This window comes from Corapipo altera, unplaced genomic scaffold, assembly GCF_003945725.1.
Source record: "Corapipo altera isolate COAL_440 unplaced genomic scaffold, ASM394572v1 61411, whole genome shotgun sequence".
Classification (NCBI taxonomy): domain Eukaryota; kingdom Metazoa; phylum Chordata; class Aves; order Passeriformes; family Pipridae; genus Corapipo; species Corapipo altera.
Genome location: NW_020884875.1, coordinates 28,233,406 through 28,508,698, shown reverse-complemented (window position 1 = coordinate 28,508,698; position 275,293 = coordinate 28,233,406). Strand labels below are relative to the sequence as shown.

At 40.1% G+C, this 275,293-nt stretch overlaps 4 protein-coding genes and 5 long non-coding RNA genes across 10 annotated transcripts; 5 read left to right on the top strand and 4 right to left on the bottom strand.

Moving 5' to 3' along the window:
- Nucleotides 1-23,827: 23,827 nt before the first annotated feature.
- LOC113943326 (fructose-1,6-bisphosphatase 1-like) lies at nt 23,828-33,573 on the top strand. Its single transcript, XM_027634951.1, has 7 exons — nt 23,828-24,042; nt 26,418-26,580; nt 28,247-28,339; nt 29,367-29,510; nt 30,748-30,885; nt 32,056-32,175; nt 33,152-33,573. Exons 1-7 carry the CDS (start codon nt 23,873-23,875, stop codon nt 33,341-33,343), a joined length of 1,020 nt encoding a protein of 339 aa, XP_027490752.1. The 5' UTR covers nt 23,828-23,872; the 3' UTR covers nt 33,344-33,573.
- Nucleotides 33,574-38,128: 4,555 nt separating this feature from the next.
- LOC113943097 (fructose-1,6-bisphosphatase isozyme 2) lies at nt 38,129-53,562 on the top strand. 2 transcript variants are annotated; one of them, XM_027634417.1, is made up of 7 exons: nt 38,129-38,398; nt 40,999-41,161; nt 42,061-42,153; nt 45,791-45,931; nt 47,133-47,270; nt 49,890-49,915; nt 53,096-53,303. In XM_027634417.1, the coding sequence occupies exons 1-7, from the start codon at nt 38,226-38,228 to the stop codon at nt 53,187-53,189; spliced, it is 828 nt and encodes a 275-aa protein (XP_027490218.1). In that variant the 5' UTR covers nt 38,129-38,225; the 3' UTR covers nt 53,190-53,303. The 2 variants fall into 2 exon arrangements, with proteins under 2 accessions (XP_027490218.1, XP_027490217.1); XM_027634416.1 differs by having other exon boundaries at nt 38,131-38,398; nt 49,890-50,009; nt 53,096-53,562.
- A 21,865-nt stretch (nt 53,563-75,427) lies between these two features.
- On the bottom strand, nt 75,428-80,608 carry CTSL (cathepsin L). Its single transcript, XM_027634419.1, has 8 exons — nt 80,496-80,608; nt 79,951-80,086; nt 79,483-79,605; nt 79,245-79,400; nt 78,676-78,900; nt 76,954-77,122; nt 76,639-76,756; nt 75,428-75,839 (listed from the first exon to the last, which is right to left on the bottom strand). The coding sequence occupies exons 2-8, from the start codon at nt 80,074-80,076 to the stop codon at nt 75,740-75,742; spliced, it is 1,017 nt and encodes a 338-aa protein (XP_027490220.1). The 5' UTR covers nt 80,077-80,086; nt 80,496-80,608; the 3' UTR covers nt 75,428-75,739.
- A 101-nt stretch (nt 80,609-80,709) lies between these two features.
- On the top strand, nt 80,710-86,145 carry LOC113943099. The gene is made up of 4 exons (XR_003526195.1): nt 80,710-80,870; nt 81,252-81,322; nt 84,710-84,801; nt 85,042-86,145. It is a non-coding gene; the product is annotated as an uncharacterized LOC113943099 (long non-coding RNA).
- Nucleotides 86,146-91,360: 5,215 nt separating this feature from the next.
- On the bottom strand, nt 91,361-101,628 carry LOC113943473. Its single transcript, XR_003526336.1, has 3 exons — nt 101,615-101,628; nt 100,279-100,349; nt 91,361-91,375 (listed from the first exon to the last, which is right to left on the bottom strand). It is a non-coding gene; the product is annotated as an uncharacterized LOC113943473 (long non-coding RNA).
- LOC113943472 lies at nt 95,418-97,282 on the top strand. Its single transcript, XR_003526335.1, has 3 exons — nt 95,418-95,553; nt 95,702-95,882; nt 97,146-97,282. It is a non-coding gene; the product is annotated as an uncharacterized LOC113943472 (long non-coding RNA).
- Nucleotides 101,629-105,040: 3,412 nt separating the features above from the next.
- Nucleotides 105,041-194,399, bottom strand: DAPK1 (death associated protein kinase 1). The gene is made up of 26 exons (XM_027634788.1): nt 194,310-194,399; nt 193,755-193,901; nt 154,147-154,368; nt 144,129-144,267; nt 142,141-142,270; nt 141,811-141,859; nt 141,641-141,667; nt 141,065-141,217; nt 140,872-140,917; nt 139,154-139,243; nt 138,650-138,742; nt 136,951-137,070; nt 135,748-135,846; nt 134,863-134,961; nt 133,612-133,710; nt 132,125-132,322; nt 129,857-130,054; nt 128,077-128,175; nt 120,296-120,373; nt 117,998-118,220; nt 115,541-115,729; nt 113,554-113,751; nt 111,099-111,237; nt 109,723-109,843; nt 108,066-108,254; nt 105,041-107,444 (listed from the first exon to the last, which is right to left on the bottom strand). The coding sequence occupies exons 2-26, from the start codon at nt 193,814-193,816 to the stop codon at nt 106,212-106,214; spliced, it is 4,293 nt and encodes a 1,430-aa protein (XP_027490589.1). The 5' UTR covers nt 193,817-193,901; nt 194,310-194,399; the 3' UTR covers nt 105,041-106,211.
- Nucleotides 194,400-231,238: 36,839 nt separating this feature from the next.
- Nucleotides 231,239-234,536, bottom strand: LOC113943512. Its single transcript, XR_003526355.1, has 3 exons — nt 234,427-234,536; nt 232,079-232,233; nt 231,239-231,657 (listed from the first exon to the last, which is right to left on the bottom strand). It is a non-coding gene; the product is annotated as an uncharacterized LOC113943512 (long non-coding RNA).
- A 137-nt stretch (nt 234,537-234,673) lies between these two features.
- LOC113943513 lies at nt 234,674-255,873 on the top strand. Its single transcript, XR_003526356.1, has 2 exons — nt 234,674-234,792; nt 255,164-255,873. It is a non-coding gene; the product is annotated as an uncharacterized LOC113943513 (long non-coding RNA).
- The last annotated feature ends 19,420 nt before the right edge of the window (nt 255,874-275,293 follow it).

Here is a 275,293-nt window from a genome sequence, read left to right as displayed (position 1 = left end):
CCCCCCCCCCCCCCCCAAAAACGCAAACAAAAAAACCCAAAAAACCAACAAAACCCTGGAGTATAAATGGCACCTCACACTGTGATTTCCTGCCATAAAATTAAATGAGGGTTCCCACTACCACTCTAATTTCAAGAACCTGGATTCATCCAAGTCTCTAAATATGCCAATATCGTCTTGGTACATTAAAAGGAAATGCAGATTTGGAGAGCAGCACCTTTGGCACTGTTATCAACCTGTAGGGCTTCCTGAAGTTATTGCTTTAGTTCTTCATTTGACTCTTCGGTATTAGATTCTGTAGGATTAATAGGATATACTGAATGATGAGATACTATAATATCTGAAAAAAAAAATGCAAATTTGCTTTAATCTGAAAACCAGTAAAATGCAGAAGTGAATTTTCATCTTTGTGTTTTGTTTTTTTTTTCATCTGGACCTAATAAACAGATTTAAGAAATACATAAATATTAACTCCACATGTAAATACTAACTTCACATACAGTGCTCACAGCTGAAGAAGAGAAATGGGGGAAAAAGGTCAGATGTAAAGACAGAAAATAAGGACAAATATTTTATATTTTCCTTTGAAAAAAAGTGAAAACAATTCCATCTTGATTTAAAAAATAAATTAATTTTTTAGATTATTTTAAGATTGTAACTTTTCAACAACCAAAGTCAGCACAACAGTGGCTAGCACCATTTAAAAGTAGGGGCAATTTTAAAATAGCTCAGCTTATTGTGGCTTGTCTGAGAGAACAGTAAATGTAATTGGAATTATCACTTGCTCATGTTTTGCTTCGTTTACAAGGCTTGTGTTTCTTTGACACTAAGTTTCTGTGGCTAAATTTGATGAGTCAGAAAAAAGACTTCAATCTCTGTCCCAAAGCTAATTTGCAATTCACAGCTTCTTCTCTGCAGTTTGCTGTTGTGAAGAGACTGTCAATCATATGTAAATACAGGATGGTGATAACTTGGAAAATTAAAATTTTTGCAGGGAGAAGGTGACCATAATGACTCTCTGAAACTTATATTTTAACAATTAATGAATTCTGTGTGTTGTTTTGTCTTGTTTACTCTGCGGGTGAAGTATATGTTTGCCACCAGTACCATACAATAATGGCTGCAGAGATATCTGAAAGTATCACCAAAGAAGCCTGTTTATTTCTCATGGGAGTCATGGGACTACTGGTTCCTGAGACTATTTTTGTGCATGCATGGGTGAAAAGCATGATTGGCCAATCTGCATGACTATGGTGATATTGCAAGAATTCAAGCTTTCAACAATTTTACCAAACGAAAGAAAGGTGGAAAGTGGGTGTCATTTGTTAAGTGTTCTTGACATACAGGCTTTTTTTAGTCTCTGATATTCTTTCAACAATTTCTGACAATTTGCCTTTTTGATAGAGGACCTGGTTGCCTCACTTCTCAAGGACGGTAGATATTTCCCACTGGACTTCACTGCCTGTGTAGGATGGGGTCCAGCTCTTTAGGTAGTAGATAAAACTCAGTGTTCCCTTTTGAATCAGTGAGCAGTCCCAGTGATATAATTTTATCTTAGAGGAAGTTTTCTGTTGTTCCCACAAGATCTGTTTTAAGGATAAAGTAGGCTACATAAGCATATTTTGTGGAGAATCTGGGATGCTTTGAGAAATCTCTGTAATGCTGCTGCTTGTCTTAAGGAAATTGATGTAGTTGTACTTTACTGACATGCAGTAGATGCAGCTGCATATAAGAAGGGTTTTTAAAGCTTTTTTATGATCTGAATGCATGTGAAGATTGTCCTTGAGAATTTTATATTTTTCCTAGGCACTTTGCTTACCAAACATATTGTTTCACTAGTCAGAGCTTATGAAAGAACTTGCTGCTTGTGGGAATGTCACGAGTCAGGAGGTGTTAGGTAAGCAGACTCATCTTCTCTGAGTAGTGGTTTGTTCCTGCCAGTTTGTACTTGAGGGAAGAGGTGACTTAGCTCACTGTGTGGCAACAGAGAGGTGACTGTTTGATTTTTAAGTTTGGCACTAGGAAATGACATCACAGGCAACATTTCTAGATCCCAGCCAAATATGGGGTTGAATATGTTCAGGTTTGCAGTCATGGTCAATAGCAACTTGTAAAAAACCTTCAGTGGGGAAGGAGACTATTTTTGCATATATACTATCTTTAGGAATGTTAAATCTTTGAGAAAATGAACCTTGATAAGTCCTTGAGCTTCTACTGTTCAGGAAATGCAAGTAAAATTTAATATTTTAGGAAAACCTACGCTGATGTAAAAGTAAGGACCAACATTTTGACTTGAAGATGGCAGAACATCAAAGTAGTTTTATTAAGTAAGTTGCCTAAGGATGTAGGAAAACAAAATCTAATAAAAAGGAAAAAGGCACAAAAAGTAATATTTTATTTGAGATAAATAAAATACACAATGAAGAAAGGCAAAGCTGATAATTTGATTTATTGAGGGCCATGATGTAGGTCACTCAAGGTTTAATTTTCACATGCTAATCATAAATTCACTGACATTACATCTGTGTCTGAAATTATTATGTCATAATGTCTGTTAAATTAATTTCCCATCCTTCTCTATTTAAAAGTTAATTCCCTATTGTCCTAGTTAGAACAGCTGGGACCGATTCATCACTGGATGGATGTAGCCCAAAACTGGATATTCTATAGCCTTCCATGCCATTTCCCAGAAACTGTTGTCAGTAGAGGCTTGCAAGGTGGAGGGATGTTCCTGTCCTCATGCCCTTTTATGGAATTCCCCACTCTGAGGGAAGGACTGAACATCCTTTTATGGAATTCCCCGCTCTGAGGGAGGGACTAAACATTCCTGCCTGAGCTGGAGAATATATAAACCTGGAGTTTCAGAACCTTACCACCACTCGTGGGATCCAGAGGAGGACTGCAGCTCGCCGCTCTCAGCCAGACTGCAGCTCACCGCTCTCAGCCAGACTGCAGCTCACCACTCTCAGCCAGACTGAGACCACCACCCTCGGCTGGGCTGCAATCAACACTTTGGCCGGACTGCAGCAGCTCTCCCACCGGCAGGTTTTTCCCCTCTCCCTTTACTTTGGACTCAGGGGGGTGGCCCAGGGAGCACCGTTTTGTTTGTGCCCTGGGTGCTGGGTTGTACATTTGGGCTTTGTGGGTTAGGGCCTGTTGCTTGTCTGTGTGGTCGTACTTATTGTATTATTTTATTAAATTGTTATTCTGACTTGTAATCTCTCTTTTGAGTTGGGTTAGTTTCCCCTGCTGGTTAACTTTTAAACCAGCACATTTTTGGTGCCCAACGTCGGGCAGAGAGTGAGAAGTCAGAATCACAATTTCATTTTAAGCATTTGTCTATTTGGATATAGAAACTCCCTGATCACCATGTTGTTTCATGCGTTCACGTGGATGTTGTATCTGAGTCTGTTCATATTTCCACAGATGGGGTACTATTTGCCTGTTTTGATGCTCTCTTTAAAACCAGGGAGAGGGATCCAAATTGCTTTATTAGTATACTATATTTATGTCATCATAACATCAGAAGCAATGAGTTTCATTGTAAATGTGTTTTCAGTCCTGTTTGCCTGTACTGGTTTGGGTTGCTACCTCTTGGGCCTCATTAAAAATCACACCCAACCCTTTGGGGAAACAGGGAGGAATGGTTGTTTCCAGCCTCTCACCTCCTTCTTCCCCTTCAGACCTGCTACAACAGTTTTTGAAAATACTGAGTTCCCTTTTGATGTTAAGGATAGCATAATGTTATTGTTAGTGTTGCTTTGTCTGCTCTGTACTGTCTACACCATGTTTAGGGTCAGAACAGGGCCTTCTAGGGAGGTTGTTTGGACGCCTGCCCTGGGAGTGGATAATGCTGAGTGGCACAGGAAGTGGGAGGACATCGGCCAGTATTTGGAGAAGTTTTCTCCTCCAATGATCTGGAAATTCACCCCTGAACAACTGCAGGATCCTGTTAGCATGATAAGACTGGTGAAGGGGAAATGCTCTGGCAGCTCCAGAGATGGCCAGCTCACAGCAACCTGCTGGGCCCTGGCCACTGCCTACTGGACACTACTTGACATGGTACAGCACTGTCAGGGGGAGGAGAGAAGGAGCAAATCCACAGGCACCATGTCCACCCAAACCACAGCTGAGTCAGAGGGCGAAAGAAATGAATCAACCAGCACTGTGTCCACACAAACCATCGAGGAGCCAGAAGGACAACCGAAACCAATAGCAGTCGCCCCTGTCCAGAAAAGGAAATCAAAGACTAAATCAGTCCGTATAGCAAATGATGACGAAGAGGCAGGAGCTTCACATCCACCGGAGGAGACAGAGCCAGAAATAATCACTCGGTCCCTATCCCTGGGTGAGCTACGTGAGCTCCGGAGAGAGTTCACACGACAGGCAAATGAGTCCATTCTGACCTGGCTGCTCCGAATCTGGGATGCCGCAGCTAACGACACAATTCTAGATGGGAGTGAAACCAGACAGCTGGGATCCCTGTCTCGAGATGTAGTCATTGATCAGGGGATTGGAAGGAGGCAGGAAACTCTCAGCCTCTGGTGGCGACTGTTGTCCAGTGTGAGGGAGAGATACCTTTGTAAGGAGGACCTCCACGTACAGCAAGGACAGTGGAACACGATGGGACAAGGTATCCGGTGCTTAAGGGAATTAGCTGTACTGGAGATAATCTTTTCAGAGGATGAAAGATTCCCTAAAAGTCTAGATGGTGTACAGTGCACATCCCAGATGTGGTTAAAGTTTGCACGACTCAGGCCAGAAATGTATTCCTGCTACTTAGCAACGCTGCAATGGAGGGAGGGAGAGGACAAGGTGGGCGCGTTGGTTAGTAAACTCAGGATTTATGAAGACACTGTCACCGCCCCATTATGAGCCCACGTCTCATCTGTGGAAACCAAACTGGCTGAACATGTCCGAAGCCTGGAAGAGAAGATTGAAGAGGGACACCAGAAGCTAAGAGAAGAAATTAAGGAAGGGATATTCCATATCTTGCCAGGACAAACAAGAGTCTCTGCTATTAGGAGCCAGCATCCCCCAGCTAAGGAGGGAGGGCACACTCCATGTGGCAATCTATGGTTTTACCTCCGTGAGCATGGAGAAGATATGAGGAAGTGGGATGAGAAACCCACCTCTTCCTTAGCAGCCTGGGTACGTGAACTGAAAAGAGGAACAAGTACCACAAGGAACTCTTCAAGGGTAAATGCTGCTCCAGTTTCTCGTGGGCAAGACTCCAAGTACAGGAATGATGATACGTCTGATCCTCTTGAAGGGACCTCCAGGTCATACTCACAAGAAGAGCACAATGAGTACCATGACCAGGACTAAGGGTGCCCTGCCTCTAGCCAGGTAGAGGAGAGGGACAATCGAGTCTATTGGACAGTGTGGATTTGGTGGCCTGGCACATCAGAGCCACAAAGATATAAGGCCTTAGTGGACACCGGCGCACAATGTACTTTAATACCGTCAAGATACATAGGGGCAGAATCCATCTCCATTTCTGGGGTAACAGGGGGATCCCAACAGCTGACTGTACTGGAAGTTGAAGTAAGCCTGACTGGGAAGGAATGGCACAGACACCCCATCGTGACTGGCCCAGAGGCCCCGTGCATCCTTGGCATAGATTACCTGAGGAGTGGGTATTTCAAAGACCCAAAAGGACTTTGTTGGGCTTTTGGCATAGCTGCTGTGGAGACAGAGGAAATTAGACAGTTGAACACCTTGCCTGGTCTCTCAGAGGACCCCTCTGCTGTGGGACTGCTGAAGGTTGAAGAACAATTGGTACCAATAGCCACAGCAACAGTGCACCATCAGCAATACTGCACCGACCGAGACTCTGTGACCCCTATACATAAGATGATCCGTGACCTGGAGACCCAGGGGGTGGTCAGCAAGACTCGCTCACCCTTTAATAGCCCTATATGACCAGTGCGTAAGTCCAGCGGAGAGTGGAGGCTGACAGTGGATTACCGTGGACTCAATGAAGTCACACCACCCCTGAGTGCTGCTGTGCCAGACATGCTGGAGCTCCAGTACGAGCTGGAGTCCAAGGCAGCCAAGTGGTACGCCACCATTGACATTGCCAATGCTTTTTTCTTCATTTCTTTGGCAGCGGAGTGCAGGCCACAATTTGCTTTCACATGGAGAGGTGTGCAGTACACCTGGAATCGACTGCCTCAGGGGTGGAAACACAGTCCCAGCATTTACCATGGACTGATCCAGACTGCACTGGAAAAGGGCAAGGCTCCAGAACATCTACAGTACATTGATGACATCACTGTATGGGGGAACACAGCGAGGGAAGTCTTCAAGAAAGGAGAGAAGATAGTCCAGATTCTCCTAAGAGCTGGTTTTGCCATTAAACGGACTAAGGTCAAGGGACCTGCTCAGGAAATTCAGTTCCTAGGAGTGAAGTGGCAAGATGGACACCGCCTAATTCCAATGGAGGTGATTAACAAAATAGCAGCCATGTCCCCACCAACCAGCAAGAAGGAAACGCAGGCTTTCCTAGGTGCTGTGGGCTTTTGGAGGATGCATATCCCCAAGTACAGTCAGATTGTAAGCCCTCTCTACCTTGTGACACGGAAGAAAAATGATTTCCAGTGGGGCCCTGAACAACAACAAGCCTTTGAACAAATTAAACAGGAGATTGCCCATGCGGTAGCCCTTGGGCCAGTAAGGACAGGACAGGACGTGAAGAACGTGCTCTACACTGCAGCCGGGAAGAATGGCCCTTCCTGGAGCCTCTGGCAGAAGGTGCCTGGGGAGACCCAAGGATGACCGCTGGGATTCTGGAGTCGGGGATACAAAGGATCTGACGCCAGCTATACACCAACTGAGAAAGAGATCCTGGCTGCTTATGAAGGAGTTTGAGCTGCCTCAGAAGTGATCGGCACCAAAGCGCAGCTCCTCTTGGCACCCCGACTACCAGTGCTGGGCTGGATGTTCAAGGAAAGAGCTCCTTCTACACATCATGCCACCGATGCCACATGGAGTAAGTGGATCGCTCTGGTCACACGGCAAACCCAGATAGGGAATCCTAATCACCCTGGGATTCTGGAAATTATCACTAATTGGCCCAAAGGTGAGAGTGTCGCTGGGTGTCCATCGAAAGGTCTCGGCTTGAAAGGGGGAAGAAGGACAGACGACACACACGAGGATGATGAGACAAAGGGATGTCTGCCCGCTACGCTGAGCAGGCAGCTTTTTATTAGGTGCCGAGTTCCCCTTTTCCCATACATACATACTATAAACATTTTCCTGCAAAACTCTCAGGAATGCAACACCTGCAGTTTGTTAAAACAGCTTGACCTTGTACTGTCCAACTCTCAGGGCTGTTTCCATGGCAATGTGCAGTTATCTCTTACTTCTCTCACGGGAATGGCCTTACTCCCTTTAATGCTTCTAGCTCTTCTACTTCCAGGGGGCCCGGGGGTTCCATGGGCCTGCCATCTCCCCCCACATGAGAGTTTCAGACTATCCTCTGAAGAAGAAGAGGAGCAGGTGACACGGGCTGAGGAGGCCCCACCATATGACAAGCTACCAGCAGATGAAAGGCGATATACGCTCTTCATGGATGGCTCCTGTCGCATTGTAGTGATGCTTTAAGCCCCTAATGGTTTTTTATTTTTCTAATATTGGTAAGCCTTATAAGTTTTATAAGTAGATTCTAAAAGCAGCAACCCTCCCTCCTTTGTCCCTTGTCCCTTATCCCTTTCCCTCTAGCACCCTTGTTTACACATTCCTTAACCCTCTTACCCCATTCTATGCTCCCTATATCAATCCTACTCCTGAAATTAGTAGAAATGTTTAGTCTTTTGTCAAGGCAAGGCCTAGATTGTTGGCAGAACAGCATATCAGGGCCTAAACCACAGAATATGGTCAAGAATTAGGTAACTATGTACCCTTTGTGCTCTGATGATGGTGAAGGTGATGAAGTAGGTGGTCCCGAAATGCATCCCAGACCCATTTTCAGGAGGTGGACCCCAGGGCGGTCCAGAGTAAAGGCCACAGGGTGGACACATCTGGGATTGGATGGATGGTATTATAAAATGTAACCTCTCGGGCACAGGGGCATGTGTCTTGTAACATCTACTGCCTTGGCAAATAAACCCTTTCTTATCTCACCCCTAATTAACTGCTCCGGAGATTTTTTCAGCACCATAAATCCCACAGCAACAGTAGGGACAAACCGAAACTGGAAGGCAGCTGTATGGAGTCCCACACGGCGAGTTGCAGAAGCAACCGAAGGACAAGGCGGGTCAAGTCAGTTTGCAGAGCTTAAAGCTGTTCAGTTGGCTTTGGATATTGCTGAACGAGAGAAGTGGCCAAGGCTCTATCTCTACACTGACTTATGGATGGTGGCCAATGCTCTGTGGGGATGGCTGGAGCGATGGAAAAAGGCCAACTGGCAGCGCCAAGGGAAACCCATCTGGGCGGCAGAGATGTGGCAGGACATCACTGCTTGGGTAGAGAAGCTGAATGTGAAAGTCGGTCACGTAGATGCTCATGTACCCAAGAGTCAGGGTAATGGGGAGCATCGTAACAATGAGCAGGCGGACCGAGCTGCCAGGATTAAAGTCTCTCAGGTAGATCTGGATTGGCAGCACAAAGGAGAATTATTTCTGGCTCGATGGGCCCATGACGCCTCCTGTCACCAGGGGAGAGATGCAACATACAGATGGGCTCGTGACTGAGGGGTGGACTTAACCAAGGACATTGTCTCACAGGTCATCCATGACTGTGAGACATGTGCTGCCATCAAACAGGCCAAGCGGGTGAAGCCTCTATGGTATGGTGGACAGTGGTCGAAGTACAGATATGGGGAAGCCTGGCAAGTTGACTACATCACGCTCCCCAGAACCCGCCAAGGCAAGTGCTTCGTACTGACCATGGTAGAAGGAAGTACTGGATGGCTGGAGACATACCCCATGCCTCATACCACTGCCTGGAATACCATCCTGGGCCTCGAAAAACAAATCCTGTGGCGACACGGCACCCCGGAGAGAATTGGGTCTGATAATGGGACCCATTTCAAGAATGGCCTCATAGACACCTGGGCCAAAGAGCACAGCATTGAGTGGGTGTATCATATCCCCTACCATGCACCAGCGGCTGGAAAAGTTGAGCGGTGCAACGGACTGCTGAAAACCACCCTGAAGGCACTGTGTGGGAAGACTCTCAAACACTGGGAGCTGCATTTAGCAAAGGCCACATGGTTGGTCAACACCCGAGGCTCCATCAATCGAGCTGGTCCTGCCCAATCAGAACCTTTGTATACTGTAGATGGAGATAAAGTCCCCGTGGTGCATATGAGAGGAATGTTAGGGAAGACTGTTTAAATTAGTCCCACCTCAAGCAAAGGCAAACCCATCCAAGGGATTGTTTTTGCTCAAGGACCTGGTTTCACGTGGTGGGTAATGCAAAAAGATGAGGAGACACGTTGTGTACCACAAGGGGACCTAATTTTGAGTGAGAATGGTCTGTAATGTTTCATTGTATATATATATATACATATATAAGTGTATATAGTTTTAAGGAGACATAGTTTTTAAGGGGGTTAATTTGGGCATGACATGGATGGCATAGAATGAGGGGTGGATAATGTCCTAGTTAGAACAGCTGGGACCGATTCATCACTGGATGGGTGTAGCCCAAAACTGTGTATCCTATAGACCTCCATGCCATTTCCCAGAAACTGTTGTCAGTAGAGGCCTGCGAGGTGCCCCTCCCCCCCCGGCCATGCTCCTGTCCTCATGCCCTTTTGTGGAATTCCCTGACTGAGCACCCTCACACCCTTTTATGGAATTCCCCACTCTGAGGGAAGGACTGAACATCCTTTTATGGAATTCCCCGCTCTGAGGGAGGGACTAATCATTCCTGCCTGAGCTGGAGAATATATAAACCTGGAGTTTCAGAACCTTACCACCACTCGTGGGATCCAGAGGAGGACTGCAGCTCACCGCTCTCAGCCAGACTGCAGCTCACCACTCTCAGCCGGACTGAGACCACCACCCTCAACTGAACTGCAATCAACACTTTGGCCGGACTGCAGCAGCTCTCCCACCGGTAGGTTTTTCCCCTCTCCCTTTGTTTTGGACTCAGGGGGGGCCCAGGGAGCACCGTTTTGTTTGTGCCCTGGGGTGCTGGGTTGTACATTTGGGCTTTGTGGGTTAGGGCCAGTTGCTTGTCCGTGTAGTCATACTTATTGTATTATTTTATTAAATTGTTATTCTGACTTGTAATCTCTCTTTTGAGTTGGGTTAGTTTCCCCTGCTGGTTAACTTTTAAACCAGTACATTATCAATCACAGAAAGTTTGATTTCTACACAGTGCACATGAGATCGCATACTGACATGCCAGGGCCAATAGCTGACAGGAACCGGGAGGCTGACAAAGCAACTACGTTTAACACCATACCCAGAGCAAGCAAAATTGTCTCATTCATTTTTTCATCAGAATGCACGCTCTCTAAAGAGACAATTCAAAATAACGATTAATCAAGCTCGAAACATTATCATGACATGTCCAGACTGTCAGAAAATCACACCCATGCCATCTCAGGAAGGCATTAACCCCAGAGGGTTAATGGCAAATGGGATCTGGCAAACAGATATCACACACAACTCTGAATTTGGCACATTAAAATGTGTACATGTAACTGTAGACACACATTCACAGTACATAACTGCTACAGCACACACAGGTGAGAAAGCCAAGGATGTAATGAGACACTGGCTCAGTTGTTTTGCTACCCTTGGTACCCCGAAACAAATAAAAACCAATAACGGACTGTCATACATCTCAGAAAAGGTAAGAAATTTCCTGTCAGAATGGGGAATTTCACATGTCACAGGAATCCCACACTCACCTACCGGACAGGCAATTGTGGAAAGGGCACACCACACACTGAAAGAAATGTTAGCTAGACAGAAAAAGGAGGAGAATTTGTATAGTCCGCAAGAGCATCTGTGGAAAGCCATATATGTTATCAATTTTTTAAATTGTGACAGTGCTGAAAAAAACAGGTATGAAAAGCAGCACAAATCTCAGAATCTCACCTCCTCCAAACCACTAGTCATGGTAAAGGATTTGATTTCAGGGCAGTGGACAGGACCCCTAGATCTTATGACTTGGGGGAGAGGTTACGCCTGTGTGGCTACAGGAAAAGAACTTAAGTGGATTCCTTCCAGGTGTGTAAAACCCTATTTAGGTACACAATTACAGCAGCAAGAACCAGAGTAACGCAGAAGTTATAAAAGAGTTATGTTTATGTTTCAGGTTTACATTAAGGGACGACCAATGTGGTAAAAAGCAGTCTGCAAAGTATCTGTGCATATGAGTGTGAATGAAAGACGGCCATCGGTGAATGAGAAGAGTGAATGAATAAAAGAGTTGTTTGACTGGACAAATATTAAAACACAAAACACCTCACAAAATAACATTACCTCCACCACAAGGTCACTTTAAGAGAATTTAGTTTTGCTAATCTTAGCCTGTTTTTTAAATAAAGTTGAACTCCCCAGTTATTTAAAAACCCTCAGATTAATAAAGGTTATAAGTTTATACACAGTTGGGCTAAGGCCCCTAATTTAATAAAGTTATTTCTCCAAGTTGCACTACCCTTTAGGAATATAAGAAAGTTTAAAAGGTTTACAATAGAAGTATAAGAGGCCAAAGCAAGCGATGTGCTGGGTCATTGTGAGCTTTGGTGGTTTACAATGTACTGTTCTGATTATTAGCACTGTTGTTTTTGCACTGTTTTCGTGAATTCCTTAGATAATTAAGAGGGGGGTGATGTAGGGGGCGTGTTTAAGGTACGAGGGGATGTGTGCCCGAGGGAGCATGTGCCAACATAGACAACCTTACTGGTCAAAGAAGTCACATGGTTTTAAGGGATAAAAACAGTGCTGAATTTAAAATAAATCTCTTTGTTTTACCACCTCACGAGGAGCGTGTATTTTCCTTATTACATAAGGACGCGTGCCCCTACACCACTGGAAAGTCAAAAAGCATTGGAAGAGAGAGATTAAAATAAGGTGTACTATTACAGCCTAAACGGGTTCCTCACTGGAGATGAGTGATCTGTTTCTGTTTTGCTTAACTAGTTCACCGTAAAAATGAAGGCAGTATTTGCAGAGAGATTTATCATAGCTCTTTAAAATCTTATGACTGCCCATGCAGTCCTTGTTAAGCATTCCCAAGATTAACATAGGGATAGCCATAGGGATGTTCTTGGCATTTTGTAGTCTGATCTTTTAACTGCAATAATTGTATAAGAAAAAAGAAAAATTGTAATAACATAGCATACCGGCATGTTTTGCCTAACTGTTGCTTCCATTTTTCTTCATTTTTAATTCTAGTGGAAGCTTAAATGTGAAACTAACTGCTCAGGGGATGTTCCTAGCAGTCAGTCATACAGTGGCCTTTGGCTTTTTGATTACCATAGAGTGTGGAGCTTTCTGCCAATAATTTGCTGGTTTGACTTACACTGAATACAGAGAAACAAAACAACATTTGTGGAGGCCTGACCACTAACTCATTCAAGTATCTTACACTAATACTATTCATGGTAACCATGAGTCCCTGATTTATGAGGCGTTACAATTTCTCATTTTGAAGCCCATGGCTTCACATTAAAGTATATAATTTTTTATTTCATGCTCATACATAACAAGTCCTGAAGTTCCTGTAGTGTGGTAGAACTCAAAATGTGCCGCTATTTACCTTAGTCCATGTGTTGATTATAGCCACCAGATAGCTCTTACTCTGCATGTTTATTAAAGCACACTTATCTTGGCTATAACTCTACTCTGTTTCTTGAAAGCAATCAGTGTTTCCAACAATCTTCTGTCTTTATTTTGTTGTGCAGACTGAAATTAACAGACTGAAAATAGAATAACAAGTTCCAAAAAAAGAAAAATGCCAAAGCAGTAACCACTCATTCATCAAGGTTATACTTTCCTTTTTTCCTATAAGAGTCCACCTGCTTAGCTTTGTAGATAAAATTACTTTTCCCAGCAAAGAGGAAGACCAAGCATCCTATCTTTTTCCCCAGTTTGCAGAGATGTTAACAGAGTGCGAACTGTGGAGTCTTCCTTATAAATAGTGATGCAGACCCTGTAAGAACACAGCTTAGGCAGCAGAATGAGCTTACAGGACTGGCAGTGTAAGAAAAACACTCCACAAACCACAAGCAAACAAACAAACACCCATCTGAAACAGAAACCAAAGTAAAAACTGAATGGCAGTGAGATTTTCTGAGACACTTGTCACCTCGGACAAATATAACTGCAAGATCTTCAGTGACTGTACAAAATTACAGTGTGTCAAAGGCAAAGAAAATAACTTGCCAGATTTTCTTGACAGAGAAGAAAGAGGAGAGACTGTATATAACACAAGGGCTATTTAGCCAGCAATACACTGAAGCTCATTCAAAATATTAGTAAGAGTATTCCCAACAGTTGCAGTGGATGTCTGCTATCAAAGCTCATATCTAGACAATGGAGAGTTATATTTCCAAAAGAAATGTTCACAGCCAGATTTTTAAATTCATTCTAGTACAGAGGTGGCCTGGCATTCAGTAAGAGTGAAATTCCCAACATTTCACTGACCTATGTTTTACATAGGTCTACAAACACTGTCCTTATTTTAGAAAAATATGCTATTTTTCTTTGTAGATCCTCCTTTCTTACTTCAAATCTCTTCAGAGCTCTTTTTAATTCAGACCATCAGTAAACCAAACCCTTTGCCTTTTCCCTGTTGCAGTGCTCTGCCAACATATCAGTATTGGTTATTCAAACTCTGTCTGCCTCTATGAATCATTCCCAGCTTGGTTTCAAGAATGAAAGGGCAGTTGTGACCAGGATCTGAAGATAAGGAGCTGAGGGAACACAGGCTAAAGAAGTGTGAACAGTGTTGTGCAGCAACGCTGCATTCATTCTCCTGCCAGTTTTGTCCACTGAGTACTAGTCAACTATGTAAGACTCTTCATGAGACCATCAACAAAGGTGGCACACCAGAGTTTCAGTTCCTCCTTTAGAATGCCCAGTCTATCTTTTCTTTAAAAAGTAATGTCATACATTCCCCAAGCCACTTTTAGATAGCTTTTATAAAGGCTTTTTTATAAAAGTTTTTTATAAAATGCTTTTATAAAAAGCATTCAAACAAAAGGAGTTCAGTGGGAAGCAAGAATACACTTGCTAAATATTTGTGTAATTAATGTAAAATCAGGGCATGCACATTTGCTGATAAGATAATTTAACTTCCAGTAGAGTTCATAAGATAATTTAATAGGTATACCCTCTACCAACGGGGTATACCTGCAGCAAAATTTGTTTGTATTAAGCAAAATAACCATAGCTCATGCCCACTCACAAATTTTGTACTTATTCAGACAGGCCTTTGTGTACTGAACTTGCATTCCCTGACACTAATGTTAATGTATAAAAGTGAATTAAATACATGCTATTAGTTGGAAATGAAGAGATTATTGGTGGGGGAAAAAAAAGGTGGACCACCACAGGCCTTTTCCAGGCCCAAAGTGACTCGTTTTGGATTGTAGACAAGAAAAGGCTAAATTAGTGAAAATAAAAAATAGCCTAAATATGAGAACAGGGTTTATTTTACTTTAAATGTATCATTAAGCATTCATAGACCTGAAAGTTGCCAAAAAAGGAATCAGTGGAGTTTTTCATTGCTACTGCAGTCCATGGCTCGTTTGCAACTTTTGTCTCTAAGAAGAATGCAGGAGGTCAAGAAGTCTGTCCCTTAACTGTTAAAATCTGACATGTGGGTTCTGTTATGTCTCACAGCAGTTCTAGTGTTCAGCTAGGTTTATGTGACTAGACCAAAAAAGTTCCTATACAATGCTATGACAGATGATGGCAGATATCTCACAGCTAGTTTTGAGTGTGGGGCTTTCAGGAGTCAGTGCATAAATATTAACAGGAGATCTGGCTGAGTTGAAGTAGGACTGGAAACTTAACGTCTTTTGGATGCTGAAACTTCCTGTTTAAAAGATCCACTTAATGATTTTTGTAGGTCAATTAGAATTTGACCACAGGGAAACATTTTCTATGGAAGATTGTTTCTGCGTGACAAAAAATGAGAAGAGTCAAATAGTATAGTATAACCTGATAAATTATGGTTAAATATTAAAGTTATCAAGTTTAGGAGCTGAAGAATATATTACATAAAATTGTTATATAAAAATCAGGAAAAATAAATTTCTCATGCAGGATTGTAAAAAAAATATTTTATAAGACAGTGTTAGGATTGGAGAAACTATCAGTATATTTCAGTGGTTCCTGTTCTAAATTGCTGCAATAATATTTTTCTTCTTTTCTTGCTATTCTGTTTCTTTGTCCTCCACCCTTCCCTTTTCACTTTTTTCTTCTCAACGTCTAATTTTTTATTTAATTTCATTTATTTTTCTTTTGTTTCTAAAAGCACTTATCTGTTACATTTCAAATTGAAGCATTCCCCAAAATGCCATAAAGAAACACTTGCATGAAACTGGTTTAATGAACAAATACATCATAAACAAGCATCCACATACATTTTTTAATCTCTCAAAACCTGTACTGTCTGCTGTGTGAGATCCCAGAATCTTATTAATCTTTAGGTGCCAGTCTTGAAATAACTCTTTAAGTCCTGTTCTCCTATAAACACCTTTTACTTGCAGCCACCCACATACATAAAGCAGGTTAAATGGATATGGAGAGACACCTTATATCCTGTGTAAATCAGAACAGAAGTATCCATTTGGCTGGATATGAGACAGTGGATATTAGACCTCACAGCTTTGGTCTGTAGAGCAGTTGCCTCCAAACTGGGGTCCCTGCACCCCAGGGGGTACTCAAGACAATCCACTGGGGTGCAGGAAGTATATTTCTACTAATAAATAATAAAATAAAATAAAAAATATTGTTTATGTCATACTTTTAAAAATTTCTATTTTGTATGCATTTTATTAGTGTACCTAACATTAGTATACTATTCCATGTATGTAATTTATAAATAAGCATACTTATACTGGAGTGCATATTGAAGAATTTTTCACTGATGGGGATGCACAATGAAAAACATGTTCAGAGACCTCTGCTCTAGACCATATAGCTCACCTTGAGCACTAGGAAGGTGTTACATCTATAATGAATAAAATACATGTATAATACTCTACTTAGGCCAGTCTTTGTGGCATGAATGAGCAATCAATCCTATTAGCCATGATAAAAGCAAATGTCTTCTTTACCCTACAAAAACAAACTCAATCAACTTCCAGCTGTGCCTGGTTTTGCAGTTCTTGCTCATCCTTTGCAATTAAGACATAGTGGAAGGTGAGGGCATGATATTTTGACTCCTGCTGTCTGATAAGGGTTTCATGTCACAAAACACACATGGGGCCTATTTAACTGGTTTTGGTATTCAGCTTGTAAATGGCTGAACCTGTGATCTGGGCTTACAAAAAGAAGGAAGCCCTGAATGCACAAGGACAGTCTGCCATCCTTTCTCTGGGTAAGCTGGAAGAGTTACGGATGTGTTACTTGGCAACCTCAATCAATTTGAGCACTGAAAATTGTTATTTCCAACTCAATATATGATATTCTTGCAGGTTATTTTTTTTTCCCCAATACTTTTATTTTTTTAAATTCTTTTGCTTCTGAAGGTGGCATATTCAGCATACACAAGCAAAATGCCATTTACAGAGCAACATTAGATTGCAATATGCAAAGAGGAAAAGATAATAACTGACAGTGAAGTTTTGAATGGCAATGGAAGTTTTGTCCATAGAATTATTGCAGCAGCTCATCTGTAGAACCAGGGACATCCTTATATGCCTGTTTTGGTCTGTTTTCCTCTTATTCTCAGATTGTGGACTGCGTAGGGCAAGAACTCTTATTTCTCTGTCTGTACACTGTCAATAATTGCTTTTATGCTACAAAATCATGTTCTTCATCCTAAACAAGAACCATACTAAAACTAATAATCAAAGCTATTGCAACAGCAGTACTTAGGACTGTCAAATGCAGAAGGTCTAATTCTCTACTGCTAAACCACTGGAAACTGTCTGGGAGCAACCAAACGAGGAGGACTGACGCAGATGTGAGAGTAAAGTATTTGATGAGTGTGAGCAGAGACCTTGGGGTAATGAATACACTGTTTCCAGTAGAATTTAAATTATGATTTTTATTAGCAGTGGAAATAGAGCAGGTACAGAAGAGAGCAAACCTTTCAGTTCTCCTCTGTTTACTTAGTCATCATCAATGCTAAGAGCTTCACCACTTCTTTTGAAGGGAAACACACATGAGGCTGCCTAGACAAGCTTCTACCTCCAAAGACCTACCAGGCTCTAGTTCTGCGTAAACACGTTTGGCATAAACAAGCATTGCCATCTGATGACAGAGCCTTGGTACTGCAGAGTGACCCTCTGCCTGGAGAAAGCTGACACTAGGGCAGGTGACTTTTTCATAAATGAAATGTCTATGGCTAAACACCTGATTTTAGTTTTTTTTCTGAAACCATTTTACAGCGATTTTCTCATTATGAGAATCCTGTTTTCCTGAACTAAGCAGGATTTAAGTGGCATGAAAGAGATCACTTTAATGCTTCTACACTAAAAACCCTAACTCCACAATGATAACATGTCTGTGTTCTGAGGCAATGGGCTAGCAACCCCTTTTGGTTTCTCCTGTGCATGCTGAGAATGCCACAAGGCAGCAATGAGCAGTCTTGAATACCACTTCCACTACAAAATTTCTGTTCAGTGCTATGGACTCTAAAAGCCTCACTCTATCATTACTTCAGATGCTATCTTTGACATTTTACTACGTGTTGTAAGCTGTTTCTAGGGGCAGAAGAAATGGTGGGGGCCTCATCCAGAGTACTGCGTCTAGTTCTGGACTCCTCTGTACTCCTCCTGGACAGAGTCCAGCAGAGGTCAACAAAGATGATTAAGGGACTGGAGCATCTGTCCTATGAGGAAAGGCTGAGGAAGCTGGCCCTGTTCAGCCTCAAGAATAGATGACTGAGAGGGGACCTTATCAATGCCTATAAGTACCTGAAAGGAAGGTGCCAAGATGATGGAGCCAGTCTCTTCTATGTAGTGCCAAGCAATAGGACAAGAGATAACTGACAGAAACTGATGCACAGTTCCACCTGAACATGAGCAAGAACTTGCTTGCTGTGTGGTGACCGAGCACTGAACAGATTGCCCAGAGAGGTTGTGGAGTCTCTCACTGGAGATATTCAGGAACCATTTGGTCACTATCCTATGCAATGTACTTCTGCTTGAGCAGGGAGGTGGGATCACATGACCGACTGTGGTCCCTTCCAAACTCACCCATTTTGTGATTCCGTGATCTCCTCAGAGTCACACTAAAAAAGTGCTTCTCCAGCCATATCCTTGGTGTCCTTGCCAACTTCTCTGTGTGTTCACACTGCTTTTCTCAGATTCCCAGAAACCTGCCTAACAATAATATCAGGCTCCTAGGGTGGCTGGACCATACCTTGCAATGCACCAGTGTTTCGGTTATGGTTTCCTGTTAGGTTATTGATCCGAAAAATACCTGGGCGGTGAACAGTAAAGCAACAGACAGGGATGCACCTTCTAGCACCCCTAGTCCAGTTATGTATGAAGGGAGTAGGAGGGTAAAGGATACAGGCCAGGCTCAGATGCTCTTCTAAGCTGCTACTGCAGGAGGTGGACCCTGGGCTAGATATGCCCCTCAATTCTGAAATCAACTGGGAACCAGTACTTCTGGATACAGGAGGGTAAGCAGACAGAAATATTTTTCCCAGTGATCAAAAACCTGATTCTGGCATTGACATCTAGACTGGTTCCTCCCTGTCTTAACACATACAGTGTTTTGGGTATCAGCTCTATGTTGTATGATGAACTGGCACTGGGACCTGTTCTAGCACATTCAAAAGGCAAGGGCTGGGGTTTAGCCTACAGAACCCTTTCACACTTGCCTGAGTCATGAAATTAAATTCTCAAGCAGAAAAAACTCCAAGAAAATTGAATATAGAGATAAGATAAGAGAACAGGTCTTTAATGAAGGCCTTCTGGCCACAGGAGTACAGAAAAAGGTGTGCACCCCCATCTCCAGGGGTTCCACAATATATAGTATTATCCATCCAATCTCAGAACTAACCACTCCTCAGATCCTCTCCCTCACATGTCTCTTTGGAATTGAGTCAGGAGGTCCTAAGACCCCTTTCTTCCTCATCTTCCTCTTCTTCATGGCATGTACTGTCTTTGGAACTTCTCCAAGGTTCCGGGCTTGAAGGTTGCTTTGACTACGATGGTATTTTGTTGTTCAGGCCTGGGGTGCAAATGTTCTTAAACAGAATGAAGGCCTGCCTTGACAGGAGTCTTAACAAACTTAAAGAATTTAGAAAATTCAATATGAAATGGGGGTATAGGGTTTGGTAAGTGTATAACTACTATTCTAAAGTGTGACAGACTACGCAGCTATACTAAAAATCTATATTTACTACACAGCTACTTTAAAATCTATAAAAAGCTAAAAATCATAACAATTCAAAGGCATCAAACCTTATAGAAGAAGATACTTCTAATTGCGCTGATAAACATTTGAGATTATCTAGAAATTCTGAATTGGATCATGTACAATTGAAATTGCCATAGCTGAAAAATGCTGAGTTGGATCTTCACAGCTGAACTTCTGTGGCACTGTCCATGTAACTCATCCTGAAGAAAAGTCTGGACAGACTGTACTTGGAATTATAGCAATATAAATAGTTATTTGAGCCAGCAAATAAATCTGCAAGAACATTAATGGAAGACCTGTCCTGGCAATCCAACCTATGATCAGGGTTTGAGAATGGAGTTTGACTGTTTAGACCAATCATTCTTCCTCCGTCAATCTTGAATTTTGCAGGTTCCCAGTTTAAATGCAAAAAACAATCTTTCTTCCTTTTTTTTTTTACTTGGTTGTTACACTGACAAATTGTATCATATAATCATGGCATGTCAGTCAGAGGTTATTGTTGACAGAGGTTATTGTTGACAGAGGTTATTTATTTCTGCAAAGTGAACTGTTAAAAATTTTAACTACATCTTGCTTACCTTCTTAGCCTAGTATTGAGTGCACTGAAATCTCCCTGTGTTTTTAACATTAATTTTGCATTTTGCTTCTGTTTGTTGTTTGTTTGTTTGGGGTTTTTTTAATTTTTTGACACAAACTTGGAGTGATTACTTAAAAAACTTTTAACTTATGCATTTTACAAGTTGAGAAGTGGTAGCAAATGCAATATTGAGGTAGCATACTCTTTGCTCTGCTTGCCAGAATCTTGTGGATAAGTAGAAAATACAAAGATTTTAAAATTATGGTTCAGTATTTATGTTTGTATTTCAGAGGCATGTAGACTTCTTTTCCGAGATCTACTGTTTGCACATTAAGTGCTTTGTCACCCTACAGAAAACTGCAAAGGTACACTCCCAGAGCTGGTCTCACAAAGGAATGCTGTCAGTGTTCCAATTCCCACAAGAGGGCACCAGGCGAACACGGCAGGGGAAAATCCCTTCACGTCAGTTAAATTCAACCTTGTAGTTTAATTCTACTTATTACTCAGTCAGAGTCATATAATGCATAGTATCAAATAAAGCCCATTTTACATCTGCTACATGGAGAAATTATTTTTAGCCAATTTGTACTCATAATTACCGGAGTTTAGACATCAGTTTATGGCATTTGGTATCTTTCACTCGTGTTCAGAGATGTGGAGTGATTTGCTATCATAGTCATAAATAAATGTTCTATCTCCTATGTGTGCATACTGTCCCAGAAATTCACACAGATGAAAGGAAGCACTTTCTGAAGCAATGAAGACAAAATATTGGTTGTTCATCTAGAAATCAGCCTAATAATTTCCTCCTCATACAGATATTGCAGCAGGCAGGATGCACTGTTCCAGCCCTAATCATCACAGCATTGCAAGATAGAGGGTATCTGGTGAAGTGACATGGCCTTGCAAATGATTTCAGTGTGACTTGCTGGATCTTACCCTCTTCTCCGCCCAGGCAGCACACAACTTCTGCTGTTTTGGGACCTTTGCAAAAAGAAGATTCTTCTTCAGAAAAAGCGGTATCCAAAGCTGCCTTTCCCACATGGGCACTTTTACTTCAGGGGGGAAAAAAGACCTTTGAGAAGGAGTTTCACAGCCGCTGTCTTTTTGGCTGTCATTTAAATTTACAAGGTGCAACATTCATAACAGAATACCTGGGGATTTCTCATCAACATTTGTCTTAGTTTCAAAATAATTACACATTTGGGATTTTATGTGCTGGGTGAAAAGTTTGTTCCAAAGGAGTTACATGGCTTTGGAAGCTTTTGGAAGAGTTCTAAAACTGCTGTGAACCGTGTTGTTTGGTTGACGTCATCTGTGCGCAAATAAGACCACGTTTTCTTCTATATAGAAGTGAGCTGTTTCAGCAATGTTTAGTCAACCAGCACTGACCTTCTCAAATCTACAAATTCATTTTCAATAAATGTTTAACTACTGTTTTCTAAAGGGACATGTGGAACCTACTTTTAATCTTACACTGATTTTATTGTTACCACACAGCATGATTGCTGTAGGGCTGCACAGCTTGTCTACACTCTACCATAAAGTATAATTATTTAATGCAAAGTCAACTTTCTACACTACGGTGGAATTCCAGAAATTACCGGTGTGTGCATATATTCTAAGGCGAGGGATGTGGAAATGGGTTAATCTATAGCACAATAAGTTGCCTTGAGTACAGAAGATTGAGAGCATGCTCTATATGATAAAAATAATTATTCTGCTCCCACAGTAGAAAATGCTGATCTGGATGGATTTGTAAGAAACCAGAATCCTTTCAAAGGATTTCTATTTCAGTTCACAGTTTACTTTTTTCTACCTGGCTTCCACGGTAGGAACAGAGGAGTAAAACTCTTGTCCCGCTCATCTCACGAACTCCAGAATTCTCAGCTGAGGTTTCATCTTAGAACTCAGGGAGAGTATGCATAGCTGTGTGAGTAAAATGAAAGAGGTTATCCTCAGGCATGGGTATTAAAACTTTAGGTTGTGTCCATTTTGAACTGACCTTGACTATTTGATACTGAAGTACAGCTCTTCCTGCAGATTACTGAAGTATTCGTTAGAGTCTTCACATTTAAGATGAATTGTCCCTAATCAGAAATTCTGGAGTCTGTTACCATGACTCATATATTCCCAGGCTGTTCTGTCTACTTGCTTCTACCCAGTTTAAGTGCACTCATCCAAAATTTTATGGGATTTTTGCTATTAGTTGTTCTCAACTATTAAGACTGATGTAGCTGCTGTAGATCGTTGTAAAGCATTGTTTACCCTTTAAAAAAAAGCTAACTTCAATGTTTCATAAATTTTCCAAAATCCACCTGCTGCTCCAAGAGCATTTTTATCCTGCTGGGCTGGTAACCACTTGCCAAAGACTGAAATATCCCATTCAGAAGAGCATTTCAACTACTCATACCTAATGTCTTTAGGACACTCTGTAATTCTGGGCATGGCTTTAAGGAGAAGACATTTATGCATACCTTTGAAGCATGTAATGTATAGATATGCAATGTGCTTTGGATGAAGAGAGAATGTATGTATATGCAAAGAGGCGCACCTTTTAGAAGATTTTTGCCCTGTGTTTGACACAACCTGGAAGACTTCAGTCTGAGATTTCCATTTAGAATTTGAGACTGTGCTCATTCAATTCATGGATGTATTCTACTGAAAATAATTAAGATTTTTAGTTATTGATCTCCTTAGATAGTGGAAATATAAAACAATGGCTGGTACAACAAATCTGCACTGTATAGAGTAAATCACCCATATTCAGATTTGTGTTTGTCAAGTTATTGTGTGAAAAGGTGGATCTAGGGTCAGGTGTTGGGTGAACTTGGTTTCCCACACTGGTGCTTGGATTTTTCTGATCAAATATTAGCAGCAAAACATATTACTTGATTTTGCTGCACAAACAGCTAGTCTGGAATCAAAAGAGACTAAGGAGGGTCTAGATTCCCTTGCAGCAGTATTTGTATGAGGTGCATTAATTTCTGACTTTTGAAGTGGAACTCAACCTACATCTCTCTATTGAACAGACTTGGAGAATTTGTTATAAAAATCTCATTGAGTCCAGCTGCCAGCGGCTGTTTCCTTGCAGCTTTTTTATATTGTGGGATATTTTGGGGCACATGGGATTAGCATGATCTCTGTACACAGAATAAGTTAATACTTGATAGAATCGGTTACTAAATGTGTGTTTTTCCTGTACTGATGGGTCAGGATAAGAACATTCCTGTGAGGCGGAAAATACTAACCTTACTCTGTAGATTGTGTGCAGTTCACATGCCGCATGCAGTTTTGCAATCAAGCGGTGAAAGAAGTGGACTTCTGAATTTTTGGGCATGCTTCCAAGAGCCTTAGCATTGAAACGTGACCATTGCAAACACTAAGAGCTACCAGCACCCCTGTCTCGATTGATTTTCTGTGCCGTTCACATAACGGATGCCCAAAGCATCTTTCCCCCGCCTCTACCCCACAATGTAAAAGAGTGAGATAAGACTTGGTTTAAAAAAAAAAAAAAAAAAAAAAAAAAAAGTATGCTTGCGGAGATTGGGGTTTCCCCGCCGCTATTCCCTCATATTTTAGAGAACCGGGGGGATGATGAGATGGGCTCCCGCTTGTCATTCCCACCCCCGTCCCCGCCTTCCTGCAGCCCAGCGGTGTGGGGGGTGGTGGGGCCGGGGCCGCTCCCCGCCCATGGCCTCGCCCGTGTCCCCGCCCCGCCCCGCTGAGGCAAGTGGCGGCGGCGGCAGCCTCGTCCGCAGTGTCGCCCGCCGCCACCATGACGGACCGCTCCACCTTCGATACCAATGTCATCACCATGACCCGCTTCGTGATGGAGGAGGGCAGGCGGGCGAAAAGCACCGGGGAGTTCACGCAGCTCCTCAACTCCCTCTGCACGGCCATTAAAGCCATCTCCACCGCCGTCCGTAAAGCGGGCATTGCCAACCTGTGAGTCCCGGGATGCACCCCGCACCTTCCCGCATCCTCGCGGGTCCAGGAGTGCCTCCGGGGTGGCAGGGATGGGGGTGGGGATGGGAATGGGGATGAGGGTTACCAGGAAGGTCTGTGAGTGGGGTTGCATCAACCCACCCAGTTGTAACTCCATTAGCATCTTGGTTTCTTGATTTTCTCAAGTAATACATTTCCTATAACTTTTTAATAGTATTAGGCATGCAGTCTTTGAGCGATGTCTCCCAGTAATAGAACTTCATGCAAACCTTCAGCAAGTTTGGGTACTTTGAACCATAAGACCAAACAAACAGACTGAAATACAAAGCCTGTCAAAATATAGCTGAATTATTGCTCATTGCATATTGCTTAGTATCAAAGCACGATTTTATGCTTTGAGGTGTTTATCAAATTCAGTGTAGCTTTTTTCCTATTACATCATAGCAACTAAAGTTTCTCTGTGAAACTTTGGATGTCTAAGGCTTTTAGAAAGTGCACTGGTTAGGAATAGTAGTGTCTGTAGCCAGCCAGTCAGAGGGAAGTTGCTCTGTAGATGCATCGTTAGGAAATTAGAACTCTTGAAATGTGAAATAACTGAAACTGGTTGTAGGTAACTAATCCTCCTAAGTATTTTATTTGTTGTTCATATTCCCAGTTGTATGTCGATCAGGGCATTAGACATGGGCTGCTTCAGCACTTACTGGAAACTGTAAAGACAAAATGATTTTGCCTTTACAAGCCATGCAGTGGAAAATATAAGAAAAAGGCAAAAATCCTCCACTTTATGCATGTTTGAACTATTTTTCTATTTTGACTTCAGATATCATGTAACTGTGATAATTTTTAATTGTTATGTGCTAGCCCTTTCATGACTATTGGTAAAGACCAGGGTTTCCCATCTGTAACCTGATTTGTAAGTCTAAGGTCCTATTCCTTTTGCAGCCTACATGTGCGTTTCTTGACAGGTGCCCACAGGTTCAATACCTGTACAAATAGACTTGCCTTATCATATGCAGTGGGTTTGACTTTCCAGCAGTGCTGAGGTGCCAGGCTTCAGACTCGTAAGCCTCTTTTCGCAGTGCATCTCCCACTGTGGGACTGCGTTTTATAACCAGGACATTGCTTTGCTGTCAGGAATGTGAACAAATAGGGATCACTGGAATCCATTTCTTTGGATCCAGGCTCAACTATATGCTTAGTGCTGCCCAGCAGGGAAGGTGCAGAACAGCTGGGGAAGACGTACAGACCCTTCCCAGCTTCAGGCCCCACAATGGACACTCTGCCTTCCCCACCCAGGAGTCCCCAACGGGCAAGATGTGAGAACTGTAGCTGCTGCTGTGCCTCCATACCTAAAGCATGGTGTTCAGAGTACATTTTTTTTCTAAAAGCACTTTCACAATTGCAGGAAAATGTTCAAGCCACTGTAACAAAGAGAGAGAGAAAAAGACAGAATTTTTCTTTGTCTCACACATTAAACTGAAGAAATGCAATGCATTCCTAAAGTGGTGTGTTCAGTGTTATTAAAAATACCCTGAAATACCAGTGTTCAGAGTAATCGATGAACCACAGCTGAAGGGCATAAGAGTCATCTGAATGTATGCTGGCTACTGTTTTTCTCTTCTAAGAATTAAACTTCCCCTTTCTTGGTTTTGCATGCTTTCAAAATCACCTGTCATATAGTCTTTGGTACTTCCAGATGCCAGATGGTTTGATTCTGGTTAGCTCATAGTGTTTTATTTTTGTTTCTTATTTGTATTTTTCTGTTCTTTTCCCAAGGAAATGTCTACTACTTAAAATCAAAACTGAAAACAATGAACCGTAAAAAAGCTGATTTATCTGTGAGCAAAGTTTTTCTGCTGCAATTTGCACATCATATTGCTAATCAGGAGTCCGTATGTATATTACATACAGAAGTTATAGCATAACTTGTGTCATAAGATTCACACATATATTCATATATATATTATATATGTATAATACTTTTAAGTATAAGTTTTCTAATGAAGTCTTAGGAGCCTAGGATTCAGGGACAGTATTTAAGTCTTGAAGTTAAGAGGTCATTAAGAAGCACAATTGTAATTCAGCCTTCACAGCCTGCTCCAGTTGTGTTTACCTGTAGTTTACTGAAAAGTGATTCTTTGTTTTGTATTCCTTGCATTCATCAGCTTCTAGATTTGCCACCACAGCTGAAGTTAACAGGTCTCAGCAAGAGTTCACTGGACAGTAAATAAAAAGCAGGCTTAGAGGGCTGAGTTATCATCCAAAAGTGCTCTATGTTTTACAGAGGTTTTACAAGTATATGTTTGCCAGAAACAGCACACTTTGGAAGACAGGGCTCCGTTCTCATGAAATGCTCTCTCTTGCCATTGCTCTAGCTATGGAATTGCTGGGTCTACTAATGTGACAGGAGATCAAGTAAAAAAGTTGGATATTCTTTCCAATGACCTGGTGATTAACATGCTCAAGTCATCCTTCAGTACATGTGTTATTGTGTCAGAAGAAAACAAAGATGCTGTGATAGTGGAAGCTGAAAAACAGGTTAGTAGCTTTAAAAGTTCTCCCTCCTTGATTTCAGATCAGCCTTTAAAGCTGTGTTGCTTCAGATTTGAGAAACTAAAACCTGCTAAAAGTTTCAGAAAACAGGTACTTTCCTATATTGGCAAATGAAGGTGGAGTGGGTAGGTGGAGAGAGTGTCAGTCAACATCTGTCCTTTCTATCATTTCAGCTCTCCAGACTGATGTTTGTTGTTTTCATTTTTTTCTCTGTTGTTCCTCCCCACCTTACTTTTTTCCCACCTTTTACTGGTTGTGGAAGAAATGTTTCTTTATACCCCATCTGATCTCTGGAACTATGCTCTGAGTCAGTCAAGCCCTGTTGTAAAGTCACTTTGTCAGTAGGACACTGAGGAGCTGTTCTGTGCAGGACAAATCTCGAGGTCTTTAATTCATACATATTCTCCTTGAAGCCCCTGAAAGACTTACAAACAATGAAACAAAAGTAATTTTTACATATTTATTATTTATGTTGACAAATCTGCGTGCATTTCTTGAGGGGTAGTTCCTTTTTCCTATCTAATATTTTGATGTGATCATGTAAAAATTTGAGTAAAAAATTAGTAAAAATAAATGATTAAAGCATAATTTGAAAAGCACTTCTTTCTTTCTCTTCCTGTTGAGAAATCTTCAAAGTTGATTTTGTAGGCATTGGATGAACACAGATGCCTTAGATCTGAACAAATATTATCAACGATTCTCAAAGGTCACTGAGGGATGCTCAGTGTTAATGCTTTTCTAAATTAAATATGATCTAATATGGTGTTTTTATCAATTCCTACCCAGAATTCCTACTTGCAGAGTAAAGCATTGCTGAACTTAAATAAATTTCTGGCATGCAGGATAAATTCAAATGAAAAGTGAATAAACACTCTTGTTATACATTATTATTAACACAACTGTGAATAAAATAAGGGGGGGGGGGGGAACAAGATACTTAAAAGGTACAGTTAATTCAACTTTTTCCCCTGTACTGGCAATTTCCTATACCTACAGGAATCCTTAATCCAACAATAGGCAGGGACCATTTTTTTTGAGTCCCCAAAACCCAGAGCAAGACCAGCCTGACTAAGGTAATTTTTGACCACATGTGCTTCAGAGCACAGATAAAGTGAAATGTATAGTTTAGGCATGTCACCTGTTAAAGGCCTTTTTAACATCTCTGATTTTTAGCTCTATTTGAAAAAGACTGATCTTCATTTGTCTTTTTCCTTATGGTTTAGAAAGCCATGTTGTTACAGAAGAGCAAGTGCATCTTAGCTTAGATGATGGATATTACAGGATGTCTATTAAAATGGATTGGCTTTAATTGCATAGATGAAGCTAAACTAATAATTTAAAAGTATTCCCATTTATTTATTTCGTATTAAAAATTGTGTAGGAAAACTTCACCTTTCCTGTGTCATCATCTGCTAGGTACTTTAAAAATTTCTCAGCCTCTGCTTTGTTACAAATCACGGTTATAATCAATAATGAAATTGGAGCCAAAGAATTCCTAACAGTTGAATTCAGTTCCTTTATAATCTATAAAAGCATTTTAGCTTGTAGTGCTGTGTAAGTCTTTGAGAAAATTTATCTCCTGGAATGTTTTTATTTGGGGAAAGTGGGTAAATAATGTCACTAATATAGTTCACTCTTTTGTATTTTCTAGGGTAAATACATAGTCTGCATAGATCCTCTAGATGGTTCTTCAAACATTGACTGTCTTGTTTCCATTGGGACCATCTTTGCAATCTATAGAAAGGTAAAATGCTTTCATGTAAGGTAGGAAAAACTATCATTGTGCATCTTTTGATGAAATATAATTGTGTGGGAAGACTTAATAAAATCTAACTAGACTTGTTTGTAAAAGACTTTCAGAGCCAGCTTTAAGTTAAATCTATTTCACAGACACTTGTATAAAACATTTGTGAAGGATTTGCATTAGTCTCTTAGAAGATGAAATACGTATATGTATATAGAATCCTAGCTGATATTTAATTAGCCAGCTAAAGCAATTACCCCTTGCAAACAGATCACAGCTTAGGTTTCATGAGTATTTGTCTTGAGACAAAATACCATGTAGTTGCCATCCACTTGGGGAATGTGCTTTCAGGTTTTCTTGTTCTCTGTATTAATAGTCCTGTTAGCCTGAGGAGAAGCTTCAAACACAGACCAGAACTGAAACATGTCATGTGCATTTGAAGTGTCTAATTCAATCTGAAAGGCAGAACCTTGTCTGGAGGAGCTTGAAATACCAGACCTAACAGGTCACAACACGGGGTAAAAATTAAGTCAGATAAAACACACCCAATTGTCCATTTCAATTATCTTTTGTATGTTGTCATATATCCCAAAGTAGCTATTTTTTCAGCTTCATTTTTGTATGAAGCAAAAGGAAACAAAGAAATCCCAAGTGCTTTCTGTCTGCTTTGAACTCAGTGAGTCATGTTTCATTTCTGGCTTTTCAACTGTGCCTCAGAGTTTTCCTCTGAGCTGTGTTCATCATCACCTACAAGGAGGTACACAGCTCTTTATTATCTCCTTAATCCTTTCCTGCTTCCTGCATTCCAGCTAGACTTATACAAGAGCATTTCTCTATCAATGTGTTTGTATCCTCGATATAAGTTGTATTAGTGCATCCAATAGGAATCTCAGTTTTGGCTCATGGAAGCATTTGTGCTACCTCGTGTATAGATGTGGAGTACAAGACTGGTTCCTATCACAGGTAGTCTAGTTATGTATCAGCAATCGAAATGAAGTAAAATGGACTATGCTCCTTCTTATTCTAGGCCTCCCCTTCTGAACCTTCTGGGAAAGATGCTTTACAACCTGGACGTAATCTTGTGGCAGCTGGTTATGCTCTCTATGGGAGTGCCACAATGCTGGTACTGGCCACTTCTGCTGGAGGTGTCAACTGCTTCATGCTGGATCCGGTGAGAATGTCATCTGTTTCTTTGTTTCTGTATTAGAGGTAACAAGGTACTGTCTATAAGAAGTTTTTGTCCCCAACAAAATCAAACAAAGGAGCAATTTTCAGGCTAACATGAAGCAATGAAGTATAAGTGTACTTGTGCTTGTGCTTGTACTTATAACCCATCAACAGTAATGTCAAGAGACTTACGTTGTGCCGGCCCATTGCAGCACTGCTATGTGTGACTCAGCAACAGGAAGACAGCTAAGCCAGCGGGGCAAATACACAGCGTGTATAATCATGTGATACTGAAAATGAGCTGGTTTCTGCAGTGCAGAATGCCCTTTAAGTCTTATTTGTCTTTTCCTTAATACTAGGACCTTAATAAACCAGAGGAGCAGAAATATTTAACCTTTTCTTGTGTTTTCAGATTCCACTATGATGTGTAAAAGAGTAAGTGATGTGTGTAGGTGCATTTGACATTCTAGCATGCATTTACTATATGAGTTTTAAAATAAAAGTTATGCTGATCACAACAGAAAGTGACCTTGCTTTAGTGACCTTTTTTGTTTGTAATCAGTCAGGCTGTGCCACCTGCTGGTCTTGAATTTTTATAACCCACAGAGGTCAAGCTGCAGGAAATATAACTTGATGCTCTTTGTTTAGTAGCAGCTTAAGTAGATGCATGTATTTGTGTCTGTATTCAGGTAACAGATTTAACTTTGAGCATGCATGCATGTTATTTTGTTTACTCTTAGCACTGACTTAGAAATTTACTATAGAGAAAGCTAAACAGACCAGCCCTTGGTCATAGAGATTGGCTTTCTTGACCACAGGCTTCCAAGCTAAAATGAACTGGAATTTTTTGATATCTACAGCTATTTCAAGATGCTTATGCATTGGTTCAACAAGCACTCTCAGTTTCCAAACTCCTCAGAACTGTACATTTACTATAAGTCTAACAAATGAGTGGACAGCTAAACATATTTACAGACAGCAGAAATTTTTTGGCATAGAAAAGGAGTAGATAGCTTGGAATGGTAGAATGAAGAAGCTTGCATGAGCCCAGAATTCGTGCTCTGTCTGTGTTTTATGCATGTGGATTGCAAATACCATGTTTTTGTAGGTACCAAATTATTTTTTAAAATTGGCAGTGGTAGTAGATTTTTATTAAATTATGTGTATTATTGGGTTTTGCCTTGGTTTGTAAATAAATGAGCAATTAATGTTAACAAATAGTTTTTCTTTCTTATCATTAGGCGATTGGAGAATTCATTCTGGTGGAAAGGGATGTGAAAATAAAAAAGAAGGGAAATATCTACAGTCTCAATGAAGGCTATGCTAAATATTTTGATCCTGCAGTCACAGAGTATCTCAAAAAGAAAAAATTCCCTGAGGTAAAAGATACTGTTTCAGAGAAATTTTCTGATGACAAGCAACTTTCATGAGTTCCAACTTTATGATCAATCACTCTCTCATGTACTGTTCAGTACTTGTTTTCCTTTGCTATCTGTTTATAATGTAACCTGATGTAGGACTGATAATGACAGGAGTAGTTGATGTGGCCAGATATTTCACTATTTTTTAGTACTGCACTGCACCTTTTTTACATCTTTTTTCCTTTCTTTCTTTTTTTTTTTTTAATCTTCCTTCCTGGAGGGGACCCGAATAACGGTACTGGGGGCAAAACTGGGCATTTGGTAATCAAGCAGAGAGTAAGGCTCATCTGATGATGAAGAAAGTTTATTGACATATTAGATTGCTGCTTCCTCACAGCAACATCCGAGTAGATGGAGAACTGAGCAGAGATGGCAGTGGGTCATTGCTCTGTGGTAACACAAGCTGGGTCCTAAGGGTGCCTCTCACTTGGAAATCTAGTGTAGTTTTGAGGCCTGCTTTGTGGTTGTGCAGCTTCCTGGTGTCAGGAGGCCCAAAGCTCCAAGGAGTGCCCATAAAAGCATGTCTGCTCTCATGCCTTACATATGTCATCACTGGAGTTATTACATTGATACTTCCTGCTGTTAAGTGGTAGTGTCCCTTCCTAACTTCCTGATCTTGCTTTGGAAAAAGACTGATGTTTTCATCTAGTATTTTTCCAGGCTTAATTTATTTAGAAATTAAATTACTCTCTGGAGTATAATACCGGTAGTCAACTATTAACTTTTTCTTAAAAAAAGTTGTAGAAGCTGGCAAAAATGGTTGGAAAAAGTAGGAAATATCACATCTTTTGCTCTTTGATATTTTTTCTGCTATAAAAGACAAAACCCCAACATCAATTCCTAGCACTTGATTTTTTTTTGCTACTGTAAATGCAGCGTTTTCAGAGAGTGAGAGCTGAGATGCATTTTCTGTTGTTGACATTACTGCTCATCTATGCTGAATTCTTCTGTCAGTCCTTTTCCTTGGATTTTCTTAGAAAGTGAAGAGGATACTGACATATTCTCCGAAACTACTTTGAATATTATCAATCAAGCACCGTATGGAGACATTAGATGTTAGGACTGCTAAAGGGGAGAGGTTAACTTGGTGTGCTCAAAAGTTACTTTTCTTTAAATGTCTTTTTGTAGGATGGCAGTTCACCATATGGTGGGAGGTACATAGGATCTATGGTGGCTGATGTGCATCGCACACTGGTGTATGGAGGAATCTTTCTGTATCCTGCTAACTCCAAAACTCCCAAAGGAAAGGTAAACCTGAATAAACCCTGTTACATTATGTAGACATTTCACTATCAAGATCAATATTTTTATTGCAGAACCTGTGTTTTGTAACTGGTAGCTTACATTTCTTGTGTGTGGATATGGCCCCCCTTTGCACACTGTCACTTGTCAGGCACATATTTTAAGGCCACTGCTAACCTGTTTCAACTGCACTGACTTTTCTTTATCTGCAAACATATCTGGATTATGGAACATACCAGGAGATGCACTGTTCGAACAGGCTTCTCTGTACCATCTCAGCTGAAAATGTGCTGGCTGCAATCAAGCAAAACATTACAAAGCAAACAATCCATATAACCCTGAGATTCCTGTTACAAGATATTTTGTAAGAAGCCTAAATGTAGTTGGCCCATTAGGAGAAACTCTGCCAAAGAGAAAACCATCTGCATTTTGTACTTGGTAAGAGGGCCTCATCTGGAGGAACTGTGCCTGGCTTCCTCTGCAGCAGGTCAGTCTGATGGTCAGTCAGGGAAAATCGCATGCTTACAGGCTGACAGGGGCACTGTTTATTCAGCAAAGACCTTTCATCTGTTTTGTAATTGTCCGTAAATTATTGCTTCAGGTTGCAGATAATATGCAGTTATTCATTAGAGAAACCTAGTGGCACACTCAGGGCCAGTGTTTTCCTTTCTTTTCACACAGTCCTGTGTGGTCTGCTGCCTTGTTAAGGACTGTGTTGAACTTGCAAACTTTATCTCTCTGTAAATAGCATAGTGCAAACATGAGTTATGAAGAAAGAACTCAAATTGGGCAAATCCAGCATTTGCTGTGTTTTTTTTTTAAAGAAAAATTGACACAGTTTCATTCTTGAGTCAAAGTTTATATGAAATAAAGAATGCTTGTAACACTGATTGATTTAAAATCAAATGCTAAATATATTTACATTTCATGATTTTCAGTGTTGCCTGGACTGACTACTGCCAATTTGACTTTTGTCTTCTAGCTGAGATTGCTCTACGAATGCAATCCTATGGCTTTTGTTATTGAGAAGGCTGGAGGAATAGCGACAACTGGACACCAAGCAGTATTAGATATAGTGCCTGAGGATATCCACCAGAGAGTGCCTGTTGTCTTGGGATCTCCTGATGATGTAAAGGAGTACCTTGAAATAGTCAAGAAGCATTCAGCTAAGTAAAGAAAGCTTGCTGGAGTCACTGTGCAGAGGGGATGAATGTCTTACAGCTCAACCAAAGAACACACTGCAGCACTGTGAAGTTGAACTGTCTGACCTCTATAGCAAAAGAGCAAATAAGCCATATTTTCATGAGATTTTTTTAAAGTGAAATCTTGTGTAATTGCATTATGCAATGGAAGGCATTGAAAGATTGCATTAAATAAAGCATTAAAGGTTAAAGTGATGAAAAAGTATGTTTTCTTTTTCATTTGTCACTTCTGATTACATGAGAGCCACTGTGTTGCAAGGAAGTACTGTGTTGCATTCAATAACTAGGGGGAAAAGACTCCACTTTCTCAGACAAGTTACAGACTATCGCCAGTGTATCTGACTGTCCTCTTGAGACTGTCCTCTTCTAAAAATCTTGTGAGGAATACTCAGCAACCTCTTACAGTGAGTGACCTTTTCTGGGCTGATGTCTAGGTCCCAGAAGTTGCTCAGTGTACTTTAATCTTGGTTTGCTCTGACCAGGAATTAAGATTTGCGAAACATGTGCATTAGTATATGTTAATTCTGACACATACTATTAATATTGACAGTTGTCACTCTATCACATCCAGTTACACAAGGATGGAAAATGACATGTTGGGGGGGTGGGGGGAGGTTAATTGGATAAGGAGTATGTGTAGACAGCTTGTACATAGACAGAATCTGCTGTGGTCATCTGGCTATCTTTGCCAGAAATTAACCTGCTTACTTGATGAAAACATGAACCCATGTGTTGCTAGCAACCCCCACCAGCTGTTCTTTGTATTATTTTGGGATTGTGGATTACCCAAAGGAATGGAAAAGGATTCTGCCGTGAAAGCAGCGGGAAGGTTCGAAATCACCACAAAATGTACTGACATTCAATGTGCTGATTCAGAGCATGCTGCTGGGAACAGAACTCTAGTGCTTGGAAGCCAGATGCCTGTCCACCTGTCTGTCTACAGTTTATGGCTGTGACTCACCAGCTTTTTGAATTAATTGAAATCTGCAAATCTTTGATATTTCTCACTGCCCTCTTACCTTTGCCAAACTCAAACTAAGGGACATGTGGAGGTTTCTGTGGGTAGACTGGCAGCAAACACTGACTCAATCCATGGTCTGGGAAGCTTGGCTATGCGTGCCATGAGCTGTGAACCTGCCTGCTTGAAGATCTTGCATACATCAGTGCAGATAGCCTGACTGAGCCTGGTTCTTCTTGTAAAACAAGAAGGGAGTGTGGGGGAACCTGGAGTCTATGGTGCCAAAGGCATGCTCTGTGAGGGGTCACACAGAAAAAAACCTGGGACCCTTGTTCTGACAGGTCACTTGAGGCATTTGGAAGCATATTGTCAAACCTTAGACAGTTGAATAAATGCATCTCCAAATTGACAAGGGACAAGATGTTTCTGACGGGGACTGAATGGCCTAGTTTCTGCAGAAAATGTTTCTGATGAGGTTTTGCTTGTGAAGACAGAGCTTTCAGGGACCTGAGCCCTTAAAGGACTGTGACAGTGCTGGTCATAGTCAGTTTGAACTACAGTGCCTCAACAGTGTGTTAGCATGACTTGGCAGATAGTATCCACAGCAGCCATTTTTGTCTAATTACAGTAATTCCTTGTCTGTATTCTGCCCTCAAGCTTGACAAGAATCCCTGGACTGCATATATTTATTTTTAATACACTGTACTGGCAGGAGGTAAAGGTTATAGGAGGAAAGTTAATACTGCCCATGTTTGCTAGGTCAGTTCCCAGTGTTTTGGTTTTGTCTTCAGGCTGACTGTTTATAGTTAGCATTTTTCACATTGTGAGATGGTTTTCTTCCAATCAGTAATATTTAAGCCCACATGTGAACAATATCCCTGGCCACCAGTGGGGAGAACTATTCAGTAATCTCCTTCCACATCCCCCCTCCTAGAGCTCTCCCTGACCATCAATGCAGGGCAGGAGGGTCAGTTTGCCACAGTGTCCACTACCAGCCCCTATGGTAGTACTTCCTACTGCCCTGCTCAGAGGCTGCACTGTGGCCTTTGGTGAAAGGTCAATGGCTCCAATTTCAGCTGGTGCCATCCAAGTGACTAACATTTCGTATCTGTTAGAAAAGGTGTCACCTTTAAGACACAGGACTGGCCTATACACAAGTGGAAGTGTGAATCATCCCCAAGAGCTTTCATGTAATATTTGTATTAGAGGGCAAATCTCCCAGAGATCTGTCAAATTGAGGTTTTTATTTTTTTAACCTTTCTATGCTGTTCCAATCCATTGCACTGAGGGGTTTTCAGGCTTATAGGGACTCATCACATGTTTTTGAAACAATATGATTTCTCCTCCCTCCCCAAAATGGTAATTATTTATATAGCTTAATCATTGAGTATAATCGTTCAGGTTTTTATCATTCAGTAGGATCACAGTATTTATCAAAACAGGATGAAGTTTTCATGCAATCTGATCATGTGCTTTTATCCATGTTTTATTCTTTCATTTATCTTTGTACACTGTGATATGTAAGGAAAGCTTAGTTGTAGAGGCTGTGTCCTTTACATATTAGTGTAAATAGGTTAATTTGTTACTGAAGGAGTGTTATTTGAGAGCAGCTCAAAGCATTGTCCTTTATACATACTTTAAAAATCCAGTAAAAAACATTTGGGGAATTTTCAGTTAAAAAAAAAAAGGCAAATAGCAGACTGACTAGCTCTGAGAAAAACACCCTTTGAACCACTAACTCTAAAACAAACCTTCTGTTAGAAGATAATCTGAACTTTGTCTTTTTGACTGATGTAAAAGATCACTTGGAATCAACAGAAGATCTACATGTGATGTTTTAATAAATGTTAGAAGCCAAAGGCCAACACTTCCCCCCCCATTTCTTATTTACTAGTTTGTTTTGGTATGCTTATGATATTCTAGCTACACAGAAGAGAGATATTGCATTAAAAGCATTTTAGTACTCATTAGGAGTACTGGTCAGGCTGACAGCTGCCATGATAATAAAATTAATGTGCAGAATGTAATAGGTTTACATTAGGTAGCAAATCTCTTTGCATGTATAATGTGAATCCTGTCTCTTTCTTTTATTAATCGCACCATGTGCTATCCCAGAGCTCCCTAAATATAGGGTTTTTTGTAAAATCTGTTCAAAGAAAGTCTCCTAACAAGGCAAAATTGCTCTGGAATATTTGTCCTGTGATGTGGGTGGTGTCATATACTTTTAACTAGATCACAATGGTAGAAAAGAGAAATCTTCAAGATTGCTTTCTTCTTCCACCATTGCCTTAGAGATGTAGTGCAAAACCTGCCTGTTGCTTTGCCTGAGCAGCTCTGCTCACCAGCCCTTCCTCCATCTTAAAACAGGATTGAAAAAACATCCCCAAAGCTAACCATACAGGAAGGAGCACTGAACTGTGTCTTCCTCCTTGTGGCTAGTGTTCAGTGCTGTCAATCTCTAAAACCTTTATTTGAGGCTAATTTTAAAGTAGAAAACCTTAGCATTCAAATCCCTTTGAAACTTTACAAGTAATGTATTGTTAATAGGTGAACAGACAGTTTTAGAAAAATTCAAAGAAGTACTAAAGATTAAAAAAGGAATGCAAAAGGAAATCAAAAGACTCTTTGCCTTCACCTGCAGTTCCTATTGACAAAAAAAAAATTAGTTATATGTTTTGTTATTGAATTTTGTTTCTGCTTTTTTTCCTGCATGATTTTAGTGCAGTAATTTGGGTTAAAGGAATGATAACGAGGAAAATCAAACTTTTCATCTGTAATTCCAGAATTTCTTGGTTTGCCTTATGGCTTTCCAGATCTTCTGCTAAAAAATAAGAGTGCTGCTAGTAGGTAAAATGAAGGCTACAGCATATAGTTGCTCTTACTGCCTTATCTGAATGGGAAGACAGTGCTGTCATTAAATCCCATAATTCCAGCATTCCAGATAGCATGTATCTAATTCACTGACATTTCTATCTAACTTCACATTAGCTTCATGTGCTCCAAGTATATTGCTTGTGAGGAGTTACTGGCAGCATAATTGCAAATTTGGACATACCTATATTTACATGGTGCACTACAACATGAAAGCCAACATAAAATTTCATTTTGTGAGTTATGGCACTGACATGTTTTTATCAGAGAAGTCTAATTTGTAAATTATTGATGACATAATTACTTTGTAACTGATTGAGCCACAACTCACCAATAATTCTTGTTCTTCCAAACTCTATAATATAATTACGAGCAGACCAAATTAGGAATGAAATCGTTAAAAAGGGATTGCAGCAGACCAACTAGAAATGTGAACTGTCTTTAATAAATGCATGCCTAGATGCATCCTGAACTTCCCATTGATTCTCCTGGGATATGCAATACCCCTTCAAACTCCTTTCGTTTTTGTTAGCAGCCAAAAGAGGGTGAAGAAGCAGGGATTATGGTAAGGGAGCTTCACTGCCCTCATTTCTGATGCCTTGCAAATTGTGCACATTGCCTTGGTTATGCTGAGCCCATTGCTTAGCAGCATCTACAGGAAAGCCATTTCCAGCTAATCAGCCAGCAAGAGTTTTGCATTATAATCAGTCTAACATAAAACGAGAATATGTATCTAGATCTGCACATAGCTACTTTCAGTGTGTGGGGAGACCATGCAAGCAGTGGCTGCTCAGCTGTAGTCCCATCTCAGGCTCCTTTTCTGCATCTCAGTGGAGCCATGGAGCCTGCCTGGGGTGCTGTTATTCTGAGCACTCAATCACATGGTCTCAGAAACATCTTAATAGATTCTGACCAGCAATGCAGCCAAGAGCTTTGCCTCAAAATAAAACAGCTCCCCAGGATCTCAACACAGCAAAAGAGCATCTTGTCTGGCTGAGCAGATAGGAACCTGCTACCTGGTGAAAATGACCGACAAAACCCCTTTCGAAACGGATATGCTGACTCTCACGCGATTTGTTATGGAGAAGGGACGCCGTGTAAAAGGAGCAACAGGAGAGCTGACACAACTGCTCAACTCCATGCTGACTGCCATAAAGGCCATCTCCTCTGCTGTCAGAAAGGCAGGCCTTGCCCACATGTGAGTCCTACCTTGAGATACAGGGAGGAAGAGGAGATAGAGAGACAGCTACTTGCACAACAAGGCTGGGGAGTGGGCAGCAATTCACAAATACTTTGGAAGTGTCTTTTTTTTAAGCTGAGTGAGGTCAGAGCCTGGATTATCAAGAGTGGGAAGCAGGAGATCTCTCTGAAGCTTTTTAATATTGGGCACAAGATAGACATTTAAACTAACTGCTGTTCTGTCATACTTTACTCTAAAAATGGAAGTCAGAACTTCAATGTACTGCTCACCTTGCTATCTCTTGTACTTGTTGATATTGAACTGTTTTTAAATCTCCTGTGAATTTGCTGAAAATCAGACCATGATATTTTTAATGTAGAATATCTCACTGTGATATTTTCTGCTAGGATCCAAGTCCTCTGCTGAACTGTGCAAATTAGAACTTGTCTTATCTCTTATATCTTAGCTGATTTTCTGACTGTCTGCCGTATATGTAATGGTCTAAAGCAATAACCCTGTGAGAAACGCCCTCTGCTGCCATGCATTTCTCCTTCCTTCCTCAAGCAATATCCCTCAATCAGGGTTACAGGCAGGGAGTCTTAACGGACCCTATATGAAAAACAAATGTAACCACTTGTCATCTAGTTCTGTAGCGAATGGAATAAAGAACTGCCTTAGCAAAGCCTGGAATGTTCTGAGCTGTTCCTCACAGCCAGGTGAAATAGACATCAGTCTGAGTTTTTTAATGGTTATCTATCTGAAGCTCCTCAGAGACATGGAATGTCCTGATAAAGTTATGTGTTTAAAATAGAAAGGTTTTGATATGTATTGAAAGATATGTTTCTTGGCATGCCTGAGTATGTGCATATACATGCATGCATGAAAGAAACAAGAAACATATTTGTAAAAGAAAGTCAATATTTGTAATTTGTTCTGGGTTGGTTGTTTTTTTTTTTTCCTTCCCCTGGAAACATCAAAATGCCTGACACTCGGGTTTTTTTCTTTTTTGTGCTCCTGTTGATTATACAGTCCTCAATGCTCTTTGCAATTCATTAATTCAATGTCAGCACTATCACCCTGACTTTACAGGCATAGATCATAACAAGTAGAGAGGACATGAGACATACTCAGAATTAACAGCAGCATTAGGCTCCTATACCCTTACTGTTATACTGTGCTTTAGTCCTTGCTAGTTGCAACTGTTTTACCTCCCTGTCTTAGAAGAACAGTTGCTTTTATGTCATTTCTATCTTTCAGTAGGCAATGTCTGAAGTATTTAGTAAGTACAGAGAAACTATTTGGTAGACTAGGGGTAGAATAGCCACATAGCCTTCTTCCAGCCAGAAAAAAACCCATCCGTTATGTTGAGAAGCAAATGTTTCTTTCTATAAACAAAAGCTTCAGATGTTGAATCAGAAATATCTAAAGTATCCAAACCACAAACAAATAACTTGCAGTTTAAATTACTGAAGCTAACTACGAAATTTCAGAAATTCCCTTGGCAAACTTTCACCATAGGTAACTGACTTGCATCCATCTGCATTTGTGCAGTTAAAGAGATCTGTTTTTTCTAGCCCCTCCTGTGATGTGTCTTCTTTAATGTGATAGAGTTCAACATGAATTTTTAACAAATTTTCAATTCAAAAGTCATAGATCTGAGCTGAAATTGTACCTGAAAACACACAGACTGGAGAATATGTACTTAGTACTCCCTGGCAATCATGGTCCTTTCTAGTACCCTAAATTTGGCACTCAAAAATAGAGTGTAGAGAAGTATTCAAAACGTGGAATACTTCTGAAAAGCTCAAGCAGCTTTGAGTAAGACAAAACACCTACCCTGGTCCCAGCTAAGGCCTGCCACTCACCAGCATCATCCTAGGGACTAATCACTTGTCCCTTTCTCCCTCCCTCTTTTTCTCCCCCCCCCCCCCCCACCAATGAATAAAAAAGCTCTGTCTATTCCCTGCATGGTTTTTGTATTTCTAAGATGACCAGATTATGCACATTAGGTCTAAGCAGTGCTTCATCAATTGGAAATCTCAGAAACATATATACTGTTTTCTATGTCATTACCACATTGCTAAAATATGCACATTGCTAAAATGTAAAAGACCTTGATCCTGAGATACAGTTCTGTATGGCAAATTACCTGGGGATGTCTTTAAAGTTTCTAATTTTGGGCTGGCTGGGGACTGAGTGAATGTGGATTAAAGGAGACAGAGCTCTGAGCAGCCAGCAGCAGAAAATAATGCAGATGCCAACAACCCCTTCTTCTTCCTCAAAGCTGGTGCTGACTGCTTTGTGGGGCTGCTAGGGAAGCCTGGCCCCTACTTGTTGGGCTGTATGCTCTGCTTATGGCCTGGAGAACATCCAAGCAGAAGCAAAAGGACCCGGGTAAAGCCCCAAAATGATACCATCGCCCTTTCTCTTTCTAATGCATGCTTTATTTTCTAGCAGCAGCAACAGTCTTATAATGCGTCTTAGTAGTTTAATCCACGGATTAGGTAAAGGTGTGGGAAGATGAGGAGAAGAAGCCACCCTGACTTGTTTTGGTTTTTTCCTAAAAACCCGTAATGTTGGCCTCCCTCAGGTTTCTTGACATTTTTACTATTCTGTAGGTTTGGTATAGCTGGCACTGTAAACGTAACCGGTGATGAGGTGAAGAAGCTGGATGTATTATCCAACTCCTTGGTGATTAATATGCTGCAGTCCTCCTACAGCACATGCGTCCTCGTCACAGAGGAGAACAAAGAGGCCATCCTCACCCCGAAAGACAAGCAGGTCTGTGCAATCCGACGTTCAGGGGGGTTATGGGCTCAGGCAGCAGCAGGTGGCAGTCTTGCTTCAAGTATGAAACCTGGGCTTGGCCCCAAACCCAACTCTTCCCAGGGGAATTCAGAAAATTTGCATAATTTCTGTGTTGTTTTGATTAATAACTGTGGTGGATGGCATGGTTTCAACAACTAAAAGACATGTGGAGGATAAAATTATTATTAAAGTTTTGCAAAGGAGGGAGAATAACTTATTTTGAGCTTGTTAACAAATCCCACATTCCAGGTGTAAGTGTACCATTACAATGTCTGACCTGGTTTTGGATTACATTAGTACTTAGGCAAGATAAAATCAGATGACAGGCTGGCAGAACTGAGTTTTATGTTACATGTCCGAAGGAAACACTTGACTGCTTTGTCAGGCTTCCCCCAGGAGGGGATTCTATTGCAGCAGGATACTGCTCATGCTGATGTAACCTACCCTTTCCCGAAGACTTTTTCTTTCTGCCTTCTTTCCCTCAAACTTCACAACACAGGGAAATCCTTTCATTTGGAACTAAAAGTAACAAAACAAAACATATTTACTCGAGGAAGTTACATACTTCCAGAACGAGTCAGTCCTTTTGCTTTCAAACGGTTTCTTGCACTGCTCGGCAGCAGAGGATTGCTCCTTTCTATGATCTGATTTTGTGCTGTCTGAGCAGAAACATGTCTTCTCCTATTTCTTTGGCATGCCCTCAGGGAGTCAGTATTGTACTGTGGAACCAGCTGGGTCAGCAGTGCAGAGTTCTCTGATGAGCTGTATCAGGACTAAATGCAACCATAAAGACATGAGATTTGTAAAGTAAAAGAAATTAATAATGCAAAACAACACATCATTTAATGCTTTCCTTGCCACTTCTGTCTTAGGGCAAATATGTGGTTTGCTTTGACCCCCTTGATGGTTCATCCAATATAGACTGCTTGGCACCAGTAGGAACTATATTTGCTATCTACAAAAAGGTAAGAGGATGGATGAAGCACACATGGCACGATGCACTTGGTGAAAGCAAAATGTCTTGCCTAGTTTCTTTCCTAGGTCCTTTATATGTCTCTGGCAAAAACGGAGCCTTAGAAACAGTGGAAAAGGTAACACTTGAGATTTGTGAGTGCTAAAATGCTGCCTGAATTCCCAGGAAGGGGACACCCAACCCCACAAAAATGTTAGGTGGCAGCACTTCGCTCCTCCAATCACACTGGCGCTTAAAACCACCATGACATCTGGTTAGCTTCAGTGATCCTTGACTCGCTGTTTTGGTGCTGATGAATCACAGTATTTGTCCTCCTGGACACTGACTGGGGAGGGCTGGCGGCTCTGGACCATATCATGGTCAGCAGTGTGGTGACCTCCCAGCATGAGCTGCTAAGTCTGTTACGGATGGGAATTTATAAGCATGGTAGTGATGGAGCCTGAAGCAAGCAAACACCTGCATTCATCAGGGCCCTGCCAGCACGTTTGCTCCCATGGGGCTGCACAGAACATCAGCTGTGCAGCCAATTACAAATGTTAATAGTTACAGTCATGCCAAGTCTTGTGATTTGTTTGCTAATCTCCCAGCAGTTGGTGTTTTTCCCAAAGGCTGAGCTCATGGTCATATGACTATGGGAGACCCTCAGCCATTACTATTGTGAAATAACATTTTACAATACTTGTGACTTCAAAGAAGTCTTTGCAGACTTCAATGCTACACTTCAAACAAGTGAAGATATGTTTTTAAAGTCTGTCTCATCCACTAACTCGTAATTTGCAACTGGCTAGTCCTTGGTTTTTACCTTTCTTTTAGGCAATACACTAGTCATTACTGTTGAGAATATGCATCTACTAGGGAATCAAACAGGGACAAGAGGGTAGTGGCACAAGCCAGGTTCTGGCATATGGCAGGCCCTGGCATATGGCTGTCCACACTGTTAATGGTTAGTGCAAACCCACACCACAGATGCAACACAGGTCAGACAACACTAAGAGGATGTCTAGGTATGGCTTGTGGAAAGAGCAGTCTATGGACTACCTACAGTATCACCCAGTATCTTGCTTTTTGCAGGGAAGAAAGCTTATCTGTGTGGATGCAATCCATGAAACATGCTCTTTTGGTAAGCAAAGGGGCCCCCACTCTTTTCATTTATCTCTCGAGATAACCCAAATGACAGTAGCAGCTCCCTACATTTACAGTAGGCAATAGCTGCATTGTCCACTATTCTTAAGGGTGGTAAGAACCATTTTACAAATACTAAATACTGTTTTTCTCTTTAGAAATATTGTGTTAACTTACTCCAAGTAACTGCAAAGGCAAGTCTCCAGTGATTAATACAGCTTAGAAGGTTGAAATACAGATTAAATTTCTCTGTCACCTTGAACTCACCTATAATATGTGTAAAGACTATGGACTGCCCAGTCTTCCCCAAGATTCTGCTTCAAAATAGGAGCATTTGTCAAATTTCCAAATTCTCAAGATTTCCAATGATTTTCTGATCCTTTCACAATTGTATTACATGTTAACATACTTGTTGTAAATAGTTTCTAAGTTACTGGTTTCCATGTGGGTGGATACTTTTCAGGGCTTCCTAAAAAGGAAATTACATTGCTTTGTACAAATAGTTCATATGCAAATGAAAATGCTGCTGTTAGGATGAAGCAATTTGTCAATTATAAGAACAATTCTACAAGAAAATTTTCAGTTTTCCCTGGAAAGTTAAAAACAATGTTGAATTTCCTGGCTTTCACTTGCATAACACTTTCCATTAGAATGCTAATTACAAAGTACATCTTAATTAATATGCCTTCATCTCAGACAACACAATATCATAGCAACACGATTACCTTCAAACACTAGTAAATTCAAAAGCTTTGAAATTATTAAATAAAAATAAGTGCTTTATTGATTGTTACTAAAGGGTAGTGTGAAAAGTAAAAAAGCGATATATTTATCCTGGTGGATAAGAATCACTTAAGATAGAAATCATAATCTCAGGCCATTTAAGGTTCATGAACAACATTTTGGAAAAGCTAGAACAATTGTAATTCCAAAGGATGAACCTTAGCACCTATCTGATATTTGACCCCTGCCAATTCTCAGAGGAGTGCGTGACTGATTTTCTACCATGTCTTGCCTTACCTTCATTTCCAAAGGCACGCTCTTCAAAAGTGAAACTTTTGGCTCGCTTTAGGGGAAAAAAAAAAAAGATAATAAGCATTTTTATACAAAGGTCAGACTGGACCAATACCTTTAGAGGTGAAACCAGTTCTCTGGCTGCTCCCAATCCAGAACATCCACCATGGTGGAAGGTACCATTCCCTCCTGTCAGAAAAGCACTGCATCAGTTTCTTAGAGAAAGCCACTAGGAAATAAATGCCATCTCAGGTTTATTTAATTTTCCACCTGGCTTTTGCTTTCAGAAACATGGATGGTGGTGTTAAAAAGATGAGAAACATCAAAAAGTGGGGCTGAGGGAGAAGCCTTGCTGAATCAGCAAGGGATAAGTCCTTGATAGTTGCTGCCACTGAGGGCCTCTCAGTTGTGGGAGTGTCAGGGTGTGGTGATAATACCTGTTTTTTGCCATTTCTATTGAGCTGCTACTCAATCTAATTAAGCCCATGCAATCACTGAGAAACTATCTGAGTTTGGGATAATAAAATACTAAACCAGGGCCTGAAGAAAGGGGAGAGATTTTCATTTTAATTCCTCATGGACCACCATCAAAAAACACACAGCAAACCCACCACAACTGGCAAGGTTTTAAGTAAATATTAATATGAATTATACCCATTTTGTGGTTGCAGGAGGTGAAGGCTGAAACCAGCCTTCTCAAGTACTCTTGGCTGTTCTCCTTACCCTACCAGACAAACTCTTTTAAGCTGTAGCTGAGGCACAACCCTAAGGCTGGCTGGAAATACTTGCACCAGGTCTGCTTGGGCTACTGGTGTTCAGTGATAACCAAAGAGCCAAATCTAAATGTGAGTGTTGGAAATTGAATAAAAGTGTGAAGTAAAATACCATGTATGTTCTACATTGAGTTATATATGCATATCTCCACACATGCACACTTCACATCATCAAATACATTTGCTATTTCATATACAATATGAACATTTATATCCCTTCAGTTAACTATCTCTTCACTAGCAGAGACGAGTACACAAGCTTTGTTTCATCATGTTGCACCATCTACCTTTTTATTCTGTATTATTTGAAACATTTTGTCTGTAATGTTAATTACAACATGTATCTCTCAGTAATTCCCTCTGAGGCGCATCAGTATGATAGCTTATGTTATATTTAGAGAAAATTAGTACCTCTGTTTGGTCTCAGATTTCTGATGATCTTGAATTATTAGCCTGGGCTGTAATGCTAAGGTGTCAACTTTCTTGCAGGTGACGTATTGATTGTGTGACATGTATAAAATAACAAACTCTAAACGTCCTGTCACAGCATGCACATGTACTTGTATTAAACTTGTTCTGAACTAGTGGGAACAATCTCTATTTTGTTGTTTCAAAGGTCTGCATAGACACAAAAAGGAAATCTGTCATATTATTGTTGAAATATTGTTTTTAGTGTTCATCATCAGAATTTAACCTTCAGTGCAATGGTATTTTCCTCAGGAAACAGATGATGAGCCCTCTGAAAAAGATGCTTTACAGCCCGGACGGAATATTGTTGCTGCAGGCTATGCCCTGTATGGTAGTGCTACACTGGTTGCCCTCTCCACAGGGCAAGGAGTGGACTGCTTCATGCTTGATCCGGTACAGTCATGGTGTTAATCACATTGCCACTATCTTTTAGAGTTTTCTGTGCTTAGCTTTACTTATTTTTTTTAGTCCTTGTCTCTGTAATCTACACGCTCTGTGCAATTCTTTTTTCATGCATCCCATCTCCTCTTTACAAGTATTTATTTAATAATACGTGAATGACCATGTTGGTTGCAATACCTGTTTGTTTTTTTTCTGCTCAATAGAGGGCAAATAAATTCTTAGTTAAGCATTTGAAACCCTGTTCATTCAAAACAACACTTAAGAAAATTTAATCTGAAGAGTGCCTTTGCCTCTACTTAAAGTAGTCCACTCGTATCTTTTTCTTGATTTTTCTGTCTGATGAAAAACATCAGTCTGTTCACTATTTAGCCTGAGGCAAGGGCCATTTTTTTTATATAGTTCATGTACAGTGATGTTTGATTTCTTGAATGCAGTTTAGTTTTATTGCTGTCACCTAAGCTGCATGTCCCAAAATTTGCAAAAGCACAACCATGCCTATGCAGTTGGACACGTGCCGCTCCCTGGTGCCCAGCCCAGGAACCAAACGAGTATTACTGTGGGAGTACAGGAAGATCATTCATTTGTAAAACCAGCATTAGATGTGGACAATAATGTAGGAGGGTTGGGGTTTGGGTTTTTTTTATATAAAAGGATGCATTATTATCAAAACTTCTTTTAACCTTCATAAATAGTCTCATTCAAAGTGGAAAGAACTGGGAGTTGAACTGTTCTGGTAAGAGACAGAGAAAGAGAACATGGATGTTGAACTCAAACTGCAGACAGCAACACCTGGAGGTAGCTGACCACATTCACATCAGGATATTTAGACAAGACAGGCAAGAAGAGTTAAAAAATCACAAGACAGTATAATTTCTTAATTTGCAGCCTTATGAATTGTAGACAGAGATTCATGATCCATCCACTCTCAGAGCTGACTGGTGTTTCTTTGATATGCTAACTATTGCAGTCAGTTTGCTTTTTGTTTGTAGTACTAATGGGACAAGTTTTCATTAACTTAATGCAGATGTTTTGCTTTCTGCTCTTTTTGAAATACTGTGGGATTATACACCAGACTGGTGCTGGAAGGAAGAAGCTATTCTAGCATTTCTGTCTCATCCAGTGTGACAACTGTTACAGAAAGTCAGCAAAATTTTCTGCTGCTTGCTAATACCTCATCTATCCTGTCCTGCAGGGCCTTGGTGAATTTATTTTAGTGGACAGAGATGTTAAAATCAAGAAGAAGGGGAAGGTATACAGTCTCAATGAAGGTTATGCAAAGTATTTTGATCCTGCAATGACAGAATATTTACAAAAGAAGAAATTCCCTGAGGTAAGAAAATATTAGCATTGTACCCATTGTACTGTGCACTGGCAAGCACTGCATTCCATGCAGTCTTGGCTGATGGGAAAGGATTTGAAGGCCTCCCTGAGTTCAGACCCATTTAACTCTTTCATGCCATCAAATTAATTTTGGGTATTTATCTAATTTTTTTTGGTGTCCTGACATCTTTTGTGACTTATATTTCAGTAAATAAAATCATAGCTTGTTCATCCATGTGTGAACAAAAATGTACTGAAGAACTAGATTTTTCAACAAAGCTCTGATACTGTGCTAGCCAAGTTAGAGCGTATGGTTGTTTTCTAGCTTTATACAAATATGCAGTTCAGTCGTGTGCAACTGGGCACTTAGGGCTAGATTCCACATACTGCCTAGAAGGTCATTGCAGCAATCTGGGTGGCGTCACAACCCTGCATGGGACTTGAGGAGGAATTGACGGGTGGGGCATGGGACAACACCTTCTTATTCAGACAGATCACTCATCCTATATTCCTCTGGCCACTAGAAGCCAAGAGAAGTAAAAAATTTTATTTCAGTCTGTGGGTCAAGCAATAACCTTAACAGAATGGAGGAATTTGTCTTGTATCTTTTTCTCAGCACAGTCTCAGTAGTGTGTTTTAAGAAAGTGTGTTTCTGTCAGGGTAAGAAGCAACTAAAATTGTCAGCGGTATTGCATTAACTTAGAATGTCCTGAGTTGGAAGGGGGCCCACAAAGGGTCTTTCACACAATACTGCCCATGTTCACGCTTAAATTGTGTAATTAATCTGCACGTGAATAGGAAATCCGGTATATTCCAAACATGTCTGATGATTTGTTCGCAGGTGGAACAGCTGTGCAGCTCATGCTCAGTAAATTTTATAACTGTGAGTTGCAGACTCCTTATTTGATAATGTCATAGAAGCAATCCTTAGCAATCTGTTTCAGGGGCTGCTTATTGTTGATATGTTATGACTCTTCTTAATGTTAAACAAACTTTTTTTAAGACTTCGTTCATTATCTTTTGAAACTATAAAAGAGAGTTCTTCTTTTGATAGTATTTTTAAAGGTATTTTGAGACTGTAATCACATCTTTCCCAGACTTTAATGGCAAACTTGCTTAGATCTCTCTTTAATATGTTGTAAGCTGTTGTTTTCTTCTGATGTAAAATTTTCACAATTGTAATGTCACAAATGCAAACAGTGTGATGGAGAAGCTATCATTTGAAGTCTAAATATGCAATTATTTGAGTGTAAGCTATGAAAAACAAGGGAGCAAACACTTAAAAGTACTGGTCATTTGTGCCTTAAAGTAACAGGACCAGTTTTAAACAAAACTCAGTATAAAAGTTCCAGGCTGTGTCTTATCCATCGCGTCTTCCACAGTTTGTATTGTTTTCTTCTGATTTTTTTATAGTTCTCCTTATATTCTCCTATGTTATTACATAGGCTGGAAGAGGTTTGTCTTCCAGTTTTACTATCAACTATATGAAATACCTGAGTTATATGATTAAGCATCTTAAGACTCAACTTCCTAGTGTTCTGTTGCATTATAATGTGTGATTTCATGAGAATCTCTTCCCATTTTAAAAGAGAGTAATTATCAAAACTTCACAGTTGCATAGAACAATTTGGAAAAGTGATTTTAAAATAGAACAATATTTTTTTCTATTTGTGTGTTTTCCTCCAAAGTGTTTTTTCTACCAGCTAACCTTGTGATTTTTTGGGGGAAGTGTGACTAACATGATATCTGAAGGTCTTGGAGCTGGCATTGCTGAACAAGTGCTTCTCTGGACCCAGTATCAGCACAGACTGAACTTTCTAGAAAGCACTAAGATCTTTTATTAGAAAACTGATCCAGACAAAAAATCCCATGCAGATATCTTTTCAAACTTTTAGCATTGCAGTACATAAATATACATGTGTATTAAATGTACATTTGGTCTACTGTATGTGCTTCTATTTGTTCAAGACACCTTGCTTGTCTTGTACATCTCCTACCTTATCATTCTTATGACCAGCAAACCTGAGACTGACATGAATGCTTCCCTGATAGCTCTTGCTAGAGTGACCTCTCCTTCAACAACATCAATATCTGAGCTAAGAGCAAGGAAAACTACATGAATAAATTGCTATTTCTCAAGCTAAACTGTAGAATGAATGCTATGACCAATTTCACCATTATCAAATAAGCTAGAAGGTAAAAGCTGGAGTCCTCTGGGAATCGTCTAGACATGTAGTAAAAAGTGGCATCCCTCTTCATGCTCTGGCTTAGGAACCAGCGAAGAATCAAAAATCAAATATGTACCTTGTGCTGTTAATGTGAAGAAGTTTTCACTCCCTTTTTTTTTCATAGTCTGGGGGTTGATTCTAAGTTGTGTGCTCAAATTACAGACACCCCAGTTTGCACACTGTGAATACAGCTTTTCAAAACACTTATTTGAGAACCCTGTAGATGACCACTACATCTTGCAAAAGGCTACACTTCAGGCTGGTTTTTGTATTCGCAGTATCCATAAGCAGCCACTGATTTAAGCAGTTTTTCTTTATGTTCTATAAAAAGAAAATTACATTTTGCCATGCTACTAGCTGTCTAGCCTGGTAAATATAATGTTTTACTGTATGTTTTTCAGGATGGCAGTTCCCCATATGGTGCCAGGTATGTGGGCTCCATGGTAGCTGATGTTCACCGTACATTGATGTATGGTGGGATCTTCATGTATCCTGCTAATAAGAAGAGTCCTAAAGGAAAGGTATATAGTTATACTTCCGTTCTGCCAACCCAATACTTCTGGTACTACCAGAGGTGTAAAAGAATAGTTTAGGTAAATCAACAGATAATAATTTTCCATCTCTGAAAAAAATTATTAATGGATATGATGGTCAGCAATCCAATCTAGGCAAGAAATTTAGGCAATTGCCAATTTAGGTCATAAATCTTCCTGTGTACTTTTATATTACAAACTACTCAAATGATTTTCACTGCAACCATGGACTTCAATTTTTCTAAAGATAAACATCTGAGTACCATAGAAACCCACTGACATATCTCTGCATAACTGGCAGATACAAGACAGACCTAAGGAAGACCTCTGCACTTTAAACTGGCAGCTGAAATTATCCCACGAACAGGTGGGATATGCTGAACTCCAGAGAGGGTTTTGTCCAATGGTGGGAAACCAAGTTTTCCTACATAATGTTTCCAAAGGGCACTGAGCTTACTATCACCACCTCTGCAAATGCAGGCTTCTAATACCTGCTCAGAAAAACTCTGTCATTGGAAGATGAGTTTCGTGCGTGCTGATATCAGTATTTTGGTAAAAGGTGGTTTCCCATTTGAACACCTGTACAAAACACACTGTGAATTAATGAGATGCAATGCAATGCAGTGAGTCTCTGAATGGGCCATGAACCATAGTCAATTTCACCTTTTCTCCTGCAACATTATATACCCTCATTATCAAATTTCTAAACAAATATATTTTAAAAGAACCACGGTCATACAGATGATTTGTGGACCACCAGTAACCTGCAGGTTATCCTTAGGAAAAATTGGCTCAGTGCATAATAGATTGGTCATGGCATTCTGACTCCAAAACCACCTTTTTTCCCTATCTACACCATATTTATAAACTGACTAGTATGTGGAGGAATCTGCCCTCATAAGTTTATTTACCCCATCTCCCACACTCGTATCAGAACGTCCTGATGTCTACAGTCTTTAGGGACAGTTGACTACTGGTTCCATCATGGTGAATTTGTATTTACCATAATACCAGCAGATCCAAGTGGTCTTCGTAGTAAAAACTGAAGAAGAATTCTCTTCAACATATACAACTGAAAATGTCTGCATGTTTGTCCAGGCAAAATTGTTTTAAATATTTGAATCATCATCCCATGGAAAAAACAAAACACCAAAAAAAAGCCCTCATCAAACTATGTGGATCTGTTTGTGCATCAGAGCAAGAGACAGAAAAGGAATCTACTCTGTGTGAGAAAAGTGGGTTTACTAACTGACCTCTTCAAATTAAAATTTTTGTTTTGAAATCTGCACTAAATCTGAAGAGAAAGAAAAGAGAAACAGAACAAAAGAACAAATTAACAAATTAGCTATATAATTTTATAGAAATTAATATTTCCTCATGAGTTAGCTTATATTCACTGTTGGATTGCTCTGGCTTGCACAGCCATCATAGGGAGAGTAATGAGAGAAGCAAAACTATGCTGTCGTTACAAATAAAAATTTTCTTCTTTGCTTCTCAGACTGCAGGTCTACATAGTTCTTTTCACATAAGTCTTTTCTTGTTGAATAAATAATGCCTTTGTGACAGGTGCCCTGATCATCATTCCCCTGAAAGACATTCTATGCACTTGGTTAGAGAGCTGAAAGAAATCAAATATCACTGGAATTGATTGATGAAAAGTCTTTAGAGCAAATGAAAATGACATGCATGTAGGCCCTAACACATACAGCTCCTTCTCTAAGTTAAAGAAAGAGAACAAAATGCTCAATAAATGGTACAGAAATGGCCAATGAATAGATCCTCTTTTCAAATCAGGTATGCTGCATAATATTTTTTATGAATTGAAGGCTTATAGTTCTTATTAGGTGAAAAATTGTTAAACCTATCTGAAGACAGAGCCCACCTGAAGATCCTTAAGTGCAATTGCACTGCTATCTGAAGAAAAACTGCTTTCCTTAAGTTGCATAATCACAGTTAAACAACAAGAAATGCGACATGTGGTTCCATGGTGATATGACTTTTGTTTTCTGATAACGATCTTCCAAAAGTGGGCCAAGCAATAAGAACAGTAAAGGCTATTGGTCTTATGTTGCCAGTCAGATGGAGTCCTTGTACCAGAAGTAGCACTTCAGTGGGATTTAAAGATAAGAATGGCACTATTTAAGCTTGTGGTATATTATGGTTTTATTACAGTGTGCTAAAGACAGGATGGGTAATGAAGTCCTGTGTTCAACCCATTTCTCTGTCTTAATAGAGTTGCATTCTGTCGTACTTCCTTTTCCCCAGAAAACATTCTCTCTTTAGCACATATGAAGAGCCCTTTAAACAAAATGTGTACTAATAGTTCCACATGAGCACTTCACAAATAAATCTACAGAAATAATGTCTCAAAAAATGACCAGCTATCATCTATGCCCATTTAAACACAGAAACTTTTGGCATATGTCCCAAATCAGTTTTCATTCCACCAGAGCACAGTCATCCCAAGAGGTAATATTTTAGAAAATGTAAACAGATATCAGGGTCCAACCTAAAACGGGAAATTTGCTTTTAATAAAAACTACATTTACTTCTGAAAACACAGCCACCATCTGGGTGAGTTCAGGCCACTAAGATCTATGCATATTTCTGAAGAGAAGCAATCAATACCTGAAATTTGAAGCTGGGAGCATCAAATTTCAAACTCTAAAATATCCTGACCAAACATAACACAATTGTCCCAAGCTCTGAGGTAGCACATAAAGGAAGATATTTTGGTTTTTTTTTTCCAGTACTATTAACTTAGCTGGCTTAACTGTTTTGCTGATGTCTGTGGGCCAGTTACTTTTGACATTTTTGACAAAATACAGTTTCACTGGTGCTGCACATCAGTATGTCAGCTTGGAAACAAGAGTGGTGATGCTTGGATGCAGGGTTGGTATAAGGTGAGAAGAGAAGAGTAAAGAAGAAGGGCCTGACTTGAGAGACACTGCTACGTAGGTCAACTGAAGTTTGGTACAAAATTTTCCAAAATCACAAAAGGAAGGCTGGGTTTTGGTAAGTCTTTTGATATAATTTCCCCCAAAGGCAACCATGTGTTTCCTCTTTCTTTCTAGCTCCGACTTCTCTATGAATGCAACCCTATGGCTTTCATCATTGAGCAAGCGGGTGGGATGGCAACTACAGGGACTGAAGCAGTGTTGGATGTGAAACCTGAGAATATTCATCAGAGAGTTCCTCTTATACTTGGCTCTTCAGATGATGTGCAAGAATACCTTGCTTGTGTACAGAAACACAAGAAGAGCAGCTAAAGGCTTTTCCACATCAGACCTTGATCACCCATTTTTGGTCTACAAGAAAAACCATACATTTCAAGATGGTGAATTCTAGCAATTAACACAGTGAAAGTCCCATTTTATGCGAACAAGAAAAATAGTGAAAATAGCTGAAGGGGAAAGAAGCAAAAATGTAATTTCTCCTTGCAGGAAAATGTAGAAATCCTTTTACTCTGATTTATGCAGTGCAAATGTAGAGATGGAGTCCTGATTCCAAACAGAAACTAATTTATATAATAGTAACAAAAGGAGGTGAATTGTGTCAGTATCCGCATTTGATCTGAAGCTTTACATCTGACATTGCATGGATGGTGTAATTTGAAACAGGATTTCCTCATCAATATTTGCAATGCCCTTATCCGGATTTTCTGCCAGAGGCTTTCTTGCTGATCCTTTTTATTTTGACAACCCTAAGAAGAGCAAAAGTCTCATGCTGTCTGAAACAGAGGCATTTTAAGCTCCAAATTATATGTGCCTTAGGTAATGAATAGAGATGAAAAGGCTGCAATGTTGCCAAGGTATTTCATTTCTCATAAGCACAGGAAATATCTTGTATTATTTACGGACAAGCAACTTTCAATGGCACAAATTACAATAAACCATTGCTATCAATGTGACACTCAAACCATGCCTATTCCCTGTTAATCAATTGTTCTCTGCAACTGAAGATGATACAAAGCCATTTACATGTCCACTTTCTTTTGCTTTGAAAGGTTCTTGTTTCGGATTGAAGCTTGCCCTTTTACACACATCATACTGCTGCAATGTCCCACCCTTAAGGGGAAGGAAACACCCAAGATTCGTAGATGCTCAGAGTCAAAAGAAACAGCAGAAGTCAAACAGTCCACAAAAACTTACAAAGTTTTATTAGTAAATTACACACTCGGCATGGAAATTGGTACAAGTTAGTCCCTGATCACCCAGTATAAACACACAGGTAAAGAGGTAGGGTGAAAGGGAAGAAAGAGAGAGAGGAGTGAATTAAAGAGGAGGGGGAGGGAGAGGGAGAGAGAGTCCCAGCTCCAGCATTGATCCAGCTGAGGGGGAGTCCAGGATCCTGAGGGCGCACATGTGCCTGGGTTTTGTGGGGATAGCTTTTTGTAGAGAGGCTTCCTTGCCTCAGAGATAAGTTTCTCGCTTTCTATGCAAATTTGTTATCACGTGCAGTCCTTTCTTTTAGACCTTTCTGGAAATGGGTCACAGGGCTTTGAGTGCCTCTGTTGGTCTTGTTTTGCTCTACAGTCCATGTCCACTTCTCAGCCTCATTCCTGCACTGTGTTGTGCTTATCTACAGGAGCCACAACAAGGATGTTTGCCCTGGAGAAGTGTCCCTCTACTTCTGTATGGCCCCCTTCTCCAGCTCAGCTACATCCTGGTCTTTCTCACATTGCGTTATTACCAACAATCCTTTGTTGTTACCAATAATCCTTGGTTGTTATTACCAACAGTCCTTGCTTGACTCCACAGTCATGGATTCTCCCCCTCGGGAGACATTCAAAACCCATCTGGACATGTTCCTGTGTATCTTGCTCTAGGTGATCCTGCTTTAGCGGTGGGGTTGGACTAGATGGTCTCCAGAGGTCCCTTCCAAGCCTAATGATTCTATGATTTTGACATCTTCTACAGCTACCCATCCTGTTGGTGCTCTGGTGCTATATCTCAGACTTGACGCTGCCTAAAGAGATCAGAAATCACCTCTGAAACTAGCAGGCATTCATTGACCAATAAGAGCAAAAATCAGCAATTAAAAGGAATGTGTGATTACACTGAGTTATAAGGATGTGAAAATTGGGGTTGAAGTCACTTTAAATATTAGACACATTTATAACACTCCTGTCCTGTTAAATGAACTTTCTTAGGTGACCTCCTTAATGTAAGCAACTCTTGTGCCCTCAGGTCATTTTCACACCTGCTCCACTCTCTCAGCTGTGCCAGTACAAGACTTTATAAAGAACACTCTGTGAATTGCATTAGGACATAGAGAGGAGTTAAAAATACTCCTGCCAAGAAACTCCAATAGTTATTTTTAACTTACAACTGTGTTCTATTATTCATAAAGAAGAGGCAGGCTGAACTAATGCGGACAGAAAATTATTCAGGGTGAGTATTTACCCTTAGTTATTGTTATGCCAGGTGTAGGGATGTGATTTCAGTGCTGCTTCAGGTATCAAACCACTCCTTCTGCGGGTGTTTACCACCCATCCCCCTCCCTCCCTCCCTCCCACCCTTCCTTAATCCCTTAATCCCTTATTCCCTTCATCCTCCATCCCTCCCTTAATCCGACCTCCCTCCCTGCCTTAATCCCACCCTCCTACCCTCTCCCCCTGCCTCCCCTTCCCACCCCCCAACCTTCCCTTAATCCCACCTTCTATCCCTCCCTCCCTCCATTAATCCCTTAATCCCACCCTCCTTCCCTGTCCCTCTCCCTCCTCCTTCCCCTCTCCCTCCCCCCTAATCTCCCTCCCTCCCTCCTTTGCCCTCCTTCCCCTCAGTCCCCCCTCCCTCCCTATCTCTCTCCCTCCCTTCCTTAATTCCATCCTTCCTCCCTCTCCCTCTCCCTCCCCCCTCCCTCCCTCCTTCCCTCCCTTCTTCCCTCCGCCTTCTCCCCCTTCCTTCCCCTCCTCCCTTCCTCCCTCCTCTAATCCCTTAATCCCACTCTCTCTCCCTCTCTTAATCCTCCCTCCCTCCCTGTCCCCCTCCCTCTCTCTCTTAATTCTCCCTCTCTCCCTCCCTCCCTCCCTTATCCTACCCTTCTTCTCTCACTCCCCACCTCCCTCTCTCCCTCTCTTCATGACAACACACTAGAGTAGACTGTTTCACAGGTTCCTAAATTGTAAACTACACATCTTGCCATTTCCTCTTACGTCACCAATTACTGTAGTGTGATGACTACTATAAATTTGAAGCATGTCCAATAGTGACACTCAGGAGAGCTGGTTGCCATAGTTGTCAGACCTAATTTATGTTTCATTTCACCTTGGAGTAGGGGAAGGCAGTCCCTTCTGGAAATGCTGGGGCAAGGTCCTGAAATAATTTAAGTCTTATGAGGGCTTATACAGTATACTCAATGTTATCAGCGCCCTGTCAGTATCCTGTCTGTTTGTGTTTCTTTTTTTCCCCTTTCTCTTTTTTCCTTTGGCTTACCAAGGTCTTTGGTGGATGCTACTGCAAATAAGCAACAATTTTGCAGGATGCAGTAACTGTTACTATGTAGGAATAGTTACAACAATTTTACAGGGAAACTAAGACTGCTGTGGTTGTAGGATGTTAGGGAAGACGGGAAGATCACAGCAGCTAATTTAATTTCTATATAAATTCAAACTGTTTTCATGTGACATCTCTCTCAGCAAGAACACCAAAAAAAGGAAGGAAAAAAAAAAAGCTGAATACTGTTAGCAGTACTTTTCTAAAGAATGTAACCATCCCTAGAATGTCTTTTAAAACTAGAAAGCAGAGAGGCACATCCTGCAAGTAGAACAGAACTTAGCTTCCTTTTACTTAGTTGTGGTTGTAGGGGGTGAAACTCTTTCCATTAATCATATTTCCTAACAATATCCCCCACATTGCCCAGGTAGTTTAACTCCTCTAATTGGAAGAGAAATTCCTCAAAAAAGTGCTTGATTTTTAAGCTTCGTAAAAAAGTTTAAGAGACAAACAAATGAAAGGTTGTACTAATAGAAGAATGCAGATTACAACCAATGGGACAAAGAGAACCACGTAACTGGTGGTGGCTTGAACTGATCGCTATTGAAAATGAGAGATGTCACATACTCTTCTGTTCACACCAGGTGCCTTAAGATGTTTCTGTGACATTTCTGTGCACTGAGAGGCTCTGTCTATGTACTGATTAATCTCCCAATTTATCAAAAAGTTATATATATAGTTTTAATCACTTGATTAATAAGATAAATCTGCTCAGACAGGGAGTCTAGCAAGCTTCAGAGCTTATGCAGGATAAGGGATAGAAGCAGCTGTGTGTGGTTGTATGTGTGTGTGGGTGCAAATGGAAGAAACACAATCTCATCTCAGTAGGAGCAAACTGTTTGGATTGACCTAAAGGCAGTGTTGGGAGAAATAACCTGATTCAACACCACTGTGCTGGTTTAAAGGTAAACCAGCAGGGGAAAACGAACTGAACTCAAAAGAGAGAATAGAAGTCAGAATAACAATTTAATAAAATAATACATAAGTACGATTGTACAGACAAACAATTGGTTTTAACCCACAAAACCCAAATGTATAACCCAGCACCCTGGGGTATGAACAGAGTGGTGTTCTTTGGGCCCCCTGAGTCCGAAGTAAAGGAGAGAGAAAAAACCTGTTGATGAGAGTGCTGTTGCAGTCTAGTCAAGGGTGATGGTTGCAGTCCAGTCGAGAGTGGTGGTCTCAGTCTGGTTGAGAGCGGTGATCTGCAGTCTTCCTCTGGATCCCACGAGTGGTAAAAAAGGTCCCAAGACTCCAAGCTTATATATCCTCCAGTTCAGGCAGGCATGCTCAGTACCTCCCTCAGGGCGGGGGGTTCCACAGTGGATGTGAGGACAAGAGCAACTCGTATCTCACAGGCCTCTTAGCACCTAGTTTATAGCCTGAGCAGTCAGGCTTTATGTGCAGATGGTGTAAATGGTTCATTGATAACAGTTTCTGGGAAATGGCATGGAAGGCTATAGAATACACAATTTTGGGCTACACCCATCCAGTGATGAACTGGTCCCAGCTGTTCTAACTAGGACAACCACCCACTGCCCATCATATTTGGTAGCAAAAAATAGCAAAAGATGACACTGTTCATTTTGAAAAAGCTCAGCTTCTGTATGGTTATGCCTTTGAAATGCATAGAATCTCACCTTTCATTATCAAGCTATGTTTTGGAAAGCTCAATATCTGGATGCAGCCCAATATCAGGAACTTGCATATCTGTTTTAGTAATTTTACTGTTTTATTCTAATTGGGTTACTTCACCAGTGCTACTATCAACTGAGGTGAACAGTTCCCTCCTCATATTCTTTCCCCAGATTAGTATTCTCCATACAATTAATCTTGGGCCAAAAGAATGCTTTAGAACATTTACTACAATACCATGTGCCTACATCCTACATCTGTCACCCCTATTAATATTGCTTGCCTCTCTGTAACTAACTGCTTCTTTCCTTATTTTCTTTGTACTGTAATACCCACCAAGTACATTTGAATATCTATTTGGGGCATGTACTCTTCTGTACATTCTGTAGCTGTCTGATGTAGCTTTATTTCTCATATTTGTAAAGACTTTATCATTGTGTAAAACAGTGGGTAAGTTTTTCCTTTTTGCTAATCTTTTTTGAATTAGTGGTGCCAATTAAGTGCACTGATGTCTGTGGAAGAAAGATTTGACTCAAGTCCTTTGACTTTTGCTGTTAACCGTTCTTTATTTCAGGCATAATGATTAAACAACAAAAAAGTGATTACGCAGAACACACCAGAAATCAAAAAATGGGGATTAGCTGGCACCACAGCTCACAGAAGGATTAACTGACAATGTTGCATGACCCAAAGCATTTCATCATCTGTACTTTGCAACACATGGAAGAGCACACTAAAGCAATAAAAGAGACACAAAAAGAACAAAATCTATGTTAGCTGTGGCTCAGCTGGAAAAGAATATTTCTTGTAGCAATAGGCTCTGAGATCAAATGGTGAATTTGCTTCTTTTAAAAATCAAATTAAAAGTATGAACACAGTAACATGAATTTGTTAATGTGTGCTCTCAAAAATATGAATAGGAATTTAGAGCTAAGTTCTGAGGTAGAAATACAAGAGAATTAAGCTGAGGAAAGACTTTAATTTTTGTGGAACTTCTGACTGTTTCTTATCTTTTCTTGGATAACCTCTGGATTGAAGCCATCACTGATGTCATTCAAGTTGAAAACCTTGGACTGTTGTCTCTTAAAATGTCATCATTTCCTGGACAGATCTTCGAAGGTTTCCTTATGTCTTGAAAAAAAAAAGCAGAAAAAAAAAATCAAGGATTTACTATTTCAAAATGTTATATGCTGATATATGTCAGGTCAACATCCAGTATATTAATTCCACCAAAGCACAGTGGGAGGAAAACCAAGAAACCTCCAAGCTCTGCCCACTGTATCAGCTTCCGGTTGTTGCCGAAGTCCATCCTACTAAACTGGCAAATGATGGTTCCTAATCTCTTATGAGGATTGAGAGTTTACACAGGAATGAAGAGCAATATGATTGAAAATAATACGTGGAATAGGTATACAGAAATAGAATAAGAAAAACTAATCAACATGAGAAAACAAAAAGACCAGAAAAAAGATCATCAGGTGTGTTTATATACCTTTAAAAACCATTATTTTCAATATATGCTTCTTCTGGATGTGTTTCTCTTTACAAATTTAAATCATACTTATCAACCTGAAATTAGTATTTATTGCATCACTGATCTGAGTATTTTTCCATTTACCAAAGTCACTTACTGCATTTTTAATGGAGTCAAAAAGTACCAAGATGAGAATACTACTCTGCACATGTCAGAAACTTTACTGGTTTAATCCTTGTTTGATTTCAGTATAGAAAATGCTATTCTTTATTGTTTTACAGCCAAAAAAACCAACATAAAAAAAATATTCAGTTAAGTGTCAGGTGACTTAAGAATATTTTTTTACTTCCTCTGGTGTTCTGATGTTGTAGGTTTTATTATAGCTCTATTAATGGATGTGTCTGAGCACAACAAAGGCTACATCAAATCAAATAATATGTGAGGCCAAAACCATACTCATCTTCAAGTGTTTCTTGGTTGATATGTTCCAAGATCTTTAAGGGTTCTGAATTCATGTTGCTTCTCAGAACCATGACAATATGAGTGCTTTGAATTTCCTAAAAATAAAATACATTTAAAAAATCCTTTTTAAGAAGTCTATAGACTTCTGTAGTGAAAATAAAACAATCAAATTGTGGACTATCAAATGAAAATCAAGTCAAAATTTATTTCAATGTTTAGTTATACTACATGGACTCTCAAAATGATGAATTATTAAAGCTTCAAATGTACGAAGATTCACCCATTTCATGTTAATTCTGATTACTAAAGGATTCTACATACGCAAGCTGTAGTTAGCTAAAAGTTTTCCTTTACATTTACTTACATTAGCTTTGTACTCCTATAAGATACTACAATGTAGAATTTAAGTGAAAAGTGTGGCAACTCCTGGTTAGTACAATTTGCATTTACTTTCTAGTATCTGAAGAGTTTAAAACCCTATGCAAATTCTAGAAAATAATATTCTGAGGCAAAGGTATTTGGGCTGTATACCCTTGATTAATTTTTCCTTATACTTGTTCTGTGACCTGAAGGTAGTGTTATTTGAAATGCTTCCTATATTATTACATAAAGGGGTTCTAAAGATGTTATCCTGCAGTCAGGATTTGCCCAATTGGTGTCTACTGTTTCCTCTCTGCTCCTCTATTACCTTTCTTGGGCAGAGACACACTCTTCAAGACAACAATGAAAAAAATCTCTCTCATTCACCTGCTCAGTTAGAAAGGACAGAACACATTTCTGGATGAGGGCTTTACAAAGGGATGTAATTAATTTTTCTCAGTTCAGCCCTCAAATTAGACAAATGCAAAAAAAATAAAATGGACAGTGATGGTTAAATGCCATTTGTTTGCAGGCTCATGTCTGCCAGAGTCTAGGTGGATTCAGAAAAGAGTTTAGAGAGATTTAATTAATACTTCAAATGCAAGAAGTCTGATTACTGACATAGCCAGTCCTTACTGTCTTTCTGTTGTTGCAGTCTAAGCAGACTAGTCTTGTGTGTGTGTGTGTGTGTGTGGAAGAAAGACACCTTAACTGCTTGTGGACGACACAAACAGAAGATAAAGACTGACACCTTTGTTTTGCATTCCAAAATAAAGCACAGTTTCTGCATACAACAAGACAACATGCTGGCAACCCAGTGACAGAATAAAACAAACTAACAAGGCAGAATTTTCTCTTCTATGGGCTGTTTAATGTTTTAAGGTAGATTTCTTCTGACTGTCTGGAGTTCAGAGCTGTAGCCACCTCTGTCACTTTTCCAATAAAAAGGTTTTGGTTCCTCTAACATATAACCTTTTATTTAAATGCAATGCTTCTTGGCTCTCTGCCTAATTTATAAATTGAAAGACTTTTCTACATTTCAGTGGATATTAGCATCAACAAATCAAATTCAGAGAAAGTATGAAGTACTTGGTAAAGTATTTAGTTACAAGATAGTATTTGCATCCTTTTCAGGGTAAGCTTATGTACACGAATTATTTATTTACAGGGGAGGGCAAGAAAAAATTCTATGTCCTTGTCTGAATATTCATCTTCACCTTGTCTTCATCCCAGAATTGTCTTTTATGCATATAAACTATTGAAGCCCAGTGAAATCACATGGGTGCTGAAGAGAAAATGGGCAGATACTGTTAAAATTTTGATTTAAAATACTGTTAAATATAGGTCAATCAACAAAGTGTACTGAAAAGAACACAACTTCATTGACACAGAGGGGAGACAAGGTAACCTGATTAAATACTGTTAATTTTTCATCCCTTTCACACTACAGTACAGTCAAGACTCTTGACCACCTGTCGAGTACTACTGGAAATTAGTGCTACATTTTTCATAAAACTGACAGTAAGAACACAACAAAAGAAATATCTAGTGTCAGCAAATAATGAGCCTTTGAATGCTCAGCTAAACTGTCTGGGAGGCCAGAACTTGGGCCTCAGAGACTTGATTCCTGAGTAGACTTGCAGTGCACTGTTCCAGCCCTATTACCCTGCAGAGACAATATGGCATAGCCTCTCTATTTTATTCTGATATTTTTTGAGCAGAAAAAGCTATTGGCTGAAATGAACACTGTCTACATACGTAAGCTCTTTAATGAAAGTCATTAGTAATAAATACTGTAAAGTTTCCTCTATGTTTAATATAAAATGTCAAGAATAAATACAATAAATACAAATAGGCAATCTGAATTCCCAGCTTGGAAGTTCTGTTTATGATTACCTAGTCTGGCCTTTGTAAGAGATGCATAGATATTCTGGAAATTTCTACATCAAGTCAGTAAGTTCTGAGACAAAGTATTCAAAGACTTCTGATCTGGATATAATGCCACCATGAGAAGGACACTACCTACCAACTATAACTGGGTAAACTAACTCCCTATTTGTCCTGTTAGAGTTTTTACTGTTCATTATTCCCAGTTTAAATATGCCTAACTTCATCTTCATGTCACAGAAACGTTTAACTGCTACAAAGTTCCATGAGTGAACAAATTTCCATAACACTGAAAGTTAGAAGCTTACATATTGCTACAATAGTTTTAAAAAGTGATAAGAAAGATGTAAAACTGACAAAAGACATATAGTTAAAAAAAAAATGTTTCCTCTGTTATATAACATTGCCAAACTGCATGCTATTAATGAAACATACAGGCTACAGAATTTTTCAGTCAGTATTACATTCAAACAGGTAGCACTCATGCCCTGATTTATAGCTCAATGCAATATAATGGAATCTGCAGCAACCTACACAGTCTAGACAATTGTATTGGGTGCAGGGCAAAATCTGTCTCATTGCAAACAGTTTCTCTGCCCTGGGTCATCAGTACTTTTTTTTTTTTTTCTTTTCTGATGTTTGCTGCCACCTCATGTATTTTAAGAAGTATTGCAGTGGAATTCTAGAAGTGAACGTTCTGTACCTCGAAAGTAACCCTTAGATAGCTATGCTGCTGCAATGTTAAACAAATATGTTGCTTAAAATTCTGAAAAGGTTTTTGTTATTGCTACATGATAGGGGAGGAACCTATATTCAAAACCAAAATGAAATACTCTACACCAATTTGGGTGAAATAACATGTGGTGACCAATTTTCGGCTTCTCAGTGTATGAAAGACATTGACATACTTCCAGACTTCCAGTAGAAGGCCACAAGATTGTCAGGAGCTGGAGAATATCACCAATGAGGAGCAACTGAGGGAGTTAGGTTTGTTCAGCCTTAAGAGGACGAGGCTTCAGGGTGACCTTATTGCTGTCTATTAAAATCTTCGATACTCCTAACACTTTAAAACTTAATTGATTCTTCCTGATGATGGTGGATGTCTGAGAAATACATATCTAACCATGAGATTTGGCCTCATATCACAAATACAGAACACTGTGGCCCATATATTTGTTTTATCAGTTACTACAACCAAATAATCTGATTGACAGAATTGGAATTTCTGGTAGATAGGATCTCTTTCAAAGCCCGGTACATGAAATAGGCAGACATAATTTGCCTGCACATTTACAGTGATTAAAGGGATAATTCAAACATAACTGTGCATAACCAAATTACATTAAGAATTAACTATTTGTGTGCTTGGTAATAGCTGAACATGCAAACTGTGTTTTTACATTTCCACTTACCAAAAAGTAATTCCTGTGGCTAGCCATGGACCGTGCATTATTGTAGCATCTTGCATCTTTGAATTAACTTTGTCAAACAACGTAGGGAGTTGGATGGTACTTACTTACAGATTATGCTAAAAGCTTTAAAAATGTTTTAAGAAAATGTAGAAGTGAATCTACCCTGAAGTGTTTACCTATGTTGTAGACAAAATTGCTGCTCAGACTATTGTAGATTAAGGTATGGTTTCCTATTAGTTTCATTTCCAGAGCTGGTGGCACAAACATCTTTATTTTGCAAAACAGGATATGCAAACAGGAGGTCAGGGGAGTTAATCATAATTTTCTTCAGGTTTTGTCAAGAAAGTGTTTTTATTGAATGATTCCTAAAAAATAGTAGCTAGGACTTTATAATGCGAATGCTTATCTCATATTTTTTTAGTCTGAAAACTTTTGCATCTGACAACTGCTTTCAATTTTTTTCTTTCAGATCAGTCTCAGAATAATTGTTGTGGCTTTTTGTGCATGCCTTTCTCTGGACAAGGTTATTTTCTTGTTATTAACTGTTAAAAAAAATTCTCAGAGTTAATTCTTCCTCAAATGTTTGTTATCTCATAGCTAGTGTGGATGAAAATTTCCAAGAGAAGAAAAAGGGAGAAATGTGTGTTTTAGCTAATTTATCTGTGAAAAGCTATGACCTTCAGATATTTGATCTCATGTCTTCCTGTCTTCCTTCTTTTTCTCTTTTACTGGAGCTTGCTTTGTGTGATCTATTTAATTTGGATTGCTGAGTAAAGGTTGTGGACATTGGTATTTTATGTATTAGAACACACAGAAATAATAAATAATCTTATCTTTGAAAATAAGAACGTATTTATTTTATGACACAGGTATGACACAAGTTGTCTGTAGTTATTTAGCACTTTTCAATGTTAGCTAATGATTTTGCGTATAGCACAGTAGAAAGAGCTGGCTGCACTTTTCCTGCTCTCTTGTTCAGCAATGCTTTCAGTAGAGGGGCCAAAGTGTGCAGTCAAGAGATGCCTCCCACAAAGCATCTTTGGAAGAAATAATTTGTCGATATTTTGTCTTGTGTCATTTAAAGCCAGAAAGTTTTGTTTCCATGCTGATGATGGGTGGATCTCAAAGTACTAGTTTATTCATTTCACGCTAGAGGGAAAAACAAGTGGACAGCCTTAAGAGTAGTCTGTCAGCTTAGAGAGACAATACTGTAATACTGAAAGTTGGTTTCATGTAGTGAAGGCTGCAGGTTTGTGCACATTTTAATCAACTGCAAATTAACATATGCCAGTTTTTTAGTGTGTTTCATTCTGACTTAGTATTTTCTGGTTGTGTGAATTGGTGTCTTGCTTGTAATTTGATTAAACATAATTGCTCTTTTGGATTTCTATAATAGGTATCAAATAAATGGAACTTGGAAGATGTTTTCCAATTCTGGGAATTCTGTGTCCTTCTGAGGGTATGGAGAATTCTGCATCAAAGAATGGTGTTTAACAGATAACTCTTCCACCAATACATTTTATTTATTTTTCTCACAGCTTTAACAGTATGGCAAGTTGTAGGCATTACAAAAAACAGTTCAATGTTTTGACAAGGAAGGCTGGAAGTTGTAGCTGCCTGGTACTAATTTGGATAGTTAAGCTTCAGTTGACTGTGGTAGGGTATAGAGGTCCTTCCCTTTTCTTAGGATATAAAAGAAACAATTCTGTAGATTCTGCACTTAGTAAACAATCATGTAGAATATAATGTGTGATCAAGCATGTAATATGGTACACTTCTGTTCTCCTCCTCACCCCCATCCCTCCCTCCCCCTCCACCCCTCCCCCCTCCTTTCCCACCCATTCTCCTCCCCCTCCTTCCATCCCTCCCTCCCTCCCTGCCTCAACTCCTTAATCCAACTACCCCTCCCTCCCCCCTCCCGCTCACTGTTCCCCCTTCTCCCACGCCCTCTCCCTTGCATTCTACCTCCCTCCCTCCCTCCCCTTCCCCACCTCCCTCCCTCCCTCCCTCCCTTAGTGCCTCCCTCCCTCTCTGAATCCCTCTTTCCCATCTTCCCCCCCCTACCTAATCCCACCCTCCTTCCTCCCTCCCCGCATTAATCCCTTAATCCTCCACTCCCTTAATCCCTTCATCCAACTCTCCTTTCCACCCCCTCTCCTTCTCCCTTTCTCCACCCCTCTCTCTCCCATCTCCCCTCCCTCCCCCAACCCCCTCCCTCCCTTAATCCCTTAATCCCACGGTACCTCCCTCCCTCCCCACTCCCTCCCTCCCCTCTTTCTTTGTCCCTCTCCCTCTCCACCTCTGCCTCTCCCTCTCCCTCCCTCTCTGCCTCCCTCCCCCCTTTCTAAAGCTCTGACAACTGCCCAGGATCAGCAAGAACAGCATGTACTTGTTTATTCTGTTCCTTATCATGTGCTTCCCAAAACTCTGCTATCAACAGCAGAACGTAGGCAACACTTAAATCCTGGTGATCGAAGAGGAAGCAGAAAAAACTACTAGGGTTTACGTAATAGCCAACTTTTTACTGCATGATGCAATTGTGCACTCTGGCTATGAAATTTACTAAATCAGTTTTCCCGTAAAAAAAAATGTACGTGGTATATGTGTGCCTATATTATTTTTATGCATATATTTTATATATATATATATATAGTCATTCTCTCTCTCTACAGTCTCTATATAGGAACACAAACAGACATTGATGTCACTAATATATTGAGAAATTCTGTTGCATTTTTTAAATCGGAAACATAAAACCAAGCATAATTCAAGGCCAGTCTAATTAAACTAGCTATACCAGCAGGATCACGTTTAACTTGGTCCTGTTCCCAAGGGGTCAGGAGAGACGATTAAGGGCACAGAAAGAAGAGGGACTCGATACTTCTCAGTGTAACCACAGGGCCTCTAAAAACCACCACTTTTTAGGGAAATGCTGAAAGTAAGGTTGTATTGCAGTGGGTATACATGGTCTAGTGACTAAGATGTGTTCCTGCAGGCAGGATGTTAATACCTGCGCACTGCAAAGTGTCAGTCATTCATGTTTTATTTGCTGTCAGCGTAACAGCACCCAAGTTGTCTCCATTTCATTATGGTTTCAGAGCAAAATCTGCATATATACCCAGCTGCTAGCCTTCCCAGATTTATTTTTTTTCTTCTGTTTGCACCAGAAGCACCTGCTAGTGGAGGGGCTAGCACTGAGACTGCTCTGACAAACAGTTGCTCTTTGGGTGGCTGTTGATGCTTAAATGAAAACCTAATTTGTAGGCTCCTAATTTGTAGGCTGCTATGTGGTTGATACCTACAAGAGATCTGTATCTTTCTTGTGTGAACAACCCATACAAACCTCAAATGAAGATAAGGAAAGCACCAACTTTATTCATTGTGAACTGTGGACTTAGTTTGCTGGAGTCCTGCTTTGACCTACATCACTTACCTAAGTACTTATATGTATTCTGCTACATGTTAAACAACCCTGCAGCCCTCCACAGAGTCCATCTTAAATGCTCAGGGTGACATTTAAAGTTTCCCTTTCCTGAGTGATACTAGTTCACACCATTTCTCCAGAGCTCTCTGACAAAACCGCAGGGTGAGGGGACACAACCTACAAAGGCCTTGTGACACTGAGCCACAACTTCCTCTCGTGATCAGCTGCCAGGGTATCTGAGGGCATTCGTACAGCTGAGAAAACAAAGACATAGATTTTTAATTTTTTCAAAGAATCAGAGTCAACATAGTGGTTGGTGTGAAAGGGGACACACCACAAGCTGCCATCAACACCACCAGGAGAAGCATGTAGTCTTCATGATGAAGGCGTTCTGACTCTGCTTCCATACACAGAAGTCAGCAACGCCTGATATTATTCCTCAGATACTCATCAACATGATAGAAAATTGAAAATACATGGAAACATCAAGTACATGAAGTAACAGACATGCATCTAAATATTACTTCACGTGTGCCTTTGTATCAGAATTGAATAACTTCTGGGCATAATATTATATATAAATACACCAAGACCTATTTGATTTCCCATTACTTTTGGAAGAAGAGGTAGAAAGTATACTATTTTGTATTATACTAGATGTGACTGTTGTTAAAGCACAGATTGCCAAACTGGTTGCCAAACATAATTCTTCTTTCCAATTATTGAACACCTTTGCACCTATTTCAGAAGTAAAACAAAGGCAAACTACTTAAACTTGGTGTTATCAAATAACACATGAAAACACAAAACCCCACTGGTCTTTAATAAATGAACAGTTGTTCATGAATTACTTTGAGAACTAAGTTGGACTGAGCAGCCAGCTGCAGAGAGGCAGCCTTGTGACTGCAATCACAAGATGGGGTATCAGAGAACAGGTTGGGGCTGGCAGGCATCCCACCAGTCTTGTGGCACACAGCCTGCCTGTGCTGCTGCCCTGCCAGGCCAGCACTGTGAGGAGCTGATGCCAGGCCCTCACAGTGGGAGCTCACCCTTCCCTGAGAAAGCAAGACAGCAGAAATGCAGGCGTTCTTTGAAATGTAGGATCAAGTGTCTCTCTGAGCATTTGTATCAAAAGTTGTTACTTAATTCTGTTTCCAACAAAGCATACACAGAGGGAGTTCTGCTGGTTTTTTTTTATAAAGTAAAGTGATATTTCTGGAAAAGTCAGGCAAAACTTTTCTTCATCTATAAAATGCAAGCTAATTGGAACAAGAAAGAGTTCTTAGTTTATATGGATTATACTACACAGTTAGAGTCATTGTGAGAAAAGGGCAGTTGGTGCTTGTGGAACAGAAGAGGGGGTTTAATAAGAGGAAAGATTACATAATCATTAACTTCTGTAGGACTGCAAAGGTAAAAGTATCTATTTCCCAGAGGTATCCAAGGCCCAAAAAAGGGTTATAGCAGTGAATAAAATGAACACTGAGACAGAGGATCTGGACACAGTTACCCAGAACTCCTGAAGTTTTGAAGAGACAATCCCTACCATTCAGGCTTCATATCATCATGGACAACGCTCACAAATCCCATGCATTGCTACTGAAAACACCTTTGGTTTTTGTTCCTAGCTTTCTGCAAATAGATGTAGTTTCATAAAACAGAAAAGTAAAAACCTTAAACCAAGCATGTGATCTAATTCCACTGAACTGATTTCAATATTATGTGGACATAGTATTTCCCACTGAGATCTGCCCTGAGGAGGTTGCTCTCACCTGATGCAATCATTTGCATCATGGTTTTGCAGGATTCTGTTCATCAGGAGATGAGCAACCTGGTTTCTGGTAGCAGCTTTTGTGGTTCTGACCACTGCAATCAGAACTGAGTTTGATGAGCCAGCTTGCAGAGGGTGTTGGCCAAGACAGCTATGTACTCCCACGTCAATAAACGGAGTTTGGCCTAAGAATTCGTGTCAGCAGCAGAGCATATTACCTGGTAAATATTCTATTACTTTTGAAAAGACACATCCATGAAGGAGATAATACACCTGCTCAGTTACCTGATCAGCTGTACTCCAGCTGAATGTGCAAGGCCAGCCTAATCCCAGCCCAGAGTATGACTGTTCATGATGTCTCATCTGTCTCATTGATTCAGCATGACACTCCAAAGCACTGTCGGTACATGCCTGGAAAAAAAGGAGGTCATCTTTTCTACACACCCAGCTGCTGTGGCACCGGCCCCATCATCCCATGCTATGAGGAGCATAGTCTGAGACACTGTACCAGGTGATGCACCATCTGGGTTTTGCCCTTTTGATTGCCAGGTTTCCTGTTTTACTCCCACATGGACAATTCTCTCCCTTTTAACAATGCAGCATGATTTATTATTCCAGCACAGGAAGGGAAAAAGGATACTGCGCAAATGAAAAGAAAGCAGGGAGGATAAGTGGAAAGGGCCATACAGGTAAATGTAGATCTGAAATTTAAACTCAGTAAAAGAACAAGAACAGGGATGTTTACCTTTTAGCTTTGTTAAAGCTACACTGGGAGAAAACAAAGCGAAAGGGGAAGACTTGTCTTCTCTCAGATATACACACACAGTTGCTAATCAGCTGCACGGCCTCTGGCAGGTGGCCTCACTGCTTTTGGCCTTCTTCCTCTCCCACTCTTCAGCTCTGTGTTAGTTTAGATTAAAAACTCAGTGGGGAGGGAGTTTCTTTTGCACTTGGTTTGCAGAGTGCCTAACAAAAAGGGGCTATAAAGTTTGTTAAGATGTCTGGAAATACTGCAACTCACCCTTCATAACAATTCCTGATGGGCATCCTGTGACCACAAGTTTGCTTCTAAAATGCTCTATAATATTGTGAGAGAAATGTGATCAAGGCTCAGAACAGCACTGAATCAGAAAACACAATTCTTCCTGTGACTAGCAAGCAACAAATAGCAAAAAGACAGCATGATTTATTCTTAACCCTTGTACAACTGGAATTTTAATATACACAGAGAGAGTTTATTTCAACTACAGGAGAGTGTTATTATAAATCTCCAAAAGCCAATGCAATTTCACAACATAGCAGATATTTTCAGCATGTATTTCCTGATCCAGAAAAACCCTGCTGTCAGACAGTGCTTCATGCTTGAATAAGGAAAGCAATACTGCTAAACATGGCTGAGCAGAAGGAATTTTAAGACGGTTATTGAGAAGTACTTGCATTCACAATTCTTGCATTGCTGTGCTATTATGGCAAAAGATAGTGCTCTATGTTTGGTCATATGCATATCTAACAAAACTGGATACCTGCAGACACAGTGAGTTTTGTGGGCAGCCCTACATAAATTTTTTCTTTTGTGATTTGTTACACCAGGATCATAAACTGATATATTACAGAGATACATTTACACTTTCTTTTTAAGTGCAAAAACCTACCTGTGACTTGGCAGCTCTGAAGCCACCTCATCTGACCTTTGGATTCTAAGCAGAAGCAATAGTTTTCCAAGATGAGCCCCAAGGAGTTCTCAATATCCCGTTTCAGCATAAACTTCTCAGACACCCTAAACCGGTTTGAGTGTCTAACAACCCAGAATTTATTTTAAACAGTTCTATGTCATGGCATGCACGCTGTGCAGGAAACTTTCACTAGTAATTAAAAAAACCCAAACAACTTATTAGAATATTTCCATATCGGTTCCTGAGACTGCGATTTTCCCTAGTAGAGGCATCCCTAGTAGAGGCATAAAGTAGTAGCTGTAACAGAGGTCCCTCGGTGGCACTCCAGGAGAGCACAGCTAAACCATTATCACCCTAGGGGAACACACATTAACATAGACAAAGAACTTTGAAAGACAAAGTTAATTCCAGATAAATGTCCGAAGTGTTACTAAGCATGTGAACAACTCTTACCAGGCTGGAAAGTTATCTCTTCCTTGCTCAGATCTCAGGTCAACCACAAGCTTTCCCTGGAGGCCCTCACAAAGCCACCCTTACCCAGAGTAGCCTTCTGAAGGTGGGTGGGGAGGAGAACAGCTCACCCTCTGACCTTGCTCCATTCTTTGACCACTTCTTCCCAAACCAGGGCTACAGAAGGTACCAGGTATCAGAGCTGCAGCACCACACCTGACAACACACGTTGTTACTATTACAATACATTTCCCAGCAACACTTTATTGGGAAAGGCAACAGGTTTCACTCAGAAGTAGGTTTTGGATCTCCTGGAGGTGGTGAAAACTGTCAGTGAACAAAACAAGGAAGACGCATTGCATGAAAGAACCCAGTAAGTATTTCACAAATGCCCATCTTCATGGTTTCTTTGCTCCTTTATGCACAAAGGTTCACAATAGCTCTAAAACAAATAACAGGCATGATGGAAACAAAAACTGTTGCAGATATCCTATTTTGAAACTACTGGAAAACAAATCTTCATGCAAATCAGCTTGGAAAAAAAAATAAAGCAGTCAAGTTCTCTGTGAGAACTTGTAAAGGTGACTTCTTTACTTGTTCTCTGTGAGAACAAGTAAAGGTGACTTCTTCTGAGGCTCCTAATCTATCTAAACTAATCAATCCATGGATCAGGTCTCCACACCATGTGGCCTACTCTCCTCCTCTCCAAAGTGAAGTTGCAGATTGGGCTCCCTGTCTGTTTTCAGATGAGCCTTACTGAGTATCACCTAGGTTCGGTTTTGTGAATAGTGGATGAAATTTTGTGTCTGTGTTCTTCCAAATACTTTAGGTGCCCCTGTACTTACCTGAAATTTTAGTACTGATTCAGTAAAACTATGATTAGAGAATGAAAGAAAAACATCCCCATCAGTGATTCAAACAATTATTTCTTCAAAACAGTGTATTAGTTAAGTCAGCATTTCCTGCTATGAATTTCCAACAAAAAGCCTAAAGGGTATCAGACAGACTGCAATTAAAAATAGGCTCTCAGTCTGTCATACACCTTGATAAAGTCCAAAAAGAGCTAGACAGCAGAAGTATCAGCTTACATGATGACAGCCAGCAGGGTATGCTCAGTTCCTTGGTTAATAGCCAGAAACTGCAGCCAATTTCTAATATGTAAAAACTGGTTAATTGGTATTAAGCTGAAGAGATACAGGATAGGATTTTTAACTTGATCAAGGAGATAAATTAAAGAGCAAATACTGCATAACTGATATTCAGAAGCTAGTTTTTGTGTTGTTTTTTTTTGAAGTGGGTAGTCGCATTTTCCCATGTCTGTGGTTGTCTCAGAACTATGAGTGCTGTTATGCAGATCACCAGTTAATCATTCACTATAGTAAATCTTCACTGATACAATTTATCACATTTGCCTTCCTTGTAAGGTTTCCACAGTGTGAAATGACATATTTTGTCACCATGGTCCTTCAGACTATTTTGAAAATTACTTTGCTGCATGGATTGTGTAGCAGAATAACAAACTTATTTGTTCCACTGTTAATGTGTGGAAATTGATTTAATATTCACAAAGACAAAACCCAATGAACATTAAAAAAACCCCACCAGAATTCCATTCTACTTAGCAGTCACAGATAGGATGAGAAATTGACTGTTTTTAAGGGGAAAATAGTTTTCTACATAATAGTTAAGTTCATTTCTCACCGGAGTTCAAAAACTTCAGGTGTAAGTTAAATAATTTAATTTCATGGCTTTCCCTGCCTCAAGAGCACATTCAACAGTTGGATCATAGAGACTACTAAGAGACCTTTAGGACAAAAACAATCTATCTAAGAAGCATCAGTACATGGAAATCAAATGCAAAACTTTTTTTCTTCCCACATTTAAATAAAACTGCTCATTTGCACAATTAAAATGCTAGCAAACAATGACTGTAGAGGTTTATCACTGTACAGAACTGCCATCTGCCATGTACATAACGTAGTGCTCAGCTCCCATATTGAGATATGCATTAAGACCCCACTAACAACAGTGGCTGTAATTTACACAGGGCCTAAACAGGGCAGTAATTATAGGATTTTTTCTGATAACACATGTGCACTAGTATCTTTAAAAACAATACATCTTGTAATAAATGCAACTTCAGGTATCTGTAGGAATATAAATACCAAAGAATGCCTTGGAAAAAAATACTGGAACAGTAATCAAAAGCTTTAATTACCCATAGCTTTCTGGGAAGAACTCAGAAGCTCTCTATGTCCACACAATAACATGCATTTGCTGTACTTTCAGAAAGGAACAACTTCAAAGAGAGATGACACTTTCCCCAATAGGACATATAGGACTGTGGAATCATTTGGTACTTTATAACATGTGAAGTAAATGAAACAGCTTTACAGATGATAGGGCCACTGCAATGGAATCACAACCCCAAATTTAAGGTTGTTCTTGAAATGCAACAGGTTTTAAATTTCTACTAGTGTGCTTAACTGCAACTTAAACAGAATTTTAGTGTTTACTGTGTCATGTAAGGCAATTCAGGGTGAAGCTGTTACTTAAGAAGACTGTGTAAACATTAAGTGATCTACATGACCTGACTTACCCTGTCCCTTTCTTGATTATTCCACTCAGGAGAGGATGTTCAGCCAGAACAGTCAGCAAGTTTTAATCCATGCAAATAACTGCACTATCTCACTTTTTTGGTTTTTTTTCTAAAAAACCGGAGGCTGATGCCTCTTTTGTGAGCTACATGCCCATTCACGTGCATGTGCTTTGGAAAGTTATTTCCTCTTCATTTCCCATCTGTTTATAAAAATATCTTGTTCTCCCAGCAACTTTTTTTAACCTCGGCTTTTGTAACTAAACACCTTTCCTGCTGCCCATTTTTTTCAGGAGCTCAAGTCCAAGCAGGCTCTATACTGGTCTCACTCTTTTTTCAGCTGACACAGAAAACAGGTCTCAGTCCATCTCCAGTTCTAGGGCAGCAAGAATGGAGTTTACATAGTCACTTCTCTGGTAGCATTTTCTGCCATTTCTCCTGCCTCCCATTTTGAATGTACTGACCATTGCTGTTTTCTTCTGAATATCAGCCTTTAGAGGACCGCCTGTTGAGCTCCACATTAATTTCCTAGTTTCCCCAAGCAGTGTGGATGCTCTTCATAACAGGCTTAGCAAGTCAACTTAATAGCTACATTCTAACCACTATTTCTGCTCTGTGACTTGTTAAATAGCCTCTGGGCTGAGTGAGGCTCTTCTTAAAAGAACCCCAAACTTGTAGGGAAATTCAGGTTGAAATAATTCATCTGTAAGCAGCATATACACAGCTCAAAATTATAAATTGTTATGGATAACTCATCCTGGTTTTTTCCTTAAAAGGAAGTTTATTAAATGCAATCTTAAGACTTATAAGACCCACAATAAGGAAATTCATCTTCCACAAGTTGTGGTCTAAGTGTTCCCTTGCCTGCATGGCTATCAGATTCTGAAAAGATGTTGTACATAAAAACCTATTGGCCCATAAACTCAGAACTGGTGCAAGTTACACTGCAGAACTACCCTCCTTTGCCTACAGCCCAAAAGCAAGAGGGGATGCCAGCACCCAAAAACCAAGGTAGGTCTTCTACTCTCTGCTGTTTTTTGGTATTACCAATTCACCATCCTTTGCAGAAACCACTGGTACCCAAAACATACATAACAGTAGTATGTAACAGCTAGTACTCATGTTTCAGCAGCAGAGATAACCTGCAGAGGAGAAAAGCAGGTACAGGGAACAGTATAAGTTACCTCAGTTAAATCAGCCAGCATATATACAGGTATTAAACAGAGGGGCCCAACTTTACTTTCCACAGGGACATAATTTCTCCCCCACATCCCTTCTTTTCGCTGTTGAAGCTGGTACAGGTGGGAAAGACAGTATTTAGTGTCCTGCATCTTTTAAGAAACAAGCTCTTTGAACACTCCAGGTGTGCTTTATGTGTTCCTACTCTATCCTATAATGCTCAAAAGGATACAGCCACTCAAACTATACCAGTGTGGTACTTTGAGGCACCATTAAGAAAACACTGACAGAATGAAAAGCAAGTGAAGATCAGATGCTTCATGCAGAAGATGACAAGACTGAAGATCTTTGTTATGAGACACAAAGAACCAGAGATATTACTATTTTTCCGCTTCCCATTTTAAATAATATGTAATAATCCATAAATAATAAATCCTACACTCCTTTTTATAACAGTTATTAGCCATTCCCAGATAGTGTTGCATTTTAGTGATGAATGAAGACAGGCACACATATAACCTTCAGTTCAGAGTATGATTTAGGATGCCTGTTCCCAAGTGAAAAAAACACAGACTAAAAAGCCAAGTCATCTGTACACAGTGGAATTTAAGTATTTATTTAAAAAGTAAACCTTTGGGCACATTGCAATTTAAAAAAAGGAAAAATACAAAGAATCTATTGGATTAAGCAGTCAAAAGCCAGCAATATTACAAGCTGTTTACATACCAACATTTACATTAATTTAAAACAAGTGGCATGTCACCAACATGTAAAATATATTTCAAAAGCTTAAAAAATCAAGTTGAGTTTTGAAAGACACAAGTCTACCACATGTGTGAACATGGGTTTGGTCATTCATTTTAAATCCCCTCTTGTACTGAAATGTTCAGTCTTCAAATTATACAAGTGGATAGCTAGCAGCTGTTGCTATTCCACAGTGGTTCTTCCTGTCCTTGGCCATGTAGATATATCCTTTGTCACCCCACTTCTCACCCCAGCTGAAAACAAAAGCAAAGGGTTTGTTTATATATACAGAAGATACTTATTTACTGCCCCAATGTTTAAACTGAAAACTGCTGCCTTCCACATTTATGGAGAAAAATCAAGATAGCTGCAGCCAAAACTTAAAGTGTTTTCCAGCAATTAAATGTATGTTACAGAAGAGGCATCGAAAGCTCACAGAAATTAAGGACACAGCCATTCTCAAACTAGGTAGTCACACTGAAGTGCAAATTTTGATTACAGATGCCTGAAGCTCAGACACTGCTCTCAGCCAACTTTAAGGGAAGATAGAGATTGCAAGCAGCATTTGAGGGTGTGCCCCAGTAATGCTGAGAAAATGAGACAAGCTCATGTGATGTGCCCTTTGGCATTACTTTATTGTTTTCCCCCAACTTCAGAGCTAATTAAGTTCAGGTGTTATCCTATTTCAGACAAGTGAAAAGCACTCTGCTTTCAAAAAAAAAAAAAAATCCATTACACCCCCACAATATGGTTTCCTCCTGCTCCCCTCTGCCCACTTCTTTAATATCTACAAGCTGCACAAGTTGTTTCAGTACTGACTCTCCTTAAATTAACTGAAAAAGCAGAAGACTGAATTTGCTGCTTTGGGCTTACTTTATTAGGCTGCCATCAGTGTGAGTTGGATTTAACCTTTGTTACAGAATAAAATCTGAAAACAGTCTCCAGATTTTCCACACATAGGTTTTTAACTACTGTAGTCTCCCTACCTCCCCTCCTTTCAAGTGATAAACTACCTTCCCCTTCTCTCCTGGGTACATGACAGACAGATCTTACCTGTTCTTAACAATCCAGTATTTCTTCCCATCTACATCTTCCCCCTCAAAGCCATAACCTACAACCAGAACACCATGGTCCAAGTCTTCGCTGCTGCAATCTGGTTCATAGTAGATACCTGTGAAGGCGTAAGGTCACATGTGAACAAGCTCATCAGCAGAAAACCCTTCCCCCTCACCAGAAGCTTTGTATATTCCAAATTAAATGTTCACAGCCTCTTGAAAGTTAGAGGAAGGAGTCATAAGTGTATCATGGCAGAAACTGAGGGACAAGTACACACATATGTAAGAGAAATGGAAGTTATTATATCCTCACCTGACTGATAGAACTGGAATGAAGTATGGCCTGCATCAATAGCAACAGACACTGGACCCACAGCTGCAACTGCTTTCATGAGAGCTCTTTCGTGTCCTTGAGGGATGTCAACAAAGCCAGTGTCATTAGCAGCATTGTATTCTGCCTTGTAGCGACAGTCTTCATCATCCTAAATAGAAAAAGCTGTAGTTATTACACAGTTCTCCACTTAACACACAGGTGAGCACAGAAGTACCAGACATTGAGACTTTCTTGCCTTGAAAACAAGGGAGTGAAAAGGCTCCAGTTGCTTCAGCAGTGCTTTGAAAGGAAAACAGAGGGGGAATACAGAAGCTGCTTCTGAGTTTCTCAGAAGTACAGAAAAATAAAGGACAGCAGAGCTCCCCCCCCCAAAAAAGAAGTTTTACTGGGATGCAGAAAACCATAATATTCTGGAACTCTGCCCTCTTTGGTGGGCAGGACATATCTTTCCAGGGAGGAAAGAACACGAGAATGCACTAATGGCCAATGGAAGAGAGCCAAGTATTCATTAATTACAAAGCAATCCCAAAACTGCTTGTTGAGCAAGCACTAAAATCCACAATTTTAGACTATGATAGTTTTGAAATTACATACAGAATGATTCAAGTGTTAGTAATTTGTATTACATGACCTTACATTCCAAAAATACATTTGTGTATTTTGTGCTTCTTCACACTACTTTTTTTTTTTTTATAGTAAGCCAAAACTGTTGGTGCCACACGCATTTACCTCAGGAGAGAGGCGAGGCCTAGTTTGGAAGTCAGGTCACGTGAAACTGATTCAAGCAAGCACATCCCTCCCTTACCTGCACTGTAGATGAGTACTAAAATTGTTTTTCCAACTAAAGGAACAGAGTACAGCTCAATTGCTTACTTTTTGTACTTGACAAGTTAGGAATTTTCTACAACGAACTGGGATCTCTAGAACAGCCAAGACTAGGAAAAGTTGAGATTTCAGGACACAGGTGAACAGGAACCCAAATCCAAAGGCTTCTGTGTTGTTCACAACAAATGGCATCCCTATTGCCCATTCAGACAGCACAAAAGAAGCTGCAAGAATAGATCCTCTATTGTGAGCAGAACTCCTAAGTGGCAAAAACCTCAAAACACTGCTCTCAGGTGATACCAGGATTTATTATGCTCTTTTGTCCTCTTATATCTGTTTAACATTTGATGGATCAGTAGAGGTATTTTAAAAGTCTGTTCCTTACCTTAATTTATGAGCATTTAGTCCAGAAGTAGAATTTAAGGCATTGCCAACAACTGTTACAAAAAAATTACACTAGCAACAAGAATTAGGTGGTGTATAGGTATCAACTCTGTAACAGGTCAACTACGGGAAAAAAAATTGCTTCCCTACCAGTAAGTAGCATGATTGACAAGGGCTGGGTTCCTGGTTTGGTGTGGCAACCAAGATAAGGCATGATGTCTGATAGGCAACAATGAGGGGGAGGAATAAAAATATTTGCTCCAGTTTTTCTAACTGGTCTGGCTAGATTTTGACCACAAAGACCAGCGCGGTATGTGTTTCCTACTGGGGGTAGTAGTTGTGCTAAGTTATCTTAGCAAAGATGCAACAGGAAGGACAGATTTACCGATCACTATAAAGACATTTTCCTTTCTAGGTATGAGTTTTCCAACACACAGCTTCTCCACACAAAAAACACGACACCGGCAATACAAGTTTAGCTATTACACTTACCTTTGCAGTGTATGGGTAGGATTCCTCAGAATCAATGCCCCCATTATCCTGCACATACTGGAAAGCCTGGTCCATGAGACCACCATTGCAGCCTTGATTCCCTTCAGGGCGAGAACAGTCCACCAGATTCTGCTCACTCAGTGAAACAAGTTTGCCAGTTTTTCTGAAGTGCTGCCCTTCAAGAGCTCCTGTTGTACTGAAAGCCCAGCAAGAGCCACACTGACCCTGAGGTATAAAATGAAATCACAAGCTGCAAATCCAGACAAACTAGGCAATTATATTTCCCTTATCACTTATCTAAGCAAGAAAGACAAAAGTCACAAGACCAATTTTGCTTGCGCACTCTTAACACATACAAACGAAGACACTGCTGAATTCTGAGACATTTAGTACAGAAGTCCTAAAAAGTCTTAAAGAGGTACATCAGTTTTAACAAAATGGTACTTAATCCAGTAAGCTTGTACTAGGCTTCATTAAACAGGTACACAGTGTTTTTCCTCTATGGAAGTGGATGTAGCATTCAGGAAACTAGACCTGTAACTGGTTAGAAATCCACCAACAGATAGTACCTGGTCTTTAACTGGAGTTACATATCCCTTCTCTCGCCAGTCTACTGATCGTGGTACTTCCAGGAAACTGGGCTCAAGAAACTGGGATCCTCTGTACTTTCTTGCTGACTTCTTGTGTACATAACCATTCACCAGTTGCCTGAACTCCTCAGTTGTCTGAAAAACAATTCAATATATGCATTCATTATCTATTAAACACTACCATCTAGGACAATACATTTCATGCCTCTATACATACCATGTCACCAAACTGATTCATTCCCAACCTGTAGCTGTGTTTTCCTAATGTGTGATCCAGATTATGGAGTTCAATCATTTTCAAGTTCTTCTCCCACACCACTCTCCTCCAGCTCTCCTCTCTCTGAGGGGAAAAAACCAGCATACTTCAGAAAGGCAGTCCAAAGTTCACTTCTATGACAACGAGCTTTGTTAAGGCTCCCATACTCGGGCAAATTTAGACTACTCTCGAATGGGAAGTCTGAACACGGCTTAAGAGGTGGTCTTTTTGCCGCGTTCTTAACAAAAAGGAGTACAGTGCAGCTGAGTCGATGCACAAGCACAGGAAAGGGAGCTGGAAACAGGGGGACTATCCTTCCCACGCGCAGCCCACAGCCAGCGTCGCAACAAAGCAAACATGACTCAGCTGGCGGGGCCCGGCTGCGTGCGCTCAGTGCTGGCCAGGCCGAGCACAAACCCCGGGGCTCACCTCATGGTAGTCCTTGTTGTGCCACGACTTCCACAGCTGCCAGTGCCTATCCAGATCGGGGTCCAGCCTCGGCGCACCGAGAGCCAGGCCCAAGCAGAGGCTGAGCGCAGTCAGGAACGGGTTCATGCTGGCAGATCTGCCGGGGACGGAGGAAGAGGGGTCAGGTAGGGCTCCCTGAGCTCCGCAGCTCCAAGCACGGAAGGGGAGCCGGACCCGCGGCCGGGCCGCGCGCCCTCCGCGCCCCCGCCACACGATCGGCGGGGCCGAGCACCCGCGCACCGCGCCGGCCACCCTCGCCGCGGCTGTAAACAAGCTCGGGTGGCGCGGCCGGGATGCGGGCGGGTAGCCGGCAGCCTCCCGAGGAGGCGGCTGGAATGGCGGCCCCTTCCCGGCAGGACAAGGCCCCCACTGCGGGACAAGGACAGGGACAAGGACACAGCCGAGGCCAGCCCCCTCCCCCCGCCTCGCAGCCCCCTCCCCCCGCCTCGCAGCCCCCTCCCCCCGCCTCGCAGCCCCCTCCCCCCGCCTCGCTCCACAGTGCCCACTTCTTTACCGACTACCCGATCCGACAACGCTCCCTCCCTGCGGCCCCTCTTATCCCCGCCGCGGCCGTGCCCGCCCCGCCGCGCCCATTGGCGGCCGGTCCGGTCCGCACCTCCCGCCGGGCCCGGGGCGGTGTCTGCCCGGGTTGTACCCGCAGCACCGCGAGCAGAGGGCGGGGGGTTCTGGCGGGCGATGCGGGATTGCCCCGGTACCATTCCGCACCGCCGGAGCCGCTACTTTTGGCAGTGTTTGTCTAAGTATTTATTCTGAGTGCTGTCGGACCGGAGATGGCGGCAGCACGCTAAGCCTGCTGGAATTTAACGCGGGGGAACTTAAAGCGGGCAGCTGGCAGAGCAAAGGAAAAACAAAGTCTGGAGGTAAAGAGACATGAATGGCGGATGCTGGCAGCTCCAGCCCCGTCCCCACGCTCCCGGTAATACCTCCTGCTCGGGGAAGGCTGGCGAGGCGGCTCCCGTGCTGCTCTGGCTGTCCCTTGGCCCTCGGTCCCTCCGACACCCCGAGCCCTCTCCTTCTCCCTGGGAGAGCTGCTGCCTCTGCAACTGCGCGGCTTTGTGGAACACGGCAGGCAGGGCCGTTTCTCTTGAGGCTGCGGCCAGGCAGATGTGAGTGCACCGTCCCAGTGGCTTGGTGGTGACACTGGTGACAGAAGCATTTCCATGAAAGTCCTTTTTATTCCCCTGTGATATAATATCTGAAAACTACCTTTTTCCCCCCCTTTTTTTTTGCCATGTGGCTAGTGTTTGTATGCATAGTGTCCACTAATGCCTACTGCAAAACACTGTTTGTGACACCAAGAGTTGCAGCACAGGTGAGATATTAAAAGGCTTACACATGGACTTGTGGTAGCAGTAAGCAGCATTGCAATAAGCAGTAGTAGATAAACTTTGATGTTTAACAGTCTCTAGTAGTAGAATAACTGCAAGAGCTATGCGAGGTTCATCCTTAAGCTCTTGTAAAGCCAGCTGATGGCTGTAGCTTACGAACTTGAGAGCATGTATTTAGAGTAAAAAACAGGGTTTGTAGACTGTTGCACAACAGCAAAAAAAAATAAATCATATTATATGAGCTTCTCCGTTTTCTGATGTCTCAGTATACATAGTTGTGTTGCTAAAACAAGCAATAGATTTCCTTAGCCAGATTATCTCAGTAGCAGTGTTTGGCCCAAGGAAGCCCCGCAGAGCCAAATACATAAAGATGTGTTGGAGAGGTTGTCTTGTCTTTTCAAAGTACTTGTGCAAGTCTCCTTTCTGTTAATATCTTTCCACCATGAAATTTTTTGCTGCATAATCAAGACACATTTAAAGACCTCAGGAGAGTTAGATGAACTTCATGTAGTTCGATTAACTCATAAATAGGGTTTTTTAGGGCTTGTTTGTGTTTGTTTATTTGTTTGTGGTTGGTTTGTGGTTTGTTTTTGTGTTTGTTTGGTTTTGTTTTTTGTTTTTTTTTTTAATGTGTGGCATTTGAAAAGTTTTTACTTAATAGCTTTTTGCTGACATTTTCCATGCTATCAGATTTCTCAGTCCTATTTAGGTCAGCTTTGTTTCTGCAATTGTATCTAGTATCAAATGAGCATTGAGAGGCTACAAGTAAATCAATAAACTACAGACAAGGACTTCTTTTCTAAAAGGACAAGATGTTTAGCTAGCATGACAGGAGGTAAGGTCTAAATTACAGAAGGTCTGGCACCACAAATCACATGTCTGCTGCTCTGTAATGCACCCTAAGATGCACTAAGACAAACTGATGCTTTTCTGGATGTTATGAGGTCGTATCTCATTGGGGAAGTTACCATGCAGTCAGCTAGCATGTGATACCACTGTGCTGCCTCTCCTAGTGAATACTTTTAGTGCACGTACACACACACATACAGATGCACACACAAGTCCATTTTTACTCTGAAGGTATGTTTACTCTAAAAGTTTAGCTGTACATAGGGAAACCTTAGCTGACAATTTGTTGAAATCCTTGAAGGAGACAGGAATACTTTCACCTTCAGCACATTTACTTAGGCATGTACTGAGTAATAACTGTTGTGTGGATATATCAGTTCCCCAGGTATTTTCCTAAGGAAGCCTAGGACCCCAGGTGCAGAACCATGTAAGCATATACAAGGGAAATCTGCACAGCAACAGCCATGGTCAGAACTTGGTCATCACAAAGGTGCCATTTAGAAACCTTTGATAAGAAACTGGCTTAGGACTACCTCCAACTCCTGGATGCACATTTGCTTTCTGAGAATTGTATTATATTGTTATCAACATAAAGGCTGCCAGTCATATTGCAGCAGCTGTTCATTATTTCAGCCAAGGTAAAAACACTGTTATTACACAACTACTAGACATCCCCCTGTCACTGTCCCTACTGCTCCTGCCTGTGCACCATGATGTGTTCAGAAGCCAAACTGCAATTCCAGTGTGATGGTGGTCTGCTGAAGTCAACAGAATAGGGTCAGTGGCAGCAGTTACAGGTAACTGAGCAGACGCTGCTAGAAATAATTTTCTATCAAACTGTGCAACCTTGTGACAGCATGCTGCAGTCACATCAGCTGTAGCGGCCTTTGCTTTGTTGAAAACATCTGCGTGGGGACTGAGAAATGCACACCTTTCGGGTTAGCAGAGAGAAGGAGTGAAATCAAGAGCTCCTTCAGTTCCTTTGCTTAAAAGCTTAGCTGAAGCCATGCCATCCAGTCCATAGGAGATCTAGCTAGCCATGCTAATCACAGTAGTCAGAGTTCTGTCTGCAGTAATCTAAAGATCAAAACTTGGAAGCAAGAAGACACTTGCCCATTACTTTAGATCTCTTCCTTTTGGAGGGTAACTTTCCAAATTGCTTTGAAAAAAACCAGCTTTTGAGGAACTCTCTATATGCAAACCTCTAGCTGTTTTGCCAAAGGCATACCACTATTCTAAAACGTAGGAACACCACCTTTTAATAACTGATCATGTCACCATTGTAGCAGCTGAAGGTTTGCCAATTTCCCTGTAGCCATCAGGCCTTTCAAGTTACCAGATAACAGAGGCTGTGTGTGCATTTCTAAATAGTCCCAAGAACTTAGTGTAGCAGTGTGTTGCCTCTGTAGTTGGAGGAGTCAATTAAGCATTGATCTCCAGGGTCACATCTCATCAATATGAGATGTACCACTGCAGGTTGCAGGTGTTCAGCACAATTCTCCCCCTTTGGAACTGCTCTTCGTATTAGAATCCAGGATTTTGAAATTTGTTTTGTACGTTTAAATCCTTGCCCTTCTTTACTGTCCTGATATGAATGCACAGAGAAGAGGGCCAATCTGCATATTGGCAACCCAGAAATCAGAGAAGTTAAGCTCCTTTGCAATGGCAGTTGACTTGCAAAGCTACAGGAGGCTGGCAATATGTGAAAAACATCTGAGCAATGTAAACAGAATAAGCTACGTTACACTCAACTGTGACAATTCTGTGTGCACAAGCAGCTGCCATGGACCAGCAATCTCAAGGTAACTCATGATCCTTACTGAAGTAAAAACAAGGGGTTTGTTTGTATGACATTTTATCTAAACAGCAAAGGAAGGACATTTTATTTAGTCAAACACGGATCTTAGTATTGCTGTGAAGACTAAATTCAGGATTTTTATTGATGGAATTAAAATACTGAACTGGCTTACTTAAGAGATAACACGAGATTAGCTGAGTTAGTTAGAGCATGGTGCTAATAATGCCAAGGTCACAGGAACCCCGTATGGGCCATTCACTTAAGAGCTGGACTCGATGGGCCATTCATTTAAGAACTGGACTCGATGATCCTTGCGGGTCCCTTCCAGCTCTGAATATTCTGTGAAACCATTGATCTGTGAAAAAGCTATGACTGTGAACATGTTTGTTTATACCAGATTAAAGCCCTCTGCCTTAAATTTGGTTTCTGTCATTTCACCTTACTACACTGTAGCTTAAGAATGGACTTCTACAGCAGAATGGTCTCTCAAGATGCACCTTAAAGTGTTGTCTAGCCTCAAATGCAAATTAGTGTATTTCACAGCAAGCTTTCACTGTCCAACTTCCATTTCCATAAGAAATGCTGCTTACTTCAGTACTTATTTGTAGTAGCACGTTCAGAAAAGTTTTAGGAACTGCAGATATTTTTTCACCTAAATTGATTTGAACATGTCTGATAAAAACGCTACCAAAAGACTATGAGTGGTTTCTCTTCTTCCTTGCAGCTCCATGAAAATGACCAGCCTACGTCCACAACTTAGGCATTCCTCACCAGAGATCTGAAATGGCTCTGGAGTTTCCCTCTGGCATTAGCAAGGTTCTTTCATAAGTACCTACTTAATAATCTTTGTTTTGGATTCTCCCGAATACAATATCAGATTTAAACTGTGCTTCAGCTGGAGCACCCATAATGAAGTTACTTCCATCATTATTAGGTTAGAAAAGGAAGCAGCATTTGCAGAGAGAACACAGATAGGGTTCTGTGAGAGTTCTGAAAACCTAGGAGATGGCTGGGGAGCAGTGACACAATCCTTTTGAAACTCCTCTTTGTTTTCAGGTCTTGTGATCTCCCAGAATAACCATTTCCTCACCCAAGTGCTAGATAAGAAACCGCATTCCAGCTTCTTTGCTGGTCCACAAGGCAAAGACGACTTCGTTTGCATCTCAATGTCTTACCTGGTCACAGGAATCGAGGAATGATGCAACGGATTTCTTGCCCTGCAGGAAAGAGCGGGTGGGGGTCCTAGTACCACCTCTACTTCAGGGTTAGGATTTCTTAAAAGCAAAGCAGTAGTACTTTCCTGTGAGGTTCTCTGATGAAAATATTTTTTTGTATGTGGGGAAAAAAAAGAGTTCCTTTGGTTTCTTTTTTTTCTTTTTTTTACCTTAATGTGTTTTGGTTTTTTTTATAGAGGTTAGATACTGAGTCATATTTGAAGTCAGCTTTGAAGCTTTGACCATGGTGTAACTCACATACTTAAAATTTTAAACTTCAGTTTGATTGATTCCTCATTCATTACTCAGTGTTTCCTCCTAATTTCTGGCAGGTAGTAATTTTGGGAGATTAATGATCTTGAAAGTCAACCAGGGGAAATAGTGGGAGGATGCGGAGAAATATTGTCTTGAATTGCTGACGTAGAAGCCCACAAATACAGAACAATTTCCATGTTGTATTGATATTTCTCTACAATTTAAAGGACGTTGGTTCTTTAAATCCTCCTTATACTATGGAGGGTATTTTTTACTAAGAGATAATTTTTACTCTAAAGTAGTTACCATTTCCTGACTCTCCTAATTTAAAATTTTATTGTAACAAGTTGGAAATTGCAAATCTTGTCTGTATGGTAAAGTTCCTCTGACCAAGACTATTTTTTTACTGCCCATGTGTACTCTAGAGATCAGAGTGAAGGCATTTTAGCAGATTTCAAAGGTTTCGGGAGGATTTCATATACTATTTAATATATGAAACGACATTTTGTTTTAAACAATGATCCAACATTTCTTTTCTGAAATGGAAGCAGTAATAAAGTTAGAGAATTATAAATCTTTAAGTGCTTGAGTAAAATGTTCGTTCTTTTGCAAGCCATTGTCAACAGTTGCAAAGCATGAAAGACAGATCTGTCTGCCTCCTGTTGTTCTTGGAGCAGTAGTGTCTAAAGGGCAAGCTGACATGCTGGAAAGCATTTCCCATGATAAGGTTAGAGACTGTGAGTGAGGTGAGGAATTATTTTTAAACTTTGAAGTTACAGGCTGGGTTCCATTAACAGATCATGTGAGAGAAGGTTAAACAAAGGTGCTTGCAGAAGAGGAGAGAGGCAATTGAAACAACCAAATATGGATCTTAAGTTTGTTTTCCTGAAAATCAGGTAAGAGGAAAATGAGTGCATCTGCTTTTGGGGTAAGAGCAGTGGTGACTCACAACTGCTGTCATTCCTACTTCACAAACAACAGGACTGAGGAAAAAAGGAGCAGTACCATGCTGTTGTGGCCACTGAAATCAAATGAATGACCTATGGAGAGATAACTCTAGGCTCTTCAACACTGAGATTAGCCTTGTTAAATCATAATTCATCTTTTTTCCTATTTCTGCTAATCAAATAAATGGAAGGATTACCTAGTTTGCGGAATGCGAACACATTGTATAAATCAGTGAAAGCACATCTGCCAGTCTCTGAGATTCAGTAGAAGCATTCTCAGCCCATTGACCCCCAGGATGCTGGCAACTGCTATCAGATTTACATAATAATTTCAAATATTTTAATAACTGCTTAGTCACTGTGGCAGACACACACTACACCAAGTCTTTCTGACCACCAAGGACCTGCTTGATTTGAATCTTCTCACTATCAAGAGAGCAGAGTTTCTTTTGATCTCTCTTTCTTTGATCACCCTCAACCTGTGAAGCATCCTAAATGTACACCCCAAGCTTCAGGGCAGTACAGCAAAGGTAAAGGACTTCTGTGATGGTTCTCCATGAGCCACTGTAAGTGAGTGTGTGCAAGAGGGCATTCATCTGGATGTAAGATGAAGCTGTTTCAGTTAGTGGCCAGCATGAAACAAGATATTTTAGGAAACTGTTTCACATCTCAGCAGTGATTTGATGGTTCCATGACAAGGCCATACATAGTGCAGCAGCTGCAGAGCTGACAGCTGAACGCTGCTTCTCTGACTTGTCTATGAACAGCTATATTTAAGCCTTTGCAATTTCCTCTTGCTCCATAGAGAAACATCCACAGGGATTTCACTAGACCTTGCCCTTGGGCTTGTAGAAAAGCACAGTGAGTGACTGACACAACATTTATACGATCACTTCTCATCTTGTCACCAGAGTCTTCCTCTGTTCTTAACAGGCTATTGCTTGGTGTGTGGTCATGCATTACTAGAAAAGTGCGCTGGCATGGGGTGGTCACTGTCGTGCCTACAGTACCATACAGCTGTTCTGGACTGTGGCTCAGCTGCCTAATAGTCAGACCTGCTCAAGCCAAGCCTCACTATTCCCATCTCAGAGTCCTTTAGTTGCAGATTCCTCCATCCCTGAGCTATATCACTCAAAGTAAGACTTGAGTATGAGCCAAGTAAGCTGTTTTACACACTGGCTTGCAACCAACTCACTACCTACAATATCCATGATTTAATGCAAAAATTTGGTCTTTGCCCATGGCTGGAAAGGTGTTTCATGACACCCCTTTGTTCAGAGGCTGTCTGGATGCTGTGTACCTGGATTGCCTTCTGCTCTCTTGCCTCCTGATAGTGGTTCCAAACCCTTCCATTAGCATAAAGGGCAGACAGTTGAGCACACACTGCAATTCAAACACAGCACTGGCTGCTTCCTCTCCCCTAGCTGACTTTTTTTAAAGGATTTTGTGTTCAACTGTTCAAAACTGTTCAAAACAGAGGCTATGTTTAAGTTCTCTTTAATTGGCAAAAGCTAGGGAAGCCCCTCTGGGGTGGGGGGGTGGCACAGGAACTGCTGGCAGATGTGTCAGGAGAATGCACTAGGAGAATTAGTTTGCCAGGGTGAACACAGTCTGCTCTAGCTACCAATGTCGGCTGACAGAGGCTTTCCTTGCTGCATGTTTCAATGCAAATTTTCAGTGGCCCTCAGTCCTAGTACTTGGATCTGGAACTAGGTACATTCACAGTCTGTCCGCAAAATGTTAATCTCCAAATACTATGATGAAGACAGAGAGAAAGAAAGAAAAGGAGGAAGAAAGGAAGAAACATACAAAAGAATCAACACACTAGAAGTCTAGAGTTTACCTATAAGACCTTATTTTGTGACTATTTTGACTATATGTACAGTGGCAAATATCAATGTAAATATTAAAATATTTTTTATAATTATTCATTTTTCCTGGAAGAAGAGTATTTTTGGAATTGGCTTTGTAGTGTGGGGGTTTTTTGTGTTACCAGGAATTGTTTAATGAAATAATATATCCATAACTCAAATATAAGTTCACACACATTGTTTCATCTGTTCTTTGATAGACTGAATTTGTACTGTCCTAAACCATTCACAGATTTTAAATCAAAATGCCTAGAAAGAATAGTAAATTATTAATGGAAAAATATACTTTAGTGATGTTCTGCATTTAGTATACTGTGATCGTTTAAATTAAAATGGTCCTTCATAATAGTATTAAAAATTTCTCCCCTTGAAGCAGAAGTTAAAACTAAAACTACAGAATTCTCTAATCAAATACTGGATTAGACTTGGTTGAGCTGGCTTGTAAGATTCCCAATACCATAGAGAAATTTGTTTTCTCCTCCTCTACTTCTCACTGAAAGACAAGCCAAGCAGAAGTGGCAAAATCCAGCTGGGACTGGCCCATACTTCTTTCTGTATTTGGCTACAGTTAAAAACTACATGTAAAACATTGCTGATTGCCCAGTATTCAAGTCTTTGGTTGCCTTGTTTGTCTGAAGGGGACTGGAAACATTAAATCAGTTTAGAAAATTCTGACTCAGATAACTGTCTGGCTTTTCATATTAGCTTTGCAAACTGGAATTGATACAAACATGTTTTTAAATGATAGCAGAATGGCTAGCATGGATCTCTGCATGTTTTAGTTCTGGCTGTAGCATGCCCTTTTAACCTGGACTTGGGGCAAATTTTGTGCCTTGCTGATGATCCTGTCAAATCCAGTGCCACCAAGGTTGTTTGCTCCTCCCGTGGTAACCTCATTGAGGTGAAAGTCCATTTCCTCAGCCACAGTCTCCTCTGCCGCCAGTGGTCTTACTCTTAACCTTTTCTCATATGACAAAGGTTGTGTGCTGATGGCTCCTCATGCAGGGTGAAAATGAAGACAAAGGCAGAGTTGCCGGAAGTGACTGACAGTTGGCTTAAGCAGAATATATGGGATTTTTTAACATTTTCCCTAACTTTTCCACCCATCAAGTCAGTTCATAGGCCTTTATAATGCACTTTTATGCCTCAAATTCTTCAAAGCAAAAAGGAGCAGAAATAATCTCTTCCTCTTTCCTGTCCACAAGCTTTTCCAGCACGACCATTCACTCTATAAAATTTGATTTCATTAAGTGTCATTACCTTATCACTAGCTTTCGAGAAAAGCAGATGTCAGCAGCCACCCTAGATATTGTGTTAATGCACATTGTATGTTTTCAGCTAGCTCTTGATTGAAGATAATCAAAACAAAATAAAAAGGAGATAATAAAATACCTCATTGTAATGGTATCACTAGAAAAGGTAATGCTTTGCACTGATTGAATACCTTCCTCTTCCACCAACGTTAACTAACGATGCTTTGTTAATTAAGTCCTGTGAGAGAGTAGGGGATCAGTCCTGAAAATAATTCAGGACTAGCGTCTCCATAAAACCCTCACACAGCTGTCAGGAGTATTTTCTACATATTTTCCTAGCTAAAGCCTGGTTGCGGAGACAAATTCCTTGGGCTGACAAATCAGCATATGTGTCACTGCAGCACTGCCTAAACTTTAGGGGCAGAAGATAAAAGCCAGTTCTCAAGTTGACTTTTTTCCCCCCCTTTTTTTAAGATAAATTGTTAGTACATTCTTTGAAAAGGCCCTGAACCATTTGTTTTATGCAAAACACTCGAAAGACAACAAGAATTCATCAGCTGGCTTTGTAATTCATTCACTCAGATGTAGTTTCTGCATCTTGAATTCACTACAGGCTCAGAGGAGAAAGAAACAGTCTATGACCCAATGAGGTCTTGTCTGACTTGTTGCTGTTCTCCTCCTCAAGCAGAGGAATTCAAGAGGATGCTGGTTATTTGTTCTCACATACTAGAGCAAAGGTACATTCACGGAAACTCAGCTGCAGAGTGCAGTGGGTTTGTTTTTTTTTCTGATAAGACTGCAGATAGTCGGGCTGTGGCTCTATGAATGCTAAGCAGGTGAGATATATCATACAGGAACAGTTTTATCCTCAAGTCTCTGGACAACCTTATCCTTTCCTTCAGTTATGTACTTGCAGTTGTGTATCTGCATAATTCATGTGCCTGTTGCCTGTTGTTTTCCTCTGTGTTTCCACTTTGTTCCTCCCTCCCACTGGTTCTGGGAACCACCAGGGTTACCTCACATTTCTCAAACAGGTTTTTGAAGTTAACCCCAGTGTTTTCTCACTAAATTGCTGAGTGTGCCACAAAGCAGGGACTTTTAATAAACAGGGAGTGCGAGCAGAAATTCAGCAGAACTAGTTTTTTCCATATTGCTGTTATGGAAATTGGAATATACTCAAATTTCACATGAATCATAGTGAAGCATACACAATGTTATTGTGCATCCTTTCATAGGCTGAGATAAAAGTGTGGAAGTAAAAGTTTTGCTAGGTAGGCAATGCAAAATAAATGGTGAGATTTACACTTGCCCTGTCCCACTCCTTAGTCAGACTATCAGTATCTTCTCTTTGTTTTTCTTCCCTGAAGAATATGACACCTAGGGCATGTGTCATATCATCCATGTGTCTATTTTCCTCCTATATCTTTTGAGGACATTGGCCATTGCAAGTCAGGTGTGAAAGGGAGAAGTCTCCAACTTGCCTGGAAGGCAGCAGTTTGATAGGAGAGAAGAAAACCAAACCAGAGCCTCTGCTGGAGAAAAACCAGGGAGACCAGAACTGCCACAAAATGTGCTTGGCATCTACACTGCAGTGTTCCCCCATTTGAGCATCTACAGCTCCAGACTGGAGCAGCTCTCTTTTGCTCAGTGGGGTTGGGAAGAGATATGGAGAGGAAAGAATGAACAGGAGACAAAACAGAGTTCCAACAATAATGAAAATTCATTGGTTCTGCCCTTCCACTACTTTTTCTGCCATCCATGTTGGACACCTGTCTCCACAGCTGGTTTTCTCATTTGCTTGCAGAAGATCCCACAGCTACCTCTGTGTCTTTACTGTAGTCTGACAGATTCTGAAAGAATCATCACTAAAGGTCAACATACTGCATGAGGAATCCATTATTTAATACACATTTTAAAAATAGAGCACTTTCCCATTTCTGTAGGTGCCACTGGCAGGAACGTCCAGCCGTCCCAGTTCTGAAGACAGTGAAAAATTTGCTTTGTATGCTTGCTTGTCCTACAGTCTCTGTAGAGTTTTCTTTTGTCACTGGAATAACTTGATTTCTTCTGAGTTTCCTCAGACTGGAATAGATGTGTTTGGTTTTTTCCACATCCCACTCTCCTTTTGACTAAAAAGTCATTTCCTATGCTCTAAACATACCTGAAAACTTTTGTTTTCCTTCTTTTCAAATTGTTGTCCAGCTACCTATCTACATGGAGGAGGTAACTGAAAACATGAGGCAGAAAATGTTGTGGAGGACAGTCTCTGTAGAGCCGCCTTCATTATGGAGTCTGGTCAGAAAGGGTTAAATTCACGCACCACAAATATGGATGGACATGTGTGGTAGTTTGGTCTAGGCCTTCCTTGGTGACCAGTTTGTAACCAAGGAAGGGCCCAGATTTACCCAGTATTCCCTACGATTTTTACGTAAGCAAGACTATAAGAAGAAAGGAGGAGAGGCCTTCGCTCTCTTTCCTTCTGGTGGCTTGGAGGTGCAGGTTCCCTGCTGTTGAGTCTGCTGTGTTGGGGAGCGAGGCCTGGTAAGGCCTTGTCGACCTTGGGAGGTGGAGGTTGCTGGCGATCGTTCCAGCGTGACTCTCCGTTGTCCCAAGGAGAGTAGTAAGATAGGTTTTTTTGCCAGTTCTTTTAGTTGCTAGATATTGGGCTACTAATCAGGATATATATATATATATATTTTATTTTGGTTTTGTTCCTTTTCCCTTCCCCCTTCCCTTTCCCTTGTGAAATTGTATATATATTTCAATTGTATATAACTGTAATATAAGTGTAAATATATTTATATATATTGCTTTAGCTGTCTCTCTCATTTTGGTTTTCTTGGTTGTTTTCTCCCTCTTCTCCCTGAGGTTTTTTGGGGGGGGGACTTCTTGTGGTGAGGTTTGGAGACTTGGCAGGGAGCCAGCTTCAAACCATATCAATGTGGCACTCAGTGCTTGACCAAGAAAGGCATTATGCTTTCCCTTTGAAAGATGACACAACTCTCAGACTCTTGTTGCTGTAGCAGAAGTAGCATGTGCCTAGATAAATTTCCGTCCAACCGTGCATTTCCAGAGAGGTTTAAATGTGAGAAGCAGGAGCCCCACTAGCACGGTGACTTCAAATGCATGTGTCCACGCATGACTTACTTGGCTAGCAGCTACAGCAATGAAACAAGTTTTGCCAGTAGCTTGGGTCCACATAGTCTTTTCCCCATTAAATAGGTCACAACGTTGTTTTTCAATTTGCGCTCTTGTTTACTGGATTCTTACCCTGGCTGACAGATAGCCTGAAGGCACAGTGTTGCAAAGGGACAGTGGGATGGCTGAAGGTCCTCTAATGAGATGTACCCCTCCTGTTGCAATACCCTTTGTATCTCTACAGAAGCCCCTGTGCAGACTGACAGGAGGTCAGTGAGGGGAGAAGTTGGGGGTCAGAGTTGTGCTATACAGGTTGGTGATTGTGCAATACCGTGTCCCCAGGCAGAGACTTAAGTCAGTGAAGCAGTGCACTCCAGTGTCTCCCAGCACCAGACATCTCCCCTTATTTTACCAGAATGCATCACATGCAGGTTGTGCAGGAAACTGGATGTAATAGATATCTGGATATATTGAGAAAAAAAATAACTGTGTGAAAGAGCCCTCACCTCCTTTCTTGGGTGACTTGTACAGATTGTACCTCCAAGAGTGACAGGGGACAAAACAAGACCATCTTACCTCCAAACAGCAAGTGTGCTGACAAGAGTCGAGGAAGAATTGTAAAACAGCCAAACAAAGGATGAATGTTGCAATGGTCATTTTGAAATAAACCTGTTTGTGACGAGCAGTGACTGTGGCAATATTTACGCTATGATTCATTCCAAAGTGCAGCACCTGCAGTTTTAGTGTGGATGGCTTTTAGGATAGAAGCAGCAGCAAATTCTATTCTAACATTTAATGATGAGAAAGCAAGCATTAAAGCCGCTCTTGGCTCTGGTTCTGCATTAACTTAAAATAGGACTTGTGTAAGGGGTGTCTGGAAGCATCTTTCCACTGCCAGTTGCTTGTAACTGACTCTCAGCGGACAAGGGTTCACACAGTTGTTTCTCTCTCTGTATGCACTTGCACTTCCTCTTCTTTTTTATGTGACCATTGCAATTACAAGAAACTCAGCTGGCATATATCTGACCACATTAGAGCTCTGAGGATGCCCTCAGAAGGTCCCTTATGCTGCCTTCCACTCTTCCTTGATGACAAGGCTGAACTGTCTTATCTGCTAGATTGTCGGGCGACAACATCTGTCTCTGTCTGTAGGCTCCAGGCAGCTACTAGCAGCCTCCTTACAGGAATCCTTGCAGACAGACATGCATGTTATTCTCTCAGCACTACTGATAAACAAACCGCTACAGCCAGGAAGAGGTCAGAGGTGGTCACTGCTTTGTATGCCTGGTTGTTGATGATGTTGGAAGGGAGCCTTTAGAAACTCATCAAATTCCAGTAGCTACCAGTGGGAGCTGCATGTGGTAACACTGCAAAAACAGCTCTCCTTGGGGAATCAAAAAGTCAGGTTCCTGTTACTTTACAGAAACTAGGGTTCAGAATATGGGACTGCACTCCCACTCCTGCCCTAATAATATCACTAATACCTAACCAGTGAAAATGCCTGGCTTACTGGCCATGTTAGCAGAAGAAAATGAGATCAGGAAAGAAAGTGTCTACAGATTATTTCCTCTGAGAAGATCTTTGCTTCCAACAAAATCTTCAACATTCAGACTTCTCAGTTCAGTCCTCAAAGGTACTCAGTGTTTTTTTCCTACAAGGGCAAAAAATACTTGAAAGTGCAGGGAAGAGTCTTCAAACAGACTGGTTGGAAGACTCCTCTGCTTAGCACTACACATGTTCTTTTGGTTTTTCCCAGTACTTAACTACTAGAGTTAGTTTGGAACAGTTTAAAGAAAACACCTTCAAACACTTAGGGGGGAGAGGGGAAATAAGAATAAAACAGTTGTTCAAATACACAAATGCCTATCCAAAAACCTGGAAGAACTGTTTATTTTGGGAAATTTGCTCACTCATGTTTTGCCCTTCTCACCTGTCTTTAATTTTCCACTCGGAGGAATTTTTGTTTCTTTTCCTTTCCATTTCAGACAATAAAGCTGATTTTCTCTCTTCTAAGTCAATGCAAACGTGCCTTCTTGGGAAGGCTTGCCCTGGAGAATGGCCCCTGCAAACAACCTGGGCCATGTGTCAGCCACAGCATGGCAATTCTGCTGCTTTGAGGGTGCAGAGTGAGCAGATTAAATGAAGACTGTTCTTCATATGCAGGATTACAGAGAATCCTTTAAATTCGTAGGATTTGTTAAAATACTAGGGAAAATGCTTTCTGATTCACTTACAGAAACAGTATGATTTGTTGGCTTGTTTTTTTAATGCTTTCCCAGTCATAGTGATCTAGATTCAGGTCTTGAAACCACCAGTGGTATTTGGTGTGCAAGAAATGGAAAACTGAGACTTGCTTTGTAACAGAACTTTGAATTTAAATTAAATTTGCTTATTATGTTGGTTTAGGAAGCAACATTTGCAGCAGCTGCTGCATATCTGTAAAATCAGGGATTTTTTTCCCCTTCTTTTCAAACTGAAAGGAAAGCAACAAGTCCAAACGCCAATAGACTAAAAATATCCAGTGAGTACAATGAAAGAGATGAAAGGGGTCAGATGACACACAGATGAGTTTTGCTCAAAAATGTTTAATGGTGAGTAATACCATATTTCTTCTTCATGTTCTGTGCTTTTCCATCCTCATTTCCAGCTAGCCTCTCTCCTCCCAGTGCTTGTTTTGTTGCAGTATGTAAAGCCTAGGTCCTGTTGAGGCGAGGTGGTATGGTCCACATCTGTCATAGTGCTGCAGGAACACATCAGACCCTGTACAGCTCTCAGGAGTTTAGCAAAAGTAATGGTTGCTTGAAGGATGAGAGCTCCTGCAGCACTGAGACTTGAACCAGTTTTAGAAACACTCCCTGTGCTGAGCTGCGGCCCAACCCTCACAGGCAGGGTAGGACTATTATCTGCCTGCACACCAGAGGGCTGAGTCAAGGATGGATTCTGTGACTTTAGCAGTGCCACAGGAATCCTGTGGCACAGGCAGGAGGACAGCAAACTTCCTTTTCCTTGCTTCAGTACTAACGCTGTATTATCACCAGATGGACCAGAATTAGCTGTATCCAGGGAGCTTGAGAAGAGAAGGAAAGACCAATGGATGTCATTCCTCCATTTGCTAACTGGAGTAACCCAGTACTGAAGAGAGAGGGTCCTGAGTCAGGAGAGGTCAATACCACAGTGGTGCATTTGTCATGCTGCCCTTTCCTCCACAGCAGAGCAGAGGTACTTGGTGCTCAGGGCTTGCCTTCCTGGTTAAACATTCCCCAGGGTACAGGCTCTCCCAGCTCACATTTGCCAGTGTTTTTGGGTTTGGGATAGCTGCTGTTTCCCTATAAGCAGGTAGAGAACTGTTTTAGTTCCTGCTAAGGGCCACTGACACCTAGACAGAGTTTTACCAGAGCTTACGGAAATGTTTTTAGCTAAAACAAATATTGAACTCAAACATTTACAGAGTTTGAAACTATTTATGTGTGTGGTTTACGAAGCAGTTTAGCTGTTTTGAACCAGCATTACTGCTGAAAAAAGACATTCTGGCCCTTCCCTCTCCTGTCACTTCTCATTTCTTCTCTAAGCTGTGGAAGCAAGCTGATTGGGCTGCAGACAAAGCCTTCAAAGCCAAGTGACAGGTTCTTTCTGGATTAGTGAGCTGAACTGGCTGAACATGCCAGGTACTAGTGTGAGCCCAAAAGTCTGCAAAGCAAAGGTGGAGAGGACAGGTCTCCCCCCTTTTAGTGCTACACAGCTTTAAATTAGTGAAAAATACTTGGGAAAAATGAACCATCAAAACTTAGTGTTGAGACTAGAGCGCTAACCTGAGATATGGCAGAATTTGGTTAAAGACTCTTCTGTGTCAAGCCAAGCAGAGGTTCACACCAGCCAGAATCACATACACCTACACTTACATACACATATATAATTTCTGTTTATCTCTTTCCATTTTTGCCAAAATATTCTGGACTAAAGTAAAAATAAAAAATAGAAAAAGCAAAACATAAAAAACGCAGAAGTTGCTGCAATTGAGTACCTAACCCTGTTAGCTGTCCTGACTGTAGTTACAAACATAAATGCACTCTCACATGCCAGCTACTCTCCAAATAAGAGTTGTCAGCATTGGTCAGATTTGTTGATCAGCTGCCAGCAGTCTCCCAACAAAACAGATGGACTAAGGCTTTGAACTGTGGCTATCATCCAGAAAAGCACCTGCTCCTCTCTGCCCGAAACATGTAATTACGTTAGCTGCTGCATGCTTATTTTTGTTTACCGTTTCCCACTAACCTCTAACAGTGCTTCTTTTAAAAGAGAGCTTAGATAAAGCTGAACACAGCACTTACTAAGCTGTAGGGAGAATTACACTCCCTCTTGGAATTAATGTAAAGGGACTCTGACAGAACAGGAGGTACAGAGCTCTCCAGGAACCCATACCAGAACATGGGTTGGCTTTAGAAAGAATGGTTTATCTTATTTTCCATGTGCCTTGTTTACCAGGACTGTGGATGAACCAGGGCCTTCCTCTCTCAGGACCCCGTCTGCATCATGGGGAGTAATAAAGAGAACTTGTCATTGCCTCCAGCTGCCATTTAAAACTGCCTCTGCTCCCTACAGTGTAGATGTTTTGCAAAGGTGAATGCCATCAAAGTGTTTTCCAGTCTGGTTATTTTAACACTTAATTATTCCATTCCCACTCACCAAGGTGCTTTATTTACCTGGCTCCTTGGAGTTGGCACTCACAAGTAGGCTTCAGGGAGCAGAGGTTAGGAGGAGCTTCCCTGATTTGAAACTGTTACTGCAATTTGGTGCCCTGATGGACTAAAAGCTGAAAGGAAGGACTATAGCTATTTATGATATAGCAAAGCCACATAGCTTATGAAATTTGTTCCTTGTGCAAGAACATCAACATTTTTTTGACCCGAGACTCTAATTTCAGTCTTTGGTATCTGAACACTGCACCTTTGATCAACAGTTACTAGTGTATAACATCCCCAACCATTAAACAAGGTCAAGAAGCCACTCGTTTCACACATTTCCTTCTTTTTCACATTCCCATTCTACCTTCATCACCAATCTCCTTTCATTTAATTAACAGAAATAGCAGGAGATGACAGAGAACATTGAATAAAGTCCCTCTCTCACTTATAGCTATGCTGCAGCCCTCCTTTCTCCACAGTGGTGTCCAGGCCACCGTCCCATGTCAACTACTGCATCTCTGCCCATCAGCAATAAGACAGTGCCATCCATGGCTAATGATGGGAAATGTGAGGAGAGAACATGTCAACATGTCATCTGAACTTGTGTCTACCATAATATTATGGCTGTGGCTTTAAATACTTTTTACTATATAACATGATTTGGACAACATCTCTCATCAACAGTGGGACTGATTCAAACACTAATAGGAGGAAGGACATCCTCACAATTAAGCATGTGTCAGATGAAAACTAAGTGGCAGAGGCAGTTTAATAACCTTGCACCACACCCTGCGTGATGTCAGCAGAGCACTCAAGAAATCCCTGTTGTTGGTCATGCTAATGGAGGCCCTGCCTGAATTACAAATATGATATAGTATGTCTCCTGTTGGGATTTTTAAGTGTTGGGAAGCACCCTCTGGTCCACAGTAGGGAGTCTTCTGCTGGGCAGATACAGGAAACACTTCTATCAGCAGAGAAGGCAGAAGTCACACAGTCACACAGAGAGTGAGTGCTCTTGGACAATGTTTCCAATGAGCAATTCCAGCTGAATTTCTTAGTCCTAAATCACTTACACTACAAGCTTTCCATACTTCATTACATTTTCTAGATTTGAAAAAGACAATTGAATTTACTTGGCAGATAAGTTTTAAAAGTGGAAGTTGTAGAAAGAAGATACAAACACCTTTTTGTCCCATCAGAAATGACTATATTTGCATGACGTTACTGCTTCCCAAAATTGTCATTAGCATTGTTTGCACACTTTACTTTCTGAGGTTAACCTCAGCTGGATAAACATGTAGTGTTGTGGGCAGATAACAGGAGTAAAAGGATAGGCAGAGAAATGTAAGCCCTTGAGTAGGACTCAGACTAGGTCTGCAGGACAGTTCCTCCAAGTTACAACAGGAAATTGGCTTCAGCTTATGCAAAATGTGGCTCTGGACCTGTTGGATATTAAGAATAAGGTTGTAGCGGCGTAAATGGTCCTTGTAGGTCTAACCACTGTAAAAGAACCATAAGCTTCATGCTTACTGTGTATGCATGGATCCACAAGACTCTAAAGACCTGTTCGGGAAGGTAGTCTTCATTCACTTCTATCTGTTATTCAAAACCACACCCAAGTCATGTGCCTGCTGTGGCAGTCACTATGTAGATGTGTAACAAGGAGTTGTGGCTCCAGATTGATAGTGGATTAAAGGAGGTTTTTTCTATCAGATTTTGAAACTAATTCTTCTAATAATAGAAACAATTTGCATTATTACTTCACTTACTAGTCAAAGTGAACAGTCAGCAGCAGTCTCTATTAGTAGCTTATAGAAAATTGCTGCCAAAGGTCATGTTTCTTTATTGGAGAAAACTTTTCTTTTAGAGATATCACTGAAGCCACATCCTAAAAACAATGTGGATCAGAGATGAAGATGATAACTATTTGCTGAAAAGAAGTGGTTTCCAGCACTGTTACAGAAATCAGCTTCACTTCTGGGAATGAAAAAATGGAGCACAATGAACACTAAAAGAAGCAGAATGTTCCCCTTACTGCTTACTGAAGTGGTATTGGGCTTTACACGGCTACATATGAATGTCAAACCTGAGTTTAGTGAGATCCCTTTGGGCTTACAAAGTCTGTTCCTGAGCTCACTGGTGGAATGTGAAAGATTGCTTAAAGTCAATAACACCATGAAGAAAAACATAAAGCAGTTGCACCTCTGTTCTCTCTAATGTGGTATTTCGTATTCACAGGTAAAGCCACAGGAAATTCAGAGATCACATCCACACTGCACAGCTGAATTTTGTTGGATTTTGAACCATGGTTGAACTGATGGCAGAGAGAGGCCCTGGGACCATTGTCTTTATCTGGCCAGTAACAACAGGCACCCCATCCATTTGCTCTTCTTCCATGCAACCCCTGGCTCACCAGGTGCCACAGATGGCATTTCCCATGAGTGATGTAGCACTCTTCCCTGCAGCGAGTAATTTAAAGCAGAAAGGTGGGTCCCATAAGGGAACTGTGAAACTGCTGCACCAGCACAGAAGACTGGAATGTTTAAATAACTAAATATCCTTGCTGAAGAAGAATGTATAAAACAAGCTAGAATTTCTCACCTGATATGCTTTTCTTTGGTGGCCATGGGAATTCCTACAGCACTTTTCTAGCTATGAAAGTAACAAATAGGATAACTGCAAAGAGCTAAATCACAACTGTGGAAGTACTTCTTACTGTAACATTCCTGAAAGTTACTCTATTTTGCTAGGTACAAACCAACACTGGGTCTTGGAGAATGAATGGCAAATGGGAAGTCATGTGGTTAACTTTGTGTTCTGTCTTTATATCTGTCCTGTACACCCAAATTGACAGCAATAGATTAGGTTTCATATTTTCCTGGGAAGGCAGCAACAAGTGCTTTGCAAAACACATCTCAGCTGTGTCTTATTACCTGGGGTAAAATGGTATGGAAATCCTTCTTTTCCCAGTAGCACTTGCAAGCTCTGGGCCTTGATTCAGTTCCTTAAACATACATAGAAACTGTGTTAATCCATCAGTTTAAATATTCATGCAGCTGCTTTCTAAACCTCTATAATCAGACTGATATTGCAGGTCATGCCTTAAGCTTCCTCCAGAATCATTACTGGCACTTGACTACCAGGTGTAGCAGCTACAAGTGATATTTCCTTCTGACCATGAACAACTGAGGAAATTTATCTCATCCTATCTGATGCTAAGTTGGTTATGGTGACTCACCTCCTTCCACGTTTTCCAGGCTAAGTTGCTACAACATTCTCCAGCTGCCAACACAGTCCCAGGGGTCTGCAGAAAATTTTTTTCAAATTGTTCTAGTTATAGAGGATGGTGTTAATTCCTTATGTATAACCAAATCAGAGTCTAATCCTAGCTATCAAAGCCTTTAATGAAAAATGCCTCCAAAGTAATATCTTTCCTGCTTCTTCTGCAGATACATACCTTAGGAATGATGAAATAATCCACACTATAGGTTTAGGAAAGTAGGATCTGCTTCTGTCCTGGGCTTGGCACTGGATTTCATATGCATTGACACCTTGCCTTTGGCACAAAATTCCAGACCTTACTCTCTGTTTTTCCAATAATAGAAGCTTTGGCTTAGCAATAATTGATTACACTCAACACTGCACAGAATATTTTTTCTCACATTTGCAACCAATAGAAACAACTAAAAAAAATATGCTAAATGCTAAAAGTTATAGTCCTTTTTAGGCAAATTTAGTGATAGTAGGATTTGCTGCTGACCTTCTCTTTGCACTCCCTTTGCTTAACTGATGGCTACATACATTTTGACTTGTAAGCAGTCCTGTATAGGGGGTGTGCAAGTGAGACTGATTCATCTTTAGGGAGAAACAGACTAATCAAATTATACTTTATGGCCAGGCTAAAATAGCAGAGTTTGCAATGCAGTGAGCAGCTTAGCTCAAAAAGTCAAGCACAAGGTGACTCAAAGAGTCATACACACACCATCTTTTAACATCAGCAGTCTAACCCCCCTAATGCAAGAGTCCTTCCCTCTTTCCCATGTTTCCCTGACAGAAGTTTTGAACAGCACAACTCTACCCTGCCCTCCCTGTGCATAACATGCTGGTGTCTCACACAGCATGCAAATTCCAATCCTCCCTCCCCCTCTAATCTGCTGAGGTGCAGCAGAAGCATCCTGACTATATTTCCAACACATAAGGCCCAGACCTTCTGCCAGTTTGTTACACTCAGCTGTGACCTAGCCCAAGCCCACAAGGAAGATGCCTCACCAAGCTGCACTCTGGATCCTGTGCAGATAAAACAGAATGTGTATTCATGAGCCTCGACACAAAGACACCAGAAATGTCTTCACCACTGTAGCAGGTGTTACACATTTCTGCAGAAGTAAGTGTGGGCCCAGGCTGTCAGCATCTATTTGCCAAGAAATCCATGTAAGATGCAGCGTGTCCATGCATTCACTCCTGTTCAAAACCCCTTATTACCCTGCCCACATCTTAGTCTTCCTCTCTGCCTAGGTGATGCAAGTGCATATTAGCAGTGTAGGTGTCCTAGGCTTGGTGACAGCAGGACCCAGAGTTTGGACAAGACGGTCCAGGTTTGCCCTTTCTCATGGCAGGCCTGTGATTTTTAAGGTACAAACAACTGACTCAGCAGCATTCTGAAGAACAATCTTTAAATATGCACGTGTTGTGTTTGGACCTCACCCAGAGTACTTTGGCTGGTGCAGAAATGCTATGTCAGTTTGGCTGATGCAAAACTGAAACAAGTCCACCAAGATCTTCATCTGGATTTGAGGCAGTATTAGCTGCTGGTCCCACTGTTCCTGTAGAGCTTGTTATGATAAATGGTATAGCTACACAGAGGAACACAATCTTCTATATACAGACTCTTCTATATACAGACTCTTCTACATACAGCTCATCTGACTCTTGGAGATCCAAACACTTCTACATGAAAAGTCTGAATGGCTTGGCAGTAACCCTTTTGGAAACCAAGTACCTTAGGCACTGTTAGAAACTGATTTTCTTCCTCTTTTCTATCCACTACCTTGACTTCTGAGTCAGACAATGACTGAAAAGAAAGGTGAGTGAATTTCTGATCCTGGTGGTTTTTTGTGACCTGCTGGAATGAGTTTAACAACAAAAAGTCAAATACAAATAAATTTTCATATTGTGCAGAGTGCTTTCAGGCCACCTTCAAAGAAGGTACTGCACTGCTCCATTTCCTCTGACTTAAAGAGAGGTTTCAGCCAGCAGCATGCTTCATTTACTTTCTCTGGAGTTACAGCTTGGGGATTACTCCTCCATCTCATTGGCAAAGCTGAAATAGTGATGTGATTCAAGTTGAGGCACCCGTTTTAAACAATGATGTAGCAACACAGCATCTCTGCAATAAAAAGGTTGTGAATTAACTCCTTAGAGTGAGGAATGCAGACAGCAGAGTTTAGGACCTGGAACTGGTTCCAGCACAGCTTCACTGTTGCTCTCTGTAAAGACCTGACCTTTTAGGAAACTGTGCTCTGGCTCCTTTCTAAGCCTCCTGGTTCTGTCAATCTCTTGACATTTGGGTGTTTCTATATCACCATAGTCTCATAATTCTTTCTCAATCACTTGAATCCCAAAGATCTTAAAATCTGTGGCTGTCTCCAGTTTACACCCTTTTAAGGTGACAAGAATTGTATATATCTACCACTACCCAAGGCCACCCCTGGATGCCCTTGTCCCACCCTCAAAATCATTTGCCACCAATCTCTTGTGTCTTTCCAAACTTAGCAGTCTGGTCAGCAGCAGAACTCCCAGAGACAATACAACAAGTAAAACCCAATACAAACAGCAATATTTTCCTATCCTATGCATGCTGCTGCATGCCAGGGAGAAAACACTGGAAAACTGATTTGCACCAAAATGCTTGCTCCCTCCCTATCTTCTTCAGAAAATTTCTTCAGAATTTGAGTACAGGTGTCAATAGAATACATTTCTAAACTGCAAGACAACCTGTAATGCACCTTGGCCTTGAGCAGCTGTGTTGCAAGCTTGAGTTTGTCTGTATTATGGATTTTGAAGACAAAATGAAAGTTGGGCCTCATCTGCTTTATGCTCAAAGTTGTGTTTCAGCAGCTCTGCTCTGAAGCTACAAGAATGATAAGTATCTAGCTTCAGTTATTTCACTGTCAGGAGCTGAGCTTAGCATCTTCCTTGCATGAACTATACATTCTGTACATTTATGGCTAAACTTTTTGATTTTGCAAAGACCTGCATTTTCTCTGTTTCTGGAGTAAGTCAGGGACGATCAGTGTATTTTTTAAACACAGTCCTGGAATGCAGCTCTGCTCCTAGCTGCATTCACAAAACAAAACGAGAATCAATAAAAGTGAAGCAACTGAAGGGATGCCCATTTGTATCACGTTGCCAGCCTTTTCTTTCATTTAACTGTAATTTAGGAAACAAAATTTTTTTTTAGTCTGTGGCACAGGATTTATAACAAAGCAATCCAAAGCTATCCTATGACTATGACTCACTTTCCTGAGCCAATTACCATGAAAACTGGAAATGATGCAAGAGGCTGTTACTGCTGGTCAAAGATCCATCATAGCATCCACTAAGTCATTTATACTCCCAGGGCTGCATTTTATAGTAAATGAAAGCAGAGAACTATCAGGAACATGCTGTTGGGAGGGGTAAAACAAACAAAAGTAAAAGAAGTAATGAATCAGTGTTGGTAAGTCAACCATGCATCTTGAGTGCACATAAAGCATATGGGGAAGGAGGCAGGGGAGGAAAGCTTTTCTGGTTGAAAAGTATAAAGTTTTATGACATGAAGAACCCATCACATACCAGAATCTGACAGAAGTACAGAACATGTCCACAGCTGGAAGGGGAAGCATGGTGGTGGCCATAAATTGACAGGCAAATATGGGCTGCATAGAGCTGGGCTCTGCCCAGAACCACTTTGAGCAGCAGTGGAAGATACCGAATGCAGTTTGTCAGAGGCAGAATATCAAAGCACAGACACCTCAGGGTAGGACTTCTTATTAACCATACCTTTTACTGAGGACTAGACTTCAAAAAAATGTTTAACTAAGGAGCCTAGTGATACCCAGAAAAGTATTTAATAAAGCAAGGGTATAATATGCAAAGAAAGGCACCGGGAAACAGCAACTAGCATTTTAAGAAGGGCCCACTTAATTTCTTTCCATCATACACAGGGTAGAGGTATTGTGCCTGCATAAAGTGTCATATTGAGACTGTGCAGCTATCAGGGAGTGATGCTGGGAGTTTAAATAAGCAGCACCAGCACAGTTCCTTGTGTGATGAGGGGATCTTTAATGTAAAGGACCATTACTGCAGCACAGGCTCTAATGCGGTGTTCTTTCCCTCTGCAGCACAGCATAATCTGGAGGATTCCTGATGACAATGTCGCATCTGCTGTTTTAGTTTCCTTTGCAAAAAAACACAAAGAAAAAGGCTATGTACCAATCTGCTTTGCCTTGCCATTTGTCAAAATGAATGCAAATCCCTATGCTGGCTGGGGACCACCTCTGCAGCTAACAAATAAATAAATATTGCTGCAGTGTACTAAGATATCCCTCTGAAGTGAAACAGGAGGTTCCCAGAGCTTCAGAAGGCAGGCACTGCCTCTCCACAATTGTGACTCTAAGGAAAAAAGAAGGTTCAGTACTCTTCAGCAACAGAATATGATCAACTAAGATGCAACAAGCAACACTTTATTTGTAGAAAAGTCCTTTAAAATTTTACTACATTGTAAGATTAAGGAAAAAATAGTCTTAATGTATGTACATACAATATATATAAACAAACACATATCGCACCATGAAAATTACATGCTTTTTAGAACAGAGAATGGGTCATATTCCCTCATATCAATTTTAAAGTTATCACTGCAAGAAACCTTGCTTCCTTTTTTTTTTATCCCCATCAAAGTTTTCAAGTACAGGAAGTAAGTAACGCAGGATCTAATAGTAGAAAACCTTTGTTATACACAAATTACAACTGACAGCTAGACAATATTATTCTGCAGTATCCAACACTTGTGTTTTTTGAACTCTGTAATGATATGAACTTTTACCTGAGGTGCATGGAAATAATGAAGCATGATAATTTGGCAAGTTTAAGAGATTTTCACATTATGATCTGACTGTAATTGAATTTGATTAGGTATCACATGTCTATACCCATAGTACTGGCACAGGAATGCTCTGTGTGAGTCATCACCAATGTCTCAGAAGTGCAGGAAAAATTAAAAGGCAAGCACCACTTGCAATGATAAGCATGCAGACAATTTAAGTGAAACAGAGGTAGCATGTTCTTGTAACTCCAGCAGGGTCATTCAAATCAACTGCACCCTCCCTTCTGCAAAAGGCACTCGCTTTTTCAGCTAAAAACAATGCGCTTAAATTTGGTCAGATTGATCACAAATGGTGGATTTTGCTCCTTAAAAATATTAAAAAATTTCAAGCAGGGGACACAGTGAAAAGAAAAAAAAGGGTGTAAGAAATACACATTTAAGGTAATATGTGCTATTATTCTCCCCCTACCTTTTATGGGGAGAATTATATAAAACAGTTGCAATATATAATCCAAAAGTTAAGACTTTCCAGTTGAAATGGCAGTATTAAGCAGCACATTCTGTATCAGGAATAGTTTTAAACCACCAGAAGTACAACAGTCTTTTTAATAAAGAGCAACAATTCACAGTTAGGAGCAGAAAGGTTATGCACATAAACGGTGGCACTAGAGAAGGATCCTTTGACGTAAAATCTCATAAATTAGTATGCATTGCAACTCTTATACTGTATCTTTTATCCTTTCACCAGTTTAAAAGGACGTCCATGCAAAACACTTCCTCTTACCGTGACACTACAGAGCTAATTGAGTTATAAGATGTGCCACTGTTGCAACTGGAAGCATAAGCCTCTTGACCGTTAGCATCTAAATTAATTTTGAATACAGAAGATGCCTTCAGTAAAAAATCTGCTGCATCTCTGCGACCTAATTCCCTCAGCTTAGACATCAGGATACCTACAGTACTCTCAGGTGCATTACTCCATTCCTGCAGAAGGGCATGAACTGGACTTGAAAGAAAGTAATTTTGTGTTCCATTATTTGTATTGTACTTTGCAACAAGATCAGGGAGGCCCAGGTTCATGGCCAGAAGGCACCAATCTTTGCCCATAGGATCAGGTGGATCCAAAAGTCGACTTAATTTTCTCCTGGTAAGTAGATTCAGATCGGAAACATGAATATCCATTCCTAGACTTCCCTGGGAGTAGACATCAAGACACCCAAAACACAGTATACTGCTAAAGCTCTCTTTATATCCTCCCATAGTGTTAGTTAGTGATGTCTCCTTTTGACTCTGTGCACGGAAAAAGTCTCTAGGCTGGTAGACCATTACTGGCTCATGATGTTCCCTCAGCTGCTGAGGACTAAGGTAGTATTTCCCAGTCAGAAGACCTGGTAAGGTTGTGGCTATTAAGTTATCAATGGTGCTACACACAGAATCCAGAAGTAAACAACACTTGATCTTCTCTGTTTCCAGTCCTCTAACTTGAACCTCTATACCCTGACCATGATTGACCAGCAGCACTAAAAGCTCAGTTCCGCGATTCATAATCTTTGATCCGTTTACCCACAAACGTATATCAGCATCTCCCTCTGTGCTCTGCTGATGAATCCACCTGCATAGATTCACCTGAACTTTATGAAAAATTCCGCAAGGAAATGGGGTAAGATGTTCCACAGGAACGATTCTAACACCACCATAAATCAGCACTTCATCCTCCTCATCTGTCCAAGACCTATGGAGATTGTCAGTCTTTATGAGAGCAGGAATATCCACCATTGCTCCACTACTAAGGTCCCTTGCACAAATATCCATGGCATCCAAAATCTGTATCAGTTCTTCCACGTCACTATCTGTCACCAGACGCTGGATGTCCTCTATAGTGTATCGGCCTCTATAGTGATGGAGGGCTTTTGGGTTCTCCACTGACAAGATTTTTCCAAGGACATTTGAACAGAGCCAGCGAGGATCCAGAAGCACAACATCTTGGACAGTTTCACTCTGCATAATGTTTATCTGTTTATAAATATGAAAGTTACTGTTTACATCTGTATTACATACTGTATTACAAGGTGATAGCCCACATTCTCTCCTACCTAACATTCCTAACATAACCAAATAATTTGATTAACACTGCTCACGGGAGAAAAACAAACAGTGCATTTTAATATCTGGCAAGTGCTCAGAAAAAAAACCAGATTTGGTTCTTGATTTCCACTAGTAATGGAATGATTAGAGGTCAACAGCTGGAAAGCCTAGTCATGCTCTGCAAGCTGTTTATGCAAAGGTGTTATTCTATGATTCAATTTCTAATGGACACATATAAATTTCTCATATGCAGTGAACACTTCATTGAAGGTGATGGCATATGGATCCTTTCTGGGCATTTTATCTTCTTATAGCTGTAGCTATAAACTGTAATTCTTCCTGTCTCAAAGAGATTATGTTGAATGAAATAGAAGCCAGAAGACAATAATAATAACAAAAAGCATTAATAACTAGTCTCTACTTCTTATGATGTCTCAAGAGGGAGAGTAAAAAACCCAACTTTAGACATTTGCTTAAAATCATAAAGCAATATTCTACGAGAAGAGTACCTTGCTAATGAAGAGATTCAGTCTAGATAAAAACACTTACCTCTCCTATACTATGCAACTGCTGTGCAATTTGCCGTAGGTCGTTTTCACTTGCTAGGGGATTAAGATGTTCCTGTACATCATAGACAAACTGCTGCAAGGACATCAGCTGGTTAGGTCCATTAATTTTTCTCCATGAAGGCAGTGTGGAGATTATTTTTTCACAGAGATGAGTCATAGGTGGGCAAGTCTTAAATGAAGCACAGAAAACATCCATTTGAGAATAATGGTACTATTGGTTTGGTGCTGATGGTTTTGTTGTTGATGATGATGCTGTTGTTTTTGGTTTTGTTTTTTTTTTATGGTAGTCTAATGCATTCATAATGTATGTTTAGACCTAAAGAGTTCCCCTTGTGCTGGACCTTTATCATCTGGCATTCACTTTCCACAAGATCAATTTACCTCTCCTTAAAAAAATGAATTCCAGAAACCACTTTTTCACTGAAATAAGCAATCATCATCATCATCATGGCTAGGCTTCGCGAACAAAGATTTGGGAAAGGCTGAAATAAGCAAATGTTCCTAGTATCACCATGAGTTTCCTTCATGCATTTTTAAGATGCTCTTATTACTGAAATTATCAAAATTTATTTAAAATTTGTAGCCATAAATACCTCTGCAGGACCAATTTACTTCAAAAGGTGAGAAAGCATGGTACCAGACAAGAAGCAAAAATGGTACTTTCATGTATTGACTGTCTTAGACTTCACTGATACCTCCTTTCTACACTCTCAAGCCACAGCATGCACTTCTTGTGCAGCAAAACCCTTTTTAGATTTCAAGCCAGTGATCACAGCTACAATAAAGTTTTTTCAGAGAAGGAAAGCCTATTAAATCAAGAGACCATTGGGAATGTAAAGTAGGCTGAATTTTGCATAAAACTAAATATTTTCCTCAACCCACAGAATTAACTCAGTAATACATTCATTTTTAATTAACTTTAAAAAATACCTATCAGAAGTAGCTGCAGAAAATCTTGTTAGTGTGTAACACAACTAAGAAGGCCCTTGGTATGAAGAAATAGAAATCCATTTAGCACAGGCTACCTAAAAATTTGACTTGATTACCCTTAGTATGGAAGTCTCTGTGGATTCATGATGCTAACAGCAAACCATGGTTACTCTACCTTTGGTCTCATGTACGTATACCTACACGTACATATGCAACAGCAAAACTTTTCAGTTAAAAAAGGCAGTTAAAAGTTAATACATATTCATTATCTTTATAACAGTTGAGGAAACTGTCCTACTCTGATGTTTAATTTAAGAAAAATGTATTTGCCTGAAATATATTTATAATATATTTATCTGTTTCTCTGTAATACAATGCTGATTAAAAAAAAGGGTCAATGCTGGAATCAAATCACTGCCAATCAAAATACAAAACTATGACTTTGAACTGAAAATCTCAAATTGTTTTCTTTCAGTAGAGAGCATTTTGGTGACCTGCTGAAAACAGCTACAATTTTCAAAATAAAGACTGAATCTTTGATGTCAGGAGTTTGTTTATCACCTGACCTGTAAAGCATGCTGCTAAAAATATTGAAACAGCACCTATTTCTAGATGCTTCACAATATAAGTTCGAAATTTACAGTAAATTATTAAACATGATGGTCACATTTTGGCTGATCGAACACAGGACATAGGACATTACTTACAGAAATTATTTGGCTTCTTATTTCTTGCAAGTGATTTCGGAGAAGCTTCATATCTTTAGACCCTGATGCTCCAGCATCCAAGACAAATAACTTTTCTGAAATTTGCAAATCATTTCCAAATCTAAAAGACAAAAGTTATTGTTTACTTAGTCTCAAATCCAGTTTATTTCTTAATACAGTTGTACTTCAGTCTTAAATTTTACAAGAGATATTTTTCTTCCAGGAATGATAAAGTAATGATTGTGCTAAGATATTTTATAATAACAGACAGCATAGGTGCTTCTAATTGTCTTGAAAATAAGCAGATATTGAGAGAAAATTGTTTTCTCTCAGGATGATGGCTGAAGATGTGGAAGAAAATTATAACTGCATTACATGACTCGGAAATACAAACCAAAACATTTTACTAGAGAAGGGATTACAGGAATTAATTATTTTTAAGGTCTTAGTGTTTGTTGCTTTCTTTCTTCTTACTTTAAATAGTCCAGTTGTCATTGCTCTTGACACCAGCTCTCTTTCTCACTTGCTTTTGACTTTTCAACCACACAAATCTGTTTTCTGAGTTCTGAAGAGATTTGCATTTAAAAAAATTCCAACACCAAAGACTACACACAGGTATTTTCTATCCATTTATTTCAATAGATCAAGATACTGCCCTACCAGTATTGTGCTGGAATTCCTACATCTGTTTCTTGTACAGTCCAGACAAGTGTCTGTGCTCACAGGTATGAATGGTTTCTCATAGCACGTGCTACCCACTTGTGTGCTCACTGGGAACACAAGTTATTGTTACTTTAAACAACAGCATGTTCATGAAAAATTCCCTATTTCCATCTACCATTAGTACGTGCTCCAGATATTTGCTGAAGAATGCTAGAAGTTTTCCTAACTTCTAGGTACCTCTTGGATGACCTTGTCACCTGTGTGACTCTATAATGTCCAGCTTTTTGCAAACTGTGTAGGGAGTACCTTCAGGCCTCATTTAGGCTTTTTTCATACCTATCCCTAAATCACTTCAGAGCAAAGCGTGGTTCTCTCATAGAGTTGCCTCTTTTGCATCCAGAATTTTTAGCTGAGAACTGCTCAGTTTTCTGAGACTGCAAAACCTGAACACCAGCACATTAGAAAGAAAGCTGAAATGGCCTCTGGACGTACCCTAGCGTTTACAGCGTGAGACTTCCTAAGCCACAATTCACTTTGACAACACTTGGCTCATTTTAGCGGTAAATATTTCAATTTTAGCACAATACAGGCTTCCTGAACATATTCAAAATATCATAATATCATAAAGCTTAACCTTTTACATATACATTTTGGTATTTTTTCTTTCCAATTAACATGTTTAAACACTACATATAAATGCACTCCCCACTTACCTGTTTTTGATTTCTTTCAACAGTGACATGTCTTTGTCATAGTAGAACTCTCCCCCAGTAGGCCGAGGAAGATTCACTATGTCAGCATGTGTGGCAACCAAAACAACATGCAGGGGTCTTTTCAGCTTTCCACCAAATGCTAGAAGAGAAATAAGACGACTCCCTCACTGTGAGACATGCCTATAGAGATGGGTGTCTTACTGAGCCAGAAAAGCAGAAATACATTTTACATTCTTCATATCAAGCACTTTTATGGTGGATTTACCAACTCTAAGCATAGCCATTAATAGTGTAACAGCTGGTGCTTTGGCTATTATCTGCTTATAGGACTGTCTATATATTAATAGCTAGACTATTTGAATAACATCAGATACAGTTATATTACATTAGTTGTTTCTTTTCCACAAAACCAGTAATCAATAGCACTAATGATACATCTATTAACTACAAACTACGATAGTGTGAGGAAAAAATATTCAGAAATAACAGTTTTTTGAAAGGGTTTTGCATAATCTTTGGATGGTCCTTAATACTAGAGTTGTAGAGTAGAGGATTGTAAGTAGAACACAAAACGTCTACAGCATTCATATGTTGATATGAATGCTACTTTGCAGTACTTACACAAACAATGACCTCTCACTTACGTGAGAGTTAAGTAGGAAAGTCTGGCAGAAACCATGAAAAAGAATGAAAAAGAAAGAAAGATACAAATGGTATGAATGAGGTGACAGTACGGAACACAGAGTTTTCAATCTTTTCTCAAACTGATTTTCCAAAAAAGAAAAGACATCATTAGACTATTTTTAAAAGAGACAATACACCCAATCCTGCTGTTTTAGCCTGAAATAAACTTCACATGGGATAAATATGGTTACATCACTGCTCAGTTCTCATCAATTAAGAGCCACATAATCTTGATTCTTTCTTAAAAAGCCACATTTCCCAAAATCTCTGCATAGCACTTCCAGGTGAGTATTTTGTAATTATCTTTTTTTTCTTTCTTTTTTTTTTTTTGGCAGTTAAAGGACTTAGACAAAATAACTAGAAAATAATTCCAAAGGTTTTAACTTTTCTGCTAACATCAGTTAATAGATATTACTTGAGAGATCTGTAACAATATAAAGCTGCATGGGTGCCCAAATTGAGCTGATCAGTATGAAGACAGATTTAAGCAAAGTATCTAAACAATCCTGATAATCAGATCAGCAAGAAGAAAAAATTAACCGAAATTCTGACTCTGAAGAACTAAGTTTCCTTGCTAGACTGATGAGCCACAAAAAACTTCCAGCAACTGCAAATTAACTGTACGTGCAGCTTTGACACTTTTCTGCAAATTTCTGAGCTATTACTTCCAGAGTCAATTGATTGCTGGTTAGATCCAAATGCTCATATTGCGAAACTTAGATTTGATCTTAAAGAGAAAATAAAAGAATACAGTGCCTGAACTGAAAACTGAAGGTTGAACTTGGCTCATTATCATTATCTGGCTGAGATAATGCATACAGCTTCAAGCAGAACACAGAAAGAGAGAGGAAATACTCTTTGCACTATGTAAGTATTTAATACATTTGTCTGGTGAATCCCTAGCAGTGTTACAAATGTCCATGAGTGCTGAGTTAGGTCTGGAATAATCTTTCAGATCACAGACCCAAGACACATGTCAGAGCTTGGTTAATCCATGAAACTATCAAAAGTCTGCCGACCAATACTCAGCTACAAACAGTATATAGTATATATATATAGTATATATACACCTAGACTAACAGATGTTTTAGGAAAAAAGTTAATTGGTTTGCCTGCCAAGTGATGTTCAGTGTGTTAGAAAGCTTGAACATAAACCAAGTAAAATTATTTAAACCCTGTGCAAAATTGGAGAATAGGTGAAGTTGAAATTTACAAGAAATATTTATTTCTGTACACCCTGATGCACCAAGAAGTTATCATATTTGAAGTCCAAATACAATTCTAGTTTAAACACATTAAAGTTGCACATACTGAGGGGTAATGCTATTTTACAATACTGTTCTGTCCTGTTCTCACTGACAAGAGTCACAAATCTATGCTGAAAACACAGTTAACTGAGGCTAGATAAAAGCAGAATTTAAGTAATGTGTTGCTTTAAATGGTTCCAACTCTCTGAAACACTCTTCCATACAGCTTATCTGATATAAAACTTGATCTGCTATGTACAAGTCTAAATTCCAGTGCCACATGAGGTTGCACTGAACCTCATGACCCTTTATAATTGGACTAAGTGGGGTGTACAACTCTTCCAGCTTCTTCCACAGATAAAATTAGCTTTTTGTAAGAAACCTTGTGTAAAGTTTGTTTGAATACATGGTGACGAAGACACATAACAGCAACGCAACATGGATGATGTACAGAGTTGCAGAGAAATACAAGAAGCTTTATTCTACAGTCATTTAATACTTCATTAGCAGGCAGAAGAACATACCTATTGGCTCCTCAACTGGGACCAATGATTTCAGGAAACTGAGCCAAAAGGTCACTTGGTTTAATTGGATTTCATAAGGCTCCTCAAGACTAAAAAGCACTATGTGAATTGCAGTGTGATCATTTGCAGCAAAATAATCATAACAGCAGAAGTACACAGGATTTCCAGAGAATTCCCAGATGCTGAAATCACCAACTCCTGAAAAACAGACACCAATTAAGAGATCACACTTCATCAACAAGAAACATCTAGCCATTGAAAGACAAACAGGAGTTAATCTGATTTAAACTTTCACAAAGATAAATCGTATGCACGTGAGAAAACAAGACTGCAAAAGCAATTATGAACAAAGGGAGTAGAGTTTCAGAGGCTTAGAAGCTGGGTCCTCATAATCTGTTCCTCTCTCACATTCCTCTCTAGGACATTCAGCTGGATGCCACATGGAAGCACCTGTGTTATATGCATGCAGTTTTATGCATTAAATTGGGCTTTGCCTTGCACAACAGCAAGAGATGTTGTAATTGCCTTGAAAACCAAGAATAACAGTTCCCATTCTTTTCCTGCTCACCCCCAAGAAGTTTAATATTTTTATTAATTTTTCTTCTTAACATGACACTGCTGATGTTAAAAATAGTTGAAGCACATTCTCAAAGAAGCCACTTTGCTTTACGGAATTGTACTATTCTCAGTGCATTGGTAAACCAGGACTGAAGAATCACTATGCTAAGAATCCTAAAAGCCCCATGCTTCTTTTTGCCATTTCCTTTAGCTTCAGGTGATAAAAGTATTAGTGTGTTCCACTGTATGACACTTCCCAGATACACTGCACATCATGGTGAAGTCTGATGCACCGGTACTACTTCTAGTTAAATAAATGCTCATTAAGATGTGCCTCAAACTTCTAGAGGGAAAGAAGCCATCAATGTACTGTTATGAGTACAGATATTCAGAGTTCACCTCATGTGTACTCTTTCATTCCACATCAAGATAGCACAGAGAAAGATATAAGAAAACCCTTCTGACAGTCTGTCACAATTCTGTTCCTCTGCAGAATTTGACATGGTTTCAAATTATACCAAAAGAAGAAATTAGCCTGGACAAAGAACAAGCTTTAGCTACATGGCAAACTCTTCAGCATCTAGAATAAATGTTTTTTGTCACTGCATTTGTTACTGTGCATATATTGCATTCATAAATAGGTTTCTCTCTCCAAAATAAAAATCTTGATTAATACTAACTCAGCCTCAAAATTGTATGACATGCATTTTCCTCATAATGAAGAGATCCTACTGGGAGAGATATTACCACCTATATAAATAACAGTTGGTATGGCTAGTGGAGGATAAGCACCATTTGTGTGGTCAGAGTCAAAAGCCATATAAGTACTTATGACAACTTCTTTGACTGATCTCTCTTTAGTTGAAACCTGCTAACTGGTTTCAACTGCAAAGCAGTTAGCTTCCTTTGAAAAAACCCAAATGAAATCAGAAGCTCCACTCACCATGACTGATGAGCTTCAGGGCTCACCAAACATGCTCTAGCCCTGTCACAGGGTGAGAACAGTAGGTCCTTTGTAAAGCTGGGAACCACTTAAATGGTGAGGACACTTGGCTTTACGGGACCAGATTAAATCTGATAAAATTTCCAAAGGACATAGAGGTGAAAGAGCCTTCACACTAGCAGTCACTTTGCCAACCTGCTCCTGTTATACCAAATCCCTCCTTTCTTCTCCCCCACTTATTCATGTCAAAAATGTTTCTATGTGATACTATGAAGGTTATGACACGAGTGATTACTATGTATATTAGAGCTACAGAATATCAGGCAGATTTACTTTCTCCCTAAACAAATCAAATCCTTACAGTGTTGCATTGTCAAACACTACTATACCAGGTCAGATTTTTTTCCACTTTTATTTTTAAAAACAAGCAAAATGGCATAAACTATTCTGCAGCATTAAGGCACCCCAGCCTAGGACTCTGCTTACCATGCAAGCACGCATTTTGAATATCAATGGCCTTGGTGGACTGGTCATCAGCAGAGAAGTGAGAGTGATGAGCAGGTGAAACGAAAGTTCCTAATACTCCTTTGGTCAGTCCTGGCTCAAACATCATACTACGGCTTCTCACGCTGACATTTTCACAACCAGGATAAAGATTTGTAATACTTACTGAAACTGGGTCAGGGAAAAGAAAATGAGATTACAAACCATGTGAAAATCACTACCAGATCACTTCAAAATAGTATGCAAGACATAAAAGCAGATTAAAAACACCAAGGTGCTCTTCAAAGAAAGGAGATAACTGTGAAGCTGTGAGCATACACAACTACATCCTTATTCTGAATGATTAAAAGGAAAATACTAGAATGATCCCATACAGTACTTCCGTCCATTAGCAGATATACCACTGAGTGGGAAGGATAGAAAAACCTGAATTATATGTGTACAAATGATTTCAATAGTTAAAGTTCTATATTGCAAAAATATACTGGTGGGGTTTTTTTAGCTAAGGGCTGCAATTTCATAGCATGGTCTAATTATTATTGACATGGAAATGTTACGTATTCATATCGCTGATTTCTGTAAGTAATGATAAAAAATATCACTGTGTAACAACTGTTTCTGGGGACGTGGGGAAGAAAAGCAGGCCCCTAACCAAAACTGTTTTACTAATAACCAATATTTTTAGTTCATGCTTAGTTCAGATTCCCAGAATGTAAACGAGAAGTTAAAGGGCTTTTTAACTGACCTGCACCATCTAGTGGATAAGGCAAAGATTTCTTTCCTCCACTAGATGGTAAATTCTAATATTTGGGTTTTACTATAGGAAGAAATTACCTGCTAGCAGTAAAACTATACTTTCATGTTTGATCTCCTACTGTAATATTTAAAATATTTGGGCTCTCTTAAATAAATACAGGGTAAATACCCTTATTTTTACAGAATTTAAACAAACACATGAACAAATAAATAATGTGATCAAGTATAGACCAAGTTGTGCTGATTTAAATATTTATCTGATTATGTCATTCAACACATAACATCATTTACATGTTATGTAATTATTTACATCCAAAAAGAACACCTACTGTAAAAAGCAAAAAAGAAACTTCCAAATATTAAAATAACACCATAGCAGCTTTGTTTGTACAGAACTGCACAACTTTCTGGATTTATATCCAGGTAAGCTATTTTCAAGTCCATGCTTAAAACTGACCATTACTTCTACCTTGATTTGCCAATGTGATCAGTCTTTCTGATTTTATGATGCTGTGAGCATACACCACCTCTCCTTTTGTTCTGTTACCAATCAACATTAAAAAAAACCCAAAACAATCTTCAGCCAAAACCTTCCTGCAAGTTCTTTATTCTGGTGTCACAGATGTGAGCCCCTTGTATTAAGTAAACAACAAATGCAATAACAATCTCTGTCCCAAGGATCTTGTCTTGTTAAGTCACTCTGTGAATGCCTTATAGCTTCCTTAGGTGACTAGAGTGAAAGTAGAGATGAAATCTACTGCTACTACTGTTCTAACATGACTTAAAAATGATGAATGAAACCCAAACTTACAAGTATTATCCAGAAGTTGTTTTTTTTTTTTTTTTAAAAGGCAACTAAACTAACACTTATATAATAAGACTACTAAATATCAGTTTAAATTTGAGCTCCTCGACACACTTAGCTTGTATACACTGCGCAGCCTCTGAGACTAGAAAAGGAACCTGGACAAATAGTTCACTGCTCTTTCCACTGTCCTCCTGTGGGTTTTTCCAAAGCTGGGTACATGCTTAAGTACAAACCTAACTAGTTCCTCCTCATCTTGTAGGTCTCCCCACTTAGCACAGGCCAACTGGTGCTACACAGGTAATATATTTCCCTAATATTTGCATTTATTTCAGTTTAGAAAATGTTCATCTTCACCTTGTTTGGAGATAACTTTAGACACCTCTAACCAGGCTAATTCAATCCTGTACCTTATAGAAAAGCACTCCATAGCATCAGAGGAAGTTCTGAATCCTATTATTACTTAAAAATCACAAAGATGTAACAATTGTTTCAATTTTGCACACCATTTATTGAAGCTCCTCCAGCAAAAAGGAATCTGGTTATAACACAGGCGGTTACAGCCTAGGACTTTTGGTGAAAAATAAACACCATGTTTACAAGTCCTGTCCTCCACTCTCCAAGTTCACTTACGCAACATGTAAGCAAATAAAACCTTAACTGCTCACGTATCCTACACACTTGCTGGTCCTCTCACTCTTATTTTAGGTACAAGCCTATGCACAGAGAACTCAGACCCCTCTCTGCTTTGTTTTGGTTTCTTACATACTTACGCTGTCCTGTCTTTTGCAGTGCAGCCAACAGTTCTTCCTTAGGAGCTACAAGAGACTAAGAGGAAAATGTTTTCTCATGCAAATGTTTTCTCATCAAAACCATACCTGAAGGTTTGGAAGACAAAGGAGATGGGGGGAATCTGCTTGAGCTTGTGGAGGAAAGCCTTGGCCTACGTCTTCGGAAAAAGCTTCGTATCAGGCCGCACTTGAGAGACTCCACAAGAGTGGTTTTCCCAGCACCAGAGTGTCCAAACAACTTCAGTTTGATTCGAGGCTGTGGATTCTGTGTGTGCCTCAATTGCTGGATAAAAAGCCCCCGGTGTGTATCCTAAAATTTAACATAAAGAAGAAATCAGAACATGTGGCAGGGAACTTCTGCCTCCATCAAACTCAAAACACAGGGTTTAGGTACTTTCTTGCCAGACTGATGTTCATTTGGTTCATCATGCAAGCAATCAGCTACTGGCAGAAGGGCAATGACACGTAGACAAGACACAGCTCAATGGTCTCTCTCAAGAACCACCTTGAGGTTTCATGAAAATCACACATGTTTCATGAAAATCACATGGAGAGGTCAAAGGAGGAAAAACTAGCATCTTTCAGTACCTAGTCTCCTTACCATCAGTCTCAGCATAACCAATATCTATAATCTTATATAATACACATGCAGCACTGAAGAATTTTGCTGGGACTTCTACCACCTGAATAATCTGAAAACTTGATGTGCATTTCTCCTCTTCTTTACCTTTTTCTATTCTCATATTTGGAAGAATTTTAAGGAAACACAGAGAAAGAAGAAATGTGGAAGAGCAAAGGAACTAGCTTCATCTGTCCTTTCTTCACTCCCTCAGTGGGAGCTGAGAGAGAAGCTCTGTTGCTCTGCATTTGTACTGAATTTAACAGGTAGGATGAATCATTAAATGAGAGCCTATAGCCCCCCTGAATTATAAGCATGCTGCAACTGAGCTGAGAAATTTGACAGAAACAGTAGTGCATAAAATCAGTTTGTTAATGCAAACTAAATGCAAATACTGCGCCCTCACAGCTAATACTGAATCCTCCACAAGAGCCATTATGACAGTAGGTTCCTGATGTGTGTGTTAGTAGAGACAAAACTCTTCACAAGCACTGAAAATGAAATAAGTGTCAGGTATATTCTGTACATTGTATATTGACCATTCTGTGTAGCACTATAATATTTTTGGTGGTTTGGTCTAATCCATTAATTTCAATAGATCAGATTCTCTGTTGCAAAGTATAGTCTAATGAAGTATATGGTTACCATACATTTTTCCCACATATATATAGATAGGCCTTCAATAATATACTCAGCTATAATATAATATAATATAATCTTATCAAGAAGAGAATTACAGTTACTAATGTCTCGTTCAAAAGAGATTTAACTGATCTTCTCCATTTTTTCTCGGTCAGATTGTAGTATTTCTGTATTTATACTGTGACTAAACCACAAATTTACCCCCCTGCATGCAGACACAGGTAAGGATTTGGTGTGAGGATACAACTATACAAAATGGAGTCTGTTACAACAAATATTTACAGAAGTTATCATTGCAAAGGAAGCCTGAACTTAGCACTTTCTCACATCTTCATAGATACATATTTTACAATCCTAGCAAGTATAGATTTGCTGTCAGGCATAAGAGATTCTACTTCCACCTTGGCAATGCCTGGTGCACACCATCTTTTATTATTACTCTGAAATGGTAATTTATTTCAGTTTTCCACAGACCCGTCAGCATAATTATAACACAATTATTTTAATTGGTCTGGCTCTTGCCTGTAATCTCCAGGCAAGTAGTCTCTGAACCTTTCCAGTATGAATGATGCCACCTATCCAAATAATCAATGCATGTCAGATGTGGCAGATATACTGCCTGACAACAAGCCCAGGTCAGCTTTTTGTTCTAGCTGTCAGGAGACTTGGATATACTGAAACTGCAGAATTAAAACATGACATTGTGAACTTATGCAACTATTCCATATGGTATTAGAGTTCTCATAAAGGGCACAAACCCTTATACTGCATAAGCTTAATCTAAGTGAAATGGTGATATTGGGGAAATAAGTCATCTTGTGGGATGTGCTAATTCTTAATAGTTTATTTTCTACTAAACACCTTAGATGCTTTACTATGCGTTGTCAGAGACAGATATAGATCAGTGGTGCAGACTTGCTTAGCCACCTTCTTTAATACATACACACTTCGACTATTAAAAATATGAAAAGGATTAAAAAAAAAGACACAATTCCAGTAAGGAATTTTGCAACAGTTTTTTAGAATGGCTTTGATGAATATTTATTGTATGATTTCCCATGATCAAATTTTCATTAGTATCTTAAAACCATGAAAATCTCAGTTAAAATTCATGCATTTCCAACCTTTTTAAGTCTTGCAAGCAGATTGGCTACATGTTCATGTTGCTCTGCTCTGGCGAGATCTTCTGCTGTTTTCCCATCCTGTTAAAACACAAATTATTAGTAGCAGTTCCTTCCTTTTGCCCACAATAAAAAAATTGTGTACAACATCCTGTAGCTGCTCAACACAGAAACAGAATTGCTGTCAGATGCAGAAGAAATAGGGAGAAGAAAAAAAACTCAATCAACAACCAGTAATGATTAAGCCCCACCAGAATCCCTTGCGTTTTTTTAATTTATCAAAAAACCCTGTGTACAATGCAGAACAATAACATTTCTTTTACAGATTGGCATCTGGATGCCACTGTAACAAGATAATTTGAATTCAGAGCCTGAGAGCAAAATCAATACTCCTCCCTCTGAACTCCTCTTCACATCTGTTATAGGATGATAGCGATTTCTAGATATTACCCACTGAACAGATCTAGAAGTTTACAAAGAGGGGACACATCAGAATATTCACTCACACAAACAGCAGGTGAATGTTTGTTTACCAATGAATAAAAACTGACAGTTGCACATCTGTCACTGGAGGATTTCAGAAACTTTCTAAGAGATGCAGTTTAAATTGCATCAGCAAATTTAAAAGGAGAAGCAAAGTTGCCTTCATCATTCTGGTCTTGCCACTTAATTACCTATGTTTCACAGATCAGAATTTTAATATTAAAAAGACTGAAAGAAAAATTGTTCACTACTTTGACTCTTACAGTAACATTAATACTATTGTTTTAAATGTTGGTTAGAGGTAAGTAATTTAGGAGCACTTTGCTTATTTCACTTTCTCAGATAAGAACTCTCAATAATTAAGTAGCATTACTGGAAAATTAAGATTTCTTTTTTTGTTTTCTATCTTTGATTTTACTAATTTTTCTTGAAAAACCTGCGTTGTATTAAGAAGTTCCTGAGATTACTTTAGCTATTATCTCTACATATGAAATAAACATCTTCAGTACCCGCAGAAGCCATTTTCAGACTTCCATAAAATTTGTTAGGCACTTCAAATAGTGCAGTCAGAACAGGACCAGAGCTTTAGCAAAAAAAAGTCAAAATTGTAGTTGGTGGTATGAACTGACTAAATTTGCACCAGTACATTACTCTTAAATTCCTACTATAGTTGATATGTTATTGCAACTTTAGTAAAGAAACATCTCAACACATTTTTTTAAATTAATTTTCCTTAGAGAAGATGTATCAAAAGGGGAAGAATCTCTTTGTCTGTGCTGACTCTCACCTCCAAATGCCAGTTAATCCTGAGTGCCTGTTGTATGAGAGGAAGAGTGGTCTAGCGGCTGGGCAGCTCGCCTGCCATCAGCAGAACTGCTTCAATACATGTGGTGTTTAGCAAGTTTTTGGTCTTGGGCATGTGCTGGGGAATTAAACACCTTCAAACAGAGCAGAAACCATGGTCCCCTTCTTGAGAATCTGTATGGAAAAAGGATGCAGCCTACACCAACTAAAGTGTGAATTTTATCCCAATCCCAAAATTTTTGGCTTCCTCTTAAGAGAAGTCCCCAAAGCCAGACTGGTACAGCCTTGGCACTGCACTCTTCCAGAGTGCAGTATGTTCCTGTTGTGACATAAGGTTGGAGAGGGCCTGGCAAACTCCAGCACGAAGCACATATGCAGTGCCAGATCCCTGCATGGGCACTGCCCCTTTGAATCAGAGCACGTCCCACACCTGATTGGTGCACCACAACTGGCTTGGAATGGCTTGGGTAACTTCACACCCTTGGTTTGCTTTATCTGATTGGTCCATGGGTGTTCTGGCTTCAAGTCTGACTTTGGCTAAACAGCTGTACTCTGGTACACCATTTGGCTAGCTCAGGCACAGCTATTTAGACACAAACACAATGGAAGTAACCATCTGGTGAGTATTCGGCGAAGAGTGTGAGTGGTAGTGGCTCAGCCAGAGTGTGATTGATGAGCAGGGTTGTAAAGGGATGGAGGTGACTGCTCCCAAAATTGGAACAATGGCAAAAGGAATGGTTCCAATTGCTAAACATGTAAGTAGATGTGTGCACAGAGCAAGCCTACCTGCACCAGCAGGATGGCATGGCCATGACCCAGAACTCTCTTACACTTTGTAACACTATCCGAACTCAAGACTAATCTTGGTTCAGACTGTTGTGAAGGAAGAAAACCTTAAAAGATCACCCATCAGGGCTTTCACAAAACCTTTTGCTCAGATATTGCTTGTAGGTTAAGCCTTTTGCCTCTGGTTCTTACCTGAGCAACACTACAGCTATATGCCTGCATGGCCATGTATCCCTCTGACTGGCACCTAACTTCTGCTTTTGACTTTGAACCTGTCTCTTCACTATGGATTTGCCTGGTGAACACTCAAGCTTCGGCTGATCATGGTTACTGAGCTCAGTTCCTAACCTTGACTTAACTACAGACTTGCCTCATTGTTATGGACTTGTCTGGTGACCCAGACTCTTTGTTGAAGCTGGTTGTCATCACTAGACCCTCTCTGCTTGCCTTGCTTGGGTTCTATGGGATGGGGCCCTTTCTGAAGAGGACACCGTCCCTACTTGTCTTGTTTACTCCTTGTTCCCAGTTCACCTTCCCTTATGGAGCAATGCCTTTGCAAAGACACTGCCTGACAAGCATGATTTTTGAAGTACACAGTCACCAGTCCTCACAATAAACAGGACAGGAAGAAGGGAAAAGAAATTAACAGAACAAAGCTTCCTTTTTTTGTCCAAAATTATGAACAAGATGATGCTGTTTAATTCTCTGCATGTCTACTGCAGGATGAATGTCCACTATAGAGCACAACAAGATTTAGAAACTACATCCACAAGCCAAATAGCAAGTTATTTTCCTATTCAAGGTTTCCTGAAAAGTATAGAGTATCTATGCATTGCAATGGCAATATGTAAGCAAAACTGATATCTAAAAAGGGTTGGTTACAGGATCCACGAAAGCATGTTTTACACCTAGTGGTAATATTTCATCACAATTGCTGACTAGCCCCTATGTTGCAAATCAGACAGCTATGCCTGCAAGAGCTGGATCTGAGTTAAACTGGCATTTGCAAGCATCTTCATGAAAAATTTTTCAGCAATCTGATAATTTTAAAACTTCTATAAGGAGAAGGCAAGAACATGGTGCCAGTTAGCAAGTGAGTACAATAAATTTTTTAGGGTAATTTTCAAACATTTGACATGATTGTATATGACAGGAGCGGAAGATGCCATGTGAGGCCTAATCAGCTGACCAGGGGGTGGAGTTGAGGTCATTGGTAGGAGATTTAAACTGCTCCAGGGAGCACAAGGGACCCAGAGTGGGCAAACAGGGGTGTGGCATGGCATTGAGGTTGTGGTATGGCAGTTCGCACAGGCAGGGCACAGCCACTCTCCCAGCTCTCTCTGGTGGGTTGTGAGGTAGGTGTGTGGATGTGGTTTGTTTTTGTTTGGTTGGTTTTGTTTGGTTTGGGTTTTTTTTGTTTGTTTTGTTATTTTCTGCAAGTCAACTCGACCCAGCAACGGTTTCCGAATGAGCGAAAGCAGTTGCTGCTGCTATCAGGAGCAGTGTGCTAACCCAGACAGAACCCCCGAGGAAGGATGCAGCTGTTCAGGTCTCTGGCTGCACAGAATGTCTGAGGTGTCAGTACCACAGGACAGTGTGAGAGACGCCTGTCTACGATTCGAGCAGGTGAATGATTTGCTGTGCCTGGTGGCAGAGCTCAAGGAAGAAGTGGAGAGGCTAAGAAGTATTAGGGAGAGTGAAAGAGAAATAGACTGGTGGGATCATACCCTTTTGACCCCAAAAGAAGTCCAGCAGGAGATGGTGAAGCCCTACCCCTCCTGCCATCAGGCAGATGGAGCAAACCAAGTAGGTGGGGAGGAATGGAACCAGGTCCCTGATCGAAGAGGTAAAGGAATCTCCTCCTGACCCCCATCACTTGCCACGGTGCCCTTAAAGAACAGGTATGAGGGCCTGGACCCAGAGAGCCAGGTAGAGGGCAGTCAAGAAGAGGATCTGTCTGGAGGGTCTCCCAGATGCACCCCACCAGACGGATTACAACCACAGCTACAAAGAAAAAAAGAAGGGTAGTTGTAATAGGCAACTCCCTTCGGAGAGGAACTCAACCAGACCCATCCCACAGGGAAGTCTGCTGCCTTCCCTGGGCCATGGTGAGGGACATTAGTAGGTGACTTCCTGAGCTAATCCAGCCCTCTGTCCAGGCTGGTGGTCCAGGCTGGCAGTGATGACATTAATGACAGAGGTGCCAGGGTAATTAAAAAGGACTTCAAGCAAAAGGCGCGGCAGGGAAAACCTCCATTCTTTTTTGGACATGGGGGGGAACATAGTCACCAAAGATGAGGTAAAGGCTGAGGTACTTAACACCTTCTTTACCTCAGTTTTCAACAGTAAGACAGGTTGTTCTCAGAACAACTGTCCTCTGGAGCGGTAGACAGAGACAGAAAGCCAAATAGCCCCCCTGTAATCCAGGAGGAAACAGTTAAGAGAGCTGCTGAGCCACTTGGGTCCTCACAAGTCTATGGGACCAGATGGGATCCATCCTAGGGCGATGAGGGAGCTGGCAGAAGAGCTCGCCAAGCCGCTCTCCATTATTTACCAACAGTCCTGGCTCACTAGGGAGGTCCCAGATGATTGGAAGTTGGTCAATGTCATGCCGATCCACAAAAAGGGCTGGAAGAAGGGCTCAGAAAACTACAGGCCTGTCAGCCTGGAGGTTATGGAGCAGATCATCTTAAGTGCAATCAAACAGCACCTACAGGATGGACATAGGATCAGACCCAGCCAGTACAGGTTTAGGATGGGAGGTCCTGTCTGACCAACCTGATCTTTTAAGATCAGGTGACCCACCTGGTAGATGAGGGGAAGGCTGTGGATGTGTCTACCTGGACTTCAGCAAAGCCTTCGATACTGTCTCCCACAGCACACTCCTGAAAAAGCTGCAGCCCATGGCTTGGACAGGGGCACTCTGTGCTGGGTTAGGAACTGGCTGGAGGGCCGGGCCCAGAGAGTGCTGGTGAACGGGGCTGCATCCAGTTGGCAGCTGGTGTCCCCCAGGGATTAGTGTTGGGCCCAGTTCTGTTTAATATCTTTACTGATGATCTGGATGAGATGATTGAATGTACCACTAGTAAATTTGCAGGTGATACTAAGTTGGGGGGAGTGTTGATCTGCTGGAAGGCAGGAGGGCTCTGCAGAGGGACCTGGACAAGCTGGAGAGATGGGGTGATTCCAACAGGATGAGATTCAACAAGGCCAAGTGCTGGGTCCTGCACTTTGGCCACAACAACCCCATGCAGCACTACAGGCTGGGCACAGAGTGGTTGGAGAGCAGCCAGACAGAGAGGGACCTGGGAGTTTGGATTGACAGGAAGCTGAACATGAGCCAGCAGTGTGCCCAGGTGGCCAAGAAGGCCAATGGCATCCTGGCCTGGATCAGGAACAGTGTGGTCCAGCAGGACCAGGGAAGTGATTCTTCCCCTGTACTCAGCACTGCTGAGGCCACACCTGGAGTGCTGTATCCAGTTCTGGGCCCCTCATTTCAGGAAGGATATTGAGGTGCTGGAGCAGGTCCAGAGAAGAGCAATGAGGCTGGTGAAGGGACTTGAGCACAAGTCCTATGAGGAGAGGCTGAGGGAGCTGGGATTGTTTATCCTGGAGAAGAGGAGGCTCAGGGAAGACCTCATCACTCTCTACAACTCCTTGAAAGGAGGCTGTAGCCAGGTGGGCATCAGTCTCTTGTCCCAGGCAGCCAGCAGTAGGACAAGAGGGCACAGTCTTCAGCTGTGCCAGGGGAAGTTTAGGTTGGATATTAGGATGGAATTTCTTAGAGAGAGAGTAATGAGACATTGGAATGGGCTGCCCAGGGAGGTGGGGGATTCACTGTCCCTGGAGGTTTTTAAGATGAGACTGGATGTGGCACTTAGTGCCATGGTCTAGTAACCACGGCGGTGTTGGATCAAGGGTTGGACTTGATGACCTCAGAGGTCTTTTCCAACCCAGTTGATTCTATGATTCTATGATTTTCAAAGGTTACCTGACAATGTTCATGCAATCAAATTCAAAATCAAAGTCCCAAAATAGGCCTTAGCCTAGGAAGGAGGCAGAGAATACAGCTCAATTACTTAGCAGTGCCAGAAAAATGAGAAATGGCATACTGAAAGAAGAAAAAGATAATTAATTCTGCTGCACTGGCTCAGAAGGAGTTGTTAGTAAGCTGTTCAGAACAGTTTAACATCCACCTAGCAAACTTATGCAAAACTGAAATCTTAAAATCACAACATGCAAGATCCTCCTGTCCTCTCCTCCTTTTGCCTTCTCTCTGCCACCACACTCCTGGAATAATGGATCATTACGTATATTCAGTCTGCTTCTCCTGATAGATTTAGTATCAGCAATATTTACTTTGTTATCTCCTTCAAACTGATCTAAACTAAAGAGATAAAAAGTATTTTTATCTTGGAAGGGCAGTGTCCACACAGGCAATTATACCAACACAGCCATTATGACATAAATGAAGTGCATCAGCTCAGGAATTCCCCCATCGCCTTTTTTATCTCATCTCTACAGTACGTAGTAGCAAAAATACATATACACAATGATCCAAAACAAAAACCAAAAAAGACAAAAACAGGTGACAAAGGAAATCTGTAGAACATCTCACCAAGTGCACTGCATGCACATTTCATTACTATTGATTAATAGGAGACATGGCAATTACAATCCAGTAGTTATCAAAAAGTAATTAGGTGCTAAACTTGTTTAAGCCACAATTCCAAGTGCACTGGTATTCTCCTGCTACGTAAGACACATGCTTAGAGGAAAAAACTGCAGTGCTAAATCTAGAGGAAAACAACAAAAATTTTTGTATTTTCTATCAAATGATACAGAAGTTTTCTCCTTTTTCCCCTCCATTGCAGCTGTCTCAGGAATAATTTGTTAGACAAGAACTTTGGAAAAACTTGAACTCAACTAAAATCTAATGACAATGTGTTTTCGATATACAGACCAAAAGTTATTTCTGATCAGAATACACCATTTATGGTGAGTAGCAATGCAATGTGATCCAATGGATCTGAAAATAAAATATGGCTATTTTGTTCAAAACACACATAATGGTGTGTATGATGTCTATAATGCATCATGTGTTTATGAGGTATGCACGATGAAGGACACTTCATTCCTGCTGTAGATATGTCAGTCAGGAGGATGTTTCTCACCTTACTGAGAATCAAAAATACCTTCAGTGATACTAATTGGAAGCAGTAGTGCTAGATGATCTGACATGAACGATTTGTTTTACAAGGATACTTGCAGGCTAGTTAACTTATCCATGCAACCACTCTCCCATCATAAAAATAGATCTTTTTAAGCTCATGAAAGCAAGGAAAATATTTAAGATACATACAATGCATTTGTATATATCTTAAATGTGATGTGAAATGATGTACATATTAGTGACAGTAGCCCACTGCACTTATAGAAAATGCAATGATACATAAAAGTAATTCTTAGGTGAAAAAATTATTATGTGTAGACAAAGTAGTAGCTGTACTGTACCATAATCAGTTCCAAATTCAGTTGTAAGAAGGGAAAAAGTAGACAACTGAGATATAACATATACTGACATGGTATGACAGTCAACAGACTTCTTTTTTTAATTTCAAAATGTATTGTCCTTTTCCTACACCTCTCTATTAGTTCATTTCCTACTGTCATGCATAAAAGAAGCAAGAATAACAATTCTCAATACTCACAGAGGTTAATGCTTCTACATTGGCACCAGTAACACAAAGGAACCGGACAACATCAAGAATGCCATTGTTTGCTGACAGATGTAAAGGTGTTCTTCCATACTAACATGGGGAAACAAGTGTCATTACATTAGCTAAAGAACTTCACTTCAAATTTTATTACTAATAATCAAACATATTATACAATTATACATCCTGATACAAAGCAAAGGTCTTGCAAAGCTGCAAGAAAAAGTACTTTTGATTACAGCTTAAGGACAGCTACCTAAAGTGCAATTAAAAACAAAGGATACAATGACTACTTAAAAAATGGGAAACAACTTTATAGTAAAATCCCTCACAACCGTGGAGGAATCCTTTAGAGTTTTTTTGGCTATATTTGAGAATGTCTTTCTAATTCCAGAAAATTTAATTGCATTTTTCTTAATTAAATATGAACCACTTAAACAACACTAATTGCTTAACCTTTAAAACCCTAAGTTCTGTTTCAATCTAAGTATTACTGAAGATTATACATCTGCAGTCTCTCCCTTCCATCCAAAGGAATAAAAAGAATGAATGAAAGAAGGTAGCCTGAAAGGTTATGGGTTTTTTGGTGACAGAGTGCTGTAAAGTATTGCTTCACCAAGTTTTTTCTTTTTTCATTAATTTCTTCACTAAAAACATGTCCTCACAGCACCCACTTCTGGTTTTAACTTTTTTCATTTGACAGCTGATGATTTTAATTATTGAAACCAAAAGTGACTGCACTGGACAATCCTCAAGTCAAAAGCCTTATTACTCTTTTTAGCTGGCTAATAAACTGCCAGTGCTTTGGAAATAAATAGAAGTGTTAACTAGCAAAGTGTAATTGCCAGAATATGTACTTTTCCAGAAAAAAAAATCACAAAGAAGCTACAATACCCAAATCAAACAAATTGTAGATAGCAATATAAAGATTCCTATAAGTAACTTTTAAACTTTGAAGCATACATAAAATTTAAATAGGGCAGAGAAAGACATTCAGACCTAAATATCAAGCCCTAAGCACAACAGCCCGTCAGCAGAGTTCAGTGGCTGACCTTGACCTATTCAAACTAAAGTTTCCTGATACAGCTTACTTTTCTCTTAAAGATCTCTAGAAGAAAAGCCACAATGTCAAACCTGTAAAGCATCACATTTAGTTAATCCCATACACTGCAGTAGGAGCACAAGAAAAGCAGCAAACAAGGCACTAGTGTCCCAAAGTTAAGGGGCAGGTAATTAAACATTCTTTTTGGGAAGCACTTACAACAATTATGGATTGCTTGCATTTCTAGCTGGCAGTCAGCCACCAATAATCACTGCAATCAATATTTTTAGACTTCCAGCATTTAGCAGATTTTTCAGAGAAATGTACCAGTCTTCAATTCTGTGTATAAATAACTGTTACATATGAAATCAAGGACAGCAGCAAAGCATTTCATCATCTCTTCTTCAGCACCTAGATGCAATCTGCATAAAGCAAAGTTATATGGCTAGGGAAGAAGGTTGGCATATCTTTCAACATTAAGAGTTGAGTGGCAAAATATACTGTGATAATTCACCTGGGTTCTTTCTTCATGGATCTTTAATGATTTATTCAACTGAAACATCTTAGGTAAATTTGTGAGGCAAGTAATTTAATGCTTTGCATTTGGCCATTTTAAGAGACAGAAAAATCAAAGGAAAGAACTTTTCATATTAGAGAACTTTAAAAGGTCATCTAATGCAATAGATAAGCTATTAAACAATGTAGTACAGCACTCATATTCCATTTGCCTACCTTATTAGTGACATCCAAACTACAGTTTGCTTCACAGAGTGCCATCACGATAGGCACGTTCCCATCTTTGCAGGCCACATGCAAGGGAGTGTTGCCATGTCTGTCCTGGAAATCTACAAAACATCCTCGACTGATGAGAGTTTTAACTACTTCTGTTTGACATCTTCTCACAGCAAGATGCAGGGCTATATGACCATCCTGAAATCACAAGACAGCTTGTAAGTGAAATCTAATAATGCTAAAAATCAAAGTAATTTAGCAAAGTGCTAATCAATCTCATGTAACTGGATGCATCACCTTGCCTCAAGAAATACAATGGTTTTTAATTTGAAGGTGAAGGCAGAGAAATGTACAGTATCTGTCGGAACAAATAAACCATGGGATAAAAGCATATTTCTATTAAGCCACTGGGCTTTGCAGTGGAATGGATGAAATACACATTCTCTACTAACAGCTTTCCTAGGAGATAGTGACCAACTGTAACAACCAGATGAATATTGTAAATTCTATTGAAACTCCAGTGTTTACTGATAGAAGTTAGTGATGCCAGTCATGCAATCTGCTCAGTGATCAGTAATTTTAGAGACAGACAACTGTGTAACAGCTTAAAGAGACAATGTAACTGGAAAAAACAATTTAATTGCTTTAGGAGCAAAAAGTTTTTTCTGAACTCACTTTAATAACTATTTAGTTAATGTTAGCAATAAAGGTAGCTAAAAGGACAACCATACCAAAACTATAAGCAATGAAATTCCAAATTTATTTGTTGGGATTACACCATGAAAGACAAATACTTATTCTGAATCAAATGTAATCATATTTTTAAATAGTTCTTATTGGAAATAAGCATGATTTGTCCAATCCATAGGAATCAAAGGCAACAAGCATATCCAGCTCTTTTAGGTTGATAGTTTGTTGCCAATTACAGAACCCAATGTTCCTACCATTTTTCAGAGAGTGTTACTCATGAAGTGGTAACTGATAAGGAGCTAATGAATTAGTGTAGTGGGTTGGGCCTGGCTGGATACCAGGTCCCACTGAAGCCACTCTCTCACTCTCCCTCTGCAACTGGATAGAGGAGAGAGAAAAGAAAAAACAGCTGAGGATTCATGAGTTGAGGTAACAGCTGGGAGAGGTCACTTACTGATTACCTTCATGGGCAAAACAGACTCAAAGTGGGGATATTATTTAAATTTATTGCTCTCAAGGGCCAAAGAGTGAGAAATAAAACAGCCTTAAAAACACCCTCCCCCCACCCCTCCTTTCTTCCATGTTCTCCCTCCTCCCCCCCAGCAGTGTAGGGGGATGAGGAATGGGGGTTATGGTCAGTTGTTTTTTCTGCTGCTGCTCAGAGAGAGGAGTCCTTCCCCTGCTCCTGTGGGGTCCCTTCACAGGACACAGTCCTTGATGGACCTCTCCAATGTGAGTCCATCCCATGGGCAACAGTTCTTCCCAAACTGCTGTCCTGTGGGTCACTTCTCCATGGGGTGCAGTCCTTCATGAATGAGCTGCTCCACTGTGGGTCCCCCACAGGGGTCACAAGTCCTACCCGGAAAAAACCTGGTCCAGCATGGGCTTTCCTCTCCACGGGCTGCAGGTCTCCAGCAGAATTCTGCTCCATCTTGGGCCTCCCACAGGATCACAGCTTCTTTCATGTATCCACTTGCTCCAGCATGGGCTCCTCCATGGGCTGCAGGTGGGTCTCTCCACCCCAATGGTCCTCCATGGGCTGCAGTGGCACAGCTGCTCCACCATGCTCTGCACCACGGGCTGCAGGGGCCTCAGCTCTGGTGCCTGGAGCACCTCCTGCCCCTCCTTCTGCACTGACCTTGGTGTCCACCTTGTTGTTCACATGTTCTCACTCTGCTCTTCCCTGGCTGGAATTCTTTCTGCTCAACAACCTTCTGTTCTTAAATATGTTATCACAGAGGCGTTACTATTACTCCTGATTGGCTCGGCCTTGGCCAGCAGCAGGAAGCCCATCCTGGAGCCAGCTGGCATTGGCTCCACAGGACAGGGGAAGCTTTTAGCAGCACTCCTGTAGCCTCTCCACTACCAAAACCCAGCTACAGGAACCCACTACAATCTGCAAAAACCCAAGTACAGAAAAATTATCAGTGGACAACCTTAAAGACTATTGCAGCCATCAACAGTCTCTGTGTGAACTGCTAAGAAAGTTCGCATCACAGAAACAGTGCTGACTGGCAGCACTCGAAGCAATTCCAAGATATGTCTCTGTGACACTTGTGACCTCTTAACGTAACTAACCTTGTCTGTAGCATGAAGGTCAGCCCTGTGTTCTGCCAAGCATTCCACAATATCATGGTAACCCCTAGCAGAGGCTGTCAAGAGTGCAGTCTCCCCTTCTTTGTTTTTAATGTTCACATTGCAACCTGCTTCACAGAGTGCTTTGGCAACAGAATAGTAGCCGTGCCAAGCAGCACAATGCAGTGGGGTTTCTTCTTCCTGCCAACATGGAAAATTAAAAAAAAACCAGAGCTGAACCAAATATGAGGGAGAACAATTCCCAGCTTTAAAATGCAGAAAGATGACATAAAAAAAAGACAGTCTGCTAAGTAAGCCCTATAAAAAGATCTTGTAATTTCTAATGCTGACATTCTCAAAGCAAGAATAACTTCAGCTGACATACCAAGTGATTATGATACCTTCCACGTCAGCGAACCTACTTTAAATGTATCCATGCTCCTGAAGCTAACTGTCTTGGTTTCTCACTTGAAAACAGATCCTAATTCACAAGCAGCTTCTACATCCTGTGTGTTGAGAGACTAATCCAGTGTTTAAAACAGATGGATCACTAAGGAGATGCAAATCCCACTAGACTTGCAGTTTGAGGCAGATCACCCTGCTTACCGGAGTTTTTGCTCGAACCCAGGAAACTTCAAAACATTCACCTTCAATCTCATTGTACATCAGAACAGCTAGGTGGAACACCATTAAGAAACTCAAATGCTTCACAAAAATTTGCTAAAAGTAGCCCACTGAAAAGCAGGGAGGACTAAAACCCACCAAAGAAGTAACTGGATCAAATTCTAAGAAGTGGGATCTCCTTTCTGTACCTGGCAAATATCAATAAAGAGACAACTGATGTTGATAATAGCAGAGGACTTTGACTGTACTCAAAGTTTCTGTAAAAATCTGAGCATAAAGAAATAGACAAAGAGTATGTCCTGTGATTCTTTTGCCTAGGGCTGCTTGAAAAATATAAAGGTAGTCCTAGTGGATGTAGCACTTGGGAAGGCTTAAAATCTGGGTCACAGTTAAGTTTGGGTCAAATAGATTTTTTTTTTTCTATTAAGCCTCCTCCTTCTTGTTTTTTTGACAACAGTTCAGAGCTTTAAAGAAACTCTCCCAAGCCCTCCACTCATTTTCAAAAATGAGCTTGACACTGCAGAAAAATCCCATGGCAGCTAAAACTAAGCAGAAATCAAGGCGAAAACTAATAAAAATCTTTAGCTGAACTGACAGAGCACACACCACTATCCATTCCTTTGCAGTGCTGAGTTTCTCTATCTTTAAGTTTTCGTTTTTGAGAGAACCTATGTTTCATAACAGCGTCAGGTTCTTGCAGGTTTTTTGCATAGTCTTCATCTATTAAGAGCTATCAAAACCTCCATAATTCTGTTGTTTTTTTTCAAATGCAAACATGCCAGAGGCTACAAGGCAAGACTTAAAGTTTTGACCACTCATACAAAGCCTTATTTGTTGAAAAAACCCAGACAGTGTTCATGACTCACCTTGTCTTGAAAGTTTGGATTGGATCCAATGCTACAGAGAAATTGAACCACATCCACGTGCCCATACCGAGCTGCAACATGGAGAGCGGTCTCCCCAGACTGCAATTACAGAACACGCCAGTGTAATTTCATATGTCACCCCTGGATATACACTGCCTGTACACCATGTACAACCTCAGTGCCTGTGTGCTGCATGGGATACTCCGCCCTTTCTACAACCCAGATGCGCAGCTCTGGTCAGCAAGAGCTTACAAACCAGTTGTACATGATACACCACCACCTGACAAGCAGTTATTTCTTCAGAGGCTTTCTTTTTTCAGAACTTATTTTCCTACGTTATTAGTTCCAAATCACAGTCACAATGGGATTTCTGAGCAATATGAGGAGGAAGCTGTGTGTACAATTGGTGTTGAAACAGATGTCCTATTTCTATTCATACTCTTTCCATATGCACCTCCACCCCCTCCTGCATATTCAAATGTAAGGAACTGGCCTAACACATCTTTGTACATCCTGGTGCATTTTGGTCATTATGCCTAATTATTTACAACACTTTTTTGAAATTATATGAAAAAGAAATGGTATTTTTATTCAGAGAGTAACCTCTTTTGTTGTAGCCCTATCAGGAGTCAAACACCAACTTTCCTAATGTACCTTGCCTTGCACTAGTTTCCTCAACAAAGCAAACTGTTTCACAAGTCTAAATGCTTCTGTACTGGAGCTTTGGCTAGTATAAAAACACTGCTATGGTACAAGACTAACAGCAACTAGTTTCTAGGGCAAATGTTGCTCAAATAACACTGTTGACGACAAGGTAAGTGCTCATCAGCTATAAATTGTTAGGCTTCCTTATACTCAACTTAATAACAGTCAAATTTACTTGTCAGACAAAAGTGATTTTCAATCAAAAGGAATGAAAAACAGAATCACGATTTCACCCTGAGTTCCAATAAGAAATCTAGTCTTCAAGTGAAAATTAATTTAGATTTGTACTTCCCCACCTACCCACCATGTACTCACCATATTTAACATGCACGCTTGGTTAACATTTGTCAGGAAAATAATCAGTACATCCAGCTCCTGTAAAGCTCTGTTATCACAGCCCTCTGTGTCAGCTCAGAAAACCACACTCAAAAAGCCAGTCAAATTCTTGGAATTATGGCCCAGTTGAAAATCATTCCAACCCCTCTCTTTGCTAAGATAAAGTTATAGAAAAGGGCTCTCTGCATGAAAAGGGAGCTATTTTCTTACCTTATCCTTAACATCCAAAGGACATTCATTATCATTGAGAAACTTCAGTGTTTCTACATGACCATGTCGAGAAGCCCAATAGATTGCATTAGATCCAGCCTGCCAAAAATATATGATTTCAAAAGTTATTGATGAATTTAGAATCCTAATTCTAGAGGTTCAGCTGAGGTATACATGCACTTAGATGTACACAGATACACTGAAAAGCTATTCAAGCTTATATGAACACATTCACTTCTGAAAAAAATTTCAAATTGATTCAACAACCCCACATACCAACAGTGACAACAAAAACCTCTATGTAAGGATGATTAATAGGATTACTAACTGTTTGCAAGGATAATCCTCTTCTCCCTTGTTAGGGAGTTTTTTAGAACTAACAGTCATGAGATAAAAACCTTTCTTCTGCTTACTTTGCCATCTACTAGATGGAGAAGTAGACAGTTCTTCAAGTTTGCTCTAAATGAAAACCAGGCTGTTAAAGCACATTTGGAAAAAAAAGCTTGTTGCAAAGCATATCCTCCATCAAATATGAGTTTTAGTTGCGATATTCCCCATGGCTAAAGTGTGTACTTATCATTTCATACTAAATAAAGTTTACACTTGTGTTTTAGGGCAATCACTAATTCGAACTAATTGAGGCAGTTTTGTAAGCATGAACTACACTTTAAGACTAGTATTCTTTGAATTACTTCAGCTAATAAAGTTATCAAAATCAGAGGATATGCACTCATAACAAATGACATTACTGAAGATTTGTCTTTAAGTTTTTGCTGTGGAAGACAGAAAACAGGATCTACAGCTGATCTACAGTCTGAACTACTTGTCTCCTGCTAACTGTACTGAAAACCTTATAAAGAACAGTTGACAAAGCAGAACTCCAACCTTATCTTGAACATCAATACGAGATCCACGCTTTAAAAGCAACTGAAGCATCTGAATGTTTCCACAGCCGGCAGCAATCAGTAGTGGAGGTGTTCCATGCTAACAACAAAATACAAGCAAGAATGATATAACTAACTTTTGAAGGATTAAGGAAAGAGTGGAAGAGAAGGCAGGCATTGAATGTTATCTCTGGATTTCCACTTTCAAATTACGTCTTTGGGAAATACTGTATGAAAATAATTTATTCCTTTATTAAAAAAAATATTGCACAGCAATTTTCCATATTTTTGAGATGAATTCACACTAAATGATGTACCACACACTAAATGTATGCTTTTCAAATTAGGAATATTAATGTTAAGCTCTCATTAGACTAGTTCAGCAAGAACATTTCCCTTTGCAATTTCTTTGTAGCTACTACACCACCTCAAAGCCACCAGCAACATCTAGGAAAGTTAAATGGGACTGCACCATTAAAATAAAAACCACAGTGATTTCTTAAATGGTTCAAGACCTCAACACAGTAAAATAACAGACATTTTACTTTTATATTGCTCTTCATGAATATTTCTCAAAGTACTTTGTAACGAAGGTCAGTGTAACCATTCAAAAAAAGTGAAAATTAGGGCAGAGATGATTTATCCAAGGTTCAACAGCAGAACAAGCACGTGAAATTTGGTCTCTTGGCCTCAGCTCCAAGAGTCCCATTACTGCAGCAGCAGCGCACTGAAATACCACAGTGGGCAAGCAATTTCTTTACTGAAAATGAACACTACCATCTAACATTAGGTTCACTTAACCTTTTTTTGCAGTTTGGAACTTCTGTTTCTAGCAACACTTTGCAAAATCAGTTTTGGCAGTCTGGTTATTCCTATATATTCTGCCATCTTCATCTGCTACAAGAAACAACAACTGCAAAAAAAAGCAAAGCTGATATCTGATTTACTACAGTTCTTGACAACAGACTTGAGTAAAACCTTTCAAAGGCCTAGGCAAAAAATTCTATTTTGGGCTCCATTTTAATGTAGCTTAAGAAGATTGAACACAAAACACAATAAAATTTCTCCTAAAAAAAAGGCAGAATTATTTCCCATCCCCTTGTCTTTTCAGTTCAGGTGTTACATTTCTATTTTACAACCACGTTGCTCTATCCAACAGGGTTATAGCTAGTCCCCCACGCACCTCAACACAGACCCACACTACCTTGTTGGGTTGATTGACATCGTAATTTGTCAGAGATCCCAGAAGGTGCTGCAATCCAGGTACATTGTCATCATTGATGGCATGAATAATAGCTTTCATCACAAAAGAATCTTCTTCATCCTTGCAATTAAATGAGAAAGAAGAAAAATTTTTAGCTTCAAGAAAAAAATCTCTACCTCAACAGTTGCCAAGACGTCTAAAAAAATTAAAACCTAAAATTTTCAAAGTATTTTTTTATAAAAGAGTGCTTCAGCTGCAAGCTGTAATCCTTCATGAAACATATGGCTAACGTGTATGTATGTTATTCGAAAACCCACACCAAAAACCCCCACACTTTTTCTAGTACAATTTGCTTCCCTCTTCTTCACATAAATCCCCATTACTCACGGAGATTCCAAATAGGTTCTTTTATTAGGTGTATTCTTTTTTTCCTCCTAGGACTTTCAATAGATAGAATACTTGCGTGACAGGAAACTAATTCAATGCATATACGTGAACACTCAAAAAACCAAGAGGTACACAAATACCAACTGAAGTATCAGGTTTTGTGCCATCCACGAATACGACACAAGAGAGGTACTCTGGACCAAACTTTCATCTATTCAAATGGATCAGTTAAAAATCTAGAATGTAGATACCTCTGCAGGTATAACTTTATTTTTCTCCTATACACTAAAAGAACTAAAATTCACAGAGCCCATTATTTGGTTTGGTCTTACCTCCTCTCTCCTGAGGTTTCAGATTTTTTTAGGACACTTAACATTAGGCTACAATCCTTTCTGCTGGAACACAGGAGTGAAATGCTGATCCAGTGTTAAAAGACATACAGATAGCTGAGGTGGGGGAGAGGGTAGGGAAGGGAGGGCAAGAAGATAGAATAAAGAGCACAGAAGCAGAAAGAGAAGGAAAAGTGGACACATGAACACCAAGTTGCACGGAAGGGGCATGGGGAAGATAATATGCATAAAAAGGGCTCTGCAGAATTTTTGAAGTTTGATCCTGTCAATGCACAGAAAAGATGATATTACCCAGATCTAAACATATTGACACACATTCTTTTCTGATTACAGGAAATTTATGAAGTGTGTATTAGAACTTGTGAAGTAAGCTAAAAAGAATGCTTTTGGATTTACAAGCATTTGCAATTGCAAAACATACAGCAGTTGCTCTTAACTACTCAACACTAGTAGTCACATATAATCCCAGAAACTGAATACTGGCCAACTTTAAAATTTCCTCCTTAAATAACTGCTTGTTGTGATACTGCTGTCTACCAATCACTGGATTCAAGAGGGACTCGATGATTTTGAGTATTCAGTTAAAAAAAGAAAAAAGAAAAATAAGGAATATTATTTTACTGTACACAATGAGTACAGTAAAATTCAAATGCCACTTTTTCACATTACAGTTGCTACAGTACAAAAAATCCTCCTGAATCAAATTTCAAAACCAAGACAGATGAATTTCTGACACTAGTTATCAGTCTCAGCATGGTAATTAATAAGGTAAATTTCAAGGTTTGTGCCATGCAGAAAATCATACTATGGATAAATGACCTCTGTAGCCTTAAAACCGATTTCTTCCTACATATGAAATTAATTAATTGTGTACATTTTCAATAGCCCAATATTTCTATTAATTGGAAACTTGTAAATTTCATCTGCAGTAAAACATTCTAAACATTTAAGAACACACTTACCAGAGTATCATCACTTCTAGCAACACTCATGTTACTTCTGGACAAAAAAGATCTCGATAATCTTTGGCACAAGGATATTAAGCGCACTGATTGCTTTGTAAAAACAATAAGAAAAAAGCCATATGTAAAAAAATTGAATCAGATACTTGTGATAAGATGCTATTGCAGACATTTTAAAGGACTTAGCAAAACAAACTGAAGTTTGACTTTAATGCCCCCATCTGCTTTGTATATTGCATTTGAAACTTCAACTTCTTTTGGCATTTATAATCCAAACAGAAGCACAAAACAAACAATCCACACACAAGCATTTGTATGCAGATCATTTACAAAGAAGTCTTCTCTCATACCACCATGCTCAAACAGTTAATTTATTCCAAATGACAGAGGAATGTGCTTCCTCTTTCTTCTTCTCCACTCTTACATGCACTGATGTTTCCCTGGAGCAGGCAATGCTACTGCATTTGTATGTGCAACATGTTGATGCATTATTGAATGACTTACTTTCCATTTTCGTCGTGCTGCAAACTTTTTGAACTTCTCCATATTCACTGCAGAAGCTTTTCTGCTAAGTGCTTGCTGGGTGTCTTTAGGCTACAAGCAAAAGAAAAAAGCTATTACAAAATATCCCATAATTTCTGTATGTAAGACTCTGTCCTTCAGTGATGGTTTCCACTCATAGTATAATAGTATCCTAATCATACTATAATAATAAAGTAATTGTAAGCACATAATTTTAACATCCACGGTATAACGTGGCATACAGATGGAATTTTCTGAGAAAATACCCTAAAGGAAACCCAGACCTAAGAATATTCTATGCAATACAAAACACAAACGTGTTTTTTTCATTTTAAATACAACAAAAAACCACTCATCAGAACATTCAGCTTTGTCCTTCACTTCCCTCTCTGATGGAGGCATTTGATTTCTAAGATAAATCTTGTCTTCTGGGCAGGTTTCCCGGCTGATTTAAAATGCAGTCAAACTTTGTTACAGTCTGGATGCTGCTGAACACCCCCCTACCCAGTAAAAAAAAAAAACAAAACAAAACAACACCACATCACACCTACCAATGCAGCAAGCTCTAAGGCTGCATCCTTTAAACTTTCTCATGGCTAATACTAACAACTAGTATTGATCAGTGGAGCATATGAAATTTTCAATTTTATGACCCCATATTTGACGTCATTTTTACGGAGAAATCATGGGTTGGGATGGACCTTAAAGATCATCTAGTTTTAACCGCCATGGAAATATAGGTAAAGATAGTGATGGGAAAGGGGAAAAGAGGATAAGACCAGTGGGGTGTGAGTAGAATGCCTGGAAAGTTAAGATATAAAGCAAAGTAACAGGGTACAAAACAACCTGTCTCTTTGCAGCAGTGTAGGCCTTAGTCCCTGAGAGACAAACCTGGACAATTCCTGCTGCAGTGGTTTAAAATATCATTTCAACACGTTCAACACATTTCAACTATTTAAGATTACCTAAGCAAAAATTCAGCAGAGTGTACTGTTTGGCATACTGATGCAGAAATGTCTGCTCTAGGATGTTGTACTGTGAACTGGAGTAGCTGTGACACAGATAAATATTCTGCTAACTGGTTCTCTAGGAAGTGGAATAGAGTCAAATACCCACTGTGCATCTCCAAGACCTGGGAAATCAATGGCACTGAAGGGGTTTACTAGTCACAATCAGAGTGGGATATGGAATTAAAAAAATTAACTGCCAGGTATTACTATACGCATCAAAAAGGATGATAGGTGCCATTTTCTCCCTCTCAGCCCAGTAGCACCACAACCGCTTGCTAGAAACCAAATACTGAAGAAGTGGGCCACCAACTGCTTTCTTCAGTCTAAAAGGGAAGGACAAGAGAGAGATTGTTCTTTTTTCCTTAATCTAAATAAGGGGTTTAGAAGATAAAAAATTAGAGGAAATTGGCCTGGATTCAGAGAATGTATCTTTGTCAATGCAATGTCCTCTGAAAGTTAGCTTCTTTGCCTTAGCATGTTTTTAAACTCAGTGGTGGACTACTTCCCTATTGCTAACTTACACAGAGCATATATTAATGAAGCCCACATTCTGCATGTGTTAGATTTCATATAGACAGCTTTCCAAAACAGTAAGTTATATTAAACAATTACGCCAATCTTCCTTGTTAAGGAACTTGAAAAGTGAATGCATAGTATGAAATGACAACAGAGAATGAATTACATGCTAACCTTGATCCAAGGATGCAGCAAACTGTCTTGAATAGTCATTCTCTTCCTTTAAGACAATAAAAGACAGAACTGTTCAGACAGTAAAAAATATATACTGCCTTATGTTCATTAAACTAACATCTCAAAATATCATGTAATTTGAAATACTAGATACAGATGCTGCAAAAGTGCATACACATGTAAAACAACTCACTTTGGATCCTTGACTAGAAGTCTTCGTATGAAATCTTTAGCTAGGGCACTGGTATTACTGAAGAATTCTTCTTCAAATTCATAATTCACAGCAGACACATTTGCTAATGTTTCCTGTTTGGTTTCTCCAAGAAATGGAGATGCACCGCTTAGACTGCAAGAAAGGCAGAACATTTCTCTCATTACATATTGTATCATTGCTGCTTCAACCCTCTGAGAACAAATAACAGCACAAAGTGAACATTTCTATTTTCTGCTTTAAGGCTGCAAATGTGCTTTCAGGAAGATGTGATCTAGCAGGGTAAAAAGCTTTGCTGTAATTTCAAAGAATACCAGTCAAGATAAAGATGTAGGACAGTCACCTACAGATTTGAAGAGTTTCCAATGCTATCTCAAGGCTGATCAACGGCAATTCTTTCAATAATTACACTATAGGTTTTGTTATCATACAACTTGAATCAGAATGTGCAATCAAAATGGCTTGACTTGCACAGAAACCACCAAAAACCCAGATGACAGAAGCAGAATTAAAAAACAACAGCATTTGCAAGAACCACCCATAGATTTTGGTACTTACAGAATATAAGTTATTACACCAATGCTCCTGGATTGAAGGAAAAACAAATAAAAAAAGGATGTGGGAGAGGAGAGAGAAATAGATGAAAAGAGAGAGAGGAGAGAAAAAAAAAGGTTAGAACATAAGAATAACCATAAGAGATTTATTTCAGGTAAGGTCCAATAACTTACCACATATCTGCTTCAAGACCAAGAGGTTCATAATTTACTATTTCAGGAGCTAAAGGAAAAAGCAGGAAGATCAGTACCTAGCCAAAGAACAGATCTAGGTCTGACTCTGAGCCTATCTATGTCACAGGTAATAAGCTAAGATGCTAACAGATGAACACCTTAATGCAAGTCTAACTTGAAACTGAATGCTGCAAATTCCTTATTTAAATTTCAAAATGTCATGAATTACACACAAATTACATAATCTGTAAATCAGTAAACCAAGCTAAGCCACAAATTCTGCTTCAGAGACTGAGAAAAAATAGTTTGAAGAAAAAACAGTTTTCTCACCAACAAACTCTGGTGTTCCGAAGATATTTTTGAATTCATTTCCAAAGTCAATTTTGTGGGCTAAGCCAAAGTCAATAATCTTGATTCGAGGCTTTGGTACATTCCTGTCCAACAACATTATATTTTCAGGCTTTGAGAAGGAGGAAGGGGGAAAGAAAGAGAGATTACACATAGGTATCAGTACTTGTCAGCACTGAACACTTCTCTTTACCTCCTTTAGACCCTCAGAAAAATCCTGTCTTTTCCTATTATGATCTAACTTATGCTAAAAATTAACTACTGTAAAATAGGGCTTCATGTTGATACTGAAGTGCTATGATTTCCACAGAGCCATGACTTTACTTCTTGTACATACCACAGTTGCAGTTTTCATGTGGACTGACCCTAAATGAAACACTACCTTCAGTAAAGACCACAGCCCCTCCCTACAGCCATTCTAGCAGTGTTGGGAGCTTGCAAGAAACAAAGACCTAGTTACCGGGCTAGGTTTATATTAGTCCCCGAAAGAGTTTTCTTTCACACCACATAAGCAATCAGGCAGGTACATCTTATTGCCTTTGGATCTCCCAGGGAAACTTTTGGAGTGGTCTGGCTCAACATACTTTCAAAAAAGGAAAAAGAGCAGGATATCCTGTCTTTTCTACTTTTCTACCTTATTTTGAAATATGGACTTTAGATCACTTTACACCAAAACCAGAACAAAAAAGATAAAATGTCAAGATTATCAGCAACACAGCCTGCTTCTACACTGCATCACTTTAACTACCATACAGAACGAGCTACTAAATCTCCATATCCTGTCATGTCCATAAGATGGTGTGCTCTGAAGAGGTCCTGGAGCTACATCCATTCTGTTCACGTTGTTAAGGACTTCTGAAGTCATTAAGGACAGCTCTTCTTCGTCACTCTTCTTTTGCCTCTCTGTCCCAAACACAGGAGCAGATATGTGCAAATGCAATTTTCTTCATTTCCTCCATGCATTTCTATTGCATACTTTTATTGTTCTGCACATTTTAATTTTTGCTGCCTCTTTTAATTTACAAATTTTTGGTATCCAGTGTAAGGATGATTTGTTTTATTACAAACATCTTGGCAAAATTTCACATTTCACATCGTAAGAAATATATTCCTTACTAGCTTTACAATTCTTTTCTCTTGCTGACTGTCAAACAAAGACCAAATATATTACTGAGGTAATGTAGAGGAAACTGGAAAAGTTGTGCTTACCCTGAAATCCATTCCTTTCCCTACCTCACCCCCAAAACACTGCAAACCCTTTCAGAACTACACTGCAATGTAATATCATGACTCCTTTTCCTCTTACAGATATAACTGCCAATTTCAGCAGACTTCATGGGAAGTTTAGTTCCCTACCTCTGAAAGAGATCTTACGGAGGGAAAGATTCTGAAACATTAAAAAGCAGTAGCTGAGTTTAGATACAAAAAGCTCTGCTTTCATTACCAAAAAGGATGCATTTAAACAGCTTTTCTGAAAACAAACATTAAAGCCCTAAAAGGAAAAAAACAGAAGAGGAAATTATCTGCTGTCTTCTCCGCAAAAATCTTTGTTCTTAACTATGTACATTTTCAATGTAGTGTCTATAAATAATATTCATGTGAACGTGTTCACGTGAACAGCAAACAAAAAACCCCAAAACCATCAGTTAAAAAAGTCATCCTGTTCAGAATGTTTCATCCAAAAAAAAAAAAAAAAATCATAGTTCTCATTTTTATTTCAGGTTTGTTTTCTCAGAATAGTTTAATTTCGTCAGAAGTCACCATTTCCCCTGAAGAATCTTACATTAAAAACAGACAGGAACTATTTACAGTTCAGTAACTTCTTTCCAATGGCTCTGTCTACATAAAAACAAAGCTAGCAAAACAAAGCTAGCCCAAGATCTGCATGATGGCTGATTTGTGGCTAGTATTACAAAGGATTTTAACGGATGTTGCTTACAACTGTTGAAGTTTTTATCAATTCAACACACCTTAAGATCGAAGTGGGCGATTTGCAGAGAGTGGAGATACTGAACGCCATTAAGTATCTGTTTGAGAAATTCTGTGGCTTCTTCCTCCGTGAGAGATTCTTTCTCAGCTAAGAAGTCGAAGAGCTCTCCCCCTGCAACCCTTGGAGAGCAGAAGCAGAGTTATTGACAAGCTTGTTTTAACTAACAGGTTCCTTTTAGCATAGCTGTTCTCAAACCATCCTTGAAAAAGGATCCATATACTTTAAAAGCTGTCAATACCAGAAAAGATGATGAAAATTACTTAATCCAATACCCAAAATAGTTAGTAACTCCCCTTCCTCTCCCTGAAAAGAATACATTAAAAAGAGTTTTATTTTCAGACAAAAAAAGTTTAAAAAACACAAACAAACACGGTTGACAGTATTTAAATTTAAATTAAGTAAACCCCTCCTCTCTGTATGCACATTTAAAAGAATAAAATCAAATGAAGTAAGTATACTCAAAACATACTAATGTAGTGGGACATTACCTAGAAAATAAAACATGAATTAGCTCATATCAGTAAAACATCAGATTTCCACACCCTCATTCAAAAATACAAAATTTAAAGCTTACTTTGAAATAATTACTGGCAGCTGTTCTACTATTCAGTTTCTAAACTCCTCAAAGCATTTAAATCTTTGAAAATAAATTCTATTCTTTCAAAATATATTCTATTCTTTGAAGTAGTGTATACATTCAGTACCTATGCTGTATTACCACAGCTTTTACAAGGAAAAGTCCTTAAGACTATTTCCAGCACATGTTCTAGCTGCACAGACAGAAAGAAAAGAGGTAAGAGAGGGTACAGAAGCACATCTAGATTTTGCATGTGAAAGAGAGACGAACAAACTGAAGATGACCCTCTTCTCAGCTCAGACAAGCAGCTGTTGACTCACTCAACAGCATAAGAGATACTGAAGTGATAGAAAACAGGAAGTACACTTATTCTTAAATAACAGACAATAACCCTGTTTAAGGACATATAAGGAGACGACTTCCCACTGTGGGAAACTGTTTTCCCCATCTATAAAAGCAGAATTATTCCCTAGAAATGTCTTAGAGACTGTAAAGATGGTTATAATACCCCCTATATTTTGCATTGTATTGATATTAAAACAAATTCAGAAAGTGCACCCTAACTGATATTGCTTTTCTCTGAGGAAAAAATTATTTATTCACAATTTAAAGCTCTGATTATGAAACATTATGGCATTCACATGTGACAACAGCTAAACAGCTGGGGCAGATTTCTGGAAATATATTTGACTTCTTTATCATGTCTACTTTTTAAGAGACTTAATCTGCATTATTGTAATGCAAATTGCATAAAAAGTGCATTTTAATGAGTTCTTGGAGCTGTCATTGAACTGCCTAGACAATAATGAGAGTATTGTTTTGGATATTATTTGTGTTGTAGTATTTTCTGCATGAAAGCAATTATTGAAATGAAGTGCCATTAAAATATAAGAATTATAGACTGGAAAGATGAGAGGTCATTTCAATAATTTTTTTCTTGTTGCAGAGACATTAAAATGGAATTCCTAATGATTAAATACAACTTGTTATTTTAGAGAGGCTGGTCAGAAGCATCTTACAAACAGACACGCATATTCTCTCATTCTTTGCTTCTGACTGAAAACAATAAGAAAATATTTTCAGGCTAAGGCCTGTATCTCTGCAGCACTTTGTGATGATGAACACAGCTCTGGGTGGTGACACAGTGCTGGCATTTCTCTTCCTTTCCAATTATTGGACTAAAGGACTTACGCATCATGTGAAACTTCCTTCCACATATTTACAAGTGGATGCTTGCTGCAGTTGCCAGGAGGATGTAAACTGGAGCACAGTTTACAGTTTACTGGAGCTCCCCATGCCACATGGAGCTGGCAGACTCACTGTGGCTACTGCCCCAGCCGCGGGCATCAGCATCTTTATGCACTCAGCATGGTTTGGCACTGAGCTAGACACCACAGTCTGGGAAACCAGCAAAGCTGGATCCTCAGCCGAGGAAAAACCTCGGAAACTGCACCAAAAGACTGTATCCAGATTACTTTTCATGTAGATTGCCCACCCAGTTAAACAGCAAAAGTGCCTAAAACAGCTGATGCCTAAAGCCTTCATCAGCCATCACAGATAAGAGAAGTACTCAGGACAGGCATTTGCAGCAATGCCAACTCGAAGCACCTTGCTGTCCACTCCGCAGTCTCAAACAGACTGTGACAGTGTCACATAGGTATTGACATGTTTTATGGCTGGTCAAGATTGCTCTTACTCCTGTTGGCATTTTAATGTAGTCTGTGAAACTTATTAGTCACCTCTGAACATTAGCGCTGATTACACACATTCCTTTTAGACCCCAAGAGAAAGATATAATTCCCAAGGTTTATATCTTTTCAAGATAGCTAGTAAAAGAAACTTAACTGCATTTATGCAAAATGGAAAGAGCCTCTTCATCTTCAGCTTCTTCTCATCTGCAATTATTCTGATTTGTGCAATTTCATACCCTAAAAGTTTGCACGACATTACAAGTTTGATGTACATGCATTTTTACACTTATCAAAGACATGACATTTGTGAAGTTAATTGCATCAGATCACATATAGCTTTTCTTCAGCACTGCTGAATATTATCCTTTTGTCTTTGCCACAGGTTAGTTGTTATGACATTTCTTTAATGGTTATATCATAAGCCTTATAATAGCATGAAATAAAATGTTATTTGTATTTCATAGGTAATATACCTACTGCTTGCAAATCTTGAAGCTGGGGTCAAGGAAGCTAAAAGGCCTGAAATGTTGTTTCTTGTTGCTGGTTTTTTTTTTCTTTTTTAAACTGGAAGTTCATTAGCAAAAGCAGTAGATTTTTCTGAAATATTGTGTGCTTCTTTTGTTGCCTAAGTACTGCCTCCCTAAGTGACTTGGCAGCCCTTGCTTAATGAGTAGATGAGTGAGGAGGGACTGCCTGTAAGCATTCAAAACTTTGTTCCAGTACCTCTGGTCTGGAACTTTGGTGTGCTCTTTCATGTTACACATCTTGCCCTTAATGTCTCAGTTGAGATTCTATGCAGGCTGACCTCAGAGAGTGGGCCACTGTGAATTCTCCTGCTGGTAACTCCTGCATTGGGGTGGGGGGCAAGTTCAGTAACCCATGTCCTCCCTCTGGGTGCTGCCATTGCTGGCAATTATAGTGCACATCTAGCTCTGCCTGCTGCTTACTTTTACTGGTAGGGACATACGGCATAAGAGAAAAGGGTTTCTATAGCAATGATGACTAAAATGTTAAACCAGCATGCACAAGCAGCTTCACCTGGAAGCTCAGAAAAGCCTGGCTTCCCTGAAAGGTCCCTCTGCTCCAGGTAACCTCCCTTTCTCACCATGTTGGGGCTGCAACCCACATCCCCATGGGAGATCAGTAATGGGTTGTGTTTCTTAGCTTGCTCATCAGGAGACTGCTTATTCCCTACCCTTTTGCTGACTCTGGTAGGTCTGATATTAAGCTGTGCTATCACAGGTATACAGAAAACCATAGTATCACTGCAAGGCAAATACTTCAAGCGAGTCACAGAGTGTTAATACAGGTCCACACTCCATATATGTTATAACTTTAATTTCCAGAATTAATTCATGGAATTACAGTGTTCTCAGATATATCAACAGAGCCTGGTTTTAGAGATTTCCTAATCAGATTATATATCCAGAATAACTAAATGATCTTGACTGGATTTCCAGATATTGCAGATCAAGAAATGGGTTATAAGAATCCAGTAAAGACACTGGCTATGTAAGTTATTGCAGCCTTCACAAACCTCCTAAAATGCTGTTGAATTTTCCAGTCTAGTCCTGTGCCTCAGCCAGGTCAACACAGTCCCATAATATACAAACTCTGCACATTTTATTAACCTATAGTCACCTTCAGAAGAGGAGTCAGAAGCCAAGCAGAGAGTCCCATTCCACCACTGTACCTGTGTATATCCCATCTCACACACAGAAGCAGTGTTAATCTAAAGAAGGTGGTAGAGACAACAGCTCCTTTCATGGATCTTTCTGAATGTCATCTTCTCCCAAGAAGTACACTGTTTCCACCTCCATTACAACGGAGTCTTCTTTCTAAGTTAGCTTTGGGGTTGCAGGTGCACAAACACCTTGCTGAAATCTGACTGAAAGCAGACCAAACCACAAGTTTTCTGAGCCACAGAAACTTGTTCCCAGCCTGCCCTTGGGGCTCTACAGAAGGGCACATGCAGCCAGCATCTTAAAGACTGTTGCCCCAACCACTGGCTGGATAAAGATGGCTTCCTAAAGGGAGCAGAGGCAAGAGGTTCACCAAGCACTGCAGCTTCGTCCTGTAGAGCACTTTGGAGTATCTGTACCTGGTATCCTCTGAAAGCACAGAGCTCCTCACTGTTCAATTTCTCTGTCTGCTGGTAGGAATTACCACATAGTTTCCCAATCTCTTCTTCTATGCCCTAAGGTGACGGACAACAACCTATACTCCTTCAGACTAACACAGAAGCTTGATTACAAGTCAAGTCACAGCTAAATTCCTTTATGGCTGTATCTGTTCACCTTCACGTACTGTTTTCCTTTAAAATGTTACTTTTTTAACGTTTCCTTCTATTTACATTTAAATTAAGTAATAATTTTGCAGTCATAATAGGTTGTTCAAATATCTTGCTCAATAAAATATGAATTTATGCTTTATGACAGTCACATCTTAATCCTAAAGGACGTTACATTATTGACCAAGTTGTAACAGAGAAAGTCATAAGGGCTGAGTAAATCTATTTTCATGTTTGTAACATGACTACCTCTTATATTGTTTTCAAGTAGCAGAGCACATGTTTTTAGAAATATTTTGTATAAACATTTTCACTAAGAGCAAAGCTGGTATGCGTTGTTTCACTTGTACTTCTAGGCAGAAGTGATAGTTTTCCTGAAAAGAGACAAGTAAATGAAAGCTTTTGGTCAACTACATTCTTTTTTATAAAATGCAATAGTGGTAAAAGCATTTCCCAGCCTTCCCAAAAGGAAGGCTGACAGATGTGATTGCAACTCAGATATCTCCCTCTGGGAAAGAAAATACATCACACCTGTGGAAAAAGGATTTCTGGACAGTGCTTTTGCAAGCTGCCAGGTTTTCCTAACTACGAAACAGAACTGATCACCAGATCTCAGAGGAAGTCATTACGGAAACCGGCTCAGGGAACTTAGAAACAATTAACCTTCAAAGTTAGCATGGTCACCTCGTAATGACTCGGTCATATGCTATGATCACATTGCTTTAATGTAATAGCACCTTAATTATAATTAATGATTATCTAAGGATTTCTAATGAATTTAAAAATCCACAAACAAGCCCCAAAACCTAGACCCAAACCCCTTGAAGAAACATTTATCTTGCTTAGATTTCAAAACAACATAAACTAAGTTAAAGAAGAATTCCATCAGTTCTCCCCTCAAGATGTGCTCAGTTTGTGGCAGAGTCACACCAGCTCTAGTGTCTTTCTTTTCAGCCCTGTCAAGCTTTTGTTCTTATCTTTCTACACATCCCCTGTGCATCTGTCTGTGGGCCTGGAATTGGGATTTTGAAATCTAACGGTGGCACAAGATCTACAGATTAGTGTCACAGTTTGCTAATCTGCTGATACATCCCAGAAAGCAGCAAATATTTAATCCCCTTCTCAAATTTCAGTGCAAAGCCACTCGAAAACAACTGTCTTATTTACTTACAGGTAAAATTAACAAAAATCTCAGAGCTATTTCTATCAAAAGACAACTGAAAATTAAAGAAAAACTGTGAAGATTTCAATCTTCTGTGGAAAACAAGCTATTACTGTTTTCCAGAGTGTAAGTGTATCAGGTTAAATTAACACCCCAATAAGATAGAAGAGGAATTCAGAGTTCATCATTATTTGCTTTTATTTACTCTTCAATGAGAAACTCATAATTTTGTCATAATTTTTATACAGGGATCTATGATTGTCTCCTTGCACTGTTCCGTTTTGGCTATTATTATGAAGGTACCAATGAAGTGGAAACACTCTCTGAGACACTGGGATGCACAGGACTAAGTTTTATAGAAAGTTTTTAAATAAAGCATAAATCCCAGTATTTAATGCATAATCACTTGTACGTTAACGTTATTCCTCTCTTTCTGAGCTAATGTTTTCAAAGCTTTCTATTTTTTTTTAATTTTAAAACCAGATACTCATCACTCAGAACCACGCTGCAAGAGCCAATCACCTTGAATTAAGATTTCAAATTCAGAAACGAAGGTATGTTGTTTGCAGAGAAAAATATAAATACCTAACTCCATCCACAGCTTCCAAGTGAAAGGAGTCAGCTATTGCTATCAACCCATTTTAAAAGGTGAGAACAGCTGTATTGCTTTTGCACATTCTAAGGAATTACTATATAATTTAGGATGAAAGAATTTTTTCTTTGTGTTGCACCAAGAAACTATAAAGAAGGCTCTACAAAGCACCACCAACTGAGTATATTTTGCAGGTCTGCAGTCTAAATAAAGACATAATAAAGTGCAAGGGAACGCAAAATTAAAGAGAGAAATTATGCATCCCAGGCCGGCAAAAGGGGAGCCAAGTAGGTGCAAAACATGTTTAAGGAAAGAAAATAATTATCACTGTGCAGAGATATCTGTGTTTTCTAGTCTGCGAAGACTGATAAAATGATGGTTTCAGCAGAGCTCACCAGAAATAGCTTAGTATTGCTAACATATAACAGACTCTAATTACTGCAGCTGGATAGAAAAAAGTACTACTAATTCATTTATTTGTGTGACAAAACAAAAAAAAAGAAAACTATTAAGATTTTAAGTTAGATGATGAAAAGACATTGTCTTCCAGCTTGTATGTAATATGTGTAACATTCCTTTCAAGATGATGAAATAGTCCATTGAGTGGGAATTTCAAAGGTTATTTCTAAATCACAGGAGACACCTGTTACTAAGACCCAGAAGTTTGAAAACATCCCTGACTACTCTAAATATAACGAAAGACTACAGTAAAGCAAGGCTCTTAAAGGATATCTCATCCTTGTTTGTGACCGCTGAATATTTTAAGTAAGGATTTGATTTTAAAAGTTTCAGGAATTAAATGGTCCACAGAATTTGGGGTTTTTTTGGTAAATCAGTTTCCCGACATAAGGTAGTTGAAAGAAAAACCTTCAAACACCTATGTGGATATAGGTATACATATTTTGATATGTAGCTCTGCTTTGCATTCAGTGTTGTGAGGACCTACCTTGCCACTGCAATAATTCAGTAACTGCCCACATATTTCTGCATGGTAAATCATGACCTGGAATACAATCACAGAATAGCCTGGGTTGGAAGGGACCTTAAAGATCATCTAGTTCCAAACTCCCTGCCACAGGTAGGAACACCTTCCACTAGACCAGGCTGCTCAAAGCCCTATCCAGCTTGGCCTTGAACACTTCCAGGGATGGGGAATCCACAGCTTCTCTGGGCAACCTGTTCCAGTGCCTCACCACCCTCAATGTAAAGTATTTCTTCCTATTATCCAATCTGAATCTACCCTCTTTCACTTTGAAGCCATTCGCCCTGGTCCAGTCAGTTGCCCACCTCTGAGAAACAGCTGATTAATAAGGCAGAAAAATGTTTAGAAGGTTGTTTGCAATACAGCAAACCTCTTGCTAAAGTAGGAAATTAAAATAAATAGTGAATAGCCCACAGACCCTGTTGCCCTGGGACTGTGCATGTTGACATCTGGCAACAAAAGGGCAGTCTCAGTAGCTCAGTTATACAAAATGGTGTCTTTATGTGGTATACTGGCTCAATATGGTAGTCAGAAAGGAAATATATTTCCCAGGAAATATATGATGTTCTAATTAGAAGGGGAAAGGGATACTTAGGATGGATTCTGAAAATGGCAAAACAGGTTATATAATGAGCTTTCAGCTTTATTTCTGTTCGTACAAAATTCTTCCTTAAGAAAAAAGACTGTCAAGAGGGTAGATCCCTAAGCAAAATATGAATTTAGAACATTAGAGAAAAGAGATTACATATTTAAGTGTCTAAGCCTAAGATTAGAATGACAGTCTTGTCTTTTCAATAGCTTTACATAATATCACAGTGATTTTGAGAGATATAAAACTTTGTAGCAATTAGTATATTCAGTTTACAAAGGGTTTGCTAACCTCATCTTTTCCTCTTCAACTGTCTAAACAAACAAATGCATTACCTTTGTGAAATCCAAAATAGCACTTCTTCAACTTGAAAGACTCACAAAGCAGTTTGGAAAAGTGGAAAAAAAATCTCCAACTGAAACAATACAGGGATTTTTAACTAGGCAAAATGATTAGTTAAATTTTAATGTAAATAGTTTGCTGACCTTCATGGCATCAAGCTTATGAAATACTAACACAGATTGTCAGAAGCGACATCTTCTTCTATTTAATAGGCAGTAGTGGGTATACACTGACACACAGAGCAACCTTGCTGCCAAAAGAGCTCCTATTCCATGTACAAAGCGGGGAGGGTGCAACAGTCCCATCACTCCTACCACTGTCCACAATTACCAGTATTCCTCATGGCTTTCAAGTACAGACATGGGCCTGATCTCATCTGGACAGATTACAGAGCAAAAAGTGATGCAGAATAATACACTGACAATAAGATTATAGAGCAAAAGAACAAGAGAGTTAGTATTAACCGGGTGGGGGGAGGAAGAAGCATCACATTAATTTTGCTGTGTATGCGCAACACACTTAAAAGAGTTCTGAACAAATACCAAAAGTAGCAAGAATATAAAGAATTTCTACTTTATACAGGATAATTTAGCTTTAAAAAAAATACTTTAAAGTATTCAGATGTGACAAATTAATGGAAGTGTATACTTCTGGAACTAGAAAAACCAATCCAGATGATAAATATTACAACAAACCATCATGTGCTGAACTAGAAGTGTAAAAATATGTTTATATAAACATAAAAAAGCAGTATCATGGATGTGTATACCATAGAAAAGAAGAACCCACCAGTTTTCTTTTTAAATCTATACTGCAAATCTACACATGCTACTGAAAGCATACAACACTGAAGTATCTTTATAAGGTAAGTAGAAATACCATTTACCAAAGCTAATAAACAGGAAAACATAACCTACATAAGAAAAAAACAAATGAACAAGGAAAAGACACAAGTGCTGCCCAAGACTCTGGTACCAAATATTTTGCTTGCACAAAATACTTACTCTCAAGCATATTTAACTGATACAGAGCAAGTATGGCAATAATACAGTGTCAGGCATTCAACCTATGTAAAGACATGCACATGCCACCAGCAGGCATTCACAACTCTTAAAGGTCAATAGTGCTTGGGTCTACACTTGCAGTCTATGAGGAACTGGAAAGCAGACTTGAAAAAATGCAGAAATAGTCCCTCCTGACATATTTACCTCAATCTAGCAATGACATTGAATGAAAAATTGGGAACTAAGACAATATGAAGCAATGTGAGAGTGCAGTTCACATTTGAACAAGACAGAACTGGAAAAATTCTGTTCTGTTTAATGTGGTTTAAAAAAAAAGAGAAAAAACATTCACTGAGGCCACTTTACACCAACATGAAAACATAGCAAAATTTGTGAAACTACCTCTACTTAGAATCTTTATTTCCTTCTGGTCTTATCTTCAAATTAGTTTATTTAGTTCCAGGGTATTCTTCTGGATCCGTAACATCAACAATGATTAAAGTAATAAGCATAGAAAAATCCTAAATACACAGATTTCTTTTTTTTTTTTTTTTAAACCTTGTAGTGCATTTAGAGTGAAAAACACATGTAGAAATCAGGAGGCTACAACACTGACTTAGAAATAAAGAATTCTAAGGCTATTACCTATCTTCTTGTGGGACAATAAGGAACTTCCATTAAATCACACAATTTTCAAAGTATATGTTTTTAAAAAAAACAAAGAAAGAAATATTCTGCTATGCCTCCATAGGTCTCTAGAGCTACTTACAGTTCCAGAATAAGAATGACATCTGTTTTGTTTTCATAAACATCATGAAGCGTAATCACATTAGGATGTCGAATCTCTTTTAGTATGGCAACTTCTCGCTCAATATCTTCCCGGCTTACTCCACGCCGGCTGGATTTTGTTCTCCTTTTTTTGATGAATTTAGCTGCAAACTGCTGACCAGTACTTTTTTCGCGGCATTTTTTCACTACAGCAAATTGCCCACTAAAATAAAAAAAAAATAAAAAAATGGATATTTGGTTAAAGAAAATTTAGAGTTAAGAACAGTCTCTGCTTACCGGGCTGGGGAAAACTAGCTGTTAACTCTGCTTGACTAAAGTATATTACTGCTTTTTATGCTATCTAGAGTAATACTTAAAAAAAACCTTGGAAGAGGCAGAAAAGGTAAGTTAAGATATGGCTTTTATATCACACAAATGTACACATTTCAGCATGTCTGTAAGTAAAAGATAACATCTGTGAGCATCACTGGATTTTTGACAAATACTTGCAGTGGGAATTAATGGGCAAAAGAATGTTTTCTGGATTTCTCCTTCCATATGCATGTTGAAGATTTTTTTGTGTGTGTTCTGCAAGTGAGAAAGTTCTTAGTTTCTTACAATTTTACTTTCTTACAATATGATCTGTCAATATTCACTTTACTTTATCCTCAAGTTTGTTTTTTAAAAAATTTTTGAAATGACACTGTGTTTCATGACACAGCTTTGGTTTTTAGTTTCAAAAGCACTGACTAAATACAGTAATATCAATAATTACAGTTATTGTACCATGTTGTTAAGGATAATGACTTTGAAGACAAGAAAAATACCAAGATGCTGAGAAGCAAAAATGTATGTTTCTGTTACAAACCAGAAGAAACTCACAGTAGTTTCTGACTCCAGCATGTTATCATTGATGTATAAGCCTGCTGTTGCTAGATGTACACATTGATTTAGATCAGTAATCTCCAGGAATCTAGTTGAACTAAAGCCAGAACAGAATTTCTAATACTGCTGAGTTTTCCTCTCGTGTTTCCCTAATCTCTTGCAGAAGATTCTCTAGAAATTCTGTTCTTGTTTTTTATACCATACGAAGAAATGGTAGAATTACTGAATTATAAAAATGAGAAAATTTTCTTAAGTTAGCTTACCCTGTTAACCAAGCAAATGCTGTTCTCTAAAGCAGACTTAGAGCAGCAGTTAAGTCAAAGCTGACCCTAGTAGGCTTGACTACCTGAACAGCTGTATAACATTTAGGCATGTATAATTGCACCCAGTACCTGGAAGAGGAGCTAACCTGTATTAGTGGTTAACTAATTACAGTTGACAGAGAGATCTCTAGGAAGATGCATCACCTAGAAAAAGGGCATCACATAATGACAATGTGCCAAGGGGGAATCACTCAAAGCTACACATTTCATGACATCATTTCTATGCTGACACCTATGAATTCCTAGAAAGTGATTGTAAAGTAGCCACTACCAGTTGTGAAATCTTTGAATGCAGCCATGCATGACAGAAGTAAACTCAAAGAGAAGCAATCAACAGTCTTAAGCTAAGGTTTGGTTTTATTTCAATGTTACCATCACCATTCAAGTTTCATTATTCATTATTTAATGAAATCAGTTCATGAACCTGAGATGACGTTATGTTGCATAACAAAAATCCTTGCCTTAAATTCCACCCCTCAGCAATTCTGCACAAAGTTGTCAAGGGACAGATTTACCATAGGGGGATCTACACATTATTGCAAACCACAGTGAACAGGGCATGCTTTAGACCACATTATATCCTCTATCACATGTAGGCTGGAAGACCTGCTTCACTTGCCTAGACTTGGTCTGCTAGTGTTATTAGAAATGCTCTTAGACACCTAAGACATTCATATTTAACTGGCAGAGAAGGCACAGATCTCGGGAATATCTGTGTCATCCTGAACTGGCAGCAGAGAGCTAGACAAGATAACCTAAGGTACATCAGCCTTCTCTGCTTGGTTCAATTCAACTTCACAAAAAATCTTCCTGCAACAGCGCCTCTGAGTTTGATCTCCAAGGTCTGAGCAATTTTGCACTGTGGGATAGCCAGTCAGAATAGAGGTATTTACACTGCTGCTTAGAAGTGAAAACACAGTCTTTCTGGCCCTTGTATACTGTGAGAAAGCAGTGGTTCTCTCACACTCTTCCCCACAGCATGCACCCCTCCAGAGAGATATAAAGCTTTATTTAAAAAGCAGCCAGATCTGCAGGAAGTTCACAGTTTCAGAGAAACAACAAAGCTGAGCAGTAGACAGACGTAGGCATCAACACAACTCTGAACAGGTACTGAAGCTCATGGACCACAAGGAAGAAAAAAGCTGCTGTTTGTCTTTTGACCATCTGACTGGCTTTCAGCCTAGAAGTCTAAACTGCCTGACAGAGGAAGAAAAATGTTTCTGCTCATCGATAGGCTTGAATGCTGAGTGACTAATTACCTTCTTATCAATGCTTATCCTGTAAGTTTAGCAAAACCCACGGCTTCATTATGAAAAACAAACAACAACAAAAACCCGAAAAGAACCAAAAAATAAACCCAGAAACCTCCCTGCACCTAAAAAATCAAAATCCCCACAATACAAATTAAACAAATCCAGCAACCACAACCCCAAAGTATTAAATCCAAAATTACTTCTAACAATAGCTCTGGAGTAAAAAAGTAAAAAGGTAACTCTGAACTACACAAACATACAAAATATTTTGATATCCAAGAAGATTTAATTATAAAAGTTGGTGGGGATTAAGAGTTGTCTGTGTTTCATTGACATGATGATTTTTCCATAGTATTACTCATATTTGAATTACATCATTCCCCAAACCCACTTCATGCTTACAAAGCCTTTAAGGCTAAGGCTGTTTAATCTTATTTTGGCAATGGGTCAACTATGATGTTACAGCATGAGGCTGACCTACCGAAACAAAGGGGACCACATAAGACAAGCAGATCTCTTTCCTCTTCAAAGCTATGTAATTTATTTTTCAGTCTTTTTCTTTTTCCCTCCATCCACAACATGTTTGTAGGATGTCCTGATCTATCACAATTCAATATAGAATATTATCAGAGTACCAATACATTGTTTAAAAGCACATGACTTTATAGATTGGTCTTATCCACCATTTATAGGATCTGAGGCTCCAAAAATCTTTGACATTGCTCAAGATTGTAAGAAGGTTATCAACTAACAACTATCTAGAGTAAGTGCCACTTATAAACCAAATAACCTTCTTATTGTTGTTGTTGTGGTATTCAGCACACAACTGCACAATCAGTTGTTTGTTATTAAATGCTGTACACCCAGATCACACTTAAGCTGCAATCAAAGGGGCTATTTCATGCCTAGGATCCCCAAGCCATACCATTTTACAACTCTCTCTAAACTCCTGTTTTAAAAGCAGAGGGGATGTGTAAATCAAAGGTATTTACTGGGCTTTCCCCTGTAGAACTGCAGTGACAAGCTGTTATAAGTCAGCTCTGTATAGTGTAATACTCATCGAATATCCAGTAAAATCCTCCCACAGATCCTACAGTTTCAGATTCAGCATTCATTCATACAGTGTCTTCAAAGCCAGAAAAGCCCTTTAGTTTTTTCAAGTTCCTTTCAAGTAGGTTTGATTTAATGTGTATAGAGTAAAAAAAATGATTGCAGTTTTAGGAGACAATTACCCCAACCCCCCCCCTAGTCTCCCCCCCCCCCCCCCGAGGTAAATTACAAATTCACATTTCATAAAGTATCTGATGTAATTTTTGTCCCACATGGCAGAATCAGGTTAAACAGCAAGAAGGATGACAGTTTGATATGAGAAAAAATACTTCTGTTAACAGTAATCTGTTTTGTGATCTTGTAATTCTTACTCAACTAGCATTGAATTACTATCCTAAATCAACTCTTTTTAGGACACTAGGCATACCTCCACATCCACATTCAGACCCGCTTCAGAACAAGTACTAACCCATTACCTAATCATGACAATTCTGCATCCCCTTTATACCATAAGATGACACACACTGTCCTTCCTTTACAATACATATATGTATATGAAGAAGTTATGCAGTTAGGGGATGGAAGCACCAATAAAGCACCCATATGTCAACCTTTATTGGTCCTAGCTTAGTGGTATCACAAAACAACTACTCATCAGCATGAATTAAGGAGAGTTTTAAATAAGGAAAGTTGTTTCAGAATCAAAAGGAAACCACAAAAAAGTTTTTTCATTTTTTTCTGCAAGGTTGATCACAGTGATTAGGGTGGCAGACCTGTATTCCTTCCCAATCCCAGCTGTCTGCACCAGCTCTTCCCACATAGTTCCTTCTGTGAGGAGTAAAACTCTTGCCCCAAGAACTCTCTGAACAAGGTCCAAGCTGGACAAAGAGGTGCTCAAGTAACCCCCAAGAACAAATTTTTTAGTATTTATTGCCACAATAGGTCAAGAATGGCGTAAATTTCCATGCCATCTTCTAAGGACTGGATTCGAAAGACAGAGTTTGGAAGTTGGCAATGGGTCAACTTCCAAGGAAACAGGAATCAAGAAAAGTCATTATGTTGCTAACAAAATAGTAAGATGTCTTGATATGTTTCTGAGAACTTTTTTTTCTATTTTAAAAATTTAGTATTCAGTACACAACTCTGAAAACACAGATCAACTGCTTTCACTATTTGTTCAACTACTTTCCTTTTTAAAATTACACTAATCCAACAGAAAGAGATTTACATAATACTATTAGATTAGCCTGTGAAAGAAACTGCAACTCAACCACAGAGTGATTTGTTTTCTCCAATAGAACACTTACTAGCATACTGTGGACACTTTCTGTCTTTCTGCTACAGGGAAGGCCAACCAAGCAGGGGATTTCCAGCCCCAGCAGCATCCTAACCTTAGCCAGCTCTGCAGTCCCCACTGCTATCCATGTACCAGTGTCTGCGGGAATCTGAGCCACTGCTGCTCATAAGGTTAACTTTCACAAAACTTGCTGGTGAGGCAGCAGTATCCAAGTCTTTTCCAAAGAAAAGGAAGGCTATTCCACAAAACATGAAGAGTCACAGCTACATTAAGTCGCTCTCTACCTTCTAAACCTTCTAAAATAACAACTTCAGTTCAGCTGCAAAGCCAAACTAGAGACAAACTTTTTGCCCTCCTTCCTCTATCTTTATGGTCTTACAAAAGTGGGGTAAGTCTTGGTTAAAAGGCTAATAGAGCACTCCAAGTAATGAAACTGGGAAGCAATTGTATTTCATGTAGAACACACTCAAAAGAGAATCTGTTTCATGCTATCAGCTTTAGTGCTAGCTACCAGGATTATGCCTGCAAGAAAAAAATCTTCATTTCTCTTGACAGATAAAGAAACCTAAAGCAAGGTATCTTGTCAGGTAGTTTCTCTAAGTGTGCATGCACATCTCTTCCCACAGAGGACATGTTAGGGAACATGAGGGCACTTTTCCCAAATCAGATTTTTAATTGTGCAGCCAGCTTAACAGTACAGGCAGATAGTGAATGAATGCAGGACCAACTCATAAGCTCCTACCATATTTGTTTAAGCTCTGAAAGCTGGAAAGTCAGAGTACAGTGCTCACCATTTTTGTGCTCCTCCCTCACCCTGCAATGTTTAATTCTCTAGCACAGAAGCTCAGAGAATGCCAGAAGAATTTTTTATCTGCCAGCCTCCAAACACTGGAGAGCTTTGGAAAGAAATGGCAAAGAACATGAACATTGGAACATCACAGCTGTATCTGAAAGATACGTGGATGCTGAACAGATGATTAGTTTATTTATATACATATTTTTTTTTTTAACAGCTCTAAAAACCCAGTTTTCAATGTAAGTAACAAATTTACATATTCAGTGCTGACACAGACATACAACTTTCACTTGCTAATGCAACTGTCTGCTTTCTGTTCATGGTGGAGAAACGCATTTTCACAGTCCACAGTGAGTGCAAGCGGCAGCACTCAAAGTACTTGACCCCTTGGTAACATGAAGGAACAGCATGGATATTCCTGGTAGAAGAAAGAGCTGCAAGCACCTGAAGCTTATAAAACACCATAAGCTTTCAGCTGCGCATAAAATCTTGTAACAGGAACGGGCATGGTGGCCATAGCATAGCAATACTTAGTAACTTTGGGAGACACATGAAAAATGCAATCCTAAAGAAAAAAAGGCAAAAGAGGAGTCAATTCTCTTTAGTGTGTGAGCTAAAGACAAAACAGTCCTCAAATGATATATGAGTGACTAAGCAGGAGAATAAGCCAGCTGAAATCTGATGGTGTACCACAGAGATTACTGTTAGGAATTGTCTTTTTTCAAGTAGTACTACTACAGAAAAGCAAACACGAGGGCTCAACTAAATTTGACTAGGAAACTATAAAAAGTAGTACTGCAACTACAAAGGCAGGAGAGTAACACGTGTTAGGCAATTGTGCAGTACATTTCCAACATGTGCAGAGTCAAAATGAAGCTGCAATTTACGCAGTGAAATGCATGCTGATACACTTCCCTTAGAAATATCCTGGAAAAGCAACAAAGATAAAAAGAGTAAGGACAGCAAGGAAGGGGAAGCAAAGGGGAAAATCAGACAGATTTATAAAGTAAACAGATCTACTCACAGTTGGTATTTCCCAATTTCTGAGTTCCCTGTTATTCACAGATATGTTTATACACTTATAAACTCCACATCTTTTAAATTCCCTTTCCTAATTTCTAACTTACAATCTTTTGGTGTCTAATTACCAAGTTCCCAAAGTACCGCAATTCCACTCAGCGTACATGATCATAAAAGTTTGTTTATCCTTCAGTATAAATACATAAAATATTTAAAGTTATTTTACCAAAATATCTGAAATATAAAAAACACCTCTTCCTTTATATAATATTTTAAGCAAAACCCCCCCAACTTTCAAAATAAACTCTATTATTACCATATAAAATATTTCCAGTTAGAAAAAACATTGCATTACCAAATACCCTTTTTGTCTCTATAGATCAACTGAAACTTCTACTGTCCTACCTACTGAAATACAGTTTGAACAGTGTAACTGTAAACTTATTAATTAAACTAATAGAAGCACTCTGATAACAGATGACAATAGGAAGCAGTCAGAATCTGAGGTTTCAAACAGTGTAAAAAGCAGGTGGTCTACGTTATCTTTTCAAGCATATTTACAGACTAAACTACCTACCATAACTTCATATAACTGAAGTCAGGTTGCAGGATGGACCAGAACGTAAAGAATTACACTGCTGTGGTTTAACCCCTGATGGCAATCAAGTAGCGTGCAGCCCCTGCCTCACTCACTTCTCAGCCCCTCCACAGTGAGATGGGGAGGAGAATCAGAAAAGGAAGGATGTAACAGCATGATAAAAAATTTTATGACAGATCTAAGTAAGGTATCTCTGAAAGATACACATTGTTTACATTTATTATTATTTCTTAAGTGCTTCATATTACTACAAGTAGTGTATGAAAAATTTTAGGAGAATAATTATATTGCAGGGGGTGTCGGGGAAGGAAAGAGAGAGATGAAAAGACAGAAGACTACTACTTCATCTGTGTACAGATATGCATGGGTATCCAACACTGAGTGGAAGACTATGCTACAAAGTGTTTTAATGTTTATTATAGAATTAAGCCACTTTCTGGGCCACACATTTAAAAAGACAAGTGACAGCCACTGCCAAGGCTCACCGCACAGACCATTTATCCATTTACAGATTGGGTCAAGAACACATCTCATTGAACACAGCTCCCCAGTACACTAATTACTGTTAAGCATGAGCAGATTAATCAGTTGGCTCTGGCTGGCTCATGGAAAAGGGGATGAAGAAAGACAGCCACTGTATTGTGCCTATATGTTTAAAGTAAGACCAAGCACTCCTGTACTCCTTTCCATGGGCCTTCCGCAACACCCTCACCTAAAGGAAAGGGGCTGATCTGCTTGGATTTTCTTATTCTACTCAGAGAACAACAATAAAGTTTTTCCAATATAGTTAATGTCAAACAAGTTACACTGTTGAAGCGTGAGAGTATGCACACACCTGTGCATACATTTGCTGAAGTGAAAAGCACTTATTAACTAGTACAGTCCATCAGGCAGAGATGTTGGAAAGTGGATCCTATGTATCAGTGATTTTGCAGTAAATATCAACAGCAGACGACTGAAGAACTGTTCGCATTTAGAAATAAGAAGCTTAGAAAAAATGTAATCTCATGATAATTAGACTGAATTTCATGAAGTGGAACAAAGGACAAGTTTCAGCTACTCTCTGTGTACATATAAATATGTACAGTATCTCTCTATACATCACTATGAGCGTTGTAAAAACAGGATAAAAGAATAGATGATATTTTGGTTTTAGTTTATTTTATACAAACTATATCATGAAATGAATAGATATCTGATACATTTTATCATAAGCAGTGAGCTTCTGTCCTTGAAAACGATTTTAATTAGAAACATAGCACCTTGAAAAAGAAATTAAAAGAGTCAAAAAGCCTGCAATATTTGCATTCTGCTGATATACTTTGTCTGAAGGCTAATGCATAGCCCTCGCCAAGTACAGCTGCTGTGTAACCAGATGAGAGTGCAGCCCTCTCTTTTATCCAACGAGAGTACCTTTGAATTTTTTCCCTTTAAGGATGGTTTTGTTTCAATTCAGGGCTCAAACCTGAACAGGATTTCAGTGAAGTGTGTTCTGACTGCATTACACCTGTTCTCCCCATGGAGCTGCAAATAGTTCTGCTCTGTGTGACTCCTGTGTGCTCTGTATGACCTTGAAATGGGGAGAAGAGTGGAAGGAATTATGAAAAGTTAGAGATGCTTTAATATGTGACTCAATGTGAAAACAGTTATGAAAACACTTGAACAAACAGTGACATAAGTTCTATTTGAAACAGAGGCCATTTGCATCATTTGTATTTTCCTTATGTAGTCCACATCTTTCATATTTGATTAGACATGACTGAACTGTGGTTTGCTTCACCACTTTAGAAGGATGTTTAGGTAAGTACTTGAGTCATGATGCACCACATATTAATAGAATCATAGAATGGTTTGGGTCGGAAGGGAGCTTAAAGATCATACAGTTCCAATGCCCCTGCCATTGGCAGGGATGTCTCCCACCAGACCAGGTTTGCCTAAAGTCCAATCCAACCTGGCCTTGAACATTTCCAGTGAGGGGCACCCACAGCTTCTCTGGACAACCTGTTCCAGTGCTTCGTCACCCTCAGAGTAAAGAATTTCTTCCTGATATCTAATCTAAACTTATCTTCTTTCAGCTTAAAGCATTCCTACTGTCCTTCATTACATGCCCTTGTGAAAATTCTCTCTCCAGCCTTCCTGTAGGCCCCTTCAGGTACTGAAAGGCTGCTAAAGGTCCCTCCAGGGCCTTCTCTTCCCCAGGCTGAACAGCCCCAACTCTCTCAGTCTGACAGTATACAGTACAGTATATTACTTCAGCCTGCCATTACAGGATAGGAAGATTACCACACAGGAACAAGTAAATGTTGTTCAACCACAATATAAAAAAGACATTAGGCTGTTAGGAGCATCCAAAGGAGGGCATTGAGGATGGCGAAGAGTCTGGAGGGGAAGCCTTAAGAAGAATGGCTGAGGTCACTTGGTTTGTTCAGCCTGGAGAAGATTGAGGAGATATCTCATTGCAGTCTACAACTTCCTCATGAGGGGAAGCTGAGGGACAAAAACCAATCTCTTCACTCTCGTGACCAGTGACAAGACTCAAGGAAACAGTATAAAGCTGAGTTTGGGGAGATTTAGTTTGCGTATTACGGAAGAAGTTCCTCACCCAGAGGGTGGTTGGGCACTGGGACAGGCTCCCCAGAGAAGTGGTCACAGTACCAAGCCTGACGGAGTCCAAGAAGTGTTTGGACAATGCTCTCGGGCACATGGAATGATTCTTGAGATGTCCTGTGCAGGGTCAGGAGTTGGACTTTGTGATCCTGTTGGATGCCTTCCAACTCAGCATATTCCGTGATTCTATGAACATTATTAATGTTCCAGGCCATTTTAATTGCCAAAGTAAGGGTAAAGATAATAAATTACAACCAAGCATTAAACCAGAAACATGTATCACAAATGTAATATAAACAAATCACATGAAGAACATCACCTCTGATGACTTTATCTGCACTGAACTCAAATTTATCTCTCTTTAAGATACCATTGTTCAAAATAATGTGGAAGAAGAATATGGGAGTTATAGAAAAGAATGGAAAGCTCTGTACAAACCAAATAAGGATCTTTGTATATATAATACTTCAACAAATATTTATTACCTAAACTGAATCAGCACACAAAGCATGTAATTGTGAGACAGTCAAGGCTTATGAAAGCATTTGATAATTGTTTAAAAATATTAAATAATGAAGTTTACCTCGGATTTTAAAGAAGAGTTAATACTCATAAACTCAAATTGGCAGATGACTCAGTAATGTAATAGAAATTTCACTAAGCCCTTGGGAAGCTGCCTGCTCAGAAGAAAATGCTTTGCAAGAAAGATACATCTTAAAACCTCTGCTTTAAGTCCTCAAGCTCAACCTCAGATATTGCCTAAATCATGTGTTTCTATATACTAAATTACTTAGCCTTAAGTTCAGCTTAACATTTTTACTGATTTTTCATCCTTTCTAAGGGCAATAAAAACTTCTGATGGCTTACTTGCCCTCAATTTTGATAACTGTAAACTGAATTTAAGTTCTGTTCTCCCAAGTTGTCTTCACATTTTTTATGACATGTAGCAAGTCCTTTAAGGAATAAATAAAAAGTAAAAACATACATGAACAAAGACTAAGTTTAACCTATCAGTTAAGTGGCAGATGGGACATCATGCGGTTACCAATCAATCTGGAACACCAGCAGAAGGATTAATCTACAAATCTTGCTGTATAACCAGCATCCATAAAGAAACTATCTACCTTTCTGTCCCCCATGTCCTCCCCATCTCACATGTATATTAAAAGAATAATTCTGTTCCTTAGGCAATAGTATTTCAGTAGGAAATTCTTGGACATTTACCTACCCATTTGCTTTTGGGTCTAGGCCAGTTCATTTTAAGCACTGCCTCATTTAAAGTACAAACCATCTGAGTTCCTGTATTTGCCAACAGAAATTCTACTATGTATGAAGCTTCACATCTCTTTGCTAATAATAATCCACTATTCTATCCAAGATGTAAATATAATTCCTTTAGGTTTGCTTTAGATTTTTTTCTCCTCTCTCTCCCGCACCAAATTATTCTATCGGTATCAACAGTCTCACTGTAACTGAACTAAAAGGAAAAAGTATTCAGAAACACAGTTAAATAATTTTTCTTTGGCTTCCTGCATGCATGTAGCTCTAACTCGGAGCATTTAAATTTTTCTCAAAAGCTATTCCAAAGATAGAGAAGGCTGTAGCACTTGTATACTCCCCAATCTGAGATCATAGTACAGATTTAATAGCTGGAGGGAGAAAAAAGACAGTGACAAGCATTTTATTTTTCTTTTTATAAAACCAATTTCTAGCCAAATTCCTCTAACTCTCTAATGTAACTCTCTAACTCCCTTATAGAAGAAATAGAGCCTGTGATGTAACAATTCAATCTATGCATCTTTATGTTAAAATATGCTGAACTGAACATGTCTGCTCTTTATTAGTTTGATATTGGTTTAGTTTAACACAGAAATATGTTGTATTAGAACTTTGTGCTAAAAAACAATCACAGTGTACTTGTGAAAGTAATAGATGAAAATCACCAATGACAAAACCAATTCATTTCGTTAAAAACACAGTGTTCTCTTCCTCTGGTAGGATTTGGAAGTGTTATTGTACAGTACTAGAGACAGTAAATTAGGAGCATGACTGCTGAATAATTACATGGGCTCAGGTTAAGCACGCATTTTATTTGCATAAGTGCTCCTTGTGGAACAGGAATGAGATTTCCAGTTAGATTTCCAGATGGAATTTGAGAAGAGGGGACACATTAAGTTTTTGGAGGGCTGATTAGCTAATTTTTTCAGAACTTAAATGAGAAATAAGAGCAGATGGTTAAAAAGCTTGTATCAAATTAATATGAGAAATAAGTGCCACATCATCTTATTCATCTCTTGGATCTCTTTCATTTCTTGAAATAAAATAGCAACATTACCACCATCTCTTGGGATTCCATCCATTTGTGTTCCAGATTCTTAGTGGGATGCACCTTCTCTCAAAAATCATCAAATCTTCCTTGCATGTTTTTTAACACATTTTCTGCCTATAAGCACTTACTTTGATCCGTCATGAAAAAGCCAGCAATAGGCAATCCACAAGACTGGGTTTAGGACTTGAACCAATTCCAGAAGGCAGGAAACTGTGCCAGAAACAAGGAATCAAGAGAAGAACACAGCAAGAAAGAGACTGATGCCTGGCACCAGGGGTCACTTTACAACTGCGAAGCAGTTCGAGGGGGGCATAGGGTGAGTGGAAAATGGAATGGAACAGGTGAGATAATCCTTGAATCTGCACTTAGAGAGTTGTATAAAGTTATGAAGCCTGTGATTTGGGGTGCATCCTTTGAGATTTTTTCCAATGCACCCGGTGCTGAAATAAATGTGTGTGCTTTTCGGCTTTCTATACTCAAAATGAGTCTAGAGACTCATCAGCTATGGAAATAATACCATTAACCTTTTTTTATTCTTATAGGCAGCAGAGTCGATCTTCTTTTAAAGTAGAGAAATGGATTAAGTGATTTCTAGAGGTGTCTTCATGTTCTAGCTTTATACTTTATATAAATCACTTCACTTCTGCAACTGGATGCTGTGCACAGAAACTCTCTCCTGTGTGTAAGCTTTGACCTAATGCCACCTCGATTTCTGACTTCAGAAGTCAGTATTTTGAAGCAGTCTAAAGTCCACATGCCTACTTCAATGATCTCTATGAAAGCTATGAAAAATATTACCTTGAAGACAAGGCTGGAGACTGTTGCAACCAATGCAGATACTTTGAATGCAAGCAGTATGCTCAATAAATATTAACAGTGATAATAAATACAACTAAAACAAGGGGAAAAATAGTTACAAGTCCATATCAGCATTGCTAAAAAGAGTAGTTTCCTAAAATTCAGCTTCTGTGTCACAACAGAGGGTTTTTTCCTAGGTTTGGTTTTGACTAAACGTTCATGCATTTTTATTCTGATCTGGACATCAGCTTAACAGTCACTGCAAACTAGAGTTGAAATTCTTTCTTCCCCTTTTACAAGGTTTGAGAAAAAAGGAGTGCACAAAGTACAGGAAATACTTTGGAAATTACAGTTTTAATCAAGGGGCACTTCTGTAGACTTTTGCACTGCAGAATTGGAACTGTCTTACATAACCTGGCCTTGGCACTCTCCATGCTTTTGCTTTATATATTATGGCTACACTACACCAGAGATAAAGCAAGTGAGGTAACTTGGGGACACTCTGCGGAGAAATGAAGTGTCCCAACACAGCTCCAAAATAAGCAATCATTTTTGAATTCACAAATGAATTTCTAAATGGAGCTTCAACAAGTGTATTTTTCCAGAAAGCTGGTGTTCTCATTACAGTTGTCGAACAAGAACATAGTACCTCTCTAGAGAGCAGTATCCAAGTCCATCCCTCAGCTGTGCTCTGCTCCTGAGAGGTACATATAAGTAGGAAATTTGAGATTCTTCCCCATTGCTACCATCAGCAATGAGTCTCTAAATTCAGTTCCTCATCTTGCCTCTACTTAGAACCTCCCTAGCAAAGGACCTCCAAACTGAAGATGAGTAGGGCCCTGGAAAAAAAAAGCAGAACCAGTCACCCAGTGGCATTTCAGTATTTCCAATGAACTTTCTGTGCACATCAGTTCCCTCTCCATTCTTCAAGAGGTATTTTATTGCACCCTCTTTGCTGCTGTGACTTCCTCAAACAGAAATTCACTTCCTAAAAGCATTAACTCTTTTTCTAGGCTTAGGCATGAGTAGTCTCAACATGCTGGAAGGGTATAAAGGACTTTTGGTTGATTTTAACTCTGCATTGAAGCTGGTTTTGGAAAGTTTTGGTCAGGCGTTTCGGTATGATATGGTATTCTAACAAAAAAAAATTGCCCACTAGTAACAGTCTGCCTTATGGAAGATATATTTGTTGTAGTTACTTCATACTTTTGCACACAAAAATGAATGAAAGACAATCCTGAAATATTTCACTTCACAAGTCACGGCCTACTTTGGTCTTTGATTTTCTAAATACAGACTTTTCAAGCAAAGACTTCAAATATTAAACAGCACAAATTTCTTAACTTTTCTTGTATCTTTTGCCTTCTTGACAAAGGAAACAGATAGAAATGACTCAGCTCCAGCAGTGCAAGCAAAGCTGTAACTAATTTTTGCTGCATTTTTTCTTACAAATCCAGTTCACAAAGGCATTTTATTTTTGTCTAAAGAACACAAATGCCTCTCATGCATTTCTTTCCTTTTTTTCTGTCATAAAGCACCATTTATCTGCATAAGTTGCATCTACTTGAAATAATACCTGAAGCAAGGTTTCTCTTCGCAGGGATTGCTATTGCTTCTTTCACAGAAGCATGAATCCCTAATAAAAACACTATGTCAGATGACCAACTGCTTTCTGCATGGACCCCCTCTGCCAGTGAAACTGTAAGCAGCCTGTCTTTCCTACTGCCAGCCACCAGATTTTCAGGCTAATACAACTGTCTCAGGGAGGCCAGCACAATGTGCTCTCCCCCAACCACATGCTTCATTTTCTTCTTTTTCATGTTAAAATGTCAGACAAAGAAAAATTGCTCTGACACGGGCTTTTCTTGGCTCTTTACACAGGAAAATGTCAGTGAGGAACTACAACAGAGAAAGAGACCCATGTGGTAGTGCATTTGCTACAAATGACCTTGCAAAATAGTTTGATGAAGAACAGTAAATTTTAATTGTCCTTTTTTACTGTAGGGAAAGAGGTCTTTTAAGAAGGATTTATTGTACCAGGTAAGAAAACCTGTGCTGCCAGGGTGGGACAAGTAGCATTTTCTTGTTTTACCTCCCATAAAAGTGTCATGCACCATCAGAGAAGGCAGCAGTAGCTGCTCCTTAAGAAGCCAACACTTGAACATGGCTCCTTGAAGCATAGTGACAGCCTCGTGTGTTTTAGGAGGGCTACCTCCCTGCTAATAATGTCTCAGTAACCTGCTTCAAGTCCACTGTGTATTTCTGCTTCTCAGTTGTTCAGCATGCAAAAGTCAAACCAGAGTCCTGCTATCCCTCTACCCTACTGTATTTCTGAAACTATTTTAGTTGCTTAGTCAATTTCACCAAGCTCCGAAACACTGGATGCCAGAAATCATAGTTTCTTTCCTGCACTGATGAGGAGCTGGTGAAGCCAGCTTACAGACCACCCCTGATAGACTTGGGAGCCTTGAGGCAAGCCCCTCTGATAATGGAAGGGAGATAACTTGCAGATGGGGTCAGTACCACCTCTGGATCACTCCCTCCTGCTGGGGCAACTGCTGAGAGTCTAGCATGCACCAAGGAATGCAACAAAGCATTTGGCCAGCAAGAGCCAAGTGTCCAGCAGGCAGCACTCCACAGGCAGTGCCACCCTCTTGAGACTATGGCCCTTGGTGCCAGGTGGTGCCTCCCAGAGCAGGGGGAATGTCTTTACTGCTGTGTAGTTTTAGAGTATGGAGTCAAAAACCAAATCCCATCTGCCCAAAGAAAGTAAGACCAAACTTCCAGAATGTTTTGGTTTCTTATAGTGCTCTTGACTGCCCCGCACTTCAAAGTGAAGCTCCTCACAACATGTCAGGAAAGTAAATGTGCTGATGTGCAAATAGCATTCAGGATGGACTGGCTGTCACTGCAGGAAAGACTGTTTTGTTATGGCAACCTGTAGAGTACAACCATTCTGACCGGGTGCGAGCAACCAAGTGGCATACTCCTTGGCAGTCACAAAATAACTGAGGGAAGACACTCATGATCTTAGTACCCTGTCCAGAAAATGTGGCAGCAACCAAGTTTGCATCTGCAGAGCAACAGTCAAAGTTCCCCTTCCCTCACAGGTCAGATGTTTTGCTCATATTCACAGCAAGAGCTGCTTTGTCCTCACAGCTTTATCATGGCTGAATGCTGACAAAGTACCAGAAGGAAAATGAGTTTTTGGAGGCAAAACAAAAAAAGATTGCCAGAAAACAAAGACTACTCTCTTCCTGTTTCCTAGAGTGACGCCAGTGAATTTTTTTCTAGCAATTAATGAGTTTGCACAGGTGTTAGTCAAGTGTAACTGTCTAGTTGGCAGAAGTGATAGTGTGTTGATGGTGACAGAAAAAGGAAGCTGAGCTCAGCTGCCTCAAGTGCACAGTAACTACTGCAGGGTTGGCAGTCAAAAGTCAACTTGTAGGCTTGACATAGAAATCTGTCAAATGGAACAGGGAATCCTTCAATACCTTCCTGTCTGAAGCTGTACAGTCACATCCACAGTCAGAAAAGTTTCTGAATCAATTTTCATTATCTTGGCAACAACAACAGTGAGTTTCAGCTTTTTTATAAACAGCTTTCAGGCTTAAATTCACTTTCATTCTCAATGCACTCACTAGGCACAACTGAAGATATTTATTGCTCTTCTTGAAAGCTTTCTCAAACCATGGAATTAAAAAAAAGCAAAACAAAACAAAAAACTTCAGCATCAGAGAAAGCTTTTTTCAAACTTTGCATCAAAGAAGCTTTGAGTAAACAAGACGAAATCCCAATATGTGCGTAGGCCCAGGCTTCTCCTTGAGAATAAACAGGGTAAGTACAGGCATTGCTTCAAAGAGCCAAACACATCCTTTGTCAGGGATGCAAATACAAACTGACTTCACAGTGAGTATAAACTCCTCCCAGCAAAGGTTACTCAATCCAGGTCCCTTTAGAAGATGCAATACAGCAGTAGCTCCATGGGAAAAGAAAAGTTACCGTGCAGCTGTAGATCAGCCCTATATACAACTATTTCACCATGGTGCTAAAAGAAGAGAATTTATCAGACATGGGAACATAATACGATCAAACTAGGTGACAGAAGGCCTTGAAGCGGCACCAAAGTGAAAGATAACATGCCCTGCTCAGGCCGTAGGTGCCAACTGCTAGAACTACCTAAGCATAAACACAGCGTTCTCACGACTGCAGGTACAGGGGCATTGCAATTACATGAGCACAAGTGACACTCAAGACTCTGGGATGCATCTCATCAGGTCCTATACACTTTTGTACACGCAGGTTCCTGAGGTGGTCCAGAATCTGATCTTTATTACAGTGGGGGGGGACTTTGCTCCCTCAGTCTTCATCCTGCTGTTCATCTACTTCGAGAGGTTTAAGAAGAGAGGTTGACATTGAAGACTGAGGCAAAAAAGCTGTTGAGTAACTCAGCCTTCTCCTCATTCATTGTTACCAGTTTTCCAGAATTGTTTATCAGGGAGGCCACACCTTGGCCTTCCTCACCCTATCCCTACAAAATCAAACTTCATCTCTATGCCTTTCCCAGGTCAACTGTCCTTCTTCCCATGGCCTATGCATTTGCTTCTTTCCCTTTAGTTTGACCAGCATGTCCCTACTCAACCAAGTCTGTCTCTTGCCTTCCTTGCCTGATTTCTTGCTCTTGGGTATTTCTAGCTCTTGCGCTCTCTGTAAGACTTCCTTAAAGATCTACCAGCTCTCTTCCACTCCCCTGTTCCCGAAGGCAGTCTTCCATAGGATCTCACAGAGGATCTCCCTGAAGAAATGGCCGTTTGCTTTTCTAAAGTTCAGGATCCTAACTTTACTCCTTACCTGACCCATATCCCTCAGGACTGCAAACTCCACCAGTGCATGATCACTTCAGCACTGCCTGCCTCCAATCTTACATCTCCAATTAGCTTGGTGATCATCAGATCCAGCATCACATCCCTTCTGGTAAGGCTGTCTATTGCCTGGCTCAAGAACTTATCCTCCAGCAGTCTCCTGGATTGCCTACAGCTCGCTGTGCTACTTTCGCAGCAGACTTTGGGGTGTTGAAGTTCCCCAGCAGGACAAAAGCCTGCAAGCATGATGCCTCCTATAGCTGGAGCAAAAAGGCTTCATCAGGTCAGCTAGACTTGGAAAGCCAGTACCCTAAAAGAGGTCGAAGAGATGCCATAAGGATAGGCAAACCAGAACATGAATATACCAGAGACTGTTTCAACTTCTTTTCTACTCCCTGTCTTTTGAACAAGGTATATGTTAGCATATACTTCTAGAATTGTCCTTTTCTACTTCCTGTTTTCATTATTGATAGGAAATTTTTTTTTTCTTCTCAGCAACTAGTAGTTATGCAGCATAATTTTCTGAACTTTCAATTCCTTTAAGATTTCCACCAAAGACAAAGATAAGGCTGTTTGCCATGCAGTATGATGTAACTAAGGAGAGTTTTACTTGGACATACGTGGGGTTCAGTCAAAAGCTCTGGTACTTTTCCACAGTGCTCAGTTTCTTCTAACCTCAGAAAATTAAATACTTCAGTTTAAGAAACAAAACTGAAATAAATTACAGCTACTTTGCTACATTTGGGATACTATTTTGGAAGTATTAAATTTGATTTTTATACAGGGCAGTTACAGAGATGGATCACCTAAAATTAAATTTAAGCTTACTGATTTAAGACAGAGAGAATACACAAAACAAGTCAGAAAATTCACTCCCTGAATTATGAAGTTGAGAAGACAGAATTGAAAAGATTACACTTTGTTACACTACTTTCCAGAAGAAATACCAAACTATCTATGTCAAAAAGTGCAAAGTTAATTCCAAATATTTTCATCAGCTTTCACTGCTGACAAGTTACACCCAAATTCCACACTAAACAAGCAAAAGAGCCACCTTGCAATGGTTATAGAGGCCATTTCAAGTGAGCAGAATGGTCAAAACCCACAACTGTCCCTGTAACTTTCAATCCAATAGAAATGCCTAATATAATAAAGGTACCCCTTTATTGTGTCATCATTATCCCAGGAAAGTATTGATGTGCAGCTTGGATAGTGGGGAACTTCTGCAGGAAGGGTTGTACAGACAACAGTGAAGTTGTATTAAAGACAAACTTTAGTGTCTCCAAACAAAAAAGTGATTAACTCAACTGTTGCTTCATTATGAACAGATAAAAAGGGCACCTTATAGCCCCACCTCTGAAATAGTTCTCCATTCAGATTCAGACTAACCTCCTCTAACCTAACAAAGAAATGGAATGCTCATCCTAAACACCTAAAGCTGCACTGGTTAAAAGAAATGCAGCTACTGCAAATGGTAAGGAAGAGACAGTACACTGACCTTTAAAAACCTCTCGAAAGCACATGCATGTGAAAAATGTTAAGATATTTAAATTAATTCTTTCCTGAATATCTTGCTACTCTACGTAAAAAAAGTTACCTTCCAATTTTCATAATGAAGATTCTAAATGGCTACTGAGAAATTAAATTTTCCATCACAGTTACATACGAATAACCAAGATGAATAATAATAATAATTAGCAATGTTTAAATTAATATAGACATAAGAATTCACTGTAAGATGCCTTGTGATTCTAATGATCCCAGTTTCACTGTTGTTTTGTGACTGATTTGTAAGTTGAAGTTTTGCATTTTTTGGAATTTTTTTTATATTACAACAACTTTTGAGTAACAACATTTATGACTGCTTTCAGAAAAAAGCAACCACAAAAGTCAACTGACAAGAATTCCCAGTGTATCAAGGTGAGCTTGTTACCACAGAAGACAACTTTCTGAGGCAGATAATACAGTCAGGATGCCGGAACAAGACAGCTGAAGAGCACAGCACAGGCAAAGGGGATGCTTTCAGACCAAAATACTGAAGAGGTTTCCAACCTTTCCTAACTATAAACATCCTGAAAAATTCCAACTTCTGTCTGTTTTTTGAGTGATTAATGACAGCATGGTGCATTTTGACACTTGGAGATAAAGTCAAGGAAAATATCCAACAGGCAGTAGGAAGTGAATATTGTGTTGAGATTGAATAGCTGCCAAAGTGCGGAGGACAAAAACCAAATATAAGGGAAGACAACATGCAAGACAGACCAGAAGGCAGTGATATGTTTCTTCTGATGGTGTACAGAAACAACTTAGTACAAGGAGGAAGAAAGAGAAAGGAGAACAATGGGAAGAACACGATTTAAACAAAGCTACACATATAAGCAAGCTGTCAAATGTACTTAAGAACCTGGACTGAGCTTTACAAAGATTAACCACTCTGTCCCTGTGCAAACCTGAAATACCAGGAACTATTAAAAAGATAAGGTGAAGACCAAAACCCGAGGCAGCACATGAAACTTGCAGCTCTTCTTCACTTGTGATAAACTAAGCACGCTGTTCCACACCACACAAGGACAAAGCCATTACAAATATATATTGTAAAACTAGAGTAAACCTGCTCTTACGCCACCATAAGGCTACATGGTGAATCTGATAAATGTGCATTAACTACCATCTCTATGCAGGTACCTGCAACCCAAACACACTCATGCACACTTTATAACTACCAACAGGATGATAGTAATCATATCCATACAGTTCATCCTTTTCCCTAAAGCATGGATTCAGTTCTCAGTTCAATGAGCATCACATTATGTTATCTTGCTTTTTGAAGTGCTTCAGGTCAAGCTGCAGTTGGGAAACTGTTTCAAAAGATCCTTCTTTTTCTCTGTGTCAGCTGTTTAACAGAATGTATGAAGGACCATCAGCACACAAACATTATTAAAGAAAACATAACTTAGTAGAGAGAAAAAAGTTGTGTTCAAATTAAAACATCTTAAAAGTCTTTTAAAAATTCATAGTCACCCCCCAAATGAACAAGAGAATTGAGTAAAGGAACAGAACTTTATTATTAAGTCATTTTATGCAGCTGACTAAACACCAGACCTCTCAAAACCTGTCAATTACAGCACAGTCTATGGGGTAAAAATGGAAGAAAAAACAAGCACAGAAACCCAAAACCCATACATCCTGTATGTCTCCACAAACGGGCACAGTCTTTTTCCTCTTTCCCTCCATTCCCCTTATTTTTAAGAAAAGAAGTGAGTAAGCTCCCTCTCAAATATATTCTCATTTGCCATTACCTCTCATCACCTCTAAAGCACCTACTACAGGGGTACTTAAGGTTATATGGTCAAGGGTTGTGGGCCATAAAACTGTACAGCACAAATTACAGACCAAAAGTATTGCATGAAGTGAATAATATTAATTTGAAAAGACATCCTTGATAACACATGGCACGCAGTAACATAACACTAAAAAGTGCAGTCACCTTCTCGTCCCTAACTTTTTTTTAACAAAATAAGACAGAAAAACTGACTAATACTGGAAGTTGCAAGCAAAAAAATCAGTATAGTTCCCATATTAATTTTCAACTGAAAAACTCAGAAGAGTTCTCCCACCTCAGCTTTCTTTTTGTCTGCAAAACACAGGCAAGACGACACCATAAAAAGGACACCATAAAGGATTCACATACAATTCAATACAATTTAAAGCTCCTTCTTTGAATTCAGGAGGATTTACACAACGATGGAGAAATCTCTCACAGAGGTACAATCACTGCCCAGGAAAAATATAAAAATTAATGGCTTACAATTATTTTATCTAGCTAATGAATCCAACAGCAGCTAGGAAATTATGTTCTTCATTGCACCATACTTTGCAGATTATCATCTTCAATAATCCTTAAACACTTCAACTTGACAGTGAAAGTCTTGTTTTAGCAAATGAATTTTCCTGTCACTAGGCTACTCCATAAGCTTGAAAGAGTCCTGTGCCCCCACTTAATTTGGGACTTGTTTTAGTACAGATAGACATATACAAGGAACTCGAAAGTAATTTCCATCTGCTTTACAAAGGAGCCAGAGAAAACATCTTTTTCACTTGACTCTCATTTATGTTACTCTTACAGTTTAAACTAGAAGGGACTCCTCACAGCGTAGCTCCACATTCATCACTGTAATGAACAACAGCAGCCAACACAGGTGAAGGATTCACTCTGCAGCAGCATAGAGCTTCAGGATTTTTTAGAGATGGCTCTGATAAGCTAGTAGGAAAGTACCACCAGTATTGAAACGGTGCCTGAAGGTTTGCAGCGAGGTGAAGGTAAGGAGGGCACTGCTGGCATGAGCCAATCACATTCCCCCCACATTTGCTTCGTGCTGTGCTTTGAAGATTTTCAGAACTAGGGGGCTAATAGCTATCATTGTGTCTCCTGCTTTACTTTGTCTTCTGGTCTCTTATTAGTTACCTGCTTCCAAATCAGAGCATTTCAAATGTACACTATCCTTGCATATAAGCCTTCTAAGGAACAATGTGCAGAAATACACACTTAGGTAAATTTTATTTGGGGAAGGTATTGATTCATGATTCAATCAAGCACAGATTCAAGAGTTTCTGTCTTTCCAAAGTGCTGTGAAGCATGAAGGATATGGGTTTTCAAGAAGAAAAGGTAGCACTGACAATGGTATTGCAGACAATGAAAGAAAAAGAAAGGAAAAGTCTTGCAGCAGCTAAATCCTCCACAGACAGCACCAGCACAGAGCCCTGCCTTCCATCAATGTGGTCGCCTTTCAAAGGAGCACATGACTTTAAAGAAGTTATGACCACAGGGTTGTCAGACAATGTATGAGATTTCTCCATGATCATACTCTGCTAAGCAATTAGGTCAAACTGTGCTCTTGAAAATTAGTTTAGCGCAACTGAAGGTTAAGGAATGAAAGCATGTGGGGGAGGAGATGAAGCAGAAAAGAAGTAGAAGGATTTAACTCTCAAGCACATATGAAGCCCTTGCCAGAAAGAGGAGTTGCACTGCTGTTAGAACTTTATAGTGTATGAAAGAAACATTCTTGGCAGTGAAAGACTGGCATCTGTGTACAAAAAGTTTTGTTCCATGTTAGAAGCTGTATACAACACCGAAAAGGATCTCTTCACATCAGTGTGCTCACCAGTACTGTCTTGTTCATTCTAAATTATACTTTTGTCAATGGATTGATGTGGCTTAGTTGTCAGGTAAACAAATATATTTTCATTACTGTTAACCAGAACAAAGAGATTACATGCTTTTACAGAGTTCTGTAATTCTTTTTTTAAGAACAGATTCTCTTGCATAAGCTGAAATTCTGATGTCAGATTCTTTTTATTATATTCACATTTGGGTTTTGGAATGCAAATTTTAATGAGAAAAGTACTCGGGGTCTATGTTGGCAGCAGATGTTCAGAAAAAAAGGCACACTGAAAAAGCTGGAAGCATTCCTGAAGGTTTGATGATTCTGTCCTCCTGGAAACCCATGAATTACTGCAGATACAAAACAGAAGCATACTAAGAGCTCTACAGATTGCTATAAGAAGTTGCCCGAATTATTTTTCTGAGTGTAGCCCAACAAAGACTAAATTCTCTTTCCTGCTTCTTCTAGTGCTTTGAATGGTTAGAATAGGTGGGTAAGAGGCAAACACTGACAGGCATAGACAAAACCTGCCCTGCTTCCTGTATGTATATAAACAATTCAGCTCTGTCTTTAGTTTCATATTATCTACCCAGCACTCACTTGTACAGTTGGGGTAACACCAGACATGCATGCTTGTCACCGTGCCAGCAGATAAGACAAGAAATGTAAGTTATCAACGTCATTGAAACTTTATACAAAAGACTGAGCAATGGTCAGACACCATTTTTCTGCTCTCCAATCCAGTTATTGCCCAGCAGGAACAGCAATTACATTAACAGGGAAAATGAAAAAATCAAATTGTTGGCTATCCCTCTGTAAGCAAAAGCATAATATCTAAATGCTGTGACTTCTGCATTTTAGGAGCTGTAAAACTTCTCACTGCTCAGGAAATTAAATATTTTTCATGGTTCCTTGTTGAGAATTCATTTTACCGTATGTTATGTTTCACTCTTAAATTTTGTCTAATACAGTTCAATGTGAGATAAATGTACAGCTATCATACAGACAGATTGAAAGCCTTAGAGTTAGTTTTTAAACAGTCTTCTCCATGGTATGTTCAAACTTTTTTTAATTTTTCTTTTTAGTATGAGATTAAGCCATACTGCAAAGCTCAAGAGCCAATTATCAAACCACAGAATGCAAAGAGCTAGGCAATACTCAAGAAAATACTCCTAACAGAAGTCTACTCATAGTCATGCTAGTTTAAAATACTGATGTGAAGTCCGTGCTGAAATGTCGTGGTATTTAATGTATAAGCTGGGGGAATGTGTATGGCTGTAAAACTTCCAAGGCAGCTGGATGTCAGCCATTTCCTATTAACAATGTCTGGGCTAGAGCTTGCAGAAACCCCTTTGTTCTGAATACATGTACATCTGCTAAAGCCTTTTCAGAAATCATCTTATAATATGAAAAGCAAAGTATTTGCACTTGTAAACAGCAAAAGCACCACACTGACTGCCATGTATAGTATTAAAAAGTACATGTACACATACAGGTACTTAAAAGAATCAATGCCTAAGTACATATCCATATAAATAAAGGACACAATATACAAGTACTTAATACCAGAGGTAGAGTCTTAATGCTTCTACTGCTCTTTAGTAATTAATACTTCTACTGCTGTTTAGTAATTAATTTCCCCTTCTTTCGGACTTTTCATGAAATTTTTAAACCAGCTCAGCAATTAACATTAAATCATAAGGTAGTCTAGCTAAATGTTAAAAGACACATGTGACATAAATCTAACTCAGAACTGAATATAAAAGCTCAATCATCACTTGCTCAGAAGATCTTAAACCAGGAGCCTGGGGTGAAAATTAAAACATATGAGCAGAACAAACATTTGATTTTCGTGATGTTAAAGATTGTTCTTGCTGCTATTTCATAAAAAGTATTTTGAATTTTATGCTTCTCATTTTAGCAATGAGTTCTGAAGCATGCCTGAGTGGGTATTTGTCCTTCAGCGTGAGGAGGAAGACTTTAGTGACAACTCTTATCAGTTCTCACTTACGTGATCCACTCTTTCATCACAATGAAAAGGTGATTTATTTCACCCTTTCAGAAACTCCCTGTTTTATAGCATATGACCTATAATCTTAATGAGCAATACCATTATGTCTATAAGCAGCACTCCTATGCAGATTTTGACTCTAGAAGATATCTATGTTGAAAGGCCACATATAAAACCACACAAATGCATGATATTTGCAGCACAGCTGCACCTGTCAGATACATTAAACAATGTTTAATGTAAGAAAATGCTGTTTTTTCCGTATACTTGAAAAATCATTTAATGTTTTAAGTCATAGGGTATGTAACATTCAAACGCTTGCCAGAAAAAGGGTGAAACCTAATCACTGAAAGCAGAAGTGAGGATGGACTGCAAAGCCCCAAACAGATTATGGCTCAGCTTTCCCAAGAAATGATACAAATTAAAGGTGTGGAAGAGATTTCACAGTATTTCATTACTTCCTATTTCTTCCATGTATGAAGAACCACTGTAAAAGTCACAGGTGTTACTAACCTTTCAGTATGAGTGCACAAGTAGAAACAAACAACCTCAAGCTTATGCTCCACAGAAGATGGCAGAATAATTTTTTGTGTAGAAAAATTCTGGGTTTTCTTCTCCAATTAATAATTTGTTTTTAGCTAAATACATAAGAAACTCACCTATAAGCTATAAACATATGATGTAAACCAGTGATGAAAATACTGCTTTTTCTTGACTTAAAGGCAGCTTTTTAAGACAACACAGCATTATAAACAAAGCGGTTTTTGTCACAAACACAAATCTCATAACAAGTGCCTTAGTAACCTCCATAAACATTATGGTTTTATGAGCCGCTATTTACAGTCAAATTGTCTGCTTCCCGAGATCTTCAGCTTTCATTCACGACTATTCACTCCCACATACAAGCTTCGACACCTAGTTGTGCCTCTGACAGCTGTGCAAAAGAGGGCTTGTCTGGCTACCCTACAGCTGCTGCCACAGGAAAACATACTCAGACTGTGCTGTAACCAGTCTTGTTGTCCAGGGTTAATCACAGTTAGGTTTTGCTTCCCATTTCAGAGCAGCTCTTCCACGACTCCATAATCAGCTGGTCACACCTGCATGGCACTGGCATGGAGGACACAGTGTGGTTCAGCAGGCCGAGCCAGCATCTGTCCCAAACAGAGGCTTCCCCATCGCGCTGGCTGTGCACTCCTATACTGGTGGCTGGCACTGAACCTTCCCTGACATGCCCATGGTGACCCAGTTCAGGGAGCTCAATCTGTAATCCCCTCCTACTTCCAGGCTGCACTCAAGATGGTGCCAGCACTAGCAGTGGAGAAGCAGCAGGAGAATGCAGTTCAGCAGCTGAGAAACAAGACCATCTCGCTCACTGACCCTTGCATTAGGCTGGCTTAGCCACCCTAAAAACACCCAGGTGGGCTGGCAGGCAGCAAGGGCAGCACTGACTAGGAACTGACACACCCTTGGAAGAAACAGTAATGTAAAGGTTTCTTTCTAGAGGAACAAAAGGGGCAGTGGAAGTAGACTAGCTTTGTAAAATAGAATCTGGAATGATTTATTTCTCAGTTACTGTTATAACTGGCAACAAAACCAGGAAAAGAGATCCTTCTTTTAGACAAGAATGTGAAGCAAATAGTATTGGAAAGCCCTTTCAAATAAAAACCAATGCGAAAAGGTGATACATAAGGAACTAAGCCATTCCCTGACCTGCTTTCCTTTCCCAGGGAATCAATGACAATTCTATTCAGACAGCCCTGCCCATGGAGATGAGCAGATACTGCCAGACAGACAATATACAAACGAAGTTCAAACTCTCATACCAAAGTGTTTGAAGTCTATGTTTGAAGGGGAAAAAAACCATAACAAAACAAAACCCCCACCACGCACACCAAAAAAAAACCCAAACCCCAAAACCAAAACCAACCCTAAACCAAAATAAAACTCCCAAAAGATAAAGAAAGCTGAAGGAGACAAATTGAAATATCTGCCTCTGGGATTACATCTGCATCACCCTCTTTATAGGTAACAGGAGCCAAGTGTCCCAATAAAGGAGTCTGAGTCAGCAAGAAGAAAGGTATTGAAAGAAGGCTAAAATTTGTTACAATTCAAGACTCCCACAAACTTTTTTTTACTTATAAAATAATAAACCGCCAGTTTTGTTGATGAAGTTATTGTAAGTGCTGAGTTCTTGGCCTCAAAGTTGATGGACCCAAGTAAGATACCCACTAGTACTATTTTCCCCTGTGGATAAAGGGGAAAACCCACACCTCAACATGCATTACACTTGGCAGAATAACTTAATTGTAAATCATGCCAGAATAGAATACAACATTTTCAATTAACATAAAAGTTAGCTCCACCCAGTTATACCTATATAGCTGGGCAAAGTAAGCATGTTACCAAATAACAGACACCACCAAGGGTACATATGATTTCAAGTTTTAAGCACTGGCTCTCTGAGTTTCATCTAGAAATACAGGATTACAAAGTACCGTCTCAGCAAAGAAGTCCAATCCTCTCAAGCTGTAGGCAACTCTTCAATATTCAATGAGTCTAAAAACTTCAGAAAAAGGAGATGATAGGAAAGAAGAGATGAGATGATTGATATTGTTTACTTTGGCTGAACAGCAGGTATCTTTGCATTGCCTAATCAGAAGTCCCCTCATCAGGATCACAGGAATTGATCTTGGTCTTCCTGCGTGTCAGAGGTCACTGATCTCTTTCTGGGGCCTCTGCATCAACTACATGGACAGCCTTCTTACTAGGTTTCTTCCCCCTCAATTCTCATACCTGGGCTTCAAGTTTATAGGTGGGTTCACCATCCCACTTCTTCATGTGTTCCCCTTGGTCATGCAGAAAGAACCATAGCTCACCACATGGCCTGCTCTTGGGGATTCCTTTCCTTCTGAGTGAGACAGGAGACTGAGACAGATTGCGCACATCATGTCCACAGTTAGTTCATCCATCCTTGGTCGTATATTGTCAACAAGCAGTTAACATACGATGCAGGGGCACCTTGAATTACTTTTCTCCACGTGGCAGTGCGCAAGGAACAAGCTCTGGAGTTAGGAGGAAGTTTTTATCATCTGAGTCACTGTAAATCATTTCCAGCATGGGCAATTCCCGCAGGTACTGGACACCTTCCTCTGCAGTAGTCCATCTTCTTGGGGAGCTCATTAGATCTTCCTTGAATGGGTACCTTTCTCTCACACAGAAGAGGATCCAGAGCCAAAGACTGCGAATAAATCTCTCCCTTCCAATTTCCTGTTCAATTTTATGATCTCTGGCAATGGATCCTAGTCGCTGTGCTTCTTGACCTTCTAACAGGTGACTTCTAGCCCCGTAACCCAGCACTGGAGCAGCCAGGTAAGAATTGGTTCACCAGGCTGGCGGCTGTAATCTCTCAGCAAGTCCCGAAGTTCTGATGGACTTAGGGACTGGGTAACTTCACTTTCCTGTCTAATTTCCTCTCTGATTGATTGAACTTCTTCTGTTGATGAACTGGCTCTTTGTGAACTGACTCTTTGCCTTGCCTCCTCTTCTTCTCCTGTTATTACTTCCATTAATTCTTCTCTTGGAGGCATGGGCGGGATAGATCCTTCTCCTCCTTCCTCCCTTACTAGTCATGGAGGTAGGCCTGTAGGTCCTCCTCCTTATCCATGTCTTCCTTTTCACTACAGGGGCAATAATGACTTCAGATGTCGTAGTTTGGCTCCCTGTCTCAGTCATAGTCTTTTTAGAGTATTGAACAGCAGCTCGATAGGCACAGACCAGGCCCCACTACAGGGTGAGAAGTTGCTGGTTTCTATCGGGGTAGGCAAGATATCCTTCCATTAAACGATGTGTCAGTTTGTTGGGGTTGAATACTTGTTCTGGTGTGAAGTCCCAAGCAACAGGGGGTGTTAGACACAATAAGAACCTGCCTAAATTCATTCACATTCCTTGCCATCCAGGAACTGGTCCCTTTAGAGAACATCCCAGTAAACTCTCTTGAAATTGGTTTTGTTCCAACACAAGGCAAGAAAGACACCACTACCTTCCCCACTCCCCACACTGTTTTAAGAGTGTTGATTATAAGCAGTAAAATACCCAAACAGCTCAGGTAAGGATTAGTAAGGATCATGAGTGCCTTCATTACAAGACCCTCTACGTCAAAATTAAGAAGGGAAAATAAAATTGATTTTATGCCCTTGTAGGTCCTTTAGGAGATAAGTTCCATATCCCAACAAAAGTGTTAAGTAAAAGTACCGGCATAGCCACTAAAGCTGGGTGTATAGCCATTTTTATTTTAAATCTTCCCAGGTTAGCAAAAACAGATAAGTGAGGCAGTCGTTTATATAAACAATCCTTCTTGGCAGTGGTCCAGGGTTTCAGCACCAAATTTGTTATTGTTTACTTTGGCTAAACACTAGGTATCCACTGGGCCTGTGCCCAAGTCCCTCCAGAGGGAAGTGGGGGGGGGAAGAGGGAAAAGAGGGAAGGGAAAAACTACTAGATCGGAGCTGCTAAGAAAGATTATTTATATTTACACAAAGATAGAAAACACTATAAGCAATACGCATGCAGAGAAGAACTAAAAATAAAGATACTTCCCCACAACCAATGATCTCCTCCCTCGATGGAACTGCCCGACCACTCCACACAGCTACCCCAGAAGAGAAGAGAGTGAGCTATCTCTTCCTCCCCTTTTTATATTTTAGCTGACGTAACATGCTATGGAATATCTTCCTATTCGAGTCAAGTGACTTATCCTAGTTTCCTCCCCGGAAACAGAAATGTTATTTAGCTACACAAACCCACTACAACGATCCATACCACTTCTCTATAATCACAAGACAGTTAAAAGTCACCAGATTTTAGAAAATGAGCAGCCTTTCTCTGTCCTGTAACAGTAACAACTTCAGAACACCATAGGTCCAACAGACTACGTGACCTGGAAAAATGTCTCTCTGCTTATCAGTGCTCATAGCTCATAAGCAGGTAGTCTAAGTGAACACTTCTACAGGCACACCCACTCAGTACCTCAAGTCTTAGAACAACCACTTACTGATACTTGAGAGAAGACTGAGGAAAGGTACAAGAGTGCAGAAGTCAATTTACATCCCAGACAGAAAGCAGGGTTCCTTAAGTAACCTTTGAAAACTTAGAAACATAGTATTAATTGCTCACAAATAAAGGCACAGTGGAAATAAAATATTTTCAGTACACCAGTTCAGTTACAGGTTTTTAGCAGCAAGAAGTGCACAGACAGAATGCTACTGCCACAAGCAATTTTATTCCTTTCAAAGCTCACTCCTATGCATAATTCAGCAAAAAATTCACTTAATGTACAATTATAATTTACACTGACTGTGAACTCTCCAAAGCTTTGGATATGTCCTCATATGTTTGTGACCACTTAGTAGGCTATTTTCCTTTCAGCTTTATTTCAGGCTGTTTTCTTTCAGTTAAACACAAGCAAGACCATCTAAGCTTCATATCAAAGATTTGCACCTGCAAGCAGATGGTACTGGGGAAGACTTGCTCTAGTAGAGTGGCCCACCATCACAATGCAGGGACCCTGCTGCTGGTCAAGGCACACACATCATTGCAGCCATGACACGATGCTTCCTCCTCAATAGTATTGCCTCTTGAAGGGGAAATTGTCTGGCACATTAGCTTGCAAAAACAGGAGGGAATAAGGGGAAGGAAATAAAACATCTCAAACCAACAGAATAAGGTTGCAGACCATCATGTGGATTAATCAGCACACTGTTTTACAGCAATCCGAAACCGTATGAACTATTCTGTATTTGTGTGAAAAGCACATATTATAAGACATTCACCCCAACATCAGTGTGTGCCACAACCAAAAAAACCCACCAAGCTCCAACACATCAGAAGTACAGCACTTCTAGCACAACAGGACAACATCCTCAAGGACTCTGGAAACTCTGAAAGAGTTAAAGCTGATCTGAGATATCCACAATGACTGTACCCTTATCAGCTTTCTCCTTCTCCAGAACAGTATCATGCAATTCTTCCCTCTAATTTTAAAAACTCAGTCTTGATACAGTTTAGGTTCCCTGTTCACACTGATTTTGTTTCAACAAGTCCCGTAAGGTCACTCTCCTTCAGGCAAGCAGCCTTTCAATTCCCAGCCTGCAGAACCTTCTCTGAATACTTGAAGTGGGTTGAGTCTGGCTGGATACCAGGTACCCACTAAAGCCACTCTCTCACTCTCCCTCTGCAACTAGATAGAGGAGAGAGAAAAAGAAACAGCTAAGGATTCATGAGTTGAGGGAACAGCTGGGAGAGGTCACTTACTGATTACCTTCATGGGCAAAACAGACTTAAAGTGGGGATATTATTTAAATTTATTACTCTCAGGATAAGAGTCAAAGAGTGAGAAATAAAACGGTCTTAAAAGCACCTTCCCCCCACCCCTCCTTTCTTCCATGTTCTCCCTCCTCCCCCCCAGCAGTGCAGGGGATGAGGAATGGGGGTTATGGTCAGTTGTGTTTCTGCCGCTGCTCAGAGAGAGGAGTCCTTCCCCTGCTCCTGCAGGGTCCCTTCACAGGACACAGTCCTTGATGGACCTCTCCAATGTGAGTCCATCCCATGGGCAACAGTTCTTCCCAAACCACTGTCCTGTGGGTCACTCCTCCATGGGGTGCAGTCCTTCATGAATGAACTGCTCCACTGTGGGTCCCCCACAGCAGCCACAAGTCCTACCCGGAAAAAACCTGGTCCAGCATGGGCTTTCCTCTCCACGGGCTGCAGGTCTCCAGCAGAATTCTGCTCCATCTTGGGCCTCCCACAGGATCACAGCTTCTTTCATGTATCCACTTGCTCCAGCATGGGCTCCTCCATGGGCTGCAGGTGGGTCTCTCCACCCCAATGGTCCTCCATGGGCTGCAGTGGTACAGCTGCTCCACCATGCTCTGCACCACGGGCTGCAGGGGCCTCAGCTCTGGTGCCTGGAGCACCTCCTGCCCCTCTGCACTGACCTCGGTGTCTACGTTGCTCTTCCCATGTTCTCACTCTGCTCTTCCCTGGCTGGAATTTCTTCGGCTCAACAATCTTCTGTTCTTAAATATGTTATCACAGAGGCGTTACTATTACTCCTGATTGGCTTCGCCTTGGCCAGTGGCAGGAAGTCCATTCTGGAGCCAGCTGGCATTGGCTCCACGAGACAGGGGAAGTTTCTAGCAGCTTCTGACAGAAGCCACCTCTGTAGCCCCTCCGCTACAAACCCAGTCACAGAAAACCACTACAATACTGTAAGTATACATTTAGTTTATAAAGTTTCTATGTTTCACCAACCATTTTAATTCTTCCAGTGTATTAAAAAAATCATACCACTCCAAGCTTAGTGGTGCAAAGCTAAATGTACTGAAGTCTTAAGTCTTCTTTCTTAGGAAGCTTCTCCCCACAGTTTCACTACCTTAGCTTAGCATGTCTTCTTCGTTTTATAACAGAACAGCAGCAATCTCTTTGAAACTGAGGGACAAGAGCTGCAAGTATCACGTAAAGGAGGACAGAGCAAGATTTGCACCAGGATATGGGAAGAAACCTGCTCCTACAATTCATCTCTGGCATTAGTCTGTCCAATAACTGCATTAAAAACAAACAGGATCCTCAACGAGCAATTGACCAAAATATGCAGGCTTCACTCTTACTGTATCACCTCCTAGATGACAACATGTCAGAGTTTAACAACAACAATTGTATTAGACTCCTTGGCACAGGCCTTTGTACCCAGTTCTGCTAAATTTCACATCATTTATGTCATGCCAAAGTTCACTGCATAAGGAAGACGTGGAACAAAACAGTTCAGGCTTGAAGATCTTTAGGCTTTGTCCATACTTCTCTCAGCTGACAGCTATCTTAGCCATGAATTCATGATGGGTAAGATTTACTATACTGCATGGCAAGTCAGTGAACGTTTTTCAGGTTTGGCAGATAATCCTCCCTTGTGACACCTATTTTCCTGTGTGGGGGTCAAAATACAGTTTGAGAAATAACAGTCTTATTTGAGACAGAACTGCTACACAAGCCACCACCATCCAGGAAACAAGCTACTGAGCAGCTGCTTTAACTGGCAACTTTTCCTTACGATATAAAATTGTACCAAGTTGCACAGGTATGTTAACCAAGCCAGTTAAAAACAGAAGGACATCTGGACATTAAGCTAGAGTCTCACAAGATATGCAATCTCCTCCAAAAAACTGGTACACATTTGAATACCTCTAACTAACTGCAACAACAGTTCGTGAAGATTACAGAACTATTGCACCACCCATAGTTCTCCTAATTTCCAGCTTAAACTTCCTTGTTGTCGGTTTATGTTCTTCTGCCTTTGTGGTAAAGTGACTCTTTATCTCTGTCCCTCCTGCATATTTAACTTGAGGTAGATTTATGGAGGCAATCACAACTCCATGCAGGCTGAGATTTCACAGTGGTTTCAGCTGCCATAAATTAGATATAAGGTGGGTTTTTTCCTTCCCTTTGACAGCAGCAGTACATCAAAAAAACCCAACCGACAAAGAAACACAGAGGAGAGGAAAGTGATACTGGTCCTTTCAGCCACTGACAGTGTGGCCTGAGCTTGGCACAAAGCTCTCATGAAAACACAGTGTCAGCCTCCCTTTTCCTAGGCTAAAGGGGTCAACTTCTGTTCCGTATGCATAGCTCCAGCAGAGAAACTAACATACTCAAATATCGTTAAGGGAGATAATGGGGAGGAAAAAAAACACCAAAAAAACCCCACAAACACAAAATAACAAAAAAAGAAAGCCTGAAAAGACAGAATCAAAGTTTCAGCACACTCCTAACATACCTACTCTGGTACTGATCACTGAGCCTGGCCAGAAGAAAAATCAGACGAGCATTTTTATCTGCTTCCTGATGAGTTTAGATTTACAAAGATTTGTGCATTTAAACAGAAAGCACAGAATAATCAGCAAGCTGTAGTTTTTATTACACCATGTTTTAAAAGACGTACAAAGCAGTCATTATTCTCTCTCAGAGTGAGAAATAAAGTAAGCAGGACCAAGTTATACCCAAAAAAGCATCAGCACTTCCTGTGCTTTTCATGAAGCCTCTCGACACATCAGCAATTGTCAACACTGGCACTGTATGGTGAACAGCCTCTTGCAGCCTGTGCCATCATCAGCTTTTAGGTTATCATGCATTTGTGAAAAGAAGGCATTTTGAGGGAGGTAAAGTGACTTGAGATGCCTACTTTTTCCAACATGTTTTCCAGCTAAGAAACCTTCCTCTTCAGTACCCAGGCAACCACCAAGGCCAGGACTTGCAGACAAGCACAGAATAACCAGCTTCTCCTCTGAGAGTTAACAAGACTGATAAAACATGTATGAGGTTCACAAACAGTACAGTAATTTGAACTGATTCTTTGCTGTAATTTGAATTTCACAATTTTTAATTCTTCAAATAAAAATAAAAGAGCACACAAGGACACCAACCAACCAGGTTTCCCAGTCAAACAGCAGCTTTGTGGTCAACATTTCTAGAGTTCTTTTCAAGGTCCTTGTCCCTGAAAAACTCATAAAGTCCACTCTAATTAATTATCATGTTCTACTGGAATTTGTACAAAGTACTGATAAAAACAGTGAATCACACACTTGCAGTATTTATCACTGTGTCTGTAAGAATAACACAGGAAATGGCACTGCAGAGGTCTGCACCTTCTGTCTCTACAGAGCTTAACCATCCAACTGCTGTATGAGAAGGAAGGTTAACACATGCCTTTTAATGGGGTAATAGAAATAAGGTTACAGCAAGAATATCCAAGGAAACTGAAACTGGAAATTCCAGTGTACCACAGTTAAAATTTTTATAGCTTACATAAAATACTTTTCACATTTCTCCTTCCCTCCATATTATTTCTAATCTGATAATTCATAGGAAAAAAATGTTATACTATAATATTAGTAAAGATGGTTGTCATGGGTTTTAAATGTGACCATTTTAAAAAGAAGTATCACCTCAAAGAAGTTTAACATTCTGTACATCTCATAACAGAGCCCGACAATACTCACATAATTTTACCACATTGGCTAGTTAGCAAGATTAGCTTAGGTTGTCAAGCCTGAAAAGTGTCATGAAGGTCAAATTCTAGTTGCCATTCAATTTGTTTGGTTCCCTCCCCTCCCATGTTTTTACTTTCCTCCCAATACAGAATTCCAATGTAGTTAAGATTACAGTGTTTGGGTAGATGACCGACAGCCTCTGCACTTGTAAAAAGCACTGTTACTGAAAACTGCTATGTGAATAATCAAAAATACATACATGCATAAATATAGATGTGTATATATATATATGTGTGTGTGTGTGTGGGTAAGTATGCATGCTCAGCCTACATGCTCCCTACTTACTATGGGAATAATTTTCCAGCATCTGGGAAAAAATTAAAAAAAAAAAACCCTTTTCACTCAACTGTGAAACATAAAGGAACATTTTCCAGAATGTAAACAAACATTTGCACAAAGCTCTGTTCTCTCTTATCAACACCTTCAGCAACATCTTCTATGCATTTTTCTCTCACAACTGATAAAGCAACTAAGTACATTAGATAGCAAGGTTAACTCAATGCTTTTTACTACTAACTTCTCTGTTTATTAAGGTACCCAAGCAGAAGCAGAGCAGTCTTCAAAAATGGCAAGAAAAAAAATTCATTGTAGCTTTCATTCGACAAGTTGCAAATGTTTCCCTAGTGAGCCCAACAGGTCCAAACAAGCTTGACGTTCAAAACTGTTAAGATACCTCTTCCTACTTTCTGAATCAACAAGAATCTAAAAATTGCAAATCAGAGTGAAATGCAAATACTGTTCTTTAATTCCAAAACTTAATTTCAACAGTCTGCATCTCTTTTAGAAAGCACACGGAAGTTTAAAAGAAAATAAAACAACTAAAAGAAAAGTGTGGTGGTAGGGGGTGAAGGAAGAAGTAGCAGTCTGTAAAAACAGGAAATAAATCATTTCAATCCACATAGACGAACACAGTATATATCTATACCATAGCTTTGATTGGGTACCTCTCCCTAAAATTATTTAAGCAACACTACATTTCTCACAATACTGTATGAATTCCCAAGGCCAGTTCACAGGAGATTAAAAAAATATTTTTAATAGTTTGGTGAGGTTTCAAGATCTTTACTTGCTTTATCACCATGGTGAGGTTATTAAAACTGATCAACTTGAACTCCTGCCTTTTGGGCAGACTGCAACAGGGTATTTAAAATGCACAGTCACTCCACCTAAAACTGCACGCAGAATTAAAATGACAAAATAGCTTTAGTAATTTTTTTGCTCTTCTGTGATAACATTTACCACTCCTTGAAATATCATGGTTAGATGATTATGTAACACATCTGTAGATAGCCTGCATCCGACCAGTGTGAGTAATAATACGTATCATTTCAAATTTATAAGATGAAAAAAAAAGTGTATGCAATGTACCATACACTAATCAACAGCACAATTTTCTTATATGTTCTAAAGACAGCATTGCATCCACAAGTCTCACAAGACCGCTTTCGTACAAAAGTTTAAGATAAACCAACCTGAACAGCCACAAACATGTTGGAAGAAATCACATACGGGCAAGAAAAATAAATAAGGGTGATCCTGTCATCATTCACCATCCCAAGTTTCTTTTTTCTTATTCTCCCCAGGCATAAATGAAAACAAACCAAAGCATGGAATTAAACTCAAACAGTTCAGTAAAAGGACAAAGACTGTTTATTACTTCTTCTGCAAAAGCACTGTGAAATACCAAAAAAGTAGAAAATGCTTTTTTTTGTAGCCCAGACACATCACATTCTCTTCTCCTTGTTTCCCACAACTCTAGATTTTATGCTAAGCAATACTTAAACCTCCTTTATTACTTTCAATCATAAATTTCACTTACATAGCCCATTTGCTTTCTTCAAAACACCTTTCTTATTCAAATGATTTTTTTTATTCTACGTCAGAAGTAATGTAATAAAGACTCGAAAAATTTACAAGAGAAAATAGTGAAGATTATTAAAATATCTGAATATTCACATTTTCACTGAGCTTTCTCAAAAGGCAGAGTGGTCAAGGAACTTCAGGATCCTTTTATTTGAACACAACTTTGTCAGTAAAAACTTGCCTGTTAATTTATTCACCTTGTTTGCTTCATGCCTGCAGCTAAGTAAGAGGAAAATAAAAGAATTCTTCCATAAGGGGAAAATAGCTTCATTTTGCAAAATTAATCTTCATCATTCCTTAGCTCAAGTATAAAACTACAATTTGGGTTCCCTAATGAATACAGGAAATTTTAAAGTCAAAGGTGTTTTTAATATTCACTCCTTTCTAAATTTTGAGCCTCAGGGGTAACTACATTTATATGCAAATCTAACAGTCAGAAACCTATTTAAGGCATAAAGGAGGAATGGAAAACGACAATTTACGAAAAAGTATTTTGCGCAACCCTAGGAATTTAAGTTCAAAAATAAGTTAAAAACAGTGGAATAGTCCTGGTCTCTTAAAATGATGTTGAAGTGAAAGCTTTGGCCCTTTTAAATAACTGTATTCCATTTTTAAAGCAAAAGCCTTCTCAGACATTTCACAGTGTTTTCCCACCCACTGGTATTTTCTCATAAAAGTAGATAAAATTGATGAGGCTCTTATATTTCTTTACTTTTTTTCAAGTAAAAACTAGAGTAGACATTAACATTCTTTAAAAGTTGTAAAATATTACAGGTTCAGACTGCATGCCCAGCTTATATAGCATCAGGATGAATGATTACTGTTGTAATACCCTGTCTGTATCATATTAATATACTACTTTAAAAGTGAACACCATTACCTATTACTCTACTAATTTGAAACACTCAATGTGGTTTGGTTTTTTGTTGTTCTTTTACTACCTAACATTTTCAGTGTTTGCACTTCCCATACTGTAAAAATGAAATGCCTTGTCTCCAGTGCTGTGTTCCAGAGCTAACACGGGACTTCCAAAGCATATTGGTTTGGAAAAAACCTCCACAAATTTAAACATTTCTTAGGTAACTGGCCCAAGGGCAATTGTTCTACGTCATAAACATGTCCTGGGGACCAAACTTTGCATTGATGCTTTCTCTTTAAAATAATACAATTTTTTTAACACTTTCTGAACTTGAATAGTGACATTGTCTTCTCCCTGAAGAACCTTAAAAACCCACAATATATCTGTGTCTTTACTTTCTTCTATAAATCAGTACCTGTAAGCACAACAATGGTTTTACTTTTAAGAGTCCAGAAACCTAAACCTGAATTTTGGAACACTACATGTTCTTGTCAAAAAGACTGGAAGGCAAATAAAACAATTTTAGGTGCCCCCCCCGAAGAATGTTTAGACCACACAATATAAATTTATGCTTTAGCATCATAACACATCCATGAAGTTATACAGTAGATTAATATGACTTCACTGTCCTACACAGCCTGTTATTCTAGATGTATGAAAATGTCAACCCAGCACACTATTGTGAAAATAAAAGTACACATTCATCAAGTCACATCAACAAGCTTGCACAAAAATGGGATGAAGTTTATTTTAAATACAGTCCAATTAACTTTCTTACAATGTGAGGGGCTTTTTCCTTGTGGGGTTGTGGTCGTGGTGGTGTTGGGTTTTTTGGGGGGGTTTGGGTTGTGGGTTTTGGGGGGAGTTCTTTAAGAAACAGTGATGGATTTTTAAGTACCTGCCTATTCAAGTACCTTGTTCACACCATTTGATAGGACTGGACCCTTCACTGGAAATATACGAACAGGAAGACACTGGAGCACGTGGCCCGTGTGCACTGAATGTCCTATGTTAATTTAACACTGATCCTCAGCTTGGAAATCACCAAGACAAACACTAGAAAAGGATTCTGCCATACTGGTGTGGTAGAACTTCACTGGATTCCCCCTTAGAGGTGGGCGAATGAAGCTGAAAAGAAATCGCACGTAACACAATTCGGCGTTAAAGTAATAGTTTAAAACAAGGAAAATACCGGAAAAAACAAGGCATGACTAATAGTGAGACCTCGGAGGAGCTCACAGCCACACAGCATTCAAGAATCAAGGTTCAAGCAGGCAGCTCTGCATCTGCAGAGCTCTGCTCACATCCCGTGATCTGATTTCTAGCTCCAATACTGATGCCCAGACAGTGGTCTTCGCCACAGTACTATCGATGAAATACAGAGCCTCTCACTTCTTTAATCCTATTATTAAATCAAAATCCAACATGCAATACACACGGAGTCCTTCACACTACTAACAACGCAAACTTCTCTCCTTCAAACCCAACACGTTTCCAGTCACTCGCCTGTACAGCAGCAAGGCTCGCACTGCCACGGCTGCCCGGTGGCAGCAGGGGCGTCCGTACGCGCCCCACAGCACCAGGGCGGGCATCCAGCTTAGAAGGTACCGGTTAGGACTGTCCAGGTCCAAAAACCCCATCAGACCCGTATTAAAAAAGCAAACACGCGGTAACTTCAAATCCAACTCCCTTTCGCGTCTTCAGGCATCTTAGGAGACGTGGAGGCAACGCTGGGGCGCGCCCGCCCTCGTCCCTTGCCCCGCCGCGCTCAGCGGCCACGGCTTTCCCCCCGCACCCACCTGCCGAGGTCCTCGCCCGTCTCGTAGTGCTCCTCCAGGTTCTCCTGCCGGAACACCGTCATGGTCGCCGCCCGCCGCCGGCTTCAGCCTCTGTTCGGCGCCCTCATCACCAGTGCCCCGGAGCCGCCCCGCGCGCGGCTGCGCGCCCTGCGGAGCAGCGCGGAGGTGAATGCCCTGCCCGCGGTGCCTCCCGACGCCAGAGGCGCTCCCTGCCCTCCCTACCCCCGGAGGAAGCGGCACCCGCGGGCCGGAGGGCGCCTCCCCTGCCCCTGCCCGAGCGCCGGGAGAAGAAAGCGGCCCTCGCCCCCGCCCCTTCCCCGGTAGCGGCAGCCGCCCAGCTGCTGCGGTGGCCGCCAGCGCCCAGCCGCCCGCCCGCTCGCCGCATTCCTCCGTGGCTCCGTTGCCCGGTCAACCAGGACGTGCCGCCGGGCCTGCAGGGGGAGTATCCCCCCGGCATCCCCGCACCTGACCCACGGCGAGGGGGAGGACCCCTGGGCGCCTCTGGGCTGAGGCTGGCGGCACCGGCTCACCCCTCCCGCGGCGCCACCCGCTCACCCTCTCGCCGCTCCTGCTGCGACTCCCGCCGCTCCGCGACCTGGGAAGCGGCGACAGCGCCGCGGCCGCTCCCGGCCGGCGCGCAGGCACCTCGCGGCTCCGCAGCGCGGCCAATGAGGAGCCGCCCCCTCCCCTCGCCGCGGCCTCCCGCCACTGCCCCGCCGCCGCCGCCGGACGCCCCGGCCAGGTGTGCCCGACCGGCTTCCCGGTGCGCCGTCCCGCCCGGCACGGCCCGGGAACCGGCGGCGGCGGGACCCGCCCACCGCGGGTCTGAGGGCGGCTCCCGATACGACCATTGTGTGCGCGCCCGCCGGCCGCGCCCTCCCGCAGCCAGCGGCACCGCCGGGCGGGGGGGCTGGGGCTGGGGACAGCCGAGGGGCTGGCGGCCGCTGCCAATCGCCCACCCGCTGCCAGCACCCCGCTCTGCGAAAAAGCAGTCCTGGCTCCCGCCCTGTCTGGAGCCCCCGGGCCGCCGCCAGCAGTGGCGAGCTCATCAGGGCAGTGCAGCCTGGCACAGGCACCCGCCCCGGGCACAGCGAGCGGGGGCCGCTCCCGCCGCTCGGGCACCTCAAAAAGCAAACGCTTACGTGCCATTTGCAGGTATTCTCTTACCAGGCTACAATAATGACCCTTTTTTTTAAACTTTTTTTTTTTTTTAATACAAGATACATTCAACTCTCCTACAGAGCGTTACACCTTATATTTGGCTTTTGTTAACGTTTCCTGTCCTCGCATGTGCTGCTATTGCTGCTCCGGCTCAGCTTTCTCAGCTCAGCTTTCTCAGCGTATGATGTTTTCTGTAGTGTACTGGACCCATGCCAAGTTGTAGCTTTGAGTACTGATTACATTCTGGAGACAAGTTTTTTCCTGGTTGCTCTATTTTCCTCCCTTCCATTTTGTTCAGTCTTGAAAGAGTACATGATGTCAGGTAACAGGGCAGCTTTTAAGTTCCACTTGAACTCTTGAGGTCTCTCAGGAAAAGAATTGCTCATCTAAGGTGAAAAGTTCAATGCACTCATATGATTTTACACTTACTTGACTTAGCACTTCACAGAACCTGGCCTTCTTCAGGTACAGGGCAACAAGAACAGAATCCCCAGTATTTTCTGAGTGAGTCACAGACGTTGGGCAAGCGTCAATTTTTTTTTGCCTCCACTGAGGTCATCTGTAAAATGGAGAGTATTTGGGTGGATTGCTAGATGAGAAGTTACATAAAGCCACCTGCAAAGAGGGCAGTACAGTGGCATCTCTTCAGGCTGAGTTTAGATCAAGAACTATGCACCCCTCTTTCATTTATAGCCCGACATGCAGGAGTATGATGTTCTGCTTTTCCTTTAGCCCATCTTCTACACATTTATTGCTAACAGGTTTTCAAAGTCATGACTCACACACTTTAGGCTGTTGGATTTTCAACACAGCTCAAGGCTTTTAACAAACAGTGGATATAGGTTCAGAAGTTCATTTTGGTTTTGGAGATCGTTCCTTTGTTGAAAATGAGGACAACCACTGTAGCCAGCCCATGGAATTTCCAGCACTCTAGCCTTGCTTGATCTTCATATGTTTTTCACTTCTTTGTTTTGGTACATTTTATTGTGGTCCTGACCTCATACAAGAATAAAATTTTCTGTGCCTTTTATGTCTTTTGCATTGCAAGCATTGCTCATACATGCAATTCAGTATTACTCCTTATGTCCCAGGCCTGCTTCTGAAGCAACTGAAGCAACTGAAATTTTGCTTTTGATTCAAGTAAAGCAGCTGCACATTGGAATCAATACACTCTAACACTATAACTGAGATAATTACCAAGATGCAAAGGAACAACAGAAAAATTAATTGCTTAAAATGTTTCTCTTTTCCCTTTTATTTAATAACCATATCTGAAGGGGGAAAACTTGCAGCTGTCACCTGTCCATCTAGGTCTGGGATGCTTGAATTCTGTTGTTCAGGCCCCTCAGTGGACCTGAGAGTTATGTTTGAATACTCTTGTGGCAGCAGCAACAGAACACATCACCATTTTGTATGCGTGAGGAGGAGTCATGGCCCACTCCAGTGAAGACAGCCGGAATGGCATGTCTGTGCCATGGTACACAGGTACAAAAGAAGAGGTTTGCCAGATGAAGCAGGGGAATACTCAGCTCATTGTGTATGATGCAGTCAACTTTTGAAGGGCTTGCTGATTCCTGTTGGCACTCATCTTGAAGTCTGGGAACACTTAGCCTAGGTGAAACCCCAGTGCTATTGCTATGCCTTCAAAATGCTCATAGACTTTCATGAGAATTATATTGGATTATAGATATAGTAAATGGGACAAATAATTTTAAATTTCTGTCCAATGGAATACAGCAATTGTGGTTGTGGTTTACTCTTACAGGTTTAATAGCAGAATGGATGAAATCCAACCCTAATAAACTCAGTAGCAAAATCTCTATGGTTTTATGGTTCCATGATTTCAAGCTAATGTGTATTTTTCGCTTATTTTAATAGAACAGAAATAATAAAAGTGAGATTAACTCCTTACTTGCATCATTGTAAATCAGGAGTGATACCAATTATTTCAATGTGAAAGAGGCTTAGGAGCAAGACTTATAACAACAAATGTGTTTTCAGAGGAGTGATTTGTACCTGTCAGCTTACTACATGAAATGGCTACACATTTTTTTTGTGTAGAAAAGCATTTTGTTCATTAGCAAATATTACAAAAAATTCAAATCTGCAGAGAGTATCTGTATCCTCAACCAATGTTAAGTGGAAAGAAAGCTACTTTGTTTCTTCAAGTCAAATGGTTTGTAGCACTCTTCATCCACTTTCCTCCTGAATCTCAACGGCCTTTTCTATGTGAAGTTAACCGACGAGGAGGAATACTAAGTGTATTGTTTCAGGATAAATCTTTTCAAAATCACTGTCTGATTAGTTTCTGACATCCAGGTAAGATATCTCTCCTAATAATGTAAGACACTAATATGGCAACAAATATAAATTACTTAGACTGGTTATTATTTCTTCTGTGTATAGTTTTCTCTTTAAGAGACCAGCATTTGTTTTCTACGTGACTATAGAAGCAATTTCCTGGGTTGTCTGTGATGTTCTCTGTGCTGATTCATAGGTTTTTCATCCCTATTTTAATTTTTCAGAAGGCAGTCTAGTACTGCCCCTGAAAGTTGCTCTTCCTTATCCATCAAAGACATCAGAGATGATACGAGAATTGGAAGGCCACCATTAGTGTCACAGAGCCATTCAGTTTTTGTAAACTCAAAGCACTTTTCCTGCAAAAGGAGCTCCAGATGTGCCAGTGACTTTTGCGATTAGGTCAGGCATCCTTCAGAAAGTAGACTGAATATGTCAATTCCTCTCACAAAGACCTGAAGCTGCTGAAAAGGTAGGACCTGTGGCTTCTCAGGGCAATACTTCTAGCACTTTAACCACACTCAACTAAGTGGCAGAGAGTAAATTTTTCAGGCTAGAAAAATAATTTTCTAGCCTTTCAATCAATAAACAAAACACTATTTTGTTTAAAATTGCAAAAACTCATTTGATTGCTGTATTTTGGAAGACACATAGTAGTCAAGTTCATAGAAAATTATCAACAACACTCTTCTGAAAGCATCTTGGAATAATTAGTACTTCTGTACTCTCTAGGTATTAATGTCAGTTCATCATTAAAAAAAAAAAAAAAAGAAAAGGTGTTTCATCTTCCAAGAAACTTACAGCTAATCTAGGATCTGTCAATTCATTTGTTTATTGATCAGGGACTCCATGTACATAACCCAGTGAAGCCCCTATTTGGCAAGTCGACTAATTGAATGCATATCTTGGACCAGTGAATAGTAGATTAACTGCTTGACTGCTTAAATGCATATATTCAAGCATCTTTCTGAAACTAAGCCCAAACCTGGAGTAATGGGCAAAAGCACTTACAAAGTCTGTGTTACACAGATGTATGCCATTCCTTCTGTGATGATGCCTCCACAGGGAAGCTCTTCTCCACTGGAGTATGCAAGCTGTCAATGGAAAAAGGAAAATTCATGTCTACAGTGGATGGGTCTTTTCCTGAAGCTCAACTATGATTATGAAAGCCTCTGACAAATGACCCAAGAATAATCATTAAACAAAATCAGGGCTAAATAGCAAATACATGTTATTGTATGTTTATTTAATAAATAACAAAGTGCAAATTATTAAATTTTTGGCAGAACTGTTTTCTTCTAAAAAGAAGGTTTACTTCAAGTCAAAACATTTTGACAAAGACTGTGTTAATGTGTAATTTCAGTAAGGTAAATTTTGTTACATTTAGTTACAATGTTACTTTTAATAGTATATCTTTTTGTTGCATATAGGAATACATATCCCATGGGGCAAAAATATATGTTTTGAAGTAGCATGAGTAAGTTCTTTGGTTTTCTGGCTTTTTAATTTTGATCTCAAAAAGTTTGATTTCCTACAAAAACAAAGCCAACCAAATATGTAACTGAATGTTTGGTAAATTTTCTTCAGTCAAACCGAAGTATATTCTACATCCACATTAGAAAGAAATCAAGAAAGTTCTTGCTGGAAATCCTTTATAACTCCCACGCTACTTCAAGAATTTTACAGGGAAATTGAAGGACATATTTGTTCAGTATATTACACTATAACTTGATTGACATCTCAGTATTGTGATATGTATGTATAATAATAATATTTTATAACATTTGCTACAATAAAACAATAAGCTTTACATTAGCTTTTGTGCAATATGCATTGGATTTCCTGCCACTCAGCTTTGAAATGTAGAAGTTCATCAGACCTATCAGTAATATATGATACAACAAAAACATATTTACTCAGGTCAGTAGGTATCTAGGGGTAATGGATGACAGCATGAGGTGGCACTTGCTGTCCTGTCTTTAAGCCAATTTAATTTTTTTTTATTTTTCTAAGGAAGGCTCTACAATCCCAGTCACAAGGCAAATAAAAATATCAAAGTATATATATACAGAAGAAAAAAGAAGGCTAATTAAATATACTTAATGACTTTCACTCAATGCTCCCCAATGCTTTGCCAACATTGTTTTCTTTAATTATCCTTTGCTACATCTCTGTAACAGTGAGGTATTAAGTAATTATGCTAGTAGATATTGCATAGATACTCAATGCTCTCATCAGAGACTAGAACCAGCTTTAGAGAAAGCCACGTGGAGGGCAGAGGTAAGTTGGTAGGATAGTGCCTGTGGCAGTATCTTTTGGTGCTGTAATCATTCAAACCTCTCTCACCACTTTCCTGCTGATGTTAGCTGTTAGAAGGGAAATGTGCTTGCTGACACTTGGCCTTGGCTCACTGCCTACCAAAGCCACCTGTGGGTTCAAATTCCTTTGGCATAGTATGCTAATATGGTTGTTATAACCTTATCCTGAGAAACAAATGCTGAGTAGTATTTAACGTAATCGTTTTACAGATAAGGCATTGGAAGTGCAGGTTGCACATGAGGTTTAACTCCAAAGTCAAGGATGGTATTTAATGGTAGAAAGTATTTTTGCTTTTCATGTCAGCTAAACGTGGCTAAAGTGTACATGCAGAATGTCTCTAGGATCTGTCTGACTTGCACAGTATCGGACTTGAAATCAGTGATGATGACTGAAAAAAGATGTTATCCTAACACTTAACTTCTTATTCCAGTTGGTCTCTAAGAGTGCCTCTGTTAGCTCTTATGAGCCAAGACGCCTACATGATGATGTTTCTTTCCTTTGAGGATGCACTGTGAAAATCTGGATGTAAAACCATTAATGCTTTTAATTAAATTGATGCTTTTAATGCTGCCCCGGATTTTTCTTGTCTCAGTAGGTATGGCATGACAGATATACTGCTGTGGAGTCCACATTAAATACCTCGTTACTACAGCTAGCATTATTATGTCTTCTATTTTGAAAGAACATTTGCCAAGAGAATCTCAAAATCTGTACACTAATCCAAAACTCTATCTTCACACTGGTGCTTGCATGTGCCTGTCACAATTTTTATTGGAGAACAGCTCATAATGCAAGACTTGACAGAACAGATATAGCAGGTGATATTTAAAGGTAAAAGTGTGGGAGATTTCTTTTGTTGGAGTATATGATCCAGGTTCCTCAATATAGTGGGGAACCAAGGGCAGCAGTTTAAAAATCATGAAATGTGCTGAATGTATCAGCTGCTTGGCACCCTGACTAGTTATAGATGGAGTATTAAAAGAGGAGCATTCTCCATCTATTCATGAAATGCCTATGTGTGAAATAATTGTCATACAAAAAAAGGTGTATGTTTAACTGTTTTGCAGCATTTGCTCAGTGTATTTGGGCATTTCTGAAAACAAAACAACTCTAAGCATGAATGTACAACAAACAGGAGTTGCATGGAATTGTCATCTAGATGTTAGGGAGATAATCATGTTTGGCATGCCTTATGCCCATACATTCCATCTGCCTGTCTTGCTTACAGCAGGCAATGAAACAATTGTGCTCTAATTTCTGATGAGAGAAATTGAAAGTTTGCACTCAGTTTCCTTTGTGTGTGATTCCTTTGCCAAGGTACTGCCCATGACATACTCTGACACTGCAGAGTGCTTTTGTGTGTGTGTGTGTGCGTGCGTGTGTGCCATGCAGAGAGCTAGGCAGAAGCACAACAAAACTTTTGTAAACTGGTGGATTCATCAAGAAAAAGGATAGAAAAAAACAACAAGAGGCTTCTGTTATGTAAATGACACATAATCTTGGTGAGCTGATATACTGCATATTGTTGAAGTACTGTATTCCAGTCAGTTAAGTTACCTATGGTATAGAAAAAAATCTATCCTAATGAAATTCCAGTTTCTGAGGTTGATCTCGAAGTTTATGTGGCATTAAGAGTACTGGCTGTGATGCTGAGCCATCGCCTCCTGAATTTTGTTTCCCTGGCCCTCCCCACCCACTTTATTTTCCCTAGCTGCATTGTTAGATCAAGGTAACACAACCTAACCATGTTTGACCTTGCTATGGATGGCTACAACAACCTGTCTAGGATCAGAGGGTCATGACAGTTTATTTGATAGTGCCTCTTTGCTAGGGGTAAGCTGGGAGTAAAAATGGTGGAGGCAGGACTCTGGGGCAAAATAATAATTTCTGAAGTAAGACAGAGTGCACCTGTGGTGTTGAGGACCAGTAGTGAGCACTTCCCATGTCATGTGATTCAAGGTGTGTTAAAAGGAGGTCAGAAGCCATTTTTCTCAGCTTAATTAATCTTTCCCAGCATCTCTTAATTACTGCTCTATCTCTTAAATTGATTTATTGTTGTATCACAGATAAAGCTGAACAAGTGCATTAATGAATTCAGCTTCTAGGATGATGGGTTATTTGTTATATGTACTAGTGATTATTTTCTTTCTATGCAATTTTCAAAGGAAAATCAGGGATCATATACCTACACACTCAATGGTCCCAGTAGGATTTTACACCCTGAGTCAAGGACCTTCCTTCTCCAAATACCCTAGAGTCTTGTCAGCTATAAATAGAACAAGCGTGATAACTGGGACTACTGCTGTATTGCAAAAAACAGTATATTGTTTATTAGTGATTGTCACAGTCCCCCATTAGGATGAAAACTTCTTTCAGGAATCTGTAGCTGAGATTCACCAAAGCAGATCTGGAGTTCTAGCTGCTAGACACAACATCATGAACTCCTAGTCTGGTGGAGTAAACCACTGCTTACAGGCTGGAGAGTTTGCAATCACTCCGCTGGGTTAGCATATAAGCATGCAACATCCTGATGAATGATGGGTGAAATTCTTACTTACATGTTTAAATAAAGAGACTCCTTTTCAAATCCAGACTCGTGACTTCAAGACATAGGGAGTAGCATGGGCCCACCATTAAAATACAGAATGTTATTCTAGTATTCTCAGACATGTTTCATTCCTAATTACATTACAAAAATTATACTTTATTTATATGCATATTGCTTAAATAGAGACCATTGTATCCACAGAGAATTACTAAACGGGAAGTAAGCACTAAAAATATCTTATTCCTGAATTAACAAAAACATGCATTAACAATGATGTATCTTATACCTGAAACCGTATTTAGTAACTAATTTGACCAACAAGCAAAGAGAGAGTTCTGCCATGCAATTCTTTTTTTTTTTTTTGACCTTCAGCTATCATGCTGTTGCAAAGATCTAATGCATAATACTATGCAAAACACTTTTAAAGCACTTTTTTTTTTTTAACAGTACACATCAATATTTACAAAACCAAAGTATTTTAGAAGCTGTCCAATGAGAGAAAAATATAGTCAGGATACATGAAAGAAACAACAAAGATATACCAGGAAATTCAGATTAAATACACAAAATTACTATTAAAATCTGGTGAGTATTGCTCAAGGGGAGAGGCAGTCCTGAATCCAAGTGAGGAAGGTGGGTGGGTTGGTGTCTCAGCTATACAGCCAGGACCTCTGACTCTGGAGCAAAAGCAATGGTAATGGAAAAGGACTGGAATTGGAGGAGGAGGACGGAGGAAACTGGTGTCCCTTCAATGCTCTTGCTAAGTCTGCAGCTGCATTGCTTTTTATGAGTAGTGAGAACATTAAGAAACACTAGAGAACATTAACCTCTATTCCAAATGAAGTGAAAACTATTCTGTAATATTAAATGTCAGAAAGTTATCCAGGGCTAGTTCTTCAGCTGGTGTGAATCAATATGATAAATTGGTTTGGTCCCCCAAAAGTAATGGAATCAGGGTAACTTAAACAAGGTCAGCATTTAATATGAATTAATTCTTTAACTTTACCTCTTACTGTGACTTGGGGATTTACTGTTTAAAAAACCATGTGTGAATCCAACCTTGGAGAAATAGCCATACAGCCAAATGCGGGGCCAGATACTCAGTGTGAGAGTGATAACTGAACACTGTTTCAGAATAATTGCATAGAAGCCAGGATTTATTTTTTTCTCCCCTGGTACAAGCCTGTTAAATTAGATTACATTGTGTTCCAGTGTTCAGACCGTGATGTGTGTTCTGCAAGCTCTGCTTGGCCTGCTGATCTGCTATGGAGGTGTCAATTTTGAAGTTGCTGTGGTGCAAGGGAGAAATGACACACTGAGTTAATGCAATAGTACTTTACCCAAGAAAATCAGGGTTCTACTTCAAATTTGACATTGCTTTGGCAGTGCCAGGCTAGTGTAGGTTCTTGTTCCCACCCCTCCAAACAGACACAGTGCAGTGCTGTAGAGCTGACACCAGCAGTTAGTGCATATGCAGAAGAGATGGGGACTGCAGAGGGACGGGTGCTCACAGGCATTGTCAGAGGGGACCTGACTGCAAACATTTCAGGTAGCACACCCTGTGCTTCCTCAGCACACTGAGAGTTCACTTGGCTTCTCTACACATGTCAAAACAATAACTATTACATCCTCCACCCCAAAACATGCAGATTAATAGAGGCTGGGGGTGGGGAGATTTTGCTGATTATTGACTGTAATGAACGAGAGTGGGTGGTGATTGCACATAGCAGAAACCTAGAAGAAAAGCAGTATGATATAATTTCACCCTGGGAATCTATTGCTATGGCAACAAAGGAGAGATTTTTCTTTCTTTCTTTCTTTCTTTCTTTCTTTCTTTCTTTCTTTCTTTCTTTCTTTCTTTCTTTGTTTCTTCTTTCTTTCTTTTTAAATAGGGTTCAATACAAAATTATCACAAAAGCAGAAATAAGATTTCTAAGAAACCTTTTCTTGTTTTTGCTTGTATTTTATTCAAGCGTATTGTTACTGAAATATTTGTAAGCATGAAAAACAAATGTTTGTGGCCACTAACATTTCTCCGAAATGAAATAAAGTACTGTTGTGTTAGCTTTATTGACTTAGTGTGAAGTCCCAGTAAAAACCCTGTTCAGGCTACTGACCACTTGCAGTTTACATTCCTTTTACAGCTATTGAAGTGTTCCTTCAGATTTAAAAAAATGTACCTGAGATCAGGATTGGGCCTGCACCATTTTCTGTTTTATATAGATGAAGACTGGAACAATTACTTTTGCTTAAAGCTACCGAAGTAGCTTTTCATGGCCATTACAGGACACTCTGGCAGCAGCATTTCACTTCAGGAATCGCAGCACCTTGGGCTGGTGAATAGGTGCTTGGGGAGGTAATTTTCTACATTTTCTGTGTGAGAAAGGTTAAAGATTTGCAGTAACATTAACTGAAGGAGCAGTGCTAATCACCCCTCTACAGGAAGAATTAAAGCCTTTTGTCAGAAGGCCAGATGAATGGCTCTGTGCCGGAACTGCCTGCTAAAACCCTGGAATAACCACTGTGTGTCTGCTGGAGAGAAGCTTCTGGTACAAGGAAGAGTGACCAGTTCTTTCCCTCTTCAGGATTTAAATGAGCATTGTGAGATACTAGCTAGATGAGCCAAGGATTAGCCTGCACTGGAGATGTGCTCCCTGTTTCCCCTTGAAGACACCTTCATTTCATGATTTTAGGCTTCATCCCACCGTTTTCCTAATGTCTGCACTATGGGAATCACATTTGCTGTTTCTTTGCTGAGATATGATGTTAATTTCCATTGCACACTCATGTTTACACTATTTTAGCTCTACACCAGGCATAATTATATTTTTTCATTATATTGATTATGTATTTTGCAATATCTGTTTTTTGTATGATATGAAAATGATCTTTTCCCACGACTTTCTTCTTACATAGAACTTGAAAAAGAGATATCTGCTGTTGTGAGATACCCTGAACTCCATGCACAAAAACTTCTGGGACCATCAATAATATTGATAGTCAAAATACAAATTTAGTGAAGAAAGGCAGCATGCCTACAGCAAGAGACAAACAAAGCAATTTCTCTCTGTATGACTAGTTTGTACAAAATACAAACAAACCAAATCCAAAATCAAAACAAGAAACAGAGAAGAAACAAATGAGAACCAGGGACTGAATTCGAGAGGAGACAAAACTAAACACAGCGATGGGATCCTAAGGGTTTTTTCCTCCAATCTGCCAATAGGAAAAGAAAGGATGCCGTTCTGTTTAAAATTCAGTTTAGAAGCACTTACCAGGCTGGGAGGTGCTGAAATACCGATGTACCATCTTTTCATTATATTTATCTTACATATATAGTAAATCAGATTGCCAGTCATCGCTCATCTTTGGACCATTTTGGAAAGCTGTTTGGGACCTGTATTGTATATAAGAATCTGTGGTTGACATTGACCTTACTCAGAGGTTCTGGAGCACCCACTTCCTCACCTTTGTTCCCAAGCAAGGCTGCAAACAAACCTTAGCATGTGTGGGGTGTCCTGAGATGAGAAGATAGGACAAAGAGGGAAGTCTTCTTAAGGCGTATATAGATCTGGCAGTCTTTGGCTGGAAAAACCATCTGTAAGGATCAGTGCTGCTGAGAAATTTTTCTGAGACCAATTTTTCTCTCTCTTCAAGTGTCTTGCCTATAAATTCTGAATTTGCAATCATAGGACTCTGTCCCGCAGACAAAGATTCCACCACATAATTACTGCTCACAGTAATTGCAACAGTTGTATCTTGGTGGAGAGTGACTAAATTATATTTCCACGACACAGAAGAAATGCATATTGGTCTTAGAGTTCTTGCTGCATAAAGAACAAGGACAGCCCCATGTGCTTTTTTGGCCTGGTATCTGCTTTTAATATTTATTTGCTCTTCTTGTTCTCACAACGTCACTACCAGTTTTCCTGCTGGCAGGCCCTCTGGCAGGAGCCCCGGACCCTCTGATGTGAGGAAGCCTTGGCACTGCTGCTAGTGTCAAGCGGAGTATCGGCTTCTATCCCTTTGTGTTGCTAATGGAGCTTAAAATGAGCATGGCTCTCCTATGTGTTTGTACAGTAACTTCACACTGTTTTTTTCAGAGTTGTCTTTTTCTTTTTTTTTTTTTTTTTTTAACTAATCAAGGCTGACAGTTATTAGAAAGACCTCTGTGAATACCATGGAGTACTTTTAGGTTGCTGTTAGTTAAGCCTAACTTATAATGATATTTCTTTGAAACCAGCTGTGTTTAGTATGAACTGATTTTTGTTGAGTATCAATGCTTGGAATTTATGCAGCAGAGACCTCCCTCCTTGTATGTAACAGAACAGTAGCAATTTTACTTCCCGTTAAACAATACAGATTTACTCTGCCTTGTATCTGTGTAGGCTGCAGTAAAAGTGCAGGTTTTTCCTGTGTAAAAGTGTTATTGAATTGAAAAAGGAAAAAATCAGTATTCCATAGAAATTTAGCATCTAATAGCTATGAATGGAGAATTACATCCCTGTTGCAGTGCTCTCTGGGTTGTTCTAAGCATTCTATAGAAAGCTTGTCCTTCCCTACTAAACTCCATAGGAATTTCTCCTAAATGCTGGACTGGAAGTAGACTCTAAGCATTAGGAACCATTATAATTTTATTAGACTATTAGAAGTTATCATTTAGTCTGCCTTACATAGGTGTCATTCTTCTGGGACCACAAAACAATTCAAACCCAGAATTATGGTTGTGCACTTACGCAGCAGCACCACTGTAATGGGGAGGGGAAAGATGGGGAAGGAGTGGGTGGGTGTGTAGCTACAGCTTTACCCTGGTAGAAAGAAGAGAAATAGGATGGATGTTCACTCTAATCTTTAACTCCAAATCAGTAGTATGACCCACATTATGTGGCGCAGCTACACTACTTAAGCATTGGGTATTGTTCAGGGTTCAGCAAATAAACATACTATTAAATTGGTGCGTTTTAATAAATATTGTGGTGTGAGTGCTGGAACTGTGTTTACCTGTGGGCTGCAGAAGGAAACTCTAGTGTACATTCAGGGATTGCACTCCTATGAATGACTGGGGTCCATGAGATCCTAGTATCACAGCAACATCCATGAGTAATGATCTTTGTTTCTGAGACTTGTTTATATAAAAACCACTGCTAGTGGTTTCTTCACCAGAACGACTGCAAAAGTGGTCCCACCATCTTCAGCATGAGCCATGGGGCAGTTCTTTGTGGCGGGAACCACTTTGTGCTAGGTGTCTGTACAGCCATTAACACCCACAGAGTTTTAATAATGAAAAGGCTTAGTTTTGCAATGGTACAGAAAATAAAGAAACATAATTTAAAACAGTACTTCCTAAATTACCTCTCCTAGGAATATGAAGGAATTTAAGGAGTTATTATGCTTGCACACAGTAATGCTATGTAGCTAGTCTTTGTGCTCACCAGGTCACACTGCATTCACCGCTCAGGAGAATGTAACTCAGGAGAAGGTAAACTCCTTCAGCACCTGACAGTGAGCTATTCGCTTTGTTTATGCTTGTGTCCTGCTTCTGAGATTGGAGAAGGGAACCTCAGTTCTACACACTCCTCACTGAGATTCACTTCCTCCCTCCCAAGTGCAGTAGGATTAGGGAACAGAGACACGACTTTAAATCAGGACTACCAAGCAAGCAAAGGTGTGAGATTGATGTAGTGAGGCTTTTTTTACCCCCTCTTTGGCAGGTAAAGACAAAGAAGATGATGCTGGAATTTGGTCTTATGTAGGAACACAGGAAAACAATGCTCTGTAGAAGAATAATCGTAGTGCCCTTGTAGAGTCCTTGTCTTAAAACTTCTGCTTAAGCTACTGTTTCCATTTGGCCCTGAAACTTCTGTGCAAGAGAAAAGGCTTTCATCAACAGTTTCCCTATAAAATGATAATCTACCACAATGTCAACTATTTCATGGAGAGGAGACCAAGCAGGACAAGACTGGCTAGCCATAAATTTCTATTTATTTCATTTTCTCTGCAGTCACTGGTATTAGTTCATTCATTTGTTCAATGTGTAAAATAACCAGCTGTTGTGGTTTAGGGATAGTACTCTCTAATTCAGTGCCCCCAAGAAGACTGTCCCAAGCCAGAAGACACTCACTTGCTCCCCCCCCGCCCCCAGTCCCCTTCCCCCTTCCTGATCTAGGGATGAAGTTGAGACTTGAAGGCACAAAAGGGTGAAAATCATGGGTTGAAATAAGAATAATTTGCTGGTAACAGAAATTTAGTGGAAACAACAATTTACTGGAAAGAGTAATGTGGCTTGGTCACACCCCCTCCTTCTGATCTGGGCCAGAACCAGGACACCAGTTCTTAAAGCCACTGTGTTTAGACAATATTGGCCTGAATAGAAGAACATACATTAAAATCTTTGAATTCTGTGTAGGGCAACAAAAACATACTGACTTTTGTAAAATAAAACAGAGGGAGTATTACATTAAATACCTCATAAATTTTCATAAGAGCGTAGAGCCTTTTTAAATTGAAGTTACTGATTCTGACATTTCAGATCATAACTACAGAACCTGGGAAAAAATGTAAATTTTCTTGTCAGTGCTACAAGAAAGATTACCCTATGCATTCTTGTGCAGAGATACATGGTGGCTCCACACATGCATACATTAACTTCAGTTCCAGGATTTCAGGTCAGCTGGGCTATGGGTAGTTAAACATTAGGCCTGGCATTCTACAGTGTGCAAGCCACATCCACACTTCACACTTTCATTTTTGTTGTTAACAGAGAGGTCAGATGCTGTGATCATGCCTGAACCAAGTATTTTGCTTCCAGGGAAACACTAACATAGTTTACTGCTGAGCATTCTGGTGCGGTCATAGCTCCAGATTTTTTAAGCAGTTCTTTCCCCTTCACTCTAGTGTGAAACTGGTAAAATAAACACTTTTCTCATGCAGTTTTATCTACATGGGTGTGTCTTTTATATCTGCTGCATCAATTACGTTTATGAAATATTTTAGAGAGTTGCGGCATGTAAGTCACAGTTCCTTACAGTCTGAACTACATTTATTGGTTCTTGAAAAGGTAGGGGCATCCTGAGAAAATGATAGAGGTGACAGAAATCTTCCACGGACCAGTGTGTGCCCTTGATGACTCCACTGGGATTTCTCCACTCTAGAATTACAGGTGCGCTATCTAGAGTCAATGCTGTGTAACTCTTGTTTATTTTGAAATTTGTTCTTTTATTTCTATAGTATATTGTTTTTATCTCCCTTTCACCCAGTTTATTTCCTGTGTATTTCTTCATCTGGCTTGGTTTCCTATCCTATACCTTCCCATTTTTTGTTGCTAGAGGCTCTTTCTGCCTTGACCACTTTCCAGCATCTGAGCTCTGTCTCAGGCAGCTAGGACTCAGTGCACTGCCTGATCACATAGACCAGAGCCAGAGTTGCAGCCTAGTACAGCCCTGTGCTTCCTTCCTCTAGCCTTAGACCATGAGTTATGAACTGCTCTTGGTCTATCAGATCTGGGAACAAGGAACTTGGAACTGTGGCCTGTGATCCTCTTCCCCTTTTCAGTAATCCTAGAAATCAGACAGTACACTGACAGCATCTGTCTGGATTTTCTGTGAAAATCCTAATACAAAGCATGTTGAGCCCTTTCCTATTTTAATTCTGCTTTTCAGACACTATTTCTAGAAGACGATGAATTCCTGATCTCTGATTTTCTCTGTTAACAGAGCTCATTAGAGAAACCTTGCAGTACCAGACACCTGACCTTTCTTCTTCCTGACATTTATCAGTCACTCTGAAGGTGTAATCTCTTTACAGCTTGTGAAAACCTATTTGCCTCATAGGAAGCTGGTGTCCTTGATCACAGAATGAGATCACACTGTAGCACCTGGCTCTTTATGAATCTAAAGGGAAACACAGGAGCAATGCCACTGACAGATAAATGGGAATGAGAAAAGCAGGTGTTTATAACGATGATGAGACCATGGAAAAAAATTGATGCCTCATGAATAAAGTAGATAGCATCCAGGAAGTTGATAACAAAACCAAATCTATCAAATGAGTCAGATTTCCATTGTGGTTATATATGTTATATATGTGTAACATATGTTATATGTGTTTTGACAGCAAAAGAGCTTCTGGAGAATCTCTTGCCTCAGATGTAGTTGTAAAGGATACAAAGACCAAACTCAGTTCAGCATTTGCAGATTAATCAAAACATGGAGCATCAGATTTTCACGTGACCGTTCATACAAGAATGAATTTGGTGCCTCCAATAGAAGAATAGAAAAGATAAATGATTAATACCATGTTCTTGACATAAGAGATTACTTCTGGTGTTTCTACAACATGGTGTCAGTTGCAGATCATAAAAGAGAGGAGGCCTTTTTATGTAGTTTCTGGATAGAAGAACAAGACAACAGAAGTTGTACCCATAGTTGCCACAGTTTACCTCTTGACTCCTTTAGCCATCATGTTTCTCAGCAAAGTCTCTACACAGGTCTTAAAAGGACCCAGTGGACCTTCTGTGAGGAAAGGAGGACAGTAATGTCCATTTCAATTTCTTTCCTACTCAGACATTTGGCCTTCTTGACTGTTGTGACTGGCTGCTGTAGAGTGTAGATAATGGCTGTAGTAACAGAAATAATTAATTTTGCTTCAACACTTATGATAAGAGTTGACAACCGTTCCCTCACCAAAACAGATGTTTTCCTTTCACTCATTAGGCAGGGTGAAGGAGCAGAAAGGATGGAGCTGGAAAGGTCTTTCTTGTCCAGGATGAGTCTGTTGCCTGTTTCCAGACCTGGAAGTCCATAAGGCCTGTTAGCCTATTAGAGAAAGTATGCTGATAAAAGACCCCTGATGCCTGTTTGTAGGGCTGCAGGAAGCCAGCACCTCTCCTTGTAGTTAGGCTTGAATATTTTCATCATTTAATTTGGGAAACTTAGAAGTGAGGGGGAACTACAACCATGGTAGCTCAGTTATACAGTTTAAATCATTTAGTCCAACACGCAACTCCTGCTTTCTTCTCCCTTCAGTTGGACTACACTTTCTACATCGTATTTTCTTCTACTTTCTGTGCAGTTCAGACTGAGAGATGCAGTAAACTTCCAAATGAGGTAGGTTATGTTAGGCTCTATACTTCTGCCCCAGCATGAGAGAACATTTCTCACTGAGGAAGCTGCATTTCAGGGCTGCTAAAGTTGCCTTTGATTAGTACCTTTGCCTTCTAGTGGTGAGTCACGCTATTCTTCCCTCCTGTGAAAGCTAATCTTAGTTGTTGTTTTGGGACAAATACCTTACAACTGCAATTATTCACTACCAGTGAACTCAGTGCCTTTCTATTTACAGCAAACTTCCTACACTCTGTTGTCTTATGAGAGATCTGAACTTAACAGAATCACAGGGGATGGCACCGTACCCTTCTGTGTTAGAAAGAACTTAAGAAGAAAATTATGTGATACAAGAAGCAGTGAGGTGGGAAGGGGCAATGGAATACTCTTGCACAGAGATGTTCAAGACACATTTTCTTGTAAGGAGGTGAAAAGGACTCTGAAGCCATAAGAAGCAATGGGCCATTCATTATCCTCTCACTATCCAAACTCAAAAAGTCCTATGTTCCGGATTAGTTGAACACCTCTTGATACACAGCATAACATCATCCTGCTGGAGAAGGGGAATCCATCTAAGAAAGGTAATGCCTTGAAAGAAATGCTGTCATGGTCAATAATTAAGTTGAATGACTGTGTAAACATAGATAACTGTATGCCAAAAAAGCTTTGCTTCCTGCTGGGAAAATTATCAGTGATTAAGGAGTGCCTACACCTCTGCTACAGGGAAGCATAAAACCTATTTAAATGTGTGCAATGAAAAACAAGACTGAGAACCAGAAAACAATCAGTTGCTCAGGCTGTAGTGACAGTGGGATCTATCAACTTCATTTAGAGGTTTGTTCAACACTGCATATCATAGACTTACAGAATGGATCAGGTTGGAAGGGATTGTAGTGGGTCATCTGGTCCAACCTCCCTGCTCAAGCAGGGTTATCCTAGAGCACATGGCACAGGATTGCATCCAAGCACTTCTGGAGTATCTCCAGTGAGGGAAACTCCATAACCTTTCTGGGAAGTCTGTTCCAGAGTGCAGTCAACCACACAGTGAAGAAGTTTTTCCTCATGTCCAGGTGGAATTTCCTGTGCATCAGTTTCTGCTTGTTGCCTGTTGTCCTATTGCTTGGCACCACTGAGAAGAGCCTGGCTCCATCATCTTGGCACCCTCCCTTCAGACACTTATAGATATTCAGGAAGTACCATCTCTGTTGTCTTTTCTTGAGGCTGAACAGGCCCAGCTCCCTCAGAAGAGAGATGCTCTAGTTCCCTAACCATCTTTGTATTCCTCTACTGAACTCTCTCCAGAACCTCTAAGTCTCTCTGTATCATAGATTCAAGAATGGTTTGGGTTGAAAGGGACCTTAAAGATCACTTATTTTCAACCCCTGCCATGAACAGAGACACCTCCCACCACACCAGGTTGCTCAAAGCCGCATCGAACCCTGGCTTGAACATTTCCAGAGATACATTTGAGTGTTGCCAGATGCTGCTGTATTCCATGAATGAGTTATTCATATATTTTTCCAGGTTAAATATCCTAAGGTGGCAATACAGTTGGAAGACCTAATAGCAGCAGAAGGAGAGATCCCCAGTTAACACAATTGTGCATGGCACTGGCCTCCAGGCTAACAAAGGTTTGTCAGTGCTGGTTTGGGGCATATGACTCCCACCCAGCCCATGGGACTATCATGAGTTGGTTTGACTTCCAAGAAACTGTACCCCAAATATGTCTTGATCAGACTGTGCAATGTGCAATATGAGTAGGGTGATTGCTTCTCCAGAAACCATGTCATCCTGCTCTCATATCTTGCTTCTGAGTCAATCTTAGTGTTACACTATCCGATTTGTTTACTTAGTCCAGGATAACAGCTTGTTAAAGAAAAAATTTATTATATTCTATCTTCACGATTAGCTGTTGACACAAGATGCAATCCTGAAGTTGCTTTGCATTTTTATACAAAAGAGAGAAAAGTGGCAGCAATGGAAAAGGTGTAACCTGGTCTTCAGACTTGCTCATTTTGTGTTACTAAGACATTTTACTTCCTGAACCTAAAGATCTCTGTCGTTCATCATTGTATACCACACTTGTGGGGATTACTTACAAGGAAACTTAACATTATAAAGGAATGAAACATATTTCTAGCAGCATTTAATTCACCTTGGTGGATAAGAAGTAAGGAGAAGAGCCATTTCAATGAGGTCAGCCTGCTCTCCACCAGCGAATATAAGATTCTGAGAAAGTTTTGGTGGTGGGCAAATGGCTAAAAATTACTCATTTTTTTTCCCTCTAAACTTCCCATAAAGTACCATTTACTCCTTAGCAAATACCATTTATTTGTCTTTAGAACTATTCTGCTCTTGTGGGTTCCAGATTCCCATTCCAATGTATTTCAGGTGCTATTGGGCCTAATAGGTCCCAAGTTTAATTCTTTCCAGAACATGAAACCAAAAGTCAATCAAATTATAGAATACAGAATCTAGCAGCTTTTTCCCTTTATTTTTATTAATATGCTACAGTCACTTATAAAGCAGTGCACATCCACTTTGATGAATATGTACCTTCTGGATGGCCAGACAAGTCTTAATCCTTGCCTAGGATATCAGGAAGCAAGGTAAAACACCAATGCTCTCAGGCAAATTGCTAATAAGTTTGTTTTAGTGTCTATATGCAGGAAGGTCACATGACTTCATGTTTACAGTAGTTAAATGCTACCAGGCAGAAATTGAAAGGAAATTATCTATAATTCCTGTAATTCAAAACAGCTTGCAGCATTTGCTGCCAGCACAGATTGTTCAGGTTTGGATGTTGACTGAAGTATTAAAAAATACAAGCTATGTAAAATTGATCATTAATTGATGAAAAGGACTAAATGTTTCCTATGGAAGGCAAAAAACATCCACCTACTTTCTATGTCACTCCCACTGTAGCACCACTCTCCTTGCCCACTTACTTTCCCATTCCCAGGTATTTTACTACAGCTACATCTTGCCCTTTATAAACTACCCATCTTTTCTATCATTTGGCTGCTTTAATAGGGAAGTTGCAAGTCATACTGGTTTGCAACAGCTCCTGTGATGTATGCAAAAGAGGAAAACCAGGATCAGAGTCACATGTTTGTGTTTGCTTGTAGCCTAGGAAGGCATTTGAACTCAGGTTTGCAGGAGGAACAGGTGTATCTTTTTTGTTGTTGCAATTTACAGTATGTTTCAAAAATTGTCATGGCTTAAAGACTGATGTTGAATTCATGCTTTCTTTGATAAGAAAAAAACAAACCAGAACCCGCTATCCTTGTACAGGTCTGAAAGAATGTAAAGCATAGCATCAAATGAAGATCTTTTATGCAGGCAGGCAAAAATAAACGGCTTCCTTCCTTACTGTTTGCTAAGATCTTCTGACAAAAAGAGGCATGCCTTTTATGAAAAACTGTTCCCTGCTTCTAAAAGAACTCTGCATGTGTTCTTGTTTAGTAACTCAGGACACAAATTAAGGTGGGTTAAGACTTGCATTTTGCAAATTGTTCTGTATTTGATCATCTATGGTTAACCCTGACCATCAGGGCTGCACTGCTAGGTTAGTGAAGACACCTGTGAAAAGTTTGGCCTGTGTGTTTTCCTTGATGCTTACAAAAAGGCACTTCTGAGTCTCTCTGGAGGGAAGGGATAGCAGTATCTGCCTCAAAGAATAAGGCTGCTGCCCTGCATGTCCAGTCGTGGTAAGGAGGTATTTGTATTCCAAAAGTGCCCTGAAAGAAAAGCACAGCAGTGTAGCTAATGTTCCCCTTCCTTATAGGTCTTGCCAGTGACAAGAGAGAAAATCATCTTTCACGAGTTGAAATCTGACAGTAGTTTAAGGCTGGCTATATGATCAAGTCTCAGAAAGTTTCAGCTCTCTTAGTAAATGATTTCTGCTGTCTAAGGTAGTTGTGGATCCCACTGGAGATTTAACAGGCACAAAAAAAAGATACCTGGATAGCAAAATATATAGACAAACTGTCCATGACAAGTCCCTGACCTTCTTGAGTGACGATTTATCTTAGAGATTCAGAGCCGTTATTTTCTTCTCTGTCTTGCTGTGCAATATTAAGAAAAAGTACATGCTAATGCTGTTTGACTATTTTTAAAGTAGAAAAAATACATGAAGAATGAATGTAAGTCCAAAACACTTCCTACAATACTGTTGATACAAAGGTCAGAAAACACTCATTGGACTATTATGAAGTGGCAACTATTGTGTGACTATTTAATCTATGTCATACTGAATATTTATTTCCAAAATCTAAAGCAAGGCTCTACAAAAATGACAGAATTAGTTCAAAATGAAACAGGATTCAATTCGGGTGATTTCAGACATACTTCTACATACTGAAAATCAATTGATACAATATTCTGCCTACTGTCAGAATAGAATGACTATTTAGTAGATTAAAGCAATCATCTAGATCATTATTATCAGTTGTTATTGTGTGCTTACCTGGGCTCTTCCTAAAGATACTGAGTGTTATTTTCAAATACTGTATTTCTATGCATTTCATTACATAAATATTTAATTTGAAGAAAATAAGTACATGAAATAAGATAGTTTTAACACTTTTTCCTGAGTGGAAGTCAGAATAAATGAATAGAAAAGAAACATAAGGACAAAGGCAGGTCAATCCCTAGTAAGTGGTGAATTATTGCCCTATAATTGTTGCATTTGGTAAATAGAGCATTTAATTAATAAGCCTAATGTAAAGTGGAAAACTCTTACATAAGTACAGATTTATTTTATACTGTTTGAATCCAGAAAATCCTTTTATTAGTAAGATTCTGAGAGTAAGCCTGAATCAGAACTCACTGGAGATGGAGGATTTTCTTTTAAAAAACCAGTGCTCTAACCTCTGTGCATTAGAAAATGAGAAAAATGCAGAAGATTAGGAGACTATAATACTCCTAATCCCATGTTTTTAACTACTCTGTCAACCAAGGAAGAGTTATTTCTATCTAAACCTACTGTATTTTCTGCTCACTCTGCCTCCTTCTGTTTGCTCACAATAAAGAGTTCTTGCTGCCTGGACAGAATGAGCCCTTTGCTCCTTTGGTCCCTATCTGTCTTGTGGACATTTCCTCTTTGCTGGAGGGAAGAAAATAATGTGGAGAATCAACCCTCCACTCATTCTCTTTTGACACAAAGAGTCTGCGCAACCATCAAACATAAGGCTTCTTATTGCAAGCATGAAAGACACCAGACACTATTCTTCACTTTCAGGCCCCTCTCCTGCAGATTGAGATTATTTGATCCCTTGCCATTCATTTAGGCTGTTATTATAAGGTGCCAGTTGTGGAACTCTACCTCTGTATGTAACTCTGCTGTTGAAGATGGCAGGATTATCAGTTTCCATCAGAGAAGATGCCTGGAATTCCATTAGCGTTCATGAACATGCATTCTTTCAACTCCCTTCACAAATCCTTGCTTTGGAGAATGAATATTCAATTAATTGTGTCAAACTTGTTTCCAAAACTTAAAAGAGATTGAGGCTGAGTTAATTTACATTTAGACAATTTATATTCTCTTCTGACTTATTGTTTAATCCTTTTTTTCTGTTTTCTATGTTGTGCATTCTACACTGATAGTCAATATCCCTATCAAATTAAGTAAATGCTTAAATTCTGGCACACTAATTGTTACAAGAAACAGAATAGTACTGTATGTGAGCTAGTATTTAGGCATACTTATTTATTTCTGTTTTTTTGAGAAAATGAGTGGCACATATATACAGGAAAGCACAAGTTACAGTTTTTTAAATTCGTTAGTAGGGGTATTTTGTATAGGTTCAGTTATTGTCCAGTGAGATTTTTCAGCACAGTTTGACAACAAATAGTGAAATATTTGAGAGACAATATACTTTCTTCTTCTGTTGAGGTAAGATAACTTTTCAAGAAAAGTGAAGCTGACAGCATCTTTTCCCCATAAAACATGCTTATTTTTTGATCTCTCAGGAAAAACAGTTTCCTGCAATTAGAATGATGGTAAATTTCCTTACAGATGTTTTTTCCAAAAAGTGATAGTGGAGTGGGGCTTATTTAGAGTTTTTTGTAATTCCTTCTTATCACACACCTTCAGTTTTAAAATAGGCAAGATATTTTATTTTCTTCCTCCTGGAAACAATATCCTGTACTGTCATCAAAGAGATGATCAGCTTGTTTTCAGATACATGTTTAAAGCAGACAGACACACTTTTCTTACTCTCACAGAATTTCAAGAGGCAAGTTTGCTCTCCGTATGAGAAGTATGTCAGTAGCTTATGTCTGCATAAGATACCACTGGTACAGTAATGTATGCTGGCAAGCATACCATGTAATTACATAGGACAGGACCAGCACTCCTAACATTGCCATCCTTCTCTTCCAAGAATTCTTGCTGTATTTATCACTGTCCCATGTCCTGCTTCCTCAAACACCGACCTGCAGTCTTCAGAGTTATCAGAGGATATCAAGTAATGTATTCCTTTACTAATATTCCTTTAGAGAAAGTGCCATATTGGGAAGAGTATTGGTGGCAGTAAGAGTGTAGAGAAACACTTCCTTTCTGTATTTCATTTCATAATGGAGTATCTGTTTTGTCACAGATACTGGGTAAATTTATCTTACATCCAGGATGCTGAGAAAAAAACCCCAAAACAACCAAACTGGAAAATTGTAAGTAAGCATGGTGTGATTAAAAAAAAAAGTTGCCTTGCAATGAAACTACACAATCTCACATGTCAATACCATAAGAGAAGATCCCTTGTCTCCTGACATGCTTTAGAAATAGCCATGAAAGAGACAGTGCAGTTCCATCTATTTCTGGAGATGCAACAGCATTAGGGATTGTTCCAATATTTCAAGGATTGGCTATAAAGAAAATGGAGACTCCCATTTTTAGAAGGAGTGACATGGAAAAGACAAGGGGTAAGGGGTACAAGTCAGTCCTGGGGAAGTTCCAATTAGACACAAGAGGAAAATTTTTCACAATGAGAACAGTCAGCCATTGATATAATCTCCCCAGGGAAATGTTGGATTACTCAGCATTGAACACTTTTAAGATTTAGCTGGTCAAGGTACTGGACTATCTTGTCTACACCATGCATTTGCCAAAAGCTGGACCTTGAGGTCCCCTCCAAACCTAGTACTCTAAGATCCCATGATTTAATTAGGTAAACTCCATCTGCCTACACAGGTGAATTCTTCTCATAACCTCAGTCCTTCACTTGAATCCAAAGAAGCATTTACATGTGGCTTGCTAATGAACACTTCCATTGAAGCATACCATTAAATAATTGGAGCTGTGCTAAAAATTATTCTGTTATACAATACACACTCTGCATAGTAACCAGGAAGCAGTCCCACATGAATCAAAGTTTGAGAACACTGGCTCTAAAAACTGGCCTGACTGATTAATGTGTATTGCTGGCAGCTTTAATCTGATTGTAGCAAGGCTGTACTTTGATGTCATACTTTAGTAATGTGTGGGAGAAGAAGTGTATTCACTGTATTAATGTTGACAGAGACTGCTGACTCCAGAAAAAAACTCCGATGAGAGAAATAGCAGGTAAAAATAACCTTTTCTTAAAAACTCAAAAGGATTAAATAAATTCACAACATCTCAGATCTTCCAGCCTTTTTTCTGGAAGGCCAGAAAGTGAAAATGACAAAGAGGAAAACCCAGAACACAGCCTAGTAAAAAGAAAGTTTGTGCATGTATCAGGGAGTGGGGAGTACCACAGGGAAGCCACAACCTGCTTCCACCTTCCTGAGCCACGGGAAGGGCAGTGCAGAGATCTGAGCAAGTTGTCTATAAACCACAATGGATGTCCAGCTTCTCCTGTGCCATGCTGTTCACTGGCACATGAACAAGCTTTTGCAATGTGCTTCTCAAGCCCATTAAAAGTTCTTGGATGGGTGGATGTCCTTGCATGGGTCTTTGCTAGCACAGGGAATCTTCACCAGGCTCTGTCCCTACTCACCCAGCTCACAAAGCAGAGATTAAGCTTTACCTGAGTAATTAAAGCCTGTGTCTTTTCATCCTGGAAGACTAGGTGAGATCTGCTCTTGTTTTTTAATCATGTCTTTGCTGTTGTACATGATGTCTTAAAATTTATATTATATAAAACTGTAGTATAACTTGCTAGTACTTTTAGTTTGCTAAGCACTTTCATATAAGATTCCTAAAATGCTGTTTAACGTTTCTTGTCAAGAATTTAAATGGAAAAAGGTTTTAGCAAGGTGAAAAACACCTTATCTGCAGAAATGTACTCAGAATAAGACATAACAGGGTCACACTACTTCATGTGACCAGTCAAAACTACTCAGAGCCCTTGAAGCCATTCCAAGGAAGACATAGATGATGAGGAGGACGAGGGTTGAGAGGAAGTGATGTTTGTTTTGAGACCACTGACTCAAATTTGGGAGGCATGGCAAGGATGGTCTGATAGGAGGGACGGTTTTGGGGATGGGTGTAACCAATGAGGTAACCTCCAGATATTGTCATTATATAGTATTATAAAATTGCACAGGCCTATGCTGTCAGTGTGTGCAATATATTTTGTGCACCTACAGCGCCTCAATTAAAGAACTCCTTTTTGCCTTTCTATATTCAAAATTGTCCAGAGAACTATTTCTTCAATTCTAGGCAACATATCCTGGCTAGGGTTACTGCAAACTGCCGTGGGAACCATTTAGCTTTGTAAAGCACAGAAGATGTACACAAAACAATGACAGAAGGTGAACCACATTTTCGACCATCATGTGGCACTTTCAAGGATGGCAGTTCTTCTGGCTTAATGATAGCAGCAGCAGCAGTAGAACTTATGGAAATGTGTCATTTCACAAGACGGGTGACACAGAGCAGAAACCAAAGTAGCAGAGGCTTCTGTCTGGCAACATCCTAAAAGTTGTAGCTGTTCTCTGATCATCCTGACATAGCATGCCTGGAGGTAAGAAAGCCTTGTAAGCATTTGTCATGAGAGCAGAAACCATGGCACCATTAACTGTGGCTGCATTTTATCAATACTTAACTTTGTACTCTGGCCCATTTTTAGCTTTTCCAAGTTTAGAATGACCACTTGGCTCAGGCACACCTCTTGGCTAGGCATTTCATCCTGTTTGACTAAAAAAATTATTTTTGGAGTTACAGGCTCCTTTTTTACCTGGATGTTCCTTTGTAGTATTCTACAAGAGGTTTTCTTCTACATATAATTGCAACAATATCCTACCTCTCATATCGTAATTCATTGTTTACTAGACAGATGCAAGGACTAAGATGTTCACTGGGTTACGGATTTCTCCTTTAAAGACCTACCAGTCTCATACTGGCAAATGGAAAAAAACCAGCTTTGCCTTCAAGAGATATTATCACTTGAACTAAATTCTTTGTACACATCAATACAAAATGTTATCATGGCAGATCTACTATGGAAAAACCCTGCTGGACAGAAAGCAATTCAGAAGAGTAAGGTAATGTAAGTTCAAGAAAGGTCTGACATTATAGGGAGATGAAAGCCACACAAATAATTTGCCTTCATCACAAGTGCTTCTGCTCTACATGGTACAAACTGCTTTTTTGGCTGAAAATGTAGCTTGAGCATGAAGTCATATCTAGACAGAAGGACTCAGTCTTACTTTCTACTTGTCCTGTCTCTGTTCTATTTTTGCATTTCAGAGATGACTTTCTCATGAAATAGCTGTGATTTTACAGGACTTCATGCTGAAGTGCTCATCATCTCCTGATTTGGGTCACAACAATGGGAAAAAAGTTAGACAAGACTTCATGAAAGAAAAATCGTTTGAAGAGCTACTTCCTTGCTGACAAGTAAACCTTGCTGCTAAGCCATGTAACTTGCACAAATAATTGTGGAAAAAAGTGAACACTATCTATAAGCTCTAGCTACATATGGTGCATCTTCCCAAACTAAGACTTTGCTCTCAGACTCCCCACCCTTAAGGTCTCCTGCCTTGCTCTAAACCGTGACTCCAATACAATGTATGTTCCTCTTTCTCCATTTTCTGTATTTCCCGTTCCATTTTCTGTACTGCTGAAGTTGGACCCATCATACCTTGTTTCTTCACTTCCAGGACCTGGCCTTTTTTTGATTGACAGGTACCCTGTACCCCACATGAATACTATTTAATGTATTGAAAGCTGCAGATAGAAATATTTGCAGCCTTGCCCAGAGTCATCCTGGTACTCGCAGGGCCACATCCTCTTTCCTGTTCTGTGGATGCTGTCAAATGCAGTAGATATCAACAGGACAGCCTGGCCAGCCAGGGCAACAGAAAACTGCAACACATTACCGTGCAGTTGTGGCAAGCCTATCAAGAGCTATGCTCAACAGGCCCCACTAGAAAGTAACTTTTCCTTTCCAGGCATGTGGCATATCTCATCGAGAGAGGATCCAGATACCAGAAGAACCTATGTTAAAAAAAAAAAAGCTGGGGAGAAAATAGTCAAAGAGTAATATTTCAAGCAATCATGAGCTTCTATTAGACTAGTCCTAGTGAAGATGGAAAACAGATGTGAAACAGACCAAACTTAGGGAATGCTTTGTTTTAACTGCATGCATAGTTTCTTTCACTGATACAGGGCTGCTGTTACCTTCTGTATCAACACTAACTTTTATCTTGGGTTCTCTTTCTCAGGATTTTATGAGGACGATTTAGCATAATCTTTGCAATGGGACTGTGGAGTGGACCCCAAAAGCATTGAAAAATGTCTTACACTTCTTTAATGAAACAAATTTTTATATGTCTGCTTCACTGTGGAGAATGACTCTTTTAAATATGGTGGAATATACCAGGTGCTATGGTATGTTATTGAAACTTACATTGCCAGAAGTTTCTAGTGTGTTGGTCAGAGAGACATAACAAAAGCAGCTATTTTACTTTCAAGCCCCTCTTTCATCAGTAGCTTAATCACCTCCTACTTTTAATCAGGGTATTTATTTTACAGAGGAAGAGTACGTACAGGAACCTTATCTGAAGGGAAAATATGAAAGAAGCCTGCAGGTTTGTGATAGCTTGGTCAGAAATGTAAGGGAAGCATAGAGAACAGTGCCAGTGAAGGAATTCCACTCTAACGCTGAAAAGTCGTTTCAGTTTCATGGCTTCATGGTGAAGACTTTTTTATTTCCTACAGAGAGATGTTCTGTTTCTCGGTAGTTATTATAGTGTCTTAGTTAATGTCTGAGATCAAATCAACTCCTGTTCATTCTTGAATCACACATGTATAGATGATTTCCCCTCTCAGCACCAACACCAACAAAAGATCTTTCTCTGAGTCTTTAGATTGCCTGAGAGTATTTGATTGGTCAGTAAGACAGATGAAAAATCAAGAAAGGAGTCATATAGTAAATAGCTCCTTGAGAAAAAAAAAGCATGAAAGCTAAGCACCTGGGTAAAAATATTGCCAGATGCTCCTTGCAGCACAACATCAGAAAAAAATGCTAACAAAGCATAATGAGTAATGAATTCCTACGAATTTCTTTGTTTTGCTAATTCAGAAAAATGTGTTTGAAAAGTCAGTACAATGTAGCCACATATCCCTAAGCCTCTAGATGATTTGATTATAAGTGTTTCATCATAACTGGCAGATGTAGATTTCCTAGACTATAGTAAAGCTTCAGATACTCTTCCTCACAGTATGCTTCTGGACAAGTTGTCCAACTGTGAGAAGACACTGTGTTGGATGAAGAACTGGTTGAACAGCAGGGCTCCAGGGCTTGTAGTGTGTTGGGCTACATCTGGCTGGTGAGCAGTCACCAGTGGTGTTCCTCGGGGCTCAGATTTTGGGCCAGTTGTGTTCAGCATGTTTATCCATGGTCTGGAGACAGGACTTGAATGGACCATTAGCAAGTACGGTGACAATACCAAACTGAGAGGGGCTGTTGACTGAGAGGTGCTTGAGGGACAAGTGCAAAGATCTGCATAGATTGGAGCACTGAGCAATTATCAGTGCATAATGGCATGAAATTTAACAAGAACAAATACCAGATTCTGCCCCTGGGATGGAGTACCGCTGGACACAAGTATAAACTGGGAGAGGAGTGTCTGGAGAGCTGCCACTACACCCTACAGAGGGATCTGGGGGTGCTGGTGGGCAGCAGCTCAGTGTGAGTCAGCAATGTGCCCGGGCAGCCAGAAGGGCAAACCCCATCCTGGGGTGCATCAGGCACAGCATCAGCAGCTGCCAAAAGCGGATCATCCCGCTGTACTCAGTCGTGGTGCGGCCTCACCCTGAGTCCTGTGTGCAGCGCTGGGCCCCACAGTTTGAGAAGGACGTGAAGGTCCTTGAATGGTCCATGGGAGGGCAACAACACTGGTGGAAGGACTGGAAGGCATGTCCTGTGAGGAGCAGCTGAGGACCCTGGGGTTGTCTAGTTTGGAGAAAAGGGGCTGGGGGGTGACCTCATTGCTCTGTACAGCTTCCTGAGGAGGGGTGTGGAGAGGGAGATACTGATCTCTTCTTCCTGAGATGCAGCAACCCAGGATGGGAATGGTTCAAAGCTGCAACAATGGAGGTTCAGACTGGACATTAGGAAACATTTCTTTACCAAGAGGTTGGTCAAACACAGGAACAGGCTTCCCTGGGAGGTGGTTGATATCCCAAACCTGTCAGTGTTCAGGAGGCATTTGGACAATGTCCTTCATAATTTGCTTAACTTTTGGTCAGCCCTGAATTGGTCAAGCAGTGGGACTAGATGATCATTTTAGGTTCGCTCCAACTGAAATGATTCTATTCCATTCTATTCTATTCTATTCTATTCTATTCTATTCTATCCTATCCTATTCTATTCTATCCTATCCTATCCTGAGTATTTTAGTCTTGAAGATTTAGGGACTATTTCTAAGGATTTACAAAGGTGAGGGAAATGTATCCATTGTCAGAGGGCTGGAATTTAGTACACAGGACCCCCTGTCCCCATCTGAAATCTTGTATATGTTTTCATAAAATTCTGGTTTAATACATCAAAATTGTGCAAGATTACCTTGAGTTATTGTAAGAGGGAAAGTTATCCACTCTTGTTCTTTAAGGCCAAATAGTTCCTACCCTGGGGAAGTATTTTGAAAAGCTCTTTTTGCCAGTTTTGTGACATTCATTCTGACTATAAAGATTAGAAATTGAAAGATTAGTAGGTGTTGCTTCTTTTTCAGCATAGTCTTTTGGCTTACGCTTTAAAAAAATTTAAACAAGTGGAAAAAAGAAAGAACTATCTATACTGCATCCACTCTATATACTATATTCACTTATAGAGTGGGACCTGAGTGAAAAATTGCCCCAAATTAAGTACAGAGAATAAGGCTGGGGCAGGTGTGTCTGCATATTGGCCTGACTTGTCTGCCACCAGCTAGTCCTCTCCAAAGCAATATTTTGGCATGCCTTGGAATAACCATAGGACATTAACTGCTCTAAAGGGGATGCACAGGTGAACACAAACAACCTGGGAGGATAAAAGAGATTAGTTACATGGATTTAAGTCGAGCCATGCCTGCTGTCCTCAAGGCCAGAGAATGGTTCCTGGCCAATTTTATGTACTACTACAAATGTAAACAAGTCTTGGTTTGACAAAATAAAACCCAACTCAGGTTTGAAACAGTTACCAAAATGGTAGACTGCTCTCTCAGAGTTGTTCTGCTGCCCAGCTCCAAGTAATAACTTTCTGCCAGTCCTTCAGCAGGAACTCTGAAGCAGACTTCAGTCGCAGACTGTTCTACAGCTGATAAAAGCTATGTAATCTGTTCTTTGCGTTACATAGTAGTTTGTTTTTAATATTCCAGACTGGCTAGCCTACAGCCTTGGGGAAACTTACTGCAAATTTCCTGAAACATAATATAAAGGCACTTTTGTTTATCCTCTACACTTCACATGAAACAGTACAGGGAAGGTTAAAAGAAGAGCCGTATGAGCCAATTATAATGGTTACAATTGAAGGGTATGAGCATTTTGGACTATTTATAGCTGATATCTTTCCCCTTTTAGAAACAGAGCTCTTTTTTTCAATTTGCAAAATACAGGTTAAAATTCTTGTTAGCTTGGAAAGATAATGAAATACGCACAGAATGCTATAGGAACTCTGAGAGCTTTCATAACCTAGAATTAGAGCAAATCATAGGCAGCTTTCCACACTCATTTGGTGCATTACATGCAAAAATTCTTAAGTTTATGTTATATAATGTGTAGAATTTTTGTATAAGCATCTCCAGCCTTGATAAATTGGATATACAACAATTGGATATACTGTGAACTCGAGACCAAAGGCCTCAACTACTAGTTAATATGTTCTGCTCAGATTCCACACATTTGGAATAGCAAATGATACAAGTAATTACTTGCCTCTGAAATATGATGTATGGTTTAATCAAAGAATATTTGTGCAACATTTACAGAGTGTAGTGTGTTATGGTCCAAAGCTTTTCGTTTAATGTTTTATTGAAGGCCCTTTAAGTGGCCAAAAAGCAATAAGATAACGAAAAAGGACAACTGAAATGCCATGGCAACATATCTTTGCCATTGGCAATACTGGCTGACGATATGCAAGCAATTTTTAAACCACAAGAATACTAGAGGGGCACATTTCTATTATCCCAATCTTTTCAATAAGCTTGCACTCCTCAATAAACACATATTTTGAGACAGTATGGTTGTTTTCTCTGGCTTCATGCTGTAGTCTTTATTTCTTTACATGCTTCATTGTAAGGTATGTTAATTGTGCATAAAATACTTTAGGTGAACTGCAGATCAGACCAGGTAGCTTTTTAACAAATAAGTTGTGCCTCCCTCCTCATAGGACTTTGAGGAATCCTTAATTAAGTGAAACATCAAAAGTCAAAGTCTTGCTTCATTAATTGCAACTTTTTAAAAGTGAAAAGCATGGGAATTCTGATAAGTAAGATTCAGGTTACTGGATTAGTTAGCTGTAGCTACACAAACTTGGGAATTCTTGGTTTTGAAATACAAGCTTTACTGTGTATCTCTAAAACTGCACCCTTCTCCTAGATATGAGTCAACCTTAGTGCATTTGATTTATTAGTCAGAGTGACAGTGGGACTTCCGCCCAGGCAAGAATATCAAAGTATGTTTTTAAACAGTCCCCTTTTTTTATAATTTATATATATTACTTTTTTCAGGATCTCCCACAGCAATTCTGCTCTCAGAGTTGAGTGATTGCATCTTGAACTGTGGGCAGCTGACAAGGTCATATAATCTGGAGTCTTCCTTCAGGTAATTAATATAATAAATATGATATGATACAATATGTGATGTACTACATACACATTTTTTTCTTAATATGTCTAGGGTTTTAATAATCTTATTATTTTGTTGGCTCCTTTCTAATATATAATTTTTGTTTATCTCAAATCAAGAAAATCTGTTTCCATATTTCCTGATGATTCCTTAGAACTTCAGAGAAATTAGAAATTTCTAGTACAGTTTGACCTAATATACAGCACGGATACAGCTGCTTTCCGTGTATAGGGAGTACAGAGATTTGACCATGGCTGGTGCTGTCACTCAGTGCTACCATGATATGAGAGCCCGTCACCATGCCCGTGCTCACTCTATTCAGATTATGAAGGTTGAGGAAATTGCTGCCAGCAAGTGCTGCAGACCAGCTGTCAAGCAATTCCATGATTCTGTGCATTTTGCTTCCACTGATCTCTGTAAGTAGATTTCTCAATGTATAGATTACTGGAAATGTACATATTCTGGTACTGGAAGTTAAAAACCAGTACCCTTGTTTAATCCCTTCTGAAACAACCTTGAGAAACAAACCTTAGGTAAAAGTCACTTAATATTACTGAGATTGTTTTACTAGGACATGTATTCACTGAAGATTTATGTTGACAAATGGAATTTCTGTAGCATTTTCCACTTGCATCCAGACAGCTTCGCTTTGAGGGCTGCACCTTGTCTACTGCAATTGACTCCAGGGATAGCATAAAGATACTGTTCTCAATGCTCTTTTTTGCACAGAAGAGTGCAGGGCAATGTCAGCGCTCCACCCCACAGAAATGCAGTTCTGTTCCTTCCTTAAATACTGATTTTCCTTCAAAAAAGAACAGAGCCAGTTAATTATCTTATTTGTGGAAATAAAAGGTGCTTTTTTCCACTTAAATGCACTTAAAAAGCATTTTAGACTGTTACATGCATCCAGTTCAGTCTTTCCATTGAACTTATTCCTCTCTGCAACTAAAGCAGCCTGTCAGGTACCACGTTTTTTTCAGGATACAGAATACTAGAAAGAATAACTTAAAGAGTCTTTAAGGAAGAAAAGGAAAGAAAAAGACAAACCATGACCAAAGGTAACATTTTCCATAGAACTTGGGAGGTGAAGAAAGTCAGCTGCCCGTGGTAAAGATAAGAAAGAAGCCCTTATATTTTAAGGTTTGAGGTTAGAACAGGTTTGGTTTGTTTGTTTGTTTGTTTGTTTTACCAAGGAAAAATATGGATTTCCACTAAAAACATTCCTCCTGCAGAAACACAGATGAGTGTCTAAAACCTAGTATTTTCAGTGTTTAACAAAAAGATTGAATTTACTTCAGGGGAATCAGTACTTAATATCTGTATCTAATGCTCTGGTGACAGAAAATATCTGTGAAAACCTTTAATCTACTCTGCTCAGCACAAAAAACCAAGACTGCTACACTGTCTGGAGAGAGGTCTTCACACTATGCTGAATACAACAACTCCTCAGAAGCCTAAATGGTATCTCAGAGTATTTTTCTGTCTTAGATTGTCAGGAAACCTACTATTATGCCTGTGTCTTTGTCACATTAACCAGGTAAGACATGGAGAGAAGAAAATTCTTTGAAAATCATAAGTTATGTTTAAAAAAATTTAATTTATTTAAAAATAGGAGAACCAATTCAGAATAATGAGGAAACAACCTGGATGCTCAGTGCAAAGTACCATTTTTTCTCAATCCCAAACACACAGATGCATTAAGAATCATGTTTCATGTGAGACTTTCTGCTGTAGCCTGAGCTCACCATTCTTCACCAGTGCTACTTGATTCCTGGCCTGTGATGTGCTGCTCTGCCACCCACCGGCCTCTTTATTTCTGAGAAGGAATAAAGTGCAGAGACTGCGTAGTGCAAGACCAAAATGATTTTCCTACCTACATTAAATTGATTATTTGAAACAGGCCCACATGAAGCATATTTACAGCAAACAAAACATTATTTCAATGTGCCATCTGTACTTTTCCAAAATGAAGAAGTTTGTCTAAACTAAGTGTTGCTTAAGGAGTGGTTAAGAGGCCATCCAGCACTCAGCCTAGCTGGGTCACACCTATCCTGAGTACCACGGGGCTGCTGAACTTACCATGCACTTTGACTCATATTTAAGAGAGATGAGTTTTTTCCACTGGCATTAAAAGGAAGCTATGAATGACCCATGCCTTAGACGGCTAAGACCATTACGTATTTAATTGTGACCACATAGCTATCTAAAGTGAGGCTGCATATTCTAAAATCAAAACTTAGACATGGGAGGCCTTAGGTTCTACTTACCTGCCTATATGAGTTAATACCAAATGTGGGAAAAGGAATTTCCACAGGCTGGAAACTTCTCTCTTGCCTTTCCAATTTTGATGTTAATGTCTTAAGGCTGTGCTTTGCATGTTACAGACTTTGCATGTTGTCTTGTCCATGGGAGCATAACATTAAGTAACAAAGCTCATTTTTGCAATTCCATTCCTGACAAGTTATTGTTTTGTTTTGAAAATGAAAATGATACTACTCAAACAGGCCTATTGTGCACTTAAAATGTTTTGGAAAGCTTCTATAGTTTTACAGAAAAACATAAAACCTTTCCCCCTGTATTAAAAGCAATTAACAGATCCACAGTTTCTCTTTTAACCTAGGAAAGAACATAATCATCACTGATTTTTATTTAATATAAGGCATTAATATGCTACCTCATATTTCCATGTTCACAGGAAAGCATGGCTTTTTATAAAGAACATCTAATATTCTGCTAGGATTAATTACAGCCCCTTCTGTATCACACGTCCAGATAACTCATGGACATCAGATGCTCATACTGCCTTACCACCTAAGCAAGAGTGCTCATTCCTGAATTCATGTTCTGATCATTATAGGGACAGTACTCTTAAATAGCATGAAAAGCACTGCTGATCTTGTCTTGCTAGATAGCTCGTACAGAAGGAAGAGAATAAAACTTACTGGTTTTGGTGGTGATCATCTGTTCTGAGCTGATCATCTGTTCAGACCCATTCTGAGGTACAATACATAATATTCTACTGACATTTTGAAGCAAATGTTCATCAGAATAAAATATTGTATTATGTTTCATTATTATATTTTTAATATAGGATAGTATACTATACTAGCTAATACTTTTGTTTGAGACAATGCTCTAGTTATCACAAAACTGGGAGAAACCTAGCCTCAATTAGGGCTCCTAATCCCTACTTCGCCCTGCCTGGCTCCTTGGACAGGTCAAGAACTGGTGCTGGCTGACTGGGGTCGCACTCAGATAACAACAAACAATTGCCCGTTGGGTCTCAAGTGAAAGCATCCTTCTGGCCAGTGTTAACGAGGACCTATGTCAGCTCATAATCACAGATGTAGTTACAACATACGTTAAGCATTCATATTTCCACTTCAGCACAAAGAACAATTACTGGACTTTACACAGTGACAAGGTCAGAGCTGAAACAACAGGACCACCATCTAAGGCAACAACAGACAGAAGGGCTTTCTCATTATAAAGGCCTTACAGGATTATTTGGCAAGTTTTATGTGTACAGCAAAAAACTGTAGGGAAGATGCCAGCAGGCAGAAGGAAACAGTTTGGTTCAAGAAGCAGGAAAGAGTAAGTGGGCTCCCCAGGGAACAAAATTATGTGGATGTAGTGAACCATCTACTGAGACTTGTTCTCCTGTGTTGAGGGAAGCAGGACTTTTGTTTGATCTCGACACTTACTGCTGTTCCCCTATCTCTATCTATGACTGATCACACTTCTGTAGATACTGAGCTCACAAGTGTCTACAAAAGAGAAGAGGAACTAAATTTCAATGTTTCTGTTCTCTGCAGATTGAATCCACTCTTGCCTTCATTTGTCTATCTTCACTTGCATAATCAATTTGTCTTTTCAGTTCAGATTATCCTCAATTTGTGAAAGGAGCTGTCAGAGGCGTAAGTACCATGGCTGCCCATATCACCCTGCCAATAATTATAGATCTGGATTGATTTCTGTGGATTGTGTGTCTTGGGCAAAAGTGAAAAGAAATAAACTAGAGGTATTATATTAGCTGAGATCACAGATTTTGAATGAAGCTGGTTGGTGCAGTAATTTAGATTCACATTCATTAAAAATAGCTGTCAAAGTTTTATGTCAATCTGTTAGCACAATGTTCAATTTGTCTTTCTCCTCAGCAAGGTTGCTTGGAAACAGGGAAATAGTTGGAGAAATCCATTTGTGAAAGTGTGGTAATACTTGAGAAATCAATACACCCACTTTTGTTTTATTCAAAGATTTAGAATCTCTGAGATAAAAACCCCCAACAAAACAAACAAACCTATTTCTAATAATTTTAAACACATCTGGTGCAACTAGCAACTTGCAGATGGGTCTTTGTTAAATACACAGTGATCTGTCACTTTCACAGTTGTGGTGTACACTGGTATCTCTCTCCTGGTGCAAGTAACAATCAAATCAAGGCAGAGTTTCTCTTGCAACACACAAACTTACGACTGAGGCCTTAGACTGGCTTCACAGAGAGAAATTAAAGCAAATTATTTTTAGAAATAGAACCATGAAATTGCAGCATGAAGTGCAGTAAGAGCATGGAAATATCTGTCCCTGGAAGACAAACAGAAGTCTCTTGGTCAGAGAAGCTCATTTAAATAATGCTACTGAAGACATAAACATCTAGATTTGTTGTCAGCTCGTATACTGTTTCACATTATGCATGATAAGGGTAAGGAGGCAAGAACAGGCAGCAACAGAGAGATGTCTGGGTCAGTTATATTAATTGGCCAAGGGAAGAAATGGACATGCAAGATTTTTCAGAAATACAGTTCCAAACCGTGAGTCTCTCATTTGACTGTGCTGAACTCTGTGCTGACGAATAATGGTCTTCAGGGAACACTTACAAAACATGAGCATCAGGCACTACAAAGAGTTTTTTGAGGTAAACAGCTAGGTTGCAGGATTTCTTTTAATGCAGGGGATTTAATGAACTTTTAATTTTTTTCTTTATTGGATTATACAGAGGTTTAAGAACCCAATACAATCTTAATTATGTGAAAAAAAAAATCACAAAGGCTATCCCCCTGAAGTTCTTGGGACACATGTACGGGTTGAATGGACTGCTTGATCAGGCTCCATGACTCTTTGCCAGCTGCATCTTGCCACAGCTGAACGTGCTCCACACCGCTCTCCACTCCCCGCAGTTGTGCTCCTCTATTTTCCACATTTCTCAGCATCTTGCCTTCATAGACACTAGACAAGCACAAAAAAAAAAAAAAAAGCAGAACTGAGTACGCTGAATACTAAATCATGAATGCAACAAACAGAGGTGGCTGGAAAATGTTTCACTGGGGTGAGTTGCAACATTGTCCAGTCAGAACTTTAGGCAGACGCAGGCTGAACAAAAAAGAGTAGGAGTAGGAGAAGACAGTGCCTCCTGGAAGAGCAGGGTGAACAGTTTATATTGAATAATTAATATGATACGCTTCACTATTCTTATGCTTCATAGATTGTCTGACAGCAGGCTTATTATTTTCCTGTTAATTTTCTGAGGGAAAAAAAAGATCCAGGTTGGTTTCTGCTAGTGAGGTTGTTTGCCATCAGTGGGGACAGAGTGAGCATTCACTATGCCGACTGATCAGCTGCACTGGTTACCTTCGACCATAAATCATACCTGTTTTCTGTCACCTTACACAGAGAGTGACATTCTTCAAAGACTGGTTCTATTGCAATTGAATTTTCTCCAGGATCCCCATTGACTTGAATGATATGAAATAATATCCTGGAGTCATATGCTCAAATCAAATCACTGCAGTACAGGTACTCACACTGAAAATAAAAACAAAGCCTCAGAGGAGTTTATAATCCACATGCATGAATTTTCCTGTCCAAAAGGTTACATATACATGGAGGACATGAGAACAAAATGCATAGGTCAATTCCTCTTCTTTGTTAGATCTGAGTATGAGAAGTATAATTCACTTGTAGCCAATAGTTGTTTTACATTCATATATTTAACAGCAAAATTTGACACAAGGCAGGAAGGCCAAGAAACAATAACAAACCACCTTTCAGGTTTTGTGGCCTTCAGCTAAGCTAAAACTATTCAAATAATACAACATGCAATTTCAATAACCCTACAGGGATGCTGTTCACGAGCAAATGCAAATTATGGTGAATTTATGCATCTCTGGAGATTTACTCAAAGAGAATACAGAGATGACTGCCTTTGGTATGAATGAAAGCTGCAGTACTCACTGTGCTATACCCATGTAAGCTTCTGTGAGCAAGACATGAAGAATGATGGCAACAGAAAGAAGAGAATTGTTCTCAGGAGGGTTCCAAAAGAGCTGCTTCTTGGGTGAATGCTCGTCAGAGAAGCTGGGGTATCTTCAGGGCAACTTGTCTCTATGACGCTCATCCCACAAGCATAAAGTATTGACCCGTACAACCCTATGGATGTAGCCCTTGGATTTTGGCAGTCTTTCAGTATAGGTTCTGACTGTACACTGCTGTAGCACTGTTTTCAAGAGCATTTAATTAATGGAGAAAATTCAGCAGCTCTAATATGGACACGAGCATATGGACTCAGATGAATGTAGCCTCTTCACTAGTGATACATATATTCACATGCTAAGGTGTCCAGGGATACAGGGTAAATTTTAAGCACAGGCAGGACAAGAAATAGTCATCAGGAAGTGATTACCAAGTCAAGAAAACACATGGATTAGAATGTGGGATTTTTTCAGGCAAAATAAATGTAATTGTATTTTATTTACAAATTGCCAACGTGAGGATCACTCTGGGCCTCTTTTTTAATTGGGTGTAATAGAAATGCTAATACTTTAGGAGGTTAGGGTGTGTGTGGTGTGTGTGAATTACAGTCCCAGTCACCTGAGTTCCACCTCACTCCTAATCAGCTATCACCTCTTATGACCACCCTTTATAGTCTGCTTTGTTGCTCAAGGCTGGTGGGAGGGTGTGCTGTAGTTTACTTCCTGAAAGGTTCCATTCACCTCTCCAGAGTGTTACTGCACTTGAAAACAGAGCAGTGCTAATTAATTTGAGCCAGAGAAGTGGCTACGAAGTAAAAGAGTTTCTTTTCTGCAGTGCCTTGTCTTTGTTGTGATCCATAAGATGGTCTCCCACAAAAGGGGCCTTTCAGAGGGGCACTCCAACTGTTCAAGCAGAGGGCTTTATTCAGAAGGATCTTTAATTAGCAGCTGTAAAGAAATAGTGGTGTGGAAAGTTGCATAGAATACACTTGGGGTTATGATACTGAAAGCAAAGGAGGAACTTGAACACTAAGGCAAGATAACAGAAGAGGGTTATGAGTAGGAAATTACGGATGAGTTTTCAAGATGACTTGATTGAGTCATTCACTGAAACTGATCTTTATACAGCCTGCTCGACATTTCTAGCCCAGGCATTGTAAGTTGTGTGTTAAAAGGAAATTGTATTTCCAGGTATTTGTTAAGCACAAGAGGTGCTTTGCTAATGGCTAAGAGATGTCAAACTTTACTAGCAATGTTAAGTTCAGGAGTCATAATTCATTAAGTTTGTAACTCAGATATGCGTACATATATATACGTACAAAGCCTAAAACTCCCCAGGAAAGAAAAATCTTGGACGAGTTTCACAGACTTATTAGCCCTCCTTCCTTAGATACCAAAGAACAGCTAGCCACTGCTAGAGTTGGCCAAGTTAATGAAAAATTGCTTGTCAATATGAGGAAGCCCCATTAAAAAAAATCCGTTTACCTCAGGAGCTTGGGGGGGGCCCTCTGCCACACTGTGCTTCTCTCCAAACATAACTGTACACATTGTTGTATTACAACAAATATGCAGAAACATATGTTCAGTTTTGAGTTGTCCATTTCATGGAAGGACAAAAAGGTACATAGCATCCGGTTACATTTGTACATTTTTTTTTCTGTCTTGAAACTGAACAGTAGTGATCTTGTTCTGATCTTGAACCAGGAGTTCAAAGGAGACCCAGAAAATAACCTAGAGAGTCATTTACATGGAGAAATTCAGAAAGCTGCTACTTCCCTGTGCTCTTCCTCTTGGTGACTGTTATATTAAGAGACGGCAAAACCTGAAGAGAACGGCAAAGACGACAGCAGCACTTGGGAAGGGCGTGCTGCCCTCCTCAGGCAACCTGCCGTGAGGAGCTCACTGCTGCTTTGAGACCAGCCACTGACTCAGGAGAGGCTCCACTACAAGAAATAACTCTTTAATTTTAACAACCATGACACAACGCGGGAACAAAAAGCCGGCCATCACAGCTGGTGACGCTTCCGCTCTCCCTGTGAGGGCGAGGGCGCGGCGGCGGCTTTCCTCAGCTCCTCAGGGGCCTTAGAATGGCGACGGGCGAGCCGCGAGGAGGGTGGGTGGGAGTTGTCCTTGCATGGGCGCCCACGGACCCTCCCGGCAGGGATGTAGACTGCGTTGACGTGAAGGGGGGAGCTGAGTAGCTGCCAAGCACCTCCCTCCCTGCGGAGAGGCGCGAAGGGGGGAGAGCAGGGGCATGCGGCCGTTGCAGCCTTCCCCCCCTCTCCACCCGGAGCAGCGGGTGGCAGAGCCAGCTGGGGAATCTCGTTCGTGTCGGGGAAAGGCGCAGCCGAGAGAATAGTTATTAACAATTTCAACAAAGTACCGGCTAAGAATCGGTGACCGAGTTTGGCCCGACCTCTAAAAAAGACGTGTGCTCACAAACTGCTCCCTTGGCAGTGGTGGGGGCTGTACACTGCCTTTGCACTGTAGTGCATCTTGGAGAAGAAAGAAGTCCGCTCTATTCCAGATGCTGCCGTCAGGTTTTCCTGAAAGCTGAGCCTTGTATTTACACTTTGGAAAATAGTAAACAGACCAGGTAGCAGAATTATCTGCTTGACTGATAAAAATACTAACCTTGATGAGTTATTCATATTCCGTGCGTCCACTCAGTCAAAGAGAGGCATATTGTCTCTCATATAATGCCCAAGCTTTCAAATACATAACAGCAGGAGAGATGCTTATGTGTTGGATGCTTTTCTATAGGAGGAGCAGAGACAAGCTGAAATAGAGGTGGCCGCTCTCATCCAAACCAAAACTAGACTCAAACATGGTTTGGGGTGTTTTGTTTGTTTGTTTTCCTAATTCCTTCAGACTTACAGACAGAAATTAATATGCCACGTATAACCTAGTGGTACAATGGCTTTTCCTTCCTGTCATTTTTATCTATGATTTTGGGACCCCAGAAGGTAACTGCTCCTCAAATGATATGACTATACCTTGCACTTGATAACAGGAATTTTGAGATCCTCAAGAACCCTTATTTTTGCCCTGGTTTCTCAAAGGACTTGAACTGCTCTGGTGACCAGCAACACGACCCAAGGGAATAGCACGAAGCTGCGTCAGAGGAGATTTAGACTGGATAGTAGAAAAAGGTTCTACACCCAGAGCATGGCTGGTAACTCCCCAGGGAAGTGGTCACAGCACCAAGCCTGATGGAGTACAAGAAGCATTTGGACAATGCTTTTGGGCACATTGTGTGACTCTTGTGACTGCCCTGTGTAGGGCCAGGAGTTGGACTCGATGATCCTTGTGAGTCCCTTCCAACTCAGGATATTCTATGATTCTATGAACTTGAGTTTTGCATGGCACAAGTGGTAAGATTTATGTGCAAAAGCATGGCCTTGTAATGGCTGTAACCACCCCCTTTTTTATGTGTGAAAGGCTCCATGGGATTCACAAGGACTGCAGAAGGCCAGCATGCAGTCCTGCAGTGATCTGCCACACCACCACTTGGTGTGTTGACTCACCACTTGAAGCTACTGTAGCTGGAGATGGCAAAGTAGGAAATATTTCTTATATCCCACTGAGCTCCATCAGGTATTACTGGCTGACATCTGCAGCTCAACTCAATATTGAATTGGCAGCTGACTGTCAGGCTGAAGTGTCCAATGTGGGGGACAGTCAGTCTACATGGAAAATTTTGTAGTTGCTCATGTTGCAGTTTCTTCTCCCGGCCTCAGCCCTGATTTCTTCCCAGAGCAGGAAGCAAAGCTCCTTCTAGGCCATTTTTGCAGACTCAAGGAATTAAGTTGAAGATTAGCTAAAGTATTTAAATTATAGTACTTTGATCTACCTCTCGGGGATTTTGCTGCAGCTACCACTAATGAGAGCTACAAGTGTAAATCTAGGATGTGATTCAGAGAGTCAAGTTCTCATTTTGGTGCAGTGTATAGCATCTGTTATGAATTCAGCACATGCAACCTCTCTCACTGATGCTAAGTTATGTGAACGACTAGAAGGCATACCACATACATGAACTAAGCAAGCCAATTTATATTCTCAATTATACTACTGTAAAGGTAAGGTAGTTCATTAAATTCTGGTGGTGCCATGTTTATCCCACTGATACAGTAATTTAGTCTAATTTAAGAATATATTTAAAAATGTATTTGTATTTTTCTTTAGTGTGATTGGTCTGAGGCTTGGGAAGCCAATTTGTGAGTTTACAGAACATTCACTGTTAATCCACAGAGTGGTGCTGTTGGTGTATTCTGGATGTACTGCACCAGAATATAGAAATCTCTTAAGACTGTTTAATTTAGCTAAACTTTTGTCCAGGTGGCATTGTAACTAAGGACAGAATTTAAACAAAATACTTTACTTCTCCATGCACTCAGTCTCTCTGAAAAATAATGGTTCTTTTCTAATTGCAATTCCATGTATCCAGATCAGTTTTTGGTTTTTTCCACCATGCTTATGTCATATTATTGTTGTTTGTAAGTGAAGTTAGTGTTCTTCGACACAGTGCAGGACTGGAGATGTCTGTCTGTCCTTGGTCGCTCAGTGTATGAAATGACGTGACCTGAGGGTTTTAGATGACAGCTGGGGACTCTGCAGTCTGGAAGGGCTTCCTTCAGTGTGAGGTTCTGCACGCAGGGAAGCCAAGTGCAGAAGCCAGGGTAACACCTCTTGCTCGCCAAGGTTGTATGTGATAGTCATTGCTGTTCTCTGTTCTCTACTTCCTGACTGTGCAGAAACAACACAGTTGATACTGGGTCAAATTCCTCTACATATGCCACCACATGCTCTTACCTAAATTCTGCCTTGACAGTGTAACTCTCTGAGAATAAGAGAATATTTTGGTTCTGATGTCCTTAAACCCCTGGCTTTTCAATAAAACCTTTTTCAGAGCCCAGGGCTAAATTTAGCCTAGAGATTTCAACTTGCAATGAGGGTGCTGCATCCTCTGTCACTTCTTTTCAGCTGCCCTGTATACCAGTACCAGGCCCACAAAATGGCAGACTGTGCTTACTTCCAAGATGAGCATTGTTCAGTACTTGCTCTCACTGGGTATGTGGAGGGCCTTTTCCAGATTAGATACTAGAACAGGTAGTAGACTGGGGCAGGAAAGCTCTCACCACTATTGTTCAAAGCAACATAAAGAGCTTGTTGGAGGACCATCTCCCCAGGCAGAAAATGCTTTCTGCCAGAACTTGAGAGTTCAGTGTGGGATTTCCAATCCCTACCTTTCTTCATGGCCAGAAAACAACCTTGAAATACACAGGCAAAATATGTTTTGTATTTTCTTCCACTGATTTATCTAGTTTAAGGTTAACAATTCACATGCGTAATCAAATGCTCTTTTAGCCCAGAATTAGAATCTATGTGGTCTGGTATTCTATTTTTGCAGCAAAAGAGCAAAGTTAATAACATTAAAAGAAATGTAACACTCCAGAGTTAAGCACTACAGATTAGTGATTCTTCCTCTTGCCTTATTTTCTATGAATCTTCCAGATTCTACAACAGATAATTTAGGGATTCTGAAGAGAGCAGCAGCTTTATTTATTGGATAGCTTTCTTACATTCCCAAACTCTCTTTCCTCTTCCCAGAATTTTGCAGAGGCTGTTTGGAAAAACAGAATGCACGCATGTACTTTAAAACAGCAGAATAGCATATGCACAAAGGGGCCAAGTTTCAACAACCTTAGTATTCTTAGCTTCTATCTGAAGTTTTATACTGCAGAGTGTTTGGTTTTCCTTAGTTTAATGTAGCTTGAGAGATGAAGAAGAGGTTGTAAGATTAACTGAAGAAAACCAAAGTAGTGATACAATATAATTATCATACTGTTTGAAGTGGAAGTAAAGGAAGTATCAGAACTAAAGGAATAGTGCAATTTGAGCAGGTTTCTCCCTTTAAATGTTTATCCAATATCCTTTAAATTCCATTTTGTTTCCTTTCCTCTCTGGTTATAATTCATGGAGAATTGAAAGGTGAACTGCAATTTTACAGAAAGGTAAGGGCCTAATTTTTGTAAGTACCTAGGTTTAGAAAATGACCAGTGCAAAAAAGTGTGCATCTGTTTCAGTTCAAGTGACAACAAGGTATTTGGCACTGGCCAGTTCCTGGGGGTACGGTCTTTGCAGACACAACTCCATTGACTCCCCTGAATAAGCCCAAATACATTCCAACTGTTTTTACTTTCTTTTCTTTCAAAATGGAATTTGGCATGGCTGCATCTCTGATCCTGCAGGGCTCTGACACATACTGGTGGAAAAAACCCCAGGATTGCAGGTGGGGAGTATTGTACACAGCTGTGCAGAGTTAAACAGTGACAGTAATTCTCTGTTAGCAGTTGTTACGTTTCTTAATTTTATGGTCACCTCTTGAATTGGTAAGTGTATCTATGACTGTGTTTCATGTAGTCTTTTAACAAAGATGTAAAGAAAGGAAACTATTTTCTGGCCTTTAAAATATTGTTCTTTCCCATTCCTAAATGCTAGCCAGAATCAATGAGAGTATCTTTGGAAACATTTAGTCTATTCAGCAGTTAGGCTTTGTTATTAGTGAATGGCTAAATTCACATGCCCACCAGTATTCTTTGTATCACTAGTGGCCTGAATTAGAGAGAGTCTGAAGTTTTTGCAATGTGAAACTCATGGTTTAGTGTCCACCTTCTAAAGAGAAAGGCTCCATGGCCTCTCCTTCCTTGTGTGTCTTTTCTGTCTCTCAGGTTCCCTTGAGGCAGCATTAACACTTCATATTAGCCAGGTAACGTTTGTCTGAAAACAGAGTCGTTTTGGGAAAGTTCATCTTTTTGCATAGGATGGGACAGAGAGTAGGGAACTGGGTGGAGATTAGTCTGTTTTGCTTCATAGTTTATTATAAAATGTTAATTTTTTTTTTTTGATGACTTTCCCTTAGTATTAACATTTGCTTTGGAAATCTAGTAAGCTTCTGTGAAGATGAAGGGCAATACTCCATATATTCTGCTTTGAAGTTTTCAGAAGAATTTGACTAGTTAGGTTAATCAGCCTCAATTCACCTATGAGACTGTCTCACAGTACCCATTGCATTCCCCTGTGGTAGTCTGGTAGTCTGGTAGTCTTCTCTACTCTGGATTTGTATGATACTGTTGTAAAGGCAGGTGGTGTCACTGTCACACATCCTTTTTCAGGTCTCTTCTGAGACAGGGGAATTAGCCTTGGAGATGCACCGGGGAAATACTGATATGCGATTTGGGTCACACTTTGTAGAAGCCAGAGGCCTTTTATTTTAGTGAAGGTGGAAATGTCTATGAGAATGTCTAAAGGGGAATTGAGACAGTATTTCTTTTCTGAAGAATGCATGAAAGCATGCAGTTGTCTTCAGAGGATGATAGGCTTCCGAGAAAGATCAGTGTTTCAGGATTGTGTTTGTCTTGGCTGGCTGGGGTAAGGATAGAGCTTGGTGTCTAAAAGGGAAAAAGGAAGGAATATTCAACAGGAGCTCAGCTGAAGGATGTGGTATGGCAAGAGGATAAAGGAGGTCATGTAGAGGAGATACAATCAAGAACAGATTTTTCATGTGTGACAAATTAATACACTCTTACAGTCCCTGGAATCCCACTTTCTCCAGTTGTCAGGACTTGTGTGTGGGCTCTTTCAGTGCTGTCAGTTGCCATACTTCATTAATGACCCTTAAGGGGCTAACATTAACACCTGTTTGTGGTTATTTCCTGTCACTGTTTACTCTCCCAGATGGTATAAATACAATATGCCCAGTGTGTTAGGCATTTGGCAGTAATACGCTCTTTGCCAGCTAAATGCCATTCATGTTAAATTTGGCAGCCATTTCATAGTCTGAAGAATCTGTCCTCTAAGTCAAAAGCAAAAACTTAGATTCTGAAAATAAATAGGAAAGAAGTAGCCCAATTTTTTGTTTTCCATATTAGAGGTTAGTCTTCTGGTACCAGAAGGGTAGAACTGAGGAGAAGAATCTTAAAATCTAAAATACATAAGACTGAGATGAGTGCTCCAGTGTAGTTGGATAGCGTACACTCACATGATCCTGAAACTATTATTTCATGACCAGAGGATGTGTGACTTTGTTCTGATGACTGAAAGCCACAGATGTAGGAAGACTTTGCTGTAGAGATGAACGTGGTCTCTGAGTCTTGAATTAAGTCTTGCTGCTGCCTGAGAAGATGTTTAAAGAAGTAATCAGAGAACTGATAAACAGAATTTCTGGAGTGCTCTGAGAAGTTGTCCAATACTAGTGAAAATGTTTCATGCATGACTTTGATTTCTAGTTCTCCCAGAGCAGAGAACAGGTTTTTTTCTAGGACTGTAATGTGCCATGTGCCTTTGCAGTTCTAAGGAAATGTTTTATATTGATAGAAATAAGAAAAATACCATAGTATCTTGGCTTTGTCAGAGTCAGAAATATTAATGACATAGGCATTTGTGACATGGGCATTTGCCCAATGGGAAAAAGTCTAAAAGATGAGTAAATGCATATCTATGCTAACCCATAGCCCAGTTGTTCACTAAAATCATTGCTATATAAAATGCTACATTCTGCACAGGAAAGGTTAAATGGGGTACTTATGCCAACAGTGGGCGTATAGATTCATTCTTCTAGATGATGTTATTCAGAAGCTGAATCCCTGACAGCTGTGCCTTGGTAACAGAGATGACGGTAAAGCATTTGTCTCTGGATTCTGCAAAGGCAAATATCCAAATGTGATTATTTTACTAGATCAAGCAGTGCAAAGACCTATCGAGTTATGAATGTAGTCATTTACTGCTAAAGTCCTTACCATGGTGCATTCTGTCTGTTGTGTGTGTGTATAAATGCTAAAGTCAGTTAAGAATGCAAGCCAGTTTAAGGACAATTTAAGATACAGATTTTGAGTACTGTTTCTTCACTCATAAGATCTTATACATCTGGGTGAATATGATCCTATTAATTCATCAACTCCTCCCAGTGTGGTGGATAATTTGTCAATAATCCAACCAAACCTGGAGACTGGGTTCTTGTAAGTAGAAAGGCTCTGCAAGAGGAGATAAAGAACAAGGCAAAAGCTGCAGCTGGAGAAAAGCCACTTAATAGTGGGCAATTGAGTGGATCAATGAGAGGTCATCTTTCCCCAGGCTTTCACAGGAGACAAGATTTTTTAATATAAGGAATACATGTCACAAATAGGAGGTAGGTACCTTTCAGTGCGGCACCACCATCATCTCCAACATGCAGGGGAGGGTAACTTATGGGCAAGGGGTACTCAGCTAAGCAACCATTGCCTTTGTTCACCTCATCATTTTTGAATCTCTTCTCTTTGAAGCAATCTTTAGGCTTTTGTGGATATGGGATATGGCTGCAGTATGTCATAGAACAATATATTTATGGTTAAAGATGTTTCTGTAGGTCTTATCAGTTTTGATATCCAAAATATTTATCTGTTTGATAGAAAAGAAACATTTTTTTGGTGGTTTGTTGTTGTTGTTGTTATATGTAGGGCCAGACTCCTGCACTGCCACACTGTAGTGGCCATGTGCAAATTGGCCTCTCAGGCAGGCAGTTAGACTCATGGTGTTTAGCTTCAATGGTAATGATTATAATCTGAAGCTTCTTTTGTTCCTTGCAATTTGATGACCCTTCATTGAGGTGGGTATGATAAAAGAGATTATGCCTAAATTCATATAATCTTTGCATTCTGATTTTCTCAATCACCAGTGAATACCATGGCTCAACTGAATGGACACCTAGGACATGCTTCAGATTTTGGAAATGTCGGGCAGCTGATTCCAGAGTTGACTTTTAGTATCCAAAGAACCAGTAAATATTGGTTTATTTTGGAAGTGGTCTCCTGCTTCCTTCTAACTCTATATTGATTACTGAGGTTTAACTTCCAATATCAGAAGAGGTTTGCATTTCTGGTTGTACAAAAAGTGTGGGTTGTGAGGCCTAGGCTTAGATTGAAAGGGGTCAGAGTGGCTCCCTCTGTATGAGGAAACTAAGGTTTTTAATTGGTTGCTGGAGGAGGTCGTGTAGTCCAGAGCAACCGTCTTCCGGCACAAATGTTTGACAACTCTTAGAGTGTGTTTAAAGGTTTGAAAGCCTTCCTTAGCATGGAATTAAAAAACTGGAATCTCTGACAATGGCTGGGTCACAGATCTTCTCAATGACTCGAGAAGAGTTTCTCCTGTACTGGAAGCCCTGCCAACACAAGCAGATTGCTGGAGAGCCTGTAGTATTTTTTCTGCCTGCTTTATCAATATCAATCATAAAAAAAAAGTAGTTTGGAATTAGATTAGAATTTAAATGCTGATAAATATTGAAATAGAATAGAATTGATTGTAGTGACAGTATTAAGCATGTTTTTGTGTGGTGAGTGTACTCACAGAACAACAGGGCTAAAATCTTATTTACAAAGTTCAGGCAGAAAAAAAGCATTTGTGAGAGTTATTTCTCTCTTTGTCAACTTGGATTGACATTTGAAAGCATTTACATGAATCATCTTTACAAGTCTGCTTGATACATCTATCCTTTATCTCTAACAAATCTCTTACCTGACTTCGAAAAAAGTATACCACATATCATAGAGGCACAGACCCTAAGAAGGAAAAGATGGTACCATGTCTACTATTCATTCTCCTGAGCAATATCTATAGAGAGCTGTGGAAACTGTGTGGGATTCCAAATCTTTCCCTACAAGTTGATTAACAAATAATAAATGAGACATCCTTGTGTCATTAGTGGAGAACTACCTCTATCTCTCACATGTGCCATTGCGTGCTCAGGGCAGTCTGCATAACAGTCATTAGTATTAGGAAGAGAGCTGAGGGCACTGTTTGTAGTCTTGGGCAGATGGAGCATCCTAAAAGATAGTTTACTTCAGACAGTATTTACCCTGGATGTTAGGTTGTGGGCTCAGTGCAGGGAGCATTTTTCATTATGAAACTGGGATTTTCCAGTCATCAAAACCCATTTGCACAAGTTTGAGTCCTTTTTATTTTTAATCACTGTTATGCTCTACCTTTTTGCTACCATGTAACACACACTTTTTATCAGCAGCAAATGAGAACACTTTGTTGACCATGCTGTTATTTCTAGTTTTAATGATGTCTTTGATTGATGTGAATAATATGTTCAGCCTGATTTTGTGCCACAGATTATGATCAAGACAGATTTCCTTCAGGAGAGTCTTTGACTTGCCTGTAACACTAGACATTTTTTTCTCAAAAGTATTAAGAAGATTTTTTAAGGATAAGGCCAGAAGGGAGAGAGTACAGAGAGGCAACTGTGGTGTCTGGAGATTTCTCTTATTACTGATGAAGGTGGACAAGAATTGCCATTCTGTATGACTCCAAATGAACTTGCTTACTGTTCCTGAGCCATAAGCTGCCTTTACAGCCTATGTGAGCTTTTGTGTCCATGCATACCTGCTCTTACCAAATTGTCCTACTCAAAGAGCAGCCTAGAATGACTGTAGTTATAGCTAAGCTATGAAATTCAGCTGGAGCATCAGCTACTGAGGGGGGTTGCTTGTGTTGAGAGTCTTAGAGCCTTCCTTGCTGTGGATTTTGCCCACTCCAACTAGGGTTCTAGCCAACCTGTTCCTGGACAAAACTTGGCAGATCAAAAGGCCCAGGGATCATTTCTAATAGGCTGTTCATATGAGCTTGACTGTTGCAGAAGAGGGCTGTTCATTCCCATTCTGTGCCTAGGGATGCCACTGAGTGTGTGTAATTTAGTCAAAAGTGATAATTCTACAATTAGGTTCAATGTGATCAACTGCCCTGATATACTATCTGGCCATGGTGTCTGAAAGTGGAGGATCTTTTCTCTACTTCTTGTCCCACCTATATATGAAGAGATAACAGCCTTGACACTGCTGGTATTTGCAATCATCATAAGTTTATCTGCTGTGATAGGTCCACAATACCCCTTTTTTCCTTGTTCAAATGCACAAACCAGAATACTCTGAAGGAAGACGAGTTGTGTTTGCCTGAGCTGGCATCATTGTCCTGTTGCTTGGCTGTTCACAAAGTATTTCCAAGCATAAACTGCATGTTCAGGTGCAAGCTCCGCAGTGTACTTGTGCACGTGTAGTTAACCCAACCTGCCTGTTCTGGCATTGTGATACAAAACCAAGAAAGGACAGCCAGTATCATTAAACAGAATACCAACTATTTGCCAGCCTGTAGGGATAGTTGAATATCCAACATTGATCAAATTTCTGAATGACCGAACACCCAGTATGTCCGCTTTTGTGTTAATGCCTACTAGAGGACTCTCAACTCTTTTGAAAACTGGGCTACACATCTCAGTTCTCAGACATGGTCTTTTTGCATCTGTTTTTGAAAATCTGGCTTTACTAAATGTGGTTTGTTTAAAATAAAACCCTTTGCTTCCCTGAGATGCTTCTTAGAGCTCTGGGGTTACTCTCCTTCTTTTTCTGCTTTCTCCCTGGAATTTTTCTCGTATTACAGCCTAGAGAAAGTCTGTAATAAGGCTGCTCATGCCAATGAATTGATAAGTAAAAGGCTGAGAGATTTCTTACAAAGACCTGTTCCCCATAGTAGGGTGACTATCTTCATAGGCATGATGTTATACTGAGAGTCTTTATGGTAGAGACAGCTGCCTTCTTTCATCCATCCTTTCCTTTCCTGAAACCTTCAAGTCTTCAGGCTGCTCAGCTTCACCTCTTGCTACTGAGAGTGATGACTTTCAAGTTCTTCCTGTACTTTTTTGGTGGAATCTTCCCAGACATTACATGAGATATGAAAACTGTGATATGAATTATTCTTCAGTTTCACACAAGTGAATTGAATAATTTTACTATGCTTTGGTCTTTGTTCTGCCTTCTTTTCTGTTAAAACTCAATGTTAAACAGCTGTTTGACTTGGGTGAGTGATGTGTCTACTTTAGTTCAAGACACTTAACCTGTGTTTGGTTATTCCTAGGGAAGAAAGGCCTTCTTTAATGAAATCTATAGCATTTTTTGGTGTAAGACACTTTATAGGTTGTGGATTTTCTATAGTGGGGAAGATTTTGTTATTACATTTGGTCCCATGGCTTGGTTTTGGGTTGTTCAGCATTCCGAGCTCATTACTCTTTTTTTTTGTTTTTTTTTGTTTTTTTTTTTATAGTGAGGCTGGTGCTTTTTTTGAGGCATATCTTCATACAGTGCTTTGGATGTTTTGCCTTTACTGAAGTTTCTCGTTCCAACTCAGTATTCTGATTTCTGCCTTTATGGATTTTTTTTGCTCAGATAGCATTGGGACAACTGGGGTTTTTTTTCTCCCTTTCTGGATTTCTCTACCTTTCTTCAAATTCCAGCTTTCCATTTGGTATGCTTTAATATTTCCCTCCTTCATTGCCTCTGTGTGCTGCTCTGCATTTTTTGTTGGTTTAATTTACTTGTGAAACTTTGCAAAATGTTAAAACTGTTGCCCATCTTTTGTCCATTTTGCAGATAGTCTGTAGTGACTTTGAAAGTTATTTTGGAGTAATACATGCCCTGCAAACTCAACCATTTTAAGCATGCTCATTTCTCTTTAAATGGAACAACTTTCACTGGCTATTTATGTTCTTCAGTTTACTATATAATTGCATTGATAAACTCAATTTTTTTGTTTGAAGTTCAATCATTCATCATGCCAGACAGGCTAGAATTATTTAATATCTTATCACAAAAGTTATGTGTAATTAATATTTTTAATTGAAAATATAAGTTCTTATGTTTTTGAGTGTGTTACAGTAGGGAGTATACTGAATGACAAACAAATGACACATGGTTCATAGGAAAAAGTCTGCTTTTGTATTCCTTCTGGACTGATCATCCATCATGGGTAATATTTAGTTATTTCTCTGCAAATATATAGGTGGCTCCACTGTTTGAAATGCAGACTTGGGAGTACTGTGTTTCTAGTGAAAGAGATTTTGGACCCAATTTGACCTGTTTGGACCATTTAATACTGATGAGGGGTGTTAATTGCAAAATTACATACAGTGTGTTTTGTGAAGAGTCTTTTCACATAACCTGTTCTTCTATAAATGAGAAGATTAAATAAATTATAGGGAAGTGAATATTTGAGAGCTGTAGGATTAGAAGATTGGCCATTGACTTCAGAGAAAACTAAATAATTTTGAACATCTTACTTTTGACATTATTTTTGAGAATGTTTGCATAGCTGGGCAATGGTTAAAATGCTACAAATCTTTGACAGTAGAAATTGGCCCAGAAATTCCTTTTTAGGAAGGTTCACAGCTTTCAATTTGCTTTATCAGCAGAGATGCTAGGTTCTGTTTTTTGAAATAAGGGTATCAAGATTTGGAAAAACTTGTGCAATATATGTTATTTTGTAGAAGAAGTTTAATAAAGCTACTTGGGAAACCATTAAGAAAAATGATGATTCAGGGATGTCTGTTTGCTGTGGCTTAACCCAGAACTATTTGAGACACCACAGCCCCAAGGAGTAAATTTTATGCAAACTTTTGTATTGTTCAGTGGCTGATGACTCCACTTGGCTTGGGTTTTACTTCATTTTTAACCTCTGGACAACACTGGGAAGGGTAATGGTTATTCTACATTAATCATTCCCTGACAGTGAAGAGGCAATCTGGGCATTTGGAAATGACACAGTAAATTCTTGACCCTCACAGCAAATCTCCCAAGGACTTTAGAGAGACCATGGTTATGCAGATGTGTCAACTTCTGTACTGTAAGGCAGCGTCTTAATGTGGACTCAATATCAACAGCACCCAAGATGACTGTCTTTGTGCTGTGACAGTCAGTGTCTACTCAGGCTTCAGAGAGAAGGTTCTTCCTCCTGCTCTGTCCTTTTTTACCTGATACAGGCAGTACATCACTAGACCTTTTCCCTGTTCTCTTCATCCCACAAAAACTGTCCTCATGACAATGACATGCTGCCTTCTGGAGCACAAGGAGAATCCAGCTGAGTAAAAAAATCTTCTTCTTAATGAACTGGAGGTCTTAAAAGCATCTAGCACTGAGAACGTGCCCCAGAATGGGGATTAGCATTCAGTCAATTTGCTGCAGGCTCAGTACTTTATTGCTGGTGTGCACAAGGGACTCCACTCCTGACATGACAACCCTATGTATGCAGAGGCTTGGCAGCCTTGTGTTTTCCAGCAAAGCCACCAGAGAGCCTTTGTGAGGGGAGCTTTGCTGAACAGCTTCTGGGTTGGCAGGGAGATCAAGAAGGTCTGCCCTAGAAGATGGAATATTCCATTTTCTGAGCTCTCTCTGTTTCTTGAAGTATCATGCCTGATGGTTGCTTCTCTCATACATCATTTGCAGGTTACACCAATACTTTCTGGAAGTCCAGAGTCAGCAGACTTGATTTTCCTATGATGTTTACATACTCTTCTTATCGCCTTGGGTATTATTTCACTTCCTTATCTTGAATGTGCTTGGTACATGGAGGTATTTGACCTCTGTTCTTCTTCTCTCCTCCTAGCTTCCTTTGTTGGTATGTGCAGCTGTAATTTCTACATTTTCTTTCCATAATAAACTCCTCTCATTTAATTTCTTCATTTTAAGTCCTATTGTAATTGGTATAGGTTTCTACTTGCCTAAAGTTGTCCTTATGGGGGGCATATATAGTGCCATCATGGCACAAGCCCCAAAAAATCTACACTGTGACAGCAGTGGCCATCCTCCCTGTGAATTGTGATTTCATTTAGAAGATCTTCACATAGATAGGCAATGTAGATGAGTGGCACTTTGCAGGGCTGAGGTAGTATCAAGGAGAAATCCAAATACTGGGAAGCCCTGTCAGGAAAAAAGGCCTCCTAGAGGCCCTCTAGGAGATGTAGACATGATTAGCCCTGGTCGTCTTTCTGGTATGCTAATCTTGGAGGGTCTCTGTGTAAGGAGAGCCCATGCTGGGGTCAGGATGTGCGGTGATTTACCCAGAAAGTGCCTCTGACAGTTTCATTCCCTGTGCCACTGTACAACACCGTAGGCTATCCTGGGAGCCATACATTGGAAGGTGTTGTTATTAAGCACAGGTTAATTGCATCTTTTTTTGTTGAGAACTGGAATAGGGGCACTTCCAAGAGTCAGGGACAGCTCAACAAGAAGGATTAGTAGTGTCCTATCATTATTTGTTTTGTCATATGCAGAAGTGGAAAATAAAAATTCTTGGATGTGTCCCTGTTTAATTTTCGGTTGGGGAAAGCTCTATATTCTTCCAACCTGGCTATTTTAATTGTATTATGAAATATTCTTACAGGTTCAGCCACTTTATGATCAGACCAACTTTGTAAAGTACGTGATCCATTTAAAGCTTTTTTAAAAGTGAGAAATATGGAAATAAACAGCTCTGCTTTCTTTAGCTCTCTAAAGTACAAAACCGTTTTAATTTTAAATTTGTAAAAAGAATTCTTTTTCTCACATGGGCCCCTCTTTGCCAAACCAGGCACCTCAGGAGAGTTAAAGACATAAAGCTTTCCAAATGCTTCTATGTAGCTTGAAGTGAGGTCATATGGGTGCCATGTCTTTTATTATAAAGTATTACAGGAGGAACACTGGTGGGAAAGAAAAAAATTTTCTTCTCTTAGAGGGAATGCCTTTGCATAAACACATGGGAGTAGGAAGGGCCAATAAAAAATAAAAATTATTGATATTTTTAAATAAATATTTACAACATGTATTTTAGCAGGTTTGTACAAGCATAAACCAGTTCATTTGCCACCTGCAAAGAAATTGTCTGGTTTTACTTTTAATGTGGGTAGGTAGTACAGGAAATTTGTACTTCTGTGAATCCATATATTCAATATATGTGAATATTTTTGTTGCTGTATTCATTTGGAAACTCTGTAATTGTACTGGAAAAAAAGAAATACTGGGCTGAAGTAGTGCTTGTGTAACTGTTTCTAACATGCCTAAAAGTCTTTGCATCCCTGTTCCTCGACTTCAGGGACTCGAGATCACTTGACTTCCTGGGTTCTGTTTGGTTTTCGTGGGGTTTTGGTTTTTTTATTAATAGACAACTGGGAGGTGTACTGAGTTTAAACCATCAGTGCAAATAACTTTTCAGCAACCTTTCCACTAGTTCACCAAAAAAGTTCATGGTTTTGTAGTGGTATAATTTTTAAAAGATTTGGTTCTGTTCAATGATTAATATCAAACAGTCAGCCTTTTCTTACTTTGTCTTTTGAAGTTCTCATAGGCAAGAAAATGACAGTAAATCACAGCATACACTGAGTGCAAAGAGATGTTTTTATCAGATTTATACAGCTACTCCCAGACTTTCTGTTGAAAGAGGATCTTGGCTTTCAGTGACACCTGCAAAATATTTCCTAAAGTGAGGCAGCTATTGGTGCACAAGAAAGGGAGAAATCTCGGAAGCAAGTAATGGTCCAGTAATGCAGTCTGAAAAACTGCTGAATCTGACCCCTGCATAGAAAACTGTTTGGAACAGACAGGGGTAAATACATTTTCCAGAAGTGGCTTTTACTTGCACAAGTGAGAGATGGATGTTTTGAGTTCTTACCAGTTATAGGCCTAAAGTGTAAAAAAACTCTGGGTCACTGGTTCTGATTTTGACCTTTGCATTCATAAGAGAAAGACTGATCTCTCTGAGGATATACTAACTAATGGAAACCAATTATTTACTCTCACTTTAGCTCTACAGACTATCAAAAAGTAAAATAGCACAACATGCTCTGGCTTCGAGGCCACAGAGTGAAGAACATGTTTCAGGAGAAAGGCAGCACTTCAGTATTTGACATTGGTAAATAAACATTGTGATAAGTTTGACCAAGAAAGACTGTGATGTTTTCATTCACATGTGATGAATATTATTCTTTTATGTCACTGTTTCACTAACACTACACCCTGTATGATACTCCAGGATAATCGGCCAGTGAGGCATATTTTAACTGACGCAAAATAAAGGCAATGTAGCAGTGTATATACAAGAGCTGGTAAGTGAGCTGTATGCTTTATGTGGAATGGGTATTTCTGGATCCTAAGCTCAGCAGCTTAGTCTGTGAGCAGAGGACACTGCATGCTGGAGGACTTGGAGGGAAAACTGTCTCCTAAGATGGCTACCTGTGTCTGAGAGGAGGCATGGGGCAGGTGGCTTGTGCAAAACTGAAAGGACACTTTCCTCCAGTCCTAGAAACTTCTCTGCCCCATCTCCATCAGAGCATGGGGAAGCTTAGAGGTCCAGGGTGAGATCCCAGAGAGATTTGCCAAGAACTAGGCAGGCCTGCATTGGGATAACCTACATCGGCATCCATGACCTGCTACTTAGGACTGGAAGTAGGATGGATAACCAGTGATTCCAGCCACTAGGAAGCTGCAGAAACATGGGCCTCTGTTGCCACTTCACTCTAATAGGCACAAAATTGGGTTAGAGTGTATAAGATACTCTCAACTCCTGTAGCTCCCCTGGATGTGCTGTGGTTCAGTAACATTTTGAAGCAGCCTTACCATGAAGTGCATGGTATACTGGGATCATCTGCCTCTCCCAGGCTCCCTACTCACTTGTGCAAGGTCTGGCAATGAGGCAGTGCAGCTTCTTGAAATTCCAGTGCTGGAAAGGATAGATATGGGGCTTCAACTTTGATGCCCAGCACTGTCATTTAGAGAGACCCTCTTCTCCCCCTTGCTTTTAGCCAACCAACTTGCTCTATTCAAAGAAAATGTTATTGTATCTTTTAATGAAAAAAGTCTTTGCTGACCAAACAGGTTTGCTTGCGTTCTGTTAGCTCCAATAACACTGCTGGGTGGAAAGCAATCAATCCTGGAGTTTTTAATAATATGTGAGCTGTAGCTTTGCTTTGCAAGCAGGCAGGACTGTAATAGTGTCTGCTGAAACTATTCCTGCCAAAACAAACACCAGGAGAGATTTCTTTTCCATATACTGAACTCTCACTTTAGTACTTGCCAGGGAACACTTTTCACTTCTCCAGTCTTCTGCCTGTAGTGGACAAATAAAGAGCACTGCAGATAGCAACAATCAGTGAGCATGTTGGTACTGGAGGACTGCCTGAAAAGTTGTGGGCTGCAATCCTTAATGCAATGTTCTCTCTATGTTTGGAAAGGACTTTACTCTTTCCTTTCAGCGCTTTTATAAGACCTCGGGGCTGGGGCCTGCATTCTTCTGCAGTAAGCTCACAAGGTTGGATTCCCTTCAGACTTGCAAACCTTGATCACATTCATATTTTATGTGAGCCGCTCTGCATAACTGATTCTTCTGGTGTTTATTTTTCTTGATTTGAAATAATTCTTATTTCCCTATGAGTAAAACTTGCCTGTTAATGACTGCTAGCTGTAGCATGACAGCAACTATCCTCAGATCTTCTCTCGTGGCTCTGTCTCACCTCATCTGTCACCTCCAGACATGAGGTCAGACGTTGCCATGAGGTGGGGGAAAAAGTCATGGTTTTGAAGAACTGAATTGTTTTGCTTAAAGCATTGTCCTGAGATTAGCTATTCGGACCTCCTTGGCTCAAGTGATCTTCTTTCCTGTAGGAAGGGAGACCCGAAATTTCCCAGTGGTTAGGTCATAGCTTTGAGTATACTATTAACAAAAGCACATGTTACCATACTGACTGATGGTAATTAGGAGATGCTCTTTGCAGTTGTGCCACTGTATTTATACTTGTGGTTTTTTAGGGGTGTATGTGTGTCTCTGTGCGTGTTGGTAGTTACAAAAAATTGTGAAAATGAGATGAGAACCTGGATCTAGATCTGTCCCTCGCAGCCCATTTGCCCCTCCCAGGCTGCACTCAGAGCCTGGATCCAAGACCAGGAGTAATCAGAGAGAAGCTGGTTCTTCCCTTGCACCAAGTAGCCAGGAGCAGCAGTGAGCTATTGGTTTCAGAGTTAGAGATGGATGGGACCAGGTATTACCATAAAGTGATGTGGGCTCAGACTGTTTTGGAGTTTCACACACAGTTAAAAATGGCAGTAGGCAACATCTAGGATGCTGTGAAAAAACTCAGACTTGTGACATTTGCATTTCAGTGTTGTGGAGCAAAGTATTTCTATTACTTTTGTCTAAAATTTTGCTTGCTTGTCTAGGTTGGCTGGCTTTCTCAATTTCCAGGTTATCATCAGCCATGGGAAGCATAAAATACCGCAAGTACACATCATATTTAGCTGTCTTGTTTATCAGTTATTCCCAGAAAATGCTGTCATCCAAGTAAAACATGGATGTAGGCCATTGTTATAGGTTAGAAATCCAGGAGAATTTTCTTCCCCCTGCCCCCCACTGTAAGAAAGACGGAGTCTGAATGGAAAAAAAGTCAATTAGCCTTACAAAAGAATCTAGCTGGCCAAGCTGCATTTCTACTGAATGGCCCATCAGAGGCTGGGGGGAGAGGGGAGGAGTTTTGGGAGGGGGTGGCTGGCTCTTCTGGGAGGGGAGAGATCAGACTCGGGAGTTCTCTGGGACAGAGGCAGGGTCTGTGTCTGGGCATTTTTGGAGAGGGGGCCTGGAAGCCGGTCTTTCTGGCTTTCTGTTCTGGTGAGGCCTGACCAGCGGCTTCGATCGGCTCGCACGCTGCCTCATGACTCCAGCCAGGACCTACTGGGCTTTCATCGGAGAGTCTCTGTGCTTGCTAGGAGAAAAGGAGGAGCTTTGGGGAGCTGTCATCTGAGAACGACAGTGAGTCTTGTGCGGGTAGACTGCTTTTCCTTCTGCCCTTCTTCCATTGGGGGAGGGCCCCCCCGTTGTTTCTTCTTGGCTTCTCCCGTGACCCAAGACCAACCCCCAGACCCCCTTCCCACACAGTGACTGCCGGGGCCCAACAGCGCCCCCTGCAGGTCAACACAGAGCACTGCAGGCTCTGCACCTCCAGTGATCCAACAGCGCCCCCTGCCGACTGTGATCAGAACTGTGCTAAAGACAGAGAAGTATTCATTCAGACTTTTTTTGGGGTTTTTTTTTTCCCCTATTGTTTGAAGGGGACTTTTTCTTTGGGTACAAGACTATTGCCTAGGGTTTTTTTGTGTTCTGTTACTGTTCTTGCCAACACACATATATCTTTTAATAAAGGGTTGTTCTTTCTTCTGTTTTTTCCGACACTTCCTTGATTAAAGCCCCTTAATTTTGAATTCACAATTGCTGAGAGAGAGGAGTTTGGTTTGTCTTATAACTCATCCTCTTTAGCAAACTTTCCAGTCTCTTCAAACTGAGACAGCCATGTTCTCTCTTTTTTTTGCAGATCCTTTACCTTAGGAATAGGAAATTCCCTGAGCTACTTTTCAATCATAAATAATGTAAAATTTCAAAGTGCTTTACTGAGTTGCAAACTCAAAGTACCATTCTCCTTTGACTACGAAATTTGCACGCAAATCTTGCTTTCATGCCCACCAACCATATGTTTCCAGACATTTACCTACAGGAAAATGAAGGTACCTCCCAGTCCTTCTAGGAGATGAAGCTCTTAAAGAGCATTTTACAGCTACGCAAAGCACCATATTATTCTGGATACCAACCATCAACCTTTGCCTGAGCAACCATTGCTCTTAAGGTGATGAATAGTAATTTTCTTTGATAGGACTTGCAATGATGATCTTGGAGACTATCTTGTATTATTTGAGAATACACATGCGAGCCTTCTGGAAACATATGGGATTCCTATGTCCTCTCCAAATCTTTGATAAGATCTACCATCCACTACCTTAATGGAAAAAGACACTTTTGATGCCTGATGGGATAAAAGAGTTCCCACCATGGTCTGATATTATTTAATCTGACTGTGAAGATGAATCCTCTATTCCCACTTCTGACTTTTCCTCTCTTATTTTTCCCCATGTCATTATCTTTTCACCTTCATTTTTTTTATCATGCAAATAGATGAAATGTTTCTTTATCATTGCTAAGCTGCTGGTGTCCAACACCAGTATTACCTGTTTTCACCTAAATTGTGGAAGACAGCTTGAATCAAACTAAACATTGAGATCTAATATCAACTAACATCAACTTTCTACCTTCCATAGTCTGCTCACATTCAGAGAGGCCTTCTGTCATCGTAAGTCGTGCTGCTCTCTTGAATGTCTTGGTGCTTGATTTATGAAAATCTGTGTAGTTGAAAAGTATTACAGAGGAAACATATTGTCAATAGCCAGATGCTATGCAACAAACACTTGGAAAACAAACATGCACTCAGCAGTTGATGGTCAACTTCTGGTTCTACTGAAGTTTCCAAAGGAATTGAAGATTTTTTCAACCTAAAATGCAGGTTAACAGAGAACAGGGACTGGTAATATTTATACAAATGCCAAGATGAGGGAATTTTTGATCCTTTTTTTTTTTTTCATGAGCCAGACAAGTTTTGTCTTCTTTTGAACTGATAGAGTGGCCTGGAGAAGGTGAAAAAGATCTGTTAGGTTTCCCATAGGTAAGCAGTTGTAAAAAGATCTTTAAAAGACAGAAATTACTTTAGTATATGAGATGCAATTTACAATACATTATTTTGTTCACCCAAATTACCTTTTTGTTATCTCTTTTTTAAGGTTCCTTCTTAAAGGAGAAGTTGGAGGAAACTCTGTTATTGGAAGTCTTGTGACTGTATGAGGACAGTGCTGGAGTACTGCCATGGTACTTTGACACATTATCATCCTAGTAAATGACCCAAGTGTTGAAATTCAGTGTGGAGTGATGGCTTTTGTAAAACTTTGCCATGTGTTTCGGCCCTTCTGGCAAGCACAGCATTATCTGATGGTATGTCACTGGGGGAGGAATGGAAGGAGACAAGGTAAAAGAGAATATGGGCTTTATATGAGCTATAGTATTTAAACTAAAGCTGTAAATAAAGAAAAGCTTGCCTGTAAGTTTACAGACATACAATTAAGACCCTTACTATTATCTAATCCTTTTTCTTGCCTTATGATTTTATGATAAAAAGCATTACTGTTGCTTTTGGACTTTCATAATAACTCTAGTAGCCACAGAGAGAACCAAATATTGTTTGTTTATTTACTTGTGAACCAAATTATGCTCCTCTGCAAACTTCACTGTGTAATTTGCACTGGATTTGCTGTTTACAAGCATGCACACACTGGTTTAAGTACTGCCCTCTCCCTGGAATTAGAATTGCCATGCAAGTGGCTATGATTTTAGTGAAACAGTTGCAACTCATTATATCTCCCAAAGTCAGAAATAGTCCTCCATTCAAATCTGCAGTCAGTGCCTTTAATAAATAAAACATGGCTGTCAGAATTAAGAGAGATGGAGTCATAGTAACAGACTCTTAATACTGTTGAGTGTGATTAAATAAAATTGTGGATTTCTCCCCATTTATCACTTGTGGTTCATTTTCTTTACCAAATTCAGGAGTCAGTTATTAGTTACACTGGTTGCCTACCCAGAGCATACGCCTTTGAAGTGTACACTTTCGCATACTTTCTATGTGTTTGCATGCTGGTTTTGTATGTATTTTGCTATCTATGACATATAGATACTATGCAGCACAGCCACGGTTGCAACTGGACATCTTCATAATTTCTGCTGACATTTGCCTTGCTGTCAGCCTCACCCAGCTGAAAAATGCACTGTGTGCTTCCAAATGATAGTGTTTGGAAATCTGGCCAAGGCCCTCTACAGGGCCTCAAAGCTGACATTGAAAACTTGCTGAGTTATCAGTTCATATCAGGTGAAAACAACGTAGCTTTGCCCTAACTAATTTTTATGCATGCTGGTGATGAGATTTAAGAAGATCTATGCAGCTAATTTCTATTGATCACACCATATCATGATTGAGTATAAAGGAAGAAATTTCATCTGGAATGAAGTGGTGTCCATTAAGACAAACACAGTGAAGATTTTACACCAAAGGAAATCTGCCTCTCAGTGGGTGGTTTTCTTCTGCCTCATTCCACAGGAGGATGCAATGTGGGTGATGGTGTCCTCTTCCAGATCTTGGTACAGGGCTGACCCTGGTGCTGTGGGTTTCCCAGCCAACCTGGGGAGTAAGCCTGGAAAAAACCATGGTGAAAAAACCATATCTACCCCTCAGGCACCTAGCCCCCTCACAAATTCATCTGGACAAGGACAGTGGAGATGTTATGAGTTAGATCCTGCATCAGGGTTCATGGGTTACAGGGACAAAACCTGTCCTGAGAAGCTTGAACCTCCAAAGCCTCAAATGTGTCCTTTAGTTTTACTTTCTTTCTGCCTTAATCCTTACTGCTTGGCTGCAGATCAATGCCTTTGGGACCCCAGCTTCTGGGTCCCTGCATGGTTTCCTGTGCCTCAGAAAAGCCTGTGCAGGGTGTCAAAAACTCTGCTAAAAACCCATTTCTCTTGAGATTTGGCTTGCTGTGAAGGGCTGTATAGGATGGATGTTATGGCTTTTAAGAAAGAGTATTAAACAGGTGAAAATTAAAGGCATGAGTGCTTCTGTATATTTGCATGTGTGTAAGAAAGACAACATTGCTATTGACATCCCTCATCTGAAATACTGCTACATCCTGGACTCAGTTGATGCTCAGCAGTGCCTTCCTATTGACCTCAAACACTAATGCCAGCTAAGAATCCAACCCAGCTCTCAAACCTTTTGTACATTTTCACCACCAGTGCATAAAGTAACTTTTCTACAAACACTGTTTGCAATTACATGTTCCTGCTGTAATGGGTGTATTTGCAAGTCCAGTTTTCAGTGTGCACTGATGTGCACTGCTAACAACTACATCGCATGTGGTAAAGGGGGCTGGAAGAGAAAGACAGAGGGGTTTCTTGGGTACCAAATAGGGTTTTCTTGTACACCAAATAGGATTTTCTGGTGTTTTGCCTTCTGCCCTTGTGTAGTTTACATTTGCTCTCAATGAAAGTACTGACATTACTCCAGAAGGGCTTGTTTCCAGCTGTGCCTGTGCTGATGGATGACATTGAAGCAGGTCAGCTCAGCTTTATCATGTCCTTCAACAATGTCTCTAATGACGCAGGGAGGAACATGCTGGGAATTCAAGGAGCATCAGTATTTCTCTCTGCTCTTTGATGCTTGGTTGGCAATATCACAGGAAAATAAAAAACTGTATAAAAAGAAAGTGCTTTTAAGATGGTTACACCACACCTTTTTACTACTTCTATCTCCTTGTGCTACAGATCTGCAGGAGGCTTTTATGGCATTAGAAAAAAACTCACAGGAGCAAACATGGAGAGGAGCATTAGTAACATACTTAATTTTCTATTAAAGCAAATAGTAAGCAGGCAAAACTATTGCTGGCAGGATTAAAGACACGCTGCTAGCAGTGTCTGAGTTGTTTTGAAATGCCTGGGGCATAAGGCGTATAAAATGAAACATGAGTCATCCCAGGTCATCTTCTTTTTAGGACCACTTCTCGCTTTCAATCTTATTGTGTTCGGGACAGAGAACCAGTCCTGATGTGGCTTTTTAGACTGTCAGTCTGTCTGCTCTCTTTTTTTTTTTTCTAGGTGCTGATGTCTGCTGTGGTTAATTTTTATATTTTTTTTTGCTTATTTCTGAGAATTATGCACACTCCTATACAGGAACAGACCAGATCTGAAAACAAAAGTGTGCGGCATTTGTTCTTCAGGGTTACAGACATACTTCTCTTTGTCATGGATGTGGGTGACATCACTGTTTGTACATGTTCTTTTTCACTTTTTTGTATACTTCATTATCCATCTTCCCTTTATACCTTTGTGATTTTTTGTTTGTTTGTTTGTTCGTTGTTTAAAAGAAAATGATGTAAAAGTCCACAATTCTGGTTTGATTTATACTAGAAAAATTTTGTTAGGAATCTTGTGAGTCCCCTATTTTATAGTGTTCTTAGGTACAGGTACATGTAACAGGACAGTGGTATTTCAGTACCACTGAAATAAGTTTCAAAGAAAACCAGTTATGCTGTGGCTAATTTTCCTCCCCCCTCTATCAGTGTGACAATGAATAAATAGGTTTGTCACTTGTTTTAAAGAAGAATGCTGCAAATTCAAGGGAGGATGGTAAGAAAAGTAGTTTTCAAGGGTCCTTTCACTGTAAGCCTGGGCATGTATACAGAAAATGCTGTGTAATGTAATCACTATCTCTTAAAATACTCAGTAATCAGTAGTTAGAGCACAAATTGTAGCCCAAATGCTCTTCAAAAGGAAGTGGAGGAATAGCTAAAATCCAGTGTACTCCATTACAGTTACATTTAGGAAAATGCTTTGCCATGTCTGGCCTACCATGTTCTTAAAATAGAGGACACATGAGTTCCTACCATTTCCTCTCCCACAGTTGGAACTAGCACCTGGCTATTAGTAACAGTGGAGAAAGGAAGGTAACACGGATGGAAAAAAGAGAACACTGTGAAGACATTCCAGATGCTATGACCTTATTTACGTTTTTTGCCCCAATTTCTGTCTTTGAGACACAACCACCTCCTAAGGGACTCAGGACAGCAACAGCAGGAAATTTCTCCAGTATTTCCTCCAGTTGTGATTGCTGGTACCTCCTTTTACCCAGAGAGTGGTGCTGTGCATCAGGTCTGCACCCCCAGGTAGCAGTATGAATTACACCTAGAAATAAGCATCGCTGCATGGAGGAAGCTTTTGTGTGGAGCAACCCTCCATTTGGGCCAAGTAAGTGTCCCTTTTGCCAAGTAACTGTCATCGTGATTTGTTACTTGTTACATTGGCTCCCTGTGAAATACAAAGTTGTATTCAAGGTCTCAGTGGTAATCTCCAGGATCCTCAGGACTTGGCAGTGTCAGCTGAGGCAGCGCCTCTCTCATGGGAGTGATGTCCTGGAAGAGCTGCTTATCCCAGAAATCATGAGGATGTCACTTTGGAGGCTGAGAGTGAAAGTGATTCGGAGAGTGGGGCCTTTGTGGCTTTTGAGATGTCCTGGATCTCAGGTGGGAAGGTTAGGAAATGATGGGACCTTGCACTCTGCAGCACAGATCTCCTGGCTCACAGACTCAGCTCACCAGGGGAAAGGGAAAGGGTGTGATGGATATAGAGGGGAAAGGAAGCAGCATAGACAATTCAAGAAAAAAGAAAGAATTCAAATGTTTATGAAAGATGAGTATCTACAGTTTATGCCACTTCTCTGTATTTTGTTATCTAGAAAAGCATCTGATTTTCAGAAGTGCTAAAAGATTAAAGTAGCTACAATGACCTCAAACATTAAAAGTTTATCATCAGCCACACCCTTTGGAAAAGCTTAATCTTACTCAAATTCCATAGCTCAGCTAGTGCTATTTGGAGCCATTTGTCTCTTCGGAGGCAGCAAACTACTCTGGTTCTTTCTTGTTAGTAGGTAGACTGAGGGAAGAAATCCTCATGTTGGTGGACTCAGGACTCAGCTTTCATTCATTTTGTATCCATCTTGTATCCATCTTTCTTCCTGATAGAAAAATATTTGCTTGTTGCTATGTGAAGAACTTTGCACAGAAATCTGACTTCAGAGAAGATTTGCTGGCCATCTGTGGTCAATCTAGACATCTGGTTGTGCTCCAAAAAGTTCAAGTGGAAAGGCAGGTTCCCTGTTTTGCATTTAATTATCGCTAAGTTACAATGAGTGTATTGTGCTGCAACCGTTTCAAGTGTCACTGGTGATTAGACTGTTGCAATACTATTTCGATAATGCAACATGAGGCTACATCCTAAACTTATCTGGAAAGTACCAATGTCACATTTGGCAGCTTGGTTTTGGTTTTTTTTCCAAGCTGCATTTCTCAAGGAGCTCATGATGTAAATACTTGCAGTTTATTCTGCAGGTTGCTGGGTAGAGTTTATCCTTTACACTGTGTGGGACCTGTCTCTTGACCAACCATCCCTCCTTTCTGTTCTGGAGTGCCATGGCAGAGGTAGGAAGGGTTTTAAGACTCATTTGGAAGTACAAAAGACATTAAACTAAAAGTACTTTGCTATGAGGATACCAACTTCGGTCCTTGTTCCAAACTCTGGATCTGGAAGACTAATTTACTGAACTTAAATGGGTTCAAAGACCTGTTGATTTCTTAGCCTGTCAAGAGCATAGAAAGATTTGCAAGTGGGGCGCACTCAATAAAACTGGTGGATGCTTGAATAATGCCCATTCTAGAGAGGTTCAACATTGCCTTTGTAAAAGGAAGGTCATCCGTGCAAACCTGACAACACTCTCAAAAGAGGCTTAGAGGCATGTGGATAAGAGACATTCCATTGACCAACTAATGTTAGTTTTTCCAGAGACTTTTGACAGACTGTTTTCACCAAAAACTTGTAAGGAACATAACATGATAAAGAAGATCCTTGAATGGATAAATACTTGGTAAAGGGTAAAAAATGGGATGTATGAATAATCACCAATTCTTGGAGCACGGTCATGTTAGCAGGTGGATTGAATGGTGATTTGTGGTGGGACCTTTTACATTCAGTGAACAGCAACATAAGAAAATTTGCTCATGAAGCGGAATTACTCAAACCAGCTGAGGCACCTCTGTGAAGAGTTGTAGACGGATCTACAGGATGGTATTCAAGGTAGGTAAAAATAAGGTGATACAAATAGGGGTGAAATGGTCTTAAATTAATCTGTTAAACAGCAATTTCTGAGCTGACCATTACAACTCAGGATTAAGATCGTGGTAACATATCCAAGACAATATCAGCTCAACACAGATCGAGGAAGCGTATAAAATGGTGGCAGTTATTACTGGAGAAAAACCAACCGTAAGTCTGTCAATATTTTAGTTCTTTTGTATTATGCAGGGTGCAGCAGAACTGCAAAAGAGCCAGAGAAGGTCAGCAAGGGTACAGAGCATTTTCCTAATGAGTTGTCAGTAATGATGTCAGGGACACCCTACGAGGTCAGTGGAGTGGTGTGCCAGGCCTTTCCCAGGGTCTGCTGAGGTTATGACTGGGGCTAACTTCTGCCTAATTTCAGATTTGTCCCAGACAGCTGCCGTGAAAGGCACTCATTTTTAGTGGACGTGAGGACAAAGCTGTAAAAATAAACTGGAGTAATTTTGTTGAAAGTATCCACTCCACTATGTAGTGGCAGAATCAACTCTTTTGTAAACACATCTAGTTTCTTTTTTTCCAAAATCTTTTTTTTTAAAGCTAGTTTTCCACATCCTTCTCATCCACAGTCTCACTACTGTAAACAAATAGCATGTAAAACATAGGAATAGTTTGTGAACCACCTTTTACACTAGGCTTCATCACCTCCATGCAAACCAGCAAGCTGCATTGCAGAAGTGAAGTTTTATGTCCCCTGTAGCAGAAAAAGGGAGAATCTTAGTGCAATCAGCCATGTCTGGTGGACAGGGGAGACAGAGGATGGGGAGCCATTTCCAAGGTAAAATGCCAGTTATGTGGCCAAGATCGAAGGTCCCACATGCAGAGAGAATGCATTTCCCACTCCTTTTTTTTTCAGCTCACAGCCTCCCTCTTGTTTTTTAAATTAATTTTTGGCAGTAACATAACCCCTGGAACCCTGCCATTTGCTGCTTTAAAAATTGCTCTTGAAAAGAGGGAGGGAGGTAGGGAGAAAGCAAGAGGGTAGAGGGAGTGTGAAAACCTAATGGAGCCGATTGCAAGGATACATAACTAACATTTTTTTCTGCAAAACTGATCTGTAATTTATTTTTCTGATGAGCCCATTTTTATGTCAGACCCTGTGGGAGAGAAGATGACTGTTTAGTGGAGATTACTGGCTATTTCAAAGTAGCAGCAGGACAGCTAGGCAGAACTAAACATGTTGGTATTTTATGGGGTTTCTGTAAAAGAAAACTGTCCGTGTAACACGATCATTCCTTAAGTCTTTAAAGCATGAAATGTTTATAGTTTAAAAGATGCAACCATGGAAACACAGATCTATTAAAGGAGAGTAAAGATTCTTCTCATTTTGGGTTGAATGGTTTCACAGTGCTGATTGAAGAAAGAGCACACCATCCTCATCCTGTTCCAACAAGATGCACCATCTGGACTGCATTTTTCTCTGACAGTGATTTCGGCTGGGTCTCAACTCCATTTTTATTATTGTCTCCTTTCAGCCAGGCGTGGGTCAGCTGGAATTGGAATTAGTCTCTCTCTGCCCACTTCCTTGGTGTTCATGCACCTGCTGGTGCCTTCATCTGGCACCAAGCACCAGCTCTGTACAGAGTGGGTGACCATCTTGCAGCAAGATGGGGACTGGTACAGGTTCTTGTGGCACTGTCTCCTGGAGGATGCAGAGTAATAAATTACAGAAGGCCCTCTCTATCTCTGTGGCTTACTGCAAGTTTGAAAAGGAGAGGTATAAATCAGTCCAAGTGTGGAAGAGATATTTCTGATCACTTTTTCTGCTGGGTGGGGAGGCCTTGGAAGGGAAGATGTGTGTTGGCACCTTACTGACAAAAGCCAGAGGTATACATGCTAGCCATCAGAATATAGTGATGGTGGTGAGCTACAGTATTAACAGTTAGGAAAGAATAGGGGTGCCATCATCAGTCACTGTCCTTCCCCATACTCTACTTTCCGATTGTAGGGCTTTGCTGATTGCTGGCCAGGCCCTTGGCAGCTGCCTGCACTGCCATGCTGCTCTCCATCCAGCTCATCAGTTTCCTCTCCTAAAAACAACCCCCTTACAATTAACGTGGGCTTCCTCTTTATTATTTTCTGCTGTAATTGGTTTATTCAGCTTTTCCCCGATTGGTTTCAACTGAAGCCCTATATGCACTTTATGGTCTGTATTTTATAATGAAAGAGGAAAAGGAAAAAAAAGAGAAGTGAAAAAATTAATATTGTGTGAAGGATAAAGATGCTTTTTGTCTAAATATGCTGCACCATAAACATCCTGATATTCTCAAGTAGAATATCTTTAAATGGGTACTGGTAGCTGATTTATGCTTGGTACTGATTGTTTTTGAAGGGACATATGTGAAAAAGAAAATGTGAAAAATATTATGACAAAATATAAAAGGAATACTTGTTTTCATAAATGACCACATTGTTTTAAAATTTAAACATCTCCTTGCAATTCTGGGAAACTATAGCAACAACATCATGCTGTTGCACAAGGCCTACTGAAGTGATGCGGGAGAGAAACAGAAATAAAACTTTCTGCATTGCCCTGCAGAAGGGATAAGGAGACTGCAGGTTATCACACAGTGCAGCCTCTGCTCTAAGCAGGCTCCGCCATGTTTATTTGGTACATTTTCAGGTGGTGGCTAAAACTGGGTTTTAAACAGCATGACACTGCAGGCTGTGGAGCAGCACAAGCCCCCCTTGGAGGACAATCAATGGGCAGGTATGGACCACTCATAACTAGCAAAAATAAGTAATTGCTCATATATTTTGTGCCTCGGTTGCTGATGCTACTGAAAATGTAGCAATCAGAACTGATAATGGTGAATAAGGACTAACCAAGTCTTCTGTAAATTAATACTACCTGCCTGGACTGTTACAGGGTGACAAGCTTCCATCAACTGCAAGAAGTGCAACATAGGAAGAGCAGCATAGTGAAAGTGGTAGTGCAGAGGCCCACTGACTATATGCTTGAGGGATTTTCTTTGGGACAAGGTGTAGAGGAGTAGCTAGACTGCATAAGTTGACTTCCTGGAATGCCTTTGTTGGTCTTTCCCCCAAAGAAACCAGTTGATGCCCTCTAGGAGTGCTCTTGCCATGGACAATTAATGGGTGGGAGGTGGTGATGCTCTCCTGGCCCTACCTAGAGCACTAATGTAAAAGACACCAGATATTCAACTTAATGGGACTTGAGCAAATGGTTCCAAGGACATAGGGGTCCATGCCTTACAGCAATCCCTGTGCCACCCTGTCCCCCATAAGATCCTAGCATTTGTATGCTACAGAGCCCATCCCCAGGGCCTGAGGAGAAATGTTTTGCCCTTGGTGAAAAATAGTGACATTTATTTCACAACCGCTTGTTTCTGTATATGTGCAGCCTACTCCTTATCTCTGAGGCATTTTTAAAATTCCCAGAATTGTAGCATGCTCTCTTGCTCTCCCAGGCATCTCACATAACTGTGTGCCTCCCTGCCACACAGTGCTAATCAACTCGTTACTGTATGACTGAGGGAAAGTCTGGAATAACCTTAATTTTCTATCTGAAAAGCAGCTGCTTGTCTCAGCAATTGTCCTAAGGAATGCTTTATAGTTGATCTGTGTCCTGATGTGTCTAATATTACTAGAGACAGGATAAGCTAAATCTGGATGTCTCTGAATAATACTGTATTGTGAGAGACTTCCACCTTTTCTTTTGCTGCAGACAGAAAGTGCATGTCACTGGAGAAGACAATGCTTTCAATTAAGTTCACCAAGTGCGTATTTCAATTTTAGGATCATACCAGATGTGCTTCAGAAAATCGAATATTAAGGGGCTTTTTTTAAAGAGTTCTATTAAGGGATTAGAAAATGTTGGCATCATTAAAATAGGCAAGGAAACCTTTAGTAGGCTGTCAAAAAGGATTGCAGCCTCAGATAAGTCACGGAATCACAGAGTATGCTGAGTTGGAATGGACCCACAAGGATCATTGAATCTTTAGCACTGCACAGAACCATCTCCAAGAGTCAGATCATATGCCTGAGAGTGTCATCCAAATGCTTCTTGAACTCTGTCAGGGTTGGTGCTGTGACCACTTCCCTGGGGAACCTGTTCCAGTGCCCAATCACCCTCTGGGTGAAAAACCTTCTTCTAATACCTAACTTAAACCTCCTCTTCAGGAGGTTTAGGACATTCCCTTGGATCCTGTCACTGGTCACCACAAAGAAGAGATTAGTGCCTGTCCCTCCTCTTCCCCTCAGGAGGAAGTTGTAGGCTGCAATGAAGTCTTCCCTCAGTCTCCTCTTCTCCAGGCTGAACAGACCAAGTGACCTCAGCCTCCCCTCATACGGTTTCCCCTCAAGGCCCTTCACCATCTTTGTTGCCCTCCTTTGGATGCTCTCTAAGAGATAATACCTTTCTTATACTACAGTGCGCAAAACTGCACACAATATTCAAGGTGAGGCCTCACCAGTGCAGAGAAGAGCGGGACAATCCCCTTCCTCGACTGGCTGGTGATGCTTTACCTGTTCCCCACCAGGACATGGCTGGCCCTTCTGGCTGCCAGGGCACTGCTGACTCCTATTCAACTTGCCATCGACCAGGACCCCCAGGGCTCTTTCTGTGGCACTGCTTTGCAGCATCTCGTTCCCCAGTGTATTAGGGAGGATTCGGACCATACTGAATCTTGAAAACCACAACACTGTTGAAAGCTCAACAAAACAGATATTTATTACCAAGAGGTGGTCAACAAAACAAACAAACCCAAAAGGGAGGAAGGAGGAGAGAAATAAGCCCCCAGCACGACCTCCCCAGTTACCCAGCTGTTGCCCATAAAGTTATCTTACTGACCTAGCATGCCTATAATTACCCATAGCAGAAGCTGCATCCTTGGAGAGTCAGTAAGTTCACAAACTTGCAGGCGTCCCTGCCAAAGGCAACGTTGTCCTTGTTGTGAAGCTAGCTCCCTCCAAGAAAGAGCTATCTGCTTTTTATACAATTAATTGAGTGACCACAACCTCCCAGATGTGGCCAGCACTACCCAGCCCAAGACCCTCAGTCCCACCTCCCAGTTATGTAAGTGCATCTCTTCTGCACATGCGTGAGAACATCGGAAATCCCCCAATGCACGCGCAGTATGCTTTGGGGGTCTTTCTTAATTGAGTTGGGGGTCAAGCCTTCCTCCTCTCCTCTTCGATTTGTCCTTCAAATGCCCTTGGCAGACAATGAACCAATAGTAGAACACCAGTTAAAATAGTTTATACAGAAGTTCTCCCTCCAAGGACAAATTCATTGTTTTATCAGTGAACTTGACAGGGAGAATATAAACTACGACAGGTGGCTGGGGCCAAACACAGACCAAAAGTATCAGCATAAATTCACCCTGCTACACCTAGTCTGTCCGTACTTCCCGGGTTGCCCCATCCCAGATGCAGAATCTGGCACTTTCCCTTGTTGAACTTCATCTGGTTGGTGATTGCTCAGTCCTCTCATTTGTCAAGGTCTCCCTGCAGGGCCTCCCTGCCTATGAGGGAGTCAGCATCTCTTCCCAGTTTTGTGTCATCTGCAAATTTGCTTAGTGTCCCTTCCAGTCCTGTGTCCAAGTCATTTATGAAGATGTTGAAGAGCAGAGGGCCCAAGGTGGAGCCCTGTGGAACCCCACTAGTGACAGGTCACCAGTCTGATGTTACCCCATTCACTGTTACCCTCTGTGCTTGACCCATGAGCCAATTGCTCACCCATCACATGATGTGTTTATCCAGCTGTGTGCTGGGCATTCTGTCCAGAAGGAATCTGTGAGAGACCCAAGGGATGTGTCAGGGGCATTCCCACCTAGCCTAAGCCCAATAAAATACCACACACAGATTTCAGTCAACGCTGGATTTTTTTCCCTCACCACAAGGGGCTTTTCTTACCACCTGGGGCTTCTACCGCCACCTCAACAGATTAGGACAATCCACTTTTGCTCTCTCACAGACACTGCTTTCCTGTAATTCAAGGGACTGTCAAAGACTGTGAAGCAATGGAAGACTCACCATGACAGCTGATGTGTGAGGATGAAGTGACAAGCTGGCATTTCACCTTTAGAAAGAGCATAGACAAGCACATGTTGGGAATGTCCTTCAGTCGTTCTTACCACTCAGGTGGGACAGGGACTAGGTGCCTTTGGAGTTTCCTACTGATCCTTTGGGTTTGTGATGGCTCTAGTGAAGTAGATACAGACATGTGGAGTCACATCAGTTGAAACTGGAGCCTAAAGTTTAGAAATTGATACTGGGTTAAAATGCTGATTTTAAAGTATTTATTATTGAAAGAAAAGAAAAAAAAAGATTTTTTTGTGAAAGAACATTTGCTGCAAGCACAGGTTCTAGAAGAAAGAGCTCTAGAAAATAATTACATTTTTCTATTATTTTTAACATAGTATTGGTGAATGAATCTTGATTAGTTAACCCTTGCTTTTCACAGTTGCTTTTCATAGTGAGAATCTCTTTTAAAGAAGAAAAATGTATAAAGGGCATAATAATTGACTTAAGTGATAGCATCACACCTTTGTGCTTCATAGCATTATGCTTGTAAAATCTGCTTTGTGTTGTATCTGTTGTGGGACAAGGCAGTGCAGAAGGCTGCAAGGGAAAATTTCAAGTTCTGCATGGAGGAGAAAAGGCCCTCGTTGCCTCTATACAGTGAAACAGGAATGTAGAGACTCTTAGACTGGATTATGTACATCATCCATCTAGTCTAGCATCCCACATCTGAGAGCTGTCAGTGCCAGCTGCTTCAGATCAAAGTGTAAAAAACTTGCAGACAAGGGATTGTCTTGAGTACTGATAGTTATAGTTTTGCTTAAGCTCTGGAGAGTATGTTTTAATATATCTTCCAAAATACTTGTCCTTGATGTTTTCAAAGTTTATATAAGCATCTAGCCCTTTGTGATGACCTTGGGGTCTGACTATGGGAACAAATCCCAAGGTTTAATTCTATCTTGCATGAAAATTTTTTTATCAGAATGCTTATTTTCATTCAGTTTCATATAAACCTTCTTGTGAGGGAAGGTAAAGAACAGAAGCTTTTCACATAATATCTTCCCATAAGCCAGCATTCTATGTACATTTCATAATGTCCTGCTTTTTGTTCACTTCTATGAGATGAACACTCTGAACTCTAAAACTAGAAGAGAAAAAAAAGAAGATTCAGGAGGGGAAAATTGCTCATATTTTTACTGGGTTGAACCATTTGAAGCACACAGACAAATATTTATGTATTCTTCTAGAACAGAGCTTAAATCAGTAAAAGTGAATTACAAAAATGTGAGTCTTTGCTCAGTAGCAGTCTTAAAATTATAAAAATTTGGCTTGGATTTTGTTTTTACATACCTGAGAATCTGACAATGCAGTAAAAATCTTCTTGATTAAAACTTGATAGCAATAACATTTTGTTTCGTATGTCAAAAATGCAAAATAACTTGATTTTGGAGGGGAGAAGGATTACTGTAGACCAGAATGTTTGATATTTTATTAAAAGGAATGTTAGTATTGGATCTTTCACATTTTTTCAGAATGAAAAATAAGTTTTGGTGGGGGAGCCAAAATCAGTGCTTGGAGCACATTTTTATGTGCTTGAGGTTGCTTTACATGCCTTACCCAAATATACACATGAGAGAACGGGGAAGAGTGAAGAGAGAATGAGATGTTTGCAGAACTTTTCACGTAGCAGAAGTGTTCTTGATGCATTTGAAAATTATTTCTAGAGCATTGAGATGTTTAAAGCATATCTGTTTGAGGAACTGTCACTGCCACATGTTAAATTACAATGCTTACAACTCCTGTGGCTTGAAAATGTGTTTTTGTTGTTGCAGGAAGAGGAAGGGAGGTTAGAGATTTTAATTTTTCCCAGGATGCCTTTGCAGTGGATAGAAGAGCAAAGAAATTTGGAAAAGTATCAAAAGAAAAACAGTCAACAAGACAGAACTGAATAACTAAAAACTTAGATTGCTTCAAAATTTTGTTATTAACACTTTGGTGAATATTAAGGTTAATTTGAATGATGCATGCTCCCAAGGGCACTGGCTGCATCATGGGTCTCCTGGACTCATGGTGAAGCCATCCAGGCATATGCCAACACTGCTTTTTGAAACAGAAATGCGAAAAGAGAGATCTCTGAAGGTGCTGACCATCTGATATGTCAAACAAGGACATTTGAAATATGGAAATTGAATTGCACTCCTAGAAGCCGGTAATTGGTTTTCTCCATGTTGTTTGTACTTGTGTGAACTAAAATTCCACACATTCTTATCGCCTTTATTTCAGCTTAGGCTCCGCTTGATCAAAGATAACTTAGCTTTCATCCATGTGTGGGTACTTTGAGAGAGATAAACCATATTTGTTATCCAAATTCTACTGATCTGTGCAATAATCAGTAATGCTCTTGTTAGCATATAACAAATGAAAATTAAGAAAGAGTGTCCTGATTTCAATGTTAAAAAAAATCTCTATTCCACTAAGAAAGCAGGTAAAAAAAAAGTGTTTACTTCACACCTCTTCCCCTAAGTTCTTGTTGCATTAAACAAGTTTTGGCTGCTGGGAGCATTCATAAAATGGAAATATTTACAATATGGTAAGTAATAGTTTCATGGGAGTATGAAGAATATTTTAAATGAATACTTAACTTCATTTTGCACACTCTGGAAAGGATATTTAAGTTGTTTTGACATGTCCAGATGCTCATTTTAGATGTACAGTCTTTCCAGACATTACTCAATCCACCTGACATTGGAGTAGGATTTGTCACTAGTTCCTGACATAATGTGTTTTCATGCTGAATTCAGAAACCTTTAACTCTATTAATGTTGAGCCAGTCATACTAAAAATATATTTTTTTTCCACAGTCTATGCCCATAGACATTACTCAAGGGAGAATGTGCAACCTAGATACAAATGGAAGAGATTAGGAGTAGAGCCATTAGGCGATCCCTCCCTCAGTAATTTTTAACCACTCTGCCTCGAGGAGAACCTTATTATTTCATACATTTATAGTTCTGTCATTGTTAGGAAGCAATTTTCCATGCTGGTTTATGGGAATTTATTAGAAGTTATTAGTGAGTAAAGATTGTATTCTTGCTCTCCTTTAAAACTAAAGAAGTGTGTTCTTTTAACAAATTATATTTAAAGTGACTTAGGTCAGATCCGCTTAAGGCAACTTTTGATTTCCAGGAAGTGTCTTGTCTTACTATAGAAAAACTTTCCTTTGTTGTGTTACAGTCACAGAGAAGCTGAGGCTAGGCAGGCATTTATGGAGATTATCTTGCCCAATCCCCTCTGCTGGCACAGAATCAGGCACATCAAGCTGCTCCATGCCTCCTTGTGACATGTTTTGGTATTCCCAGGATGGAGATGTGGGAAACCTGTGACAATGTTTGATCACTGTAATGCTAAAGAAGGTGTGGGGGTGTTTGGTTTTTTTAGGGGCGTTGTTTTTTTTTTTTGTTTGTTTGTTTGGGTTTTTTTTTTAATTTTAAGTGGAATTGCCTTCATTTCAGCTTGCATCCATTTCCTCTTATCCTGTCTCTAGGCATTACTGAGGTCCATCTCCTTTAATTCCTCACTTCAGGATGCGGCTAAATCCAATTGACTCATCATTTATCCATGCTTTTTGTGGAACTGGCTGCTGTCAGGAACCTGCACTTTACTCCTCATGGTTACTGTGGCCTAGGCTGCTGCTGACCTTCACATTCCCAAACAAGTCTTCCTTCCTCAAAGTATGAGTTCAGCAGAGTATCTCCAGCTTTCAGCACCGAGCCAAGAAGTTGACATCAACACATTCCAGAAACCTCCTGGATTGTCTGTGCCCCACCGCACTACTCTTTCAAATATTATTAGAGTGGTTGAAGTTCCCCATGAGGACAGCTTCCTGAAGAGAGGTTTCTTCCTGTTAAAAAAAGAAGATCTCATCTGCCTCTTCATTAGTAGGCAGAATTAGCTGACATAATGACAACATTGCCCACACTGGTTAATTTACTAATCCTAATTTATTAACTATTTGCTGGGTTGTGTATCTTTCTTATATTGCAGTGCCCAAAACGGCACATAATATTCAAGGTGAGGCCTCACCAGTGCAGAGAAGAGCGGGACAATCCCCTTCCTCGACTGGCTGGTGATGCTTTACCTGTTCCCCGCCAGGACATGGTTGGCCCTCCTGGCTGCCAGGGCACTGCTGACTCCTATTCAACTTACCATCGACCAGGATGCCCAGGTCCCTTTCTGTGGCACTGCTTTCCAGCCTCTCGTTCCCCAGTCTGTCCGTACATCCTGGGTTGCCCCATCCTAGATGCAGAATCTGGCACTTTCCCTTGTTGAACTTCATCTGGTTGGTGATTGCCCAGTCCTCTCATTTGTTGAGGTCTCTCTGCAGGGCCTCCCTGCCTATGAGGGAGTCAGCATCTCTTCCCAGTTTTGTGTCATCTGCAAATTTGCTTAGTGTCCCTTCCTGTGTCCAAGTCATTTATGAAGATGTTGAAGAGCAGAGGGCCCAAGGTGGAGCCCTGTGGAACCCCACTAGTGACAGGTCACCAGTCTGATGTTACCCCATTCACTGTTACCCTCTGTGCTTGACCCATGAGCCAATTGCTCACCCACCACATGATGTGTTTATCCAGCTGTGTGCTGGGTGTTTTGTCCAGAAGGATCCTGGGAGAGAAAGTGTCAAAAGCTTTACTGAAATCCAAGAAGATTATATCAACTGGCATTATCGCTTCCTGGACGCTGTGGCCAAGACAGCCACTAATCTCCACTTTGCTCATGAGGTCCACTCTGTTGAGAAGCAGCAGATCAAGGGAGCATCTTTCTGAGTCAGCTCCCTTAGGACCTGTTCAATAGAGTTGTCATCCAGGTTTTTAGGAATCTTCTGGCCTGAGTTATACCATCTGTGTGATGCTCCCAGTTGATTTCTGGTAAAGTCCTCCATAAGAACAGGAGCAGTTGGCTTGGAAATGTCCCTCAGTTCCTCAAAGAATAATTCATTGACACAGTCGTCCTGGCTCGAAGGTCTATAGCAGAATCCCACGATGACATCTGCATTATTTTTTGCTCCTTGATTCTTACCCAGAGGCTCTCAACTGTGCAATTGCTCACTGTGAGCTCCATACATTCTAGCCCCTCTATTACATACAGTGCCACCGCTCCACCTCTTCTGCCTTGCCTATCACTCCTGAAGAGCCTGTAACTATCCAATAGGGCACTCCAGTCACAGGTCTCATCCCACCAGGTTTCCCTTGTGCTAATGATGTTGAATCTCTGGGGCTGGGCCAAAGCTTTGAGCTCCCCTTGTTCTTCATGCTGTGTGCACTGGTGTAGAAATATTTCAGGTGTGGTACATTGTAGTCAATACCTTGTGAAGCAGATTGAGAAATCCCATCAGTGCTCCTTTCTTCCAGTTTTGGCACACCATCCTGTCACTCATCCCTGGCAGGCCTGCTTTTGTCCCTTTCCTCCTTCCAAGCTAGTTTAAAGCTCTGTCAACAAGCCCCAGTAGCTCCTATTTAAAGCGCTCTGCTGTACCATGTAACTTGTAGATAACACAACATCATAATGCCAGTGTTGCAATTAGTTTTAACATGAGTTATCAGGTTGAGGTAAGCTCTAGATTTCCTTTTAGCTCCTAACATGACACTCCAGTCTGCTTTATATTTACACTCCTTTGGGCCCATTATGCCCATTTCTTAATGAAGGTGCATGTAAAAATACATGATGTTCATAAAAACCCCCATTAATTCATCAACAAATAATGTGTAGGTCCTTCTGAGATGGGTCATTGGGACTGTTGCTCTGAACCATGCTTTTGCTGTCAAATCCTAATGCTTCGGTGGATTTTGCGTCATTTCTGATACTTAGAGAGAACACTTTGTGAATGTATGGGCATGTAGGAAGAAGCATATGTCCCTTGAACAATTATTTGAATGTGAAAATGAATTATCCTCCATTCGACATGTGGGTTTTGGTTTCTTCAGATTAGGACTTTGTAAAGTCTATTTCTCTTCATTATTTCTTCTTTTTGTCCCCTGAACACAGAAACTTCAGAGTCACGAACAGTGAAATAAATTTAAGCGGGGAACTGACTTTCTTATCCTCTACTCACTCTGGAAAAAAATATTTCAGAGGCCTACTTAAGTATTTCACCTTTTCGTTGCTTGACATCCACTCCAGTTTAATCTCCTTAATCTTCATTTGATTTTGCAACCACTTCCTGCTAAGACAAAGAAAAGATCTCTTCCCTCTCCAACAGATGAAATCTTTCCTTTTTTAAAAAAAAACAAACAGGAAATCAAAACTATTGTGCTATTGTAGACCTGGTTGCTCTACTCAGCTTGGTCTGGCTATGGCTACCAAGGACCATCTGCTGTGCTGCTGGAGTAGCAAGGTCCACATACTCCATTTCAGGGCATGGATGAGCACAGGGCCAAACAGCAGCAGCAGGAGCAAAAAAACAGAAACTGCAGATGACACGCTTCTGGAGATCACTGTTTCTTTGTGATGTGAGGAAATGTAATATGCCTTGTTACAGGACAACTGCATGGTAGGCTGGTGGTCACTCCTTGCCTTCTTTAATATGACTGCGGGTCTGGCTGAGGTACCCTGTCCTGAGCTGAAGTATCAGACCCAAGCTGGAGGCTCAGAAGGTCCTCTGGGAGGACATGATGAAGGAAAAAGGCTACTTGAAGCAGAGCCTCGTGAATGCCAAAACAGTTGCATATGTGTGCGGGGCATTAGCCATTGTTTTAAACTGGTTTTTGTTACTGCAACTTCTTTACATTCACAACCCCTTTCCACAGTCAGCATTGCAGCTGCTAGCAGTTGTTCATATGAAATGCTCCTGATTATAGTTGGTGTCAGAAAATACAGTGTCTGCAGCCCCTCTGTAGTTTCCAAAAATGTGTTAGCCTGAACAGAGGACTACCGGATCAAAATGCAAAAATGTCTGAATGTCAATCTGAGGAACAAAAGGCTTTGCAACCTGCTTTTTCATTTGTCTCAGCAAACACTGCTCACGGTAAGGGACTGAATCCTTTCTCTTTATAGTCTGTGCTTTGTTACTGTGCTTTGAAAATACATCCTTAGCAATGGATCACACTCCTGCCTACCCCTGCAGTTGTGGTGGTAGGGAGGGCTACAGATCGTGTGTCATAAGACGCTGACATGAACCATTTACTGAGTGAGGAGGAAAGGAGGCTCTGGTAAAGGTGATACTGGCAAGGAGAGTTTGTGTTAGCTAGCCACCATGATTTTGCAGCAGAACTGAAACTGTCTCCTGCATTTGGCTTCCATGGTGTTTTTTGAATAGGCAGGTAGGCGCTGCTGGTCCCTGCTGTATCAGCAGAGATTTCGGAGCGGGGAAGACAGGCAAGGGAGCACTGGTGCCACCACAGGGGGATTAGGGCTCAAATTCTTGCTCTATGAAAGACAGCTTTTCATCAGTGGAACTTCCTCAACCCAGTGAATCCTGAAAGTAAGAGTGTAGGTGAAAATAAATATAAACTTGCAAAGTTACATTAGATGCTGCTTAGCCATGGTTCAGGTTTCATACACAAAAAAGCAGTCTGTAATCAGCTCACTTGCTGTCTCAGGCCAGCACAACAAGACAGGCTACAAGGGACAGAGGTAGCTTATGTAGGAGGGAGGCAGGGCATTTGGGAGAAGCAGACGTCAGTAAACAGGGAGGAGATGAGAAGGGACAGAGGGCTAGGTGGTGAGAAAGGGGACAGGAGAGGTGGATCAGCGTCTGTGGGAGCAGGACTGCAGGCTTGCACACAAAAGATGGTGGATGACAGAGCACATGGATTCATCTGGGAGACCTGAATTATTCTGAAGCCAGGCGCTGAGTTTTCACATCCCTATACTATGCTACACTGTGTTAAACACTGATGTTCAGTGGTATTGAAACACTGAACTGGTTAAACACTGATGTGGTATTGAAACTATGGATCTGAAAGCACACACTTGACTGAGGTACTGGGGTCCAGTTATCCCAGTTATCCAAAGAGAGATGAAGGGAGGCAAAACAGCTCACCTCTGGAGCAGAGCTAAGGTTCAGCCTCCGGCCTCCTTCTGCCTGAGCCACATCAAGGCACAGCTCTGTGGCCATGGTCACTGAGAGCCCCAAGAGCAACCCTCCAGAGCTGTAACCATTT

Coding starts and splice junctions, on each gene's coding strand:
- LOC113943326 (XM_027634951.1), top strand. CDS start 23,873: ATGACGGACCGCTCCACCTTCGATACCAATGTCATCACCATGACCCGC. Junction 29,511..30,747: donor ACTGCTTCATGCTGGATCCG/GTGAGAATGTCA, acceptor TCTTATCATTAG/GCGATTGGAGAATTCATTCT. Junction 30,886..32,055: donor AAAAGAAAAAATTCCCTGAG/GTAAAAGATACT, acceptor GTCTTTTTGTAG/GATGGCAGTTCACCATATGG.
- LOC113943097 (XM_027634416.1), top strand. CDS start 38,226: ATGACCGACAAAACCCCTTTCGAAACGGATATGCTGACTCTCACGCGA. Junction 41,162..42,060: donor TCACCCCGAAAGACAAGCAG/GTCTGTGCAATC, acceptor CTTCTGTCTTAG/GGCAAATATGTGGTTTGCTT. Junction 50,010..53,095: donor AGAAGAGTCCTAAAGGAAAG/GTATATAGTTAT, acceptor CTTTCTTTCTAG/CTCCGACTTCTCTATGAATG.
- CTSL (XM_027634419.1), bottom strand. CDS start 80,076: ATGAACCCGTTCCTGACTGCGCTCAGCCTCTGCTTGGGCCTGGCTCTC. Junction 79,401..79,482: donor TGAATCAGTTTGGTGACATG/GTATGTATAGAG, acceptor ATTGTTTTTCAG/ACAACTGAGGAGTTCAGGCA. Junction 75,840..76,638: donor TACTGGATTGTTAAGAACAG/GTAAGATCTGTC, acceptor TTTTGTTTTCAG/CTGGGGTGAGAAGTGGGGTG.
- DAPK1 (XM_027634788.1), bottom strand. CDS start 193,816: ATGACGGTGTTCCGGCAGGAGAACCTGGAGGAGCACTACGAGACGGGC. Junction 132,323..133,611: donor ATCCAAACTTTCAAGACAAG/GTGAGTCATGAA, acceptor CCATGTTGGCAG/GAAGAAGAAACCCCACTGCA. Junction 115,730..117,997: donor TTTGTCTTCCAAACCTTCAG/GTATGGTTTTGA, acceptor TCCCTGACCCAG/TTTCAGTAAGTATTACAAAT.